This window comes from Pan paniscus, chromosome 17 (assembly GCF_029289425.2).
Source record: "Pan paniscus chromosome 17, NHGRI_mPanPan1-v2.0_pri, whole genome shotgun sequence".
Taxonomy (NCBI): domain Eukaryota; kingdom Metazoa; phylum Chordata; class Mammalia; order Primates; family Hominidae; genus Pan; species Pan paniscus.
In genome coordinates this window covers 59,327,785-59,545,200 of record NC_073266.2, presented here as the reverse complement: position 1 = coordinate 59,545,200, position 217,416 = coordinate 59,327,785, and the positions used below count along the sequence as shown (strand labels likewise).

Genomic DNA, 217,416 nt, shown 5'->3' with positions numbered 1-217,416 from the left:
GAGAAGTAATGCTTTTCTGCTTTTATGAAGAGCAAATTGGGCCAGATGTTCTTTCATTTCTGTATTTGGTTGGTTACTTATTAGTTCCCTAGGAGAAGAATGGGATTTCTAAAAGGTGAAGAGAATAAAAGAAATTTTTCCAATGTGTATTATCAAGAATGTGATAACTCACGTTCAAGAGGCCATAAAACTCTCTTGAATTAGGTAGTGTGGTTGATTAAAATACCAAATATGAAACCAGAGTCAAATAAAAATTTTCTCTTATTTACAGTTCAATGCAAATAATGACTGAAGACGTGCACTCTCTACTGAAGAATTTACAAAACATGCAACATGAATTAATGAAAGATGATAAGTACAGCAAGGTGTTTTTGTAGGAATTACATAACAAGCATAAAATCTCTAGTATCCAGGAACTTAACAAATGCTAGCTCTTTCTTTTCATACATATCAAACACCTGTCCCTGCCAACAGACAGAGAAGTTACAGATCAGCATAGGCTTGGGGAGGTAAGAAACACAATACTGAAGTCTTGAGGTGATCTCACATAAGTAGGTAGGATTTCTAAAGTCCATTGCCAGGGAACTCTGGCAATTGTCTCACTATGTAAACAGTAAAAAAAAGTAATAATAATACCGTTTAAGTAAAAAATAATACTTTGAATCCCACATTCCTTTCTTTTAAACTTGATTGTGGCTAGCTCTATTTTTATAAATCTCAATCCCTTTATGCATTGAAAAAAGGTTAATATTACCTGCTCTACCTTTTTTTTTTTTTTTTTTTTTTTTTTTTTTTTTTTTTTTTTGAGACAGAGTCTTGCTCTTTTGCCCAGGCTGGAGTGCAGTGGCATGATCTCGGCTCATTGCAACCTCCGCCTCCCAGGTTCAAGCAATTTTCCTGCCTCAGCCTCCCAAGTAGCTGGGATTACAGGCACCCGCCACCACACCTGGCTAATTTTTTTTTTTTTCTAGATGGAGTCTTGCTCTGTCACCTAGGCTGAAGTGCAGTGGCAAGATCTCCACTCACTGCAACCTCTACCTCCCGGGTTCAAGCAATTCTCCTGCCTCAGGCTCCTGAGTAGCTGGGATTACAGGCACCTGCCACCACACTTGGCTAATTTTTGTATTTGTAGCAGAGATGGGGTTTCACCATGTTGGCCAGGCTGCTTTCAAACTCCTGACCTCAGGTGATCTACCCTCCTTGGCCTCTCAAAGTGCTGGAATTACAGATGTGAGCCACCATGCCTGGCCTACCTGCCCTACTTTTATAATGGTCTTGTTTTATCAAAAGGGATACTTGACATAAATGAATTTTATAAAATTTAGAGGGCCCTAGAAATGAAAGTTAATAACATTTATCACACAAGCATACACTGAGACTGGGCTTGGATCATGGAGCACAATTGTGAATAGCCTGGCCGTTTCCCTCCAACTGCTTGCAACGAAGTAAAATGGGAGAAGAGAGGTAAGTGAGGTTTCACAAAAGAGTTGTTGTATAAGTAGGTTCTTGAAAGATAAAAAGTAGCTCACCAGTCACAGAATACAGCAGGGTTGGGAGAGGAATGGCTGGAGGAGAGACTTAAGAAGATTCCAAAGGGAGAAATAGCATGAACTATAAGTTCAGTTCAATCAAATATATATGCCCAGAACTGAATAACCAAGAAGAATATGATATAGGTTCTGCCCCTATAGGTAAACAAGCTCAATGTAATGTGGCATATCCCATGAGAGAAGTGTGCCCAGGGTGTTGCTGGTGAGTCAGTCCATGAGAAAAATGTTAGTCAGGTGACATGAAGATGTAGATCACATCTCAGACCAAAGCACCAACTTGTATGAGGACATGTAATCTGCAGGGAGGAAAAATAGCCAGTTTAGGGGAGTGCAAAGAGCTAGCCAATATGTTCTATTGGTGGTAGTGAAAAATACAGATGGCTTGTACATTGCTTTCAACAGAAACTAACGAGTTTATTCTTTATCCTGTGGGTGATAGGATACAGAATAAAATATTCTAAGCAGATATATGGTAGTGTTCAGAAGAATACTTCTGGAAGCAGTAAGTTGGCTGTACCAACATAGAGAAGACTTCAGCTGTGAAAATAAACCAGGACTAAAATGGTGATAACCCAGACTAAAATAGGTAGGAGAAATGGGGTGAACAGACATACTTTTCTCATCTATCAGATGGAGGTGAAGTTCTTTCATAGTATCAATTGAATTTATTAACTAATATAAACATTTCATTTTTTTATGTTGAAACTCCCTTGTCTTTTAATAATATAAAATCAAAAAAGTAAAAATATGGATTAAAAGGATGGATACATGTATTAATTATGACAGCACCAACTGTTGAAACATCTGTTGACATATCAGTGGTTTAACCCAATAAAAGCTTGTTTCTTGTTTTTGCGAAGCCCCATGATGATGGTGGTAGGGCAGATGATGAGGTCCTTGGCCACAGGCAGTCACTCACAAACGTGGGTCCACAGAGGCTCTGACATCTTCAATACATGCTATTTCCAAGACTGCCTTGGGTGTTGACCTCCAGGTCACAAATAAAAAGAAGAGCTTGCTTCTCCATAACTGCTCACATTATAGCCATTGACAAGAACCAGCCACATGGTCACACTTAGATACAAGGGAGTCTGGGAAAAGAATGTGGTACAATGTGTGGGGGACATGAGCCATCTCTGCCACAGCACGCATTGTTACCTAGTGTGGCTACAATCTCAGTGTGCCCAGAATTTTCTAGTTTGGGCACTGAAAGTCCCATGTCCTGGGAAATCCCCTCAATCCTAGGCAAACTGGAATAGTTGTTATACTATTAGTTGAAAATAGGATGAAATGCTGGTTCAATATATGCAAATCAATAAACGTAATCCAGCATATAAACAGAACCAAAGAAAAAAACCATATGATTATTTTAATAGATGCAGAAAAGGCCTTTGACAAAATTCAATAGCCTTTCATGCTAAAAACTCTCAATAAATTAGGTATTGATGGGACGTATCTCAAAATAATAAGAGCTATCTATGACAAACCCACAGCCAATGTCATACTGAATGGGCAAAAACTGGAAGCATTCCCTTTGAAAACTAGCACAAGACAAGGATGCCCTCTCTCACCACTCCTATTCAACATAGTGTTAGAAGTTCTGGCCAGGGCAATCAGGCAGGAGAAGGAAATAAAGGGTATTCAATTAGGAAAAGAGGAAGTTGAATTGTCCCTGTTTGCAGATGACATGATTGCATGTCTAGAAAACCCCATCGACTCAGCCCAAAATCTCCTTAAGCTGATAAACAACTTCAGCAAAGTCTCAGGATACAAAATCAACATGCAAAAATCACAAGCTTCTTATACACCAATAACAGACAAACTGAGAGCCAAATCATGAGTGAATTCCCATTCACAATTGCTTCAAAGAGAATAAAATACCTAGGAATCCAACTTACAAGGGATGTGAAGGACCTCTTCAAGGAGAACTACAAACCACTGCTCAATGAAACACAAGAGGACACAAACGAATGGAAGAACATTCCATGCTCATAGACAGGAAGAATCAATCTCATGAAAATGACCATACTGCCCAAGGTAATTTATAGATTCAATGCCATCCCCATCAAGCTACCAATGACTTTCTTCACAGAATTGGAAAAAACTACTTTAAAGTTCATATGGAACCAAAAAAGAGCCTGCATTGCCAAGTCAATCCTAAGCCAAAAGAACAAAGCTGGAGGCATCACACTACCTGACTTCAAACTATACTACAAGGCTACAGTAACCAAAACAGCATGGTACTAGTACCAAAACAGAGATATAGACTAATGGAACAGAACAGAGCCCTCAGAAATAATACCACACATCTACAACTATCTGATCTTTGACAAACCAGACAAAAACAAGAAATGGGGAAAGGATTCCCTATTTAACAAATGGTGCAGGGAAGACTGGCTAGCCATATGTAGAAAGCTGAAACTGGATCCCCTCCTTACAACTTATACGAAAATTAATTCAAGATGGATTAAAGACTTACATGTTAGACCCAAAACCATAAAAACCCTAGAAGAAAACCTAGGCAATACCATTCAGGACATAGGCATGGGCAAGGACTTCATGTCTAAAACACCAAAAGCAATGGCAACAGAAGGCAAAATTGACAAATGGGATCTAATTAAACTCAAGAGCTTCTGCACAGCAAAAGAAACTACCATCAGAGTGAACAGGCAACCTACAGAATGGGAGAAAATTTTTGCAGCCTACTCATCTGACAAAGGGCTAATATCCAGAATCTACAAAGAACTCAAACAAATTTACAAGAAAAAAACAAAAACCCCATCAAAAACTGGGCGAAGGATATGAACAGACACTTCTCAAAAGAAGACATTTATGCAGCCAAAAGACATGTGAAAAAATGCTCATCATCACTGGCCATCAGAGAAATGCAAATCAAAACCACAGTGAGATACTACCCCACACCAGTTAGAATGGCGATCATTAAAAAGTCAGGAAACAACAGGTGCTGGAGAGGATGTGGAGAAATAGGAACACTTTTACACTGTTGGTGGGACTGTAAACTAGTTCAACCATTGTGGAAGACAGTGTGGTGATTCCTCAGGGATCTAGAACTAGAAATATCATTTGACCCAGCCATCCCATCACTGGGTATATACCCAAAGGATTATAAATCATGCTGCTATAAAGACATATGCACACGTATGTTTATTGCAGCACTATTCACAATAGCAAAGACTTGGAACCAAGCCAAATGTCCAACAATGATAGACTGGATTAAGAAAATGTGGCACATATACACCATGGAATACTATGCAGCCATAAAAATGATGAGTTCATGTCTTTGTAGGGACATGGATGAAGCTGGAAACCATCATTCTCAGCAAACTATTGCAAGGACAAAAAACCAAACACCGCATGTTCTCACTCATAGGTGGGAATTGAACAATGAGAACACTTGGACACAGGAAGGGGAACATCACACACTGGGGCCTGTTGTGGGGTGGGAGGAGGGGGAGGAGATAGCATTAGGAGATATACCTAACGTACATGATGAGTTAATGGGTGCAGCACACCAACATGGCACATGTATACATATGTAATAAACCTGCACATTGTGCACATGTACCCTAGAACTTAAAGTATAATAAAATATATATATATATTTAAAAAGAAAATAAATTAACAGTTTAAAATAATAATTTAGAAAGTGGGCAAAATTGCCTTTACTTGCATCCAAGAGTTTTACAGATGGTACAAAAACCTGAGTAGGTGATTGGAAACATTCATTTTGTTTTTATAACTTCAACTTTTAGATACAGGGGGTACATGTGCAGGTTTGTTACCTTGGTATATTGCGTGTAACTGAGGTCTGGGGTATGAAGGATCCCATCACTCAGGTACCAAGCATGGTACACAATAGTTTTTCAACCCTTACCATCCTTCCTTCCTGATCTAATGGTCATCAGTGTCTATTGTTATCATCTTTACATACAAGAGTACACAATGTTTAGCTCCCACTTATAAGTGAGACCATGAAGTAATTGGTTTTCTGTTCCTGCATTAATTTGCTTAGGATAATGGCCTTTAGCTGCATCCATGTTGTTGTAAAGGAAATGACTTTTTTTTTTTATAAAAGCATAGTGTTTCATGTTGTATATGTACCACATTTTCTTTATCCAATCTACTGTTGATGAGCACATAGGTTGATTCCATGTCTTCACTATTATGAAGATTCCTGCGACCAACATATGAGTGCATGTGTTTTTTTGGTATAACAATGTACTTTCTTTTGGATGTATTCCCAGTAATGGGATTGCTGGGTTGAATTGTAGTTCTGTTTTAAGCTCCTTGAGAAATCTCCAAACTGCTTTCCACAGTAGCTGAAATAATTTACATTCCCACCAACAGTGTATAAGCATTCCATTTTCTCCACAGCCTCTCCAGCATCTGTTGTGTGTGGCCTTTTTAATAATAGCCATTCTAATTTGTGCGAGGTGGTATTTCATTTTAATTTTGACTTGCATTAATTCAATGATTAGTGATGTTGGATTTTTTTTATATGTTTGTTAGCCATCTGTATGGCTTCTTTTGAGAAGTATCTGTTCATGTCTTTGCCCATTTTTAATGGTTTTTGCTTGTTTGATTGTTTAAGTTACTTACATATTCTGGAAATTAGACCTTTGTTGGGGGCATCGTTTGTGAATATTTTCTCCCATTCTATAGGTGGTCTGTTTACTCTGCTGATAGTTTCTTTTGCAGGGCAGAAACTCTTTAGTTTAGTTAGGTCCCATTTGTCAATGTTTGTTTTTGTTGTAACTGCCTCTGGGGATTTAGTCATAAATTCTTTCCCTAGGCTGATGTCCAGAATGTTTTTTTTCTAGTCTTTTTTTCAAGGATTCTTATACTTTGAGGTATTAAATTTAAATCTTTAATTCATCTTGAGTTAATTTTTGTATATGGTGAAATGTAGGGGTTCAGTTTCTCTCTACTGCATAGAGCCAACCAATTATCTCATCACCATTCGTTGAATAGGGAGTCCTTTTGCTTATTTTTGTTGACTTTGTCGAAGATCAGATGGCTGTAGGTGTGCAGCTTTATTTCTGTGTTCTCTATTCTGTTCCTTTGGTCTATGTGTCTGTTTCGTACCAGTACCATGCTGTTTTAGTTATTCTAGTTTTATGCTATAGCTTGAAGGCAGTTAATACGATACCTCTGGCTTTGTTCTTTTTGCTTAGAATTGCTATGACTATTCAGACTCTTTTTGGTTCCATATGAATTTTAGTTTTTTCTAATTCTGTGAAAAATGACATTGGTAGTTTAATAGGAATGTGTTGAATGTGTTTATTGCTTTGGGCAGATGGTGATTTTAACAATACTGATTCTTCTGATCCATGATCATGGAATATTTTTCCATTTGTCTGTGTTATCGATGATTTCTTCCAGCAGGGTTTTGTAGTTCTCCTTGTGGAGATCTTTCACCTCCTTAGATGTATTCCTAGATATTTTATATTTTGTGAGTATTGTAAATAAAATTGCAGTCTTGATTTGGCTCTCAGCTTGAGCATTACTGCTGCACAGAAATATTACTGATTTTTGTACATTGATTTTGCATCTTGAAACTTTCCTGAAGTCATATATCATTTCCAGGAGACTTTTGCAGGACTCTTTAGGGTTTTCTAGATATAGAATCATATCGTCAGTGAAGAGAGATTGTTTGACTTCTTTTTTTATTTGGATCCTTTCATTTCTTTCTCTAGTCTGATTCCTTCTAGTCAGTCACAGTACTTCCTGTAGTATGTTGAGTATGAGTGGTGAGAATGGGCATCCTTGTCTTGTTCCAGTTCTCAAAGAGAATGCTTTCAGTTTTTACCCATTCAGTATGATATTGGCTGTGGGTTTGTCATAAATGGCTCTTATTATTCTGAGGGATGTCCCTCCAATGCCTAGTTTCTTGAGGGTTTTTATCATGAAGGGATGTTGGATTTAATCAAAAGATTTTTCTGTGTTGATTGAGATGATCATATGGTGATATAGTTTGAATTTTTGTTCCTGCCCAAATCTCATGTCAAATTGTAATCCTCAATGTTGGAGGTGGGGCCTGCTGGGAGGTGATTTTAGATCATGAGGGCAGATTTCCCTGTTTAGTGCTGTTCTCATGATAGAGCTCTCATGAGATCTGGTGTTTAAGTGTATAGCACTTCCCCCACCCTCTCTCTCTTTCTCCTGTTCCAGCCATGTAATATGTGGTTACTTCCAACCTTCACCTTCCACCATAATTGAAAGTTTCCTGAGGCCTCCCCAGCCATGCGTTCTGTACAGCCTATGAAACCATGAGACAATTAAACCTCTTTTCTTCATAAATTACCTAGTCTCAGTCTCAAATAGTTTTTTTTTTTTTTGAGACAGAGTCTTGCTGTGTTACCCTGGCTGGGGTACAGTGGTGAAATCTTGGCTCACTTCAACCTCTGCCTCCTGAGTTTCAGCAATTCTCCTGCCTCAGCCTCTTGAGTAGCTGGGATTACAGGCATGCACCACCACTCCCGGCTAATTTTTGTATTTTCAGTAAACACGGGGTTTCACCACATTGGCCAGGCTGGTCTCGAACACCTTACCTCAGGTGATCCACCCGTGTTAGCCTCCCAAAGTGTTAGGATTACAGGCATAAGCCACTGCACCCGGCCTCAGGTAGTTCTTTACAGCAGTGCAAGAACAAACTAATACATATGGTTTATGTTTTTAATTTAGTTTATGTGATGAATCACATTTGTTGATTTGCATATGTTGAACCAATCTTGCATCTCAACAATCAAGCCTACTTGATCATGGTGAATTAACTTTTTGATGTGCTGCTGGATTCACTTCGCTAGTATTTTGTTGAAGATTTTTGCATCTATGTTCATGAAGTCTATTGACCTGTAGGTTTTTTTTTCATGTATGTTTGCCAGATTTTGGTATCAGGGTGAGCTGACTTCATAGAATGAGGTAGAGAAGAGTCTTTTCTACTCAATTTTTTGGAATAGTTTCAGTAGAATTGGTACCAACTCTTCTTTGTATGTCTGGTAGAAATCAGCTGTGAATCCATCTGGTCCAGGGCTTTTGTTTGTTTGTCTGCTTATTTGTTTGTTTTGGTAGGTTTATTATAGATTCGATTTTGCAACTCGATATTGGTTTGTTCAGGGTTTCAATTTCTTCCTGATTTAATCTTGAGAGATTATGTGTTTCCAGGAATTTATTCATTTTCTATAGATTTTCTAGTTTGTGTGCACAAAAGTGTTCATAATAGTCTCTGAGGATTATTTGTACTTTTGTGGGATTGGTTGTAATGTCATCTTTGTCATTTCTGATTGTGCTTATTTAGATCTCATCTCTTTTTTTCCTGTTAATCTAGCTGGTAGTCTACTGACCTTGTTTTATCCTTTCAAGAAACCAACTTTTGGTTTTGCTGAGTATTTGTATAAATTTTGGGGTCTCAATTTCATTCAGTTCTGCTCTGATTTAGTTATTTACTTTCTTCTGCTTGTTTTGGGGTTAGTTTGGTCTTGTTTTTCTGGTTCCTCTAGGTATCAAGTTAGATTTATAATTTGAGATCTTTCTAACTATTTGAGGCAGGCATTTATTGCTATAAACTTTCCTTTTAAGACTGTTTTTGCTGCATCTCAGAGGTTTTGGTATGTTGTGTCTCTATTTTCATTTATTTCAAATAATTTTTTGTTTTCTTTCTTAATTTCATTGTTTATCCAAAAGTCACTCAGGAACAAGTACTTTAATTTTTATGTAATTGTGTTGTTTTGAGAGATCTTCTTGGTTTTGATTTCTGTAAGTCCAAAATTTGTTAGTTTTCTGCCTCGATGATCTGTCTAATGCTACCAGTGGGGTATTGAAGTCCCTCACTACTATTAATAATATACATGTCTAAGTCTTTTCACAGGTCCGGACATACTTGTTTTATGAATCTGGATGCTCCAATGTTGGGTGTATATATATTTAGGATAGTTTAGTCTTCTTGTTGAATTGGACCCTTTATCATTATGTAATGCCTTTCTTTGTCTTCCTTCACTATTACAGGTTTAATGTCTGTTTTACCTAATGCAAGTATAGTGACCTCTGTTCTTTTCTGTTTTCCATTTGTGTGATAGATCTTTCTCCAAGCCTTTACTTTGAGCCTATGATTGTTATGTGTGAGATGGATCTCTTGGAAACAGTAGATGGATGAGCTTTGTTTTTAATCCACCTTGCCACTCTATGCCTTTTAAGTGGGGTATTTAAACCATTTACATTCATAGTTAATATTGATATATTAGGTTTTGATCCTATTGTGAAGTTGTTAGCTGGTTGCTTTTTATTTTCTATTGTGTGGTTGCTTTATAAGGTCTGTGGGCTATGCATTTAAGGGTGTTTTTGTGGTAGCAGGTATCATTCTTTCATTTCTATTTTTAGAACTCCCTAAAGGATCTCATGTAAGGTTGGTCTAGTGGTAATGAATTCCATTAGCACTTGCTTGTCTGCATGAACTTTTATTTCTCCTTTGCTTATGAATCCTAGTTTGGCAGGGTATGAAATACTTGTTCGGAGTTTCTTTAAGAATGCTGAAAATGGACCCCAATCTCTCCTGGCTTCTAAGGTTTCTTTTGAGAAATCCACTGTTAGCCTGATGAGGTTCCCTTTGTAAGTGGTCCTACCTTTTTCTCTAGCTGTCTTTAAGATTTTTTTCTTTAATGTTGACTTTGGACAGTCTGGTGACTATATGCCTCGATGATGCTCATTTTGTATGGTATCTCACATATTTACTCTGGATTTCTTATATCTGGATATTTATCTCTCTAGCAAGATTAGGGAAATTTTCTTGAATTATTCCTTCAAATATGTTCTTCAGGTTGTTTCCCTTTTCTCCATTTCTCTCAGGAATGTCAATAATTTGTATGTTTGGTCACTTTACATGATCCTATATTTCTCAAAGACTTTATTTTTTTAATTCTTTTTCCTTTATTTTTGTCTGTCTGGGTTAGTTCAAAAGACTGGTCTTCAAGTTCTCAAATTCTTTCTTCTTCTTTGTCCAGTCTATTAATAAAGCTTTCAATTCTGTTTTAAAATTCCCTGAGTTTTTCAATTCCAGAAGCTCTGATTAAGTTTTTTGAAGATGTTTATCTCTTCCTTTCCTGGATTGCTTTAGAAGTTTCTTTGTGTTGATTTTCAACCTTGTTGTTGATCTCACTGAGCTTCCTTGCAATCCATTCTTTGCATTCTTTATCTGTTATGTCCGAGTTTCTGTTTTGGTTATGTATTATTGCTGGAGAACTAGCGTGATCCTTCAGGGTTGTCACTACATTAAGATTTTTCATAGTTCCAGAATTTTTGTGCTAGCTCCTCATCTGGAGATGCTGGCATTTCTAAGTTTTGTAATTATTTTTGTCTAGGTAGGACTTTTTTCTTTTTCTTTCTTTCCCTATAATATTATTTTTTCTTATTTCCTTTTCCCATTCCCCCCTCCCCCCCCCAGAGGATACGACTTTAGAGCAAGGATCCCTAGCCCCTGGCCCGAAGACTGGTCCTGGTCCATGGTCCATTAGGAACCAGGGGCCATAGCAGGAAGTGAGCTGCTGAGGAGCAAGCATTACTGCCTGAGCTCCACCCCCTGCAGATCAGCAGTGGCATTAGATTCTTTTTTTTTTTTTTTTTTTTTGAGACGGAGTCTCGCTCTGTCGCCCAGGTTGGAGTGCAGTGGCGCAATCTCGGCTCACTGCAAGCTGTGCCTCCCAGGTTCACAGGTTCACGCCATTCTCATGCCACAGCCTCCCAAGTAGCTGGGACTACAGGCACCCGCCACCACGCCTGGTTAATTTTTTGTATTTTTAGCAGAGATGGGGTTTCACCATGTTAGCCAGGATGGTCTCGATTTCCTGACCTTGTGATCCGCCCGCCTCGACCTCCCAAAGTCCCAAAGTGCTGGGGTTACAGGCGTGAGCCACTGTGCCCTGCTGGCATTAGATTCTCATAGGAGCACAAACCCTATTGTGAACTGTGCACGCAAGGGATTTAGGCTGTGCACTCCTTATGAGAATCTAACTAATGCCAGATGATCTGAGGTAGAACAGTTTTACCCTGAAACCGTCTCCCCTCCCCTGCCACCATCCTTAGAAAAATTTTTCTTCCACAAAACCAGTCCCTGGTGCCAAAAAGGTTGGGGACTGCTGCATTAGAGAATGCTGGGTGGGTGGGTCTTTTGGCTTCTCTTCTATAGCCCTATGAATGTCGGCAGTTTTATATTGGGCTATGCAGTTGGACCTACAAGCCAGAAGATGGAGCTTGTGGGTAAGAGTCAAGTGTTGCCAAAGCAGCTGGGTATTTACTTAATCCTTGTTTACTGGCAGAAGCTCTCTGTTATCTCAGGGAATGGGCCAATTCATGAGGTGCACCGTGGTCAGAGCTCCCTCTTCAGCCCTAGAGGGGTAGGGGACAAGATGGTCAAGGCTGGACTGGACAGGTCTATCTGCCAGTCCACCAATGGCAGGCACAAGCACCAGCACCAAGGGAGAATCCAGCAGGTAGCCACCAAGTGCCCAGAGGTGTGCTTAGATGTGAAGCTGGGAGGCCTCCTTGGCCCCAAGTTCTCTGCACAGCAATCGAGGACAGCCTAAACTCTTGATCCAGGAAAGTAGGTACTCTAAGTGCTTGAAAATCTGCTGTGCATGGAGTGGAGAGGGCTTCCTCCCCCAGCCCCACACCAGGATCTCTGCAAATAAAACGTGGCCTGCTCAGGCTGCTGTTTCAGGTGACCAGTGCTCCAAATGCCTGGAGATCTGCCTGGGCATGGAGTGGAAAGGGCTCCCCTGTTCCAAGATCTCTGCACAGTATGGGTGGGGTGACTTTGGCTGCTGAACCAGGCAAGCAGGTGTTCTGAATGCCTGGGGCTCTCCCTGGGTGTAAAGCAGAGAGGGTCCTCTTGTACCAGGATCTCTGCAAAGGAAGGGTGGGGCAGTTTAGGCTACTGATCCAGGTGAGTGGGTGCTCCAAATGTCTAGAATCTGCCTCAGCATGAAGTGGAGACAGCCTCACTGTACCATGATCTATGCACAGGAAGAGTGAGGAAGCTCATGCTGCTGATCCAGGTGAGGGGGTGACCCAGATACCTGGAGATATGCCTAGGTGTGAAGCAGAGAGGACCCCACTGTGCCACAATCTTAGGGTAGCAGGCTGGGGCACCCAGCAATGGCACACACAGACCAGTTCCATGATGCCAAGCTGGTCCTGGCTGCAAGTCCCATCATCCAGAAGAAAATGCAGCTGTAGTAGCTCTCCTGTCACCCCAGGCCTGCAACAGGGGAGGGCACAATTCCACTGTCTACTGTGAGGTACTTTCCACAGTTCTGGCTGTGGAGGTTCCTATCCTGATGCAGAGAAGGTGCTCTAATCTCTGGCCCAAGACTAAAATTCATGCATAGCCATGCTTCCAGATCACCAAAGAATGGCTGACTTTGTATGTGCCCAGATTTAAAATGCTGTCCTGCTCTTGTTCCCAGACCTGGGAACATGCCTGCAGTTTTTCCCAGTGTCTTTCTCCTACAACATTTCCAAGCCACTCCCCAAGTTAGTTTCAGGGCTTGGCAGAAACACCATGGTATCCCTCAACCTAAGTTGCTCAGACCCCCAGTGGAAAGCTGAGTCACAAAAAGAGGCTCTCTAACTCTCACACACTGAGAGTTCACTCACTTTTATCAGCCAGATACCATCACTGGGGCTGTTTGCCTGCATTCTCCTTCCCAGGATCTGGGGTGTCCTTCAGGATTCCAATGGATTCCCATTTTCCTTCTTTAATAAAATCTCACAAAGTTTATCTTTACACACTGTCTTGCTATTTCCAAGTGGCTGAGGCATATTAAAAGCCTCTAATTCACCATCTTGGGGGAAAAACTTATTTCATTTAGAAATTCTGATATTAAGCAATTTTCTGCTGTTTATGCTTCAGCATACATGGAAAAGATCATCATTAGAGTAATTAAGCATGGAAGGCTGACCATTAAGCCTAACCCTGAATTGGACCAATGAGGAGACTGAGGTCCAGAGAAGACAGACACCCATCCTACATCATGCAGTATTAGTGGTTGCTATGGTTTGAAATGGACGTGTCCCTCCAAAGACTCATATGATAGAAACTTAATCTCCAAGTCAATAATATTAAGAGGTGGGGCCTTAGAAGGTGATTAAGTCATGAGGCCTCTATCCTCATAAATGGATTAGTTACTTTATAAAATGGCTCAAGGGAACTAGCTAGCTCCTTTTAGCCTTTTGCCCTTCTGCTTCTGCCATGTGAGGAGCCTTCTGCCATGTGAGGATACAACAACAAGGTGCCATCTTGGAAGCCAAGAACAGCCCTCACCATATACTGAATCTACTGGCAACATGATCTTGGACTTCTTAGCCTCCATAACTGTGAGGAATACATTTCTGTTATTTATAAATTACCCAGTCTCAGATATTTTGTTACAACAACACAAAGGGGGAGGACAGTGGTAGATAAAGGAGAATAGCCCCGTTCTTGTGACTCTAATACTCCTCTTGTGACTCCAGAATTACACTCTAGAAACTATCAGTAATCCTCAAGAGAGACCAGGATACGGAGCAAGGATGTGCACCTGGCAGAAGTGACAGAAGCTCTCAGTTTATGGCTCTTCTAGTCTCTCATAGGGAGAAGTACAAATCTTTCATCCATCAGGCACACATTCAATGACAAATGTTCACTGAACCCTGCTCAGATCAAACATACACTGACAAATGTTCACTGAACCCTGCTATAAAAGAGCCCCAGTGCTAGATGCTGGAAATACAGAAGAAATAAATCCCAGGCCTGTGATAGGTCTAAAATGAGTCCTTGTCAAGGTGAGCAACACTTTGCTGAAGTGGACAGCAAATCCACAAGCATGGATCCACTGGCTAGTGGAATCTGGAATTCCCTTTGCTGTTAAGTCTGAAATGCTATCCATGGCACTGTCCCACCTCATGTGCTTCCTGGGGTCAAAACATTGATTTGAAATTCAGTCTCCCTTGGAGAAGGTCTTTTAAACCCTGTCTTGTAAACTGTCTCTGGGAACTGTGCCCTTCCTACAAATTTACAGCTACTGACTAGGGCCCTGCTCAAAACCAGACCAATAGCCTGACATGGGTTTGACTTCCAGCATCCCTACTGCTCAAAGACACTCACTGCTATATTTTACCCCATCAGAATATCTTGGATTCTGCTTGAATTAAATCTCAATTTGCCATACATTTGTATCCAAGCATTTGCACTACAGGCTACGTATTTAGGGGTTAACTTAGTCAATTCTCCCAGTCCTAATACTGCCTGATCCAAAGTATTCTCTTTCACATGCTCTATGCTGCAGTCCCAGAAATGCCTTAGAGCAAGATCACCTGAGACAGAACAAAAACAACAGGTAAAATGAGATAAGGATTCCCTGGATACTGGTTAAAAAATACCAGGAAGTAGAACAGGATGGGCAGATACTACACAAAGTGGAGCCCCTAAGACAAGCAGAACCCCAATATATGGTTGTTTAGATACTGCTTCATTTTACTCAAAGCTTATTCAATCTGGACTCTACTGTTCCAATTAAATTGTTTGGGTAATTTATATGCAAATGTGGACCTGTTGTGAGTATTCTCCACCTACAGCCACCAGGTTTATTTGTGTTCCAACCTATCACTATGGTTCTCATAACAGGAAGAAAAGTAAAACAGAAATAGACTACCCAGAACCATCAAGGTGGAGCTCCTCCTTCCTCTAATGAGCCACTGGCAGCCAAACAAATGATGCTTTGTGATAATGCACACATATTGCCGTAGCCATGGAAACACACTTAGCAACAAAGAAACCTTGACCTTTCCCCATCTGCTTAGAATCTTCACAATGACACATTAATTTCAGCATATGAAAACAAAAAAGAAGGGCATAAATGTTATATTTTATAGACATAATTCTCAGGCAGCCAAGCTTAGTGTGGATAAAACTCATAGATGAGGATGGAATGATGCAGTTAGCTTTAGTCCAATACTGCAGGGTGGAACCTGGATGATATTTTACTAGCATGAGCTATCTGATTCAGGTATGTTCTTCTGCTTACCAAGAGATTCCTGGAAAGGCTCCAAAACTGGGCAGAGATGGACCGCTATAAGAACAAACAGTAGCCAGTATAAATACTCCCAAGAGACAATAAGAAAGATCTAGAATAACTAAAATTCTGGGCGAGCAAAAGCTTTCTTTCCGTGCAGCTATTGTTAGCAGCCTAAGGCTGAAGACGATGGAGACAGATTCAGTACAATTCTATTCAATCCAATACACTTTTAAGGAGCCTGTCTCTGTTTTCATGGATAGCTAAGAATGAAGTATAGAGGAAATATACAACATAGGTTCTGTCTCTAAAATAGTACACTGTTTGTAAATATGGAGATAGTAACTCATTTAAATCAACTGTAAAAACCTCATGAAAAGCCAGATAAATGTTGCAGAAGTAATACGCGAAGGCCCCTGAATGAGGTGTCACTTGAGCTAAACTTGAATATATCAGGACTTAAAAAAAATTAACTGTCATGTGAGTAGACAGATGAGTCAAAGATGTACTTAGCTCTTTAATGAAGGAATCAGCATTATGACAAAGCTGATGTGATGGAGGATGTGAGAAAATGATATATGTTAGTGGGGGAAAAAATAAGATTGCAAACATAGATTGAAAACTGGCAATGTCTTCCCAGACAATAAAATCACAGTATTTGGAGGTATCTTTTTTACCCAATAAAAATTATTTGCAACATATCAATCTTCTAAGCTCTAGCATCAAACTTTGCAGAATCTGAGCCCTAATCAAATAAATAATAAGCCAAACAAAGTTACCTTCCTCAAGAGATTTGTTGGGTGTATTTGTTGTAAAACACTCTAGGATGACATTGAAAGGTCATACAGAATGATTCTCCTTTATTTTTAAATGTTGGATAATTTTCCTGGACAATGGTAGAATATAGGTAGAGAACAAAAGTGAAAGCAAAAATCAATAAAACAAAAGAAAGAATTAGGATGACAAGGTCATTATTCAGTCCTTCACTTAAGTACATTATTAGGGGAAAAACAGCACTCTCAGCTATAGACCGAATGGAGAAAATATGATTCAGTTTCATTCTGAGAAATATAGTATTGAGTATATAATCTTTTACACAATTGGAAATATGTTGAGAATCATTTTTTTCATTACTAAAAATTCTTGTGGGTAGGTTACTAACAGACTAACAATGTGGTAGAAAATCACTTTTGAGATTTACTGAACCCATTGAAAAAAATAAAGTAAGAGCTACATATGAAAAGAAATTTAATTTATTTGGTGCTATTTGCCTGAGAAAAATCTAAAATGGACAACACTTGCTATTTTTAATTAACAACTAACATATTCAATACAACCAACATATACTGAAAATATATATTACTCTTACATTCATGTTTATGCCAATTGGAATGAAAGAAGGGGGAAATGTAGGAAAAGGCAAAGAAATGAAAGAAAGAGAGGAAAGAAAAATATGAGTAAATTATCAGACAAGAATCAAAGGAACAAAAATGAAGAGTAGGAGAAACAAGGAAAAGAAGCAGCTGAGACAGGAGGAATTAGAAAATGTCACAAACTATCAAGAAAGAGGGACAAGGAAGAAGCAACATATAGAGATTTTAAAAGAGATGAGCCAACAATGAGATACCACTACATAGCTATTAGAATAGCCAAAATCCAGAATACTGACAACACCAAATGCTGGGGAGATGTGGGGCAACAGGAATTCTTATTCACTGTTGGTAGAAATGCAAAATGGTACAGTCACTTTGGAGGACAGTTTGTGGCAGTTTCTTATGAAACTATCCTTACCATATGTTTTAAGCAGTTTTGGGCTGCTGTAACAGAATACCAGCCCTCCTCCTCATTCACAGACTTTTGCCTTTTTAAAGTATTCTCACATGGTAGAGAGAGAGATCATTTCTCATGTATATCTTCTGCATGAGGATGCTCCCTCATGATCTAATTACCTCCTCAAAACCCTACCTTCAAATACTGTCACACAAATTAGTGCTTCAACACTTGAATTGAATTGTTTGTGCTGTGGACAAATTTTCCATCTATAGCACCATATGATCCTGCAATTGTGCTCCTTCATATTTACCCAAAGGAGCTGAAAACATGTGTCTACAAAAAAACCTGCACAGGAATATTTATAGCAGCCTTGTTCATAACTGCCAAAACTTGGAAGTGACAAAGATGCCCCTGCTGTAGGGGATTGAATAAACTGTGGCACATCCAGACAGTGGAATATTATTCAGCACTAAAAAGAAATGAGCTAACTTCATACTTAATAGGCAAAAGCTGGAAGCATTCCCTTTGAAAACTGGCACAACACAAGTCTGCCCTTTCTCACCATTCTTATTCAACACAAGTATTGGAAGTCCTGAACAGAAAGAAATAAAAGGCATCCAAATAGGAGGAGAGAAAGCCAAACTATTCCTGTTTTCTGATGACATAATTATATATCTAGAAAACCCCACAGTCTCAGCCCAAAGCTCCTTCAGCTGATAAACAACCTTAGCAAAGTTTTAGAATACAAAAATCAACATACAAAAATCAACATACAAAAATCACTAGCATTCTTCCACACCAGTAGCCAAGCAGAGAGCCAAATCAGAAAGCAACTTCATTCACAACTGCCACAAAAAGAATAAAATACCTAGGAATACTGATAACCAGAGAGGTAAAAGGTTTCTACAGTGATAATTACAAAACCTTGCTCAAAGAAATCAGAGACAACACAAACGAATGGAAAAGCATTTCATGCTCATGGATCAGAGAATCAAAATCAGAAGAATCAAAGCAAAATGGCCTTAATGCCCCAAACGATTTACAGACCCAATGCTATTCTTATCAAACTACCAATGACATTCTTCACAGAACTAGAAAAATTGTTTTAAAATTCATATGGAACCAAAAAAGCCCAAATAGCCAAGGCAATCCTAAGAAAAAGAATAAAGCTGGAGGCATCAAGCTACCCAACTTCAAACGATACTACAGGGCTACAGTAACCAAAACAGCATGCTACTGGTACAAAAACAATCAAATAAACCAAAGGAAACAGAATAGAGTCTAAATAAAAAGCCACACACCTATAACCATTTGATCTTTGAGAAAGCTGACAAAAACAAGCAATGGGGAAAGAACTCCCTATACAATAAATGGTGCTGGGATAACTGGCTAGCAATATACAGAAGATTGAAACTGGACCCCTTCTTTACACCATATACAAACATCAACTCAAGATGAATAAAATACTTAAATTTAAAACCCAAACTATAAAAGCCTTGGAAGACAACCTAGGCAATATCATTCTGGACATTAGAAACTGGTAAAGATTTAATAATGAAGATGACAAAACGAATCGCAACAAAAGTAAAAATTGACAAATTGGTCTAATTAAACTTAAGAGTTTCTGCACAGCAAAAGAAATTATCAACAGAGTAAACAGACAACCTACAGAATGGGAGGAAATATTTGCAAACTCTATATCTGACAAAGATCTAATATCCAGCATCTATAAGGAACTTAAACAAATTTACAAGAAAAAAACCTCAACTTCATTAAAAAGTGAGCAAAGGATATATGAACATACATTTTTCAGAAGAAGAAATACATGTGGCCAACATGCATATTAAAAAAGCTCAGTGTCATTGATTATTACAAAATTGCGAATCAAAACCACAATGAGATACCATCTCACACCAGTCAGAATGGCTATGATTAAAAAGCCAAAAATTAACAAATGCTGGTGAGGTTGTGGAGAAAAGGAAATGCTTATACACTTCTAGTGAGAGTATAGCTTAGTTCAACCATTGTGGAAAGTAGTGTGGCAATTCCTCAAAGAGCTAAAAACAGAACTACCATTCGACCCAGCAATCCCATTACTGGATATATACCCAAAGGAATATAAATGGTTCTAGCATAAAGACACATGTGCACATATGTTCATTGATGACTACTCACAATAGCAAAGACATGGAATCAACCTAAATGTCCATCAATGGTAGACTGACTGAAGAAAATGTGGAACATATACACCATGGAATACTAAGTAGCCATAAAAAAGAATGAGATCATCTCCTTTGCAGCAACATGGATGGAACTGGAAGCCATCATCCTTAGCAAACTAACACAGGAACAGAAAACCAAACATCACATGTTCTCACTTATAAGTAGGTACTAAATGATGAGAACACATGGACACAAAGAAGGGAACAACACACACTGGTGCTTACTTGAAGGTAGAGGGTGGGAAAAGGAAGAGAATCAGAAAAAAAATAACTGGTACCTAGGTGAGAAAAAATAATTTTACAACAAACTTCCATAACACAAGTTTACCTATACAACAACCCTGCACATGTGCCCCGGAAACTAAAGTAAAAGTTAAATAAAATAAAAAGAAATGGGCTATCCAGCTGTGGAAATACATGGAAGAAACTTAAATGCATGTTACTAAGTAAAAGAAGCAATCTAAAAAGGCTACTTACCATATGATTCCAACTATATGACATTCTGGAAAAAATGAAACTAGAGAGAGAATAAAAAGATCAGTGATTGCCAGAGTTTGGGGGTAGCAGAGATGAATAGGTGGAACACAGAGGATATTTAGGGTATTGAAACTATTTTGTGTAATACTATAGTGGTGGATATAGAGTCATCATATATTTGTCTTGAAGGGTGGCAGAATATATCATCTTAAAATATGCCACTTTGGCATAAGAATTATTTTAAACTAAAGACACTTGAAAAACAGTAGACACAGAAAGTTCACTCCGCCCTCCCTGTATCAAGAGAAAAAAACATACTTATCACTAGAGATGGAAGCAAATTCTTATGTGAAGGATGCCCTCCTTGTAGCAAAAAATTAAATAATAAAAAGAAGCAGCTGCATTCTCATCTCCAGAGACGGGAAGTCAAGACTGAAAAAAATAATCTGTACAAATAGACTTCGTTAAAATAACTCTTTCCTTCCTTTGGGCTCCCCATATATTTCAGTCACTGTTCCACAATTGCCACCATGTCCAACCTACTATATAATCATTTCGGTTTTGCCACGTCTTTAGGGCTTCATCTTTCTATGGGGGCTCCCATGTATGTGTACAAATCTGTATGCTTTTCTCCCATGAATCTATCTATGTCAATTTAACTTTCATGCCCAGGCAGAGACCCTAAGAGGGTGGAGGTAAAGTATTGCCTCTCCACACTTCGAAGCCATAGAATGTACTACACCAGGAGTGACCCTCATGTAAACTACGGACTTTAGTGATAATGATATATCAGTGTAGGTTCATCAATCATAACAAACGTAGCACTTTGTTGAAGGATGTTGATGTGCAGTTGTGGGATTAAGGATATATAGACAATCTCCATACCTGCTGCTCAATTTTGCTGTGAACCTGAAACTTCTCTAAAAGTTAGTTTATTAAGGGGGAGAGAGAGAGAGAGTGAAGGAGAGGAAGATGAGGTTAAAAGAGTGGGAAGTGGGAAGGATTAGGCTAAGATAGAATAATTCAGTAGAACTGAAAGTTAAGGCAAGTTGAAATTTCCACTCCCTTATTATTCACTTGTTCTGAATTTCTTTGTCACACTGTTAGAAGTAGTGATCAGGTGATTGGCCTTTATTCAAAGTTCTTCGATTACTTTATTCCCTCAACCTGGAGGGGAGAAACAGCACTCTGGTCCAGAAGAGAATATCACACTGCATGAACGAACTCAAGCTCAAGTTTGAGACTGATTTCCCTGAGGTCACAGTTTTCTGCTCCCAGTGAAACACAGAAGCTGGGATCGGGGTGGCCCATATTCCAGGCTAGCCCAGCTTTCACCTGACGGGGACCTAAACAAGTGTCATGGCTCTAGCTGCCTTCTCATGTGGTGGCAGTAATGTGCCCCATATATTGCAAGGATGTAATAAAGCACATGTTTACCTATGTAACAAACCTGCACATCCTGCACATGTACCTCAGAACTTAAAAAATAATAATAAAAATGAAAACATAATAAAGTTCAATTAAGATAACAGATGAAAACCTGTTGCCAGGAGTTTGGCAGCCTGCCATTCTCAGGCATAGCAGCTGCTGTCAGATTGAACTGGTTAGGGGCTATACCCTTGTGAATGCAGGACACAGGATGATTCTAAAGCCAGTCTCTTCTACTCTCCTTCTTCACTGATAGAACTTTCTCCCTGGGCCTACCTTTTATCGTCAGCTCCAAACACAATTGACTCTGCCTTTAAGAGGGTAATACAAGTTAGATAGGAGGTACTGGGAAGTTTTCTGCTTTTAATTTCTGCTTAATGACTTATTGGCCAGGGCACTATCACATCGTCTTACTTAACAGCCTTTCCTGCACAATAAACTGTGCTTGGCGCCCACCTCGGCCCACAAACCCGACGATTAAGCGATCGTTTGTCCTTGGGAGCTTGACAGAAACAGGAGTCTGAGGCGGGCTGGGAGGAGCCCAGACTTATTAAAGTAATAAATAACCTGGAAGCCCCCACCAAGCTGCCTCCTCCCCCTTCTTATTTACTTCCTTTCTGTGGCTTCTGAGATGGGGGACTTAATTGCTTGGAAAGATAGTTGCCTAAGAACTCGACAGTACTTGCATCCCAGAAACAATAAAATAAAACTGGGAAGCTCTAGGGCTACAGCTTAATAACAGCTCTGCTGCTGGCTGGGCTGGGTTTCTCGGCCAGCGCTTACTCAGAGCATGTTTCTAGAAGAGCAGCACTCACTCTTGTGCACATAAATGCACTCCATGAGGCGAAGATGCATCAGGCTGGTCAAAGGGAGGCCCTCTAAGATGAGATTCTTATTCACCTTGTCTTTTGTTTATCTCTTTTTAATTTTTTTAATTATAGTTTTTTTAAGAAAATTATTTGGCAAACATAACTTTAGAGGTAGAAATTCTTGAACATTGCCTTGTACTTAATATTTTTAAATATCTGTCTTCTCTGTATTCTCATTTGATCACAAATTTTTAGATTATTATCACAAAATATATGTGTGTGGCTCAGGAACAACTTATCTAGACAGAGCTCATCTCTCTAGAATGTTCTCATATCCAAAACATTATAGTATCTAAAAAGCATTACATAAGGAAGGCAATTTTCTAGAAAGTCAAAATAGACATTTCATTTATATACATGCCAGTGCTCACTTTTTCTCCCTCTTACACACAATTCTTACAAATGTATTTTTTTTTTGCTTTCCCAGCCAGCCTAGAAAGTAGTAATACTTCTTGGCTGGGTGCAGTGGCTCACGCCTGTAATCCCAGCACTTTGGGAGGCCGAGGCAGGCAGATCACGAGGTCAAGGGATCGAGACCATCTGGCCAACATGGTGAAACCCCATCTCTACTAAAAAATACAAAAATTAGCTAGGCGTGGTGGTGCGCACCTGTAGTCTCAGCTACTCAGGAGGCTGAGGCAGGAAAATCACTTGAACCTGGGAGGCAGAGGTTGCACTGAGGTGAGATCACGCCACCGTGCTCCAGCCTGGCAACAGAGCGAGACTCTTTCTCAAAAAAAAAAAAAAAAGAAAGAAAGAAAAGAATAGTAATACTTCTTATAGGCTCATTATTACAGCCAGTCACTCATCTTTCTACTTCACTTGTTTGAGTTAAGCTTGTGAAATTTATATAGCATAAACCATTTTAAAGTGAATAATTCAGTGGAATTTAGTACATTCACAATGTTCTGCAACCACCACCTCCATCTAGTTCCAAGACGTTTTCATCACCCTAAAACTCCATACGCATTAAGTGGTCATGCCCCATTCCTTCCTTTCCCCAACCCTGGAAACCACCAATTTGCTTTCTGTTCCTATCAATTTATGTAGTCTGTATATTTCACATAAATAGAATCATATCACGTGTAACCGTTTGTGTCTGGCTTCTTTTACTTAGATAACCATTTTCAAGGTTCATTCACATTGTAGCTGGTCAGTGTTTCATTCTCTTTTATAGTTAAATAATATTCCATTATATGGATATAACACGTTATTTATCCATTTGTTTATTGATGAACATGGGTTGTATTGTGAATAGTGCAGACATAAATATTTCTGTATAATATCAATTAGAATATCTGCTTGCAATTCTCTTCAATATACCCACGGGTGAAATTTCTGGGTCGGCTGGTATTTTTATGCTTTACTTTTTCAGAAACTGCCAAACTGTTTTTCACAGTGGCTGAATCATTTTGCAGTCCCACCAATAATGTACAAGGGTTTGAACTTCTTCAATTTCTGTAATTGTATTTCACTTACAATTCCTACAAATATATTTATCTAATTTCCCTGCCCCTAGTCTAGAAAGTAGTTGTACTTTTTGCAGGCTCCGTATTAGGTGCCAGTCACTTTTTTTTTTTTCTGCTTCCCTTATATAAGTTAAGTTTATTCCCAGAAATGCATGCGCCTACTTATAGCAATTCACAGCATTGTCCAAAAGCTGAAAATTACCATTCAAACTTAGGCAAAGTTGCTGTGAAGAAACCTTAATTTTTCAAGTGCCAAGTTCTAAAAAGATATTTTCAGGTATGCAAGCTCCCCCAATTTTTTTTTTTTTTTTTTTTTTGAGATGGAGTCTCACTCTGTTGCCCAGGCTGGAGTGCAGGAGTTCGATCTCGGCTCACTGCAAGCTCTGCCTCCTGGGTTCATGCCATTCTCCTGCTTCAGCCTCCCGAGTAGCTGGGACTACAGGCGCTCACCACCATGCCCGGCTAATTTTTTGTATTTTTAATAGAGTCAGGGTTTCACCGTGTTAGCCATGATGGTCTTGATCTCCTGACCTCGTGATGCACCCACCTTGGCCTTCCAAAGTAATGGGCTCACGCCCGGCCCCCAAATTTTTATATACCTATTCCAACCTGGATTTCAGAGACAGGCTTATTCAGGACTATTATTGTCAGGTCTTCTGCTGTGGTACATATTTTTTTTTTTTTTTTAACAAGAAGGATGTGTTCCACCAAAATAAAAGATTAAACCAAGTAAGAAGACAGCATGAAATCTGAGAAATAGGAAATCCAAACTTTCTAAACATCAGAGAAGTTTCCAAAATGATAGCAAAAAGTCTCAGGATGACAGCTGGAAATAATTTCCAAGAAAACAGCAGGCCAAAATAAAAGGAAAATGGCAGTTTCCAGGTGGGATGACTCCAGAAAAAAAAATGAAATTGTTAGATTACCTTCTATAATTAACGTAATGAAAAATTATACTGAAGACTATTGAAATGAGAGAAAAGCAATTTAGTACAAAGAAAACTAACCAGATTAAAAATCAAAAAGTTACTAATTAATCACTTAAGGTATACAAGAATATGAAAAGGAACTATCAAAGTGCACTATAGACATAAGGATGCAAATGCAATGATTAACAAAAATGTATAATAATACTACATCAGAAGTATAGGGGGAGGAAGCAAAAGAGTTAATGGTATAAGAGAGTTTTCTGATCGAGTACTATTAAAAATACATAATAGAGTATATCTAAAATTAATGAAATAGAAGATTGCCATGTACATGAATGTTTCAGTTATGTATTAATATAAAAAAGTTACCCCAAAATTCAGCAGTTTAGTACAATAGTCATCATTTTATTATTATCTCACATGTATGGAACTGGTTCTGCCAATTGGTCAGGACCTCAACTGGGATGGTTGGCTGAAGCACCTACATGAGGCTTCTCTACACTGCATGAATTACTGTATAGCATAGCAGCTTCAGACCTCTTACATGGTAGCTCAGGACTCTGAAGCCAATTGCCCCAGGAGGCTCATGTGGAAGCTGAACCATTTTTTATGACCTAGTCACTGAAGTCATCAAGTGTCACTTCACCATAATCACAGGTCCACCTTGATTCTGGAAGAAGAAACACAGACACCACATCTCAGTGGGAGGAGTATCAATGTTACATTGCAAGAAGAGCACATGAGATGGAGATCTTACTGAAAAATATAGTTTGCCACACTTATTATTTAGAAAGAAAATATTAAAGCATGAAAAGAGAGTCTAAGAGTCATGTTTGCTTCTGGTGAGAGAAACTGGGGACAAGTTTTGAAAGTATTTTTCTTCTTAAAATAGTTGCATATATTACTATGTTGAAATAAATATATATATATTTATTATATACATAATATATATATTATTATATATATTATTATATACATAATATATATATTATTATATATATTATTATATAATAATATATATAATATAATATATATAAAATATATAATATATATAATAATATATAATATAATATATAAATATATTTATTATATATATAATATATATGATATATACATATATATAAAGAAATAAACTAGTTTTCCTCTCTAAATGGGTACATAAAGCCTCAGGCACTCCAAGGACGTACTGCTGGTTTACGTCAGAGTTGTCAGAGCACACATATGTCAGACTTGTGAAAGCTCTGCGTCTCACTTTGCACTCTGCATAGGCATCACAGCTCAAATATCACCAACCTAAAAAGACAACATCAGTTGTTTGGAACAGTCTTCTTATGTGACAATAAGAACCCTTTATCCTATGACATTTGTATCAACCACAAAATGGCCCAAACTCCTAGTATGTGAATATCACAGAATCAGGCATATAAGCAGTCAGTGATTAAATCTCCTGGCCAATATAAGTCTAGTTACAAGAACTCTAAGAAGCTATCTCAAGAATTTAGTTATTTGAGATATTATCAAAAGTAATATTGAATCTTTGAATCCATGAACCAATGGAATTGACACTTAGAGATCATTTCATTATTCAAAAATTATCTTTGCTGTTTTCTGTTTTTTTGTTTTGTTTTGTTTTGTTTTTCCAAACCATTTGCTCTAATGGGATTACCTGAACAGGGTAAAATGTTAAATGAGGTGGCTGTAGTGGGAATTAGGAGAGTTCTGGGGTCCCTGCTCAAACATCAGGGATCTGGAATCAAAGCCAGTTTAATTAGTAGTTTTTGTCATGTTCTGCCAGTATTTTTTAAATCTATTAAACAGAGACACCTACTTATAACCTGCAATTCCCTTCTTTTGGAATGTTTTGCTTTCATCTATGCCCCCCTCCAACACAGTTGATATATTATAAATCTGTAATGCATTTTGATATCTGCCAAGACTGTAGATGTTGGACATGAGAGGGAAGACTTAAGTGCCTGTAATTGTGCCAGAAAGTCTAGAAAAGCCCCACTTTCCCACTGTTTATGAAGAACTTCCCAGTGCAACTATCCCTGAGTTAAGTTCACATAATATAGCACACTGAGTGGTTGAAACTGGAAGGGAATTTTGAAATGTTGCAATGGGAGAAGGGGTTTTCCTCTTTCTTATATTAACCTTGTTCATAATTTCTGTCTCAGAGCTAGGATGGAGATGCCCACACTCTGGCTTCTACGTCATAATATTATGACATCAACTTATATCAGAATCCTCTGAATCAGAGAGTTTTTTGACTTTTTATGAGTTTTTCCAGGGCTACAGCAAAGGTAGTTCTAGCTCTAGGACGAGAAAATAGGAGCTCCTTTTTTGAGAAAGGACTAGATGTATGCAAATCCATATGCACACATTTTACAACCAAATGACCCCATCTCTATTTCTTCATGTAACACGGAGTAAATTATTTGATGTCTGCAAGCGTGATGTCTACAGCCTGTATCCAGATCCACGACACATGAAAAACAGTATCTTCTCTGGTTATTTCATTGTATTGTATCTAACACAAAGGCCTACATGGATCAATTCTCTCCACACCTCAGTTTCCTGTTTCCATATGTAAAATGAGAGATTTTTGATCTTTAAATATCCTTCCAGGTATAACATTGTCTAGGTCTGTAAAAGTAAAATTAATCATTCTGAGATTTGGCTGCATGGAACTTTGTATGAAGGTGGAAGGAAGTTTAGCTTCAGAAAGATTCCAGAAGTAATTGACTTTGTCCTTGAAAAAGAGGTAAGATTTGGTGGAAATTAGTGAAAAGAGTTAGTTTCTTTCCATTGTCCCATGAAGAAAGCTAAAAACAGACATTGTACAGTTGTCTTAGCTGCATATTTTAGGGCCCTCTCACTATTGGGCATTAAATAATAATTTTGGGGTGAAGCCAAGTGTGGAGGAAAAATACATTGTGGCTGTTTTGTGATAAGTATTTTTGCAGATTATCATGAACTCCTCCAGCTTCACCTGAACATAGGCTTTTCTCATTTCCTCACACCTCTACCCAAAGCTGCATTTTCTTATTCTTTTTCCCCCCTTTTAAAAATATCCATGGGATTTCTGCTCTGGCCAAGATGGAGTAACAGGAACCAGATTTATTCTCCCTATGGAACAATTTTTAGAAGGGCAATAAATATAAAATATATAAAATAGTAGTTTTTAAGAGATTGGACATCAAACACCAAAGGAGAGTGATATCTGAGAGTTTAAAAATGGGACTGTCTCAGCTTGCTACATGAGACTGTTCAGGTAGCCGCACAGGGAAGTGGAGCCTGGGTGGAACCTGGTGGACTCCTTGCGTTGAAGAGATGAAGCTGAGAATCTGGGGAAAACCAAGGCAGCTAGAGTCCACAAGACAGAGTACCAAAGAAGACAAAGCTTCACAGAAAGAAAATAATGAATACCTGTAGAGAGATTCCTTTGAGTATTCATCATGTGAGAATGAATGTGAGGAAACTAGCTGAGGCTACAGAAAGAGAAATCTGAGAAGATTAGAGGAAACAGTGCCCAGCAGTCTTATGTGGCTGGGAATAATACCTGTTCTCATCTGCCAGGCTGGAAAACCTTATAATTCATAAGATGATGTGAAGAATACTTATAAGAGTCTTTCTCCATTCATAGAGAATAGTTAGCTCTGTACAAGATGCAGTTCTGGTCCCATCTAACAAATCTTAAATATCCTTTACCAAAAGGATCAGTTTCCACGTAACTTCTAACTAAAACAGAGTTCAAAAATTTGTATAAGGATACAAAAATCCTGATTCTAGATCTTTCAGTCAAATGGTATTTCTGGTTCTAGATCTTTGAGGAATTGCCACACCATCTTCCATAGTGGTTGCAGTAATTTACATTCCCACCTACAGTGTAAAAGCATTCCTATTTCTCTGCAGCTTTGCCAGCATCTGTTGCTTCTTGACTTTTTAATAATGGTCATTCTGATTGGTGTAAGATGGTATCTCACTGTGGTGTTGATTTGCATTTCTCTAATGATCAGTGATGTTGAGATTTTTCTCATATGTTTGTTCGCTGCATGAATGTCTTCTTTTGAGAAGTGTTTGTTAATGTCCTTTGCCCACTTTTTAATGGGTTTGTTTTTTTCTTGTAAATTTGAGTTCCTTGTAGATTCTAGATATTAGACCTTTGTCAGATAGATAAATTGCAAAATTTTTCTCCCACTCTACAGTTTACCTGTTCACTCTGATGATGGTTTCTTTTGCTGTGCAGAAGCTCTTTTGTTTAATTAAATCCTATTTGTCAATTTTTGCTTTTGTTGCAATTGATTTTGGCAATTTCATCATGAAAATTTGCCTTTGCCTGTGTCCTGAATGGTATTGCCTAGATTTTCTTCTAGGGTTTTTATAGTTTTGGGTTTTACTCCATCTTGAGTTAATTTTTGTATAAGGCATGAGGAAGGGGTCCAGTTTCAATTTTCTGCAAATGGATAGCCAGTTCTCCCAGCACCATTTATTAAATAGGGAATCCTTTCTCCATTGCTTGTTTTAGTCAGGTTTGTCAATGATCAGATGGTTCTAGATGTGTGATCTTATTTTTGAGTTCTCTATTCTGTTCCATGGGTCTATGTGTTTTTGTACCAGTACCATGCTGTTTGGGTTATTGTAGCCTTATAATATAGTTTGAAGTTGGGTAGTGTGATGCCACCAGCTTTGTTCTTTTCGCTTAGGATTGTCTTGGCTATATGGGCTCTTTTTTGGTGCCATATGAATTTTAAAATAGTTTTTTCTAATTCTGTGAAGAATGTAAATGGTAGTTTATATGGGAACAGCATTGAATCTATAAATTACTTCGTGCAGTATGGCCATTTTCATGATAATTAATTCTTCCTATCCATGAGCATGGAATATTTTTCCATTTGTTTGTGTCCTCTCTGGTTTCCTTGAGCAGTGGTTTGTAGTTCTCCTTGAAGAGGTCGTTCACTTCCCTTGTTAGCTGTATTCCTAGGTAATTTATTCTCATTGTAGCAGTTGTGAATGGGAGTACTTTCATGATTTGGCTCTCTGCTTGTCTGTTATTGGTGTATAGGAATGCTTGTGACTTCTGCACATTGATTTTGTATCCTGAGACTTTTCTGAAGTTGCTTATCAGCTTAAGAAGCTTTTGGTCTGAAATCATGGAGTTTTCTCAATATAGGACCATGTCATCTGCAAACAAAGACAATTTTACTTTTCCCCTTCCTTTTTGAATACTCTTTATTTCTTTCTCTTGCCTGATTGCCCTGGCCAGAACTTCCAATACTATGTTGAATAGGAGTGGTGAGAGACGACGTCCTTGTCTTATGGTTTTCAAAGGAATGCTTCCAGCTTTTGCCCATTGAGTATGATATCAGCTGTGGGTGTGTCAAAAATATCTCTTATTATTTTGAAATATGTTCCTTCAATACCTAGTTTATTGGGAGTTTTTTAACATAAAAAGATGTTGAATTTTATCAAAGGCCTTTTCTGCATCTATTGAGATAATCATGTGGTTTTGTCTTTAGATCTTTTTATGTGATGAATTACTAGAATGAAGAATACCATTTGACCCAGCATTCCCATTACTGGATATATACCCAAAAGAATACAAATCATTCTATTACAAAGATACATGCACACATATGTTCATTGCTGTACTATTCACAATAGCAGAGACATGGAATCAACCCAAATGCCCATCAATATTAGACTGGATAAAGAAAATGTGGTACATATACACCATGGAATATTATGCAGCCATTAAAAGAATGAGATCAAGTCCTTTGCAGGGACAGGGATGAAGCTGGAAGTCATTATTCTCAGCAAACTAATGGGGGAATAGAAAACCAAACACCACGTGGGAGCTGAACAATGAGAACACATGGACACAGGGAGGGGAAGAACACACACTGGGGCCTGTTGGGGGAGGGAGAGCCTTAGGAACAATAGCTAATGCATGCTGGGCTTAATACCTAGGTGATGGGATGATCTGTGCAGCAAACCACCATGGCATACATTTATCTATATAACAAAACTGCACATCCTGCACATGTACCCAAGAACTAAAAATAATAATTTTTTAAAAGGTAGTTATTGTCTTTCTAAAAAGAAAAAAATTGAATACAAAAATCCTCAGCACTCAAAAATTAAAATCCACAATGTCTGGCATCCAATCATAGAATCCAGAAAATACAACCCCTAATGGGAAGAAAAATAAACCAATTGAAAATAACTCATCAGCACAGTTAATACAATCAGTAAAGAAAAGCATTAATATGGTCATTACAGCAAACAGAAAACCCTGACACAGTACAAAAAGCAATGATAGGAAGATTCTGAAAGGTGGAAAGGATACAGGAAATTGAGAAAAAACATGGTAGTGAGTTCCCTTGGTTTTCTTTTTGTCTTCCATACAGCTCAGAGAGGGTGCTAGAGAAGCCTAGAAAAAAGTTAGCCTAACAAAACAGAAAAAAACTTTTTTATAATACTCACCCTACTTCAGCTAAACACCAAGGGAAAAAACACTCGCATTGCCTCCCCACTGTGGCTTCAGTAGGGCCTATCTAGCAGGTAGCTGATCATCCAACTCCCACCCAGTAGAAGAAGGTGGTGCCACTCCAGTTCTCCCGCCAGAGTGGTGTTGGCATGGATGAGTAGGGAACTGGGCTTATATTTTCATGCAGCAGTAACAAGGAGGTACAAGTTATTAATTTGCCTTCTCTAGGGAGTTATCCGTAGGGCCTAATAAGAAGCTTAACTTCCACCCACTTATTTGCAATGAGGCAAGTGAGTAAGCATTTCCCTTTTGCCAGAGTAATGTCAGCACGGCCTAGGAGAGAACTAAACATTCTCTTCCCAATCTGAACCCATGTACTATATCTAAATAGGGTGACTTCCTGACAAAAAAAGAGTAAATAAATCCAGAGTCTCATAACAATGTACCAAAAATGCCCAGGACACAGTTGAAAGTCATTCATACCAAGAACTAGGACTATCAAATTTCATTAGAAAAGACAGTCAATAGATGCCAATACTGAGATGACTCAGGTATTGGAATTATCTGACAAGGGTTTTAAAGCATCCATCATAAAAATTCTTCAATCATTAATAGCAATTATCAACATTCTTGATACAAATGGAAAGTAAAATTCTTAACAAAGAAAGAGCAGATATTTTAAGAACCAAATACAAAATATAGAAATGAAAAATATAATAACCAAAATTTAAAACTCACTGGACAGGGTAAAAAGTAGATTGGAGGCAATAGAGGAAAAAATCAGTGAACTCAAAGACAGATCAATAAAAATTACCCAACATAAACAACAGAGAGAAAAGAGACTGAAAAACAAAACAAAACAAAAAATGAAGGCAGCCTGAGAGACCGGTAGGAAAATAACGAAAGATCTAACATAACGTTTGAGTTACAAAAGAAGAGGAAACATATGGAGCTGAAAAAATATTCAAAGAAATAATGGCTGAAAAACTTCCCAAATCTGGTGAAAGGATAAACATAATTTCAGAAGATGAGAGAACCCCAACCAGAATAATGCTCAATAAATATACACCAAGACATACTTCTGAAAACTAAAGACTTTTTTTTTTTCTTAAAGAAGTTAGTCTAACCTATAGAGGACAAAAACTATTCGAATGCCAGCAGATTTCTCATCTTGAAACCATGGGATCCAGAAGGAAGTGGCACAAAAGTGCCACAACATTTTTTAAGTGCTGAAAGAAAAGAACTGTCAACACTGAGCTATAGCTACTGAAAATATCCCTCAGCAATGAAGGGAGAAATAAAGTCATATGCAGAAGAGAAAAAAATCTAACAGCATTTTTCTCCTACAAAATACCCATAGACAGTTACTAAAGAATGGTCTCTAGACAGATAGAAAATGGTAATAGAAAGAGTCTCAAACTTAAGGAAAAAAGAACAATGGAATGGGAAAAATATGGGTAAAGAGATTATCCTTTTCCTCAGGAGTTTTTTTAGATTATATTTGATGAATGAAGCAAAAATTATAACATCATCTAATGTTGTGCTCAATGTGCATACAAAACATAATAAAAACATTTATGTTTTAAAATAAAGATTTTTACACATCACTCAAAGTAGTAAAATGCACACAGGATACAGGTAGACTGGGATATGTTTCATACATATATTTTAATACCTGGAGCAACCACTAAAAAGAACCTACACAATAATATATTTAAAAAGTGTGGGCACAGTGGCTCATGCCTATAGTCCCAGTAGTTCGGGAAGCCAAGGCAGGAGTATCGCTTGAGACCAAGGGTTAGAGACCAATCTGGGCAAAATAATGAGGCCCTGTTTCTACAAAAAAAAAAGTTAAAAAATTAGCCAGGCATGGTGGTGTGTGCCTATAGTCCCAGCTACTCAGGAGACTGAGGCAGGAGGATTGCTTGAGCCCAAGAGTTCAAGGTTGCAGTGAGGTATGATCATGCAACTGCACTCTGGTCTGGTTAACAGAGCAAGATCTTGTCTCTAAAAAAACTAATAAAAATAACAATATATGTAAAATATTAGGTATAAATGAAAATAGAATTCTAAAACAAAGTTCAAGTAACTCAAAAGAAATCAAGAAAAGATGCTGAGAGTAACAAAAAACAGAATGAACAAATAGAAAACAAATAATAAAATAGAAGACGTAAGCACTAACATTAAACAAAAACCCATATTTCAGACATCCATGAAGAAATAATTAGACATAGGAATGATATGAAAAAAAAGACTCCCAAAACTTCTAAAGTTGAAAATCAGAATGTCTGAGAAGAAAAAATACATGGAATGTATCTAGTGGCAGAATAGACATAGCAGTTGAAAAGATACGTGAACTTGAAGACATAAAGATAGCAACTATCCAAAAGGAAAAACACTCATTTTAAAATGATAATAAGAGCATCAGTAACCTCTGGGACAATTCCAAGGAACCTAATACATGTGTAACTGGAGTCTTTGGGGAAAGAGGCACAAAAAGAGTTGAAGGTATAACGACTGAAACTTTTCCAAACTTGATGAAAAACTATAAACCCACAGATCCAAGAAGCTCAACAAATCCAAAGCACAAGAACATGAGGAAAATTAACCCAAGGCACATCACAATCAAATTTCTCAAAAACCAGTAATAAAAATAAAAATATTTTCCCTAACTTTAATGGAAATAAATTAGAAATGAATAAGAGAAGGATATCTAGAACACTCCCCCCAAATATTTGCAAACTAATACACTTCTTAATAACCCATGGATTAAAAGAGAAATCAAGGGAAGTTAGAAAGTATTTTGAATTACATAAAAATGAGAAAGCAACATATCGAATGTTGTGGGATGTAACTAGAATAGTACTTAGAAAAAAATTTACAGCACCAAAAAGCTCTCAAATTAATGATTATAACTTCCATTTTAAGACACTAGAATAAGAAGATAAATGAACCACAATGTAAGCAGATGAAGAGAAATAATAAAGATTGATGCCAAAATCAGTAAAAAACATAAATTCTGATATTTAAGCACAATGAATCTGAAGAAAGACAAATAAAAATGAATCCATCGTAGCTATTTCCCAGTGAAGCTTCAGAATGTAATAGAAAAGAGATAAATTCCAATTGCTACCAGAAAGAAATTTCCTAAAGAAATGATAATTAGATCGATGATGTATATTTTTACAAGCAACAATATATATCAGAAGACAAAGGACTAACATCTTCAACGTAGCATGGAAATAACTGTTGGAAGAGATTTCAACAGGCAACCAACTTCAAATTGAATTCAAAACCAAAGTGCAAAATAAAAACGTTTTCAGAAATATAAAAACTGGAAGTGTTAACAACTTACAAATCCTTAATGAAATAACTGTATAAGAGATATGCTTCCACAAGAAGGAAATTAAGCCCAAGAGGAAGATTGCGAGAAGCAATAAGCAAAGAAGATAGTAAATACATTGAGAAGTGTAAATATGTATTGAGGATTTAGAAGAAAAAGATGATGATAACTAAATTTTGGAGGGTGTTTCAGAGGAGAAAGATATTAATAAATCTTAACCCTTCTTAGACTAAGTATATATATTTAAAATGTAACAACAATCACCAGAAGAATAAAAATCACGTGGATCACTTTGAAACCAGTAGAAGTAAAAAGGGAATTGTAGAGTCTCAGTCACTCTAACAGAAGTCGGAGTGGAGTGGAGTGGGATGGTGGGAGTAAAAATGGGTTAACAGAGTCTACATTAGTTTTCGGAGTCAGAGAAAGTTTCATTGAAGGAATAGATTTTGGTTGAGGAGTTTTTTTGTTTGGTTTTTGTTTTTGTTTTTGCTTTGTTTTTGTTTGTTTGTTTGTTTGTTTTTGGCATAGTTTTGCAGGCTGGAATGCAATGGTGTGATTTCGGCTCACTGCAACCTCTGCCTCCTGGGTTCAAGTGATTCTCCTGCCTCAGCCTCCCGGGTAGCTGGGATTACAACAACGTGCCACCACACCCAGTTTTATGTATTTTTAGTAGAGACAGGGTTTCACCATGTTGAAGGCTGGTTTTGAACTCCTGACCTCAGGTGATTCACCCATCTCAGCCTCCCAAAGTGCTAGGATTACAGGCATGAGATACCATGCCCAGCCAGCTGAGATTTTAATGACAAAAAATTGCCAGGCCTGAGGAACTTTGTAGGCAGAGTTCTATAAGTCTGTAAGAGCTACTGAAAAAGCCCTAACAAAAGGGTGAGCTTGATTGTGGACAAGAGCCTAGTACAGGGAGGAATGTGTAGGAAAAGATTTCAAAGAAACAGGCAAGGACAGGCAAAATAGATTAGGATCTTGGGGAAATAATAACTCTTTTTACTGAGATGGTATTAGGAAGGTTTGGTGGAGGAGATGGCACTGGGATCAGGTGATGATGCAAGACTGGGGATGGGATACTTTCCGGTAAAGGGAAAAATGGGAAGCAAGCTCCAAAGTCAAGCTAAATCCAAACCCTAGAGGATACTCAAAGCCAACTAAAATTAAGAAAAAACACTTTGAGGCCGGGCGTGGTGGCTCACGCCTGTAATCCCAACACTTTGGGAGGCCAAGGTGGGTGAATCACGAGGTCAGGAGTTTGAGACAGCCTGGCTAATATGGTGAAACCCCGTCTCTACTAAAAATACAAAAAATTAGCTGGGTGTGGTGGCAGGTGCCTATAATCCCAGCTACTGGGGAGGCTGAGGCAGGAGAATCACTTGAGGTTCTCAATCGCAGGAGGCAGAGGTTGCAGTGAGTCAAGATCGTGCCACTGCACTCCAGCCCAGACGACAGTGCGAGACATCGCAAAAAAAAAAAAAAAAATACTCTGAATACACTGATGAATCGTTCTTCTCTCCATGACTCAGTCTCTCATTTTTGGATTTCCAAGTCCAAAGTCTCTGTTTATTCCATGTGTACTTGAAAGTGTTAGCCTAACCCCAAATATCTTGATGTGAAGGGCAGAAAAAAATGCCTCATTTTTTTTTCTTCCAAAACTAAATGTTATTAAGTATCATCTTCAAGGCTGACTTCCACCACACTTCCTAAAACAGCCTTCTTGAATACTCCAGAGTTTCTAATTGCCCTTAACTCTGCTTTCTCTAACCTTACCAAGTCAGGTTCTATTTCATTATTTGTGTGTCTGTAAATTTTGCTTTGTAGGACAGCATAAGTCCTTTACACAAAATTATAAACATTTTAAGATAGGATTAAATAGCATCCAATCCAAGGAAGAATGAAATCTCCATTTCTGACATCAATATATGTGGAGAATTAGAAAGATCCCCAATAATAACGTTCTTGTAGAGAATACGAGCTGTAAAAAAAATCCTTGTCTGCTCATAATCAGTAGTCATCAAATAGAATCATGCAATATTCAAACTACAAGCAATCTTAGAAATAACCCAACTCAAGTTATTGTATTTACACATAAGAAAATTGACGCTGAGAGAGGAAACTGTCTTCCTTTATCTTGAAGCAGAGCCTGACTTGAAATCCAGAGGTTTCTTACAAATGAAGAGGTTACAGGAAAAGATCTTTTTCTATGTCAAATGAGTCAAATGTTCCCATTAGCTTTAAAATAGGTCTTAAGAAACAAGTCCTTTAAAGAGAATTAAAAGACAAGCCATAGACTGGGAGAAAATATTTGTAAAGATATATCTATTAAAGGACATGTACTCCAAATATACGAAGAACTCTTAAAACTCAACAATAAGAAAACAAATAACCCAATTTAAAAATGGGCAGAAGATGTGTACAGACGCCTCACCAAAGAAGACATAGAGATGGCAAATGAGCATTTGCAAACATATTCAACATCTTATGTCATTAGGGAATTACAAATTAAAACAACAACGAGATACCTCTGCATACCTATTAGAATGGCTAAAATCCAGAACACTGTCAATACCAAATGCTAGTGAGGATATGGAACAACAGGAACTCTCATTCATTGCTGTTAGGAATGCAAAATCATAGTCACTTTGGCAGTTTGGCAGTTTCTTATAAAACTAAACATTCTCTTACCTACCCAGCATATCTCTTTCCTATTACTTACACTATCCAGCAATCATGCTCCTAAATATTTATCAAAGTGAGTTGAAAACTTGTGTCCATATAATAGTTATAGTAGCTTTCTTCATAGGTGCGAAAAATTAGAAGCAAACTTCATAGCTATTCACTAAATGAATTGATAAACTATGGTACATTCATGCAATGGAGTATTATTCAGCAATTTTTAAATAAGAGCTAGCAGACATGAAAGGCATGGAGGAATCTTACACATATTGCTGAGTGAAAGAAGCCGGTCTGAAAAGGATAACTACTCTGTGATCCCAATAATACAACATTCAGGAAAAGGCAAAACTATAGAGCCAGTAAAAAGGCCAGTGATTCCCAAGGTCTGGGGGCTGCAAGAAGGTGGAATGCGTTCTATTGATGGAGCACAGGGAACCCTTAGGACAGTGAAACTATTCTGTATGATGCTATAATGGTGAATATATGACACTATACATTTTCAAAAATATAGAACTGTATAACACAAAGAGTAAACCTTAAACTATCAACTTTAGTTAACAATAATGTGCATCAATATTGCTTCATCAATTTTAACAAATATTGATATAGTTTGGTTGTGCCCCACCTGAATCTCATCTTGAATTGTAGCTCCCATAATCCCCACATGTTGTGGGGGGGGACCCAGAGGGACGTCACTGAATCCTGGGGGCAGGTTTTCCTGTGCTGTACTTGTGATAGTGAATAAGTCTCACAAGACCTGATGGTTTTATAAAGGTCAGTTACCCTGCATGCATTCTCTTGCTGCAGCCATGTAAGATGTGTCTTTGCTTCTCTTTTGCCTTCTGCCATGATTAAGAGGTCTCCCCAGCCATGTGGAACTGTGAGTCCATTAAATCTCTTTTTCTTTATAAATTACCCAGTCTAGGGTATGTCTTTATTAGCAACATGAGAACTGAGTAATACAAATGTACAACACAAATGTAAGATGTTAACAATGAGGAAACTTGGGGGAGAAGGATAAAAAGCTCTCTTTCTGTGTAATTTTTTTGTAAACCTAAAACTACTCTAAAAAATAAGTCTACTAAATAGAAAACACAAGGTTATTTTGAAAAGCAAGTCTCAACAGTACCAGGACAGAAATACTTATTATGCAAACTGTCAACAAACAGGTAGCAGCACAGTAACATATATTAAACCCAACACATGGCTGGTATTTTTTATATTATAAACTTAACAGGGTTGCTTTTAAAGAATATTTAGAATAGAATGAGCATATTAACTGAACACAGAGAAACTAGAATTTTACATATTATTACATTGTTCCTTGTACAAATCAGGGGGAATGAAGTTTCAAGACAGTATTTTTCTTTGGGATTTATTCTGAGTGATTCTTGTTATCTAGACCGTATCCAAATGGTATGATTTTCTTTCAACAGTATTATTTTAAGTCCTTATCTTTGTTTCTGTAAGTCCATATTTTGTATGAGACGTAGGATTTCTTTTCTCGATGCCCATATCCATTTTAATCATGTAAATTAAAGTATAAAATACAACCCAATCTTCAGAAATTTACTTTATAAATACTGCCTCCAAAACACCATCCTCTATAAAAAGAGCAGCTTATTCCAGAAACACCCTGTTCAGATACGCATTATGATACTAACCACATTAAATTATAGTGGAATGGAGAGAAGTTATGGAAAATCTTAGAACATATAATGTAGCTTTCTTCTTTTAGTTATTTCAGGGGAAAAACAAAAAAACAAAAAACGTTTCAGGCTTCTGTGCTGAGAAACAAGCCCTGGACAGTTGGCCGGACCACCCAAGCCTCTAGCTTAGTGAGCACCGCCATCTAGTGGAAGGATTTTGTTTCTGGTTTCAGTTTTACCAACAATTAGCTGAATGGCTTCTGGGAAGACATTTAAACTGCCATCAGCGGCCTCGTGCATGAAATTGGAGATAATAGTGCCTATTCTGTCTACTTTCTTAGCTACAGGGGTGAAAAATATGAAGTACTGAAAACCCTCAGGGTCTTTATTATTAGTTCATAGCTGCACTTGAAAGATGAAAGCTAATTTTTACTCTAACAAAGCAGAATTCTCTAGGCCCTGAGAATTCAGATAAGTTTTGGCTGAAAGTTATTGGTTTTCTCTCCTTCTAGGATTGTGGCACATATAAACCTAATTAGTGCATCTGAAAGTTTATGAAGTGACTGGTTAGAGTCCAATAACCTTTATTGCATGTGGCCCACATAAGCCAATTATAAAGGAAAATTATGGGCACCGTTCTGATGCAATCATGGGTAAACCACAGAAGAGGCCACAAACAGAACTTCATTCTCAGTGAGAAAACACAGATAACCAGACTTGGACTTCGAGGCTTGGCAACAAGGTCAGGTCTGGGATTCTATGGCGACTGATGTGCCCTGTCTGAGGCTTTCTCTAGCCTCTGGGCCTCCTTTGTCTCCTCCTCCCTCATTCATATTCAAGGCCATGATTGGAAGCCTTGAACAGATATGCAAAGCGTTCCTTAAATGTAGACAATTGAAATACAAATGTTCCTCCCATGCACTATTAATTATTTTACAGCTTTCCCCAAGCACACTGTGTATATATAGCAGCTTAAATGGTGACTAAAAAATGTGAAGAGAATTTTTTTTCTCAGTTTTTCTGTTCCTGCTTCTCACTTCCCCATTCCATTTGTACTCATTCCTCCCCCTCCAAGTATTTGAAGAAGGTAAATATATTTCAAGAAGGCAAAATTGCATCAAAGACACACTTTGCTTTTTTTCGTAGTTGAGATTGGCAACAGTCTACACCCATGTAACCCTGTTTAAGCTGCCTTAACACTTGGGCAGAAGTTTCTTTATCTGTAAAACAGAGATAGGCAGGCACTAAGTCATGAAAAGCTTCAGTGTGCCTAGTACATAGTAAGTGCTCAATGGCAAATATTTTTAAAAGTTGGGGAGGGAGAAACCTTAAAAACATTAAGTCTGGCAAGTTTACCAGTAAAAGAAAGTGAGCTCAATCTAGAAACGTTCATCTGTATTCTCAAAGGAGAGAAATTCTGGAGGATGTTACCAAAGAACTCTTGATTCTATGTGGTTTGGCTGTGTCCCCACCTAAATCTCATCTTGAACTGTAGCTCCCATAACCCCACATGTCGTCAGAGGAACCCGGTGGGAGGTAACTGAATAATGGCAGCGGGTTTCTCCCATGCTGTTCTCGTGATAGTGAATAAGTCTTATGAAATCCAATGGTTTTATAAAGGGCAGCTCCCCTGCACATGTGCTCTTGCCTGCCACCATATAAGGCATGCCTTTGCTTCTCCTTCGCCTTCTGCCATGATTGTGAGGCCTCCCCAGCCATGTGGAACTGTGAGCCCATTAAATATCTTTTTCTTTATAAATTGCCCAGTCTCGGGTATTTCTTCATAGCAGTATGACAATGGACTAATACAGCAATGTATTGACTTTTGTCACTGAGCCGTTGTAAAACAAACAGCACTTAATATACAGTAGGCTTTTAGCGGATATTATTTCATCAACAAAGAATGTGTATGTCATTTGCAGTGAGACAATTCTCTATGGCTCTTTCTTGTTTCTGCATATCTTAGAAACAGAGGCCCAACTCCCTTTGTTCTTGACTGTCTTCCTAAATATGTTTGTATAGCTAACAGCCTTAGAAGATCACTCCCTCCAGAGCCAAAGGCAGGTTTATTTGTTATCGGGGAAAATTCAGCCCCCAATATTTCAATGTAGGTTCTTTTCTCTTTCCCTAAGTGTCAGCCGGTTTGAGAAATAAAGGGAAAGAGTACAAAAGAGAGAAATTTTAAAGCTGGGTGTCCTGGGGAGACATCACATGTTGGCAGGTTCCATGATGCCCCCTGAGTTGTAAAATCAGCAAGTTTTTATTAGCAATTTTCAAAGGGGAGGGAGTGTACGAATAGGGTGTGGGTCACAGAGATCACATGCTTCAAGGGCGACAAAAGATCACAGACAGAAGGTCAGGGCGAGATTACAAGGTCAGGGCGAAACTAGAATCACCCATGAACTTCCATGTCCTGCTGTGCACGCATTGTCCTTGATAAACATCTTAACAGGGTTCAAGAGCAGAGAACCGGCATGACTAGAATTCACCAGGCTGGAATTTCCTAATCCTAGCAAGCCTGGGGTTGCTGCATGCAGCCAGGGTGTGTTTCATCCCTTATCTACAACTGCATAAGGCAGACGCCCCCAGAGTGGCCATTTTAGAGACCCCCATGGGAATGAATTCTTTTCCCACAGCTGTTAATTATTAATATTCCTTATTGGGGAAAGAATTCAATATGTCTCTTACCTGTTTTCGGTAATAAGAGAAATATGGCTCTGTCCTGCCCAGCCCACAGGCAGCCAGACTTTAAGATTACCTCCCTTGTTCCCTGAAAATCACTGTTATCCTGTTCTTAAGGTGCCCAGATTTCATATTGTTCAAACACACATGCTTTATGAACAATTTGTGCAGTTAACACAATCATCACAGGGTCCTGAGGCGACATACATCCTCAGATTACAATGACAGGATTAAGAGATTAAAGTAAAGACAGGCATAGGAAATTATAAGGGTATTGATTGGGGAAGTGATAAATGTCCATGAAATCTTCACAATTTATGTTCCTCTGTCACAGCTTTAGCAGGTCCCTCCATTCGGGGTCCCTGACTTCCCGCAACAGTTTATAGCTTAGTAAATAAAGATAATGACTTTCTCTGCAAAAAGGAAGGGCAAGTTTGCTTGCAGTCCATTAATAAACTATTGGGGTTTCCTAAATTCAAGATTTCTCATCTGTGACACTCACTATGTGTGCAGCATCTACCTAGGCTACTCCATGTTGCCTCTGAACTTGAGGGCCAAGAGAAACTGACATGAACATGAGGCTCATGCTGCTAGCTTTGCTGTGAGCAATAAAATCCTTTGTCTCTGACTCAGGAGACTCATGTGTTCTGCCAGTGCCCATGAAATTGTGGTAGAACAATTTGCCACCTTGCAATTAGGGTAAAACTCTGATGAGACCTTTCATACTTCTTGACATCCCACTTCTTGCTTCATTTGTTTTCTAGTCCCCCAGATGAACCTTCCAGATGAGTGTATTAGACAGCCAGGTGTGAGAACTCAGTGAAATGAGACTTTATCTTCATATAAACCCCTATTTGGAAAACCCAAATTTGACTGAATCAATAAGCTGTTTGTTAACATAAAAATTATTGCTTATCAGAATTATATCAGTTTTGTTTTTTTAACCCCAAGCCAAACTGTGTGTAAACACTTGTATGTATAGCCTGAATTATCTTCTTATTTAAGCTTTCCTTGTCCTCAAAATGGAGACAGCAAGTGTGAGGTGTTAATAATCAGAAATACCAAAACCAAGAAAATTATATGCACATCTCAAATTGTCACAATTCTTCAAAATTTTTCCATTTTATAGAAGGTGAAACTAGGAATCAGAGGCATTAAGTAACTTGCAAAGATTACACAGCTAGCAAGTTGCAGAGTTGGATGAAGAACCAAATTCTGTCTGACCCCAAGTAGGTTCTGGTCTACCATGTTCATCTTTAAGACAGGTAGCACAAAAACCCATTCTCAAGACTATGGCTAAACTTTTCTAGCCAAAAGTCTAACTTCCTTTTCCATTCTATTGTCTGACACTCCATCATAGTAGAAGATAGGCACTGCAATATCATAGAGGGAGAAAGCACTTCAAGGGAGTTAAAATGAACTTTCATATGTTAGAACTGGAGCTCATGGTGGCTTTAAATAATTTCTCTGAATATCAGCTTTATGATCTTTAAAATATATACAATAAAATCTACCCTTCCTGTTGAACGAGACTTCTGTAATTTAGAAAGAAAAATCAGAATGAGATAATTTATGCAAAGGCACTTTGTTAGGGTGTAGAGAAGGGAGAACAGAACACTTATACACTGTTGGAAGAAGTGTAAATTAGTACAGCCACCATAAAACAGTATGGAGTTTCCTCAAAAAACTAAACATAGAACTACCATATGATCCAGAAATTCCATTGCTGGGTATATGTTCAAAAGAAAGGAAATCCATATATCAAAGAAATATCAGCACTCCCATGTTTATTGCAGCCCTATTCATGATAGCCAAGATATGGAATCAACCTAAGTGTCCATACACTTAAGTATACAGAAAATGTGGAATATATGCACTATTCAGCTATAAAAAGAATGAAATTCTGTCATTTACAGCAACATGGATGAAACTAGAGGTCACTATTTTAAGTGAAGTAAGCCAAGCACAAAAAGACAAAAACTGCATGGTTTCACTCATATGTGGGAGCTAAGAAAGTGGAACTCCTGGAGGTAGAGAGCTGATTCATGGTTACCAAAGGCTAGGAAGGATAAAGAGAGTTTGGTTAATCTGTACAAAATTACAGTCAGGGACGGGCACGGTGGCTCACGCCTGTAATCCCAGCACTTTGGGAGGCCGAGGCAGGCAGATCACAAGGTCAGGAGTTCGAGACCAGCCAGGCCAACATAGTGAAACCTTGTCTCTACTAAACATACAAAAATTATCTGGGCATGGTGGCAGGCACCTGTAATCCCAGCTACTCGGGAGGCAGAGGCAGGAGAATGACTTGAACCCAGGAGGCGGAGGTTGTAGTGAGCCAAGATTGCACCACTGCACTCCAGCCTGGGCGACAGAGCGAGACTCTGTCCCCTCCAAAAAAAATTAAATTCAGATAGTGTTCAATAGTATAGTACAGTGACTATAATTAATAATAATGCAAAGTACAGTTCAAAAGAACTAGAAGAGAAAAATTGGAATGTTCTCTACGTAAAGAAAAGATATATGTTTGAAATGATAGATATCCCAGTTACCCTGATCTGATCATTACACATGGTATGCATGCATCAAAATATCACATGTACCCCCAAAATATGTAGAATTAATATGTATCAATTTTTGAAAAGCACTTTGTCAACACCGTTTTGCTTTTTTGTGTGTGGAAATTCTTAAAGACACTACTCTTTTTAATTTTGTATACATTAGGTCTTCAAGAATGTCCGTTTAAAACACAAGAGAAGGAAGGTTTCATCTTAAATGATGATTGGCAGACAGTAGAGACCAGAACAAACCTTTGAGGATTTTGATACAGAGTAAACCTGAAGGTGGGTGGTACAAAAAAGAAAAAGAATGGAGAAGGCCCCTATTTCACTAATTTGACTACATCCAGCATTAAACCCAAAAGGTCACACATCCCAGTGCAAGAGGACCCCAGCATTGGCAGTGAGTCAAATTCCCTGAGCTTTCCATGTTCATTTTCAATATTAATTTATCTTCCAAATAGAAGCTGGAATACTAAATCAACTAAGAGCATCCATCTGATAAAAGATATGCAAATATCTTTATAAATATACAGCATCATCTATAATGTTGACAGGTTACATAAAGGGACCAACTTTCACTTAAAACTCTAAATTCCAAATAGAGGATGTAAATACAGTCACTCTTTTCCCCCAACATACTCACTTTCTCTCTCTCTCATACACACTCACACACACACACACACAGACATGCACATACAACCTATTTTATTTTCAGTTTCACAGATAGTTATAAATTGCATATATTATTCACAGACTCCTCAACCCCAACCCACCTTCACATACAAACCAGACTCAAATATTATAGGAACCTCTAATGCCAAGGCTTGAATTTAAAAAACTAATAGATTCTCAGAATTGTCAAAGGTGCTGTGGAAATGCAATTAGGGCACATATCATCTTTGGATGTGTGAAATAACAACAGTAAAAAGTGTCCAAACAAAATAAAAACAGCAGCAAGACAAACCTGGTCTAACATTTGCTAAGCAGGAGCCCACCCCTGCAGCAGCCCATGGCTACTTCCTGCTCTCCAGCCACGGCCTTTATCAACAATTCTTTTCTGTCTCCTTAATAAATAATTGGGGTGTGAAGCCCCAAAGGCAGCGGAATGTCCCACCTGGGGAAAGCAGGATGAATGCACAGAGGCAGCCCTAGGACGGACTGATGAGTGACTGGCTAGGCAGCTCTCACTTGGTCCAAGCCAGCCTGGAGCTGGAGTCCCTGAGAGATGAGAGATGGTTCAGCATCGACTTTTCAAAGGGAAGAAGGGAAGGTTGCTGTGGAGAGAGATCCCAATTTGCAGTCCTTTTGTTCTTGTGTATGTGTGAGCTCTGACCTCTTACTCTCTCCTCCTTGTTCTCTTCCTTTCCCTTTCCCCAGATCTCCTTCTCCACATCATTCTATAATGCCAAGAGAAAACCAGAATAAAAAGAAAGAATAATCAGGGTCAAAAAGTCAGAGGGCCCATCTCTGATCTGTCCTGTGTGGCTGATGAAGCCTCAGGCTTCAGAGTATCTGACAAGGCATCAATGGAATCAATGTGGCTAAATTAAAACGTGCAGAACATACCATGTTTTACACGTAGCTCTTGGGAGAGAGGAGACACGGCCAGCAGGATCTGAGAGAGCGTGAAAGGCTAAGCTGGTCAGCAAGCCTCCTGGAACTGGCAGACAGGGAGGGCAGCAGGAGCTCCTAAGAACCCAGGCACACAAATATGTAGAAAGAAAAACCAACGCAAGTGAACGCTGATTACAGTGCTCACTGGTCCAAGTTCCAGGGGACTTATTTTCTGATTGTAAACAATGTACTAATTTTATAAAAATTGGAGAATGTAGGACCCCTAAAACACGGTGGGACTTTTGTGGAATGGGCGAATGCAGTCAGGGAGGTGACACTATAGGCCAGTGAATGCTCTATATCCAATGCGTGCTTACTGAGCACTCACTACCAGGCACTACCTGTGTTGGGTATGCATACTCTGCGCCTTTTGTTAGCCTAAGAACACAGAACACAATAGCAACTCAATGCCTAAAATGAACAATAACCCAACTGCTGACAGAGGTATTGACTGCTCCTGGGCTAACGATTTAGCATCTTAATTCCTATTGAGCTTCAGTGTCCCTTTGAAATATCAGCTAAATCATTTAGACACTGCTTGAAGTATAAATAGGGATTTTTGAAGTTTATCTAGCTTACTGAGTAAAGAATTAATTGCTGCATTTACTTAATGAGGTAGTATGTCCCATTAATTTTTTTTTCCTTTCAGCCAAGTGCATACATTTAATATTTCACTGTCTGTCTGCTCAACATTTCTTTTTCATGAAGCATAGCTCAAAGAAATTTCAATAATACTGTTTTAAATTAGCTGCTTCCTGTCAAGTTAATAAACCTCAGATACTTAAGTCCCCTACTTACAGTCCCAAGTCTCCTGTTCAAGGCTAATTCTCTTTGCTTCTCCCATCTCCATGGCCACCTCTCTGCCTAAACCCCATAGAACTATAAGGATGAACTAGAGGGTTCATCTGCATGGCATTGCAATTATGATAATAGCTGATACTTACACGGCAGTTACTATGTGCCAAGATCTGTTGTAAGTGCTTTACACACATTAACTCATTTAACCTTCACACAACCTTATAAGGTAGGAACTATTATTATCCTCATTTTACATGTCTAGAAGGTCTCCAGAGTGGCCTCCTTAGGGAACTATATAAGGAAAAGAGGAAGAGAAGAGACACTTAGTTCAAAGATATTTTCTCAAGATTGAAAGGAAGAAGAGATTCTGACCCCAGCTTCTGTTTCTCATTTAGCTTCTCTTATGGTCCAGCTTCTTCTAGGTCCAACCCTGTAACCAAGTGTTAAAAAGAAGAGGCTTCATCATCTTGCATACTTTAAGTACACACAGTAAAATTTATTTCTTAAAAAAGAGAAGAGCCCACAAGTAAAAAACTCTACGCAGTAAGGAGAGTGCTTGAGGAGAGACTCAAATCCAGGAAACCCAGAGAACAAAAGAGAATGCTCGTGTGTGGCTTTGGAGAGACAGTGAAGAAGAATCACTGCTCTGTTAGAGAAGAGAATACATACAAGTTTCTAATGTAGGACCAGATGCAGGCCACATGGGAGAGAGCTGTCCTGGGGCCATGTTAAATCCCATGCAAGAAAACTGCCAGAAAGAGAAGGTCTGTGAAGTAAATTGCCAAGAAGCAGGCCTGAGGGCAAGGCAGCAAATTTGAGGAGGTCATTGATAGGGCAGTCCCTCATGGAAGCCTATGAAAGACCACTGAGGCATGGACAAGAGAAAGAGACCATCTCAAATGCCTACTGGACCCCCAAGTCACAAAGCGATCTCAGAGCAGTACCATTTAAGTAATGAATTTCCAGATCCCATTTCTCTCCTCTACCTTCTTACTTTGAATGGTCAAAAACCTACCTTAGCAAGATGGGATAGGAGAGGTGGGGAGAGAAGATGGATAATGACCTCTCCTCCCATCCCCTTCCCTGGCTATAAGGTTGTTGCCTGCATTAGACCCCACCAGAGGAAAGGGAACAGCTATAACCCTGAGTAAAGTTGGAAGCTTTGGCTGTTACCTTGGACTAAGTGTTAAACTGCAACCATGTTCTGTGATTTAAAGGGATTGTAGGAAATTTTACTACCTAAACACGAAAACCCAAAGGATCTGTTAAATTTTCATCAAGAACAGCAGAGGAGTTTCCCAACAGAGCAAGCGTAAAGGGATTGAGGGAGGCAAATAAAGTTGCTTTTATGATTTCACCCCATGCGTGCAGCTTGTCCAATGCCTGTCACTTAGACAATGAGCTGACAGGTTCCTAATTACACAGCAAAGAAGCAGAATTAAGACTAAAACTCTTCTCTGGTTCCATGTTTTTCATTTTTGTGGTTTAGAGAAAGCAAAGCAGGGGACCAGACAGCTAACCACCTGGAGGTGCCTATGAAATATTCAGACCAATTTCATGTGTTGAACTAAAGAAAGCACGAAAAATGGATTCCATTTTTCTGCAAAAACACTAGATGAAGAGAAGTTTATAGAATAAAATCATCGCTTAGAGAAGGAATTAAATCAACTCAGCATTTACTGAAAGCTGTAATTCCTAGAATTCATGCTAATACTATTTCATATGTATATCTTAACTGGTAATATGTGTTTATCCTCTATTTTCAGAGTTGAATTTCTAATTTTCTACCGTAGCACTGCAAGGTAATTGAATGCAAGAGAAGGCACAACAATACAGACAAACAAGTAAAATTAATGGACACACATATAAGTACTGAATTGACAAGTGCTGTGAGACAAGACAAAGGAGTGCTGAGATACAGAATAATAAAGAAGACTTATTATTACAGGTTTGCCAGAAGAGGTGTCTCTGAGGGGGTGACATTGAAGCAGATACATGAAAGATGAGAATACAGCTATGCAAAAAGCCAGGGAAGGGCAGTCCAGACAGAAGAAACAGTATGTAGAAATGACACTGAGGCCAGGTGTGCTGCTCTTGCCTGTATTCCAGCTACTCAGGAGTCTGAGGTGGGCGGATTGCTTCAGCCCAGAGTTTCAGCCCAGCCTGGGCAACAGAGTGAGACCCTGTCTCTAAAGAAATAAAACAAAAGAAACAGCACTGAGATGGATCAAGACACAGAGAACAAATGGGGCCTGGCAAGAAGCACTGTACTCTGTGTATATGTGAGAGCAGGAAATACTTTTTATTAAATTCATTTATTCATTTTTTTTTATTATACTTTAAGCTCTAGGGTACATGTGCACAAAGTGCAGGTTTGTTACATATGTAACACCCATTAACTCGTCATTTACATTAGGTATATATCCTAATGCTATCCCTCCCCGCTCCCCCCACCCCACAACAGGCCCCGGTGTGTGATGTTCCCCTTCCTGTGTCCAAGTGTTCTCATTGTTCAATTCCCACCTATGAGTGAGAACAAGAGAGCAGGAAATACTTTTAAGCACAGTGATGTGATCTGATTTACATCTTTTAAAACCACTAAAAGTGTTCTCTGGAGAATGAATTGGAGGAAGGCAAGAAGTAAAGAAGGCAGATGAGTTAGAAGGCAATTGTAATTGTTCTGACAAGAAGTAAGAGAGTTTTGCTACAGTGGCAGGAACAATTGTGTGGAGACAGCAGACAGATGTGAAAAATGGGACTGTGGCTTGGTTTAGATGTAATGAGTGAAGGAAATCAAATCTAGAATGATGAGTTCTGACATGAAAAATGGTGCGTGATGGTGCCATTAGCCATGATGGGAAAGGCAATGGAAGAGTAGGGTTGGTGGTGGGAGACAGACAGTGTGTTCTACTTGGAATGTTTTGACTTTGAGATTCCTGGGAGTGGTGATAAGGAACATAAGCAGTTGGTTATGCATTTGAAGTTCAAAGGCAAGTTCTGAGCTGGAGATGCAATTGAGAAAGTCACCAGCATATAATGGTATTCAATAGCAGCAGAAGAGATGAAGTTAGACAAAGATGGAATGTACAGACGGAAGTAAAGGCTAAGTGGAGGAGGAGGATCTGAGAAGCTGTTAGAGATGTAAGAGGAAAACTAGGTGGGAGCAATGCCAAGGAAATCAAAATAGGAGACTGGGTGGGAAAAACAGACATCGGCCAACAGTCTTGAATGCCGCTGTGAAGCTCACTAAGATGAGGACAAAAGGAGCCACACTCCATACCAAGGAAATTCTGCCCTCAGAAATAAATGTCCAGTAGGAGCTGTTACTGTGATGCATACTGTGAGGTCAACCTTATGTGAGCCTGTCTAGGCTCTAACCCCCAGTTATTCCATCAAATATGCTCTAGGCATTGCCAAGAAGGCATTTTGCAGGTGTGATTAATGTTCATAATAAGATGACTTTAAGTAAAGGAGTTTATCCTAGATAATCAGACGGTTCAAATTCAACCAGTAGAAAAGGTTTAAGAGCAGAACTGAGATTTCCAGAAGAAATTCTGCCGATAGACTACAGGATCAACCTGTGTCCAAGAGTTCCAGTCTGCCTTTCTTTTTTTTTTTTTCTTTTCTTTTCTTTCTTTTTTTGAGATGGAGTCTTGCTCTGTTGCCCAGGCTGGAGTGTAATGGCATGATCTTGGCTCATTGAACCTCTCCCTCCCGGGTTCAAGCGATTCTCCTGCCTCAACCTCCTGAATAGCTGGGATTACAGGCGCCCACCACCACGCCTAGATAATTTTTTTGTATTTTTAGTAGAGACGAGGTTTCACTATGTTGGCCTGGCTGGTCTCAAACTCCTGACCTCATGATCCACGGGCCTCGGCCTCCCAAAGTGCTGGGATTACAGGTGTAAGCCACCGCACCTGGCCTCCATCTGCCCTTCTTGATGGCCTGTCCTACAGATTTTGTTCTTGCCTCGCCAGATCTCACAATGGTATAAGCCAATTTCCTGCAATAAATTGAATATATTTCCTACCTCTTCTGTTTTTCTGGTTATACCTTTACTGACACAAAAACAACTTCACTTTTGCTGGTATTAAAACAAGTGCTGAACCTTTATTCATTTAAGAAAATGAAAAGTTGGGAGAGTCTGTTTTTGTTGAATCAGTGACATTTAGAACAAGATGGACAACTGTAGGCCATTCATTCTACTCCCTCATTTCAAAGATGAAGAAACTTAAGCCCCAAAAAGAAGGGCCCGAGTTAAATGCAATGAGGTGGCAGAGCCACTCCAGAGGCCACTCGTGGTCTTCTAGTTTGATTCTGAGTCACCTTCCTTTCACTGGCCCTAGCAGGATGATGCCCAACTGTGCTTAGGAAACTGGAAACATGTCACCAACCATGGATTACTTAGAAAACTCTCACAGGATCTTATTTACTGCATGTGATGTGAATGTCATCCACTTTTTAAGCACTGTGACAATGCACACTTGAGCAAGAGCTTTCTTGTCAGAGTGTGGAGGTCTTTGGCATAGGATGGAATAAAATTCAGAAGCCAGAGTCCCTGGGAAGACAGTTGAGAACTTTACCTCCTGGACTGTTTTGAATGGGGCTGGACTACAGGCATTTTTTGATGAAAACAACTGAAGAGGGCACATGAATTGGGTGTACATTGGCTCCCAACCATGCACACAAGTGCAAGGGCCTGAACTTATTACTACATCATGGAAAATGAGGGGCTGGAGCAGCAGCTGAAGGAAGGGAGGTCTAGGGTCTGTCCCATCAGAGTTATGTAGACTCCAGCTCTATTCATTCACTAACTTATCAAGGCTTCATCCTGACTATATTATGTACTGCTAACAAACATTACAATATTTTTGCAATTAGTATTATGATATCATAGACTCTTACTTAAACATTTTGAATCTTGCATTGTTTTCTTTTTTCTTTTCTTTTTTTTTTTTTTTTTGAGACAGAGTCTTGTTCTGTTGCCCAGGCTAGAGTGCAGTGGCACGATCTCAGCTCACTGCAACCTCTGCCTCCTGGGTTCAAGTGATTCTCTTGCCTCAGCCTCCCAAATAGCTGGGATTACAGGTGCCAGCCACCATGCTCAGCTAACTTCTGTATTTTTAGTAGAGACGGGATTTCACCATGTTGGCCAGGCTGGTCTCGAACTCCTGACCTCATGATCTGCCTGCCTCGGCCTCCCAAAGTGCTGGGATTACAGGTGTCCGCCACTGCGCCCAGCCCTCACATTCTGTTTCCCCTACAACTAAGCTCTCCTATGTTCTTCCTAACACATGATCAGCAACCCAAAAGTAAACTCTATGAGACTCTGCCATGGATTGATAATTCATGGATTTTTACAAGGTTTACATGCATACCAGTTCCAAAGGATATTAATTTAAAGGCAGATCCAATATTTAAGCTTTAGTTTTCATTTTAAAAAAATGTTTCACACAAAACTTTATTGCTAAGACTTCAATTCTTCTGATGAGCTACCTTGCTTGGATTCAGTCCACAGAAAGTTGTCACTACTAATTTGTCTTTTTTCTGTATTTGAACCTTCTAAGAAGCAAGCTTAAAACATCTATCTAGATTTTTTTTCTATTCAGCAACATTAAGCAGCTTATTTAGATTCATAAACCTCTGCTAACTCTTGCTTTCTGATCTTTTCCATCAGTCATATTCAAAAAGAAATGCTCCCTCACCAGCAGCTCAACTAATTTTTCAAGTACCTGGAGATGTGGCAATTGATATCTGTTGTCCTAATGAGTCCTTGGCAGTTCCTCCTCCCCTTTCTTTGTTGCTTCTGTTTTTTCACACTCTCTCATTCTAAATGATTTGTTTCAGATTGTCAGTGTGTTTTGTATTTTTCTCAAAGTCAAGAACAGGATGACAAAGTCAGTGGTCTCCACCCAAGAGATAACATCCGTCTCAGCTTATGACCCTTTCCTGTGGACTAGACAAAGTCATTCTATCTTTCCCCACCACAGCATGCTAACCCCTCATTAACATATTCAAAGTCCAAGTCCATGGAGTCCACGTGAGCTAGCTCACTCCTTCCCCATGTGAAGACACAGTGAAATGACACTATGAGCCAGAAAATGTGTCCTCACCAGACCCTGAATCTGCCAGTGCCTTCATCTTGGATTCCCAGTCACCAGAAGTGTGAGAAATACATTTCTGTTGTTTATAAGCCACCCCAGTCTATGGTATTTTGCTGTAGAAGCCAGAATGGATTAAGATAGGGTACTCTGCATATGTAAAGTACTCAGCAAATGAATGAATAAGTGAAAATAACTGAGGATCATGTCTAATAATTGGGGGAATATTACCTACTATCCTTGGGATTTATTTTGAGGCCTTTTATTTTGAGAACTGCTTTCCATTTCCCTGTGGGGTAAAAGGTAATTGCATTAGTCAAGGGTCTTGCAGATAAAGGTGATAGAAAAGCAATTCAAATTAGCTTAAGCAAAAAAGGAGTAATTTATTGCCTCATGTAATTGGAAGTCCAGGAAGACACTTCAGGCATAGATAAATCAGGAATCTGAGTGATTCTCTGTCTTTCTATTTCTCATTTTCCTGTCATCTCGGCCCCACACCACCCATCCCCTGCACCTCCTCCTCTGCTCATTTTCCTCCTTGTTGAGGGTGTTAGAGGCTGTGGTGCAGACATGGAGGGATGAAACTATAAATAGATAGTTCCAGGCTTATATCATCCCAGCTAGTAACCTCAAAGCAAAGAATTTTTAACTTTATCTCCCAGTGACTGCACATAAAATTCTATATGTATATAATGTGCCTGGATACCATGATTAGGGCAAGTGTGAGTTATATAGCCAACTCTGTTGCTGAGGATGCTATGGACCATAACTGTAAGGACCCCTAGAACTGTACGGAATGATACAAAAGTGCAAGGAATTTTTGTATTGTTATTTTGAAGAAAAAAAATGACTACAATTTGAGATCGTGATGAGTATCTGCATTTAGCACATTCTTCTCCTGCAATTTGCATTTCTTTTTGTCCAAATTCAGAGACTACAGTTATTCTAGCCAGGCAGAACCTTAGACGTATAATTCAACCTTTTCATTTTAGAGATGAGAAAGTGGAATCACATCCATCTTCAGTGAACCAACTAGCATAATAAGGAAGGTCCTGCTGTTTCCTCATCACGAGGAGGCATTGTAGGAGCTGAGAAGTCAGCACACAGTCTCAGCCCCACAAAAATCCCCTGTGACACAGAGCATTCATGCACCCTTTCTTGGTTTCAGTTTCTTCCATAAAATAAGGCGTTTAGAGTCCATAATTTCTAATCATTCCATTATTTCAAGTATTGCAATTATGGATCATAAAGATGTGTTTGTTCAAACCACTGCCATTTTATAAAATCTTATGGAAAGAAAATAGTATCTTTAAAATATTTTCCCTAACAACAGACATTCCACCTGCATTCCATGGAAAATGATGGAAATCTCATTTTGAAACATTATTTTCAAGATCCCAGCTGTTTGTGATTTTAAAAATATTTTAAATCCTACTGATAAAGTGAAAATAAATTTTATATAATTTGCAAGAAACACTTTGGTAACATGATACATTTCAATGGCAACGCTCATTTTTAATCATGAGTATTTTCAACTAAGCAGAAATATGTAGTAGTATGAAATCTGTGATGTTAACTTTAGGAAAATAATGAGAGAAAGAGGAGGGTGTAGATGGTTGTTTCCATTGTAAAAGCCCTCATAAAGCATAATATGAGCATATCTTTTTGAAATACAAAGGAAAATTGGTATATAGGAACAAGAGCAATGTGTGTGTGAACACATTTACAACTCCTTTCCTCTTTACCAGACTGGGCAGGAGTGGGGTTGCAAAATGATGCCGTTAGAGAAGTGGAATGAAGAACATGTCATTTCATTGCTAAGCTCAATTACATATGGGCCAAGAAATTAGATTGGCTGGGACCTTGAGCAGAGCTGCTATCTGATTGGCTGAAATACTGAAGAGGGCCAGCCACTCTGGTTGAACATTTGAACTCTGGGAGGTCTGAATTAAGGTTTAAAATGGTTGCCAAAAAAAGGAAAGAAAAATTTTTTTATCATTGAAGGCAGCTTTCAGATGGTCCTGCATACCAAGCTGAAAAAACCTGTATCTCCTTGTTCTAAGCCACTTGTACATCCCAGGAGGAGACTTTGGAATCTTGCTCCATGACCCTCCTATTGTAATGGAAGATTCACTCTCTTCCCAACTGAAGTACATTCCTCCACTAGTCTCTGGGATGACATGCCTTTTCACTTTCTTGGGGATTTCACTTCTTTACTTACAGCCCCCTTTGCATTTACTGAATCATCACCATCACCTATGGTTCCGGTATCTTCTATGTTTAAAAAAGCTGCTCCCTTTATTCAATGTCCTCTAGTAGCTGTCCCGTCACTTAACTGCTTCTTCAACAGGCAGAAAGCAGTGGTCCACAATTATTATTCTCTCCAGTCCTTCAAGATGATTGATGAGTGTCCCCCACCCACTCTGCTCTGTCTCTGCTCCATTCCACATAAATTAATGCTCTTATCAACCTGCCTTCAGGGAACTTACAGTCTAATAAGAGATAAAGATAATGCTACATCACCAGATCTAATGTTTATCTGTTACCTTTTTAAACTTTCTCTCTAGATGACCTTACAAATTTTTATAACAATTTTATTGAAATATTATTTACATATAATACAAAGTTGTGAAACCATCACTACTACTTACACTACTACTTAATTCTAAAATATTTTCATCACCCTCCCCCAAAAATCTCATACACAAGCACCCGCTCCCCATTTCCTATTGCTCCTATCCCTTATCTATTCTCTGTCTCTATAGATTTGTTTATCTTGGACATCTCATATAAATGGTATCATAGAAGATGTGGCCTTTTGTGGGTAGCTTCTTTCACTTAGCATGTTTTCAATGTTCCCATTTCTAGCATGTATTGAAACTTCATTCCCTTTTATTAACAAATACTTTTCATTGTATTATATATGACAATTATTTATCCACTCATCAGCTGGTAAACATTTGGGTTGTTTCTACTTTTTGGTTATCATAAATAATGCTGCTACAAATATTTGGGTTCATGTGTTTGTGTGGACATGTTTTCATTTCTATTGGATATATCTAGGAGTGGAATTGCTAGGCCATATGATAACTCTATGTTTAACATTTTGAGAAACTGCTAACCTGTTTTCCAAAGCAGCAGAACCATCTTTCAATCCCAACAGCAGTGTATAAGGGTTTTGATTTTTCTACATCTTCATCAACATGTTGTCTTTTTGATGACCGCTATCCTAATGTGTATGAAGTGGTATCTCATAATAGCTTTAATTTGCATCTTTTTAATGATTAATTACGTTGAGCAACCTTTTATGTACTCGTTGGGTATTTGTATATCCTCTTAGATAAATGTCTATTTAGATCTTCTACCCATTTTTTCAATCGGATTTTTTAAATTGTTGAATGGTAAGTTTTCTATTACATATTCTAGGAACAAGTCCATCACCAACATCAAATGTATTACTTGCAAATATTTTCTCCCATTCTGTGGGTGATATGTGACTTCCTTGATGGTGTCTTTTCAAGTACGAATGTTTTTAACTTTGACAAAGTTGAACTTATGTATTTGGTTACTGCTGCTGCCGCTGCTGCTTGCGCATTTGTTGTCACATCTAAAAAACGTACCTAAAAATCTAAGGTCACAAAGATTTTGCCTATATTTTTCTCTAAATGTTTTAAGTAGGTTTACACCTATAATTTATATATATAATTTGTAATTATAATTTATAATTACACAATAATTTCTATGTTGCATTTTGGATCCATTTTTAAACCCATTTTAATTTTTTCTTGAAGTACAATTCCAACTTCATTGGTTTTCATGTGACTATCCAGTTGTTTCTGTACCATTTGTTGAAAAGTCTATTGTTTCCTTCGTTGAATTGTTTTAGCACCCATTTCAAAAGTCAATTGACCATAAGTTAATGGTTTATTTGTAGATTCTTAAATTTATTCTATTCATCTGTGTGTCTATCCTTAAGCCAGTGCCACACCATCTTGACTACTGTAGCTTTGTAGTAAGTTTATCAGGGAGTTTGAATTCTCTAATTTTTTTTCAATATTCTTTTGGGTATTCTTCATCACTTGCATCTCTCACTTTTTATGTTCTAAATACCATCTACTAACAGATAACTCTCAAAATTATACCTCTCAAATTTCTTTTCTGAAGCTGTGACTCTTATTGAAGCTATGTTTTTAATTGGCAGCCCAGGTAAAATATCTCAGAGCTACCTCAAAGTGTATAAGCTAACTGAAAATTCACCTCTATATCTCCCCCTAAAATATTCAACTTTTCTTCTGTCTTCCTAATCACTGCAAGTGCCCCCACAATTCACTCTATTGCTCACACCAGGATGCTGAGAGTCAATCTTCATTCCTCCCTCTTCTTCTCTCCCACAGTCAATCCATCAGCAAGTCCTATCCAATTTTTCTCCAAATCATGCTTCAAATTCATTTCCTTTCTCCCTATATCTACTTTTACCACCCTAATCCAAGCCACCAGAATTTTCTCCTAGATTACTAATTAGTCTTCCTGATTTTTCCCCAAAGGTCCATCTTCTATGAAAGAAACAAAGTGATAATTTAATAAGTTAAAGCTAATCATTTGGTTCACTGATTTCCTTTGCACTTAAATAAAATTCCAACTTTTCCCATGGTTTATAAGCCCATGTATGATTTGATTCCACCTACCTCTCCAGGCTCCTTTTTTAATGTTTCACCTTTATTACCAGGTTCCAGACATACTAGCTTTCTTTCAGGTTATTGCACAAAGCAAGCTTTTTCATGGCTTAAGACCTTTGCACATGCTGCTCCCTGTAATCAAAATGCCCCTCCTGCTCCCTTTACCCCTCAACCTTTCATGCATGGTTCCTTTCATCATCTATTCTTGGCTTAAAGTATTATCTCCTCAGATGACTTTTTTTGGTGATTATATCTAAACTAGATTTTCCTCTTGTATTCTCTTTAACCACACACAGTTGCTTCTTTCAAAGCACTTACTACATTTTATAACTATTAAATTGCTTGTATGATCGCTTCCTGTCTGTCTCTCCAACTGTTGCCTTACTAGGTTGTAAAATCCATGCAGGTAGGAAACATGTCTGTTCCTTTCACAACTGTACCCCCAATGCTAAACATACAATAAAGATTCAATAAATTATTACTTGAATAAATAACTTTTTTACCCATCTTCAAAAAATTAATAATGCAGAATAGTTACATAATGCTGCGTAGGCCAGACACTGTTACAAGCCCTGTAAATTGAGTTATTTATTTACAAGATACAACAACTTCAAAAGGTAAATTCTATTATTATATGCTTTTTTTTTGTATGAGGAAATTGAGGTGCAGGGAAGATAAGCAACTTCCTCAGTGTTACTGAGGTAAGATATAAGCAAACATAGATTTAGAACTGAGGTGCTCTGGGTTTGACACCTATGTTCATGACCACTAGGCTACACCGATATATACCAGAAAGTAATAATTCCTGTAGAAAAGGAGGGTGGGGACTTTTGGTCTGACTTAGGGAAGCTGGCATTCTCTTCTAGGTCCTGTCTCTGCATGCAGATCTTGGGAGAGAGGATGGAGCAAGTTACATGAGGATCCTAGAGAACTTTTTGTTTTTTTTATAAAGCCATTTATTTCAACTCTTTCTAAGATTCAGAGATAAAGGAGTCTTACGGTATAGGAGTAGGTGCCTCTCAAAAGCCCAGTGATGTGGAAGACATCAAGGATCCCCAAATAAAATATTGTTGAGTGAATCAGAAGTCTAGGATGATAACCTAAGGTCAATACCAGGTGGGTAGTTGAAGCTGTCACCTCTTTCAGGTGTAGGTGCTGGTCCTAGGAGAAAATGACTAAGCCCAGAGGTATGTGAAATTAAAAGTGTGGCCAGATGGTAGCCTCATCAGGGCATTGCTATGCACTGGATGGACCTTAACCTTCATACTATCACCTCTGCCCCCACAGCTCACACATAAGCATGCTGAGTTCAGGGTGTGCATAGGGTTTCTTGACTTTTTGTGTTCTATGTCTAAACAAGTTCTTGTTCAAATGGAAAATGTGGCCTCTTGAGAATGTCAGTGTCCCCACTTATTCCATTGTAGATGTAAATGGTACCTTTTTTTCTCTCTTTCTCATTGAACCACATGCATATAAGCCCACCAGAATTCTGTGTTCATGTGGCAAATGGATTGTCAAAGAGTGGTGGTAGACACATACATGGTGGCATATCCTCTGCTGGTGCACGTGCTCCATTGTCCCATCAGTCTTCACTTACACAATATCGATTCAAAGATCAAATTAATTATTAAAGCTTTTAAGACAGCAACATCATTGCATTAAACTAAACACAGGGCCCTTCAGAATGTGAGGTCTTGTGCAGCTTCACAGATAGCATGCCCATGAAGCTAGTCCTGGTCATTAGTGTATGAATGGCATCTAATGCCACAGGATTGGATGAGATCACTGTGAGAGTACAGATGGAGAAAACAGTCCCAGGAACAAGAACCCTGGTGGTCTAAAACTTAGAGGCTGAACAGTAGAAAGAGTTCACAAAGGAGACTGAGAAAGAGCAGCCATGGAGGTAGGAGGACATGATATGAAGAAATTCAGGTTGAATATCCCTTATCTGAAATGGTTGGGACCAGAAATGTTTTAGAGTTCAGATTTTTTCTTTTCTTCTTTGGATTTTGGAATATTTGCATTATAATTACTGGTTGAGAATCCCAAATCCAAAAATCCGAAGTGCAAAATACTCCAGTAAGTTTTTCCTTTGAACATCATGTCGGCACTCAAAACATTTTGAATTTTGAGCATTTCAGATTTTGGATTTTCAGATTTGGGATATTCAATGGGCATCTGGCCATGATGTTATTAATTGCATTTTCTGGGGCTCTCATTCTGTGATAGACTATGCAGGATGGCACTGGTGTCCAAGAGGCTCACTATTGAAATAGATTCTTGGATAACTGCCAGGACTATGGGTAGGTATGATAGAGGTAGGTCATTTAGTTGTAGTGGAATAGAATATTAATGCTCTCATAGGAAAGTGTGACAATAGTTAAAAACAAGTTCTGGGCCGATTTTGGATTCAGAGGGATGTTCATGGGAGCTGAGATTTGAGTTGTGTGTCTGTACACATGCCAACCAGATGTTTGAGGGCTGGGAAATGATGCTGGTTCTGTGGCAGCACATATATGTGACTTTTTTTCCTAAGGAAAGATAAGCAAAAACCTCCACCTGGCTGCTCATGGCAGCTGCTACAACAGTAATTCTATGAAATGGACTAGAACCCCTGCACATTCCTAGAGTATATTTTAAGATAAGAGACTGATTCCTCATACGGAACCAAGAAATAGAGTTACAGTAATCCCAGAATACCAAGTTGGATTTTTCCCCTCCTAATTTAAGAAGCAAAAAGTTATCAGAACTGGCACTATTACTACCTGCACCTAGTATATGAAAGCACTGAAAGAGAGAGGGTCACTTTTTTGAGAAGAGTGCAAGGTTCACAGAGAGGACCTTCTTTCCCTCCTCATGGTGAACAAGGTGGAACTTTCTCAAGCCAAGAGAGAAAGGCCCTAGGAGAACTACTCAAAAGTTTGGAAGTGTCTGCTTATTATGGTGACCAGAAAAGAAAAGAGCATTTGGGAATGATGACCTGGAAGGATGAGCAGAGAAAGAAGGAATCATCTACTGGAGGTATCCTACACACACATCTTTTGCTTCAAGATGAGGTTGCATTTAGGATTGAGAGAAGACATTAAGTTAAACAGGAAATCAATAAAACAAGCAAACAGACTGAAAAAAACAAGCTTTGGTCTTTAAAGCCAAAATCAGACTAGAAGGTTCCAAAAAGTTATGAAATGAAACTGTCTGCTACCCAGTGAGAACGGAATATTTCCACACAGTTGAAGCAGCTATTTGGAAAACAGACATGTTATGTCTTAATGAGAAGAGGCTCTCACTTACCTAATACATTTGGCTTTCTATTGTGTTGTCATGTGCTTATTGCACAGTCCTCAGGATTTTTTCTGGAGAAGGTGCTTGGAGTATTGATAAATGAAAAATATGAGGGGCATGAATATGTGGGCTAAAATATTATATTCTTGAAGTTTATTTAAAAGTATACTATTTAGGCCCTTTTCAGAGTCCATGGGTTAAAATAGAGAACATAAATAAGTATTTAAGGGCAGACACATTTCTGTTCTCTCCTAGTGCCAGAAAGCTGGTACCTCTTTCCACGGCCTTCCTGGTTTCCAACCCTAGGTAGAAGTTGCAACTCTGTTCAGTCAGCGTATTTGGTAGAATCACTTGCATTAAAGAGTCTTACACTGTATGCAGGGAGAATGGCGCTCCCTGCCCACACTAACCAACAAGATGTCCAATCCTTGTCCCCTGAATTTGCTAGGTTACAAGCCAAGAGGGAGTTAAGGCTGCTAATCAGCTAATCTTAAATAGATTATCCTGTTTTATCCAGGTAGTCACAATGTAAACACAAGGGTCCTTCAATGGGAAAGAGAGAGGCAGAAGAATCAGGACATGACTAGTCATTGCTGGCTTTGAAGATGGAAGTAAGATCTGCAGCCTCTAAAAGCTGAAAAAAAGCATGAAAGCAGATTTTTCCCTACAGCCTCAAATCTCATACTTCACCACTATACAATTTATCCATGTAACCAAAAACCACTTGTACCCCAAAAGCTATTGAAAAAAAAAAAGAAAAAAGAAAAAGAAGCTTGGTTTCCACAAACACTTATCTTAAATGAGACACTCCTTTCTATTGATTCCAGGTCTTAAGATATAACTCTTTCAACTGATTTCCAATCAGAAACTCTTTTGAGTCCACCTATGGTCTGGAAGCATCTCGCCTTTGAGTTGTCCCACCTTTCTGGACTAAACCAATATACACCTAACATTTTTGATTAATGTCTGCCTGTAACTTCTGTCCCCCTAAAATGTACATAATCAAACTGTAACCCAACCACCTTGAGAACATGTTCTCAGGATCTCTTGTGACTGTACCTCAGGCCTTGATCACCCGTATTTGGCTCAGAATAAACCTCTATAAATATTTTACAAAAAAAGAAAAGAAAGGAAAGGAATGCAGCCTTGTTGACATCTTGATTTTAGTCCAGTGAGACCCATTTTGGACTTCTGACCTCCAGACTGTAAGATAAGTTGGTGGTACATTTACCACTAAATTGGTGGTAAATTTCTACAGCAGTCATAGGGAACTTAATATACAGACAACACTCTTTCCCACACCATCATCTCCAAGGATGAAACGGGTGGATAAGCTAATCAAGGGCTGATACAGCTTCTATCTTCATGTTTCTTTATCCACCCATTCCAAGCAAACTCCCTTCCAGTTCTTTCCTCCATATAGCCAGCAAGAAGGGCAAGATGCAGAGGTTTAGAACTGAGGAAAATGCTTTTAGTCCTCAAACCTAGTGTTTTCAATTTAGCTTTTTCACCCTTTTTAAAACTGAGTTTAACACTGGCATATAGGGCACTAGTGATATTTTCATTTCCATTCTGCTAATGTCCCTTTTGTATATAGTTCCTGAATATACTGTAGGACTCAAATATTATTGGATCTCAGGCCTTCATGCAAACTTCTCTATCCATTCTGAATACAATCGTATAGTTTGCTGGCTTTAATCTAATAGTTCCCCAGCCTCATTCATAACAAAATTGGTTATTAATAAGTTACTCATTTATTATTGACATATTTATTACTAATTCATCTTTGAATTGTTTTTATGAAAACAATAATAATTTCTAATATTGTCTTGGCAGCAACTTCCTGTCAGAAAGTATAATCTCTAAACGATGATAAAGAGACAGACTATGTTAACTTTCTCTTATTTCATATTAATTCCTTTCTGAAGCTAACAAACACATTTTCTCTTATTAATATGTTCAGCTGTTTATTCAGTTTGTGTGTTCTTACCACGTTCTTATTTTTTGATCATATCCCTATTATTTGGGCATCTAAAAGAAAGCAAAATGTTATATCTACTCAAGCAAAATGTTTGTGGAACAGCAGTGTAAAAAAATCTCTCAAATTTTAATTACACATGCTATTAATATCCCTAGTTTGCCAAGCTAAAAGTTCTCTATTTAACTATTATAATGTGTCTTCTCTCACAGAAATATTATTTCTTCTCTTCCTTTTTTTTATTTTTGACATTTCCAAGTAACAAAAGAACGTGAACAAAGCTTGCTGAATAGTATTTAAAAATATAAAATGAACATTTCAATGAAATATAAGATGCGCTCCGCCCCCCAAAAAACGTGCTTATTCATCTCACATACCAATATGCAAACATTTAAGAACATTATATTAACACTATAATGGTAAATACCTCACAATGACAGTATAATTATAGATTTCTGCCATTAAAAAAAACCGTAATAAAGCAGTAATTGACATTAACTGTCACTTTAATAGAAATTCTTAAATATGGACTAGAAATTGATTTAGAACATTTAAAAAGCAAACTACCTTATAGTTTAATAAGTCACTGCATTGCTTCAGCAGAACAAAGAAAATACCTCTAGCTCTAGCAGAATAAACTTTCAACTGAGCCAAAACAAAATATATATGTAAATATATATCTGTTAATAGTTCAAATAACGTTTGGAGTTGTAGTCCAAGAAGTACTTGTCAAAAAGACTTCACAAAAGTAAATATGTCAGAACAAATTAATCTGCTTTATGGAATTTACTTCATTCTCCACATCTTGCAGAAACTGATACTAATAAAAGCCAAGGATAATTAATTCGTACTTAAAAACTTCCTTGGCATATTCTCTAAAACTATCTCCACTAAGAAAATTATATACATTAAGACTCTAAATGCTGTTGGCTTTAAATTGTTATAATAACCAAGGTTACACGTTATAGTTTACAGTTCACATACTTCTAGTCAGATATTCCTCATATTTTTAGTAATTTTTGCAAATGTATCCTCCTCATCCTCATCAAGTGTCCTGTCATATTATCAGGATCCTCTTCAGAAACATGAGAAACTCTTCCTGTAAGGTAAGATACTGATTTGGTGATTACATCATCATGTATAATCTGATTTATTTTAAAGTCCTAAGCAAGCATAACTTCTTCTTTTTCATCCAGGTATTCTTGTTCAGGAACTACAGGAGGACTAACAAATTAAAGAACGAGTCACTGCAACTACTTAAGTAATTTTGTTTTTTCCCATTTACACCGCTTTTCTCCTGAATGGTTTTCACTGTGATAGTTTTTTTCCTTTGTTCCAATCTACTTGACATCCTATGTGGCTTTGAATTTCAACTCCCTGAGAAAGGTAAGGATTTGCTATAAATTCCAGTCAAGACTTTATATGTCTTTGTTAGTGCGTTGTTTTTAAAATATTCACTGGGCTTAAAGTGAAATTCAAATGTATAACTTCAGGGGCTTGCCAGGAACTGAGAATTTTAGTTCAACATCTTTCAAATGTTTTAGAACAAATTCATCAATGCTTCTTCATCACAAAACCAAAACAATATTCTTTAAAACAGTGAATTAAAATCCAGAAATTCCTTTAGTATTGATATTTTCTTTAGCCTCCTCATCAGAAATTCCTTTAAACTCTTTTTCTTCAGCTTTGCCCCAGTTATTTCCTTGGGATCTTCCTTTACTCCAGCCTTTTTCTTCTTTAAACTTTGCTTGCTTGATGTTTGCCTCATGCTTTATTTGTCAGTTGAAACAATACCCCGAAGAGTTAAACAGACCAATGACTAACAGAAATTTTTGAGTTTGTAGAATGGCAGATAGAAAAAGAAACCACTTGCTGAAACACAGAAACTTCCTTGCTTAGGCGACAAAAGAACTGGTTGAAATCAGTTGGAACCAGGATGTCCAACTAAAGTTTGTACAGAACAAGCTTGCTAATGTCACAGCCTAAATTTCCACCACATGGTTTATACTAACTCTTAATTTGCACATGGGACCCATGAAGAGGCATGAAGAGATAACTGCACATGCCCAAGGACTTTGCAGGCCTCCTCTTCCCTACCACCAATCACCTGCTAATGCCAGTATCCATCCTCTAAACATTTTGTAATAAAATTACTACCTTAAAGCCTGCACAGGGAGACAGATTTGAGCTTGACTCCTGTCTCCTTGGGTGTTGACTTTCAAATAAAGCTTTCCATTTCTCAAAAACCTGGTGTCACAGTATTGGCTTTTAATGCATCAGGCAGCAAGCCCCCTTTGCTCGATAAGACTATCACAACAGTTTTCTGAATTGGTCATTTTCATCTCAAATCATTGCAGAGGCTTAAATAAGGCACCCAGTTTCTTTCAAGATCATGAGTCTTCTTAGCAAACTTGATTTGTTCTGGTGCAGTCAGGCCAACTGTTGATGAACTCAGTGTCTATGGGTGTCTGTGGCCCAGCAAGCACCCGGGGCCTCAGGCTAGTCCATTGCTTTTTGGGCTACTTGTGTTCCCGGGCAGTAGCCTGGGCTGTACTGGTCCTCAGGGTCATCATGGGCCATGCCTTAAAGCCTGGAGGTATGCACGGTGTCAGTGCAGAGATGTGAGGAAAACTGACTCTGGAAAGCAGTGCCAGAGGGGAAGGCAAATGTCCAGGCTTGGAGGTTGCCACAGGGCTGGTGACTACAGCATGGGTGAAGGTGGACGAGGGGGATCTGAGGTGAAGACCAAGAGGAGGTGAGGAGGAAGCTGCAGCCAGGGTGGAAGCCTCCACAGAACCAGCTATTCCAGTTGCAGTGGGAGGAGGTGGAGTTCCCTTTTTATGCTGAACAGTATCCCATTGTGTGACTAAATCACATCATTTTTAGCCTTTCACCAATTGATGGACATATGAGTTGTTCCGCTTTTTTTTGGCTATTATGAATCACGCTTAGAACATTTGTGTGCAACTCTTCATGTGGGCATATTTTCATTTCTCTTGGTAGATAACCTGGAGTGAAATTGCAGTATTGTATGCTACGTTTATATTAACCTTTTTTAAAAAAATCAAACTCAGATTTTTAAAATTAGATTTAAAAGGGAACGTTTGATCAAGAATCAAGCTTATTGAAATTAAAACATTCATTTACTCATTTATGAAACATTTATTGAATTAGACATTCTACTAACCATTTACTTTTACAAACGGTTAACTAAACATCACTGGTTTTCTTTGATAAATGGTAATCTTGCAAAGGCTCATTTATAGATACATCATTATTTCATGCTGTATAAAATTGACATAGGAGTTAAGAAGAAATCACTTAAGCAGAAAGCAAGGGTATGGGAGTCCTCGGTAAGGCTTTTTTCTTTAATGAAAAGAAGCTCCAAATCATTTGCTAACAAAGAGCAGCCTGTAAAGTTGAGCTGCAGACATAGACAAGCTGGCAGCTTGCATAGGTGAATGCCAGCAGAAACTAAGGACTAGACATTTTCAAGATGGTGGCTTCATCTTCCCTTCTCTGCCAGCCACGTGTTAGACAAGATGGACCCAATCAACTGGAAAGCCCATTTGCATAAGATTAGGGTGGGGCGACCAGCCTTCCACATGCACTTTGCAAACGTCATACATGATGGAACCAATCAGAAACCGCCTCCTCAAACCGGACTATAAAATTTGGCGCATTCACCACCAACCAGTCTTTTCCACTCGGAGACACATCATGGGCCATGCCTTAAAGCCACGGTGTCAGTGCAGACATCTATAGAGGAAGCTGTTTCTCTTTCCCTTCTCTTTTACCTATTAAACCTCTGCTCCTAAACTCCTCGTGTGTCTGTGTCCTAAATTCTCCTATAACAATGAACCCCAGGGTATGTACTCCAGACAATGTACTCACTTCAAAAGGGCTGAAAGTTCTTTTAAAAATAGAGGAAAGGGGGGAAAAAGTGTACTTAGCACCTAGTTTTGCACCACAGAAGGAAACTGGCACTCACAGATCCTGCTGAAGTTACTGGAAAGGGATCCTGGTTAAGACTCCAAGAGAGGGTTCTTGGATCTCCTGCAGAATTCAGGGGAGTCCATAAAGTGAAAGCAGGTTAATAAAGAAAGAATGGCTACTCCATAGGCAGACCAGCAGCATGAGCTGCTGGTTGGCTATTTTTTAATGATTATTTCTTGATCATATGCTAAACAAGGGGTGGATTATTCATGAATTTTCAAGGAAATTCTCAGAACTGAGGGTTCCTCCCCTTTTTAGACCATATAGGGTAACTTCCTGATGTTGTTATGGCATTTGTAAACTGTCATGGTGCTGGTGGGAGTGTCTCTTAGCATGTCAATGCATTATAACTAGCGTATAATGAGCAGTGAGGATGACTGGAGGTCACTTTCATTCCCGTCTTGGTTTTGGTGGGTTTTGGCTGGCTTCTTTACCACAGACTGTTTTATCAGCAAGGTCTTTGTGACCTTATCTTGAGCCAATCTCCTATCTCATCCTGTGACTAAGAATGCCTAACTTCCTGGGAATGCAGCCCAGTGGGTCTCAGCTTCATTATACCCAGTCCCTACTCAAGATGGAGTTGCTCTAGTTCAAATGTCTCTGACAGTGATGGCCCAAGGAGTTCTGAGGTTTGGGGAAATGCAGTTGTACCGAGCTGTATGTGGGTAAGACCAGGGCATATGGTATGATTAGGGAGGTCTGGGTTTCTTGTGGTGACAGAAATAAACTGAGGTAAAGGACATAAGATAAATGATATAAGGATTAGTCCTGACAGTCACAAGGCAGATAGTGCTGGTGACAATCTAATGCAAACACTGAAGATATAAATTCTAGTGAAATTCTTTTTTTTGAGATAGAGTTGTCTCGCTCTATTACCCAGGCTGGAGTGCAATGGTGCGATCTCAGCTCACTGCAACCTCTGCCTCCCAGGCTCAAGCAATCCTCCTGCCTCAGCCTCCCAGGTAGCTGTGATTACAGGTGTGAACCACCACACTCAGCTAATTTTTGTGCACGCACACACACACACACAAATATATATTTTTGAAGAGATGGAGTTTCACCATGTTGCCCGGGCTGGTCTCGAACTCCTGGGCTCAAGTGATCTGCCTGCCTTGGCCTCCCAAAGTGCTGGCATTACAGGCATGAGCCAGCCAAATTCTAGTTAAATTCTATGGTTCATGCAGAAATGGGTTACTCTACCCATTTTGAGCTTATTTCCATTTCTCCCATTTACATGCCAGAGTTTTAGAATGGCAATACTGGGATGCTATGTTAACTTCTATTTTAGATAAATCAGACTCCTTATTTAGGGGGTTATTTTGTAAAATTAGACCAACAGAAAATTGACTGTGACTTAAATATTCTTTTAAATTCATCCCAAAATTACACTATGCAGTGGGTCCACTGGACTCATTTTCTTATGTTCTATTTTGACATTCCTAGTGTTTTATACACAATTAGCGTGTGATATCAGTATTAGCTTTTTCTGTATGAAATACTAGTCTCAAAATTAAGTGGTTTAAAATAACCATTGACTTAGCTTATGATTTCATGGCAATTTTTCCTAAATTTTTTTCTAGACTATTTATTCATATTAAAGTTGTTCATATTCCATATAAAGTATATGAAGTTTTAGAAACTACATATTTCTTAAAATGTTACAGCAAATGAAAATAATACTGTATTTTGGAATATGGGTTATCTACCCTCAGGGTAGATAAAAGTAAAAAACTAGTGTTGAAATGCAATGTACCAGCCCATAGCACTGAACAAAATGAACTTTCACTTACCAGTATTTACATTGTACCTATTCTTAATATAAACCACTCATTATATAGAAAAGTGCTTTTTATTAGGTTTTTTAACTACATAGCCAGTTAAAAATTATTTTTTCCCACTATAGACAAGAAAGGGAAAATGAGGTTAGCATATAACAAGAGATACCTGGTTGGGGTGGATGACCAGCGTAACAGAGCCTCAAATGTATCTTCTGTTCTTATGCCTTCCCAGCCCTGGCCCCTGTTCCCTGACACTGGCCTGTGGAATCTCTGGACTACAGGATAACTTAACATCTCATCTACTGGTTAAATCTAGCAGGCATCGGAATCCCCTGGGAAAACTCACAAGGCCCACCTGCAGATTGATTTGGCTGCTCAGGAGTGGGGATTGGGAATGTGCACATTTAATAAGGTTCCCAGGAGGTTTTGACATGTCCATTCCCACTCTAGTTCTTACAGTGGAGTCTGGTTCCTGTGGTCTAGTGCAGCCACTTATCGGATGCAGGGGTCCCACCTCAGCTTCTCTAAGTGGTCACCCAGGTGGGATGCTCACTAGGCTTATTCTGTTTTTCCTTTTTTTTTTTTTGGTTTGTTTTTAGCTACTCTATACTATATTCAGATTTCTGTCATTTTTACCTAATGTTCTTTTTCTGTTCCTGGATCCCATCCTGGATCAGGTGGTATGCATTCTTATAAGTGAAATATTAATATATCAAAATTACTCATTTTGGCAAATCAGTATATTTTCTGTATATAATTATAGAAAGTCCACATTGTTCTTCAAATTTACTTGTAAAAAATTATTTTCCATTTGGCACTATAGTTTATTCTCAAGGTGTTCAATCTATATCAGTTTTTATTTGAAGTTGTGTGATCTCTCTAAAATAAACATTAGTAATTACTTACAAAATGTTCCTTAGAATCTCAATCTGGTTTATTGTTTTAAATCGCAATGTTATACTTATGTGCAAAAATATACTTAAGGTATATTATGGTTGTAGGTTAACAATTGCATTGGCAAGATTCATTTTACCTGTATGTTTTTACTGAATGATCTATTTTCCAACACAAGGCAAGTATGAATATGTGGCATGATGACACAACACCTTTCCTAGAAATGTGTTTACTGACTACTGAGTGTGCCTTTGGTAATCCTGTTAAAAGCAATGGAAAAATAAAACATGACCAAAAATAAGAAAAGGAATAAGCCTTGTCTTCTGGGGATTAAAGATGAATGGACCACATACCCACAAATGCACACATTAGAGGTCAGTACTATCACTACCATTATCTCAGTGAAAAATGAAAGCTGGAAGAATTTAATCGTCAAGACTGTGATCACTGGGGTCTAACTCGACTTCAAATCCCAACTCTGCTCTCACCAGCAGCTTATCCTTGGGCAGATGATTCAATGGCTTTAAACTTCAGTTATTTCAACTAAAAAATGAGGAGACAATTCTATCTCACAGAATAATGAGATAAGGCATATGAAGCAATTAGTATAGCCCTGCCATGTAATACTGAGCCCCTACATCATGTTGACTGTTATTATAATATATACCCAGCTGAAAACTCAATAATACAAATGAGCTGGGGAACATCTAAAACTATCATATGGAGAATGATTTTTGCTAACTCCAGCAAAAAGCAAGGCTGTATGACCCTTTAAATGGCAACGTTAACCATACTTTTCTTCTTTTTTTCCTATAGCCCCACTCTCAATAACTGCCATCTACATTCTCTCTTCTCCTCTCAGAAATCTCACTCTGAATAACTTAATGACCATAGTACTCACACTTTTTTAATTAAAGTGATGTGTCCTCACAAATACATTTCTCAAACTCAAAACATCGTGCTTGAAATATCACTGAACTTGTCACCAAAGAAGTCACATGGCAATGATAATAAAGAAATATGCAGACTACACTCTGAGGATAGAGCTCTAAAGAGTAAAAACAATGGAATTTGGAAAAAATAGGAGTAAAGAATTGCCTTGAGCAATAAAAACTGAGATTGATAAGCCACTATTCTTTTTGATATAGGCTTGTCACTCACAGCCAAAATCTCTCAGCAAAACCACAGCTACTGTTTACCCTCCTGAGAGATGCTCCTTCCTCACCCAACACGCATCAACCTTCCTAGAAAGGTTTATCCTCTTTACAATTCTTGTTAAGGTGGCACTGAATACAAGGTTACTCATGATCAACTTCCTTACTAGTTGTCAGTGTCTGCCCTTCTAGAATTTCATGTTTGTGTCAAAATTATTTATTGAGTTCCTTATAAACATGCTCATATCTATGCAGAGTGCTGTGGAGTTTATAAAGACGAGTAAGATGATACACTTTTACCTTCCAGTTAGCAGAGTTAAGTTGATGCTATTGGGACCATATGCCCCCCAAAGCTGAAGATATTTACTTTCTTAGCCCATTAAAGAAAAAGTATGCCAAATCCTGAAATAGGAGATGCAAGTGTAGGAGTTCACAAGGAAGAAAGGTCAGTTTCAACAAGGGTAATTCAGAGAAAAGTTTTGGAGGAAGTTTCAATAGAAATAGAACTACAAGAATGAGCATACAGAGGGCTAAAAATGTCTGACCAATAACAAAAAAGACATAAACATGCGAAGAAAAGAAAAAGAAAGGTAGACGATGGAGCCTGCCCATTTAGTTTATATATAAGCTCTCTTAAGATGATGTACAAAGGTATTTTCATTTTTACCATTTTTCTAATCAGCAGGTATGTTTTATACAAACTATATTCCATATGCCTCTAGAGTGTCTCTTAATTACATGCTTGCCCTCTCGCTGGTAACCCCACTCTGAAGAGGCAAGCCCAGGGCTAAGAATTTGAGACAAATACACGTTATCATTAACGGCATTCTCTGAAACTGTGCCACAATTTTACCTTCATCTTCTCTGTCACTTGATTTCTAATATTTATTCAGCACCAAAACAATTCTTTTTCTTCCAAGACCAAGTCATATGACTATGTAACATATTAAGTTGCAAAAGATTATTACCATATTGTTCGTATCATTTGTATATTTGTATTTGTTCTTTTTCCCCAAAGTTCCAGCAAAAAAGCTAGAGGGATTAGTTCTAGTCTTAAAAGACAAAAAAAATTTTGCTTAATTCAGAAAGAATATATTACATTAACAGGTCTAGGTGAGCTATTTCAAAGAGCTTTTTGTTCCTCAACTCCTTTATAACATCAAAAAGCTTTTGAAATCTAAATTTGCATCCAAAAAAATTATTGCAGAAAGACAATTTACATTGTCTTACATGAATATGTAAAAATATCTTATGCTCAATACTAAAACTGGTGGTCATATGACCTTTTGGCCAGTTATCTAAATAGCCACATTTTCATATTCTACTTTACACACTTACAAGCTAGAAGAACTATTAACTGTAGTTTACAAAAAATCAATTATTTGTAAGAGAAAATGAGTATCTTCTAAAAATATAAGCAATTCTTGAACTGCAGAAGAATGAGCCAAAACATGTAAAACTTGAAGAAAAATTTTAAGTAGAACTTTAAACATGTAAATTAGGCAAAAACAAACAACACACAAAAGTGAGTGGGAGAAGAGAGAGGAAAGAAGGAACAAACAAAAACTTAGTAAACTGTGACAATCTAAATTCAGGTTACTGCTGTCCTGATATGAAGATATAAGAGGAAAAAATAACATTTTAAACTCAAAAACTAAAATGTTTTACTATTTCAACATATTACTTCCTCCAGAACTCTCATAACATATACATAAATAAGAATGTTTCTCATGTCTTAATTTATTAACAATGTATACATTTGAAAAAATATATACAATATTTCAAAACAAGCCCTTCAAGACTATATTTAAGCAATGACATCCAAGGAAGCAGAACTCAGGTACCATGTAATATTTGGAAAATATGGTAACTTGAAGATTAAGATTTCTCTTCCTTGCTGGTTACTCTGAAGTCTCCAATATACAAAGGTTGCTCCTAACGTGGTTTTCTTATTGAGCCAAGCATCTTGATGGGTCAATCCCAGTTTCATTTTCTCCAGTACTACAAAAATTAAAAAGAAATAAACAGAAAATAATTTACTTAATTATTCACAAAGATAAACAATAGTCTATAGTTTTAAAAAAGACTAGTAATAAAATAAAAAGTGCATAAATTAGTTTGCTAAATGCTACCAAGAGGATTGCAATTAATTATACTGTATAGGATTCCTGAGGCTTCACTTAAAAATCAGTTTATATGAGAAAATAATTCAAGGAGAGGGTGTCTGCTGACTGTAAGCTCAAGATGAATGTAATTAACACGAGACAAGCAAAAATCATCTCATCCAGCACTAGGAAGGCAAAAATTCCACTGAATTCTAAAGTGATTTAGATAAAGTGATTTTGAATAGTGTGCTTGGTTCTTGGTGCCACATTTTGAGAGGCACCTCTGTAGCTTATCCCAGAGAGTGCAACTACTTCATTCCAGAAATGGTCTGGAAATCAAATCAAAGGAAGAAGTCGAGAGGCCTAGTGAAGAGCTGTTTTGGGGCCAACACTATTAATGGTGTTCAATACTGAGATATCCCCAGTAGGAATAAAATCAACGAAGATTTCTTTGTTTGGCTGAATATACACTGAGTCATCCATAACTCGTGCCCTTTTTGTTTGATACAAATATACTGGCATTCTCTTGGAGGAATTATGAATGCTGCTTACATGTAATAAAATTCTGTTTCTAAGACCTTCACTTCATTATTACTCAGAGAAAAAGTGAAGGCAAAACACCTTGCTGACAAGTGTGTCTGTGTGTGTGTGCACATGCATGTGTACACGTACAAATCTGAAAAATGCCAAGATGTTGATGGCTTTTAATCTGACACATTTTAAAGTGTCACTCTAGAAAAAAATTGGCAAGATTTATTTTTCATGTGAATAAAAATAATGTAATTTAGAATTTAAGAAGCAATTTAAATATTTTTACTAAAGGCAATTATCAGAGAAAATAAACTTCCTAAAGAAATGGTACTCGGCACTCACATAAAACCACATGTTTATTTGGTGCCTACTATGTGCCAGGAAGTGTCTCAGATTCTGTGGGAGATCTCAAATTAAGACAAAATGCCCGAGGACCAAATTAATATAGACAGAATCATTCATACACACACACACACACACACACACTCTCTCTCTCTCTCTCTCTTACATACACACACACACACACACACACTCAAAAGTTGGGGAAATAGGAGGGAACTCATTCCATGCAAAGAGAAGAGGTGTGTTGCCTGGAGGTAGCGGCGGTGGATCAACAGAGCTACAAAGAAGGTTCTTTTTGAAGGTTTTTGAAGATGATAAGGGTTGAAAGTGCAGGTAAAAGCCAAACTGCAAAGGGTCTACACTAACATACGAGGGAGTCTAAATAACTTGGAAGTAATTTGGAAGCAATGAAAAACTGCATATGTACACGTGTATGCGTCTATGTATGACAAAAATGTTGCTATTGAACCAAAGGTCTCTAATATACCAGCATACCTTGTTTTATTGTGCTTAGCTTTACTGCACCTCACAGATACTGTTTTGTTTTTTTTTTTTTTTTAACAAATTGAAAGCCTGTGGCAACTCTGCTTGCGCAAGTCTATCAGAGCCATTTTTTCCAACAGCTTGTGTTCACTTTGTGTCTCTGTGTCATAGTTTGGTAATTCTCATAATATTTCAAAATTTTTCATTACTATTCCACCTGCTATGGTGATCTATGATCAGTGATCTTCGTTATCACTCTTGTAAATGTTTTGGGGCACCACGAACCGTGTCTGCATAAGACGGCAAACTTAATTGATAAATATTACGTGTGTTCTGACTACTCCACCAACTGGCCATTCCCCTATCTCTCTTCTTCTCTTTAAGCCTCCCTAAGACACAACAATATGGAAATTAGGCCAATTAAGAACGCTATCAGGGGCCTCTAGGTGATCAAGTGAAAGGGAAGAGTCGCATATCTCTGGCTTTATATTAAAACCTAGAAATGATTAAGCCTAGTGAGAAAGGCATATCAAAAGCTCGGATAGGCCAAAAGTTAAGACTCTCGCATCAAAGAGCCAAGTTTTAAATGCAAAGAAATGTTCTTGAAGGAAATTAAAATGCTACTCTAGTGAATACACGAATGATGAGAGCAAAACAGCTTTATTGCTGATATGGAGAAAGTTTTTGTGGTCTGGATAGAAGCCCAAAGCAGCTACAACATCCCCATAAGCCAAAGCCTAATGCAGAGCAAGGCCTTAACTGTCTTCAATTCTATAAAGGCTGAGAAAGATGAGGAAGTTGCAGAAGAGAAGTCTGAAGGTAGCAGAGGTTGGTTGATGAGGTTTAAAGAAAGAAGCTATCTCCATAACATAGAAGTGCAAGGTAAAGCAGCCAGTGCTGATAAAGAAACTGCACACAAGTTATCTACCATTTAGCTAAGATCATTGATGAAGGTGACTAAGTAACAGGTTTTCAATGCAGATGAAACAGCCTTCTAATGAATAAGATGCCACATAGGACTTTCACGCTACAGGGAAGTCAATGTCTGGATTCAAAGCTTCAAAACAGGCTGACTTTCTTGGTAGGGGCTAATGCAGCTGGTGACTTAGTTGATGTCAATGTTCATTTACCACTCTGAAAATCCTAGGGCCCCTAAGAATTATGTTAAATCTACTCTGCCTGTGATCTACAAATGAAACAGTAGCTTGGATGATATCATATTTGTTTACAATATGGTTTACTGAAAATTTTAAGCCCACTGTTGAAGCCTACTGCTCAGAAAAAAAGATTCCTTTCAAAATATTGTTCATTGACAATGTACCCAGTCATCCAAGAGCTCTGATGGAATATACCAAAAGATTAATGTTGTTTTAATGCCTGCTAATTCAACATCCATTCTACAGCCCATGGATCATGGAGTTACTCTACTTTCAAGTCCTATTATTTAAGAAATACATTTCGTAAGGCTATAGCTGCCACAGATAGTAATTCCTCTGATGGATCTCAGCAAAACAAATTGAAAACCTACTGGAAAGGATTCACCATTCTAGATGCCATTGAGAACATTTGAGATTCATAGGAGGAGGTGAAAATATCAACATTAATAGGAGTTCGGAAGAAGTTGATTCCATTCTTCATGGATGACTTTGAGGGGTTCAAGAGTTCAGTAGAGGAAGTAATTGCAGATGTGGTGGAAACTACAAGAGAACAAGAATTAGAAGTGGAGCCTGAATATGTGACTGAATTGCTGCAGTCTCATGATAAAACTTGAGCAGATGAGGAGTTCCTCCTTCTGGATAAGCAAAGTGGTTTCTTGAGATGGAATCAATTCATGGTGAAGATGCTTTGAACATTGTTGAAATGACAACAAAGGATTTAGAATATTCCATAAATTTAGTTGATAAAGCAACAGCAAGTTTTGAAAGGGTTGACTCCAATTCTGCAAAAAGTTCTACTCTGGGCAAAATGCTATCAAACAGCATCACATGCTACAGAGAGATCTTTTGTGAAAGGAAGAATCAACTGATGTGGCAAACTTCACAGATTTACAACTACTCAACCTTTAGCAACCACCACCCTGATCAGCAGCTATCAACATCAAGGCAAGACCCTCCACCAGCAAAAAGATTACAACTCACTGAAAGCTCAGATGATTGTTAAGCATTTTTTAGCAATATTTTTAAGATAGGCACATAGTTTTTAAAGACATAATGCTACTGCATAGTATCATGTAAACATAACTTTTATATGCACTGGGAAAACAAAAAAGTCATTTATTGCAGTGGTCTGGACTTCAGATCAAAAAATCTTTAAGGTATGCCTTCTTTTTCCCAAATACTTTGAAATGTCTGTGTCTTTAGGAAAAAAATAACAATAAAAAACATACAGCAGAGACAGTCCCAAAATATTCAACTACTGTACATTTGAAGAATTTTTATAAAAAGTTTTGACAGAACACAGAGGGAAAGAAAACAACAGTATAAAACTAACCTTACTAAAAGCAGTTAATGAAGCAAACATGGCAAACCCTATCAAGGATGACATTCAAGTGTTTAAAAATCTTCTTTGGAGAAGATAAGAAAATTAAATTTGTATGAATGAGAAATAAACTGCAAGGCATTTGGGCTGAAAATTATGGGGCATTCTGCTGACTCCTATTATTACAATAATTAACTAATCTTACAAGCTGCAAACATTTGTCATATAGCAAGTGCCTGTATTCTTTGTTTTTTAAATATCATGGGTTTTAATGGGTAGTTGTGCAGCAATGCTGACTGCAGTGGAACAAGAGAGCACAGGTGGGTCAATGAAATTCAAGACTAGTTTTGGCCAATGTGCCAAATAAATGTTATCCCACGTTTATCCTATTTATCTTGGATTAACAGCTCCTGGCGACTCCTTTATATATCACACTTACTTGTCTGTTTACACAGCTAACGTTTTTTTCTTTGATGGGTAGGTGAAAGATTAAGAAAAGTTAAAAGATAATTTAAATTTACAAGTAAAATTTTAAAAACTCACTACTCACAACAAAAGCTATTCAGGTCTCTAAATTAAGACTTTGATATATGTATGTATGTGTGTATGTGTATGAATATATATATATACACATATATATGTGTATATATACATATATACATATATGTATGTATACATACATATATGTATATATACATATATACGTATATATGTATATATACATATATGTATGTATACATACATATATGTATATATACATATATGTATATATATACATATATATGTGCATATATATGTATATATATGCAAGGTAAAGCAGCCAGTGCTGATGGAGAAACTGCACACGGGTTATCTACAATCTAGCTAAGATCACTGATGAAGGTGACTACACTAGAGAACAGATTTTCAGTGCTGATGGAGGAACTGCACACGGGTTATCTACAATCTAGCTAAGATCACTGATGAAGGTGACTACACTAGAGAACAGATTTTCAGTGCAGATGAAACAGCTTTCTAATGGAGTAAGATGCCACAGAGGACTTTCATGCTACAGAGAAGTCAAAGTCTGGCTTCAAAGGACAGGCTGACTTTCTTGGTAAGGGCTAATGCAGCTGGTGACTGGAAATAGTCACTAGTTACTAAATATTTTATATATAAACATTTATATAAAAATACATATATAAATGTATATTATGTATTTATATACATATTATTACTTATAAATATAGGACTAGATCTGAGACTCAAAATATTTTGAGTTTGAATCTGGGCTTTGTCATCTATTAACCTTAGTTTTCTCATCTGTAAATACATAACTTGTAGTACACTTACTTCACAGGTGTGAGAATTAAGAGTTGATACAGAGAAAGAACTTTACATAATTCCTGGAACATTTAAATGTTCAATACTTTGCTATTAATGATTTTTCCTGTTGTTGTTATTTCTGCCAAGAAAAATTCAAATAAATTAGATCTGGGAGACAGAATGAAAAAAAGCTGTGTGTGATATATTGGTGTTACATTATTTACTTAAGCCACTGGTAAGGGAATCATCTCATTCTTTAGAAAATTAATTACTAAATTAAAAATAATTTGTTTTAGATTAAAAGGATTTCTATTTGACCCCCAAATCAATACTTTTTGTTTTGTTCACTGAAATATTTTACACTGCTATTCTTCATTCCTAATGATAAAATTAGGTCCCTAAAAATGGAAACTCAGAAATGATGATTTTTCTCTTCTTTTTAGGTCACAATTTTGCAACTATAAAGTAGGATAAAACCTGATGTTCCAAACAAATTTTAGTTATTATAAAAAGAGTCACAGTTGTTTAAAGTGGTAAAATAAGAAGAACTAAATATAAAGGGAGACTATATGAATTACATATACTGAGTGATATGAACTTTTTACCTTTGTACATGGCTATTTGAGTACTCAAGGCTACATGGCTTTCAACCTCATGGGAAGTATGAGTAGGTACTTAAGTAAAACACAATTTAAAACTAGAGAGCATCCCATGTTCTCTAGTCTGGCACGTATGAAGGAACATGAAAGGGTAAAGAGCTTCAATTTGCAAAACGGAATTCAGTGTTAGTGGTCAATTTACATAAAAAGGGAAGTTTCAAAAAGTACAAAGAGAGAATATGAGGCAAAAGTGGGACACCAAAAGAAAAAAAATGGAAAGTTAGTATGAATAAAGTAATGCTATAAAAACAAAACACACATATAAAAAGATCTGTACTTATATTTAACATACGAGTACTAGTAATGCTTTAAACCTGCAATAGTTTGTTTTGCAGCTACATACTTATGTATCGATTTCACAACTAAATACTAAATGCCACTTAATATTTACAGCAGGAAATAATAAATTCATGAATTAGAGTTTTATCAACATTTTTATTATTAAAGCCAATTATATGTTTGTTAAAGGAGAGTACATTCTCATTAAAGAATTAAGATATAGTTTATTTTCTACTTATCTGTTCACCTGAAATCAAGACCCAAAATTATACTACAAGTCTGGGAGTAAGGACTTTAAATAAATTAAAGAAAAAAACATAAACAAAAATTCCTGTGTGTGATAGTTCTCCTTTTCCAAAAAGAGTATTAGCTATGTATGGTCCTAAAACAGAACTAGCTTTGCTAATGTATCATGTAAGATCAAATTTCAAACAAAGTTCACCAAACGAAAACACATTATGGTATATTTAAGACTAACAGACTAGGGTTGTAAGTATATCTAAACATTTACTATTGTTACATTTACTATTCAAAAGCTTAAAAACAAAAACAAAAACAAAATTCCACTGACCCAGGAAAGAGCGACTTTCAAGTAACTAAAAAATGGAAGAGTTAACACCAGCACAAGTACTGATTTCTTAACTGTCAAAGGTGCTGTGAATATACGCATAAACCTAAGGTAAATGTTTTTATACATACTCTGAACACAGAAAATGCTTGTACTTTACCTAGAGAAATACAAGGAGAAATGGGCTTGAATGGTCTTAGTTCCCAATTCTGAAAACCAAGAGACTCACTCACTGACCTAGAAGGTTGCCTTCTTAAAGAAGATGAAAGAGGACAGCAAATAAAGTGAAATCAGTCTACACTGGGTTTAGGTGCTAAAGTCAACATAGAAAGGAAAAACAGGAATACAAATTAAAAAAAAAAAAATTACTCAAGAAAAGCCCTCGAGGAGGCAGCACACAAGAGACATGTATCTCTTAAAAAGTCCAAAATCAGAAGCTTTTCCCTCAGCAATGACACAAGAAAACCCTGTTTCTCTGGTTAAGCAGCAACTGGTTTGCACTTAGAAACTGTGATATAAATACCAAACACTCAGAATTTTCAATTTTGGGATCACCTTCAGCGTAGTAAGATGCCATGTTATGCATGAGAGGCACTTGATAACTGAAACACTTTTGAGAGAGCCACTGTCACATTCCTTAGAGGACATGTATTCTTTAGGGGAAATTCAAGCAGAATAACCACACCATTTTCCTCCTTCCATTTTTTTTGTTTCTTTTGTTTTGAAATCCACCCGAATATATCACAGTTGAATTCCCTTAAGCTAAAGGCAACTGGTCTCTAACTTAAGAATAAGTGACTATAGAATCAGGTGTCTCTCTGCCTAGACCTGTGCTTTTCCTCCTTGAACACTGCAAGTGATGAGTAAGGATTCCCTTTAAATGGACAGCAGTGCTATGTTCCTAGTATCTTGAGCTGGAACTTCTGAACCTTCTGAACCCAATCTATTGGTTATTTATTTTTTTACAGTCATTCTGAAAAACAAAAACCTCTGTCTCTAGTTAATCTGCCAAGATTTAATTAATTAGATTTAGTATGTATTAACATTACTGGAAAACACAACCCTTTCTCAAGATTTTTACTATCATAAATGAAAAGAAAGGATGACAGGGAAAAGCAGAAACAGGAAATGGACTGCAGTGTAAGAGATCACCAGTGAAAGGCCTACTTGTGCAACTGTACATGACCCAAACTATATGACCTCTATCTTTCCCACGTATACAACCCTCGAAAGCACTGTAAAGATCACTTCAAGGCCAGACATGGTGGCTGGTGCTTGTAATCCCAGCACTCAAAAGGCCGAGGCAGGAGGATTGCTTGAGGCCAGGAGTTCGAGAACAGCTTGGGCAACATAGTCGGACCTCATCTCTACAAAAAAATAAATTAAAAATTAGCTGGGTATGGTGGTGCATGCCTGTACTCCTAGCTACCGGGGAGGCTGAGGCAGGAGGATCACTCAAGCCCAGGAGGTCAAGGCTGCAGTGAACCATGATTGTACCACTGCACTCCAGTGGGGGGCGACAGAACAAGATGCCAAAAAAGATCATTTTGGCATAGAGAAGGGTTACAATGATGCAATTTCAAAGACAATGACCAAAATAAAATTGTTTTCCAGTGGAAAATTTGTATCACTAATATGTGAGTGTTGCTAGGAAACAAATATTGCAGTGTTTAATCTCTACCCTTCCTAAGGAATTGCATGATGAAAGAAAACAAGCTTTTGTAGCATTTGGATATAATAGTTGTATCTAGTAATTCTTAGTCTTCTTTTTGAATGTTGTTTCTTTTATGCTGAAATATCTGTAATTCTTTAAGCATGTATTAATCTACTCCCATTTTTTAAAAAGTTGGTTCTACTATCCACAATGATTAATGGGAATGTACTAAAATTACCATAAATCGATTAACAATATTGCATCATTATAATAGACGACTACAAGTGACAAAAAAATAGATGCCAGTCATCTGAATTTGAATGCCTATGTGATTTATTAGTATCATTACTTAGACAATATATGTAGACATGTGAGTTTCAAAGAGAAAATAAACTCCAGAGATCAATTAAGAAACAACTATGCTTTTATAATTGTTATTTGAAAAGATTTGTATGAAGCTAAGACCTTATTTAGCATCCCATGTATGCTTCAGTGCCTAAACAAGTTCCAGTAAAATTAAACATCCATAGGTAACCCTTATTTTGGAGCACAAATTATATATTTAAGGAAATCTAAGAAATATCACAAACATTTTTAAGTTCATCCCTTAGGATAAAGAATATGAAATTCTGGTAAAAAAGAACTGAATCTGTCTGATAAGTTAGAACAACTAACTAACAAGTTTTCTTTTATTTTATTAATTTTTTTTTTTTTTGAGACAGAATCTCACTCTGTTGCCCAGGCTGGAGGGCAGTGGAGTGATCTTGGCTCACTGCAACCTCTGCCTCCTGGGTTCAAGTGATTCTCCTGCCTCAGCCTCCCGAGTAGCTGGGATTACAGGTGCCCACCACCACGTCTGGCTAATTTTTGTATTTTTAGTAGAGACAGGGTTTCACCATGTTGGTCAGGCTGGTGTCAAACTCCTGACCTCATGTGATTCGCCTGCCTTGGCCTTGCAAAGTGCTGGGATTACAGGCATGAGCCACTGAGCCAGGCTGAAAACAACTTTTTATGTGGTTCAGTTTTCTCATCTATAAAATAGGGATAACACTAAAACATACTTGTATTATCACAGTAATGGTTATTTAATTAAAAATGGGAAGCACTGTATGAAATACATTCCAATAAATGTTGAAGCTGTTATTGTCCCAAACACTGTCAATCACTGTAAATTGGAGAGCTAAGAAATGATATTTTAAAAGTTCATCTACATATTCATGCTGCAATAAACCTCTAGTTTTACAAATCTAAGATGGTGATCCTTAGACTGTTAGAATAATTCAAATATTTGTTCTTAACTCTTATTTTCATGTGGCAGTAACTTTGATTATCAAGGTCATCAACAATCTATCCTAGTCCAAAAGAGCCTGTAACAACCAAGACTAAAGTAATGTTAATTACAGGATTTCTACATCGTATCTACTATTGTAATGAAGAACTAGAAAACAGGAACCTAGGAAACAGACTTAATGTTTCTTCTCAAGAATTATAATAATCTGTTAATGTGTATAAAATGATCCCTCCCTAATTTAAGAGCATGCCCACTGCAATTTTACCAATTCGTTTTGCCATTCATATTTTATTTTCTCTATGAATAGAAGAATAGGTACACGCCAATAACTCAAAGAGCTCTCAGCAACTTTCACAATGTAACCATCCCTAAGATGGGGAGAGGGGAGAGGCAGATTTCATTTACCAACCCTTGCAGTAGTCAACATTAGCTTTATAAAGCAATTAACCTTTGACATTATATTAAATTTATATCAAAAACAGATGTTTTAACCTCAATGTCAATCACTTTATAGGTGTGAAAACTGAGGCCCAGAGACTTTGGTAAACCAAAGTCCTTCTATTACTAGCTCCCCTAAATAATGCTATGGTCCCCTAAAAACTACTACTTTTTATCAACCTCTTTTTCTCCTCCATTTTTTATAAAGAGAATTAAGAAAAATGGCCCTTCTATTTTTAGATCCAGCAAGCAAAATGGGCATCTTATGCAAATTAACAATAGAATTTCAAAACTAGACCACTAAAATAAAGCATGCCACTAATTCATTTTACAGAACTTGAAGGCTCAACTTAAAGCTGCAGCACATTAGCTGAGTGGCAGTGAAATCTTCAAAAATGCTACTTAATTCCTCTCTTTTCTGCATATGCAACTCTCTCCTCCTGTCAAGAGGCAGAATCTATTTTTTCTCTCTGTGAATCTGGGCTGCTCTTGGGATTTATTTTAAGAGGCCTGCCACGTCTGCCTTCATATCCTCTTGGGGAAATCAGTCACCATGCTGTAGAGCAGCAGTTTGGGCAGGAGTCTGAAATGATGACAGAGGAAGTGGAGAGAGATAGTCCATGCAGAGAACACCTAACTGCCAGACCTATTGAGTGAAGCTTTGCTGGACCTCCAAGACAAACCCAACTACCAGTCGAATACAGCTGAAGGAGTGAAGCCAGCTAATGTTACAGCAAACAAAAAAACCTCATAGCTGGGCTCTAGCTAAATTCCTGACTGAAGCATCCTAAGTAAGAAATAACAAATCATTATTGCTTTTTCAGCTACTAAGTCTGGAGATGCTTGTGTAGCTATAGATTACTGAAATGAGTGTTAGGCAGCAGCACTAATTTCAAGTTTGGAGTTTTAGCTCCATTATATCATTCTCCAGGAAAACAAAGGAGAAAAACCAGAATCTACAAGTATGGAATAAGGAAAACCCATGATGGAGAGATATTTCTACACTTGTAGATAGAGATGGAGTAAGATAAAATATAAATGACCAACTACAATGGGTAAATCCCCTGCTACAGAAATACAAAGACACAGAAGTTAAGAGTTTCTGACTTCAAGCATGTTGTAACTAGTTGAGCTTAAAAAAAGAAAAAAATAAGGTGTACACACAGAGAGATGGGCCGTGGCCAGGAAAAGTTTGATTGACACTAATGTAGTATAGTGATGAGCAAGACACTGAAAAGATCTGGTTTAAAAAATACTAAATATGGGAGTCAAAATATTTGGGTTTAAGTCTTGGTTTTGTCCCTTGTTTGTCACAGATGTCAAGTGGTCATGATATCTCTCTGGCCTTTTTCCCCCTATACCTCTAAAATATTCTGTTCTGCTATATGTAGAGCAAGGTCCACCTTTAGCTAGCTGGTTGACTTTGACGAGTCACATACTATTTGAATCACAATTTATTCTCAACAAATGATTGGTTACAATTAATGACCCATGAAGCAGACCCTGAGGCAGCCCTTGTAATAAAAATATGATCAAGACTGGTGTTCAGGGAAAAACACCTTTTTTATTGAGCTAGAAAAAGAGTATAAGCTAACATCTAGAGGCAGGAATTCCTTTATGTTCATTAAATATTTTTTAAGTATATAAGGCATTGCACTACTAGGTGACTGATAGACAAAGCCCAGCCTTCAGGAAGTCTGTATTTGAAGAGTTATAAGGGAATCTAAATATCTATTTCTTTTTTTTTTTTTTTTTTTTTGAGACGGAGTCTCGCTCTGTTGCCCAGGCTGGAGTGCAGTGGCACAATCTCAGCTTACCGCAACCTCCGCCTCCCAGGTTCATGCCATTCTCCTGCCTCAGCCTCCTGAGTAGCTGGGACTACAGGCGCCCGCCATCACACCTGGCTAATTTTTTGTATTTTTAGTAGAGACAGGGTTTCACTGTGTTAGTCAGGATGGTCTCGATCTCCTGATCTCGTGATACACCCTCCTTGGCCTCCCAAAGTGCTGGGATTACAGGCGTGAGCCACCACGCCTGGCCCCGGGAATCTAAATATCTATAATAAAAAGCAAAACATCAGCTAATGTGGGAAAAGTGGGAGGTGGGGGGAAGGAAAAAAAGAAAGCAAAACATAAGTGCAAGTCGTAATAAAGGTAGAAAACATACAGAAATTTAGAGAAAGATGAATCAAAGAGCATTAAGAGCTCTTGGAGGACAGGTTGGATTTTGCCATGTAGAAGTTTACAGAAGATACATTATTAAGAAGATTGATTTCTGGGCTGAAGAAATGACAGCAGCAAAGTTGTCCGCTATGATGAAAGACAACAAAATATTTAGAGAAAGAGAGTATTACGCAACAGCTTGAAAAGCAGCATAGAACACAATATTCTAGATGGCCTTTAGTTGCCAGAGATTTGACTTCGCTGTTAGGCAATGAGGAAACTGCACACACCTAGGTATCATAAAGTTAAAAAAAACTGGGTTAAAAAGGTTAAAGAAACAAACACGGCTTGGTGAGATACTGGTCACTGGCTGAGGGACAATTCAAAGCAGACAAGCTTTGAGCTTGGATGATTAGGAAAATCATTAAGTGAATGTGTAACACCAGGAAGGAGTTCACAGGAGAGGTGAGGGCACAGAAGAAAAAAGCAGCCTAATTTTTCCGTTTGCTAACCATTTTCATAGTCATCCTTATTATGCAATTCATAATTAAAATGGGTTTTAAATCTGAAGTTTACCATAAAGGGGTAATCCCTCACTTATCTGTGGATACTGCTAACAGTAAGTCTATGGATAGACCTTTCTGGTGTGTGATGTGGATTGCTTTTCTTAGCTTCTAAACTTTCCCAGCACTTCATCATTCACCAAAACCCAACAAGTGTCCAAGTTTCAATTGCTAAGGCCTCTGCTGGATCCAAAATCATTCTCAAGAGGACGTATAATCACCACTGACTACAAAGAACAAAAATACCTATGCTGGTGCTCCAGAAGTTAGTCATTACTAAGAAAAGCAGACGTTTTGGAATTAGTAACGTGTGAAACACGATTCACTTCAGCTGGCTGGTGAGATGTCAAAACAACTTGATAGAAAAACAGAAAAGATGTCAACTGGCAGGAGAAATGCATGGCTCTCCAAGGACTCCGGGGCAGTACACGGAGAAGGTGAGAAAAATGCACTGCACTCAGGGAACTTACCTGGGCAAACTTGTGAATCTGTTCCACCACTGCAGCAAAAAGAGCATGGACACTCTCATCAATCAGACTCTGCATGTAATGCACAGCCTCTTCATCCGACAGGTCTAAACGGAATTTATCCTGAACCTATAAGATAACACTCTTAGTCTTTACAACGAAGAAAAATAGGGCACATTTTGAACAGGCAGAATCAAACTGATGCAGACATTATAAGGTAACATGAGCTATTCCTATGGCAAATAAATGACCTGTAACTTATTAGAATTCTGAATGGCATTCTTTGGAGTGTGGAAGTTTGCTGTTTTTGTTATATGCTCTGTATATCACCTTGTTCTTGTTGGTTGTAAACAGTTTTTAAGAAAAAAGAAAAGAAAAGAAGAAATATTTCTTAGGGCCCTACATCTCAAAAACAGAAAAACTGCTCTTTTAACTAAAGGTGTGCCTTTTTTTTTAATCTAAAATCTAGAGTTACTATATATGATTTAAATTGTGGCATGTTTATTAATAATCCACTTTATCCCTGTTATTCCTTGTGAATTGGATGAAGCAAGGTGAGATTATATTAATATTCTCCCATACCTTCAGTGTCTATATGAGAACAGGAACAATGTCAATCACTGACAAAATAAACTAAATGTGATCTTCTAAGGTTTCCTTTCCTATTGAATTTCCCTACATCCCCACACAAAACTACATCAATAGGTCTATAGTTTCCAAAGATAAAATAATTTTTTTAGTCTTATTTAAAGCTACACTTGATTTTCAGTAGCATTAAGTACTAGAAAAACTAGTAAGTATATTTATGTGTGTATATTTTATATACACATAAAAGTCAATGTTACTGAAGAACTACTTTGTGCAAAATGCCATGCCAAGTATTATACATGCAACATTTCATCCGACTGATACGCAAACATACAGTAGATAATATCTCATCGATAATATGCAGAAATTGAGGCACAGAGAATTCATGAAGCCGGCTCAAGAACCCTTAACTGGCACATGCTTCCAGACAATCCTACGCCACCACACACAACCATTACAGACTACTCCTTTCTCTTGTAAACAACCCACATATACTTCTCAAAGACAGGCTAGGAGAAAATGGGGATTCCAAGTGGATAAAGTGTGGTCCACATTTAGTGTTTGAAGTATAGGGTTTCACTACTAGAAAGCTACAAAGAAGAAATGACAAACAGTGCAACAATCCATAGCCCCAGCTCAGTGCCCTTGTCTCTTCACTGTACTGGAGGTATACCAGGTGATCTGAGAGTGCTTGAGCCACAAGATAGCAGGAGGTAAAAGAGAGGTAAATGTAAGAAGTGAAGACAAGAACAATTTGGTGGAGGAACATCTAAGGCTGTATCTTCAATGAACTAGCTCTCTCATGTCTGCATCCCAGATAATGACAAACATATTCCTTAAGTTCGATCTTTTGATTTCCTTAACTTCTACTTACAGAGAGAATATCTGACAATTTTGGAACTATTTTTAAGGAAATAAAAAATCTACAGAGCAGGAGAATCAAAATAAACTTTAGCCCAATTTATCAAAGCTTGCATACTTACATAAGTGCCTGAATTACAAAGAGAAGGTATACACTTGGCATAAAAATGTTATTTACCAAATATGAAAATATTCTCTTTTATACCAAAGGGTTAACTGTATATAAATAGTTATTTGGTATCAGATTTACTGACTTATGTTAGGCTGTCCTCTAGGTTCTTAAGATTCTTAACACATACACTAATTGTTCTAATACTTAAGGCTATTGTAAATTAACCACAACTTTAAATATGAACTAAAAAAAAAATCCCCATCTTTGGAAACTACAGATCTATTGAGGTAGTCCTTTACAGGGATACAGGGAAATTCTATAGGAATGGAGACATATGAGAAGATCTAGTTTAGTTTATTTTGCCAATGATTGACATCGTTCCTGTTCCTCCACAGGCAGTGAAGGTGTGGAAGTAAATTAAATAATTTCTATTGATTTATCTTTAAGTTTACTGACTTCTAATGCCATAACTCAATCTGCTGTTAAGCCTACCCAATTAATATTTCATTTTAGCTACTGTACTTTCAGTTCCATAATTTTCATTTTGTTCTTTCTTCCTAGTTTTAATGTCTCTATTGATAGTCCTATCTGTTCAGTAATTATGCATTTATTTTCCCTTAGGTGCATGGACATTTGTAACAGCTGCTTTAAAGTCCTTTTCTGTGGTCATGGGTCATCTCAGGGTGTTTCTACGGATTGTTTTATTTTTTCATTGGCTTAGTGTCACATTTTCTGTTTATTCACACATCTAGTTATTTAAAAAAAAGAGAGATAATAGACATTCCAAATGATATGTTAGAGAGACTATGAATTCTGTTGTGTTCTTGTGAAGATTCATTGTAGCTGGCAGTTAACTTGGCTAAATTCAATTTTAAAATAAATCCTCCCTATGATGGACAATAGCTGAAAACTCTGCTCAGTTCTTTAAGCTTTGGGCTGCTGCTTCCTTCTCCCTGTGACTGCAGGGCTGGAGTAGCAAGCAAGCTGTCTCTCCAGATGAGAGAACCTATTCATGTGACTGTGGGCAGGAACAAGGAAGGGGATAAAACTGGCTGCAGAGACTTGAGAGGTTGTTGTATTCTGGAATATGGAAAAATTATACAGAAGAGCTCTTCATTTATGTTACTTAAAAATTACCTTTTTCACAGTTTTATCTGGTTCAAGTGCAATATCTGGAATGTTTGCATCAACCATCAAGGAAAACAAGTTCAAAATCAGATTAGAATACCTAAAGAAGAGCAGAAAAGAAAAAAAATAGCAACGATTAAGAATTCTGCATTTCTTTCTCATATTAAGAATACTTTAGAAGTAGTGGTACTTGGATTTCTACAGTGATTACTATTATTCCAGCAGAAAATTCATCAGTTGGTATCAATGAAATGCAAGCCTTGACAAATATTTTATTCTGAGGTCTTCATATAACACCATTTCTAAATCCTACACCATGGGACAGACCTTTGGAGTAATCATTTAATAATGACATTCTTTTCATTTTTTAGTAAGTATATATATATATTTTAGAAGGGATCTGAGGAAGATCTACTTTATGTGAAGTTCGCATTTTATAACAATTAAAATCTATCTGTTTTTGCTAGATGAAGATAACAATCTGCTACTTTAAGATGACCTCAGTGTGTCATGGCTAAATGAATGAAAGGGAAATAAAATCATCCCATGAATCACTCATGAGTATCTTCCAGATACACCAATCATCATTTCAGGAACTACAGTGACTGACCTGGATAAAAGTAATTCTATAAGAAAGAAAAAATTGCTAGTACTCTGCTGCATTAAAAATGGGCAAGATATCTAAATAATGATATCTTCAGAGTATGCTGGCCTCCAACAGGAACTAACAGTTTCTCTTCACCAATCCTCAAACTCTTCCTCTTCCTCCAAAGAGAACAAATGTTACTATTCTGAATGGTCATTTCCAGAGGTGAGGCCTTCTGGGGAAAGTTTTAAATAAATCTCCACTGGGACCTCTCCACTTTGGGTAGTTATGCTCTTAGTGGCCCCTCCTTAGCACTGATAAAAAGAGATTCAGGTTTGATCTTCAGGATGGATGTAAGGAAAGCGTTGGTTTTAGGCAATGAAGGGTTTTAGCTGTTTCAGTAAAAATGTCAACCAAGCGCCTTGCACTGTCTTCTCTAGGGGATGGGGGCAGGATCTGGGTGATGTAGGATCTTTATTCCAGCTATCTACCTATCTATAATGATAATAATAATAATAATAAAATACAAACTGTTACTTAATACTTAAATGTTTAATAAACTGTAATGATAATGGAACTTTTATAGAAAAATGACTATCCATATAAGTTTCAAATTATCTGTTTTATCCTCATTTCTGAATTTTATATTGCCAATAAAAATCAAGAGGAATTATAATGAAAAACTTCTACCTTGATGTAGTCTAATCAAATCAGGCCCTAACCCACTTAAACTCTTAGGAACAAAAAGTTATGATAATAGCTAAACAGCTTTAACCTAGCTTTAAGTTACTAATTTCTTTGTGGGAATTGATAAATGCATACCACAGATGTTATTCCATTCCTACTCATGTAATCATTTTATTCATTCAACCAACAAACACTTACTTAGTACTCACTATATCCACTGTTGTAGGCACTAGGGATACAGACAGACAGTGGTGAACTGAACAAACAAGGTCCCCACATTCATGAAGTTTACATTCTGGAGGAGGGTGTAAACTAATATAATGAATTGATAAACATGATAATTTTATGTCTGCTTGATTAAAAGATTTAAAAGAGAAAAAAACAACAGGAAAATGGGAAAATGAGAGAAAGAGGCATCTTAAGGCGGTATAGTTGTATTTGAAATGCACTGAGAAGCAACTAAGTTGAAGGAGTGGAGTAACACACGTTGATAGGCATTTTTAACAGTTCACACTGGCCATCTTGAAGGGAGTAAGAATCAAAGTAGAGAAACTATATCATAGACTTCCAGGTGGACAGGAACCAACATGGGGGTTATCAGGCTATATTTTGGAGATGAAATAGATGATCCTTGCTGATGGTTTCAATGGAGGTCAGGGTGAGAGGATAGAGAAACTGAAAAACACAAAGGATTTAGCCTAATAGGACACTAGTGTTATTCACCAAGACAGGAGAGGCTAAATGGAAGAGGAACAGGATTTTAGGCAGGGATTCAAGAATTTCGTTTTAGACATGTGGAGTCTGAGGTGCCTACTAGATTTTTAGTAGAGATGTCAGATATATCTCAGAGGAGATATGAAGGCTAGTGATATTAGTTTAAAGTCATCAGCACTAGGATCATATGTAAAGTCACAGGACTGGATGAAAATGGTAAGGGGAGTGAGGGGTGGGCAAAAACAAATGTCCAGAATGAAACCCTTTATAATGATAATGAAGGTTCTACATCAGAGGTGTCCAATATTTGGCTTCCCTGGGCCACAGTGGAAGAAGAATTGTCTTGGGCTATACATAAAATACACTAACACTAATGATAGCTGATGAGCTTAAAAAAATCACACAAAAAAAATCTCATAATGTTTTCGGAAAGTTTATGTATTTGTGTTGGGCTGTATTCTAAGCTGTCCTGGGCCACATGTGGCCTGGGGGCCACAGGTTAGATAAGCCCTTCTCTATGGAAATAGAGATGATCCACTTGAGAGGGCTTCAAGGAATGTGATGCCAGCAGCGTACAATCAGCTTACATATTATAAAAAAAAAAAAAAAGATGCTCTTTCAACTAACTCTCCATCATTCGTACTCTGTTTTGTTGATTACATAGGTACATAATTTTTTCCCATCTTGGCATGGGGAAATCTACCAGAAGGTAACATAAGGAGAAGAATACAAAGTCAGTTTTGAAAGAGATATATTAGAAGTTCTCCAACTTGGCTGCCCATTAGATTCACCTTGGTAGCTTTTCAAATGTATCAATGCCTGAGCCCAATCTCAGACCAATTAAATATGAGCGAGCCCAGAACTTTCCCCTTGCCACCTCACCTACAAGCTCCCCAGGTGATTCTAACGGGCAGCCAGGATCAATGTTAAAAAAAAAAAAATCTGCCTTTACGGATGTAGAATGCGATGTTCCTTTTAACAAAAGTAAATACTAATGCTTTCTGGATTACCTCCTGATTTAAATTTAACCATCCATGCTTCTATTGTTATAGCAAAGGGAAACAGAAATAAATATAAAGGTTAGATATCCACATACTTTGTGAATTTGTCACTACCTTTGGTATTAATCTTTTACATCTGTTGTCATTAACGTGAATTTTCCATTTAAGATACATCAAGTGAACCAAAATAGCAAGTGTTTACTTCATAGGACAGTCATTTAATGTCCTACTCAGAAACACAAATTTAAAGGCCACTTTTTTTTTTTAGATGGAGTCTTGTTCCGTCACCCAGACTAGCGTGCAGTGGCACGATCTCGGGTCACTGCAACCTCCACCTCCCAGGTTCAAGCGAGTCTCTTGCCTCAGCCCCCCAAGTAACTGGGACTACAGGCAGTGCCACTATGCCAGGCTAATTTTTGTATTTTTAGTAGAGACAGGGTTTCACCATGTTGGCCAGGCTGGTCTCGAACTCCTGACCTCAAGTGATCTGCCTGCCTCGACCTCCCGAGGTGCTGGGATTACAGGCATGAGCCACCCTGCCCGGCCAACAAACCAGTATTAGACAACCTAAGGGTAAGATAAAAAAAAAATAATAATAATAGGGTGGGAAAGCGTGCAAAATCTAGCAAAGATTGCAAGATGGAATGTGATATAATTAGGATTTTTAGAAAGAAGCAGGTTGCATGTAACGTTCAAGGAAACTGCACTCTTTCTCTTACCCACGTTCATGCCAACTATTGTGCTACACTCTAGTCACACAAAGATAGTTTAAATTTTTCAGGAAAAACCTTTATTACTGAAAATAGAAATCCATTAACTACATTGAGGTTCTTATAGTATTTCAAATGTATTTCCTCTACATTCTATTTTCCATGACAGCAAAATCAGAGTTCCTGTGAAAGTGTTATTTAATAAGTGTACTACTTCAAAGAGGGGAAGCAATGTAGTTAATGATGTATGTGACCAATAAATTCACTGATGTTTGGTGACTAGGCAAACATCTCTGAGACAATATGAGAACCTTACTTGATAGTTAAACACATTTTTTAAAATTTTTTTTCTTTTTTTGAGACAGAGTCTTGCTCTATTGTCTAGGTTGGAATTCAGTGGTGTGATTTTGGCTCACTGCAACCTCTGCCTCTCGGGTTCAAGCAATTCTCATACCTCAGCCTCCCTAGCAGCTGAGATTACAAGCGTGTACCATCACACCTGGCTAATTTTTGTATTTTCTTTTTTAGTAGAGACAGGGTTTCACCATGTTGGCCAGGCTGGTCTCAAACTCCTGGCCTCAAGTGATCCACCCACCTCAGCCTCCCAGAGTGCTTGGATAACAGGAGTGAGTCACCGTGCCCAGCTGGTTAAATGTATTCCTTATTTCACTATTGAAAATTTTTACCAAAAAATGTAAAAAGAACATCTTTGTAACATCAGTGTCTAAGAATGGTGTTTGGCATAAGTGTGGGTTGGGAGAAAGACTTAATATGTACTGATTAATAAGAGATGATAATGTATTTTGTAACCATTTATAACTAAGTTCAAATGGACTACTCTGCTTATGTGGTACAATGTTATTCAGTGGATTCTTTGTGAAGAAACTGATCAATTATCAAGAAAAACTATAAAATAGCAGGGCTGATCATATCTATAAAGCTTAATAAAAGTGCCGATAACCTTAGCTCCAAACAACTATCAGGTTAATTCTTATATTCTGAAGGCATTTTTTCAACCAACTAAAACATACTCTGAAATACAACATTAAAAAATAAATGTTGGCCAGGTGCGATGGGTTTATGTCTGTAATCCCAGCACTTTGAGAGGCCAAGGTGGGCAGACAGCTTGAATCCAGGAGTTCAAGACCAGCCTGGGCAACATGGCAAGACCCCACCCCGTCTCTACAAAAAAACACAAAAAATTAGCTGGGCATGGTGACATATGCCTGTAGTTCCAGCTACCTGCAAGTCTGAGGTGGAAGGATCATCTGAGCCTGGGAAGTCAAGACTGCAGTGAACCATGGTCATGCCACTGCACTCCAACCTGGGCGACATTGACAACCTGTCTCAAAAAAAAAAAAAAAAAAAAAAAAGTTGATCAAATAATTTAGGTCCAGATAATATTAAGTACAGGGAAATTTTTAAAAGTTAAACAGTTTTCATTAAAACTCTGCATAAAATTATTTAGATTAATCTCTCTGTGGCTTTTCTTTGTAGCGAGGAAGTCAACCTTGGCTCTCCATTAATAACCTGCCTGTTTTCGTATTCTATTGAATTGCTACTAATCCACTACCAATGACAGTTTATAAACCACATTGTTTTCCTTCTGCTTTCAATAAGATAGAGCACCTTTGACATTTCTCTAGTTATCATTCCTTACCATCTTGTCTGCCACCTCCCTGAGATATCCATGGTTTGACCTAGTTTTCTATGGGCTTTGACTATTTTAAATTAAAAATCGCAGATATTAAATGGCACTCTCATCTCTCTGAAAGTGCTTCTGCATCACCAAACAAATCTAAAGAGCACTGATTTTCTCATTATTCTTTTAGCATTTCTGGAGGGTAAAACTGAGCCATTCTGCCACCCAAAGGATAAATATCATGGCCATTTGTAAAATGCCTGTTACAGGTTTGTGATACATGGAAAAGACTGAGTTTACAATGAAGACCTAGTCACTGCATAAATGAAACCCCATTACTGTAAGAAAACCAGTCTCCTAGGACCAACACATCAACATTAACTAGGAACATGGCCTCACACTAGACTCAAAGCAGGAATTCGGAGGGTTCTCATACAAATACGAAGAGTTCTCAATGAATAAACACACAATGAGTGCCTATGTACTAAACACTGTATGAGTAATTGATGTCACAAAGGTTATGAAGTCAAAGGAAACAGAACCCATGTGCACGGGCAACTGGCTATCTATTGGTTATATTTTCACCTGGAAGAGCATGTATGTATGTTTCCTGGACTGGGATTTTCTGCTGGACTAAGAAAAGTTCATTTTGCATAGTTGGGCTGAAAATAGCATGAGTCAAATGATCCTGTCATTTTTGACTAATAATCATCAGAGCCATGTCCTGAATTTACCAAACATGACTTTTATTTTTCTTCCTGATGACATATGATAGTCAGTCCTAAGTAAATTAGCAAGAAGGAAGCACAGATTTAGTGGCGTTGAAGAAAAAAGGACGGAGAAAAAAACATTTTTTTGTAGCAGAACGACTGATGAGATGTTAAAAAGAGATAAAAATCATATTTAACATTTACCACAATCATTGAGCAAACTTCTGAATATTCCTGAAGAGTACCCAAAACTAAGGCTGCTAAAGAATAAAAATGATTGAACTAATATCACTCTAAAGAAGTTATATCCTATATTCTTTGATAAAGAAATAGGAAGTCAGCTAGGGAGAAGGAAGAGAACCCAGCAGGTGACTGTAATACTCCAGGACTGTCTTCAGGCAGATCTGAATGGTATGAAGTTTCTTAACCTTTTCTCTATCTCAGTACTGTCAAAGTATACTTTATTAAAGTGACATCAACCCCATTGAGTTGGAAGCCTCCATGTTTGCTTCATCTTATGTGATGCCAGCTTCCTAGCTGGTGGGATATAGTAATAAGATAGTGGGAAAGCAAGAAAGTTTATGTCTTTTTCCTTTGATATTTGACAGTTTGTCAAAATTGGTATTAAATGTAAGATAGGAAATATTGTTGCCTTTGTCATTTTGAAAAAGTGATCAATGCTAAAGAATGCATACATTTAAACAAATTCTCTTGTTCTATAAAATAAAATAAATTTACCCAAATTCTCTGTGCCAAGCAAATCAACTTACCTTCGCAGGTGGAGGAAAGCCGTGTAACACTGTTTACGGAACTCTTGGTACTGCTCACTCTGTGTGCCCCCCATTCCTTCTACCATTTCTTTATTCAGCTTCATTGGTGGAGGAAGAGGCTTTGGATCCCGACCCAAAATATATCCAAAGTCTATGTGGAAGAGTTTGCCTGGATGTTGACAAGAAACTCATTTGTTTCCAGAATTATCTTAAAGAACTGGGTAGGTGATATGTCACACAATTGATATAAACAGTGTCTCTTCATAAAGAATATTAGTTCACGATGAAGTCTATTAAATTCTTCGATATTTCTAACTGCAGGTTTGAGAGTGGCCTTCGGAACATAATTAACTCATTTTAACTCATTCGTTCACACGAAACTATGCCTAAAATCATGTCACAGTAATGGTAATCTAAAAATGTTAAATCCTATTTATAAGTCTTCAGAATCAAAGACGGTCAGAGCCTGGAGAACTTTTTAAGGTATCAGCAGAAAGTGGAATCTTGTAGAAAATTTTTTGTGCTAAAGTTTAAGCACAGTGCCCTTCATATAGTAGAAAATTATTTCTTTAAATATTCCTGAGATGAATCCTTCTGCTAATTTATTATTACTCAAAAAAAATTTTAGAAAGGAAAAATTTTAAAAACCATATTCTTAGCATAAATAGCAATTTAGTTACAATAATATATCACCTATCACTTTAATCCTGTTAAATTTTACTAATATGTAAGAAAGACTGACTTATAAATCTGTTTTCATTGTACAGTATGTAAGAGTAATGTATAGTATAAATCTATTTTCATTGTATAGTATGTAAATAGCAATTTAGTTGTAATAATATACCACCTATCATTTTAATGTTGTTAAATTTTACTAATCTGTAACAGATTGATTTATAAATTTCATTTATGTTTTCATTGTATAGTGTAAGAGTAGGCACAATTATGAGGTTTCATGTTGTACATATTTAAGATCATAAAATGTCAACACGGGGCGGGGGGGTTTCATTTCCATTAAAAGAAACTACTGAATGATTTATGACTGAAAAACTACTCTTTCAGAATCCCAAAATGGGCTTTAATGGTCTCTAAGTACAATGAAACTGATTTTGGGGGGAGATCAATATACTTCACCAGATTCCCAAGGAAAGTCCATAATTCAACAAATATGAGGAACCAGTTTTACAAAAGTGAATTTGACAACTTCAGTACCCACTGGAAAAGCAGCATCCCTATAGTCTCTTAAGGTTCAAGGGGAGTATGCTATGATTTCAGTTTTCCATGATCTGATGAAAAGTCCATGATCAATTTCTGTTAACCATTTTACCACCTTCAACTAAATATGTGTTCTCTGTTCAACTAAGCTAAGCAATTCTTTTGGTACTTTATTCTCATTTTGAAGTTCTCATATATCTTTTACCTTGTTGGATACACACGATTCTGCCCCAAAAGAGGTAAAGAAATAAGAAGCTCACAATATTACAGGTGTAGATACATTTTCCTTGGTTTTATTTAATTATTTAAATAATGTTTTGTTACCAATATACTTGAACAGATGACCAATCTGGTCAATCTCTGACACAAAACTGCCATCACGCATGGTTTATTTAATGAGCTCCATGCTTTTAATACGAAACCTATCCCAGTTTTCTTCATTTCATTACAGCAATTACTGGAATTCCAATATTGGCTATGTATCACTGTTTACAAATGAAGAGTGTATTTCTATCCTTCTTGTCAGAAAACTCAAACAACAGGATTACTACCTTAATTAAAAGGTGTAAAAGATTCAGTATCTAACAATGAAATTATATTATGCTTTACAAGTTAAATAGCCACGTATTTTCAAAAGAGCCTATTAATGTAATGTTTTAAGAAAATTCATCTTCATAAATACTGAAGGGAATGTTTTTTTTTTAAGTTAATATTTGAAAATGCAATTTGTAAAGGTTCAAAAAATACACATAATGAAATTTTTAAAAAATGTTTAAGAAGTTCAGAGAGTATGATCTTATTCGAATCTACCACCTTAAACAGTCAAGAAATAAAGTATACATAAAACAAACTGGTTGTTAACCTCCTTTTGTCTCCAATTTGTAAAACATAGGGAGTAAAGGTGCTAATTACATTTTCCTGTTATTTGCATAAATAACATGAACTTATTTCTCAAATCGTAGTTTGAGGCATTTGTAATTTTGCGTTAAAGAGAATATACACTATTCTCTTTGACAGTATTTAATGGTAAAGTTTATTTTAAATTTCCATTTTGTTTAATAATTAAACGTGTCCAACATCAAAACTGTATTCATTCTGTTTTTCATACCTCTTCTTACTCTCCTCCTTCTACTTGACTTTCTTCTGCTGTTCCTTATAATCCAAACTCTATTATTTAAAGATTCCATATAATTCCCAACTCCAAAAATTCTTCCCTGACATCCTACTCCAGTGAGTTTCCCACTCTTCAATTTTTTATATATAACCTGGCATTTATTTACCATTTTTTCCATAAAATGCCTTTTGTCTTAATTGAATGTCGTATCTTTCCTACTGCCCTATCACTAAACCTAGAAATACAGAAGGTAGCAAACAGCAATTTATTCTTATAGCAAAACCTATATTTTCAGAATTAAAAAGGCTCCCTACATTTATACTCCCCCTCTCTGTTCCCAATACTTATTACTTAAACCCTTACAATATACTTGGTTAGCAGTATTTTCACTCAGTTAAAAGCACAATGATGCAATATTTTTCCATAATAGTTTTCAGTATCAAAGATCAATAATCTATAAAGGCGAAAAGGAGCTGGCATGTGCTGAGATCACATAGTAGCATGAGAGGGGAGGTACGAAGCTCTTTTTTAACAACCAGCTTTCAAGGGAACTAACAGAAGAGCTCACTCATTACCTCCAGCACAGTACCAGGCCATTCATGAAGAATCCACCACCATGACCCAAACACTTCCCATTTGATCCTATCTCCATCAATGGGGATGAAGTTTCAACATGAGATTTGGAGGAGTCAAATACCCAAATTATAGCAAGTGGGAAAAAGAAATTTTTGAAATATATTAACTATTTTCTTCTCTCTAATAGTATGAGTCCAAATAACAACTACATAAGTTAAAAAAAAAAAAAGGCATTATTCATCTCATGGTGGTAAAACAAACAAGCAAACAAAACCTAATAGCCCTTAAGGAATGTTTATTATGTGCTCAATACCAAGCAAAAGTCTATTTATCTCATTCAAACCTCACAGCACCACTAGGAGAGAGGTTCTATTATTATTTACAGATTCAGAAGAAGAGACTGAGTTACTGGCATATTATGTAACTTACCCAAAGTCACCCAACGGGGGAGGGGCAAAATAAATGCAAAAATTTGCCTTTAGAGCCAAACAAATTAACCACTCTGAAAGACTGTTTCTTGGTCTAAAAAATAATCATTTTCACATAAAATTAAAGAATAATATAGAAAATCAGGATAGAAGCTGTGATGTTAATACTGACTGTCAACTTGACTGGATTGAAGGATACAAAGTATTGATCCTGGGTGTGTCTGTGAGGGTGCTGCCAAAGGAGATTAATATTTGAGTCAGTGGGTTGGGAAAGGCAGACCTTTAATCTAGATGGGCACAAACTAATCAGCTGCCAGCGCAGCTAGGATAAAAGCAGACAGAAAAATGTGAAAAGAGAGACTTGCCCAGCCTCCCAGCCTACATCTTTCTCTCGTGCTGAATGTTTCCTGCCCTCGAACATCCGACTCCAAGTTCTTCAGTTTTGGAACTCAGACTGGCTCTCCTTGCTCCTCAGCCTGCAGAAAGCCTATAATGGGACCTTGTGAATGTATGAGTTAATACTTAATAAATTCCCCTTTATATATATATACACCATTAGTTCTGTCCCTCTAGAGAACCCTGTATTACAGGAGCTATATTGAAAGAAAATGTCCAATTGAGATAACAATAAGAATAACCATTTTTCTTTATGTTGAGCTTTCTGAGAAAAGTTTCAAAGTGTATTACTCTAAAGTGGCAAGGCAGACAGAAAAGCTACTACCTCTCTCACAAATGGCAACTCAAGATCAGGAGGGCCATCCTTAGGACTCACAATGAACTTTCCATTTAGTACAGATACCAGTTCCCTGTTTACTTTTGTGAACATTTTTCAGTTATTTACAAATGAATTTCAAATACTGATTGCATTAAAAAGTATACCATAAGCAGTGAACATATTTTTCAGTTATACTGCCTTCCCCTCTTTCCTCAAACTCCCAAAAATAAAAACAAAAAAATTAACCTTTCTCCAAAGAGCTGGGATAAACTCAAACCATGTTTCATTTGAATCCTGTCACAACTGATCGCCCTAAGTAAGCTTTTTAAAGCTTCTCCTAAGGACAATGATTCTTGGGAAAAAATCTATTATTTTTCAACTCCACACCACAGCCTAGCTTTGTAATTTCTTGTCCAAAGAATTTTACAGTAATAATAAAAAAGAATTCAATAGTAATGCACTAATAAGTAAAATATCATTCACCCCAAACTTGTTTCAAGAAAACAGCGTTATAATTAATCACATAACAATACACTGACAATGCAATCGCTACACTTTTACATTTATGGTGGATACACAGCGCCCTCTGCTGTGCAAGCTGAGTAAACTTCAACCAAGCTAAAAGTATTCAAAAACAAAGCATGGGCCAAAAAAAAGGTCTGGGAAATCCATAATTGAGACTAATATTTTGCATTTGAGAACATTAGTCTTGTATAGATTTTGACATTCTCTATATGCAGCGAATCATTTTCTTTCACATGCCCAGAGTTCTTAGCTGGATCATTTTCTATTTCATCTATATTTACAGGGTAGAATAGTTTGTCTGGTTTAAGTCCCCAAAAAATATCAGTGAAATGAAATCTGCGTGGCTCCTTCTTCTGCTCCATCCCCCATATCAAAGAACTGGACACAGATGAAACAGTGGAAGTCCGATTAAAATTCAAAACCACTTTAATCTAAAGCAGAATCTTAGACTCTAAACCTGCTTGGGCTGGCAAATGAGTACAGAAAACAAAGGTATTGTATTTTGCAGAATAAGAAAAATGTTACTTGATTATTAAAAAATGCTCCATCAGCCATTGAAAGATTGGACAGTTATGTAAGAGAACCCAAAGTTTTCAATTTGAAGGCATAATAAACTCAAAATATACAATGGACAAGTCTTCATGACAGTCGAGGCACTTTTTAAACTAAAAACATTGGAATATATTTCCTGCACTGAACCACATTCAAAATTCACTTTGAACTATACAAAGTCTATTTATAACATATATGAAATGTAACTTAAAACCACTTTGAAATACAGACTCTCAGTAAAAATGACTAGAGACACAAACTTTTAAAAATTATTATAAATTGTTAGAACTTGAAGAATGCATTACACTTCTATTTGTCTTGACATACTCAGTCTCTCCTTATAGAATCTAATTTCATCCAAATCAAAACTAAAAACTTGAAAACATGTATCCAGTAAGAAAGATATAAAATGCTAACTGCATAATGTAACTGGATGAAATAATTACAGAGCAGTTAAGAAAAAATGAACTGCTGTTTGAATAGGAAAAAAATGTGCATCTTACTTATGCACGTTTTAGGGTAAAATCTTGGTTTTGAAAAAGCAAATCTGGAGCACCCTCTAGTGGAAAACTGTTAACAAAAGCTTAAAGCTTCTGTTTCTGAAATTTAATTCAATTTCCATTAAACAAGTAACTGAGACCTGGGCCAAAAAAGTGTATTACGCAGATTCTTCCTTCCAGTTTCACTCTTAAATACCCCCATCAAAACACACATACGCACACACACAAATACACACAAGGGCACTTTTCAAAGTATAACAGAAAAAGGTTTTTTACACTGTCTGATTGTTTATCAATTTCCAAAAAAAGAATCAAGTAGAACTTGTAAATATAAAATTACAGATGTAATACTACCTTTTTTTTTCATTGGCAAATTCTTTTTTATTTATTTTTTATTTTATTATTATTATACTTTAAGTTTTAGGGTACATGTGCACAACGTGCAGGTTTGTTACATATGTATACATGTGCCATGTTGGTGTGCTGCACCCATTAACTCGTCATTTAGCATTATTTTTATATTAAAGAATTCCATTGTAGTTGTAAATGATTACAATCTGGAAAAAAATGGAATCATTTTGGTTGCTTGATTCTTGTGGTTAAAAGATTCAACCAATAAAAAAGAGCTAATGAAAATAACACATGAAAACTTCCAAATTACAATTCTCTCCAAATACACCATAATGTTTTATAAATATCCTCTGCTAAATGAGCAAATCAGCCAAGAATCTGCATGACACTCTGATTATATTCTTTGGGTCTTGGTTATTAAGGAGATTGACTGGCTTTGACACAGACATGACATCACCCATGCAAGTTCTAACAGATGATTTTTCATATGTAATTAAAAACTGAATATATGACATTCCAAATTATAAATTAATAGGGCCATTATAAATAGATTATTCTTGATGTATTATGTTAAATTATTATTATCACAATTTGGAGAAATACAAACAAAACAGAAAATGTTTTGAGAGACCAATTTAAAGAGTAACGTAAACATCTGCTTTCTGCAGAAAGCTGAAGAAACTTGAATTATTTAGCCCAGACAGGTTCATGGAAGAGCAGAAGTATTTATTCATCATTAATTCAACACTGATTTATTGAACACTTTAGCTAGGTGGTGTTCAAGGTCCAGAGGCATGGGGGTAACCCCAACGGACAAAGGTTCCTGCTCTCATGGAATTTGCATCCTGAAGGGGAGAAGATGATGATAAGAACTCAACAAGCTCTAGGAGAGCAAGGATTTCTGTCTGTTCTGTTAACTTTGGTATTCCCAGCATCTACTAGCTGTTCAATAAATAGTTGTTGAATTAAACAAAAAAGGTAACTTCAGCTAGTGATAAGTGCTATAAACAATACAGTAATAAGTAGAGAGCATTGGAGGAAGAGGGCAGATATGTTATTACAGATCAAAGAGCTAGAAAGCGCTTCTCTAAAGAGATGCCATTAGAACTTCAACTTAATAACTAAAGTCAGCCCTGCAAAGATCTGAATAAATAACTTTCCAGAAAGAGAAAACAACAAAGGCTCTTGTCTGAGGCAGGAGTGGTTTGACATTCAGACAAATGGCCTGCCTGGACAAGCCACAAGGCCCCAATAAAGGGTTCAGATTTCATTCAAATTGTTTAGGCAACATATATTGGTTGCTTCAAGTGGGGTCAAAGTAGTAAAAATGAAGACAGTGGGTAACTTCATGATCTATTTTGGAGTTGAGGAGTAGACAAGATTTGCTAATAGGTTCAGTATATGAGATGAGGCCAAGAGACATGTTAAGAATGACTTTGAAGTCTAGAGCTTGAACAACTGGGTAGGTGATGTTGCTATCTATTGAAATGGAAAAATGAGGTGAGAAACAGGTTTTAGGCAGGTAGTAGAGGAAAGGACAACCTTTTACAACTGGCCATATATAATGACAATTTCAAGTAAGCAGTTTGATATTTCAATTTGAAGTTAATGAAATGGACTGAGGTAAAAAGCTGTTAAGTCTGGAAGCTGTCTGCATAAAGATAAATACATAGGGCTAAAGAGTTGTCAGGACAAAGGGGACTGAGAATGATTATCCCATAGAACTCCAAGGGGAAAAGCAAATAATTAAAGGTAGATATTAAAGTGAATTAAGCACACTTTGTAAGAGAAAGGACATTTTAACAATCTAACTAGAGCTATACAGTAAGAGACTAAGCTACTTGTATCCATTATTGGCTTTCCATAAAAAGAGGCATTTCCAGTACAAAAGTGTGGGCAAAATGACCATCTGTAGGATTACTACTAAAGCAATTCTTACAAGGGAAAGGACTTTCCCTAAATGTTCTTCCAAGGTAACATTTAAAGGAATTTTTAAGACTCTCTGATTTATCTTCAATTACGCAACTCATCTTTTTTTTTTTTTTTTTTTTTTTTAAGATGGCGTTTTGCTCTTGTTGCCCAGTCTGGAGTGCAATGGTGCAATCTCGGCTCACTGCAACCTCCGCCTCCTGGGTTCAAGCTATTCTCCTGCCTCAGCCTCCTGAGTAGTTGGGATTACAGTCATGTACCACCACGCCCGGCAAATTTTGTGTGTTTAGTAGAGACGGGGTTTCTCCATGTTGGTCAGGCTGGTCTCGAACTCCCAACCTCAGGTGATCCACCCGCCTTGGCCTCCCAAAGTGCTGGGATTACGGGTGTGAGCCACCATGCCAGGCCGCAACTTATCTTGTTAGTAAATAGATTCAGGGGTAAAAACCATGGGCATATACAATGTATGTCTACTGGTAGTCATTAATTGTTACCTGTTTTTGTTAGCAAAAGGTTATCCAGGTGCCTGTCTCCAACTCCAAGTATATAGGTGATCACGCAATATCCAGCTGCAGTAACAGTTAAAAAAAAATGTGAAAACAAATGCAAACCAGGTTATACATTCTACTGAATATAAAAGCAGTTTGTGCAACTTTAATATCAATTTGTTTTCTAATGTCTCTGGTTTCTCATCTGAATTCTCAAATATGCAATCTTCATGTCTGTCACTTGAAACTCAAAGTACTATTTAAAACAGAAAATCTTATAGAATTCTGTTAAATTACAAAAGTCACTTGCATCAAAACTTAAGTTAGGCTCAGGAGACCTTAAATTATAACATGGGCCTAGCAATTCTAATATCAAATTGGACACAGTTAAAAGTCAACCGTCAATTATCCCATAACTCGTAACCATGTTATCTATAAGATAACATAAGTAAATGCAGGGTTAAATTGTTTTTTAAGTCTGTGGAAAAATAATCTTGAAATGGAAGCAGATAGAAAACCAAATGCATTCATTTGAGTGGTAAAGACATTTATGAAGTTAACACAATAATCTTCTAAAGCATTAAGAAAAATTACATGATCAAGGCTAAAGGCAAAGACATTGGCTTTAGCTGTATTCTGTTATCTTTTTAAAAAAAAGTCTGGAAATTTAGCATTTATTGAAACTACTTAAACAGAATTTAGCAAATAGCACCCTTTTGGAGTTTGTTTTTTTAACTATGTTTATTTCTACCATTAATAACCTGACAACAAACACAACTTGTAAACATATAAAACTATAGCAATATTTACAAAAACCTGTTTATTTCAGCCCATGTGTAAAAACAAGATGGGACCACCTGTTAATGAACTTATAACCCTGTTCAAATTCAATAAATAATAAAGTTCATTTGACTTAGGTTCTGAAGGCCATTCCAGAAGTCCAAAAGCAACTTAAGCAACGGCATAATTATTGGAAAAATAGTATTAATTAATAATATCACAGTTACAATGTACTGAAGACTAGGCTCTTAGCTAGGCATATCATATTCATCATTTCTAACCTGTTTAATGATGCCAGTTAAGTAGATAACCATCCTTCAAATGAAAAACTTCAGGCTCCAAGAATTAATAGTATTGTTCAAAGTCACTGGGCTGGGATTTGTGTCCAATGAAATGTAAGCAAATATAGATGCAAGGAAAGCAGTTTTAAGCAAGCGGCTGACTCAGCTAGGAGGTTAGCCCTTTAGGCCTTTTCTCCTTCCTGTCTAGATTGCGACATGATGACTGTAGTTGCAGACCATAAGGAAAAGGGCAAGAGAATCACAGAGAAACACAGAGCCTTCACCTGGTCCTAATCACCTTAAATAGTTAGAACAACAGCAATTTCTTATAACTAGTTTTGTCACAAAAGAGAAAATAAACTCTTATGATTAAATCACTATAGGTACATTATGTTAACTGCAGCTAAATGCAATGATAACATTTAGTGGTCCACTGAGGAGGACTTAAAGGGTATCTAGATGAAGGGAGAATAAACTACAGCCTGATGGTCAAATCTGGTTCCCCTCAGTTTTTGTAAAGTTTATTTGAACACAGTCATACTCATTCATTTACATACTGGTTTAAGCATTACAATGGCAGGGTTGAATGGTTACACAGATCATCTGACTTGAAAAGCCTAAAATATCTACTATCTGCAAAGCTTTAGAGAAAAGTCTTACTCACCCTTGATCTAGAGCATTGCTACACAAAATGTGATCCCACAGACTGGCAGTATCACTATCACTTGAAAGCTTATTAAATATGTAAACTCTTCAGCCTTACTTCAGTCCTACTGAATCAGAATTTTTAGGGGCAGCAGCCACAATTCCATTTTAACAAGCTTTCAAAAATTACTATGCACACCAAAGGTTGAGAAGCCTTCTCTAAACTCTAGTGTATTGATGAACATAAGAATCACCTGAAAATCCTGTTAGAATGAAGATTCTGATCACAGAAGTCGGGTAAGGCCCAAGATTCTGTAATACAAACAAGCTCCCAGGTAAAGTCAATACTGTGGGTCCACAGATCACACTTTAAGTAGCACTGCTCTAAAACTGCCACAATACATGCAATTTCAAAAATGACTACAGACTCCCCATTGAAAAATAACTAAGTGACTTACTGAGGGATATTAAATTTGATATTCCTAAAGAGAAACTAAGTACAGTACCCTGAGAACATATGAGAACTTAGTACACTTAGGTTCTCTAATATGTGATTCGTAGAAATCTACCTGCCACTCAAGGGTACTAAACTACCGATAATGTGCATATGAAGACAAGCGAAACTCCTACAATTTTGAAAAATAACATCACTGTACATCAGTGCAGCTGAGTTGTTCAATCCAGACCTACTTACTGTTCCCATTTTTTAATTATAAATTACAATTAGTTTTTGTCACTATTTACTTTGTTTCAAGTTTAGCTATCTCTATAGAATACTGATTCACCTGTGTTGCAACAGTTAATTCTGACCTAAAATTTTCATGTAACTGGATATACACGAATTATGCTTAATCCTAATGATAAAGCAAAATATTTCTATAAACTACTCATCATCAAATTTGAGAGTGCATTTCATTGTTATATGGAAATGCAAAAATAAGTAAGGGTCTTTTGCCCTGGCTCAGTGGATTATGGTCATAAATATGTTGGATGGTCATTCTGATAAACATGTTTAGTCAAGTGAAATATATGTATCAACATATGGCCATATTTAATAGTAAAGATGAAAATTTAGAGTGCTTCAATAGTTTAAAGTGTCAATACTCAGTAGGGCACTTTAAACAAGGCTACATCCTGAAAAATAACAACAAAACATTTGAGGTAAGAATGGGATGATCCTCAGAAACGTTGAGGAGATAACTAATACTCAGAATGATTTAAGATGACCTGAAATAAATTTGCTAGAAAATTTTTAGGGAAATTGATGTTATTCTTTAACTATACAACAATGGAAACACTATTTCTGTCCAAGAAAATCTTGTCAAAACAATGTTGTTAGTTTTTTTTACTCCATGTGAGATACAAAACATCTTGAAATTGTTTTTATAAAAAAACTTTGACTTAAAGAAAAATATAAAGACAAATAGACCACTGATCCTATTTCCCTTTACTTAGTAAAGATATGTGTGTATGTGAGAATAAACAGTATTCCCACATTTAGCTGCATGATATAGACTTGAGACTTAAGATAATCTGGAAAAGATGTCACCAAAACTATTATCAATTTTTTTCTTACACCCTGCAAAAACATTAAAACATTATTTTCTAAAATGAAAGTTACACAAAAACATTATTTTGTCGTACAGGAAGCCATACAGAAAACAGAAGGCTCTTCTAGATGAAGAGAAGGCCTGCCATTAAATCACTTACACAGGAATGAATACACGTGAAATGTTGGAAAAAAGGGGAGAGATAAGATATAATGTGAATTTAACTGTCCAATAGGTAAGATAATTTAAATTGCTATTCTTTCCCCATGAAAAAGCCAGTCATATTTTCAGTAGCTCTTGGGGGGAAAATGGACCACTATACAAAAGACATAATGGTACGACATTAAGCATGTACCTGTAACATACCATTCTGATAATTTTACTAATGAGCAGAATTTTCAAATTGTAGTCAATACTGACAGGGCAAGCGTGTGTGTATGTATTTTGTGTGGAAAAAGTATTTCTTTATTAAACAGATTTATGACTTTAAAAGGTTTACAATAACTATGCTATAGTAAAAAGGTAAAAGATAATTATTTGGGGGTATATAAAACACCTCATGTAATAACGTACCAATGGAAATGGCCACAAATTCTGTGACACCCTTTTCATCCAGAGCTTGGATCTATATATATTCCGTCCCCTCAAATCCAGGAAGGCTCTAGGACTGCTCTGAACAACAGAATGTAACAAAATATAGTTATACTATAAGCTGATATAGGACCAGCTTCCCAGCCCTGGCCTTCAGAAACCAGTATTTTCCATTTCCTGTCTGTCTGAATATTTGCTCTTGGAACCCAGCTCTGAGAGGCCCAAGCCAGGGACAGGTCATGTGTAGGTGATTCACAATAAGCCTAGCTAAGACAGTATAATCTGCCAATCATGTGAGTGATCCATCTTGGATGTTCAGCCTAGTTGAGCCTTTAGATGATATGCAATTTTTTTTTAGATCACAGAAAACATAGACTTGAAGGTCTGAGAAAAACAGAAGAGAAATGGGGCAAAATAAAGAAGAAAAACAAGAAAGGAGCAAGGGAAGAGAGAGAAATACAGACTAAGAGGACAAGGGTAAACATTTTCTCTCAAAATCTTCAGTGTTTTTAAGTCTTTAAATACTGCATGTAATCATGTTTACAAACAAATTCAGTTACATGTAATATATGTTTATATTCCTATAGTAAAAACAAGAATTAAAACTATAAAGGACTCTAATTTATAAAACACAATTTTATTTCCATATTCTCAAAGTTCATTTTCTTTCTGCTTTTCAGACAAAAATGTATCATCACGAATAAATTTGAAAATAAGGTCCAAAATAATTTGGAAGGTGACTTCACAGGGGTGTTGTGAAAAACACAAAAATATTATGTATAAGAAAGCAACTTCTAAACCAGAAAATAATATGCAAGTTTAAATATAGTCTTAACAACTAACTAGAAAGCCCTCTTCTTGCTCTCCCAGCTTAAGTATAGGCATAAATAGGGACATAAATATAGCGCTTATATAAAATAGTTATAACACATCATATATCCTGTCATTCAGGGCTCAACTCTAGTGTCAACTCCTTTACCAATCCTCCCTTAAACAATCTAGTTATAAAAAAAATCAAAATAAAAAAATAAACATGCTGGGGATGGTGGCTCACGCCTTCAATCTCTGCACTTTGGGAGGCCAAAGCAGGTGGTGATTGTTTGAGCCCAGGAGTTTGAGACCAGCCTGGGAAACATGCCATAACCCTGTTTCTACAAAAAATACAAAAAAATCAGCCAAGTGTGGTGGTGCACACCTCCTACAGTCCCAGGTACTCGGCGGGCTGAGGTGGAAGAATCACCTGAGCCTGGGAGGTCCAGGCCGCAGTAAGCTGTGATTGCGCCACTGCACTTCAGCCAGCCTGGGTGACAGAGTGTGACCCTGTCTCCAGGAGAAAAGGAAAAGAAAAGAAAAGAAAAAAGTAAAGAAAATGAAAAAAAAAATCCTGTAGAATATAACCTTCGTGAAGTTAGACATAAATGCCTGAAGAATAAAAATTAATCCCTACGTCACTTACTATTTATTTCTAGGAAATACTACTAATGCTTTCTTATTTCTAGGAATGGACCATAAGGACTGACTCTAAAATACCACAAGGGCACCCTCTTAATGAAGCACCATTATCTTAGCTCTTAAACTTTATCTAAAGCACAATCATTTCTGATTGAAACTTTTCCCATGGTCTACTTAGTTTCTGTTATTCAAAAATAGAGAAAATCCAATGGAAAATTAACAGCTTCCAAGAAGAGATAAATTGTGATTATAAAATAGTTCAGTGATTACAAAGATATATCCATGAAAGACTAAATAGAATTTACACCTTGTTAATACTATTACGTCAAAGCATCAATGACTACTTTAATCAACATTTATCTTTTACTCTTCCTATAGAGCATTTAAATATTAACATGTTCTAAATGTATATGATTATGGCAATATCAGGATGGCCTGCTCTTCTTTATCTGATCAATGGAAAGTAATAGCCTGAAAAACTTACCACAGCTTTTAACGTAAGTGTCCATGACCTCAGCACTAATCCCATTTGGCCCATTCTCACTTGGTGCATATTTTCTAAAAAAGTTCTGAAAAGACATTATTTACATGTTTTAGAATTAAGTACAAACAAACAAACTAGGTGTTTTGAAACTATAAATAATGACCAGCAAGTGTCTAGTATAAAGCTTAATCAAAGTACAGTATGAGAGATGCTGACTGAACAAAAGAATTGTAAGAGTACGATAAATACACTAGAGTTTCCATTAGTTGAAACTGTGTTTAATGTCCCCCACCACCCACCCCAGATTACCAATTGCACCTATTCTTTTACATTTAGAGGCAAAACAAAAAATAAACAAACAAACAAAACCACAGAGCATATTATCTGAAAATACAATTAACGTACTATTAAAAAATGAGTTTATCCTGGCCAGATGTGGTGGCTCACACCTATAATTCCAGCACTTTGGGAGGCCGAGGTGGGCAGATCATGAGGTCAAGAGATCAAGAACATCCTGGTCAACATGGTGAAACCCAGTCTCTACTAAAATACAAAAATTAGCATGGTGGCAGGCATCTGTAGTCCCAGCTGCTCGGGAGGCTGAGGCAGGAGAATTGCTTGAACCTGGGAGGTACAGGTTGCAGTGAGCCGAGATCGCACCACTGCACTCCAGCCTGGCAACAGAGCAAGACTCCGTCTCACAAAAAAAAAAAAAAAAAAAAAGTTTATCCTATGTTTTCACCTTTTTTGAATACCCTGTATTTCTGACAAAGGATTTGTATCTGGAATATATATTAAAAAACTCCTATAAATCAATACAAAAAATACAAACAATGCGACAGGAACATGGGCCACAGGAAGATGTGAACATGCACTTCACAGAAGAAACAAATGGCCTATACATATATTTTTATACATTCAACCTTACAGATAATCAGGGAAATGGAAACCAAAAACAGGTACGAAGAGTTTGAAGTTTGGCAACACTACGATTTGGCAAAGACATGTAGCAAGGAGAAACACAAGAAGTGTTACTGTTTTGGAAAACAACTTTTAATTATCGAAAAACAACTTTTCATTATCAAGTAAAGCTGAATGTGATCTATGACCCAGGTAAATCACTTACACAGACCAGATGTGCAGCCAAGAATCAGTATACAAACTGTCACTGTTTTCATTTTATAAAATCGTAATTACACAAAACAATGTAAGTAATGAAAAACTTTATGGAACAATGATGGCAATTAGGGCCCATGTTAAAAACTTTAAGTACACTTCAGGTCCTCTTCAGAACAATCCTGGAGTAATATGGGTTATTACCGAAATTTTACAGATGCAAAAACTGGTGTCTTGAAGGGTATGTTAAACGGGTCCCCAGGACCACTGACAGGTTTGACTTGCTAGAAGGTCTTACAGACTAAACATGTAGTTGTACCATGACTAAGGTTTGTTACAGAGAACGGATACACAGTAGAATCAACATGGAAAACATACACAGAAAAAATCTGGAGAAATTCATACATAGGCATCCTAGCCCTCTCTGTCCTATGAAGACACAGTGAGCTTCTTTTCCAATAGCCAAAAATAAAAAATAAAAAGCAGTAACATGGGTGTAATGTTTCTGACAAGGAAAGCCCATTAGAGACTTAGAACCCAAGGTTTTATCAGGAACTGGTGACCCAGGCAACCTCTGTCAAGCAAGTACAAAATTCCAGACTCCCAGAAGGAAAGCGGGTTGTTTAGTATAAAGCATATTATTTGAACAAACAATCTAGGCACAGCAAACCACCCTTATCAATTAGGAAGCAAAGGGAACATGCTGAAAGCCAATGACCAATCTCCTGGCAAGCAGGCCTTTCCAAAGATTGCAACCTTAGGGCTACTATGTTAACTTTTCTCTGCAAAAAGAGTTAACCAGTTCACTCAAGGTTACAGAGCTGGAAAGTTACACAGGTGGAATTCAATCCCAGGCAGTTTGATGTCCTAAGCCTGAGCTTTTAACCACTGCACATGACTGTACCCCAAATCAAAGAACAGAATAAGCACTTGCTTTGCAAAAGAATCAGAGTAATACTTTTCTACAAATCTGACTCCCATACTGAATAAATGGAACAATTAAATAGGGAAAGGCAAAAACACACTGTATCAAATATCATCTACCAAGCCCTTCTGTGTATTATCTTTCATCTCAGGTGTATCCATTTTTGTTTTAATTACATACTTTTTTTTTTTTTACAAAGGGAAGCAGGAAAATTATATTTTAAAAATAACAAAAATAAACCATTAACATGTTATAAGAACTAATCCATGTATTTAAAGGGTAAAAAAAAAAAATCCAAACATATACATTACTTTGTCACAGAACCACTCACCTTTTCTCATATTTAAAGGGGAGCAATAGGTTGAAGGGAGAGGATGGGGGTCTTAAATAATTGTACAAAAGACAGATGAGCAACAATATCATTGTAGCAGTGTTCTGAATAACAAAAACTGGAAATAAAGTGCTCATCAATTAATATCAAATAAATTACAACATTTCCATACTTTGGAATATAATGCAAGTATAAATAAACGTTAACAAATTTTAATTTGTTCACCAATTAACTCTGTTTTGTTTTTTTTTTTTGTTTTTTTTGACACAGAGTCTTGCTCTGTCACCCAGGCCGGAGTGCAATGATGTGATCTCAGCTCACTGCAGTCTCCACCTCGCGGGTTCAAGCGATTCTCCTGGCTCAGCCTCCCAAGTAGCTGGGACTACAGGTGCACGCCACTATGCCCGGCTGATTTTTGTGAGTTTAGCAGAGACAGGTTTCACCATGTTGGCCAGGCTGTGTTCACCAATTAATGCCTGATCCCTTGATATGCAATGCACTGTTCAAGGAACTGAGAATCTATGTAACAAATGGAAGAATCTTCAACTGCGAACATGCTTACTTCTGAATAAAGGAAGAAAAAAAACTTGAAGAAAGAAAAATGATAAAAGGAGACTTTCATTTTTAACTCTATGTTATAAAGACTGAATTTTTTATGACAAGAATATATTCATGAATTGCATAATCTTTATTGATACCATACCTGAATGCTTCCCTCTGTATCAAGAACTTCAGCCACAGGAACTGACTGGATAAACTGCATGAAGCCTACACAGAAATGTATGCACTGCATTAAGCATAGCTACTGGTTAAGAAATAAAAATAAAGGTTCTGCTAAGAATAATCCTCATCTCTGAATAAATGCATTCCATATCTGAACAACTTAAAAAGATCAGTGTACACTACATTAAGTTTGTACTCGCATTTATGTCATAGGACCTATAAGAAAACTTTTTTTTTAAAAAATTAAGCTGATTTAGTCTGTATGTTTCTCTAGGCTAATTTCTATTATAAAATATGAGAAACGAAAACTAATAGACTAAGCTTCTTAAATCTAGCATCAAGAATTTCTTCTTTCTATAGATTTACAACATATACCAATTAAAATATTCCAAATTTAAAATCACCGTAAGAAATCTAGAATTGTGGATTACAATTACCTAACCCTAAAAGCTGTATGTAAAACTGTTATGTAATGGCTCCTTTTGTCTAATATTCCATCTTCTGTCATTTCCTGGTAATAACAGATGTGTAAATCCCTTAAACTACCAAAAAAAAAAAAGGAAAGGGGACAGACAGTATGTGGAAGAAGGAGAAAAAGTCAGTCTGATAAGTCTGAAGACAACAGAAACATAAAACAATGGATATATTAAAAAAAAAAGTTGGATGAAGCAAACAATATTTCAGGATTATAAACTATCATGATCTGGTTCTGGTAAGCCTATAGGATAATAATTTGCATGCACATTAGGAGATTATATACCCCTGTAGAATAAGAAATATCTCATTTATTCTTGCATCATAAATACAGAATAGTTGGCACTAATTCACTTAACAGGTATGTATTGTTTCTTGACCATGTCGGAAGAAATTTGCCAAGTAAGTAAAAATAGATGTTTGACACTGCCTACATGGATCTTAAAGCTTATAAGCTTCACTTGGGTAAATACTATGAATAAAGGGTACTATGAAAGGAAGTAGTGTAAGGAGACCTAACTTACAGTAGGGATCGAAGGACATCTGACATTTGAGCCATGTTTTCAAGGATAATAAAATTAATAGGCCATGGAGCAAAGAATGTTTGAGACAATGATCACAGTGTATGCGAAGGCCTTAGAGCACAATGCATTAGATAAAACAGAAGGTAGCCAGTATGGCTAAAGCCCAGGATGCAGGGGAAGAGTGGCAAAAAGAAGAGGCTTGAAAGATAGACATAGGGTGTGTCACACTATGCAAGCACTTAGAAGCTAGGTAAAGGTTTTTTGGGTCTTTGTCCCAAGAGAAAATGAAAGCTAACAAATGACTTTTTGCAGGATTGTAAAGATGCACATTTGCACTTTTTAAAATATCATTCTGAGAAGAAACTGAGAAGAGTAATTAAGGCATCAAAAAGATTTGGGAGTGGCCAGAGGAAGGATAGGAACCTAAAGCATATATTTTGTTTCTCAGTAACTACTAGTATAAAGCAGGAAGGGCAGCAAGACTATGGAATTTACAGTAAGCATTAGGCAAGCATTCCTAGGGAATCTTCTACCAAACTCCCAGGGATTATTCATCTCGAAAAGACTTAAATGGTTTGTGTGTGTGAGGGTGTGTGTGTATGTGTATGTGTGTCTACAGGATTGTCAGGAATGTCTGAAATATCCTGTTTCTCAGTAACTACATTAACCAGTAGTTACATTAATCAGTAGTTACTGAGAAACAGGAAAGAAGGAAAGACAGAAGGGAAGCAGGCAGGAAGGTCCAACTTGTCTTCAGTGCTACAAATGGAATTTATTTGTATCTAACATACTTAAAAATTTTCAATTTGAAAAAGTACACACAATGTATACTAAAGTAAACAATAATGATGTAAAATACACTTACCATGTTTTGTACTGGTGGCTAACACCTTATAAGGTGTCAATTTCAAGTCCAGATTTTCTTTCCGTAACAGCTTTTAATCAAAAGGTAAAATATATTAACCAAATGTAAAGACTGTTAAAAGACAGTTTTGTGGGCAAATAGTATAGCAGTTTAATGTAATAAAGATTTAGGAAGTTAAGCTAAATTAAGTTTAAATTAGTTAACTTAGGCCGGGCACAGTGGTTCCCCACTGTAATCCCAGCACTTTGGGAGGCCGAGGCGGGTGGATCACCTGAGGTCAGGAGTTCGAGATCAGCCTGGTCAACATGGTGAAACCCTGTCTCTACTAAAAAATACAAAAAATTAGCTGGGCGTGGTGGTGCATGCCCGTAGTCCCAACTACTTGGGAGGCTGAGGCAGGAGAATTGCTTGAACCCAGGGGGCAGAGGTTGCAGTGAGCCAAGATCGCGCCACTTCATTTTAGCCTGTGCAAAAAGCAAAACTCCATCTCAAAAAAAAAAAAAATAGTTAATTTAACTTTGATCATCAAAAGTAAATTGATTAAGGACTTAGATGACGGTATGCTAAATTTTTCATCTACTCTAAATCTCTGTCAGCTGTTTTCAATGAACAATAGGGTTGTTCCTATCACTTCATGCAGTCCTTTCTGGCCATAAAGTACTTTAGAGCTCAGAAAAAGGGAAATAGGGCAAGCATGTACTTTTTAATGCCAGGGACAGTGATGGGATTAAAAGGATTTAAAAAAAATTTAATAGACTAAGAGGAAGGAAACTACTAAATCCCTTATTTAGAGAACTTAATTTGGAAAAAAAATTAATGGAACACATACAGTTCCAATTTATACTCAACACAAAAACCATTCTGAAGTGTATAAAAGCAACTAAATTTTTTCAAGGTCAAGTGGAGACTGTTGAGCTTTCTAGGATCGTACCTGAATGTTACAAATACTTCTGTTCCATAAACAGCAAATGAACTAAGCCACAGTATTCCAAAACGAAAAAAATGTTCCCCACCAACATAAGGTCATGTTCACCTTGTCCATGAGTGAAATGATTTGAAGAATAAGTTGATCTTGACGTAAATCATCTCCATGCTTAAATATAACTGGATATTTGCCTCCATCTTCCGTCTTAAAAAACAACTGTGCAGGCATAAGGGCACTCTGGAAAATAAAAATATTGATTTCAAATTTGGCCATGAATTAATGCATAAAAGTGTACTATACATACAATAAAATGTTGATATATAAGATAAATACACAGGTAAATAGGACCTAAAAAACAAGTTGGGTTTTCAATGAGATACATTAGGGTATACTGGAAAGAACAGTGAACTAGCTAATAGTCAGAAGACTACACGATGGAAAGCGCACAAGCTCTGCAATCAGTCATGTGGTTAAAACATTCCAAGCTCTGCCAGGTACTCGCTGGACAGTCTTATGCATATCCTTTAACTTGTTTCCTCATCTGTAAAATAAGATACCATCTCTTCTGCAGGGTTGCTAAGGCAATCAGAAACTGTACAGGTCAATAGTCTGGCACCATGTCTAATACAAAGAAGACATTCTTTATATATCTATCATCATTTTTTATTTTTAGAGGTATACTGAAATAAATAAGGTGAAACAGTACAACACAACAATGTACCAGATGCAAAGTCAAGAGCCCTGGTTTTTAATGGCAAGTATACTACAGGTTGAGTATCCTATAACAGAAATGCTTGCAAATGTTTGGGATTTTGGACTTCCCCGGATTTTGGAATATTTGCATATACATAATAAAATATTTTAGGGCTGTGACCCAAGTTTAAACTTGAAATTCAATTACGTTTCACATATACCCTACACACATAAACTGAAAGTAATTTTACACAATATTTTTAGTAATTTTGTGCATGAAACAAAGTTCTGACCGTGTTCTGACTGTAATGCATGACATAAAGTCAGCTGGAGGATTTTCCACTTGCGGCATCATGTCAGCACTCAAAAAGTTTCAGATTTTGGAGCATTTTAGATTTTGGATTTTTGGATTAGAGATGCTCAATCTGTACTAGTTGTGCAGCTTTAAGACTCAAATTCCTCATTTATAAAATGAGAGGAGATCTCAAATATCTGTATCTTTTATTCTGGAATAATATTATGTTTTCCCCACAGTCCTTCCCTTAATTATATGAAGGTCTAAATTCGTTTAGGTATATATTTAAATCAACAAAAAAAAATAAAGAAATTATATTCTTTTTAGAATGGGGGAATCATATAAAACCTCACATAAAGTGGCATGCTAAGATGGATATTCTGGACATAAATGGTCAGAAAATTGTTCTGAGAGAGAGAGAGACCCTATTGAGTTTGGTCATTGAGAAGAAATTATATAAGACAAAAATTTGGAGAAATATATTAATCCAAAGAAAAAAAAATGAGTCAAAGAAATTTAAAAACAAAAACAAAAACAAATGGTAATAACCAAGAGAAATAATGGCCCAAAAAACATCACATAGATGAACAGATGTGACAAAACAAATGGCAAAATGTTAATGACAGAATTAAAGTGGTAGATACACAGTTGTCTACTGTAAAACTCCTTCAACTTTGCTGTATGCTTGAAAACTTTCCTATAAAATGCTGGGGGAAAACAAAAACATGGAAAATGGTTCAGAGAATGTATGTTTAAAACTTACAAACTCTAGTTGGAATAAAATTCTGAATTTTAAATTACCTTAAATTTGGAATATCCTTTTATCACTCCTGGTGAAAATGTTATTTTATAAATTACCTTGAGCCCTAGTAATTGGAAGTTATCTCCCTAAAGATAAATGACAGGCAGGAGAATCTTTGTTGTGATTTCTTTTTTGAGATTCAATATGATTTCATTTAATTTAGATTTCATCTGAAATTTAAAGCAAGAAAACAACCACAGGATAACATGCACTTATCCCAGTGCCTTAAGGGGTCCAGTCTCCATGAATATCCAGCTTTGGCTGTTACATTAAGGTCTACAAAATTACTTTTAAAACTACTAGAAATAAGGGTCCCTAGCCTTTTCAGCTCTAAGGAGCTCATACAAGGAAAATAGGAGTCCACAGATCCTCTGCAAGTGTATGCAGAAATTTCAGTGTATGTGTAAGCATACGGGCAATTTTCTGAAGTGCATAATCCATCACTTTCATCAGATTCTCAAAGACATCCATGAGCCAAAGTAGCAACTCCCTACACAGAGACACTCTATATAACTAATATTATGTAGCAACTGCCTCAGAACCATTATTCCTAAACTCCAACTCAAAATTTTTAAGAATGCCCATATACTTAAGAGTTGAAAGAAAAATAATCAAGACTGAATACTGAGGTCAAAAAGATTTCCCATATTTTATTTCATAAGACATAATTATAATTTTTTATAATTAAAAGGAGTATGAGTCTAGAATCCACCTACCAATAGAGGGAGATATATCTTCTTCTACTCCACTCTTAAAACCCCTGCTGTATGTCTTAGATACTCTTTTGCACCATGGTTGGAAAAAAAAATGGTAAAATTACTTTTTTAATTCATTGCTCTTGATGAGTCCTTAGTGTTCAAGAATATTAGAAGCTGGTCTTCTTTGGGAGTTCTAGCCCAAAGGAATGCCAGTTGTTATAAGTATATTACCTTGTGCATAGCTTTTTACATTTCAGTCTCCAGTAGACTGCAAGCACAGACTAAAAATAAATTGCACTGTATCTCCTATACCAGTATTTTCAAATTGCATATAGTAATACCAGTATTTTTAACTTGCAGGTTGTAATCTGTTAGAGAGTTTTAAAACCAATAGGTTGTAAGCAACATTTAAAAATTAAAGCAACGGAATAATGTTAAAAATAATGGTAACTATCCATCCATAACACCCAGTTAAAGTTAGGGATTGCTTTATGAAACTTATCTTTTAGTCATATGAGCTGGGCTGCAACCCATGACCAAATATGAGGTTGCCTTGAAACACACTTTTTTAAAAAATATGAACTATTTTCTACTATAATTACACCCGTGTATATACATTAGTTGTTGTTCTATGAGCCCTTTCTTAACTCATGCAAAGTAATATTCAATGCAACTATGCCTTTCTACCACTAGAATCACAAAACATAAAACACCATGTCCCACAAAGATCTTTCAGTATGATGTTGACAGATAATGATGCTCTGGCCTTTGGTCCTTTGAGCATGATTAGAGAAGGCAGCTGCATCAGCTGTTCCTACCTGAACTGGTGGCCAGTCAATAGAAAAAACACCAAGCCTGGTATGCTATTAAGGACTAAAGAGAATTGCCACATGAAAATATAAGAAAACACTTAAGGTTCAACAGGAACAGATATCAGACTGAGAAATCTTAAAAAGGTCAACTGTGACTCATATCTAACCATCTGAACTAATGAACTGAATGAATGCATGATACGTCTGCAATTTGCCCTCTAAAAAAATTTACATAAAGAAAAATAGTTATGGCTCTGATTAACAATTAGCTCAAAAAACTAAATATTATGTTGGGTATGGTGGCGCATGCCTGTAATCCCAACACTTTGGGAGGCTGAGGTGGGAAGACTGCTTGAAGCCAGGAGTATGAGACCAGCCTGGATAACAAAGTGAGGACCCATCTCTACAAAAATAAAACAATAAAAAAATTAAATATTAAAAAACAACCCAGAGATATAAAAGTATTTCACATGTTACATAAAAATGCCCATGTACTGGTAACAAAAGAAGATCTTAAATCAAAACACACTGATAAATAAAAGGTACCCTTCGATCTAGCATTTACTAAATCAACTAGAATTTTAGATGTGATCTCTGCAATGTAATAGTTTTCCAAGGTAGTATCTCTGATCTAGCTTAAGAATTAGGTTCCAATCATACACATTAAATATCCATCACAATTACTTTAAACAGTGTAGCTGTTTCCGGAATTATTCCTCTAATTTTCACTTGGGGTTCTAAAGGCAACGGGATAAGTTCCACATCTGACAAATTCATCTTTTCATTATCTCCAAGCAACGCCTGTAGTCTCTCATTCTAGAACAAATCAGAAAGGATTAACGAGGTTAAAATAGAAGAGTAGTTTATAAAACATATAGTAAAGACATAAAAATTGATTCCATTAACTTAAAAGTATTTGCAAAGCACCAAAATAATATAAAGGAGATGGTGTTGTATGTGAGAGACAAGCACTTATAAATAATCCCTAACAACAGCAGCAGCATGCTTTAAACCAAACAATCCCTTGACTGTGAAAAGTTGGACTTTTCACAGGAAGGATAGAGAATACATTTCACTTGCTAAAGCTGACAAAGAATCAGGAATTTATTCAAGTTGGACCTAAAGATTCAATTTCTGTTTCCAAGGATTTGTGAAGCCACAGAGAGAAACTGAAATTTCCTTCAAAGTTTAATTTTGCATGACCAAATATTAAGCAAAAATTTCACTATGCTGCCCCAGTGCATTTTTTGAGTTTAAAAAGGAAACTTAATTCACTTGGAGAAACTATAACCCTACTTTCTAACTTTCACTGAGTCTGTATGGTCAAACTTTTCCTAGGATATCATCATCATTCATTTTCTTCAGCTCATATACATAATGCATTAAGCTAACATTCCATACACTGAGAAATCCAAGTCATGATGAAACAGCTTCATCAATAAGCAACATCTATACTATTTAGAAGAACCCCTTCTATTCAATTTCAAAAGAACAATCAATTTCCTTTAAAAGCTGGGAGAGTCCTGCAATCTTTAGGAGCAGGGCTTGCTCACCTAAATAGGTGAGTTTGTTCTTTAAGAAGGAAAACTCGACATGACAATCCCAGCAGCATAAAACACTTCAACTACAATGCTACTGGGAAGTTGAAGTGCTTTGTGCTGCTGGGTATGCCTCAAAGGAGAGAACTCTGGAATCAGTGAAAGAAATTCAGAAAAAAATAGTATGTTTCAAGGACAAAGAAGACGTAAAATTATTTTCCTTCAGTAATAATCCCATCTCCTCCTGAATGATGAAAAGTTCAAGTTAAAATCAACTGAAAATCAACTGGTATGAATTTCTACCTAAGTGTTACAAAAATCACTAAATCTACTCCTTAACTAAATGGACGGTCAGATCTACTAATGTGAAGTAATGTCAACTAATTTGAGAGTAAAGTTATCCTACCTTAACAAATTACTAGTTGATGTGCTAATTAAAATAAATAAATAAATAAATAAATAAATAAATAAAATAACCAGAAAGTAAAATAAGAATGGGGAGAGAAATCTAGCCACTTCTTACCACCTCTACCACTATAAGCCCTAAGAACCCAGCCACCATGATTTCTCATCTTGATTACTGCAATAATTGCTTCTCTTCTTCAAACTTTTCACCCTCCTACAGTTTCTTATCAAAAGTAACCAGAGTGCAGCTGCTAAAATCAAAGTCAGTTCATGTTACCCTGCTATTCAAAATCTCCAACAGCTTCTACTCTTACTCAGTGTTTCAGTCAAAATAATATTGACTATAATGATTTACAAGGATAAATTCCATCCATTTCCCAATTATCTCTAACTTCATCTCCTATTACTGTACCCATTCCCTCTGCTCCAAATACACTGAGCTTCTTCCTATTTCTCACAACTGCCACACATGCTCCCACCTCCGGGGCTGTGCACTGCAATTCCTCTGGCTGGAACAATCTTCTCCAGAAGACCGGCTTGCTCTCTTACATGCTTCAGGCCTTTGTTCAAATGTCAATTTCTCAGTGAGGCCTTACCTGGCCACTCTATTGAGAAGTGAAACACTGCCTTACTACTGGACACAAGTACTGCCTAATCCCCCTTCCTGTTTTATTTTTCTCCATAACACATAACGCTATCTAGCACACTATACACATTTTATTTATTTATTGCATTTACTCTCTTCAACGAGAATATGATCCCCATAGGGGAAGAGATTTTTATATTCACTGCTGTATCCCAAGAACCTAGAAAAGCACTCTGCACAGAGTAGGCATGCAATACATATTTCGTATTTGTAGAACACATAAATGAGTAATATCCCCTAAAAAAATCATAAAGTGAAAAGAGACTACTTATAATATTAACAGTGAAAGTGTTAATTTATTTTAAATATAGATGGAAAAGATGGCCAGGAACAGTGGCTCATGCCTGTAATCCCAGCACTTTGGAAGGCCGAGGCTGGCAGATCACTTGAGGTCAGTTAGAGATCAGCCTGGCCAACACAGTGAAACCCCCCCATCTTTACTAAAAATTAGCCAGGCGTGGTGGTGCACGCCTGCAGTCCCAGCTGCCTGGGAGGCTGAGGCAGGTTAATTGCTTGAAGACAGGAGGCAGAAGCTGCAGTGGGCTGAGATCATGCCACGGTACCATGGTACTGCAGCTGGATGACGGAGCAAGACTCAGTCTCAAAAAAAAAGTAGAAAAAGGCATTTTATTAGAATTCAAATATGTAGACTGACCTCTTCTAACATAATTTTTCCTAAACTAGAGATCAACGAAGGAAAGAAGACAACATTATCATCTTCTTTACTCATTTGACACTTAACTCAGGGATTACTCTGCCACAGATCTAACACCGTTATACCCACTGTGATATAGCTCTCGCAAATAAATTATGAGGGATGAAAAAGTGCTACATATGATTTTATATGATTAGTGGCCATTTCAATATTACTAGTATTAATGCCAATAATGGTAGTAGAGAGCTATCTCTGCATTTCTTCATGGTGCCAGGGCTTGTTTCTAGTAAATATATGTAAATAAAATTGTTTGTCTTTTACCATATCATGATAAAATGCCTATAAAGATTTTTAGCCAATACTGAAACTATACTTGGGATGGTCTGGCTTAAAATATAGGCTATGTGAGAAACACAAAATTTATTTGGGGAGACTCTGAGTGATGTCCCAAATAGGTGGTCAGCCTCCAGAAGAGCTAAAACTGAGGTGTTGCCAAGGTTCCTGTGCCTGCCAAATTGAAGAGCTCCTGGCACTAAAACAAACTGCTTTCAAATATATGCCCCAAACTGCAGGTCAGAGCAGCAGACACTCCCTCTGCTGGTGGGCATCTGGGAATCACACTGTTTCCCACACAGCCACCTCTGGGGAGAGGTGCTACAGGGGGAACAGTAGTAGAAATATATTTATTTGACCAAGGTTTGTGATTCTTCTCAACAACAAAGAAAATGTCAACTCAACAGAACCGTGTTTCCTCTCAGCCTGTTTTCCCCTCTCTAACCTGCTGAACGTTACTCATTACTTCTTCTACATGGCTCTGCTAGCATTTCTCTTTAGACCTGATTCTTTGCTTTTGAACCACTGACTCAAATCTTCATATTTGCCTCCTCTTTCTGCTCTCCTTTAAAAGTCAAAGGAACACTAAAATGTGTTGTTTTACAAAGGTCACCAAGAAAGGCCTGCCAATTATCTAATGGAATTAGGAAAAGATACCAAGCGAATCTTTCATATCATTTAGGCTACTGATCAGAAAAAATGTCACGTGAAGAACTCATCTACTCATTCACTTCTACCCATCAAGTGGAAACCTCATAGTTGAGAGAAAGACTGATGAACTAGCCAGGAGAGAACAGTTACAAAGCTACTTACTAACAACCAGTTGTGAAACCTTGGGCAAGTCAATCTGGACTTTTGTTTTCTCAGAAGAATTCTAGTCTAAATGATCTCTAGAGATTCTTTCCATATCAAATATATTGTATATTCTAATTTGCTAAGATTCTAAAATGAGAGGTGGTAAAGCACTGTGGATAACAATATGGACTAAGAATGTCTGAGTACAAATCCCCACTCCAATATTTACTAGCTGTATGACATTAAACAAATTACTTGACCTCTCTTTATTTTCTTCTCCTCACAATTGGGATAATATTAGGTCCTAACTTATAGGGTTGTTATGAAGATTAAATATCATATCAATATATATATAAACTCATAAAACATTCCTATTACTATAATTTCATGGTAAGAAGTTCACATAATAGGCCGGGTGCAGTGGCTCACACCTGTAATCCCAGCACTTTGGGAGGTTGAGGCGGGTGGATCACCTAAGGTCAGGAGTTTGAGACCAGCCTGACCAACATGGTGAAACCTCATCTCTACTAAAAATAGAAAAATTAGCTGGGCATGGTGGCGGGCACCTGTAATACTAGCTACTCGGGAGGCTGGGGCATGAGAATTGCTTGAACCCAGGAAGTGGGGGTTGCAGTGAGCCGAGATCGTGCCACTGCACTCCAACCTGGGCGACAGAGTGAGACATTGTCAAAAAAAAAAAAAAAAAAAAAAAAAAAAATTCACGTATCAACCCAAAAAGACAATAGTGAAAATTCAGTATTTTCTGATGCCAAGACGCTATTAGGAACAAAAGCATACACCATAGGCTTACCTTTTTCTTACGATTTCCACTTTCGCGTTGTACTGCCTTCATTAGATGCACCAACCGATCTACAAATGTCTGTTGTGCAGCCAGCAAAGAACGCATAACTCTGACAGACTTATCACCCTGAAGGGTTCAAAGTGAGAAAAAAATAGTTCTATGTAGCGTAATGATCAGGATTTCTTTAACAGCATGGATAATCCTTATTCATATTTCTCACAGTTATAAACTTAAATAGAAAGCAAAACTGAAAAAGATTATCTTGATTCAAAAATAACAAGAAACCTCTTATCTTAGTTAAACACCACTAATCCATCCACAATCGAAAATTATCTGAGTCTTCAGCAAATACTGGTCTACCTACAACAGCATTTTTTTCCCACATAAACCTTGTGACAAGATAGAATTCATTCATCCTAAAATACATTCACTCATTATTTGATTCAATAAATATCCGATGGCTTATGATGCAGAAATGTGCTAGACATATATACATATATATGGCAGAAACAAAGATATAGATCTTCAAGGAACTAAAAATCAACTTTTAAAAAAAGAAAACTTCAAATAGCACCACAATATGTGCTTAAAATATAAGTCATAAAAACTAAATGCTATACGGTCTTATGTAGTGATTCCTAGTTCATAAAATATTATAAAATACATTTCTAATTTAATCTTCCCAATTACCCTGGTAAGGGAAGCTGGGTAAATGTTATCATCCTCATTTCAAAGATGAGGCAATTTAAACTTAAAGAAACTGAAATGTCTTCACGGGTGACAAAGGCTGTAACAGAAACGAGATTAGAAGAGAGGACCAAAGGCTTATTTGCCAATCAGTTTGATGTTGAGAAGCTTTGGGAACGAATACAAAAGCTTAGTCTCAAAGTGTTTAATAATATGTGATTTAAATTTTTAAAAGCATGAAACATCAAACAGATGAAAGATGCCATGAAACAGACTATTTCTGCGGCAAGCCACAGATTAATGTGTGGTAGCTTTCTTTTCACTGCCCTTGCACCCTCTGCTGGCTAAACTGTGACACTGCTTTAAGAATCGAACACAGGAAAAATAAATCTCTTTTAAAAGCTGTTGAAAAGGCAAAAATACATTATATAAAAAGAATCTGCAATATGACCATTGCCAGATTTCTGGAAATGTACATAGCCTTGATAAGAAAGATACACAATAGAAAGGAAAATAAAAAAGCAAAGCTTTTTTTTTTTTAATTCCATGTACAGGTTTATTTCATTAAATTAGGGATCAAGAAAACTTCTGTAAAGGGTCAAAGAGTAAATATTTTAGGTCTTCTTGGCCATGCAGTTTTCATTCCAACTATTAAACTCCTATTGAGTACAAAAGTAGCCATAGACAATATAAAAACAAATGAGTATGATTCTATTCCAATAAATTTATGAACACTAAAATTTGAATTCACATAATTTTCATGTATCACAAATTCTTCTTCTTCTTTTGATTTCTTTTCAACCACTTAAAAATATAAAAACCAGGCCAGGTGTAGTGGCTCACACCTGTAATGCCAGCACTTTGGGAGGCCGAGGCAGGTGGATCACCTGAGGTCAGGAGTTCCAGAATAGCCTGGCCCAACATGGCAAAACCCCGTCTCTACTAAAAATACAAAAATTAGCTGGGCATGGTAGCGGGTGCCTTTAATCTCAGCTATTCGGGAGGCTGAGGCAGGAGAATCTCTTGAACCCAGGAGGCAGAGGCTGCAGTGAGCTGAGATGGCACCACTGTACTCCAGCCTGGGTAACAGAGCAAGCCCCCATCTCAAAAAAATAAAAATAAAAATAAATATATAAAACCATTTTTAGCTCATGGGATGTTCCTAAACAGGCAACAGGCTGAATTTGGCCCATGCACTGCAGTTTGCCAACCCTCACATTTAAGGGTTACCTTCAACAATGCTTGGCTGAATCTTCTCATTACGTTCAAGTACATCTCATGGGTCTTTGGATCTCTCTGCTGAGTATCTTGATCTTCACATTCCACTATCACATACCTTAAAAATATGTTTGAGTCATTCATGTGATGTGAAATGAAACTTAGATTCAGTTTGTAAATACTCATATCATTTCACTAAAACAGATTAATTTACATATGCAAAAATAATAAAATTGGAGTAATAAAACACATTTTATCATCACTTTTAAAAGTGAAAAGTTAAAGAGGAACACATACAACCATCAATAAAAGGTAAACTAAGAGTGGTAATGCCTTAATTTGTGTAATATCCCAAATTTTCTAAAACTTTTGCCACCAAAACAAGCATTTTCTCCTATTTATGAGATAGAGTATTAACATCCTCAGAAATCATCTAAGCTCACATATTTACTGAGTAACTCGAGAACAAAAACTATTATTTTCATAATCTGTGTTATACTTTGGTATTACATAAGACTCTCTTATTCTGAAAACCTCTCTGAAGCTATTCTTGTCACTTATATTTTCAAAAGATGAATAAAATTTTAAGTAATTTTTCCTTTCCCATCCAGTTTCCCGTTTTTCAAAGATCCATACATAATCTTTAACTTTCCAATTAAAAAACTATGGTTTTAAAGAGTAAAAGACATTTTAAATGTCTTCTTAACCCTCATCTGCTTATACAATTACAAAAATCATATAAGCAATGATCTGAATAAGGCTTTATAGGTCTTCTAATCCAGTGTTTCTAAATGTTCCACTGGGAACAAACCAAAGCAAATAACAGGTTGGGCATGGTGGCTCACATCTATAATCCCAGTGTTTTGGGAGGCCTAGGAAGGAGGATCACTTGAGGTCAGGAGTTTGAGACCAGCCTCTACATTTAAAAAAAAATTAAATATAAGCCAAGTGTGGTGTCGCCGACTATAGTCCCAGCTACTAAGGAGGCTGAGGTGGGAAGATAGCTTGAGCCCAGGTGAAGCTGCAGTAAGCTATGATCATACCATTGCACTCCAGCTTGGGCAACAAAGGGAGATGGTATCTCTCAAAGAGAAAAAAAAAAGTATCACAGCTTGATACACACAGCCACATATGCACACAGATGTGTAAAAAAAAGTTTCACAAAGCAACATCCTGTGAACAATATGTTAATATTTGCTATTCTGTTTATTTCATTTTTCTTTAAATACAAATGCTAGACTGTGAAACTTTAAATTACTTTCAGTGGATGATGATGATGTGTAGTTTGAAAACCATCAATCTCAATCAACTTGCTTGCTTTATCAATAGTGAAACTTAGAGGGGCTGTGTCTTGTCTATGGTGGTATGACTGATTGTAAAACTGAGATAGAAACCCAGGACTTTGGGCTCCCAGGTCAGACTTTTTTGATTTTACTAAGTTGACTTTCACACTGTTTTATCTTTAAAACACATGTGAAACTTTTCGACCTTCTTAACTGACAATGTTTCCCAAATCTCAAGTCACGGATGCTTATTATTATGCTTTCCACTATTTCTGGGAGAGTATACTCTGTATTCAGCCATTCAGATGGTCAACTTCATGACAGCTGAGGGCTTACCTGTCTTGTTCTCCACTATATCTTCAGCACGTCCATGTCTAGCTCATAATAGATGCTCAACATATTATTAATACATTATTGTTGAATGAATAATTCCACTCTTGTGGATTTAGCTACTATCTCATTATTGATAATTTTCAAATATAAATACATATTCCTTTTTTACATCTAAGGTCTAATCTTGAATTCCATTACATGACCTGCTTTCACATTCATGCACTCTAATTTTCAAGGACCAGATCCCCTTTTCAAGACACTGTTTGTCATTTCTAACTGAACACATGTAAAACCAAACTTATCACATTAAATTGATTTTTTTCTACCTCTATCGAAGGTACTAACAATATCCAAGGTATTTGGGCTAGGAATTCTCATGTAGCAGGGTTCACAAACTCAAATTTTCTCAAAAGGCAGGCAGGAAACAAATGTTTGAATCACTTAAATAGAAGGAAAGACAGAGAAGTGGGGCTGCAGCCAAACCAGAGAACATAGCACTACCTCAAACTTTCCTTGGCACTCAGTTCAATTTGTGGTCCATGAATCTAAAGCCGAACATTAAAACAAAAAACAGCAGTTCTAAATGGTGAAACTGTCAATATGGTATTATTCAAATCCAAGCCATCCCCTTCTACCCTTCATAGTTAAAGTCCTTGATTATCTCCGTCATCTTAGGGTATTCAGCTTTTCCTGTGTTTATGCAGCAAACTTATTTCCAAATGAACATATAGCTGACCACAATGTAGGGGCCCACTGCTGTGTCTTGCTCTTTCTGACCACCAAGTAAACACTATGGCTGCAGCCATTTCCTGTTATTGAAAATATATGTTGGCCGGGCGTGGTGGCTCATGCCTGTAATCCCAGCACTTTGGGAGGCCAAGGTGGGCAGATCATGAGGTCAGGAGATCGAGACCGTCCTGGCTAACACGGTGAAACCCCGTCTCTACTATACTAAAAAAAATACAAAAAAATTAGCCGGGCACAGTGGCGGGTGCCTGTAGTCCCAGCTGCTCGGGAGGCTGAGGCAGAAGAATGGCGTGAACTCGTGAGGCAGAGCTTGCAGTGAGCCGAGATGGCACCACTGCACTCCAGCCTGGGCTACAGAGCAAGACTCCATCTCAAAAAAAAGAAAAAAAAAAAGAAAAAAAATATGTTAATGCTCATAATAAGCATCAAGTATCAAACACCTCTCAAAAATCATTCAAGTCTGCCAGGTGTGGTGGTTCACACCTGCAATCCCAACACTTTGGGAGGCCGAGGCGGGTGAATCACTTGAGGTTGGGAGTTCAAGACTAGGCTGACCCACATGGAGAAACCTCGCCTCTACTAAAAATACAAAATTAGCCGGGCTTGGTGGCACATGCCTGTAATCCCAGCTACGCGGGAGGCTGAGGCAGGAGAATTGATTGAACCTGGGAGGCAGAGGTTGCAGTGAGCCAAGATCGCACCATTGCACTCCAGCCTGGGCAACAAGAATGAAACTTCATCTCAAAAAAAAAAAAAAAAAATCATTCAAGCCAAACATCTATTCAAACAAAAAGGCCACCTAAAAAAAAAAAAAAAAATGGCACTGTCATCTCCAAATATGAGAGACAAGGTTAGCTATCAAGACCAGAAGACCTAGATTTGAATCATTTCTGAGGTTTCTGTTCACATCAATAAACTAGATTCTAAAACACTCTAAGGTATTTCTTTGAAAGCTGTCATCTTAAAGTAGGAATGCAAACAAAATTGTCCAGGTACCCATTGTAAGATGACATCAGTGGGCTACCTGTTTCCTGGCAATTTTATTTTGTGGCATAAATAACCTTTATTACCTTGAAAGGTCTTAAAAGTTATAGAAAACATGTCAAAGCATCCAAAGTTTACTTTCAATTTCAACACCCTAGAATGACTATAAAAATAAAAAACTGCAACAATTTATAGATTCTGATGCCCAACATTTTACAAACTGGAGACTGTAACGCCCCTCTGTGGCTTAAAAGGTTGACACTATTCATTTTAAAAGGATTGTCTGCACAACTATAGGCCCCTAAGGATTTAGCTACAGCAAGAATCCTGTTTAAATCACCAGAAAGGGAACAAATGAAAAAAGGAAATTCAAATGTTCAAAGGAAACAGCACAATTAAAATTTCTATTTTAATACATTTGTTATAATAGAGTAGGCTTAGAGAAGCATTTAAATTCTCACATTTTATTATTTTTATATGTTCAAAGGAAGAGAAGAATGATCATTTTAAACCAACTATTTGAAATTATTTCCCTTATTGTTACCTTACATTCACAAAAGCAGTGTTTATTAAAGGCAAGAGTCCACACATCAATAGCTTTTCTCCCCATGAGTATTTCTGAATATGTAATAGGCAGACTGTAAATATGGGAAAAACAATTACTCCTTAGGGAATGAATAGACATAGCATATGCTATTGATTCAATGAATCAGAGATATAGTGGGAAAACACAAATCAAATCTAAGTTTGATCGAATGTTTATAAGACTGGGAACTGGGGCTGTACTTTGCTTATAGGAAAAAAAAGTGTGCTCCTTATGAACAGAAACAGCTGCTATGTTGGAAACTTCATCTAATAGATTTCCTACTGTTTGGCTGCTTTCAGAAAATTCTGCCTACTTGAAATAAGAGATCAAAGATTCTATCAAAACTCATTTCAAATTTAATAATGAAATCTGGTCTTCAATCAAACACAAAGAATATGTAACTTGAAAGCACCATATAATCAGTATATACACATATAGCTCTTACCATAGTGAATACTCTAGACTATAAATTCTGAGCCAGAGCAAAGTTTCTGTGAATATTGCAAGGAAACAAAAATATCTCTAAATGAATTCTTAGCAAATGGTTTTAAAAATATACAAAATTTTAATTTAAAAATACCTAAGAAGCTTTGAAATATTTACTCAAAAACTTAGAAACATACCCCACAAATATTTTTTCTCTTTACTTCCTTCTAAATATTTAGATTTTCATGAGGAAATATTTTTCCATAAGACCGGCGACAAGACATACCCTTAAGTATTCAGATTGGAACACAGAGAACATTAGAGGTAAAAGGAGGCATTTAAAGGAAATAGTAGCAATTTGGCAATATGAGAATTTCTAAGTAAACCTTTCAAAGAAAGAATAGTGATTAACAATTAGTCAAAACCTCCTATATTTTCAAGGACATAATGAAATTTAACGTGAGGAAAATGTAGTTTTATGAATATTATATTAAACTGCTAAAGTAAAAGCAGGAAACTCTTTTTCTTCCCACTACAGAGGCCAACAGAAAAAAACAAACACAACCAAAAAAAAAAAAAACACAGGTTCCAAAGGGGGGAAAATCACTGATTTACTTAAGATTGTTGACAGTGGTTTTTCTTTGTTGTAAAGAGAACCATAAAGGCTTAAACTAAACAAATATTTATTGTTTATGTAAATCAAAAATTGTGTGTGTTAAAAGAGTGCTCCATAAAAAAGGATGAGTTCATGTCCTTTGTAGGGACATGGATGAAGCTGGAAACCATCATTCTGAGCAAACTGTCGCAAGGACAGAAAACCAAACACCACATGTTCTCACTCACAGGTGGGAATTGAACAATGAGAACACATGGACACAGGAAGAGGAACATCACACACTGATGTCATGGGGTTGGGGATGGGGGCAGGGATAGCATTGGGAGAAATACCTAATGTTAATGATGAGTTACCGGGTGCAGCACACCAACATGGCACATGTATACATATGTAACAAACCTGCACGTTGTGCACATGTACCCTAAAACTTAAAGTACAATAAAAAAGAAAAAAGGAAAAAGAGTGCTCCAATTTAGTTACCTACTTCTTAAGTACAGGGGCAGTACCCAGCAGAGCATTACCTCTGGAGAGTGGGAGAATGAAGTTAAGGCTGGACTTGACCCACAAGGGCAGCTTCCCAAATCAGTCTTAAAACAAAATAGTATTTTGTATAATTTTCTCACAAAAAGCAAAATACCTCATCATTATTCAAAAGTACTGGTTCAGCATTTCTTAGCCAAAATGCTTAGAACCAGAAATGTTTTGGATTTCTAGTTTTTTTTTTTATTTTTGAATATTTGCATTATACTTAGCTCCTTAAACCCAAAAATTCAAAATCTGAAATGCTCCAAAGAGCATTTCTTTTGCACCTCATGTCAATGATCATAGAGTTTTGGATTTTGGAGCATTTCAGATTTCAAATTTTTGGATTTGGTATGCTCAACCTGTAGTGAGCTTTTACAATGGACATCTACTAATTTGTAATTTGTTTAAGGCTATAAATTGAGCAGTAAGATTAGATTAGAAATCATTTAGACAGTAAAAAGCCTCATGCCAAGAAGTTTAAAAAGTGATATAAGTAGTTTTAAGGATTCTCCCAAAGGTAAAGAAGGCTGTAGGCAGGTCTTACCCACCTGGCTCTGCCCTTTGTTTGCTCCGTAAAGTTAGATGAAGCCCTCTTATCTAGTGTTTAATCCCAGTACTTTTTTTTTATTGAAGCAAAATATTTCTGACTGTGGCTTAAGCTACTTGCCTTTTTCTCTTCAGGATTCTGGGGCAAATAAAGGGCACCACGCTTCATATTAACTGTGCCTCAAGAAGTCAGCCACTCTGTGCCTTAGTTTCTCTCTTTCCTTCAAGTGACTCAGGACATTGTTTTAATGTGAAATAGAGATATTTATGCTTGCCCATTTAACGTCATAGAAACAAATGAGAAAAGGTAACTGAAAATACCCTGAAAATGGCAAAGCAGTAGATAAATGATTTAATCCTAGATCAGAGTCTATCAAGTTCAGCTACAGCAAGCCTCTGCCTCAGTTTCCTCATGTTTAAAATGCCATAAGGTAACTTTTAATTCCAACTTTTTCTTTTTAAATGATTCCAATGTTTTAGTAAATAATGTGAAAATATATACTCCTGAAGAACTGTGAAATATCATACTCAACTACTTTACATGCCAAACAGATATTAAACTGAAAGTACCCATTACCCTCCCCAGTTATATCCTAGCTCCTGGAAAGTTATATCCTTAGTGAAAGGGAGAGAAATGTTGATGCCAACAAGCATTTCCATGAACCCAGCTGTCAGGGAATACAGTTAGATATAAATACTATATCTAGACTTTTGATGATTGCTCATATCTTATTTTAAATCATCTTTGTGTTTATAGCATGAGAAAAAATAATTCTTAAGGGTAATAAGAAAATAAACAGAAAATTATTTTTACATACCAGTATAAATAATTAGCCAGTGTTGAGTTTTTGCAGGCTCTCGATATCAAGAAGGTACAGAGATCTTGCTGAAAGAATTAAAAGAAATGTATTATATATTACCATCTACTAGTAATGGGGGAAAATAAGTAAGTTTACATTTGCCTATCAGTTTTCATCTGTATATCTTATGTAATAGATCAGATTTTCTGCCATTTATCTATCCTTACATACATACATAAAAAATATTTTAAATCAGAAAATATGCAAGTGGTTAGAATACCGCAGTTCAGAGGACTCCTTGTCCTCCTGGAGCTTCATATTGGTAGAGGAGAGAGACATTAAAAGAAATGGTCATAGAAATAATTTAGGTTGGGAGATTAGAAAAGGCAACAATGAAGACATGACATTCAGGCAAGACCAAAATGACACTGGAAGGCTCTAAGTTTGGCTTGTTCAAGGAATGCTAAGTATGTAAATAAAATATAGTGAACACTGAAGAGACTGAAAAGACAGGCAAAGGTCAAAGTATGTGAGACCTTTAAGGTCACATTATTATTGAGTATGGATTTTATTTTAAAAGCAATGGATACCCAACAAAGGATCTTAAGAGGAGAGTGAGATGATGTGATTTACATTTTAGGAAAATGACTGGTTGTCCTGTGAAGTACAGACCTGAGATCAGTTAAGATGCTATTACGGTAGACTAGGAGAGTAAATAATGAGAGTGGAGATGGTGAAAAGGAGACAAATATAAGAAATATCTTGGAAGTATAATTAACAGGACCTGCTGGTGGAGAGGAAGTAGGAAGGAAAGAAAGGCATTAATAGTAACTCCCAAATTTCTGGATTGATTTGTTATGGCACAAACGGAGATTTCAGACAAAAAGCTGCCTATCTATAGAGTAAGAGGAAAGAGTTGTATTTTGAAATATTAAGTTCAAAATGCCTGTCAGACATACAATGGAGATCAAATACATGTTTGAATAGATGAATCTGAAACTCAGGTGAAAGATCTGAGCTAGAAATGCAAATTTGAGTTTATTAACACAACCTAGGACAAGAGTATCAAGTGAGACTAGAAGAGGACCCTGAAGAACATTAAGATATCAAGCAGAGAGGAAAGTGCTGACAAATGAAACTGAGAAGAAATGGCAAGACAGATGAAGAGAAAAACAAGAGATATACAGTATCACCTAAACCATGAGAAGAGTTAGTTTTTCAAGAAGAAAGTTATTTACTTTGTTGAATACTCTGAAGAAGCTGAAAAGAATGTGCAACCAAAAGTATTAAGGTCATTTTGTAACTTAGCAAATTGGGTTTTAAACAAGAGCCAGAATGATATGGACTAAAGGCTGGAAAGAAGGAAGAAAAGAGTATGTATAAACAACTCCTTTGAGAAGAGAAGTAAGAAAACAAGGTGCTGTTTCAAGAGATGTGGTTTCAAGGGACAGTTTTGTTTTTCTGAATTTTTAACATGGAAAATTCTAACACATACTTGAGTATTTCTATCAGGAAAAGAAAATAACACATCTTTGAACAGAGTTATGTTTCTTCTGTGTAAGAAAACAGAAGGAAAGTATGGGGTAGGGATTCATGTCTATAAAACCGGTGATGGGAAACAAACCATTCTTACCTAGTGGTTTCTATTGTTTCCATTAAGTATGAGGCAGAATTGTCATCTAGAGATTGGGAGGCGGGGCATGAAGAACAGAGTGGAAATGGTATGAAAAATCACTGCAGAGCAGGAAGATCAACACGTCTAGGGAAATGGAAGATGGCAGACAGCAGTGAGTGCTCATCTGAGGTTTGTGATCATGAATTTATAGTGACACCAACATGCTATGCTATGTGTTTTTCTTCAGCAATATTCAGGCATAGCGAAAGTAGGTAATTAATGAGGCTTATCAAGAGTTGAGATTTTTGCCAGGGGAACTGCAGGTACTAATAAAAGAATAACTAAAATGACAGCCATGGGATAAAAGCTATGTTCAGAGAAAAGCAAACATTGAAGGGAGCTGATGAATAATGAAAGAGTAGGGATCAACAGATTAGAACTTTTAACACAGTAGGGGTCCTTTCTTAAGTAAAGTCCGAGTAATAAGAGGGTGTTGTTACAAAGTAGATGTGCCAATGCTTTCAGTAAGAATTTTATCTCCAGTTTTAAAGCTTAGGTGTACATTTTAAATATGCACCAAAAATCCAATTTAAAAAACTCCTCAATCAGGAAGCCATTATATAAAGCTGAGTCCATGAGTTTAATAGGCAGAATATAGGCCTAAAGTTTCTCTTTTAACTATCTGCCAAGAACATTATACTTTTGTACAGTGATGTATATATTTCAATAGCAAACACGTTTCATTTCATACTATGCCTTTTTGATAAAAAATTACTTACAGAACATAAAGAAAAGTTGAATTTAAAAAACTGTGAAACAGGAAATATGTATTGTAAATGTTAAAACTCAATCTGAGTAAGCAATACTTTAAGGTTTTAAAACAATTTAAAGAAAAAAGTGCTTTATAAAAAAAGATCACATATTGTAGGTCACAGACATAAGAAGAAATGGTGAGGAAGGTGCAGGTATCCTTCAAGAAAAGTATCTCTAAATATTTACTGAGTGTATACAATAATAACAATAATATTATCAAATCTGAAGGAAGTTAAACAAGATGGGGTGGGGTGGAGGGAGAAGGATTTAGCCAATGACAAGCAAGAATATGTAATTTATATATATATAAGAAAGTATAGAAAGTACTACATAAGATAGTGAAATCAGTCAAAATACAGCTACAACCACAATAAAAGCAAATGGGGCAAAAGTTCCAGTTACAAAACAGAGTGTTAAACTAGATTTAAAAACAAAATTTAGCTACATGATATTTACAAGGGACCTAAATATAAATATAAACCTAAAATATAAGGCTACAAAAAAATTCAAAGGAAAAGATAAACAAACGCAACAAAAATATTGAGAAGAAAAGATAAACATGAACATTAATCAAGACAAAGCTCTATTAACATCAGACAAAACAGGTTTTAAGATGAAAAGCATTATTAGATATCAAGAGGGTTACCAAACAGTGATAAAGATGCAATTTATGTACTTAATTGAAGAGCTTCAAAATATTTAAAGCAAACACTAACAGAACTACAAGAAGAAATTAATAATTCTACCATCATACAGGGGAATTTTGCCCTAATTCTTTCACAGATAAAGCAGAAAAAAATGTTAGGACAGAGTACAGATTTCAATAACACAATTAATAAGCTTGCTCTAGTAACTTATGTACAATGCTATACCCAACAGCTGGGAAATACACCTTCTTTTCATGACCCATGGAATTCATAAAATATGAGCAGATTTGGGGAATAATTGAGTTTCTGTCTCCTTTCAAACATTTGGCCAGACACGTATAATGTTCTCCTGAAACTCCAAGAATAAAACGAGGAAGGACATAAGATACTGCTCAGGTGTCAAAAAGGAGACAGGAATGTTGATATCTCAAGTTGTGATAAGAAGAGAGGTAATTCAGCTTGATTGTGTATTAACATAAAGGTGACAATGGCTTGTACAATACACTCTATGGGAATAGGGGAAGGGATAGGGGAAGATAGAAATATCACTCAAAATGATTGCCACTCTTTTCTGGATACCTGAACCCTCTAAGAAACTATTCAGCTGACAAAAAGTTAAATGGCTTAATCATTGAATAACAACAGATAGGTTCATCAATCACAAGAGAAATATCAGAAATATATACAAACTATCATTTTTAGCCTAAACATTTTGAGTGATGGGGGAGTGTAAATCAATATTCTGAACATCGTTTTCAGAATCCAATCACTTCACAGCATCTAGAATGTAAATCACCCTTTGTTCAAGCTACCAATATGGAAAACTCATTCAGACTAATGGCCTACAAGCCCTACACTACTGATATCCAATTCTCTCTTGGATCCAATCTTCTGCCAGGTTCTCTTTTGCTCACTCTCCCACAAACCAGGCACACTAGTTTCTGGTGTTCCTCAAACATATACACTTAAACTCTGGTCTTAGGACCTCTATACTTGCTACTCCCTCTATCTGAAATGCTCTTCCCCAGATAGCCATATGGTTGTTCTCTCACCTGCTTCACTTTTAGAGGGATGTTACTTTTTTAGTAACAAGTAACTTGTAAGAGCTTTCTAGAACATAACCTCTATGAAGGCAAACATTGTAACTGTCTTGTTTTCTGCTGCATCAACCCCAGCATGTAGAACAGTTCCCATACATGTTAAGAGCTCAAAAAAATATATGTGAATGAATGAATGACTGAATCAATGAATCAATATCTTAGCTCTGAAAGGGAAAACTTAGACTGTAGCAGATTGGCTTCTTAAAGGGCTTATCTAAGGGTTCTATGATTCTGTAATTTAAAAATTCTTTTTTCAGTTGAATATTTTGTTATACCGAGAGATATGCAAACATACAAACTTTAATCAATAGCTAATAGTTAAAAGATTCATTCAGCCATTAACATTAACTCCTAAAATCTGACTAAAAGTAATATATATACACACACTGAAAAATCACTTGAACTGTTCTAATAATAAAACATGTGTTACTTGTTTTCAACATCAGAGATATTAATGATTTCTTTTAAATTAGAAGTCTTATAGACAAATTAAAAAATACGTACTACATCAGCTTCTGCAATGCACTTTCCAAAGTACTTTTCAGAGTAGCACTAGTCTAACAGGCCTGTTTTATCTCAAAAATGTGTCTACTTATATGTATAGTTAAAAAGTTGCTTAGTGTATTATCTCTAATATCAAAGTTATACATTTCTACGATGTAATCACAAGCACTGACAACAATTACAGTAAGGTTCATAAACACATTGACAGTAAATATTCTGGGTTTCCCTAATAAAATATTTAAGCCTAGTTTATTTTCATATTGCATATGAATCCATTTATATGCCCAAAGCACCAATAAAATGACTCGAATTGAGGACTATCTGGTACTTTATGCTGAGGGGGAAAAGTTATAAACATGCATCATAAAGTAAGTTATTTAATAAAGTTGTAATATTTAGTTATTTAATCAAAATTGAGGTTTTAAAGACAAGTATAAAATGTTCATGCGGTAGGATCTCTCCTATAGGAAGCTGGAAAAGCTTTGTACTCACTTCCAGATTTTCGCCATCTGGAACTTCTTTTGTTTTTGATGCAGGAGGAGGTGAAGAGACTGAAGGAAGGGGGCTGGTTATAATTTGGGAGCTGAAAAAGTAATAAAAGAGATCACTGAGATGTAAAATACTCTGTCCATAAGAGAAGGCACAATTTTTTATGGAACAGTTCACTTCAATTGTGTCTAGTTAATGCAACACTTCCTAAAGTGTGTTCTGTGCAACACTAGAGTCACATTGTACTCTGGAAAAAGCGCATGGTCAAAGATTATGGGTAATGCCTCTTGGGAGATTTATGTGCAAGTCTGCATATTAAAGGTTTGGGTAAGTGCTGTTTGTTTGTTTGTTTGTTTGTTTAAGCCCATTTAGCTTTAAACTAGCATTTCCCAAACATATCTGGCCAAGATTCCCTCTTTTTAAAAACAAAATAGAGCTTTTATCTTCTTAAAAACATAACAGAGCTTAAAAAAAGAACTAAAAAAGAAACACACAAAATTAGTGACTAGTAGACCATAAGAATTGGAAAAGACTAGGTTACAGTTTTCACCCCATCATAAAATTCTGAATAGACTTTTACTTATAAAACGTTCTACATGGCATAGGGAAGAAAATAAATAAGCATGACTTGAGACTGAAGACCTCCAATATAGAGTGAGATAAAATATAAAGAGCATCTTCTCTTAAAAATAGAAAAATATAAAGTAGCCTGGGAAAGAAAAATTATTTTCCTCTTTTTCGGTTCTTCTCCAAATAAAACACACAACATAAAGCATAGCATAACCATAATCATAAAGAAAAATTCAAAAATCCAATTTTGAGCTCATGTAATAATTTAAATGACTGGACTGATTCAGGAAGTCTAAAATTTAGACCTGGTTTTGTCAATAACAAACCTAATGATCTTCACAAAACCATTTCATATCACTAAGGCTAAGATTTTTCACCCAACGGTTACTACTTTTTGCAAATTTTAAGATTCTCTGAAAAGCAAAAAGTAGAAAAAATGTGGGATTTGGAGTCAACTCTACCATTTGCAAGATACATAAAAGTTTGGGCAATTTACTTGAAGTCCATCTCTAAATTAGGGACAGGAATACGTACCTCAGAGGACAGTTGTAACACGATAATGTGTGTGGACACGTGGTACAGTATCAGATATACATTTGGGAACTCCTAATTTTTATATTGTTAATAGCTAACTTTTAATTCAAATAATATGCTATTATTTTCAGTTTAACTACTAAAGAGGTGTAAACAGCTAACAAAAAATGCAACTTTTTATTAAACTATTTGAGGTCACTAGCATGCTCCGTCCTTCTATTTCATCCATTTCTTTTTTTATTTCTTTTTTTTTTTTTTGAGACGGAGTCTCGCTCTGTCACCCAGGCTGGAGCGCACTGGTGCAATCTCAGCTTGCTGCACCCTCTACCTCCCAGGTGTCACCATGTTGGCCAGGCTGGTTTTGAACTTCTGACTCAAGTGATCTGCACACCTCGGCCTTTAAAGTGCTAGGATTACAGGCATGAGCCACCACACCTGCTCCTTCCATTTCATTTTAACATAAATAAGTAATAGTAGCTAAGACTTACTAAGCACTATGTATTAGACAGTTTCCTATGAGTGTTAATTCACTTAATGATTAAACAACCCTTAAAGATGAGTTAATATTGCTATCACCACTCTTAAGAAACTGGAGACACATAGAGAATATGTAATTTATGCAAGTTTACACAGCTAGTAAGTGGCAGAGTCAAGATTTTTAACTCAGGTATTCAGCCTTGATAGCCTGCAAAACACTATTCCCTAATATAGTAATTTGTGTGCTGTGAGTACACATGCAATATTCACTAGTAAAACTTCAAAATTAGTAACACTAGCATTTGGTACATCTAAGGAAAGGAAAAGAGAAAACAATTTGAAAAGGGAAAAATTAACAAACTAGAAAATATGTCCTCCCTGGATATCCATACCTATCTATTTCTGCAGAATTTATTCCAGAATTTGACACATTTTCTGACACTGAACTCTGACTATCCTTCTTGGTAGGTTCCAATCCATTCTTTATATCATCAAAATTTTCGTATTTGAGAGCCTGGACCAATTGTAGTAGGTACATCAACAAATCCTGGAAAACAAAAAAAAGTAAAGTAATATTAGGAAAAGAATGCAAAATTATTAGACATAATTTATTCCTAAATATCAAGTAAACATTTTACTTTTATCTATCACTTTTCAGCTGTATTACTTTTGGCACGTCACCAAATTACTTAACTTCTCTGTGCCCCTCAGCCCCTTCATCTTTAAAATGGACATCATAATATAAACCTTAGAGAAGAGCATGAGGGTTAAATTAGTAAATAAAAGAAAGTCACAGTATAGTGTCCAGCACAGACTAAGTGGCCAGTAAATGACGTGTTTTAGGTAGTAGTTTCAAAAAAAAAAAAAAAAAAGTGGGAAGGATTCAAGATGCTTTGCATAAAACTAAGAAATTATAGAAGGATCCTTTTTCTCAGTAATGGATCAGAAGAGTGCATTCTATGTTTAATATTACACAAGAAATTCCAAATTTTCAAGTTTTCAAAGCACTTCTGTTTAATGACTACTACTGGTTAGAATCTTTAAAAATCATCTGTTTTCTTTTTTCCTGAAAGCTCAAGTTTTAGAGAATTTGGATTGCTTCTTAAATGAAAGATCCTGTAAAACAGACATTTAAACATTTGATTAAGAGACATGCTTTCTATTCCTGCCAACTACCTAGAGATTTGAACAAAACAAATTGCTAAGCCTAAATTTTCCATAAGTGACAATCAATGAGATAACTTGGACTAAAAAGGTGTCAGTCAACAAAGTAGCTTTCACTTTACTGAGTTTTCCCTTAATAATAATAAAACTCTTTAATGTTTAGGATGGAAATGCTTCCAGTATTTCTCTATAAAGGTTGTCTTGACATACTTGTCCTCTTCCCAAGTATGTACTTTTTAAAATTTTACTTTTAAAAATAACTAAAAAGTGAAGAAAATTGCAAAGCTCAAAAAAATCTTAAATGTACGTATTATCTTCCAATTCTAATTGTCATTCACCCTGTTAGACACTTGAAACTCATAATCAGAAAATTCTGAGACTTTGGGACTACCAACTCAACTTCAGTCTCCTCTTTAAGCTCACAAACCAGGTTAAGTCTCCTGTAAATATTTCATGGTCCACACTTTCCTATTTGTAACAAGTATAGCACCTGTAATAACTTACTCTTGGTTTTTCCACTATTTTATAAACCAGGAGGACAGAGACCACCTGCCAGCAACCCATATTTCCTTATTTAATACTATAGGCATAACTCATTTTATTGTACCTTGCACACATTGCATTTTTTTTTTTTTTTTACAGAATGAAGGTTTGTAGCAACCCTGCACCCAAGCAGTCTATTGGCATCAGTTTTCCAACAGCATGCATTCACTCCATGTCTTTGTGTCACACTGTAGTTATTCACATAATATTTCAAACTTTTTCATTATTATTTTATCTGTTATGGTGATCTGTGATCAGTGATCTTTGATGTTACTATTGTAACCAGGGGTGCCACAAAGCGTACCCATATAGGATGGCACACTTAATCAATTAATGTTGAATGTGTTCTGACTAATCCAACAACCAGCCGTTTCCCTGTCTCTCTCCCTCTCCTAGGGCTTCCCTATTCCAAGACACAGCAATACTGCAATGAGGCCAATTAATAAACCTACAGTGCACTCTAAGTGTTCAAGTAAAAGGAAAAGATGCATGTCTCTCACTTTAAATCAAAAGCTAGAAATGATTAAGCTTAGTGAAGAAGGCACAGGAAAAGCCAAGATAGGTTGAAAGCTAAGTCTCTCATACCGAGCAGCCAAGGTACGAATGCAAAGGAAAAGTTCTTGAAGGATATTAAAAGGGAACCACAAATGAAAAGAAAGGTAAACACCCTTATTGCTGATATAGAAGTTTTGGTGGTCTGGGTAGATCAAACTAGCCACAACATTCCCATGGGTGAAAGCCCAATCCAGAGCAAGGCCCTAATTCTCTCCATTTCTATAAAAGCTGAGAAAGGTGAGGAAGCTGCAAAAGAAAAGTTGGAAGTTAAAAGAGGTTTGTTCATGAGATTTAAGGTAAGAAGTCATTTCCATAACATAAAAGCACAAAGCGAAGCAACAAGTACTGATGTAGAAACTGCAACAAGTTATTGATGCAGGTGACTATACTACACCACAAAGTTTCAGTGCAGATGAAACAGCCTTGTTTTAGAATAAGACACCATCTAAGACTCTCACAGCCATAGGCTGACTCTCTTGGTAAGGGTCTAATGTAGGCAGTGACTTTAAGTTGAAGCCACTGCTCATTCACCATTTCAGAAGTCCTAGGGCCCTTAAGAATTACGCTACATCTACATTGCCTGTGCTCTATAAACGGAAGAACAAAGCCTGAATGACATCACATCTGTTTAGAGCATGGTTTATGAATATTTAAGCCCACTGTTGAGACCCACTGTTCAGAAAAGAAGATTCCTTTCAAAATATTACTGCTCATAGACAATGTACCTGATCATCCAAGAGCTCCGATGGAGATGCAGAAGTTGAATGCCATTTACATTCCTGCTAACACAACATCCATTCTACTGCCCAAAAATCAAGAAGTCATTTCGACGTTCAAGTCTTATTATTTAAGAAACACATTTTGTGAGATCATAGCTTCCATAGACAGTGATTCCTGTAATGGATCTGGGCAAAATAAATTGAAAAGCTTCTAGAAAGGATTCATCATTCTAGATGTCATTAAGAACATTTGAGCTTCATGGGGGAAGGTCAAAATAGCAAGATTAACAGGAGTTTGGAAGAAGTTGATTCTAACTTTCTTGGCTAACTTTGAGGGGCTGAAGACTTCAGTGCCTGTAATCCCAGCACTTTGGGAGGCCGAGGTGGGTGGATCACCCGAAGTCAGGAGTTCAAGGCCAGCCTGGCTAACATGGCGAAACCCTGTCTCTACTAAAAATACAAAAATTAGGTGGGCGCAGTGGCATACGCCTGTAATCTCAGCTACTCGGGAGGCTGAGGCAGGAGACTTGCTTGAACCCAGGAGGCAGAGGTTGCAGTAAGCCAAGATCATGCCACTGCACTCCAGCCTGGGCAACAGAAGGAGACTCCATCTCAACAACAACAAAAAAGACTTCAGTGGAGGAAGTAAATGCAGAAGTCACGAAAATAGCAAAAAAAACTAGAATTAGAGGTGCAGCCTGAACATGTGACTGAATTGCTGCAATCTCATGCTAAAACTTGAACAGATGAAGAGTTGCTTCTTATGGATGAGCAGCAAAGAGTAGTTTCTTGAGATGCGATCTATGCTTGGTGAAGATGCTGTGAACATTATTGAAATGACAACAAAAGATTCAAAATACTCCATAAACATAGTTGTTAAAGCAGTGACAGTATTTGAGAGGGAGGACTGACTTCAATTTTGAAAGAAGTTCTACTGTGGATAAAATGCTAACAAGCAGCATTGCATGCTGCAGACAAATCTTTTGTGAAAAAAAGAGTCAATGGGTGTGGCAAAGTTTACGTTCGTTTTATTTTAGGAAATTGCCACAGGTAACCCAACCTTCTGCAACCATCACCCTGATCATTCAGTTGTCATAAACATCAAGGCAAGACCCTTGACTACCAAAAAGACTACAACTTGCCAAGGGCTCAGATGATTGTTAAAATTTTTAGCAATATTTTAAAAAAAGATATGTACATTGCTTTTCTAGACATAATGCTTACATTATGTAAGCATTACATAATGTACATTACATTATGTAAGCATTACATAATGTACATTACATTATGTAAGCATTACATAATGTACATTACATTATGTAAGCATTACATAATGTACATTACATTATGTAAGCATTACATAATGTACATTACATTATGTAAGCATTACATAATGTACATTACATTATGTAAGCATTACATAATGTACATTACATTATGTAAGCATTACATAATGTACATTACATTATGTAAGCATTACATAATGTACATTACATTATGTAAGCATTACATAATGTACATTACATAATGTAGTCTACATACTTAGACTACAGTATAATTTAATATATAAACATACAGCAAAATTATATTTATAAATTTTACATGTACTAGGAAACCAAAAAATTCATATGACTCACTTTATTGTGACATTTGCTTTATTGCAGAGGTCTGGACCAAACCTGCAATATCTCTGAGGTATGACTGTATATTTCTCTTTTGTTCAGAATTTATATCTCACACCAAATAATTTTTAAAAAGGTCATTAGGCAAACACTAACAAAGAGTAATACATATGACTTCATCATAAATATAAATTAAATGGAAGATTATGTGGCTTATTAATTCTTGTTCAAATATGTCAATGTCAGGAGTCAGGGAAATCAAGTCTCTCTATAGTGTTGTTTCTAAAACCCACTTTTTAATTGGAGCAATAAACATCTGATTTTCTATTATCATAGTTGAGATTCATGGCATCCAATAACTATACATAAAATTACATGTTGTTTCCTAAGGAAAAAAGTATTATATAACAGAAAATTAAACAATATGTTTAATGGCAGGTATCCCTCTTTGGAGGTATAAGTAATTCAGTTTCACTGCCAGCCTTCATTCGGAATGCTGCTCAATCTATTACCTGTGTGCTTTCCTAATTACAGAAAAGAGTTAACCATATAAAATAAAAAAGGCTGCGGTATTAAATTCCCCAGGAAGGGGAAATTCAGTAGAAAACTTTTCTAAGTCACTTATCATCATCTGATTTCTTGGTCATTACATATTCTATATTCAAACTATACTTTCCTTCATTTGTATGAAAATGAATTAACTTCAATAGTAAGTACAGAGTCTGTTTTCTCATTATATACTCATGTCTTGAAAAATATAAAAGTCCTCCAAGCATGAAGGACATAAGCATTGGAGTAAAACAAAGCAAAAAAGTAAAAAAAAACCAGGCTTCCATCTCAGGCAATTCTGTAAATACTTCCCAAGAGCTATGAAATTTTTACTAGATAGTGATCACCATTTTTCTCAAGAGCGAGTTAATTCTAATGCTTCAAAGTGCAAATGTGAAGTCCCATATCAAAATCACTCAGTGACTTCCCATTTCTTATTGAATTAAGAATAACTCTCCATAGAGGCATTTTCAGTTAGAGACATGGGTTCCGATTTTGCCTCTCAATGGCTACTACATATATCCCACACTCCTGTCTAAGTGACATACTTTCCATTCTTCCTGTACTTTCAGTTCCCTTGCTCTTGCTCATATTGCTTTCTCTACCTGGAATATAAACTCCAAACGTAAAAATTCTACATTTCCTTCAACTCAAATGCCACTTCTTCATTAAATTCTAATATGGGATCTGTCTCCTTTTGAACTACACAGCAGTAGGAAATATGATTTTAAAATTTCAAAATAATGCAAGATAAAGAATAGCCATTAAAAAAATCCTAAATCAGATATTAACAAATCAAATTCAGACAGTATTGAGATTTATTTTACAAGTGTATGGCTGATAAAACATTAGGAAATGTATCAGCATACTTACAGTAGATTGATAAAAATGAGACACTATATGATATGAACGAGTGTCAAAAGCGTGTTTGATAATATATAGAAGCCATTCTTGATTTAAACACACAGAAAAAGAAAAGAACAAACAGAGACAGGGAGAAACTTTAAATATAAATGAGAGCATTTGACTGAAACCAGTAAGCAACACACATTAGAGTGAAATACTGAAAGCGTACCCACAATGAGCAACAAGACAAAGATGAATATTGAACTACTTTTATTCACATTACTTGCAGCTTTTAGCTAATGCAATGAAAAACTAGACTGCTTTTCAGCTACCATAATGCTATACCTACAAAATATAAGAAGCAACCTAACATCTATTAGAGTAAGAAAAGTCAATAAAGTGATGAGATAAAACAAATACTGTAACAGAAACAGTTTTCCTTTTAACTAAGAAATGTAAATAAAAGATAAATGGGGTGGGCTAGTTTATAATAGTAACAATAATATAATTGCCAGGGAATAAATCAAAATGTTAAGAATGTATATGATTTTAGTAAAATTGATAAGTGAGTGAATAAAAAATCATATGCCACTGTGATGGAAGATATGTCATAAAGGTGTCAATATTTTTATAATACGCAAACATAATGTAATTCCACTTAAGATTCTGGTGCAGTTTTAAGAAAATGATAAAATTATTCTAAAATTCATGGAAAGAACAAATGTAAAAAAACTATAAATAAAATTATAAAAAAAAAGGAAACAAGAAAAGCTTTGTCTAGTCATATATTTAAAGTATTATAAAGGAACAAATTTTTTAAAAGTATAAGACAAGGGTAAAAAGACTTATGGGGATTGTCTGCAAAATGTAAAAAGCAGATATCTTTTGGCTCAATAATTCTAACGCAAGCAGTTTATTCAAGAATATGATTTTTTAGGCCGGGCGTGGTGGCTCACGCCTGTAATCCCAGCACTTTGGGAGGCCGAGGGGGGCGGATCACGATGTCAGGAGATCAAGACCATCCTGGCTAACACAGTGAAACCCCGTCTCTACTAAAAAAGAAATTCAAAAAAGTATCCGGGGGTGGTGGCGGGCACCTGCAGTCCCAGCTACTTGGGAGGCTGAGGCCGTAGAATGGCGTGAACCCGGGAGGCAGAGCTTTCAGTGAGCTGAGATCATGCCACTGCATTCCAGCCTAGGAGACAGAGCAAGACTCCATCTCAAAAAAAAAAAAAAAAAGAATATGATTTTTAAAACATACCCACCTACCCTCCCCTACACACCTCTTCACTAAAATATAGTTACAGGAAAAGAATGGGAACAACAGCCTATAAAAGAGGCCCAATGGTTAAGTAAATTAACAAAAAAATTCACAGTAAAATATCATGCTGTTATTTAGAAAGAATAAGTCAGATCTACAGTGACAGAGTTCAGGATATACTAAAATAAAAAGGACAAAATATAGCATGCTGGCACTGAAATTTTTTTTGTTATTCCTAACAAGCCCCTTTCAATCACACCTGAGTTTATGTTCATGAGGTAACTTTTGGAAAGCCCCTAAAGATGGGGGTTGGCTGAGAGAAAAGCCAGCTATGTGATTAGAGGGTGGGACTTTAAGCTCTAACCCCTCAACCTCTGGGGAACAGAGAGAACTGAAGATTGACTTAATCACCAGCAGCCAATGATTTAATCAATCGTGCCAATGTAATGGCACTTCCACAAAAACTCTGATTTTTTTCTGCTTTTCTCAGAAAAGCACAGCATTCTGAGAGCTTTTGGGTTGGTGAAGAAGAATGCACCCACGTGCCAGGAGGGTGCTATACTGCAAACTCCATGGGGACAGAAGCTCCTGTGCTCAGGACCTCAACCCATGTGTCATTTCAACTAGCTGTTCATCTGCAACCTTTAGGATACCCTTCATAATAAATCAATGGTAGTAAGTAATGTTTTCCTGAGTTTTGTGAGTCATTCTGGCAAATTATCATTTCATCTAGCTGTTCATCTGTATCCTTAAGATACCCTTCATAATAAATCAATAGTAAGTAATGTTTCCCTGAGTTTTGTGAGTCATTCTAGCAAATTATCACACCCAAGGAGAGGGTTATGGGAGCCCCCTGATTTGTTAAAGCCAGTAGGCCAGAAGTCAGAAGGATGTAATCTAGTAGAGGTTAGGGGGTTGGGGTGGAGAGACTGAGCAGTGTTACAGATGAAACAAGATTGGTTATAAATTGGCAACTGCTGAAGACAGATGAATTATTTGTTGGGGTTCATTATACTATTTACTTTAGTGTTTAAATTTCACCATAATTAAATACACACATACAATGATCAACTTTAATAAATATTTAATTTGCTTCTTGAAATTCAGATACCACTAATTCAAAATGAGCTCACTGTCCCCTCCCTCTTAAAAAGGTATTTGATAATAGTTGTTCTATGCGATCGACATTGCTATATATATTGAAGCTTGAGAAGTTACTCCACATCCCATAAAGTACTGCTGGCTAGCATAAACTATTAGGTTATGTTTAAGAACATATTCACCCTATAAAAATTAAGAAAACAAGTTGCTGGATTAGTCTATCTCATAAAGAATTATTAAAGCCCAAAATCCAGCAATGCTTTTTGTCAAAAAAGTGTTCTTCCTTCCCTGATGGCCTTACATGAACAGTCATGTGCCGCATAACAATGCTTCAGCCAAGACAGGACCACATATATGACAGTAATCCCCTAAGATTATAATACTCTGTTTTTACTGTACCTTTTCTAGGTTTAGATACACAAATACTTAGCATTGCGTTACAACTGCCTAAGGTATTTAGTACAACAACATGCTATACAGGTTTGTAACCTAGGAGTACACAGCCTCAGTGTGTAGTAGGCTTTACCATCTAGGTTTGGGTAAGTATACTCCATGATGTCTGCACAAAGATGAAATCTCCTAAGGACACATTTCTCAGAACACTTCCCTGTCATTAACTGATAAATAACTGTATATGAATAGCCAGCATATAGTTGGCAATCTTTGCTTTCCAAGGATCCAAAACCCCTTCAGAAAATCTACATATACATATAATTGTCATCAGCTGAAAGTTTAAAAGGCGAGTTTGAAGGAGAGGAAGATGACCATGCATCTCTATGCTTTAAAGGCCCCAAGGGCTTTTCAAGGCTACAATTAAATGTGGCTTGTTGTATACTGACTGATAGAGGAGATCTGAATTATTCCCTAGCTGGTGCTGCATTCAACCATTTTTCACTAGAATTCCTTCTTCCAGACAGAGCAATACAAGCTCTGCTGCCAGGTAAATGTCCTGGGAGAGACTGTCCTATCACGTAACAGATCAGGAAGTAAATTTTCATTTCACAGAGGAGTCCTCTGAGGCATATTTTAATTTTCCTTCTGAAAACACACCTAGTATATCCTCTTCCCTTCTAAAAATCTCTTGCATGTGCACACACTCTCTCTCTCACTCTCACACACACATACACACATAGTTTATAATTAGGCTCTAGTTTAAAATGACCCATTGAAGCAGAATAATAAATAATAATGCACCTCATCATCGGCCTGTCGCAACCGGGCAACAGCATAACGCCTCACAGTTGGGTTGGTGTAATGAGAGGATAACAGCTCCAAGGAGTCCTCTACATCCATCGGCTTCCATTTTCCCAGAAGTTCCAAGGCCTGTTTGGCCTCTTGAGGTAGATCCCAATTAACACATTTCAAGAATTTTGTCAAGGCCTAAAATCAGAAAATATTTAAAAATTAGAAACAGCCTATTTCCTGGGATAGAGAAGTTGACTAGGCAGAGTTCCACTTGGTCCTAATGACAGAGCCACGGAGTCAGTGATAGACTCCTTGTGTAAGCACTAAATGAAGTTATATATATGATCTTATAGAAGCACTGCAGGACAGAAAAAAAGCACGTTCCCTGTATCTTTATATTTTCCAGGCCAAATCATTTGCGAGCACTATGAATTTTTTAATTTGTTTTGGCTTTTCTTCATTTTGCTATTGTTATTTTAAAATACTGCAGGGCTCAAGACATGGAAATAGTTGAGGCATTTCTCACGAACTCTAAGATGCCTTAGAGAAAACCTATATTTTACAACAGAAAATACTGCAACCACTGAGCGAAGGGCCGGAAGCCATGCTAGGGCAGAAATTCCCAATAGCCTCACTCTCGATCGCCTCCCCTAGAGTATGACCACCGGCTTTCGCAGATACTTAAACATGAAGACTCAAACGATGTGGAGTATGTACATATCTCTGTGAAGTAACTACTTAAAAAGATAGGCAATCCAACAAAACCTCAAAACAGAAGCATAAAAATGGGTAAGTACAGAAACAGCAGCAAACAGTCTATGATTTGGCTGGTTGTACATCTTTCTGCAACCTCACTCCCTTGAATAGGCAGCACACGGAAGTTTTCACAAGACTGTCAGTTAAGCAAATTGTCTTGGAGTATATCACTCATTGCACAAACAGTAAGTCCTTTTTTAAGAAAGGTACACACTTCTTGGCCAGGTGTGGTGGCTCATGCCTATAATCCCAGCACTTTCAGATTCTCAGTCAGGAGAATTGCTTGAGGCCAGGAGTTCAAGACCAGCCTGAGCAACACAGCAAGAACTCATCTCTACAAAAACAAATGAAAATAAAGAAAAGCATGTACTTGCTTTCCATAAAAAGCAATACTTATTGCTAGGTCTCAAAGGCAACACTTTCCTGGCTGAACCCAAGATGTTTTCTTCTTCTTTGTCTTCCTCTGTTGCTATTTGTTGAAAAATAGGTAACTTGAAAATGTTAAGACCCCTGCTCTGCCCAACCAAAATCTTTTTATTAGTAAACTAATCAATTCCTCAAGAAAATGTCTACTTGGACAATAAAACACAATTTCTGTTAGTATGACACTAAATGAACCTTCATACCCATCCCCTAACTTATTCTTGATTTTATTAAGAAAAACGGCACTATGGAGATTGTCTAGTTCAATGCTTAAATTGTATATAACCTCAGCAAAGATAAATGGCTTGCCCATCACCTCAAAATGGTGCAAGAGCTAGATGTAGAACTCAGGTCCACCAATTCTCAGCCCCATACTTCTTCCACCAGATGGTGCTTCCTTACCATTAAGGCGCTCCATTCCCTAGTTAGTCCCATTCCCCTTGGAGCCATTACTCTGACAACACTAATCTCCTGAATCCATTCCAGTACCTTTCAATTATTTCCTAGCAATATCTCCTATATTTGTCTTCAGCCTGATTCTCATTATATGACACATCTGGAGTTGGACAGAGCCTTCTAGCTAAGAAACTAAATATGAGTTTCTCTTCTAATCATTTCATACAAACTCTTAGAAGCTCAAGTTGGAAGTGATCTTAGCACAAATTTCCTATTGTTAGCAGAAATACCCCACAACATGAATGCCAAAAAGAGACCCAATATTTACTTAAGTGACTCCAGGAACTAATTTCCAAAATAGCCATTATATTCATAGAAAGCTAAGCCATTTTTGTTTTGTTTTGATTTTAACTACAATGAACCAAAAGACAAAAATGTCTTCATATTGTTTTTTCTAATTGGTTAGTTTCATTCTTTGTAGAGAATGGGAGTAAATTTAGCCCCATACGATGTGGACAACCTTTCCAATATTTGAAGATAATTGCCATACTGTTACAAAGTGGTTTCAACTAGATGATAGGACATTCTAATTTGTAAATAAACAAATAACCTTGGCTTCTTTCTCAAAACATTTCATTGCTACCACTTACCACAATGCAAACCTGTTTCATTAACCTCTCATTGCCCTTCCATGCTTCAGCCCAGTTAACTTACATTAACAATGTCTCTCTAACCCCTGTGTACATTCCTCCCATATACTCTTCATCAAACAGGGATATCATCTCCTCTAAAGTCATCTTGTTGAAAGTTTTACAGGAAGTTTTCGGCAACTTTCAGCTATTCCTTTAGAAGCTGGCTCAATTTTACTACTGTCATTTAAATGATGTTCTTCTAACTGCCAAATGTTTTCGTGGGCATTTTTATCTCTATAACTGGAGTCTGCATTCCCCAAGGACAGCTGTCCATTTCCTCTACACCTCCTGCACACCATTTAATATAATGCTCCCTTTCTGTATAGAACACAGATTGCCCTACTAACTTATTCCATGAATTTATTTTCCACTTCTAAAACGTATTTCTAGGTTGAATGTGGAAACAAAGCAATACTTCTTAAATAATGACAGTGAAAGCTTTTCCATTTCACAGTACATCAGCAGTCTTAATAGAAATGTGCGGGTATGTACTTATTATAAGCAAATCTTGTAGCATGCCGATGTACTCAATTCAATAACTGAAACAATCTAAAACTTAGATTCTCAGATTTATAGACTTATTAGCAAGATTTATGAAGTATGCTGCTGCCAAAAAACATAAGGCACTGTACAAAGAATTTCACAACTTTTTAATGTTAAATGTTACAAATGTAAACACGGAGCCAACAGAATGAAGAAGAAAACAAGGAGTCAAAGAATAAGAAAGACAAAAAGTAAGAATTTGAAGACAGCAATAATAATGGCCTTTTTAAATGACCCTAGGTCTTTTAAAGATGCTTTACTGATCCATGTAAAGATGTAAAGAGAATTGTAAAGAGCAATTCTCTCTCTGTGTGTAACTTCCACAGATTACTGGAGAGCACAGGCTGTAGAGCCAGGGTGTTTGGGTTCCAATTATAATTCCTGGCTCTATCTATTATTAGCTGACTAAACTGAAGCACATTAACTTTTAAGAGACCTTTTTCATAGGCTTGTGGTGAAGATTAAGTTAATGAATGTAAAATGTTTGTAACAGTATCCTATATATATATAGTAAATAGTTTATCATCAGTTATTATTTTTATTCTATTTCTGATATTGACATCAAATGTTAGCTTTACTATATGTGTTACTATGTTTTATTCATTTGATCTGAAAATCACCAGTTGTCTCCTATTCTTAGAATCACAATCACCCCAGAACTGAAAATACTATATCTCATATATATATTCCTAATTTAAACTTCTACCAACTAAATTCTCAGAAATGTCTATTTTGCTGCTTTTCCAATGCTTTTGATTCCAAATACTCAAACATGAAAACATCTCATTCTTTTCTTCCCACTTGCCATATATCCTTACTGATATGGTGTGGCTGTGTCCCCACCCAAATCTCATCTTCAGCTCCCACGTGTTATGAGAGGGACATGGTGGGAGGTAACTGAATCACGTGGGCAGGTCTTTCTCATGCTGTTCTCATGATAGTGAGTAAGTCTCATGAGATCTGATGGCTATATAAGGGGGAGTTTCCTTGCACAAGCTCCCTTTGCTTGCTGCCATCCACGTAAGACATGACTTGCTCTTCCTTGCCTTCCATCATGATTGTGAGGCCTCCCCAGTCACATGAAATTGTAAGTCCATTAAAATTCTTTTTCTTCTCAGTCTCAGGTATGTCTTTATCAGAAGTGTGAAAGCGGAATAATACAGTAAATTGGTACCAAAAGTGGGGTATGAACGCACACGGATATAAATCCATCAGGTTCAGGCCTAACCCCTGGCCATTGTCTCCAAAGTCAACTTACTTGTATAGCTTCTTCTCCATCCCTTGCCCTCCAAAACTGTTCTCTAAGTCAGTGTATGATTCTCCTAATTATGTCACTTTTTTTCATTTTCTGCTCTGCTCCAATCTACCCTAGTTTGTACTCCTTAAAATATCACTTGTTAGGCCAGTGTGCTGACTCACACCTGTAATCCCAGCACTTTGGGAGGCTGAGGCAGGTTGATCACCTGAGGTCAGTAGTTCAAGACCAGGCTGACCAACATGGTGAAACCCTGTCTACTAAAAAGACAAAATTAGCTGGCGTGGTGGTGCACGCCTGTAATCCCAGCTACTTGGGAGGCTGAGACAGGAGAATCACTTGAACCTGGGAGGGGGAGGTTGCAGTGAGCCGAGATCGTGCCATTGCACTCCAGCCTGGGCAACAAGAGTGAAACTCTGTCTCCAAAGAAAAAAAGAGAAGTACAATATCACTTGTTAACACACATTTTCCTGCTTTAGTCGTTTCTTGTCGCCAGTAAAATTGAATTCCTAAGGGTATAATTTGAGGCTCATAACAATCTGATGCTATCTTTTCTATTTCATAACCATTCATGCAAAACTGTTTCCTGAACCTAACAGCCTACCTTACTCATGCTTTCCTGCCCCATAAAAAAATGACCACCAAATAAAAAATGCTATCAAAGTCTGCTCACACTTTAAGGGCAATCTTTGTTCTGTGAAACCTTCCTCATGTCACAGCACACTGATCTGGCCATCCTCCACATTTATATTATATTAATTACTTATATGTTTATTAAGACAGTGACCCTTAATCAATTACTATGCTATACTTCCTAATTTTAATTATGTGTAAATATCTTTACCCCAAAACAATTTTAATTTATATGAATACAAGGACATGATACCTGAAAGCTCATAGTCTTATATAATGCTAGGCCAAGAGGTGATAATGAATACTTGCTGAACTGAATTCATTTATCCCATGGGTCACCATCAATTTCTTGTCAGGAGACACAAATATGATGATTGTCCTCATGTCACTGTCTCAGAAACAGCCTTATAAGAACACTCAGTGCATCACTATTACCTTCACTATACATGACTCTTCCAACTGCTTTTTTCCCCCAAGCATAATCAAAAGGCATCGAGTTAATTTAAATTAGTATTTTTATAAGAAAAAAGTCCATTGTAAAAGCAGGTTGGTGCAAAAGTAATTGCAGTTTTTGTCAAATAGTTTTGAAAAATTACAGTATTCATATTTCAGGTTCCACAGAAATGGGTCACTTCCTACATGCTATAAACTGTGAATTTGAAAATACTTCATAAATTTAAATGGTAACAAATTTAATTGAACAAAGTTATTACTATGAACTTTCTGGGTGAAACATCAAGTCCTGACTAGAAGGTTTTCATCTGAAATACTTAGGTCATTAAGGAAAAAAAAGGTGGTAGAAAGACAAAATTTAATTAAAAAATAAAAAGTGTAACTTTGTGAGAACCAATTTCCTCCAATTTGTTTTCTGAGCACTGCCTTCTCTCTAGTAAAGCTTTTCAGCCCCAGGGCCCAAATGTCAAGTAACCTAAATCATAATTTCTGAGAGTCTGACGCTAAAAGAATTTCTTTCTGTAAATAAATTAATGGGTGGAGTATGAGAGTATCCGTTTTTCACAAAACCCATCTGAAATTATTACAAGGTTACAAATGTGGCTGTGTGAATAATTCCTCTGGTCACTTCAAGGCCTATATATATTTGGTTTACTCCATAGTGACTTCTGAACATTAAAACATATCGTTCACTCTACTCTAGTGGTCAGAAGAATCCTATAATATATCCTGAGAACTGAAGTTTCATCACTCACCTTTCGAAAACTTGAAATCAACTAGTTAAATGAAACTTGTCACACACTTTGTATCACTTGAACATTTTATTTCTTTTGCACATATCTAGAAGTAATTGAATTTCGGTGGGAAGTGACTACTTGTTTAAACAAACAATTTTTCTTGCAAACCTTTCTATCTAAAAAAGTTCTGCTCTGTAAATCTACTCCTGTATGCTTTTTAAACCTATACATTCTAACAGGTTCAATTCAATATCTAGCTGTGCATTTAAGACGACACTGAGCTGCATTCAAGACGCAGTTTCTGTGACCAAGGTTATTCTTCATTTAACACAGTATCATGACACTAACTCAATCTTTTAATAAAACACAAATCACAAACCTGTGTTTCTGTTAGTGAATATTTCCTTTTGTTCAGTGATGAAGAGAATTACACTCAAAGCTATAGTAAATTGAAAATTCTTCTCTCATTCTTATTATGGATATAATGGAGAATAAATATGATTCATTTACAAAGAATTTCCTAAGGCATCAATAAATGACAAAGCAGAAAAGCTGAAGAGTTAAGATGAGCTGTAACTGGATTTTTATCTTTACTTTAGAAACTAAAGAAAGGACATTTGGTTCAGAAAAACAACTTAAAATAGTAAAGACCATATCACAAGATTATAAAACATATCAATTCATTCATTCTCAAATAAATATGTAACAGCTTCCTGACCAGATATTAATTTTCCTAATGCTTCTCTGCTCTTCCCCTAATGCATTTCAGGGTGTCTGCTAAGGCATGTATATGATGTTGAAAATGTTTTCTCTATAATTCTCTTTTCTACGTCTTCACTGACTTTCTTTTCTTCTAATTCGTAGATGCAAGCATATCAAGAGGCAGCATGTATAAGCTTTGTGAGTCTGCACAGGTCCCCTAATCTTTCTCAGGCTCAAGTTTCCTCACCTGTAGAACAGTTACAATAATACATACATTGTGGGGTTGTTATGGGATTTAAAGAATTCCTGGTACATAGTATCTGTTTAAAAAATGCTAGCTATTATTATTATACCTTAAGAGGTACCCCTTGGCTCTCTGTTTTAAGATTTTACAGACTATTTTAAAAACTAGGAGACAAAGTTCACAATCACTGATTGTCTCATATTAAATATGAGAAAACTAAAGCTTATACAGGCAAAGTAATTTGCCTGTAGTCAAAAAGCTTCTTAGGGGCAATAGTAAGACTCAAGACTAAGTGTCCAAAGACTTCAGGTTAGTGATGACTACTTTACCACAATTCTCTCTCCAGAAACCTTATCCACTCCATGGTTTTATTACAGGAAGCAAATGTCTAGCTTTGAGCTTTGACCTACCAGTTATCCTGTATGCCAACCTGTACGCTACTCCACCAACTGAATTCCCACATCTCAAATTATATTTCTCATACTCTCTCTCCAGCCACATCTCGTCTAGAATTCTGTAGTTTCGTTATTATAACAGCATACATATTTTCCTAGTCACCCAGGTTCAAAGAGGTAAGAAGAAGAGAACCAGCATTTACTCTGCACCTACTATGCACCAGATACTCTACCAGGTTACTTACCTGTATTATCTTACTTGTGAAGGAGAATTGTCTCCATTAGAATAATAAGGACACCATGCTGCCAAAGTAAGTTGCCTCATCCTACCAAACAAGTGTAAAATGTACTTCTGGAAAACGAACCCAAGTCTCTCTGACTTCAAAACCCATTCACACATTGTCTATGAGTCAACAAACAGGTACAGGTGTCTTTGTATGCAGACTTTCATAATTTTTTTAAAAAATGGAGTCTCATATATACTGCTCTGTAACTTTTCTTTAAAGTGACAATAACAATTTCCATGGCATTTTCCTCATCTTGATCATTAATAACAAAGTTGGTAGATAAATTTGATATATGAAAATATTCAAGACACTCACTTTTTCTTGATTCGTAAGATAATATCTAAACTTCCAAACAAGATCTTGTTCTTCATATGTAAGTTGCTTGGTTGGTGGATAACTCACAATAATCTAAAACAAAAAAAGAAAAAGAACTAATTTTGTCAACAATACATGTCCCATATATTTCCATTTCACTTAATATTTTTCATTTATTTAAATAATTCTATACTACAATTATTACACAAGCAAGGAAAATGTAAACTCAGTCAAGTAGGCCTTAAATTTGCTATAATTATGTGTCCAAAATGCAGTTTAAAGGAGAAGAAAAGAAGAGAAAGTCATATTCCACAGGAAAATATTTAACTGGAGAGTTCATTTAATTCAACCAGAAACAAAACCTAGCAAAATAACAACGTCTCCTACCAGAAAAAGGAAAAATGTGCACACAATAAACTCTTTTAAAGTCAATGCATACAACAAGGCATGTGTACGCACTAAGTCCTCTCAGGCAATGTCTTAGGGCCAGCTTCTAAGAATACTACTGACATGAAAGTATATAGTATATGCAGTTCTGTCTCCAGAGATAACACATTTATGGAAAGCCCCAAATGATAACAGAACTGCTGATCTGTGAAATTATGAACATGATGTAGGATTCATCAACCTGGAGAAAATGTGCATCTAAATAATTTTTAAGTGAGGTGATAGCTAACAGTTTCAACCAAAACACCCATTTAACTATTTTTAAATTAATATTTCATAATTCTCTTACATTTAACTGATCTCTCGTGGCAGCATTGGGTTTCAGATCGTGGTCAGAAGGTCCACTTCTTAAACTCCGGGCAAGCTTGTGGTGTTTGCTCTCAACTAAATTCTCCTATAAATTATTTTAAAATATTGACAATGTAAACTTCACCAAAAGGAAATTTCAAAAGCTATTCATAAATAGAAAAGGTACTTAGGAGCATTTAATAACATCTAATGTTTTGTTCTGATACAACTTTAGCAGTCTTCTACATATCTTAAAAATATGTATCCTTCTCAAGACTGGGAAACTAAGTATGCCTTAAACTCCACTAGTCCCATAATACACACGTCATTACAGCTTCTTAAAACATCGTCCCTTCACTCTTCACATATTCAAGGTTTCCATATCCTCTAACCAGTCAAATATCACCATCACTGTAAAATCTTCCCTGACAACACAGACTAAAGCATTCCTTCCTCCTATCAGCTACTAATGACCTTGTGATATCACTGTATTATCATCTTAGCAGTTATTTAAGCTACCAGTTACTGAGCGCAAGGACAATAATCACAACGCTTGAATATACACATCTGGTGCTATTTTACCCATGGACAAAATTATTAGTTTTAACCATACTGTCATTGCCTAAAACGAGATATAAATTTATATTATTTATTTTTTATTGCATGTGTGAATTGTCTATGTCATATTCCTAATTTTTTTAATGGCTTTATGGTCCTTTGTCCTTCATTTTTAAGAGTTCTTTATATATCAGCCTTAATATATCTGTAATGTATGTAGTTAAGTATTTTCTCCCAGTTTGTTAACTGTCTTTTGGCTTTGTTGGTCTCTTCAGCCATGTAATTTTTAAAATGTAGTTAAATTTATCAATCATTTATTTTATTGCCTCTGGATTCTGAGTCACAGTTAAAAAGTCTTTCCCTACACTGACAGTAAAATACTAGTGTGGTTTCTTTTTTTGAGACAGGATCTTGCTCTGTTGACCAAACTGGAGCACACTGGCATGAATATAGCTCACTGCAGCCTTGACCTCCTGAGTTCAAGCAATCCTCCTACCTCAACCTCCCAAGTAGCTGGGACTACAGGTACGTGCCACTACCTGGCTAATTTATTTTATTTTTTTGTAGAGATGGGGTCTCCCTAAGTTTCCCTGACTGGTCTAGAATTCATGGGCTCAAGTGATCCTCCTGCCTTGGCCTCTCAAAAGTGTTAAGATTACAAGCATGAGCCACCATGTTTGGCCTAGTTTCATTTCCTAACATTTAGATTACAGATCCATTTGGAGTTTATTCCTATGTATGGCATGAGGTATGGATATAATTTTATTATTTTTTTCCAAATTAATTCCATTTCTCAGTATTATGACTTAGTGAAGAAATGCCACCTATATCATATACTAGATTTCCATGCATACTTGGATGTATTTCTGGGCTTTTAATTCTGTTCAACCAGTATATTGGTGTACACATGTGTGTCAGTACCACATTATTGTAATTATAGTCTGTTTTATTGTCAGATACAGCTGTATATCATCTCAGCCCCACCCAAAGTTTACATTTAAAATGTGTTTCTGCATTTAACAAATAACTATGACTGCAGGCTGAACTGAATTTCTTCATACTTAGTGTGTGCTCTGAATATCTTAAGTGTAAAATATAATTTGATTTTATACTGAAAATTCAGTGCCAATTTGGGATTAACTGGATTCTACTATACTATGCATAGGAACTATCAAGGTCTTTAGAATGTTCCTACCAGATCCGCAAGTGGCCTTTTCTTTTTAACTTTTTATACTCTACTTTCCCTACTGCCCATCTCTTCCTTTGATATTAGGCCATCAGCTGTTCCTGCTTTCATGACCTGTACTTATCTCAATCATCATGTTTTCATCATCCAATGTCCCAATTTTAATCCACTTTGGTCTGATGAGGAAGGTAACTAATCTAATTAGAAATGTATAAAATTAGAACAAAAAGAGTTGGAATGATGTAAATGAGCTGTAACTGCAAAAATCATGGTATCTATTGTGCTGCTAAAAGGATTTTGTGCCTACAAGTTTGTAATTCTAAAGTCATCTAATTAAACCTCTTTTGCATTGTATGAATTCTTATCCTCATATCCCTGAAAGCTATCATCTCAAAAATTCGTTAATAAGAAGGTATCCCACCATCATCCAAGTTACCACGTTCCAAATTGAACAGTTCTAGGGCTATAGCAATCTTCCCTATTTTCCAACAAATTGGTCTCCCTAAAACTTTCACGCATTCATCCTGGTTATAGAATCCTCCTGTAACAGGCAAATTCTCCTTCTGTATGATGGCAATCTTTCAAATACCAGTTCTGCCAAGTCTTCACTTCAAGATTATATCCCCCCAACCTGAAGAAAAAAAAAGACTATACTGCCTAGCTCTTTCAGCAATTCAAACAAAGTGGATGCCCAACCCTACTCTATGCTTACCTTAGTTTTAAGATGTTAATATTCCTCATAAAATTCCATCAGAAACAGAGTCTAGATGCTAAAGTGAATTTATGAATCACTTTTAGATAACGGAGGCAGTTATATATTACTTTGTTTAAAGAAAGTACACGATGTGGCTAACTCACAATTACTCTGAAGAAAAGGACTTTCATAAAAAATTTGCACAATAACTTACCATAGACATCTGGGGGTCAGGAACTTTCACTAATTCAAAACTTGTTAGAATTGGAGATGATTCATCACCGTCCTAGATTACAGAGAAATAATTTTTTAAAAAAAGAAATTTAATGCAATAGGAAGCAGTATATGATGTACACATCAATGTATTTTAATTCTATTTGATGAACATCATTCTTCCTTTTAAAGAAATCCTTATCTTCTTCTAACAATATTATAAAATGCATGTCCACTTTGTACCTCTCTTTGGTTGATTATGAAATTATTTGGAGAAAAACTCTAACAAAATTCTTACTAAAGTTTTAGAGGTATGAGGTCTGGAAATTAGATTGTTTCGAGTTGTTCCTTTTTTTTAAACTTCGTTCATATAATGACAGTGGATTTTTAAAAACGTGCTAATTTTCAAACTCAGAACAAGAAACCACAGACTATATGTAAAATATGGCACAATGGATGTGTTGCATCATTTGCAAAAACTAAGTGGATGTTGGTAATTTTTCAAGGTATCATAATTGAGATCCATTCAAAGGAGCAGAATTTTAAGTGTAGGGTTAATATTACTCAAATTTACACACAGCTAGAGAATCAACAACGTTGTTTCTCAAAGGGACACCTGCTCAACATAATCTAAACTTGAATAATAAAATCAATCAATCAGTTTTTCAGAAATAAAGCCATCCTATTTTGTTGGTATTATCACCTTTGAAGAATGTTGGCTTTTATTTTTCTCCAATGTGAGAAAGGTAATTCAACATAAAAATGTCACTGCCAAATATACTGGAAAAAGGCTAAACTAATTAAGGTCAAAATTCACTTTCTCATGATTGTATATTTAGCATCAAGCTTTTCTGTCAATTTCCAAATGCTAGTATGTTTTCAATGTTAAATATGGGCAACAAACTCAAGAGAGACTGAAAGCGGGGAAGCACTGTAACTTTACTTCAGTTCAGTAATTGAGTCTTACAGAAAACCACAAATTCCCACAGCCGTTGTTTAACAGGCTTGTTCTCAGTCACAACACCAGAAAACACATTTATCAGCCCAGTTGTGACAAGTAATCTTCACTAAGGCTATCTGTCACAAAAGACAGGTGACAAGAAAGTCTATTTCCATTAGATTCAATACACTGGCCCAGCAATCTTTACACTAAGTGGAAATACGACAGGGTGGGTAGACAGGCATTAATTTATGAGCAATTTTCAGGAAGTGGTAGAAAGGGGTCAAGAACCTTTTCAAAAATACTTGAAATTCTTCTAATTTCTATTCTGTTATTATTTCATCTGCTATCAAGCTGTCTTTCAAAGGATCCTTCACATCTCCAGTGTTTGAAAGTACCATCTCCATTAGCATGTTTTTGCAATACAAACTCTATATGGGCAGAAAATACTGCCTTTAATGAAATGACATATAGTTTAAAATGTAAAATAAGATTTTATTAAAATGCACTGGTGACAGAACAGTTTCACTCACATTTCCCTTTTTTTGATGTATTTTTTCTAATAAATTAATAAACAATGTTAAATAATCTATCCAAGGAGTACCATTTATAAAATAAAAGGCAGAAACAAGTTAACACTTCCTAGTCTTTCACTAACGTGAAAGGGATATGAGTTAAAGACAAAAATATGAACAGTAACTTGAAAAAAGATCATAAATAAACTGTAAAAACTCAAACCTTCATTATGAAAACCTTTCAAATAGTAATTTATAAAAGTATATATATTTTAAAAATCACTTGTGACAGCTTTAATAAACAACAATAAAATGTAAATTTAATTTAAAAGGACTGCTTCTAATGAACAAATACACTGCATATCAGCTTGGTCATATGCTAGAAGAAATATTAATCTACTACTATGCCATGTATCAAAAGTCTGTCATCATTTATGCTGATTTAACATTTGTTGACTATTAACACAATAATAGAAGATATTTTATGTGGTTTCAAACTATGCATACTTTTTTTTAATATTTATTTTAAATAAAGATGGAGTCTCGCCATGTTGCCCAGGCGGGTCTCAAACTCCTGGGCTCAAGTAATCTTCCCACGCAGCCAACCACAGTGCTGGAATTACAGGCATGAGCCACCACACCTGGCCTGCATACAATTATTTTCTGTAGTACTTAAATATATAATTATTTCTGTAGTACTTAAATGAAGCACCTTCTACAAGCATTTAAGGAAGATACTTTCAAGTAGGTACATAATAAACACAGAACTACTTTCTGTAGCATAATGGGCAGAACAAAGCAAATCTATAACTGCATATTTGTTATTACCCAGCCTGATGGTAAAATTGTCTTAATTTTGCATCTATTGTACAAATGGACATTTCTGAAGTATTTCATAAGTATACTTCAGTGAGGGCCACATATAGACATTACACATACACTCAAATAACAAACAGACTCTTAACTTTCAATAAATAGCCTACCACTTAGAAATATAATTTCCCCCTTTCATTTTTTAAATAAATAATATTAGTAAATGAAGCCATTACTTAGTGTCCTACTTGCCAATTTGCAGAACAATTAATCACAAAGTTTTTAATCACTTGCATACTTATTGAATTCTGTAACCCAGAACTGCATTACATGAGTGATAGGCTTTTGTAATCTTGTTGTAGTTATATGATTTGATTTCTGTATACATAAACAGCTGCTGCTGACAGCTGTCTGCTGCTACCCTGCAACCAACTAATTCATCCCAGCAGGAACAACAGTAATATTTTTTTAATGTTTCCTCTCCCCTCTACTTTAGAGACCAAAAACAGTTCCAAGGGAAATACCTTTTCATAATAAACAATACCATATTCCTTATCATCACACTTGACACATCGAAATTCAACCATCAGGTACATGAAATTAGAACTTCGTTTTTCACTCTGAAAAAAAAAATGATTTTCATGAAAAATGATTATTTTCAACATTCTCTTAAAGGATCAGTATGTATCATTTTTCCCAATTCAGTAATACATGTATCTATCAAATACAAGTCAAAACATAACACATTTTTATTTTATTATATACATGTAGTGTGTTTTACACAGCACTATTATTTTATTATAGACAGCACTGCTGTTTATTCAGTAGTGTCTACTATGCACTTATAACTGCTTTCTCAAATTTAACATTTTTGGTTTATTCAGTAGTTTGGGTTTATCATCTTGAAGGTGTTTTGCACACATGTTCATGAGAACTATTTTATTTCAAAAATAAAAAGAGTGGTTTTTCCTTCTAACAATTTTAAGCTAAGTTCACCCTTAACTTACATGACTAAACTATAGAAATCAATATGTGTAACAAAAATCAAAAGGAAGAAAAGTGTGCAACCTAAGAACACAGGCCATTTGAGTTTACCAAGTATAGCCTTTACAAGTTTTTCGCAATTTATAAATGGTCTTAAAATGATTTGTCATTTGTAAATTTTTATCCACACTTTAAATATACTGCGGAATAATTACTTCTTGTTCCAACATAAAAAAAAGTTATTTATATAATTGTGTCCCCTTTAAAATAAAAAAGCAAACATGGTCACATGTCACTTAACAACAGGTGTACATTCTGAGAAATGCATCATTAGGCAATTTAGTCGTGTAAACATCATGAAATGTAAACACACAAATCTAGATGGTATAGCCTATAGCACACCTAGGTTATATGGTGTAGCCTATTACCCCTAGGCTACAAACTTGTTACTTCAGGTTACTGTACTGAATACTGTGGGCAACTGTAACACAATAGTTAGGTATCTGTATATCTAAACATACCTAAAAGAGAAAAGGTACAGTAAAAATAAAGTACTATAATCTTACGGAACCACCATTGTACATGTGATCTGTGGTTGACTGAAATGATATGATGAGGCACATGACTATACTAAGGTGATGATAAAGTGAAAATACAATGAAGTCTAAGCGGGTGATTAGCCTTGACCCAAAACACCTTTATAAATGGCTTTACATCTAAAACATAAAATCACCAGGCATGGTGGCTCACACTTGTAATCCTAGCACGTTGGGAGGCAGAGGTGGGAGGACTGCTTGAAGCCAGGAGTCTGAGACTATCCTGGGCAACATAGCCAGACCCTGACTCTACAAAAAATTTTAAAAATATTAGCCAGGCCTGTAGTCCTAGCAACTTGGGAAGCTAAGCAGGAGGACTGCCTGAGTCCAGAAGTTTGTGGCTGCACTAAGCATACCAGTGTACTCCAGCCTGGGTGACACAGCAAGACCTTGTCCCCCCAAAAAAAAAAACAAAAAAAAGAAATAATAAATGATAAAGGTCTGAAGAGGTTACTTAAATTCTTCAGCTTTATGAAGCATATTATAGTCTATTTTGTAATAGTAATGTGGTGGTAATGGTAATTTCTTTTAAAGAAATTAAAATGTGAAAATATGAAAAAGGCTGGGCAAACTCTAACATTACGTTTTCTATACCCAGTGATATCTAAGTTTAAGAAGAGAAAAATATAAGTTAGTATTATGAGTAAACTCTTTTTGAAATGTTACTACTATAAAAATTAAAAAGGCTTCCTTCCAGTTTATGTATATAGGAATGTATTATGAATAAATTTAGAAAAGGTACCAAATACGAGAATTGAATATAAATGTTGTTAAACATCACTACCTTTATTTTAAAATAAAAGAATAATGCTAAAATCTAACTTTTGTAATAGTTCACTGTAAAATTAAAAACTTCTCTCTTTCTACCTGCTGAAAATTATTTGGAGAATATAAATTAAGTAAGTTGTGTCTTATGGTCATTATAAATTAGACAAATCACAAATTGATGTCCTTCTCTCCTAATTTGATTAATATAATTATTGTTTCTGTTCTCTAGATGTGGAACATTAGGTCTAACATCTGGTATTTTAGAGCAAATATACAAAAAAGTAAACTATTCTTGTTACAACTTTTGGCAGGACTCTCATTGAAGCCATCTTTATTTAAACATACACACTGGCTCACATACAAGGTCAAGAAAAAAATCACCTAAATCATGTAACTTTATAGAGGGTGCGGAGTCCTATATGTAGTACATAGACAAGTAATAAATTAATTGAAGAGAGAACTTGCTGAAATGATTTATGGTAACTGAAGTGAAAAGCTGGCACTGTGCTGATGGAAGATTTATCCAACGCTGACTTGAACATGAGCTGATATGACAGAGAACACACCACTGAGGCATTAAGTCTGCATAGGCTTCACTCATATGATATTTAGAAAATCTTTGAATATCCACTACCTACTTCATGGTTTGACATTACGTTAAAATATAGGGAAGGCTGATATCTCCAATTTTCCAGTTATTAGCATAGAATTTCCAGCTACAGGGGTTAACCCTGATAATCCTACATTTGTAAGATACCTAATAATAATTCTTATCAAAAAATTGTTAATTTAAAAATTTACAGAAAATATTTTAAAATAAAAGAGTGATATAACCCACCTCATTTATCATTTCTATTTCTCTAAATGTCAATCTATCCAGCCAATCTACTTTCACCATGTGTCCTTGTCGATGAGCTTTGGTGAGCTGCAGAATAAATACAATGATGAAAATTTTAATATAGATCTAGTAGAAAGAAGGACCAAAAATGTCAGAATGGCAATGTACACTTCACATATGATACTTTCCTATACACAATAGAAACCATACGCAATTAGCAGGATAAGAAACTTGGCAAGAGACAAACCATTATTTTTTTAAAGAAAAACAATTAAATTTTTTTAAAAAGGTCCATAATTTGCCATATTTTGACATGATAAAGAATAATGAAGTTGTTCCTGAAATTATCTCCGTGTTCCTATATTTCTTGTATTTTGACTATTACAAAGAGATGAAATTATAATAATAGTTTCATTAATGGGAAATAAACCACTTTTTCTCTTTTCTTCCCATCTTTCAATGTATCTAACCAACATGAAAAAATGACAGTTACAGGTAATAAGGTATTTTTCTGGGTTAGCACATTAATACTCTAAGGTTTAAGCTCACACATATGCATGTATGCTTTAATTTTAGGCAACGGTGATAAAAGACTTCAATTTTCTAGAATAGCAGTTGGTAGAGTCCTGTGACGTCTTACATACCAATCTGACCTTAGTTTTATAAATTAAATAATAATTCATTGACTCTTCAAATCCATAGAGAATTCCAGGTAAGTTCCAAGGTCCTCAAATTAGAACCAGGTTTTGAATTAGAAACTGTAATACTAAAAATCAACACCCCTCTCATTCCTTCTAAACAAATTGACAGTATAAAGCAAAACTGGACATCAAAGCTTTACATAGTAGCTTATCTATATCAGTTTCTTCTGCTTCATTGTCCATATCATGACAGCTTTCCTATAAGAACAGCAAACACTGCCACCAATTTCATCTCTCTTGCAGAATTAAAAATCTTCACTATCAATCTTCTTTCTCTTCCTCAACTCATCACAACTATGTGGTCATACTATTTCAGAAATAAAAATACTAATGTCACACAAAAAGTCTGAAGTTCATTGTAATAAAAAAAAGTAATATCAATTTAGCTTTCTTCCAATAATTCCCTTTCATGTGAGGTAATTTCTATATGAAAATGTATGAAAAGTTATTAATAAGCTTAGCATGATTACAAAAAGCAGGAACTAAATATCATGGTGGCTCTGGTGGAATAATAGACAAATATGCTAGCAACATGGAAAGAGACCTAGAAATAGTCACAAGGAAACCAAAAGAAGATCAGACAATGTGACCTACAGAAAAGAGTGCTAGAGTAGGAGCCGGAAGACCAGAGTTCCAACCTTAATACTCCATTTTCAAACTATGTCCTTTCTGAACCCACATCAATAAAATTCAAGTATTAACATCTATTCTTATTCCCAAAACTCAAATAAAGTAATAGATGCAAAATATAACAGGTGGTATTATTTCATGCAGTCATTGGAAGCTTCTATTCTCACTCACTTCGCAATATGCTCCAAACTGGTTTTCAAAATAAATGAAAATGTAAAAGGTCATTTTACATCCTTTGCTTGTACGAACGAAGTAACAGTAAAAATTAGTAAGAAGAGTTTATATACTTCCTATAGGAATGGAGAAAAAAATAACATTTATTTACATGCCAAATTATAGGCACTTTTTATAACCACACTATTTTGTAGACTATTTTGACCCCAGTTTGCAGATGACTATCAACTACTACTATGAAGTGGCCAAGCTAGGGTTTAAACCCCAGACTATATGATTCTAAAGCCTATACTCCTACCACCAGTCTTTGCTATTCTCTCTACTGATGTACTAAGAGCTTTAAGTGAAACTCAATTCTGTCATTTCTTGAATATTAGTTTTGTATTTATGATACAATAGTTGATCCACTGCTAATTTCCTATGAGCAAAGAACTGGCAATGGTAAACTAAGTTTGGATGTGGGAGAATGTGGTGGGAACTTTTTTCCTCCTTTACTAAAACTATCCTGACAAATTAGAAATGTTCTAAAGCCATTTTCACTAGCTCTAGAATTTATGTTTGCTGCTAATATATATTATCTCCCATATAGCATATGATTAGTTTTCCTATTTGAATACCAAATATGACCTATCTCAATTGTATAAGAGCTACTAAAGAATGTATGGACAGCATGCCAGTACTAAAACTGGTACAGTCACTATGAAAATAAGTTTAAATTATACTAGAGAAATTCACATTTGTGCACCATATTTGCAATACAGAAAAATTAGACACAAAAGAATGAAAATGTTCATCAATAGTGAGAACTGTTAAGTAAACTAGAGTACACACACACAATGAAATGCTATAATCAAAAAGAATGAGAAAAATCTGTATGCCTTCACAAGAAAGATACTGTTGAGTGCAAAACCGATTGCAAAATTAAAGGTACCATTTATGCTATGGAAATTGTTTGCATGTCTGTCTCCTGTACCTGACTTTGAGATTGACAGCAAAAATTCTGTGTATTTCTTTGAGTTAATTTTATGATTTCCACAGAATTGTACAGTTACCACTCAAAATGTCTCCTAGATGCCTGTCCTATCTACCTATTACTACATAACGAACCACCCTAAAACTTAGTGGCCTAAAACAACATTCATTTTACTGTTTCTCATTATCTTTTTTTTTTGGCAAAATCATCTTCTTGAGAGACATTTAAATAATTTTTTCTTGTAGTCTCACTTATCAGTAGTCATAATATTGTATTCATTGGGTGGTTAGAGCTGGAACATCCAAGCTGGCTTTACTCACATTTCTAACACCTTGGTGATAAAGGGTGGGCTTAGCCGGGATACCAGGGTGGTAGGGCCTCTCTTTCCCCACGTATTCTCAGTGCTGCTCCCTCTCCAAGTGGTTTTTCGAAAAACTTGGTCACTCCAACAGAATAGCTGGACTTCTTACATGATGGCTTAATGTTCCTAACATGTGAAGAAACCAAAGCTGTCACGCTGTCTTGCCTGGAACAGACGCAGCATCACTTCTGCTGCATTATAACAGTTAAAATCAGTCACAAGGTAATACAGATATAATGTGGAAGAGTGTGACTATCAGAAGGCATATTTCATTGAGGGCCATCCTAAGAGACTAGCTAGCACAGCGCTTACTTATCAGAGAGTCCAAGCAAATAATACAATTAATTGTTCCATTGCAAGGGAGCAGGTGTGTAGAGTTTAGAGATGGCAAAGTCAGCTCTTGGCTGGACTTTAGGCAGCAGAAAAAGTCTAGAACTAGCTATCACAATTGCTAAATGATCCATAGCTGCCTTCCTCTTCAGAATAATCTCCTTCACCTCTCCAACGAACTCACTAAACTCCAGCTAACACAGTCTCTTCTGGTTCTTCAAACCATAAAGCCGTTTACCTTTACTGCTCAATGTAAGTGAAATAATTAGTTATTAATAATTACATTAAATTTTTTTATTAATTTTATAAAACTATAAAGCACTATGTAAGTTGTAACAGCTATTCTAATTAGCCCATAACCTATGTCACTTCATCTCTTATGGGTGCTGATAACAACGTAGATATACTTGAGTGGTTTTCATCAGTTCAAAGCAACTTCTAGTTATCTCCAATCCACGAACTTCTATAGATACTAAAGACCAAAAATGAACAACAGACACAGGTGGCATAATAATTTATATTTAATTTTGGGTCTGTAATGTCAGTGATTTATATCTTTCCAAAGAGAAAATCTGCATTCTGTTAAGCAGAAAGGTAAAAGTAGGACAAACTGTTTCAATTACTCGTGAAGAAATAATCCTCACTAGGATGCCCATTCTAGGATGGGGATAGGTCAAGAAACAGGAAAAAAAAAAAATTCATTCTCTCTTTTTAAAGGAACACAGGTTTCTTAACAGAATTCACAGGAAGTCACAAAGAGTTTGGAAGAAAAGTACACTGTCACAAAAAAAAAAAAAAAGGCATAATTTAGCCCTAACTTCTCCAAGAATTAAAAAGCAAGGAGTTTTAAAAGCTATTTAAATAAAATAATCCACAAGAACCAAATAACAACATGCCTGGGAAACTTCTTGGAGTACTAATTCTGTATTGTCAGATTTAATGAAAGAACAAAAAGATGTGTTTGAGGAAGATGTCTCAGATTAGTAGGTGTTTAATAAAAGTATCAAGGACAGAGCCAAAAGTAGGCCAACTTGCTGCACTGTGTAAGAATAAGACCAGCAGGGAAAACAAATTTCAGAGCAGATAGTGATCCTTGGAAATAGACAGACTTCCACGATCATTAGAACTCACAGTTCATTGCTCCGTACTCTTCTCTATTTTACTAGACAAATGAGCTTCTTGAGTGTAAGAGCTATGAATGTTCAATAGAAGCTAGCATTTATTCATTCAATGTCTATTTATACTTACTGAAAGGCTTTCTATGTGAAAGGGTGACAGACATAATGGAAAACAAATGTGAGTATACTCTGATATTCTGCCCAAAGAGCTTTGGGGCTTCAGGGGAAGAGGTGGGAGTGACACTAAAAAGGAAGCTGGAGAGAGAAAAAAAAAAAAGATTCCTGCCCTTGGTCACTCTTCCCTAATCTTTATACACTCTCAATACAAATATATGTAACTTGCTGGCTATTAAGTAACAAACTTCCATCATGTCCTCTGTCCTTGAGATGAGCATAGAATGTTGAACAAAAGAAGCAAGTTCTCTGCCCTAACAGAACATCAAGGTGGAAATAAGTGAGTCATTCAATATAGTAAGCACTTAAAAGTGTAACTACAAATTGAAACAGTGATATGAAAGTAATACCTTATGACTGATAACTTGGAAATACAGGATATGAGCAAACCAAGTAAGTTGTCTAAAAACAACTTAAAAATATAATCCTCACTTTTCATTTCAAATAAATAGAAAATGAACCAAGAATTTCAAACATTTTTAATATCCAACCATAGAAGACTGCTGAAATCAATTATGACTTATCTACACTATGCAAAACCCTCCAGCCTTTACAAATTATGTAGTAGAAGTATCTTAAATAACCTGGAACAATTCTGAGACACCATTAAATGTAAAAGCAAGATTCAATTAAGCACACAGATATGGTATGATTCTAATTTTAAAATAAATGTTCACATATTCATCTATAACACACATACATTTATTAATTTACTGAAAGCATATAAACCAAAGTGCTAGTGATTATCTCTGAGTGGTAGGTAGACTGGGGTGACTTTCATAGTCCTCTTTGTGCTTTAACAATATTCTACCACTGTAGAAGATGTATATTATCTTTGTAGTAAGAAAAAATAAAAGTCATTTAAAAGCTAAAGTAATTTAAGAAACAATTAATTGTGGAGAAAGCTCCGTTGGGAAAACCACTAAAGATTAGCCTTTATAAAGATAATGCTAAATAAAGCAATTTCACTTCATAATAAAAGCTCAAAGAATAAAGCCCTATCTCATTAATTTAACTTAACCACCTGAAATAAAATCCAAGTATAAACTTGATTGCTCTCTCACTTTCTTCCAAGGGCCCTTCAACTAGATCCAACTACAAAACCATATAAATTAGAAGATGTTACCATTTTTCAATAGGTGTTTAATAATGTCTGGTACTACTATATACAAAAGACTGTTTTTCCAGTAACCCTTTATATGATTGTACAGGGTTGCATTTTGTCAATTACCTCCCATCTCGTTACTCTAAACTCCCTCAGGTTAAAGGCCATAGCTTAACTCTTTTGACTCTAATGCCTCTCTGAGTCTAAAATAGAACTGAGCTAAATTAATAAATACTTGAAGACAATATCTTTATTTGTCTGCTAATATAGTTGCATGGTGCACTAGAATTATATTACTAAAAAAGTGTAATTCTTCAAAAAAAGACAATAAGCGTCTCAAATCAAATATAAACTATGCAGTACCTTTTTTTTTCTTTGAGACAGGGTCTCACTCTGTTGCCCAGACTGGAGTGCAGTGGCGTGATCTCGGCTCACCACAACCTCCGCCTCCCAGGCTGAAGAGATTTTCCTATTTTCCTGCCTCAGCCTCCCGAGTAGCTGGGATTACAGGCATGCACCACCATGCCTGGCTAATTTTTTTTTTTTTTTTTTTTTTTTTTGTATTTTTAGTACAGAAGGGGTTTCACCATGTTGACCAGGCTGGTCTTGAACTCCTGACCTCAAATGATCCACCCTTCTCAGCCTCCCAAAGTACTGGGATTACAGGTGTGAGTCACCAGGCCCGGCCAAGCTATGCCGTAATTTATAACTTCAGACAAAATGCAGTTGTATAAAATAATTTATTTGAACTACTGAGATTAGAAAAAGAATCATGTACGTGTGCATGTTTTAGAGACTTTGCATATGCCTATGTATTTAATTCTTGGCAAGCATAGAAGTTTCTTCTATCTTCCTGATTAATGAAGTCTTGGTCACAAATCTCCAATTTTACTTTCAAACTGTACATGTAAATCTTATTATTCAGGAAGAATAGTATTTGCTTCATAAAAGTTTCATTTAGTTAAACTTCTTGAAGATAAATCTAGTCTTAAAAGTGTCTTACTATTTTTCTGGCAGAAACTATAACTGTAAAGACAGAAAATAGATTTACAGAACATAAATCAATACTGTTTTAGGGCACTGGCAAAAACTAATTTAGTCTACTTGCTATCATTGGTTTCCAGACAAATCCAAAACTTCTGACAGTCTTAGCAGTAAGCAAACCAAAGTGATTAATAAAACAGATGGTAGCATTAAAAATAAATTTACGAGATATTCCCAAACCCTTGTTATAACACAATTCAATGGCGACACAGAATCAAAGCAATAAGATATGTTTATAAAAGCTATACCAGATATTTATACAAAAACCTATATCTAGGAGGTATATTTGGTGATATCAATGACATCAATGAATAAATTTGATAGCCTTGAATAATTTCAGCATTTATCATAATTCTGTTGTTTATTATTGTCATTTACAAAACATTCGAGGAAGAAAAAAATATAAGACTCTTCTGCTCAACCCAAATGTTTTATCTAGGATCCTATATTTTGATTTGTAAAGTAACAAATGTATTCTTCAACTCTTTAGGACACCGTTTTTCTTCCTCTAAAACACATACATTTAAAAGATACAAGTTTTCTTTTGTTCCTAGTGATTAAATAAATAAGGGTGTTCTTACTGTTTTTGAGAAAATGAGATTACTTTTACTATAGTCATTATTACAAATGGTCAAGTCCCAATTGTTGTTTTTTGTTTTTTTTTGTTATTTACAGAGACAAAGTTTCATCATGTTGCCCAGGCTGGCTTCGAACTCCTGAGCACAAGTGATCCTCCTCCATCAGCCTCCCAAAGTGAATTGTTTTATATTGTGGGTAAAAAGTAAATGTAATATACATACATATTAACAGAACACTGTCTATATTTTGTATATTCATTTACCTAAATGGGGTAATGGTTACATCATTAGGGATGATAGATTCACCCTCCTAAATTACTATACTTAGTCTAATACTGCACTGCATGTACTGTAGACATCATAACTAAGGGCAGTTGATTAGAAAATAGAAAACCGAAGATTATCAAGCTACTTTAGCTATAACCTAACTCATTAAGTGATTCAGCTATGGAGAAAGGACACTTTCTTTATATGATATACCTAACCAAGTGAAGACTTAACCAAGTATAGATATTTCTTACAAAGAATACAAACTTCCCAAGAAAAGTGCTAACATATATAATCAATTGAAAGCAATTTTAGGAACTTAAGTGTTAAATTCTGAAAACAATAAATTATGTAACAATAATAAGGGGAAAAGATCACTAATAGGTCCTTCTAAACAATTTATTCTGTTAAACTAATTTGATCCAGAATGTCAGTTTATTCATCAACATTATTTCACATAATTTATTCAAGGCGGAAGGAAGTGTATTCAGAATCCAGGAGAAGTACACTTAATCAGCTTGCTATAATTTATAAACAAAATAGTCTGAGGTTAATTTTCCTTTTCAGAATAGCTAATAATAATAATAATAATAATGGCATGATTCCTATAATTAGCAGAGATAATGGAGATCTGACCACACTTTAACAATGAAAAATACCCAGGAATACAGAAACAGCTAGCTATTCAATAAGCTGCCATCAGTGAGAGCTGTAATTCAGGAATCTTGACTGTCAGTCTTCAACCCCAGTTATAATGTATCTCATTATTATTTAAATCTTTCATCAGTTTTTATAGTTCTACTAATCTTCAAAGCGTAAAATAAAACATAATGCCTTCATTTTTCAAAACACCTCCTCCTTGGATACTTTAATGCTTCTCATTTCTCCAAAATCTAACTACAAAATATCATTACGTGGGTACAGGTTTAGAAATTCATATAAATCATCAATTTGATAACCTATTACAGGATTTGTAATAAGAACTGATGTCCACTATATAATAAAAATCACTTCTTAAATCATATCTCTAAAATCCAAAACATTGACTGATCTTAGTCTTTCAGAGATAACATGCAAGTATATTCACATCTCTAGCGGGAAAAATGCAGCTCTAAAAAGCCCATTTCCGAATGACAGTTTAGGGATTTTACTGGGAGCTGGTCACAAAGGCAATCTCTGCCTTACAACTACCAAAATTTTAGACTTCCAGAAAGAGAGCAAGTGCTCATCATATATCACATGTGGAAACAGTCTAGACACAGTGAAACATCTGTATCAGTTAGGAATTGTTTCAGAAGCTCAGTTCTCAGACATCAGCCAAGGGCCAACCTTGCAAGCAGGCCCTTCTAAGCACAGCAGCCTTAGGCCTGCTATGTGAACTCTTTTTTTTTTTTTTTTTTTTTTAAAGAGACGGGGTCTCTTATGTTACTCAGCCTGGTGTCAAACTCCTGGACTCAAGCAATCCTCCTGCCTCAGCCTTCCATGTAGCTGAGTGGCTGAAACTACAGGTGCACACCAACATGCCTAGCTAGTAACTCTTCTACATGTAAAATTAAAAGGGAAAAAAGGTAAGATCAAAAGAATCCCAATTTTTTCTTTCTGGGGGGTAAGTTTCAATATTCATTCATCATGTAAATGTTAAAACCCTGACAGTTAACTTTCCAGGACTAGGAAAACTGAATAGATCAATGAGTGCCTTTTTGCTACCCTTCTCAACAATCTTGGTTTTCAATTACTACTTAACTAAATTATTTGGCTAACTCTCCTAGGCTGAAGGGCACTTGGATGAAGATTATAACTCAACTAAATCAATTCAGTGTCTAACACAGACTTACTTCTTCAATGTGCGTTTAATGCATTCAAAAGAAAGAAAATTTTAAAATATTGTTATATTTAGGGATTTTTCCTTTCAAATTTTAATCCAAGACCTTCTTTAGTCCATGCCAAATTGTCCCCTTGAGAATGGGACCAAAAGAACCAAAGAACCCCTTGGTCCTTTTGAGTTATCTTCCCTTATAGGTTCTCAATTGAATGGAACATCTTGCCTTTCTCAAACTTCGTGAGAACTGACATATCCCTAACTTGGTCCATTATTGCACTCCTTGATTCTAATTGCAATCCCAAAGTATAATGTGACATCTTTAGTTTTTTCCAAAATTCCTGTTACTCCCTTTTCATTAATCACTTCTTTTATAGTGGTGTAAATTAGCCTAGAGGTCCAGCATGGTGGCTTATGCCTGTAATCCCAGCAGTTTGGGAGGCTGAGGCAGGAGGACTGCTTGAGCCTAGGAGTTTGAGACCAGCATGGGCAACCAAGTGAGGCACCATCTCTATATAAAAGAAACTATTCAAACATGGTGGTGCACAACTGTAGTTCCTGCTCCTCCAGAGGATGTGGGAGGATCACTTGAGTCCGGGAGACTGAGGCTGCAGTGAGCTGTGAGTGTGCCACTGCACTCCAGCCTGGGAAAAAAGGCGAGACCCTGTCCCCAAAACAAACAAACAAACAAACAAAAACAAACAAAAAATTGGTCTAGAGAAGCAGTGTCCTTTTTTCCTCAAACTTCTGAAAAATAATCCTGTGATCAAGTCAATAATCTGACAAAAGCCTGAGCTGAATGAATGAGACTTCGTTACCATCATAGCTGCATCATTTTTTGTGATCACACAAAGAAAATAGCCATTTCTGGCCCAAGCATGGTGGCTCACACTTCTAATTCCAATGCTTTGGGAGGCCGAGGCGGGTGGATCACTTGAGGTTAGGAGTTCGAGACCTGCCTGGCCAACACGGTGAAACCCTGTCTCTACAATTACAAAAATTAGCCGGGCATGGCGGCACGCACCTGTAATCCCAGCTACTCAGCAGGCTGAGGCAGAGAATCGCTCGAACCCAGGAGTTGCAGTGAGCCGAGATTGCACCACTGCACTCCAGTCTGGACGACAGAGTGAGACTGTGTCTCAAAAAAAAAAAAAAAATACACATATATCTATATAGCCACTTCCTCTCATGGCTCTAAAACGTTTCCGCAATTTTGCAGCATCTGTTGTACGTCTCTTGTATACTTACTAAGGGGTTCTCTCATATGTTTGTACATTGAGGTTCCTATCCTATTAACAGTTCCTTTGAACAACATACACCTTTTTCAGTAATGTTTCCTTTCCTCCTAGGCCTTTGTCCTTTGAGGTTGCACTGACTATGATGAAATAAATCTTAAGATCTACTGTTTTTTTAATTGCTTTTGAAGTATGTATTGGTAACAACTGAAGCCATATATCATTCATAACTCCAATTCTTTCATAGCACAGATATGTAATGGGTGCTTACCATAGGCAGGTCACTGTTTACTGACTTAATGGGCATCATCTTTTATGCCATACTTGAGGACCGGCAGTGTAGACACTGCTTCATATTCTATCTACCTTTTCTCCTATTTTCAATTTTAATCTTCTAAATAAGAACAATACATTCTTCATGCAAACACATTCTTCTCAATCCTCAGATCTTAAGCATATGTCACTGATACTTATTTTGGAAAGAGATTTCCATAAAGAATTTAAAGACGTGGTTTTAGGTGCTGGTTCTGCAAGTTACCAAATATGTAACCATAAATAAACAGCTTAACTTCTCTACGCTTTCATGTTTTCATGAATTTAAAAACAATGTAGTGTATAAGTCCCAATCCTACACTTGTCAGAATCAAATAAAAGCAAGTAAAAAAAGTAATAACAACAGCTAACATTTATTAGTGCTCAGTATTTGCTGAGCAGTATGCTAAATCCTTTAAACATTTTATCATTTACACTTAGTCTTCACAATAATCTCCAAAAACAGATATAACTACTATTCCTACTTTACAGAAGAGGATTTCATGACTTAGTAAAGGTTAAATAGCTAGTTCAAGATCACAGCTGGGATTTGAATAAAAAATGGTCTCTAAAGCCATGATCTTAATCCCTTCTCTATTTTAGTTTGCAATCTATGCTAAGAGGTTTTGTTGATATTAAAGCACTTTACACATACAAGGTGATTATAAATGTAGTTACTATTATTAGTCATAATAACACTAACAATAATGACATCAGGAACTTAGTAATACAATTTTTTTTTTTTTTTGGTCTTCAACATTTAGAAGTGTGCCTTTGACAATGGTGAAGATGAAAGAGGACTTCTACATGTACATAAAACTAAAATCTCAGGGAGCTCCTCTAATCAATGCTCTAGGACAAATACCCATTTGATGCAATAGATTAATGCAAAATACTTTCTTTCAAGGGTAAATATTATAGTGGGTCAAACTACTTCAATCCCACTTTAGAAAATTAATTATGTGACCAGAAAATTCCTTGCTATCTTAATCTTGATTTTCAAGGATTATTTTGTGATTGTGATAATTTGTCAACGTTTATTCAAAAGATGCAGTACAACCAGCATATTCAAGTAAATTTAAATTAAAAGGATACTATAAAGAAACTCCTTTTGGCCAGGCGTGGTGGCTCACGCCTGCAATCCCAGCACTTTGGGAGGCCAAGGCAGGCAGATCACGAGGTCAGGAGTTCAAGACCAGCCTGGCTAACACAATGAAGCCCCGTTTCTACTAAAAATACAGAAAAATTAGCCAGGCATGATGGCGGGTGCCTGTAGTCACAGCTACCTGGGAGGCTGAGGCAAGAGAATGGCGTGAACTTGGGAGGTGGAGCTTGCAGTGAGCTGACATCGTGCCACTGCACTCCAGCCTGGGCGACAGAGCAAGACTCCATCTCAGAAAAAAAAAAAAAACAGTCCGTTTTAGATTTCCCAAAACTGAGAAAAATATCTCAGAAACCTTTCCAGCTCCTTCATGGTTCACTAAGAAATCAACAATATCATGAAGACTACTTACATTTCCAAAGTATCTTGAAATACGGTGTCCTAGATAGCAGGCACAAGTAATATGGTTACCAGAAAGATGTACTCACCCACCACAAATTTGTAAATTGGCACTCTAGATCAATGCTGTCAGTAGAACTTTTGGCAATAATAGAAACGTTCTACATGTGCACTGTCCAATAGATATCTTCTAGCCACCAGGGGCGTCTAAGCATTTGAAATGTAGTTAAAGTGACAGAGCAACTGAATTTTTAATGTTATTTCATCTTAATTAACCTAAATCTAAATTGCTACATGCGACTTGTGGCTCTGATATTAGACACTGCAGCTCCAGATTATAAATGACTCTTTGAAGTGGTTGGCATGAACCTATCCTCAAGAAACAATAACTAAATGAACTTTAAAAATCCAGCTCCTATTTAAACCTGAGATCTAGACCCTGGACCCACAGTGACGCCACACAGGCACTCTGTGGTTCAGCCTGAAACACCACCACATCTTACCACATCTTCCCTGCAACAGTGTTCACCTCTATACTCTACTCAACAACATTCCCATACCTATCTGTGTCACACAGAGTACAAAGCATTTTTCATCTAGTCGTTACTTTCTCTTTGCCTCCTCTTAATCAAATTGACAGAAACTAAAGCACATTCCAAAGGCATCAAGCAGAGCTGCTAAAATGAAAAGGAGACAGTGGAGAAGCATGCTTTTGCACTAACCTTTCATGTCTAAAGACATGGATTCAAATATAAATCAAACACTAAAGCTTGGCAGTCACATCCAAAACCCCAGGTGGATATGCATTCTAGTCATAAAACTCTTATAATATGACAAGCTGAAAAACAGAGCAGATGGGAACAATGGGTAAATTTGCTCAAGTAAGGCCCACAGCCACCAAAAGCCTGGGTCATGGACAAGGAAAGTTTAATAAATGCTCCAGAAGTCTGGTCTTTTATTATTTTCACAAATCAATTCAAACGGAAAGACACTATACTAAAAATTAATTAGGGAAACTTAGAAATGGGAAAAAGAAGAAAATGGGGCAGGGGGTGGGGGGGTAATAGTTTATTTAAATTATTCATTTCTTTCATTCCCTACTAGAAGTCTAAGAAATTCAAGTTATAAAAAATAAAAATTAAGGAAAATGGTTATGTTTCCTTTTTTCATACTCATTTTTCCTTAAAGCAAAACTAGGCATGTTCACAAAATCATGTAAAATCATGAGAGAGGTTAATTCCGCTAAATTCATCCTGAAAGAACCGGACTTTTAAAAACTCTCAAACTTGAAAAGCAGGCTTTCAAACTTCAGCTATTCATACTGTAATTAGAATTCAACTGTAATAGGTGAGCAATAAATCAGAAGAGGGTTAAGTCTGGCTTGTAGTGGAAGTTCTTTGCTTAATAATTATCTAACACCGTCTTTTCACAGGTCATTAAATAGTTAATCTTCATTTCACAGTCCTCTTGTCCATTATCCCTAGACAATCAAGACTGAAGTAGTTCTATAAGTGAGTAAACTCTCTCATACTGCAGTTTGAAAACTGTTACTACTATGCCACTTATTTAGGCTCATGGGTACCATGCATAGTAAAAATGCTTTGCTATTATTAAGATTTATGTATATCTTTTTAGTCTTAAGCCAACTGTCTTCTCAAAAATTAGAAACAATCATAGTAAATTCACTGGATGGAAAATAAAAGTTGCAACAAGGAATAAACCATTTGGTTCTAACTACTTAACCCTCATCTATTTGAATACTAATTTTTTTTCTTAAAATGGTAGCGTGAGAAATACAGACATTACATCTACCATCTCTGTTCCTTCTGTATGAAAATGGAAGCAGGAGGCATACAAATACTTTCCCATGTTTAAAAGTTTATTATACCTAACACAATTTCAAAATGTTTTGAGAAAGAGAGTGACAATCTAACTGAACAACTTTTTAAAATGTGTCATCAGAAAAAGAGTGAAAGACAGCAGACACTATTGTGGCACAACTGTAAGAACAAATTAAGTATCTAAGCATAATTTTAAGAATTTAAGAATAATAATAATAAATTCAGTCAAAATAATTTTAAGTTAAGAATATAATTTTAAGAATGTAAGTACCAAAGTATACTCTCTCCGGTAAGTTAGTAAATTAACTAACTTAATTAATTAATTAACTAAAGAGTAAGAGAGCAAATTAAGACCATACAAGTATCAAAATATATTTTCTCAAGTATAAGGCAAGACCATGTTTTAGGTTAGGAAAGAGTTGTTTTTCAGGAAGCCTCTCTAAAAATTTAAGAAGCAAGCACTAATCAAACAACAAAATTAAGAGCAAAGCCCCATTATTCACATTAGGCAAGCCCTATGTAACACTTTACCCTAGGCATACACATTGCAGAAAAAAAGGAATGACCTGCAAACAATACATTCAAAGTTGCAAATTAATAATCACAATTTTATTCCCTACTAAGATAATAACTATGAAACCCAGGCAGATAATCCCAATTATTTCCTATATCAGTACTTTTAGAATCAATTAAAGAGCTACATGAGACCATAAAAATCATCCATTCTAAACACCTGATTTTGCAAACTCAAAAATTATTTTCCCCAAGTTAGCAGAATGGCCAAAACTCTGACTCGCAGTACAGTGCTCTTCCCACTATAATGCATTTCCAAGTGCCCAACCTTCCAATTTTGTCAAATCTTAAGACATCATTTTTAAAACATTTCTCTTCAATAGCAGCTGGGATATATAACAGTTCTGAAACCTCAAAAACCACAAGCAACTGCTATATCAAGAAGAGGGGAATATCGAGTTAGCACAATACATCAAAAAATAAAAAGAGCTTCCTTCAAAGAGGGAGCAATTCCTTAACAAAGCTACAAACAGGACACATTTTTCCCCTTAAAAAAGTAATTACTCATTTTGATGGTTTCTGTTTAGTCTTTGGGGAACATAAGTTAATACTAATGCAAGCTGTCACAGCACGGCAAGCTCAGATGTCTCCACTCCATTCAGAAGTTAAAAGTACAATTCTATTAGGGATGAAAGAATGTGGAAAAGAGCTAGGCTCCAATTACTATCAGGAGGACTGTAAGCTGCTCACTCTCATTAATTTTTATTCCCATTTTAAAGATTTACAAACCAATAAAAACTTATCTGAAAACTGCTAACCATTCTGAACAATACAAACAGCACATAAATTTTAATAACTATCTCTTGAAAAAGTAGGATCCACTTGGCTAAAGAATTTAAACTGGGGATAATGATTGCTACCAATTAACAAAAACATTAAGAAGGCTTCTTTCCTACACCTCATTGAGCTCTGCACATGCTTAGTCATCATTTCTAGAGTTGTTAATGTGCACAAATAACTAAAAGACAAATATGAACAAGCATGAAGGGTCACTGTTTCAATCATAAAAAAGGTGATCATTAAGTCACATCTTTTTTCTAGTATAAAATTCAAAAGATTAAAATGAAAAAGATATACTATTAACGTTGTGCTACATTAAAAAACCAGCAGTCCAACTGGGACTAATTCCAACGATTATACTCCATACACCGATGCCTGAAAAATGTCATAGTTGTTACAAAAATTATTTTTTAAACCTTCCATCAAAAAGAATTAGGGAAAAAAATTAGAAACCTAACTTTTTAGGTGAACAGAAGCCTAAATAATGTGTTTAACCGAGAAACAATGTAGTTACACTGTGCAACTATAAAGCTTTATATTTCTTGACTCTGGCCATTCCCCCTCAGACTTAGAATTTCGCCTACAATATGAATCATAATGGCTACTCTTAAAAGACAATTTAAGAGCTTTTTTAAAAATATTATTCTTTATTCTTTTTTAATTTAACCTTTTTCATATTATAGTGACCCACAGGCTATAAATGAATTGATTCTAATAAAATTTATATTAACTATTCAAGGTTTGTAAAAGGGACAGAGAGTAGCTCAAATGAAAGATCATCACTAAGATAAAGTCTTAAAGGTAGACATATGAAAAGCTTGAGACCTTTCCTATATCCCATGTCAGAATGCAAACAAAATCTCAGAATGAGTAGAAGAAATGAATATTAAATTTTATTTAATTATGGATGGGAGAAGCAGACAATAGTATATTGGTCAATATAGTTATCAGGTTGCTACGACATCATTTTTCCTTAAAAGAGCAATACAAAAGACAAAATGAACTTGACAAAAATTCTATGTTGAAGCATGAAGCCTAGCCAACCCAAGTACTTATTCTTGAAGATTTCTTCTATATGTGGGTAAAGGCAACAAGCTGTTAAAAGCTTAGCAACAAAACTTCCTCCAGACATTAAAGAGGCACTCCTACTAATAAGATTGCAAAAAAAAAAGTATGTGTTATAACTACAAGAAAGTGTCCTAATCAGATAACTGTAAAGGGATCCTTAAACAGTATCTAACACAGTGCTTTGTGAAAGGAAGTTCACAAAATAAATGACAGCGTTGCAATTAATGCACGGAATAGAATTTAGTTTTTATATTTCTAAGTGAAAACACTTGATTAAAACAATTTTGAAAGAAAAAGGTAATAACTTCATCTGCTTACAAAGACACTTTATACTAGTTAATTGTCTGAGTCATCTTCACTTCCAAATGGCATAAGCTTCTCGAGCATGTTACACTAACAACTTTAAGGCTATGTCACCAGAAAAAGTGGGTGGTCATCTTGAAAATATCACCAACACTCCACATTTTCAAACCTGACAGATTTCCAGACATAAGGTCACATACTGAATGATTCCATTTATATGAAATTTCCAGAATAGGCAAATCCATACAGATAGTAAGTAGATTAGTACTTGCCTGGAACTAACTGCAGGGAGCAGAAAATGGGAGTGACTGTTAATGGTGCAGTTTCTTTTAGGGGTGATGAAAAAATTCTAAAATTATATAGTGGTGATGATTATACAAGTCTGTAAATTTACTAAACCATCAGACTGTATGCTTTCCAAGGGTGAACTTTATGGTATGTGAATTATATCTCAATAAAACAATTATTTAAAAGTTAAGATTTAGATTTTTTAAAAATCTGACAGAGTTCATAATGTCAAGGTATATATACTACAATAGACATCAGTCAGAGCTTTGCACCTGTTCCAAATGACTTTTTTTACCTTGGCAAGACGGCTCATCTGATCTTCTGAGAGAGTGCTACTTGTTCTGCCAGGAGTTTTTGTGGGTTCTGATCCATCTGCTTCTACATTAGGCCAGACTTTCAAGTCATGCATCCCTTGGCGAAACATGCTAGGGAAAAAGAGAATGTTCAGGGTAGAAGTAAATTAATACAGTTCATTACAGGAAATTTTAGATTCCTAAAAATAAAGAGAATTCTATACATGGAAATGTATATCTCCACTGCCAAGCTTTAAGCCCCCAATGGAATGTAAAGCAATTAACCAAGCAACTAAAATCCATGTCACACTGCTTTGCACATGCCATTCTTTTCTCCTCCAAGCACTCAGAACTATGACAGAGAATTCTACACAGAGAGTGGAAGGAGAGAAGGATGAGAAATGAGCACACACATTTCATCACTTTGGTGAAGATCTAAGGAATAACAGAGATCAAATTCCTAACCAACTGAAGAATGCCACATTTACAATGACTAAAATCAAAATTTAAATAATTACATAACTGTTTTCTTTAAATGACATTACAGTAGACTATATAGTCAAACTGCCTGTACTTGAATCACAGCTGTGCTATTACCCACATAACCTAGGGTAAACTACTTAACCTCTCTGTACCTCGGTTTCCTCTTTTATAAAATAGGATAAAAGGACTTGTATCCCACAAGGTAACTGGAAAAATTAAATAAATCAATACAAGTAAAAAGTACTTAGAACAGTGACTGGCATACAGTTAGTATTCAATAAATGTTAGCTATTACTAGTCTTTTTGCTGTACAAATTGATTTCTCCTTTCTTTTCCATAAAAGGCATGTTCTAAAAGTGAATACAATAGTAGATTCATACAAAAACATTTCCCATGTCTATAAATCAGAAATTTAGCACATAGCCAGAATTCAGCCTAAGTTTGGTTATCCTGCTTCAAAGTGAAACAATATATAACCTTTGTCTTGTTTTTGTCAAAAAGCTACCAAGAACATACAAAGATGAAACAAACTCATAAAGAGCTTTAGATAACTATGTGTTTTAACTATGCTGCTGCCAAATTCCCATGTTTCTTTCTGATGGGGAGGTTAAAGATGTTCTTCTGTTAATGTGGTTTCTTTTCAAAAAAATATTTTTGAACAAGAATTTTCAAACATAAAGTCTACTCAAACAGCATCTACTCAAAGCTCAATAAGTTATTTCTTACTCTTAGAAATAAAAAGACTATAGAAATTGCAATAGAAAGAAAAAAACTAGAAGTGTGTGTAGATGGACAGGCAAATCTAAAGCACTTCATACATTTTCACATTTAATACTTTAAAAAAAAAAAACAAGGTACAGACTGGGCATGGTGGCTCACACCTGTAATCTCAGCATTTTGAGAGGCTGAGGCAGGCAGACCACTTGAGCTCAAGAGTTTGAGACTAGCCTGGGCAACATGGCGAAACCCCATCTCTAAAAAATAAAAAAAAAAACTAAAATTAGGTGGGTACAGTGGCATATGCCTGTAGTTTTTAGGGGGCTGAGGCAGGAGGATTGCTTAAGCCTGGGAAGACCAGGCTATAGTGAGCCATGTTTGCACCACTGTACTCCAGCCTGGGTGAGAAAGTGAGACCCTGTCTCAAAACTTAAAAAAAAAACAACAAAAAAAAATTGTCTCCTTAACTGCTAACGGTTTACATAAATTTTTTCAAATCATTATTATAATGTTCTGGCTAATAAAAAATTTCTTCATAGATTTTCCTAAGGTAATAAAGATTTTCACTAAACATTATATAATGTGTATAAGTAATGATGCCATAAACATTTAGATTGGGAATTATAAAAGATAGCTACAAACTCATGAGCACAATAAGATCAAAGACCATATCTGTTAAAAGGTCTCTAAAGTTGGCAATAAAACAGATAATTCTAGTAACTGTATTTGCAAAAGCTTACCTTATGGACCCATACAAAATGCATTGACTAGCTGTGATAAATCAAAATTCTCAATATTTATTTATCATGTTAAACATCAAAAGAAAATTACAGTACAAAAACCACATATATACATGTCTCTTATAAAGTTAATTTTCTTTCTCTTTCAACTGAGATATAGATTCAACATTAAGCGGGCCTGCTTAGAGCAGTCTCTAAGGAACTACGTACAGTGAGATGATAATATCACTTTAAATAAATATCCTTAAATGTACCTTCAGAAATAGCAGAAGGCTTCCCTTCCTTCTCTCTACCTTCCCATCCCCCAGTGAATACTTTGGCTGGCTGAACTTAACTAAATCAAAAATAAGCACATTTGGCAAGAAGTCAGTTTACTAAATGATTTAGGTGCCTTGGGATGGATCTAGAGAAGAGATTTAAGGATAGGGGACGTGGAGGGTATGGGTGATGCCAAGTGACTCAAATGAGCAAGTGAACATATTACTTTCTTTTGACACTAATGGAACTTTGCAGAGTTACACAGCCTCCAGGTGGCAAGGCAGAAGATGCTCAGAGCATCGTGTCCACTTGGGAAATTAAGCCAAACAGGCAAGACAGAAGAAACAGCACAGCAGGATCTCCTTCTGACTCCAGCAGAGGCCCCAGCAACAGCTGCTGTTGATATTCCAGCTTGCAGTGCCAAGCCACTACAGCACCAACTGCCTTGACTTCCAGGATTCACATTTAGAAAAAACAACTGCAAGAGAAATCTACAGCTTGCATGTGGTTCTTTGCCAGGTCAACCTAACAATCAATCCATTCTTTAGCTACTTTGAAATTTCATATGCTAGACTTCCAAATTAAGGACGACAAATTATTCTAGCCTTATCCCTAACAAATCAGTATTTCAATTATTAATTAGACTATTCTCCAAGAAGTTCTGCCTCATACTGACTCATGTAAACAAAACAGATATTAGCAAACAGCAAGAGCTGATAGTCACAAGATTACCAATACTACAATACTACAATACTAGATGTCTTGAGGATCACTTTTAACAGCTACTAAGTACACATCAGAACCCTTTAGGGGAAAAGGCGAGGGATGGTTGGTGTTATTTCATTGCATAAGAAACATCTGAGAAAACTATGGTTAAAGGCAGCGTTTCCCTAAGTTATGAGAATGGAAGTGGCACATGGCATGGTTTTTGAGGAGGTGGAAAAAAATCTGCACGCGCTTCTTGCTGAGACCACCCAGAATACTCATATTGCCCTGTCTCCCTGGATGGCAGCACCATGCAAGGAAGTAGCTGTGAGCCAACAGCATAAGGAGATGTCTGCACTCTGCTGTAGCACCAGGAACATCCTGAACATCATCTTTCACAATCCAAAGCTGCACAAGAAGACCTGTAGCTGCTTAGGACTAGGAAATGCCTGGCTTTTCTCCAATGCGAGGCAGCTCACCCACATGGCAAGGCTACAGGACAGAGAGGAAAAAAAAAAAAGTTGTTTTAATTTCATAGGGTTTCTTAGAATTCCTTCTTCTGAGGTGAAGGTCAGTACAAGCGCCAGTACAGGGGGAATAGGAGTTGGTGATTTAGTCTTTTTGCACTCCACCCCCTCAAAATATCTTAGACCTATATTAAAATCTTACGTTATGTTAGTTATGTTTGGATAACTGCCCTACAACTATATAGGAGTTGAACTGATTAAAAATGAAAATGATGTAAAGCCTGATCTTCACCTTAATCTGAGAGTGAGCTGAATATTCCGTGTATATCTGACTATGGAAAACAGAACCATTCTAATTAAAGGATTTTTTGCAGATATTGTATGCATATTTCACAAATCAAATGAATTTCATATCATTTGTATTCACTAGGGATTCTTTTGCTTCAATTTCTAAAATTTAATAGCATAGTTTTTGTCATTATATTTAGTCTTGCTATTACCCACTAATGTTAAATAATACTTGTTTTCCATGTACAACAGGGATATCAAGCTTTTCTTTTAAAATAAGTGGAAGTTTAAAAAAAGTAAGTTGGGTTAAATAAAGATATCAAGTAAAGAACAATAGGCCAGGCATAGTGGCTCATACCTGTAATCCCAACACTTTGGGAGGGCGAGGCAGGCGGATCACCTGAGGTCAGGAGTTCAAGACCAGCCTGGCCAACACGGTGAAACCCCGCCTATACTAAAAATACAAAAATTAGCTGGGCACAGTGGCATGGGCCTGTAATCCCAGCTACTCAGGAGGCTGAGGCAGGAGAATCGCTTGAACCCAGGAGGCGGAGGTTGCAGTGAGCTCAGATCACCCCACAGCAGGGCGACAGAGAATCCATCTCAAAAAAAAAAAAAAAAAAAAAAAGGGACAATATACTTAGTGAAGAGATATGAATGGAATTCTAAAAGTGATAAGTAAATGACTCAAGTTGGAGAAATCAAGCTCTAAGTGAGATAATTTCATGCAATCAGTGCTTCTCTCTAACAGGTTTCATTTATATCGGGCATCTGATGTGTTCGGGACATGAAGGAGTGTAGGATGACCTATTTTCCAGTTAGAGTTAAGAGAAAACAGATGACTTTCCAAGATTCAAAGTCTTATTTTAGTTAATGGCAGAAAACAAATTTAAGTAACCACTCACTTATTGCTACTGCTCTCTTTATAGAAATCCTTGGGGTTTAATGACTTTTTAAAGTAGAACAAGCGCTACTGATTTGTCTTTAGGCACGCTGCCAGCTTGGTTTGGATGGGAGGTAAAGGAATTTTCCTTTCACTGGGATATACACAGAATTACAAATAAAGTGGGCACCAAGGGAAGGAGTAAAGAAGAGGAACGCATGAATGCACGTGTAAGTCATATTAATAAACTATCACAAAGGTCAGTTCAGTGCTTCTCAAAATGTGGTTCATAGGCTCCCTTTCACAGACTCACTCAGGATGCTTGTTTAAAATGCTGATTCTTGGGCCCCACCACAGACACACTGAGTTAGTGAGAACCCAGGAAGATGCTTTTCTCATAGGCTTCCAGGATGGTTCTTAAACACAGGTTGATTATTACTGATTTGATGTAGTACTTTTTAAAAAAACGTGCCAGAAGCCAAACTAAACAGTACCAAAAATCAATCTGAGAGTTTGTTTAGATGTAGGCAGTTCATTTCACTGCATCTGTGGAAATTTCAATTGTCCCTCCCACAACTACATCCTAGTCAGAAAATCCTCTGAAACTAGATCCTAAAGTCCCCTAAAATGCATGAGTACTAACGCAGGTGTTTTTATGAGGGAACCTCCTGTTGATATTCCAGAAGGTAAACCACTTGTGATGAATCTGGGAGGAAAAACCAAGAGGAATGTCTGGTTATTTCTCAAAAATATTTAGCCACTAAGAAGAGCTGTACATTTTTCTTTTTCTTCTCTGTTGCAAACAAGCCCCTCCCTAGTAACAAAAAATAAGGGGTAAACACTCTGTAAAAGAAACAATACTGATTTAGCAATATGTCCATTCTGCTGTAACATGCTATTTTATCAAAAAGTATATTTTAAAACTGAAAGTTACAATGTTTCAGACTACATCTAAGTTATTTTTCCTGTATGAATTTTAATAACAAATATCTCTTTAGTAGCCACATTAAACTAAAATACCTAGGTATTTGTAAGCAACCAAGCTATTCCAAATGGGATTACATCTAGATTTCATTCATGAGTTTAGAAGCCTTTCTGACACACTCTATTCCTGGATAGGAAAGTTTAATATTATAAAGGCATCAATTCTCTCTTTAATTAACATATATAATTCAGTAAGATTTTCTAACAAAATAACATTGAGTTTTTTAATTGAGAAAATATTAAAATGTATCTGCCAAAACAAACCTGGAAATATTTTAAAAGAAAGACTAATAAGAATTATCCTTACCTAATACTTAAACATTTTATAATACTATCCTAACTGACAGAATAGCCCAGGAAGGATACCTAGTATTTATTAAGGTCATTATAATATTTATTCAATACATAAATATATGATATAATATTTATCAGGCCCATTAAATGTATTTAGTAATGTAACAATCATAAACTACTCAATGAGGTAGATACTATTGTTCTTTCATTTAACATATGAAGACATTGAGGCATAAGATTAAATAATTTGCCCAAGGATACACAGATACTAAGCAAAGAAGCCAAGATTTGAAGCCAGATAATCTACAACTTGCTTTCCTAACCACTATAGCACTATACACTATAATGCCTCTCTTAGACTTCAACACATGATGAATTGAGTATATAAGGATGCTATTTTAAAATAGCTAGATAAGATGACTTATTTAATAAGCAGTGTTGGGACAAATATTCAAACCATTTGTTTTGGTTTTCTCTAAAAAGCTATTCTCACTATACCACTCTTTCACAAAAGTAATTTTAGATAAATCAAAGATTTTAATGTAAAGGAATAAAAGCATAACAGAAGAAACCATTTTAAAGAATCTTAAATGGGAACTTCCTAAAACATTAAATTCACAGCCCAAAAACTAAAAACTGATAGATTCAAGATAATAATTTAAAATCCATGAAGAGCAAACAAATACATACTAATTCAAAGGAACAAACCAAACCAGAAAAGCAGTATTTGTAACATAACCCACAAAGGGCTAATTCCATTCATCTACAAAGACTCCTTATATATCAATAAGAAAATGACAACTCAAAAAAAAAAAAAAAGCAAAGAATTTTATGATATGTGAATTATATCTCAATTTCTAAAAAGGACAAAGTACATCAAAAAGCAGTTCATGGAAACATAAACACAAATAGTCAATAAACACTCCAAAATACGATCCTCCTCATACTTAATGATGTAAAAATTAAATAACATTTTTTAACTTTAAAGTAGACAAAAATTAAGACATTTGTAATATCCAGACAGATCTATAGCATTTCACACTGAAAGGAACCAGAACTTCTTTCAGAGATTCCAGGTCTGGAGCAGAAAATTACCAAATGAGCCTGGAAAAACTTGTCTACCAGAAAGCAAAGAAGCTACCAATCACTACTAGTGTACTGCCAAAAGGACACGGGGTCTACTTGAAGGGTCTCCTACTGACCAAAAATGAGATTTTTTGAGCATTATAAAGAGTAAAGACAGCAATGGACTAAAACACATAAAAAACAAAATGCACAAAAGCCATCGATCACCACCTTTGCAAGTTACTAGGGCACAAACTCATTAGTCTTAAAATTGGTAAAGGGAAAGAAAGTTAAAATATTTATCTGTCTTTCCTATATGAACTAAGTAAATACTTGATGAAGGACCAAGTTCTTTAGTGAAAAATTCCTATTAGTAAATGCAGAATAATAACAGAATGTCACAAATTCTCTAAAGATAGACTGAGCCCTCTGTCCCAGGAGAAAAACGATATAGAGAAAATATCCTTTGGGACTATGGGATTTTTTTTTTAACAACAAACATCTAGTATTTGCAAATGTTTCAAAAACTGAATTATCTTTTATATCACAATCATTACCATCATTAGCTAATGAATGCTTTTTAATCCTGTTTTTCATCCTTTCTGTCAATATTATAAAAAAAGCAGATAAACCCTGTAACAAAGCAGTTATATATCATAGTCACTTTTCCCTAAAAGCAAGGTTCTATTTCCCAATGACTTCTATTTTCTACTAGAAATCACATTAAATCACCAACAGAAGAGCAATATAAATTGTATTTCCTAATCTATCTGTATATCCTGTAGGAAATATATGTTAAAATCAGTGTAAGGAATGATCAAATCATATGTACCTAACTGGTTTACACTGGAGACTGAGCATAAACTATTAAAGCCTTCCCTCATTCCGAAAAAGAAAAGGGTCAGAAAGCTGCTACACTCCTACAGATGAGACCAACAGAATGCTTACCCGTATTTTCCAAAGAGCGAAACCGTTGTTCCTCCTACAGGCACTGCTTTTCCGGGACCATACACATCCCATATGGTGAGGGCCACTTGGGCATTCCTGGGCAGGTCAGGGTATTTTACTGGTAGTTTCAGCCATTCATTCCAGCTATGGAAATGAAGTTAACATAAATCAGAAATACATATATATATATCTTTCTTTTAAATTAACAAACCACACAAAAAGTTTTGGCCAGAGGAAAAGGTTCCAAAAATGTTGTTAGACTCTAAAAAATAATATGGCAGTCACCTCAATTTTGCTAAAGGCAACTTTCCATTTTAAATAAAAACATAATTGTTTTAATAGAGCTCATGAAAAACAGCTCTGTTAAATTTTTTAATAAAACTCAGAAAACACCAAGACACCAGATAATATAATGGCGAAAAAAACCTGGGAAAACATTTCAACCTGTTAGAACTTTTTAAACAAACCATGATTTTCTTTAACCACTCTTCAAAACCCAATTTACATTATGAAGATAAAATAATCAAAATTACTCATACTCAAAAGCACTTCTGAGAACAAATCAGGAAAAAAAACAATCAAAACAAAAACTCAAAGTAGAAAATCTACTACCCTTATCACATGAAGTTACCAGACTGCTCCAGACAGATATGTGACTTCTTATGCGAGAATTTTCTGTTCCTCAAATGATTTCATTAATACTGATAACATTAAGCTATTAGTGCTTTATGCTTTCAAAGCACATCTGTATATATTCTTTCACTGAGGAATGTTTGTTAATAATAATATAGTTAATGACACCACAGCTCTTTTTTTTAAACCCTCTATATATTTATGTAAATTTTCTTATACTTTTAAATTTCACACTGTATTCATTTGATAATTTCAACCCTCTTCAAGAGGAGCTGGCTTTTAAATTCCAAAAGAATACTGTGCCAACAATATGCCAAACTAATACCTAGCAGACACATAGAATTCTATTTCTGTTTACTCAAAATTATTCTGTTCATTCAAAGTTATTATCTAAGGGACATATCCTAGTCTATGTTAAATACATCTGTATTGCTAAAACATTTAACAAAATTTCCAAAAACGTAAACAACAAATCATTTATATATGCCATATAAATTAGAGATGGCTATCAATTTCAAGAAAAAGGAGTTATTAAATCCTTTTCTTCTATGAAATACTTTTTTAATCACATGCTTAAGAAAGCCAGTATCTACTACAAATAGGCTCAAACAACTAAATAAAATTATCTAATTACTAGCCACATGGTAGGGCAGGCTAGAAAGAAAAACACTAAGCAGTGCCAACTTTTGCCAATGAATAAACCACAGAAGTTAATTAACACTGGCTAAAGTTGAAGACAACAATAAGCGATAACATCCAAAATAATGTTTTGGATATTATCCAAATTTCTTTTTGGATAATATTGTGGAATTTATTATTCTGTATTCTGTCCTTTAATGACTACCAGACAACACCAATGACCAACTAATCATTTGTCTCAAACCTTCTGCTATCCAATACCAGGCAACACCACTTTCAATCAAAGCAACTGCACTTAATATGTTTTATATACTAGGCTTCTGCAGAAGAGTTCTTTTGAAAAAAATGATCCTACTTTGGGAGGCCGAGGCAGGCAGATCACTTGAGGTCAGGAGTTCAAGATGAGCTTGGCCAACATGGTGAAACCCTGTCTCTACTAAAAATACAAAAATCAGCCGGGCATGGTGGTGCGTGCCTGTAGTCCCAGCTACTTGGGAGGCTGAGGCAGGAGATTGCTTGAACCCAGAGGGTGAAGACTGCAGTGAGCCAAGATCATGCCACTGCACTCCAGCCTGGCGACAGAGCAAGACGCCATCTCAAAAAAAAAAAAAAAAAAAGAAAAAAGAAAAAATGATCCTTCAGTTAAAAAGTTTGAAAACTGCTCTAGATATTCTAGAAGTTATAGAAAAATCTAGTCAGACACCAAAAAGGTATATATTTTGGACACCACTTCGTTCTCTTCCTCTTCACGAATCATCCCTACCCCATCCGCTAACCCTCATTAACCTTAAGATTACATTCACTTGGCAACAATCAAAACTGCAAAGCCTAAATCTGGATGCTCCAATCCCCACCAGGTACCCCCATCACCGCATACCATTGTGCTAGCACTCGAATCTGATTAAAATACTTCAGAATCCTAACTGTAATTTTTGAATTAGATTGTATTATATGTCTCTCTAAAGCCATTTTCAAAACCTTTATGAGACAATGTGAAATATAAGTGTTCTTAAAAATGTAAACTACTTCCCTAAAGAATAATATTCACATAAGAAAAAAACTTAGAAATTTGCAGTACATACACCTAAAAATGAGAATTTACCTTAAGTGTAATTAAAGGAAGTACAAGTGTCCCTCATGGGATCTCTTAGTGTAGGACAGAATAGGACATGATATGATAGACTTGAATAAATTTCGGATGAGTTCCTCATTATTAGAACTCTCACAACTCACTATCAGAAAGTCAGAAATCAAACAGATTTAAATAATTTAGAATCTCATACTGGCCCTAAAATACTATCTGAACTAAGGAATGCAAAAATTTGGATAGCAAGAGATCCCTTTATGATCTAATTTCTTCTTTCCAAGGTTTATAGAATATCTCTTTTAAGCAAATACTTATAAACAATAAGGACTATTTAAGGTTTTTACCTCCACTCACTTTAGGATGGCAATTTTTGTTTTGATGAACTACCAATAAATTCAACTTTCGAATACTAAAGAGCAGGATGTATAAAACGTGCAAATGTTTTCTCTTAGTCTCCCAAAGACTATTCTTTTTTTTTGAGATGGAGTCTCGTTCTGTTGCCCAGGCTGGAGTGCAATGGCTCAATCTCAGCTCACTGCAACCTCTGCCTCCTGGGTTCCGGCGATTCTCCTGCCTTAGCCTCCCAAGTAGCTGGGATTACAGGTACCTGCCACCATGTCCAGGCAATTTTTGTATTTTTAATAGGGGGTTTCACCATGTGGGCCAGGCTGGTCTTGAACTCCTGACCTCAAGTGATCCACCTGTACAGTATTTTTTTAAAAAGCCTATTCTCGTGGTATTTTATCCAAAATAAGGTGTTTTTCTAAATCTATTGTCTACATAGCTTAGACATTTTAATTTCAAAGTCGTTTTAAATAATTTTAGCGTACTTTCCAGTACTTTCACAATTTAAAAACTACAAACGTTAAAAATTCAACTTTTAGAGATCAAACATGGAAGTTTTTATATTCTTGCAAACATATAATATAAAAACTAATGCAGAGAAGAGTTGGCAAATGGGAGGAGGAGGAGAAAATCTTTAATCTTGTAATTGAGAATTTGCTTTTGTTGTAATTTCCTTTTTTGTCAAGTCATGCAACAGAAGCCACTATACATTTTTCCTTACCAAAATGTTTTTGGCCTTCTAGACCTAAATTTGTTTTAACTCTTCTGAGAGTAATAGGTGACCTCAAAAATCTAATTAAAGCTTTGAGCTCTGTCCCTGAAAAAGTACACAAAACACAAAATTCTGCATACACCTTCAGGGGTTTGAAGACTTCCTGATTCCAGTTTAAGAATCTCTGATACAATTAAAGAATTCTGCTCCATTGTTTTAGGTGTGATGATGATGATACTGTAGTTATGCTTTAAAAACAGATATACAGAAATACTTACAGTTAAGGTGTTATAACGTTTGAGGTTTGTTATAAAATGGTGAGAATACAAGATTGGCCATGAGTTAACAGTAGGTATATAACAGAAACTTAGGCGTTCACTGTATTATTCTATTTTTGTAGGTTTAAAATTTTCCAGAATAAAAAGTATTAAGTATATATATATATTTTTTACGTGTGTGTGTATATCTACATACACATACACACATATCTATATACATATATATCTATATCTATATACACACATATATATATACAGATAGATAGGCTAGATAGACAGACAGACAGATATCTCTCCACAAAAGACTACTGAAGAAATTACACCATTAAAATACTTGGTTTCGATATGGCCAGATCCCAGAGTTCAGGCTTCTGCTCTTTGAAAACCCTTTCCAGCTACACTGGGTGACACCTGGGACACACAGGGTTGAACCCTCTATGGCACAGTCTGGCTGTCCATGTGGTCACATCCTGTCTTCCATGAATACTCCTTCCTTAAAAGCATACAGCCTGTGTATCCTACACTGAGCCTACCAGAGTGCTGAATAACACTCGCTGATCAAACATCAGAACTGCACTACATAGTCTATCAAATAAGAAGTGTCAAGAAGTCAGATTAAGGATCCACAATACTCTTCTGAAAAAAACAGGAACTTCATGTTCATTATATTTACCCTGAATCTTGACAAGGTCTTGCTAATGTGCCATGCTGAATAAACTATGAATCTAAATAAATTAGTTTCATATGTAAAATAATAATAAAAATTTTATTAGTTTCATTTGTAAAATAATAATAAAAATTTTATCTGAACAGATGGCAATAGATCTATCTCTAAAAATCTGAGCTCCAAACATCAGGTTGGACAATATTTCAGACTATCCAGAAGTATTTATGCATTCAAGAGCACAGGATGGTAAAGAATTTTAAAATGCCACAGACGTGTTTTTGTTTTTGGTCATGTAAATCAGTCAAGTGCTTATCAAAATGTCAATATGCTAAATACAAACATAAATCCATTTCTATTTCAATTGCAGTTATAATACTGATATGCATAATACTTTATATGAGTATGTTTCTACTTCAAATGATTTGATCCATGCCTATAGGTATTAAGAAATTCCTCTATAATCCTACTAAATTATACTTGCAGCATCCATAAAGAAAGGTAAGAACAGTCTGTAACACAATATATGCCAGAAAAAAACTTACTTCCATCTTGTACTAAATGCTTTGTAGGATGTTCTCACTGGCAAGGCCAAAGGCTTCCCTTCTGCAAAAACTTGACAAGTAACATAAAGATCAGAGCATGTCTCTTGGTATAGTCCTGAAAACTTCAACATTGGGTCTTCCAGGACAGCTTTATAACTCTTTTGTTCCCTCTTCCCTTCCAAGCTTCCTCTGAAAGCACAAGACCAACAATGTTTCAGACATGAATTTTTTAAGCATGTACATATATACATAAGTACTAAGCATATACATATATGCTTTAAGTATGTACATATATGCATAAGTACTAAAAAGTTTACCTTCGTGTTAAGGTATGCTACCTAAACAACATTTTCCTGTATATGAAATTAATGTCATTTTTATATATGATAAGGGTTTCTTAAAATCCTAACATACCTAATATCAGTCCCATCTTCATCAACACATTTCTCTATTTTATACTTCTGAATTTTAAACGCTGCCATTGACCCTTGATATACCCTCTGGAAGTCACCAGCTTTCTAGGCCTTGGTTTCATTTTCTTCATTTCAAGTTGACCACATATTCATCTATTCTTTCAGGAAACATTTACCATAGTGGACAAAGAAGCCCAGAAGAAAGAAAAGATAAGCAATACAGTATTACAATAAAATATTAAGTCATTGCTTCTGGGGAAAAAAATTTACTTTTAACTGCATGTTTTTATTCTACTCTTTCCATTTTTTTTTTTTTTTTACTATGCACATGCATTGTCTGATCATTTCTTTAAAACATAGTGGTATAAGTCATAAATAGATATGCACAGGATACTATCAGAGAGGGAGGAACATTTTTTAGACATCAAGATTACATCAGATACTGTGCCAGGCATTTTATATTTTCTTTCTTACATAATTTTCACCATATTCTCATTTTATAAATGAGGAAACAGAGACTTATAAACTAATCTCCTTATCCACAGTCACAAAGTAAGTAACAGAGCTGAGAATAAACACTAGGGCAGGGAGGCCAAAGCCAATATTCTTCCCATTACAGTAAGATAAATCAGAGTCTCAAGAGTACTTAGGCTGGCATGGGGAAGGGACTTAGTACCCCAGATAGATGTCTGAAATGATCCTGAACAATGCATGAGAGTTGAAGCAAAAGAAGCAGAACGTCATCCCAAAGGGAAAGGAGACAGAGTGAGACCCTGTCTCCAAAAAAAAAAAAAAAAAAAAAAAAAAAGGGACCGGTTTTTTTTGGCTTTTTCTTTATTTTTAATGTTCAAACATTTCAAAAAATGCATTAATATATCCAAGAAATACTGAGCATCAAGCTGAAGGAAAGCCCTTTATCAATATTGATCCTGTATGAACTACTAGTGGTGTATGCTATGGAAAATACCTTAAATGAGTGTATAAAGTATCATACAAAGGTACAAGGTGGTTGTTGACATATTACTTTTACCACCACCACCACAAACTAAAAAGTAAACTATTTGTCAGCGAATAAGGGACTTCTGAAAATAAAATGAAATGATCATTCAAAGGTACATCAGACAACTGAGAAAATTTATCTATCACTTACTGCAGACCTTTGACCGACACATATTTGTTGAATATTAATTGAACATACACAAGAAATGTTTATTAATTATGGATGATGCTATGGTCAATAATTTGTGATAGCTTTGACAACACTCCTACATGACCACCTTAAAAGGGACATAATTTCCAACTCTGTCTTGTGCATCCCTCGTCATTATACCGGTTCTATTATCCTCATCTCAAGATATCACGCCCTTGACCTTTACTTCAGCCGTGGTGCCCCAACGTTTTCCTGCAAAGACTCTTTTCTCCTATCTTCTTGGTACCTTTGAAACTGGAACCCTCATCTTCGACTTACTCCCAACTTCCCTGACTAAACACTGCCATACTACCCAAAGATTCACTCTAGGCCTCTATCACCTCCCGTGCTAATACACCATGTGCTCATCTTATTCTCAACTATCGCATCTGCCTGTGTCTACCTCTCCATAATTTCTGAAGCCTTCATTCCACCCTACAAGCCCCGTTCCAAAATAAAGATCGTCCTCTTACTTACGACGAGACTTGATTTCTTAATTTACAATGAAATAGTAATAAACTCTCAAAAGGCTGAACAGCAAAAACTTTAAAGATTGTAAAATACAGCGGAACTTAAGGGCTATTCCTACTGCTGTGCTTCTCACGGAGACCACGTATTAAATCCTTTTCCAAAAGAGCCCCTCTCCACGATCCACTCTCTCGCGCCTCCCTGGCTACAGCCCACACAGCCGCCCCCAATCTGGGCCTTGAGACGAGTCACGTACTTTCTGCCTCTCACTCCCAACAGGCCCCTGCCCCCACGTCCCTACGCCCCAGCAATCCCACTCCCTGTCCCGAGTGTTCTCTTACATCTTAAGCTGGACGTTGATATCCAGGTCACAACTATAGATGTAGTGAAACTTCTCTGCTTCCCCCATCGCACCGTCTGCAAAGGTACCACCTACAGCGGGAACTTAAGTACAGGAAAAACAACATAAATGAACCAGCTGAGCCCCACAACACGGGAACTTCCGGTTCCGCCCCCGCCAGCAAGCCGCCAATCCCCGCCCGGAGCGAGTTCCGACGCGGCGGAACTCCCCGCCGAAACAACCCTTCCGCGCATGTGCACAAGGCGCCCACCATCTTGCTTAAGGGCAAATGTATATGGGAAACGGCTAATCTGGTTACATTCCAGTTTTCCTGTCTTGACAGCACTTTTTTTTTTTTTTAAGAAAAAGAGACGCTATCATTTGAGCTTGAGCTGTACCTAAAACAATACGAAAGAAAATTCAATTCAAAAAGAATTATAAGAGCTTTCACTGGCTGCCAGCTAAACAGGTTACAAGCACAAAAATTGGAATTTTGCCAGGTTTAAATTCCAGTGGCCTTCCCAAAAAGTGTAGCACTAATTTGCTATCTCAAGCAAGGATTTTCTCTTTCTGCTCTAAAGAGTAGGGAAAGGACTAAATAGAGAATAAATAAATCTGGGTTTCATGTTTGGTGTTGTCAATATTCATGCTACTTTGGACATAATACTTGCGTGCATGTTTAAACTGGGAATATTCAAATTCAATGTAGTTTCAAGCCCTAACCCAAGTTAGAATCTAGAGGCCTCCTGTAATAACTACAGAACACAGATCTCTAAACCCTCTGAGCTCCTATAATGTTTGTTTTTATAATTATTATAATCTAAAATTGTAATACTCCCTTCCAATTAGATTGAAAACTCTTGGAAGGTAAGACTAGTGTGCCATTTACTTCCGTGTCTTGCCCCGCTAGCTGTCTAATGCATTGCTGAGTTTAATACTTCCTACTTACTGGTTATTAATGATGATATTGAATGAAAGTCTCCATTTTCTATGCCTTTATTTCTTTTTTCTTTTTTTTTTTTTTTTTTTTTTTTTTTGAGATGGAGTTTTGCTATTGTCGCCCAGGCTGGCACCATCTCGGCTCACTGCAACCTCCATCTCCTGGGTTCAAGCGATTCTCCTGCATCAGCCTCCCAAGTAGCTGGGATTACAGGCACCCGCCACCCAGTCAGGCTAATTTTTGTATTTTTAATAGAGATGGGGTTTCACCATGTTGGCCAGTCGGGTCTCAAACTCCTAACCAGTGGCGCGATCTCGGCTCACTGCAAGCTTCACCTCCCAGGTTCACGCCATTCTCCTGCCTCAGCCCCCCAAGTAGCTGGGACTTCAGGTGCCCGCCGTTACGCGCGGCTAATTTTTTGTATTTTTTAGTAGAGTCGGGGTTTCACCGTGTTAGCCAGGATGGTCTCGATTTCCTGACCTCGTGATCCGCCCTCCTCAGCCTCCCAAAGTGCTGGGATTACAGGCGTGAGCCATCGCGCCCAGCCTATGTCTTTATTTCTAAGTGCTGCATTTTAAGACGGACATCACTAAAGTATGTGCAAAATGGCGTAATTAGAATGTTGAGGGATTCGAAAAAAAATATTTCCAAGAAAGGGTGAAAGGTGTGGAGCTGTTTAACCTGGAAAGGGAAAAAAAATGGCTAATGCAGAATGTTTTACACAAAATAAGTTCTCAAAAATATTTATGGAGGCAAGAAAAGGATTTGGGTAGAATAAAGAAAAACATGATAGTTATCCTCCTATAACTTAAAGTTTAAACAAAAAGAGCACCTTTGATTTGTTCCTAAGAATAACTGCCACCAATGGTTGGAACTTACAGGAAATGTAATTTCAACAAACAATACAAATTGAACTTTCTAATTATCACAGCCATTCAACAGAAACACTGTTGTCACAAGTACTCTGTTTAAGGCATAACTCCAGCAATAAGTGTGAGGTTTGATGTGAAACCTCAATCTTGAATAAAATATTGACAATGTGTAAAGGAGTAAATTGTCTGATCCCAGTGGTGAATAAATTACTTTCATTATGTAATGGTATTTAATGTATAAACCTAAGATAATATTATATACATATACAACCAAACAAATTAAATATAAAAACTTCAAATTAACAATCTTAATATAATAGTGGGATTTTTTACAGAAACTGTTGTTTGCAAAATGATTATGGAATATAGTGTTGGCTACTCTTACAGGACTGATTCTTTGAAATTCAGCACGTCTATACTGCTGTATTCCACAGGGCAATTCATTTTTCTAGACTCTTTTTTTCTATTCAAATAACTATGAACTCTTCGTGAGTGTAACCACCATGATGTATTCTGGCTTTATCTTGGCTACAACACATCTTTTTGTTTTAAGCCTGACTTTGTCCTTTTCTCATTAGCTCGTAACAATTAAATTAATACTGATTGTTTCCAAAACAGTTGCAAACACAACACAGATAAAAGCATGAAAATCAAATGTCAGTACTTAGTTATAAGATATTCATTCACAGAACCCAAAATAGATTTAACTTTTTAAAGATTATCAAGAGAAAAAAATAACATTAAAAATGTATTATAGAGGGATCTCAGAAAACTTGACTGTAGTTGTATTAAATATGTTAATACATAAAGGAAAACTAATATGCCAATAAGGAGCAAGATTTTGGTAAGTCATGGAAGCATGGAAAGAATTATTATAGAAACCAAAACTCTCAGTGCCTTTTGTACTGTAAGTCAGGGAAGTGTTGGTTGGTAGACTTGAGTATTAGAATTCAATCAACAAGGCCATCTCTATAAGAGAAAAGGAAGCCTTAAGCATCTTATTTTGAAAGGAGAGGAATGATTTTTTCCTTCCCATGTGATTTTCACGAATCATGAATATAACATACGCTTATAATTATGGGATACAATTTGCATTGCAAGAGTCCACGGTGGCCTGTCTGAAGAAAAATAACTTACAGAAATAGGTGTTTTCTTGGTGTGGTAGGCTCTTCCAATGATTATTATATGATCCCATATTTAATTTTCCCTTGGAGTTGCAGTTTTGGCTTTGTGCTTCTTTTGCCACCTTGTTTCAATTTCTATTTTAATTATTCTAGTAACCAATTTTAATGATGGCTTAGAAATGTGTTGATTGTGCCCCATTTCTTCCTTCCTTCCTTTCTTTCCTTCCCTTCTTTCCTTCCCTTCCTTCCTTCCTTCCTCCTTCCCTTCCCTTCCCTTCCCTTCCCCTCCCTTCCCCCCTTTCCCTCCTTCCCCCTCCCCTCCCCTCCCCTCCCCTCCCCTCCCCTCCCCTCCCCTCCCCTCCCCTCCCCTTCCCTTCCCTTCCCCTCCCTTCCCTTTCTTTCCTTTCTCCTGAATCGAAGTTTTGCTCTGTTGCCCAGGCTGGAGTGCAGTGGTGCAATCACAGCTTACTGCAGCCTCAACCTCCTGGGCTCCAGCAATCCTCCCACCTTAGCCTCCTGAACAGCTGGGATTTCAGGCACGCACCACCATGCCTGGCTACTTTTTAAATTTTTTTTGTAGAGATAGGGGCTTACTGTGTTGCCCAGGCTGATCTCGAACTCCTGGACTCAAGCAATCCTCCCTCCTCAACCTCCCAAAAGTTTAGTATTACAGACGTGAGCCACCATGCCTGACCTCCATTTCTTCAATTGCCCAGGACTGACATAATGATAATCAGGTTTATTTTTGCCAGTTTCTATAACCCAATTTATTCCCTTTGCTTGGAAATTTTTTTAAATGCACTGATAACTTTACAAAGCAACAGTCTGTTACTGAGCTCTCATCAAGAATAAACAAGTATGATGCTGTGAGATTAAATCTATCTCATAATGCCTTTTTTTCTAATTAAAAAATGCCTTTGTAAGTTTTCTAATAACTGTGTTTTAGAACTCAATCACATGCTAGAACAGACAACAGTGCTAAGGCACTTGAAAAATCCTAACTAATAATTCAAAAGTCTTGGCCATTTCTCAGCTGACAATGTGAAAAAAAATGGGCTTAATGAATATCCATGAATGATCCTAATGCAGGAACCCCCAAGGCCTGGGTCGGGGGGTCCATTCAGAAAGGTAATTTATATAGCTGCAAAAGGGAAAGAATAAAAGCATAAGTTATTCCGAAAAATAATAAAATTATACTTGCATATGTGTTCCTTTGTAATATCTCTGTTACATAACCACAAAGCTCCCCAGTCTTGGGCATTTCTTTATAGCAGTGTGGAAACGGACTAATAATCTGGGTTTCTTATTGTGTAAGCAATAATTATGTTTACAAATTAAGCCACTTTCATTTTTTAAAAATCTTTCTGTTACATACAGCTGGAAGCATATAATTCCTAACATGGTGTTAAAAGGTTTTTCATGTTCTGGCTCATGTGATACTGTTCAAGCTCTCTAGACTTAGTGTAGTCAAGAACTCTAGGCCCTATCAAGTTTAGACCTTTTAAAAACTGTGCTAGCCTCTGGGAAAGTCTCCATTTTTCTTCCTGACTCCTACCAAAGGAACTTCTATTAGACTTATGCATTGCAAGCCTAAGATTACTCCTTCAAGGAAGCCTCTTCTGATGCCACCTTCCTCCCACAACACTAGTTAAACCAAGTCATTCAAAAATCTATTCCTCCTTGTATTCTTCTTTCACAGCACTTCCAAGAGTGTCTGTCATAATAGTTTGGTTGATTGCTGTCTGATCCACTAGACTGTGAGCTCTGTGAGGAAATGGTTTGTGTCAATTTTATTTACTACTTATTATGGATTGAATGTTTGTGCTCTCCAAAATTTACATGTTAAAATTAAATCCCTGATACTAAGATATTTGGAGACAGGGCCTTTAGGAGGTAATTAGATCTTGAGGGTGGAGCCATCATGAACTGGTTTAGTATCCTTATGAAAGTTGGCCAGAGAGCTCTCTTACATTCTTGCCTTGTGAGGATACAATGAGAAGTCAGCAGTCTGCAACCCCGAAGAAGGCCTTCACCTGAACCCAACCATGCTGGCACCCTGATCTCAGACAGCTAGCTGCTAGAAATGTGAGAAATAAATGTTTGTAGTTTAAGCCCCTGCCCCCTTACTATGGTAATTTGTTATAGCAGCCTGAGCAGACTAATACACCACTTACCGTATTGTCTACTTTAGTTCCTGGTGTAGAACACATGTTGAAAATAAGGAAAGTAGGAAATGAAATAGTACTTGAAAAACAACTATCTTTCATGTTAGGTGATTTTCTATGTATTATGTTATTATTTCAACAAATTCGTGAAGTAAATGTTATTACCCTATTTTACAGAAAGTAATTGTCAGGTGGGTTGGATGATTTGTATATGAATAATAGCTAATCATAGTGGCAAAACAGTTATATATGACTTCAGAAGGCATGACATTTTTATCAAACTATGAGGGAATGTTTCAGACTAATCCTGAACTTTTTATAATAGAAAATAAATGATTACTTCCAGTATTTTTTTAGATTCCTTGGTGTCATCAAGCACTGCCATTGGTCCCTCTGCCTCTTTATAGATGATATTCTTAGGCAAGCATCTTGACTCATTGCAGATTAGCCCCATGCAGAGAGTATATTTGGGTTCACTCAGCATCTTGCAGGTCATTTATTTATTCAACAAATATTTACTAAGTGCTTAAAATATGCCACCAACTACAGCAGCAGTATACTAGACATTGGCCTCTTCAATCTCACTAGGGAGAAAATAGCTTCCCCTTCTGTGTGTAGTGCTTCTGTTATCCCTCTGTGTGTGTTTTCTGTGTCCTCATGCAACCTATCCTATCAGATCATAGGTTATAAATAATTTTATTTAATTTTTCCTGTAAATATTATGGGATGACAATGACTTTATAAACATTTCTAAGAACTCAACAGTTATCAGGAAACCCATTGCAATGAGTGTATCTTCAGCCTGCATTATGTTTGATCTGTAGTTCTGGTCTGTGTTGACTCTTACGCTTTTACAAGCTTCACAAGACAGAGGTGCTGCTACTATTTGTATGGTACTTCTTATTGCCTGGATCTGTGTGCAGTTGTACTTGTGCATGAAAATGCAATCATTGAAAGGTTACTGACCAACACTCAGACTTGTGAGTCTATAGGCAGCAATTAGTGGCATAAGTAATTCTCCAATCCCTGGCATCATTCTAAGTTACTTTACCACCTGTGCAGATTCCATAAGTGCCCAGGGAAACAGTGACAGAGGCCCGAAGAAGCAGGAAAGATCTTCACTGTATCTTAGGAATTTACCTTTAATAATAATAAAAAAGAACAAAATGCTTATGTAAACACTAAAAGACTAAACCCTGGAATGAAAAAAAAGAAAAAGAAAAAGAAAAAGGGACAAAAAGAAGAATTGTTCTCTGAAGAATCTGCTTGGATTGGACCTGTGGATTAGTTCAAGAATTCTGAAAGTTAACGCTCCTCTCAAGAAGAAAGAAGTGCTTGTTGGGCTGGAGGTAAGATTTGGGAAGAGAACAGAGAAAGACTCAAATGAAGAGAATGTACATCACAAATAAAACACTGGGGCTTCCATCTTCTCAGAGAAGCCACTCAAACCAAGGCGAAGGAGTGGAACTCTGTCTCTCTTTCTGTCTAAAGACGAAAGAAAAGTGTTCTATACCAGTGCTTTTCACAGCAATTAAGAGGAAATGGAGGCTTTCCAGGAACTCATAATACATAGAATTGGAGCAAAGTTTTAGTTGTTTTGAAATTATTACTTTTTATGTGTCTCTCAGTGTTTGTTTGAGGATATCATTTCTGAATAATATCCTCTCTCTTATCTATATTCAGATTGTGTCTCTATATTCACCTATGGTGGTATAGTTGATTCTTATTCCTTGTGGTAGGTATGTTCTATAAAGTCACAGTAAACACTGAATTAGCAAATACTGAACTGCTGCTAGGGGCATATAGGATTACATTCCTGCCAGTGTCTGGTAATAACATTTTCATTAAATAATAAATACGTAAACGTGTTTTCATATAAAGGCATTTTATTTAATATATATTGTTGATTTATTAACATTGAACTCATGCACAACAGCACTATAACTCATACCTGAATGAAGCCTAGGTACCACAGTTTTTCTCCATAAGACACATCACAGCTTTCTTGCACTTAGAAACACCAGAGGGCCCTTCTATCACCACGTTTAGAGGATGTTTTAAACGAAATCACCCACGAAAAGCATAGAAATGCAAATATATATGGCTGGGCACAGTGGCTCACACCTGTAATCCCAGCACTTTGGGAGGCGGAGGAGTGCGGATCACGAGGTCAGGAGATCCAGACCATCCCGGCTAACACGGTGAAACCCCGTCTCTACTAAAAATACAAAAAACTAGCCAGGCGTGGTGGCAGGCGCCTGTAGTCCCAGCTACGTGGGAGGCTGAGGCAGAAGAATGGCGTGAACCCAGGAGGCGGAGCTTGCAGTGAGCCGAGATCGCGCCACTGCACTCCAGCCTGGGCGACAGAGTGAAACTCTGTCTCAAAAAAAAAAAAAAAGAAAGAAAGAAATGCAAATATATGGCATTGAGTAAACCTCCCGAAATATACTTATATATAGTATGAGAGCCGAAACAAGAAGGCAGAATCTCACCTTGTTTGGCCTCAGCTGGGAACATGCACATCAGACTTAAATTTTTCCCTCTGCCTCTGTGCACATGTCCACAAATGGCCACAAGTATTGATTTTGGCGTTACAAATAGATTTTAGTGAGCAGTTGAATTCACAATTATGGAATCTGTGAATACTGAGAATCGACTATATTTATTCTTAGAAAGAAACGAAGAGCTCTCTAGACCAGTGTGCTTATGATTCACTAGGGAATCTGACTAAAATGAAGATTCTGATTCAGTAGGTGTGAACTTATTCAGGAGACCTGAGAGTTTGTTTCTAATGAGTGAGCCTAAAACTGCCTTGAGTAGTGCTAATCCCTATTTCCCATTCCTTTTCATTTAGAGACACAGAAATTGAATCCTGTAGAGACTAAAGTAAATTGTCAGGGTCATGCTGATAACAATAGAGTTGAAACTTGACTACAGTTTTCCAGAAGACTTCATAGAGGAGATGGACCTCTGTGATGCTAACAGACACCAAGTTAAATTAATGATTAGGGCATCCTAGGAAGCTGTGACCTGCTTTGGCTGTTCTCTGCTGTTTCTTTCTCCATTCCTTTTCCAAATCTCTTTGAGTTTCTTGAAGGCTACCTCTAAGATATGGCGGGTCTTAAGACTTCTTTAAAAGAAACAGAGTTCTTTTCAACAACTCCATGTGGCAAAGAAAAAAACATAAAAGAAGCAGTTTTCTGATAAGATTTCTAATAAGCTCAGATAAGAGTTCATTCCATTCTTTCCATAATGCCTACATTCTACTACATAGCCCAATGAGTTTGACCCCTCCCCTGTTCAAAACCCTTCAATGGCTAATCACACGTGATGGAGTAGAAATTAAGTCTCCTTGCTGGGACCTCTTCATCTTCCACATTCTTTCTTTAGCCCCCTTTTGGGGTATTGTTTCCTAGCACTTCTCAGCCTTGGCTCTCTGCTTGTGTTCTAGTCCACTGCAGTTAGCTGTGCAACTCGTATTTCACCACATATCTGTTGCTTATGTTCTATAGTCTCCCTAAAAAAAATATTTCTTTTCCTCTTAGTGCCACTTATGTCAAGAATCATTCTCATTCCATTCAGCTCTCCTGGATCTTCAGTCACAAATTTTCAAAACTCCTAGATATCTTTAAAAATCCTACATTTATTGGCATGGATATGTATGTGCATTTGTTATCTTGTATAAGTAGCCTGGAGACAAAATTAATTTGTCTTTGTATTTTCCACAGCATAATAACATGCACATTTATTATTGTACCTGCATTCATTAACTCTTTCAACAACTATTTATTTGTTCAAATCTGCCAAGGGCCAGCCATAGAACTGGAAAGAAAATATTTAATAGACACATGTAAAAATAGCCTCTGCTATTTCTGAATTACAGCTTCATAGGGAAGACAGAAAGCTAAATAAGTATAGTGTATCCTCATTATTCATGGTTTCTGTATTTGTGAATTTGCCTACTAGCTAAAGTTTATCTGTAATCCAAAAACCAATACTCAGCATGCTTTCAGGGTCATTCACAAATATGTGCAGAGCAGCAAAAAGTTTGAGTAGTCCGACATGCATATTCTTAGCTGAGGTCAAACAGGGCGATGCTCTACCTTCTTGTTTCAGCCCTCATACTCTAAGTCCTTTCACTTTAAGTGTACTTTCAGCAGTCAATGTAGTGCCACTTTTTTCTTTGCATTTTTGTACTTTGTGTTGGTGATTTCACTGTTTAAAATAACCTTCAAATGTACTACTGAAATGCTGTCTGGCATTCCTAAGGGTAAGAAGGCTGTGATGTGCCTTACAAAGAAAATACTTGTGTTTGATAACCTTCATTCAGGCATGAGTTATATTACTGTTGGCCATGAGATTGATGTTAATAAGTCAACAATATATATTAAGTAAGGTGCATGTAAACAGAAACATACATGAAATAAGGTCACATATTCATTGTTTAATGAAAATGTTGTGACCAGAGGCTTGCAGGAATTTGATTGTGTATTTCTCCTAGGAGCAATGGTTCAGTATTTACTAATTTAGTATTCACAACTGCTTTTCAGAACATAACTACCACAAATAACCAAAGCCATCTATAATTAGTTATGATAAGTGTAGAAGGTGATATAATATTCCATGGGAGCACATCAGAATGGTACTTTACATTTGTTGGGGGCAGGTGCAACAAGGAAGTCTTTACAAATAAAGAAAGGATGAAGCAGTGATCTGAAGATGAGTAGAAGTTAACTAGATGACTGGGGAGAAACATAAATGGGGAGGAAGAAAGAAAAGCATTCAAGGCAGAAGGAATAGCCTGAATACACCAACAGAGGATGACTCAAAAGAAACACAACACAGTGAAAAGGGAATGTATTAGTTAGCTAGGACTGCCACAACAAAGTACCATAAACTGAGTACCATAGCAATAGACATGTATTGCCACATTACTCTGGAGGCTGGAAGTCTAAGATCAAGCTATTATCAGGGTCAATTCCTTCTGGAGACTATGAAGAGGAATCTGTTTCATGTCCCTCCCTTTGCTTCTCGTGGTTTGCTGGCAATCTTATGTGTTCCCAAGTTTATAAATGCATCATCCCTATCTCTGCCTTCATCTGCACATGGTGTTCTCCCTGTGTGTCCTTGGGTCCAAATTTTTTCTCTTTATAAGGAAACCAGCCATATTGGATTAGGCATCCACCCAACTTCAGTATGACCTTATCCTAACTAATTACATCTGCAGTGATCCTATTTCCAAATAAGGTCACATTATGAGGTAACTGTGATTAGGACTTCACCATAAAAATTTGGAAGGGGACATAATTCAAAGAGGGAGGAAACCCACAAAAGAGGGTAGAAAGTTAAGAGAAGCTAGTGGTTAGGAAATAACTCTAAAAATTTTGGACTTCAGCTTGTAACTGAAAACCCCATTTTAAAAGGGAAAAAAGAATTGTTTATTGATTGATTTATTTATTTTTCTTTTGCTTATTCAGAATTATTATTTTTTTACTTTATTCCTTTTTTCCCACCTCCTACTTACCTCTTTAGGAAGGCAATTATAAGCTTTACCTTCTCTTCACCCAACACTCCCTCCATGTCAAGCTTGTGTATGTGTTTACTTAGAAGTTCCAAAGACCAAGTCTTGAGACAAACCGGGTGCCCCTAGAACTCTCTCACACCAGGAGATTGTCTCAGTTTACAACCTAGCTCTGCCCATGATATGGCAAGACAGACCACTCCATAGGTAAGGCATCCTAAGCAAGTCATGTAGACCTTGCACCTCCTCATCCCTCCCCTACATGCCATTCACACCAAGCCCCCCTTTAAAAGCCCCTGCTTTCTGCCCCAGAAGCTGAAGTGGTACCCTCAAAGCAGGAGGCTGTACTACTTCTCCTTGGCTAGCTCTGGAATTAAAGTCACCTTCTTTCTACCAGACCTCACACTTGTTAATTGGACTCTGCAAGCAGCCAGTAACCAGACCTGTGTTAGGTTATAGCCCTAAAGGTAACGTAAATAAAAATATGCTTCAGCGGGGAACTACACATTACCTAGTGACTCTTTTGGCTTATATGGTTCTAGTCTTTCGTAGTCTTTGAGCTATTTTGTCACTTTGTAAAATTGTAGACAACTAATAACAACACAAAATAATTCCTATAGACAATTCCAATTGACGTTTTTCCACTACCTTTGGAAAAACCAGTTTTGCCTTAATTTGTATATCATTTTAATATTCCTGAACTAAAGATATCAAGAATAGTCTTTGAATTCTCTTTTTGACTTTTATGACATCTAACTGGTTCCAGTTCCCTTATTGATGAATAGAATGAAATTGTTAACATGTATGCATTTTTATATCTGTGTGAAAGTTGTCATTTTATCTTTTTGTAAGAATTATCTTTTGTAGCAACATGAAGTCTTCAATGAGTGACATATCAATATATGAACAACTGCATAAATAAGTCAGGTTGCATAGCAGGTGAACTCTCAAGAGGCAAGACAGTTTAGTTCTAGTTAACAACCAAACTAAGAATGACAATTCTGAACTTTATCTGAGCCATGTATTCCTGGAAAACAGGGATGGTTAAGAAGACTCTCACTCTTTGTGATCTGGGAAAATGGCCACCATGAACAACCCTTCCCCCATGACTTACATAAAACTTGCTAATGAACCTCTTTTTAACGATCACAACACCAGCCACAGACCCTTCACATTCCCATTATTTGTTTCATAAATGATTAAACTGTTTGTCTTTCCCAAATCAGTGAGACACAGAGATAAATATTTTCCCTCTATGCTGACTGAGACTCTTCCTGATTATAAAATGATTCCAACTGTAAAATCTCCCCATCTATAACTTGTTTATTCCTCCCTATATAAGTCTAAGGTGAAACCATTCTGCCAAGAAACTCTGGTCTTCAGACCTGAGGTGTTCTCCCTATTGCAGTAGCCTAAATAAAATCAGTTTTCTGGCCCCACAAAGTGGTGTGTGCCTGTAATCTCAGCTACAAGGCAAGGGAATCCTTGGAGAACAGGAGTTCAAGAGCAGTCTGGGCAATATAGTGAGACCCCATCTCAAGAATGAATGAATAAATAAATAAACAAATAAATAGGTAAAAGTTCCAGGCACGCTTAAAAAAATCCAGTTGACAACAAAATGTAGCTAAAAAATGAATAAATAAAAAGTTTTTGGAAAAGATCAATTTTCTTAGTTGTTTGGGTCCCATATTCCAAGTTTCTCCAAACAGAGCTGAAGAGAAGTCTAGGATGTAGTTGACAATTTGTGGGTTCAGTGAAATTATTTCCTCTTCAACCTTTGTTTCAGTTTCAGCATAGTCTATTTGCTTTCCCTTTTCCTCTTTTCTAGTCATAGTTTCATTCCGGAGTTTTTACATCTATTGATTAAACATATTATCATTTGGGCCCTCTGCAAAGGGATTGACTTCTGTCTGCACTATAACCCTCTGATAAAAATAAAAGATGTCTTAGTGGATTTAACTATTTATAAGTTAAACTAAAATAATTTAAAACTATATGAAGAAAGAAATATTTTGAAGGCAAAATTATACAGCATGCTATTTTTGTCTTTAATGGTTCTTGATGCATAGTTATTTAGTATGGTACGAATACATGTTGAATGCATTTTAGTATTTACAATCCCAGCCAACTTTAGTATTGCTGTATTGGAAGTATTTTTCCGTGCAATGCACAGAAGCTGTGGATTCCCCCTTTTCTTTCTTTCTCTTTCTTTCCTTCTTTCCTTTTTTCCTTCCTTCCTTCCTTCCTTCTTTCCTTTCCTTTCCTTTCCTTTCATTTTTCAAGATAGGGTCTCCCTCTGTCACCCAGGCTGGGGTGCAGTTAGTGGCACAATCATGGCTCATTTAGCCTCGACCTCCCAGACTCAAGTGATCCTCCCACCTCAGGCTCCCAAGTAGCTAGGACTACAGGCTACAGGAAAGTGCCACTATGCCCAGCTAAGTTTTCAATTTTTTTGTAGAGGCGGGGGTCTGCATATGTTGCTCAGGCTGGTCTCGATCTCCTTTGCTCAAGCGATCCTCCCAGCTTGGCCTCCCAAAGTACTGAGGTTACAGGTGTGAGTCATTGCACCTGGACAGATTTCCCTTTTCTACAGGAGATGCCATTCTAAAATGCTGGTTTTTCCAATACTGATTTGAATAATCCTCTCATGACCTAGAATCTTTCTTTGATTTGTTGATTATTTTTTTCAGCCTCACAAATGATCTTAGATCAAAAGGAAAAGGCCCCCACCATTTTATGTATCATTTGAACCTGGGACTTGCATGTTATATAGGAGAGATGAACAGAACTACAAAACCACTGGTACTTTTTATTTAGTATGCTGCTTTTTATTTTTTCCTATCTCACACATGTATTTGCTTTTTCAGCCCACATTGATCAGCACGGAATATAACATATGTTTTTATATATTTACTAAAGTTTCCAGAACGCAGAACGCAGTTACAGAAGGCTCAGTGAAAGGAATGGGAGTGAGTTAGGGAGGAAATTGAATGAGATTAGAGGCTGTATGGACAAATGGGAATGATAATTTAGGTAATGATGGATGACCTGGATTTCTGGTGGTAAAAGGCATAGGGGAGGAAAAATATCTTTTTCTCTACCCATCTTAGCTTTGTATCTGAGGTCTCTATAACAAGAAATATTAACAAGAGACAAGCATACAACTTTATTTAATATAACTTCTACATGAAATGGGACTCTTCATAAAGAAATAAAGATCCAAAGAAATGGTTCAGATTCTTTTCTGTGACCCTTTGTCTTCAGAGATAAGGATGCTCCTTTCTTACAGGCATAAGGAGAGTACCTTTCATGTGAGGGTCTTATGACCTTCATAGGGAAGCCAGAAGATCGTTTCTAGATTTTTTTTTTTTTTTTTTTTTTTCTGAGACAAGGCCTTACTCTGTCACCCAGGCTGGAGTGCAGTGGTGTGCTCGTGGCTCACTGCAATCTCTGCCTCTCAGGCTCAGGTGATCCTCTTACCTCAGCCTCCCGAGTAGTTGCTACTACAGGCATGTGCCACCATGCCCAGCTAATTAAAAAAAAATCTGTAGAGATAGAGTTTTGCTATGTTGCCTAGGTTGGTCTCAAACTCCTGGGCTCAAGCAATCTGCCTGCCTTGACCTCCCAAAGTGCTGGGGTTACAGGTGTGAGCCACCATACCCAGCCACTTTCTAGATTTTTATGATCTGCTTTAAGGGGGAAAAGCGGGGAAAGATGAGGGAGAGCTTCCTGCCTCTGCTGTTTTCTCAAATGTCAAGGTGCCATATTTCAGCGTAATGTGTCCTGAATCCCACCAGGGGCAAACATGAATGTGAGGCTTGGTGTGCTTGGCTTAGTCATGAGCATGATTTAGAAGTAGGCGGACAGTCCATGAAAACTCTACTCTGAGAATTCAGCTTCCTGAAATGCTAAATTTAGCCTCAGAAGGATTGTTACCTCCTGCTGTGATGATCTATGTAATGACTAACAGGGTGCAGAATGTATTCAAAGCAATTTTATGCTTTATCTTATTTAATTCTCACAACAACCTGTATTACAGATTTAAAACCGGAGAAATAAAGAGATGGATTCCTCCCTAAGGACACTCATCAACAATGCTCCTCTTTCTCTCTCAATGTGTATACACACACATATACATTTACATACATGTATACATATGTGCGCCTATATGTATGTGGGTGTATTAGCGGTTCTTGCTATAGTTTTCAGTGCAACTTGAAAAGTAAGGCTCCCTGAATATTAGTTTATGGTTCATTATTATATTACAGTAATGCCTCCATTCTTCAGACAGCGTGCCCTTTATGTATTTGTGCCTCCCATAATGTAAGTGCCCTGGATTATAGCTTCCTTAGAGGGCAGGAACAAGGTCTAAGGCAACTTTTCAGAATCTAAGTCCTAACTTGTTTTGATAATAGTGAAAGGAAAGATTATTTTAGCTTCCTCTATTAAAAATATCAGTTATCTATAGTCACAACTTGTTATCACAATGGGGAGAGATCAAGAGACTTTCCCATATTCAGTCAACAAACGTGGGAGACATTATTGACTGTCAGGAGCCTGGCTCCTGGGGCTAGGCCTGCCTCAAATAGCTAGTGATCCTGGGCAAGTTACCTAATTTTTTAAAATTCTTCTGTTTATTATCCATGTAAAATTATTTAACATAAAATTTGAGAGTCAGTTGCTCGATAAGTATTGGCAATTGTAATTATTGTTGAATACTTGTCACATGCCAGGCACTCTGCAAGGTCTTAGGGATTGGAGGAAACTCTGGAGGAGCTCATAACCGGGTGGTGAGACAGTGAGACAAAGAATTCCCACCACCACAAGCCCCTTCAAAGACAGTTGTACACGCTGGGATAGAGATATGCACAGTGGCCTTTTTAATCTACAGTTTAAAAACCAAAAGGAGCCCTAACTCTTGATTACATGGTGGCATTTCGTTTAACTTTGTGTATATATGTGGGAACTGCCATAATTGTTCTAAGGACATCTGCTTTTTTAACTTCAACTGTGATTCCCTGCCCAGTCCGACACTGACTGGGAAGGCAAGTGGAATAAAATTGGTGCCTGGGCTTGGCGCGGTGGCTCACACCTGTAATCCCAGCACTTTGGGAGGCCACGGCAGGTGGATCACAAGGTCAGGAGTTTGAGACCAGCCTGGCCAACATGGTGAAACCCCTTCTCTACTAAAAATACAGAAAATTAGCTGGGCATGGTGGCAGGTGCCTATAATCCCAGCTACTTGGGAGGCTGAGGCAGGAAAATCACTTGAACCTGGGAGGCAGAAGTTGCAATGAGCTGAGATTGTGCCACTGCACTCCAGCCCGGGCAACAGTGCAAGACTCTGTCTAAAAAAAAAAAAAAAAAGCCAACCAAAAAAACCCCCAAAACAACAAAACTGGTGTCTGCCTTCTGTAGTCCACTCCAGATGAACAAAGCTGCAGACAGGAGGAAGTGACACCTCAGAAACTTCAAGTTCGTACTCTGTTTCTCATTCTATCCACCCTCCCCTTTCTGTTCTTCCCAATGTCAGCTCTCCTCCTGTGAGTGTGACAGATTACTTGGTCATGAGATATCGAGGTGAACAGTAACACAAGGAAGTGTTTTCTATGTGGGTTTTCTGTGTATGTGTCCCTCCCTTCCTTCCTTCTTTCCTTCCCTTCCTTCCTTCCTTCCTTCTTTCCTTCCTTCCTTCCTTTCCTTCCTGTTTTTTGTAAGTTTATTTTTGCTAAATGAGCAACAAGAACCTCAAACTTACTGTTTCTCAGGATCAACAGTAAAAGAACCCTGCGCTGCTCATAATGTTTGGAGTTTTTCTCTCTCTGGGATTATAGGCCTTTTCACAATGCTGATGCACCATTTTTAGCTATGTTAGTTCTGTAATGTTAGTTCTGAATGTTTTCATAATATTCCCCTGGTAGTTAGAAGCAGGGAAAGATTTATTTTAAAGAAGAAAAAAAAGGATTATTATTTCAGCCCCAGAGTCACAAGTTAAGAAAGGAAACTTGGAAAGTGTAAATGCAATACTCTCAGCTCAAACTCCAAACCACCTCCGGTTTTGCCCAGCTCTATTTATTTATCATTTCAATTACAGAAGAGATCTGTTGCTACAAAGAGCCATATTGTGTCTATTTTCTAAAGGAAGAAAAGGCAATTTAAGGCAATTTAATCTTTAAACTCTTTTATACGATATTTTTTCTACTATTGAACATTTTAGGAACTAGAAAACTTTACCTACAACCAGTTTCTTTTTATCTTCAAATCATCTGAATTCAAACAATTTGTTTTTCATCTTTTGTGATACTTCCTGTGCCACTTTCTACTGAAACTTAATTATTATTCTTTACAATGATAAACAGGTTCACTTATTTTTAAAGCTCTATGGTTCTTATAAGCCAAGGATGTTTAAAGATTCCACTGATTTACATGCTACCTATGGCTATTCTCAAACAAATTTTGTATTTGGCAGTGTTTTTCCTACAGACTATTAAAGAATTCACATGGCATATATTTTCTCATAATACCATAAAGATTTTAAACTGCAAAAACAATAAAAAACAGCAATCATGTGTTTATGTATATTTTAAATATGTTGTTGGCTATTCAGAGTAAAATGCAATCTTCACATTTCAGTGGGAAAATTAGATACGTCAGGTAAGAATCATTTACCACTAATTCAGAGTAATTATTGAGCCTAGTGAAAAAAATCACAAGCTCAATTAAAACATCTAATAATAAAGATATAAATATGCTCTGGAAACACAGAGCTCTTTCAGTATAACTGTACATATTCATATGTTTTTATAGTGTATTGCAAAGTTTAAAACTAGAAAGTTGGCTATTTCTCCAAGTTTTCTGAACAGACCAAAATACTGGCATTAAATTTATGAGCTAGGATCACCCTTAGAAATAAAGTCGGAAGGCAAGAAAACTATTCTAAGAAAATAATCACAATTATATAAACATTTGTTCAAAAACTATACTTTCTGCAGCACTATTTATAGTAGTAAAAAAAAGAGGAAACAATATAAATGTTTAATAACAAGAGATTGTCTAAATAAATTAAGATTTGTCTTTAATCTGCTGCCAATAAAATTAATTTTCCTAATAAGTTTAATCTCATAAGAAAATGGTCAGGACAGTGTTAGATGACAAAAGCAAGATTTAAAACTGTACACATTATATGATTAACGCATCTAGGTAGACCAAAAAAAAAAGAAAATACTGAAAGGGAATATTCCAAAATATTGACAGTAATGAGATCAAAGATATTTTTATTTTCTTCTTTAAAATTTTCTACATTTTAAAGTTTGGTAAGCATGTATGCCTTCTCTAATAAAAATTAAAATTAGCTATTTAAAAGTTAAGGAAAAAAGATTTTAAAGTCAGATTTGATGACAAGCCCAGCACTAGATTAATGAGTATTTATTCTTTAAAATCTTGAAATCCACATATCATAATTAAGTACAGAATGTTTTATGTTGATCTGTCTAGTTGTTTTAATGTCTTTTTTGTGTATGAATGAAAATAAAGGGTGGTTACGTTTAAATCAAATGGAAATGGATGACAATGAGAGGAAACTTCTCTTTAAATCAAGTGGCAATGACCAGTTTTTTTAACTCATTCATTTCTCCAAAGCATTTTTGCCTAGGAAGATTACTGGTTGGGCTGGCTCCTACCTGTGAATCTGGAGAGTGTCTCACTTGTCTGAATGAAAGAAACACACCCTAAACTTCTGGGCCAAATAGAGGTCAATTAAAAAAAAGCCCACACATACCAGAACAAGCAAATATATGAATACTATGAATGGTGGAAAGAAGGAGATATAGATTGTGTAAGGACCTCAAGACTTGGATTTCCTTATTGCCTCCCGTATATCCTGGATGGGGCTTTGCAGAAGCCTTCAATCTGGAATCAGCAACAGGTACAAACAAAAAAGCCTCCAAGAAAAGCTTTTTTACACTAGCCAAAGCACTGAGAAAGGGTGGCTTAACAGAACAGAAAAACCATTTACAGAGCAAACTGTTGGCATTTTACTCTGAAATAGCCAACAACATCTTTAAAATATACCTAAACACGTGATTGTGGTTTTTTATTTTTTTATATTTTTTGCAGTTTTAGGTCTTTATGGTATTATGAGAAAATATATACCATGTGAATTATTTAATAGTTTGTAGGAAAAACATTGTCAAATACACAATTTGTTTGAGAACAGCCATAGGTAGCATGTAAATCATGGTTTCGGTGGGGCTTAGCAGGGAGCTGAAATTTCACCCCAGCCCCATCTCTCTCCTGTCTCTCACCTTATGGAAACAGCTTATGGAAACAAGTAGTAGTGCTCTCATTCTTCTACAGGACTGAGTGGGGAGCTGATGTCCCATCCCCAACCCCAACCCTCCAGCAAAGCAGTCAGCACTCCTGTTACTGCAGCAGGGTCCCATAGGAGGCTGAGTCTCCACCTCCACTGGGCAGCAACAACTCTCAGAGTGAGTATGAGATAGCAGGGGAGGGGATACAGTCACCACTATGCTTGGCTCCTCCCTAGCCCAATAGGTGTCACTGGGGCCAAGCGGGAAACTGGTAATGAGACTGAATGAGGCAGTGCAAAGCAGGGTGAGTCTGCACTTGTCATCCCCTGCGCCCCCA

General features: G+C 36.4%; 1 protein-coding gene across 4 annotated transcripts; it reads right to left on the bottom strand.

Annotated features, from left to right (window-relative positions):
- Positions 1–72,174: 72,174 nt before the first annotated feature.
- Positions 72,175–198,668, bottom strand: PIK3C3 (phosphatidylinositol 3-kinase catalytic subunit type 3). Of its 4 annotated transcripts, XM_003830212.6 has the most exons (25): positions 198,150–198,647; positions 195,739–195,927; positions 190,836–190,979; positions 183,006–183,135; positions 165,536–165,622; positions 162,874–162,969; positions 160,083–160,154; positions 157,432–157,536; positions 156,696–156,788; positions 148,874–149,059; positions 139,712–139,866; positions 137,742–137,832; positions 132,589–132,656; positions 125,737–125,842; positions 123,829–123,945; positions 119,330–119,461; positions 115,454–115,582; positions 114,421–114,490; positions 112,538–112,602; positions 109,463–109,547; positions 103,686–103,760; positions 95,287–95,455; positions 88,476–88,566; positions 85,781–85,906; positions 72,175–72,453 (listed from the first exon to the last, which is right to left on the bottom strand). In XM_003830212.6, the coding sequence occupies exons 1-25, from the start codon at positions 198,215–198,217 to the stop codon at positions 72,439–72,441; spliced, it is 2,664 nt and encodes an 887-aa protein (XP_003830260.1). In that variant the 5' UTR covers positions 198,218–198,647; the 3' UTR covers positions 72,175–72,438. The 4 variants fall into 4 exon arrangements, 3 of the variants coding, with proteins under 3 accessions (XP_003830260.1, XP_034799475.1, XP_034799476.1); XM_034943584.3 differs by lacking the exon at positions 119,330–119,461 and having other exon boundaries at positions 198,150–198,653; XR_004667548.3 differs by lacking the exons at positions 72,175–72,453; positions 95,287–95,455 and having other exon boundaries at positions 198,150–198,662.
- Between the last annotated feature and the right edge of the window lie 18,748 nt (positions 198,669–217,416).

Bases quoted from the DNA above. Each gene is read 5' to 3' on its own strand.
- PIK3C3 (XM_003830212.6), bottom strand. From the start codon at position 198,217: ATGGGGGAAGCAGAGAAGTTTCACTACATCTATAGTTGTGACCTGGAT. The intron at 162,970-165,535 runs GTGGGTTATATC...TTTTTTTTTCAG, and splicing joins AAATAGAAATGATAAATGAG to AGTGAAAAACGAAGTTCTAA. The intron at 157,537-160,082 runs GTAAGTTATTGT...AATAATTTATAG, and splicing joins CTGACCCCCAGATGTCTATG to GAGAATTTAGTTGAGAGCAA.